At 41.3% G+C, this 288,358-nt stretch overlaps 2 protein-coding genes across 5 annotated transcripts; one reads left to right on the top strand and one right to left on the bottom strand.

Moving 5' to 3' along the window:
* Window positions 1–23,771: 23,771 nt before the first annotated feature.
* dhcr7 (7-dehydrocholesterol reductase) lies at window positions 23,772–51,072 on the bottom strand. Of its 2 annotated transcripts, none has more exons than XM_038269914.1 (8): window positions 50,956–51,072; window positions 49,032–49,199; window positions 42,496–42,718; window positions 42,328–42,418; window positions 42,036–42,249; window positions 41,751–41,955; window positions 34,555–34,686; window positions 23,772–24,841 (listed from the first exon to the last, which is right to left on the bottom strand). In XM_038269914.1, exons 2-8 carry the CDS (start codon window positions 49,112–49,114, stop codon window positions 24,377–24,379), a joined length of 1,413 nt encoding a protein of 470 aa, XP_038125842.1. In that variant the 5' UTR covers window positions 49,115–49,199; window positions 50,956–51,072; the 3' UTR covers window positions 23,772–24,376. The 2 variants fall into 2 exon arrangements, with proteins under 2 accessions (XP_038125842.1, XP_038125844.1); XM_038269916.1 differs by lacking the exon at window positions 50,956–51,072 and adding an exon at window positions 46,106–46,178 and having other exon boundaries at window positions 49,032–49,169.
* Window positions 51,073–98,348: 47,276 nt separating this feature from the next.
* Window positions 98,349–238,680, top strand: mtss1lb (MTSS I-BAR domain containing 2b). 3 transcript variants are annotated; one of them, XM_038269911.1, is made up of 16 exons: window positions 98,349–98,879; window positions 135,127–135,188; window positions 139,059–139,132; window positions 205,165–205,249; window positions 208,885–208,976; window positions 209,276–209,350; window positions 210,735–210,743; window positions 214,887–215,044; window positions 217,597–217,704; window positions 218,204–218,301; window positions 221,239–221,512; window positions 222,872–222,946; window positions 227,227–227,382; window positions 227,786–227,968; window positions 233,028–233,193; window positions 236,526–238,680. In XM_038269911.1, exons 1-16 carry the CDS (start codon window positions 98,793–98,795, stop codon window positions 237,407–237,409), a joined length of 2,586 nt encoding a protein of 861 aa, XP_038125839.1. In that variant the 5' UTR covers window positions 98,349–98,792; the 3' UTR covers window positions 237,410–238,680. The 3 variants fall into 3 exon arrangements, with proteins under 3 accessions (XP_038125839.1, XP_038125841.1, XP_038125840.1); XM_038269913.1 differs by lacking the exon at window positions 227,227–227,382; XM_038269912.1 differs by lacking the exon at window positions 210,735–210,743.
* Window positions 238,681–288,358: the final 49,678 nt, after the last annotated feature.

Raw genomic sequence — 288,358 nt, forward strand, 5'->3', positions numbered from 1 at the left:
TAGCATCAATTAGCGTTGTCTTTACTCAGCAGTAAACACACAATATGATTAGCATCATCAAAAGACACATTGCTTGTTCTCTCCCTAATCATGCCAGACCTGCAAACCCTTTTCCATGTCCATTTGGAAAGCTTGAGGCCCCGTCCACACGAAGCCGAAGCCTGGCCTAAACGCACACATTTTTAACCAAACCAGCCTCTCATCCACACGAAGCCTGCGTTTCGGGGGTCTGTAAACGATCTTTTATTTATTCAGCCTTCAGAGTGGGAAGATTTTGAAACGCCGTTTTCGCGTTTCCATCTTTAAGCTCTAACCGCATTTTTTTTTTTTTACACACATGCGTCATAGCGTCGCCTCTAAACACGCATGCGCGACACAGTATCACAACAACAATGGCGCCGTACTGTGTTGAATGGTTGCTGCTCATGCTACTCACCCTGCTGTCAGGCTTACAACAGAATCTTCTTCTTCTGGAATATCTCCAGGAAGAACAGAGCAATATCGACGACATCGACGGCACCTGACTTTGACTGAACCGTGAAAATGGACCCGCAGGGCAACCATGTATAAATATTAGTGCGCATGCCCAACATTTCGTCGCCTATTTTTGCTTTGGCATGACAGCACCACTAACAGGCCTTGCATACATTTTGCAGCGTTTTCATGCATTCGTGTGGACGATCACATTTATTTTACGTCTCCGTCTTTACGACAAACGTTCTGGAAAATATTAGCGTTTCGTGTTCGTTTTGACTTCGTGTGGACGGGGCCTGAGTTTCATCCAGTTTTGCAGCTCTGCAGTCAGGGGTTCCTTTGTCTCAGTCTCACAGCAGGGGTCCTCTAAGTCTCACCCCCAAGGATATGGTTCTCATCCAGTTTGGCTCTGTAAGTTCTGAAACTCAAGAGAAATGTGTTGCAAAAGTTCTGTTTGCAGCAGTTAGGTTCTGAAGAGTTCTGACTCATCCTTGATGGTTCTGGGGATCTGGTTTCTCCTGGGGCCCGCATCTCCACTGTGGGCCACAGTGGGCCCCAGCTTTGAGCGCAGGAGCAGAAGGGACCAGGAGAGAGGTGCTGCAGCAGAAGAGCAAAAGAGCGAGGCAAAACCTCTTTTGCTCTTTTGAATCCTGTGTGCTCTGTGGTTTTCTCTGCCCTCACAGGGAGGGGGGTAGGTTTTCACACCTCTGGTGGCTCCCATGTGACTTGCTTTGGCTGAAAAAGGGGGGCTGCAGAAGTCCCCCAGCTGTTATTCACCAAAGCTGCGTTTTCTTCTCTGGTCATCCTATCAGGATGAAATATGGACACTGCTTCCCAATGTCCAAAAAGTAATATCATGGCATATGGCATAACAGGAAGGAGGCAAACACTTTTTCACACAACTGTATACTGGTATTATATCCTTGTATATTTCCTGATAAATGTCAGTCATTGAAACATGTGATTTGGTAGATTAAGGCACTTGATTTTAATTCTGAGCCAGAATGTAAGAAGCTAAGGTACGTTTGCTATTTTTAATGAACTGAATTTGTTCTTTGTTTTTTGTTTATATAGTTCAGAAACACTGCTCTGTATTAAGCATATTTCTCCTTAGAGCCAGTAACTAACTATTAGCTATTTTTAAAAATATTAAGCACCTGGAAATTGTTATGTGGTTGTTGTCACTATTACATTGTGTCATGGCAGAAAAGAAGACAGTTAGATGGGTTTTGAAATTTTGTATGAAAATATATTAATATATATGGTACATAGATAATGCATAGAGTTGATGGGTGAAAGAGGGAATGAGAGCAAGTTGAGGAAAAAGTTGAGGAGGGGATAGAGGAATAGTGAGGAAGAGAGAAGAGTGGGGGAATCGAGAGAGTTCTGAACTGACCTCTTCATCTGCAGTCCAGGGGGCTGCAGGTAGCACAGTACCTCTCTTCCTCCACCCCCCACTCAACTATGTTTTTTCTGTACCATATGAAAATATATAATTTTTTATAATTTAACGGCTTACAAAATTCCCAAACCTGCCTGGCTGATTAATTGTCCTGTTATTTGCCATGACAATTACATTGAGGGATACCTATGCTTACAAATTTATCCCATATGTTAGAGTTCAGACATACTAAATGTCCAATAGTTTTTTAGCATTTTTAATAGCTGATTGATGTTTTATTTGACACACTTTTTCAGAGTCTTAAGTAAAAACATGAATGCCAAAAATATGAATAAAACATTTTATTCACAGAAAAGAAAATGTTATGATTGAAAAGATAATTTTGGGTAAATCATTAAATGCATAATTCAACCCTTACTGCCTTTGTCTTTTGATTCAACATTTACTGGTAAATGTGAATGATTTCAACAATGTTAGGTTAAACTTAATTTACATCAAACAAATTCAACTTCATTTACATCAAACAAATTCATTCGTTAAAGGCAATACTTTTGTAAAGTTAAACTGTATTTGAACTGTACGGCCGAGCCAGCAAACCGCTGTAATCCAAACTCTCGCTGAAGAAGTAGCTCCTGTATCTCCTTTCTCAGCTCTTCAACTTCTGTGGACACATCTTCAGCAGCTGATGCGGACATGTCCATTGCAGCTGGTTCAGGGACTGAACAATAGTCATGGTCATCTGTGACATCGAGGTGCTCTTCATCCTTCTCGGGAGGAGCTGCCTCAGGCAGCTCCACTCTCTCCCACACACTGCGCCGTGCTGGTTCAACACAATAGCCATTCCACTCAAAAAGTGCCGGTACAGCACCTTTAACGAGCCGTCTTCACCCGTCAAGTGTTGCTGGTCCGATGAGCTGATCGTTGGTAAAGTGTCTGCTACAGACCTTTGAGTGAGAGGTGATGTTGAAATTATCCCGGCGAATGCTAACTAGCCACTGTTTTCTCTGTTGGGGCTGTGTCGGAAAGCCATGAAAACTTAACACGCCGTTAAATTTAGACGATGCTGTGCAGAGAGGAACACAGCAGTGCTCTGAATACTTTTTTTCTTGTTTTTGAAAATGACAAGTTTTTAACACTTTCCTTTTCATAATGACACCAAACAATATTGCCAAATCTGCAAGCTAGCGCAATGTAAATACGCGGACCGGAAACGACCGAGCAGTAATGCCTTGAATCGGAAGTACGTCACTAAGCCTAGTGCATGTAGCGCATTGTACACTTTTCCTGTTTTAAATACAGCCCATCAATGAACTGTTTGGCCACATGTGATATTTTTATATAAGATTTTAGAACAATTAATAATTATGCTTTTATATGTCTACAAATAAACGTACAAATATTTTGCCACTATTTAAGTCTTTACACTTTATTTTACACTTGGTCACAATTGGCATTGCTGGTAGGACCAGAGACTTTGGTGGCCTATAGTTGTTTGATAAAAGGGAAAAAACAGTGGTTGGTATCTACAATCAAGATCTACGGAGGCTAATCTTCAGGACACTTAGTGCTGATCGGAGTCTAAAGTAATGGAGGACATTCAAGCCATTTTGGATCAGGTACGACAGCTTCAGGCTGAAAATTAACAGTTAAGGTCACAGGTGGCTAATCAAAGTACTGTGCCACAAACAGCAGAGTCCAATGACTCAAATGCTTCGACATCAGCAAATGCCAATGTACCTCCTGCATCTTTGTCTGTACCAGCTCAGTTCTTGTACATACCAAGAGAACGTAAATGCCCCAGATTTTCTGGTAAATTGTCTGTTGATTTAATAACTGTTGAAAAATGGATTGAAGAGGCCCGCAGGTGCTTAATGGTCAGGTGCATGTCACAAGCAGAACAGCTTCTCTTCCTATATGATCACTTAGAGGGGAGTGCTGAGGCAGAGATTGATTTTCATAGTACATCTCAAAAGGATACACCAGAAAAAAATATTTAGCATCCTTAGTGAGAACTATAGCTGCTCCCAGTCCTATGTTTCAGCACAGCTTCAATTTTTTCAGCGTAATCAGAAAGAGGGGGAATCTCTTAGAGATTATTCTCATTCGTTAAAGGCACTCATGGATGTGGTTATTCTTAAAACACCAGGGGGTATTCCTAATTCTGACCAAATCTTACGTGACCAATTTATAGAACAAGTACATGATGATATGTTAAGAAGGGAACTCAAACGTAACATTAGCCAAGATCCAGCTATGTCCTTTTCTGTACTGCGTACTGTTGCTATTAAATGGGCAGAGGAGAGCAGAAATGTGAATAAACATAGGGCACGAGCATTTTTCTGTGATATGTACTCTGACCTGGGGAATATAGTGGCAGAGACTAATGTGATGTCAGTACAACCTTCCACTGGATTCAAAGAACTTAAGGACTGTCTTTTGAAACAACAAGAACAGCTGGATGTTATAATGAAGCATATAGGCCTCTCTACTCCATCCACAATTCCCCAAGCCCCACACAGAGGGCAAAAAGAGACTAAACCATATCACTTTGAACCCAGTGGTAAACCAATCTGTTTGCGCTGTAATAAGGCTGGACACATGGCACGGTTTTGTAGGTCTCAAACACAATCTACCAACTCTAACAGAAATTCAGGACCTCAAGCTACAGTGCAAAGTAATGATGCAGGAGAAACCCAGTCTTGGCGACAGGAAAACTAGCGCCCTCTGGTGTGGAGTGCCAAACACCAGGAGGGGAGAGCTCAGGCTCAAGTAACCAAGAGGTTAAAGCACCTGAACTGATGAGTGATTGTCCTGTAGTGGAGGTTAATCTGGGTGGTTTAAATGTACCATGTCTACTTGACACAGGGTCAATGGTCTCCACTATTACAGAAGACTTCTTTATTGAACATTTTTAGTCAAAGGGTGAGGACAAGTTGCGTCAGTGCAATTGGTTACAGTTAAAAGCTGCAAATGGGTTAGGTATCCCCTACATTGGTTACCTTGAGGTAGATGTAAATGTCCTGAGTAAGCATCTCCCCAGAATGGGAGTCTTGGTTGTGAAAAGCCCCCAAGACCCCCACCTTAAACAGAAAAAAAGGTCTATCCCTGGTTTGCTTGGCATGAACATGATTCGTTCTTGTTACCATGAGCTGTTTATTCAGCTTGGTCCAAAACTTTTTGACTTTCCCCCACTAAAATCAGCTGGTTCTGGTTGGAAACAGGCTATGAAAGTGTGTCACTCCATTGAGTCACTTAATGACCAGGGGTACTTGGGCATAGCTAGGGTTAAAGGCCGCCCAGTGTGGATTCCAGCTGGGTCACTAAAATTCATCTCTGTTGTCTGTCCAAGATTTGCTACAACAACACCACCCTCAGTTCTATTGGAGCCCCTTGATGATAGCCGCCTTCCTGCTGGTGTGCTAATTTTTAAGGCCCTACTAACAGCAAAAAGGGGAATAGTAGAGATACCCATTGTAAATGTGGGCTCACAAAATGCCTGGCTTAAACCTCACACCCCACTAGGTTTGCTGCATGTTGTCCAGACTAAGTCTTATTCATGTTCAGTGACTTTGGAAGAAGTGGAGAAGGGCCAGGTAGCTGTATTACAATCCACTTGGGCAACAGACAGCTCCAGCTCTGATGTTGATAGTGCGTCGTGGCCTCTGCTATCATCTGACGAGGAAAGACAAGGGAAAGCACTGTTGGCTAAATATGCCGCTGTTTTTAGCCAGGGGGAAGGGGATTTGGGTTGTACCAAATTAGTGCAGCATGAAGTACCTCTGCTAGATGACGTTCCTGTTCGCCAGCGCTATAGGAGGCTTCCCCCTTCTCAATATGAACAGGTTAAAGCGCACATACCTTTGAACAGTGGCATTATTCAACCAAGCTGTAGCCCTTATGCACCCCCCATAGTAATTGTGCAGAAAAAGGATGGGAGCATTAGGCTGTGTGTGGACTATAGGCTCCTAAATGTCAAAACTAGGAAGGATGCGTATCCACTCCCAAGAATTGAAGAGTCATTAGATGCCTTGGGAGGGGCAAGATGGTTTTCCACACTTGACTTGGCAAGTGGTTATAACCAAGTGCCCATTGCTGAAAAGGACAAAGCAAAAACGGCTTTTTGCACTTCATTTGGACTTTTTGAGTTCATTCGAATGCCCTTTGTTTTGTGCAATGCACCTAGCACATTCCAGCGTTTAATGGAGCGCATTTTTGGTGACCACTCCTTTCAATCACTCCTTCTGTATTTAGATGATATCATTGTTTTTTCATCCAACTTTGAAGATCACATGCAGAGGTTAGAGGTGGTTTTGGCTTGTTTGCAAGACCATAATTTGAAGTTAAAATTAAAAAAATGCCAGTTTTTTCAACATGAAGTTAAATATCTAGGACATATTGTATCATCTGATGGGGTGGCCACAGACCCAGAAAAAATCAGTGTGGTCGCACAATGGAAACGACTACCAACTGTAACTGAACTTCAATCGTTCCTTGGGTTTGCTTCTTATTATCGTCGCTTTGTTGAAGGTTTTTCAAAGTTTGCAGCCCTTTTACAGTGTCTTGTGGCAGAAGTGCTTGGAGGCAAACATAAATCCAAGGGCCATGGGAAATCCTCTATTATTGAAAAATGGAGTGAGAATTGTTCCAGTCCTTAAATGAACGCTTAGTCTGTGCCCCAGTCCTAGGCTATGCTGACTTTGCTAAACCTTTTGTCCTAGAAATTGATGCTAGCCATGCAGGACTAGGTGCTGTTCTATCACAAGATCAAAATGGCCGGCGAATACCCATTGCATTTGCCAGCAGGGGCCTAAGACAAACAGAACGAAACATGTCAAATTATAGCTCTAGAAAACTTGAACTTTTAGCCCTTAAATGGGCAGAGACTGACAAATTCAGGGAATATTTGTTGGGAAATAAGTTTGTAGTTTTTAATGGCAATATTCCCCTGAGCTATCTAAACACTGCTAAATTGGGGGCTGTAGAACAGCGCTGGGTTTCTGAATTGGCTGCTTTTGATTTTGATATAAAATATCACCCTGGTACAGCAAATAGGAATGCAGATGCGTTATCCCGCCAGCATCCATGCAACATTACTACTTTTACAATGCCTGGCTTACCAGTCCCTGACATGATTCGTAATCAGAAATATGAGCCACGTGTTTCTTCCCCTGCCATGTCATCAGCAAGCCAAGCATTTCCAATTCGCGAGAAGGCAGACTTGAAAGCATTGCAAGAAGCGGACAAAGTAATTGGGGCCCTCAGATTTTACTGGCAACGAGCAAAGCCTCCAACTAAACACGAGTTAATGAGAGAGCCTAAACCAGTCAGAAAACTCGCACAGCAGTGGCACAGGTTTCATATGACAGAGGGGGTGTTATACCGTCGTTGTAGACCACCAAAAACAGGCAGTGACTCCTTTCAGTTGCTTCTCCCTGAATGTCTTAAAGCTGAGGTGCTCAAACAGCTCCATGATGATCATGGACATCAGGGTGTTGAACGGTGTTTCTGGCCCAATATGTGGAAGGATGTGGAGGAGTATTGCCATAACTGCCTGTTAGCTAAGGCAAACCACCCTAAAGTAAGAACATTCCCTGCCAATATAGTTGCATCTAAACCACTGGAAATGATAGCTGTTGATTTTACAATCTTGAAAAAAGCTACTGATGGGAGGGAGAATGTCCTAGCTATCACTGATGTTTTCTCCAAATTTGTTCAGGCCTTTCCAACTCCAGATCAGAAAGCAAGTACCACTGCAAAAAGTCTAACAGAAAATTGGTTTTATACATATGGAGTTCCAAAACGCCTACATAGTGATCAAGGCAGAAATTTTGAGGGGGAGCTTCTAAAACAACCTAGTAAAATATATGGGGTCGAAAAGAGCCGTACAACGCCATACCACCCAGAAGGAAATGGCCAGTGCGAGAGATTCAACCGTACTTTGCATGACCTACTTCGCACCCTTCCACCTGAAAAAAAGAGAAAGTGGCCACAGCACCTACCTCAACTTCTCTTTGCATACAATACCACCGAACACTCATCTACCTGCTATTCCCCACACGAATTGATGTTTGGACAAAAGCCATATTTACCTGTTGATTTTTTGCTGGGTACCACAGTGCATGAAACGTCAGGCTGCATGAATGATTGGATTGCTAAACATCATACACGCTTAACAGCAGCATATGCACATGCGAAAGACCAATTAAAATTGGCAGCAGATCGTAGAAACGAACAAATGGCACCAAATGTGAAAGAGATTTTGTCCCCAGGAACACTTGTCTTGAAAAGAAGCCATCCACCTGGACGAAATAAAATTCAGGATTTCTGGGATAAAACTATTTTTTAGGTTGTGCACTGTCTGAACGACAAAGGAAAAGTGTATAAGATTAGACCATTGAATCAGCCTGGTTCGGAGAAGAATGTTAATCGAGCTGAACTCAAACCCTGCCCTCACTCTTGTCTAGCGCTGCCTGAGTCTCAATCACCCAAGCAACTCGCTCCAGCATGTGACTCAGAGGGCACCTCTATGTTCCATCACCATCTGGTACGCTGGTGCCACCGCCAAGGACAAGAGCAGACTGCAGCGTGTCATCCGGTCTGCAGAGAAGGTGATTGGCTGCAACCTCCCATCTCTCCAGGAGCTGCACGCCTCCAGGACTCTGAGGCGTGCAGGGAAGATTGTGGCTGATCCCTCGCACCCCAGTCACAGACTATTTCAGTCACTACCCTCTGGCAGGAGGCTGCGGTCCATCAGGACCAGAACCTCCCGTCGCAAAAACAGTTTTTTCCCATCTGCTATCGGCCTTATCAACAAGGCCAAGACCCGCCCGTGACACTGAACAATGTTTCTCTCCCCCATTCAGGATTTCTGCATTACATTAACGCACAGTCTACTGTTTGTATATAGCATCTGTGTATATATATATATATATATATATATATATATATATATATATATATATATATATATATATATATATATATATATATATATATATATATATATATATATATATATATATATATATATATATTTTTTATATATATTCTATCTTATTTTGCTATTTTGTTTTGTTTTTTTGTCTGCACCAACAACACCAAGTCAAATTCCTTGTAAGTGCAAACCTACTTGGCAATAAACTTGATTCTGATTCTGATTCTGATGTTGGAAGAGGAAAGTGAGATGGGGAGTTTAATTCTAGTGAATATGCCATTGGTGACACCGCAGTTACCATCTGAACCGAACACACCACCCCAAGTTCCTGAGCTCCAGGTAACTGTTCCTGTACACTCTTCCCCATCCTCTAGCCCCCCCAGCCAAGTGAGGCGTTCCAATAGAGCTACCGCTGGACATCACTCCAACCCTTTCAACTTGCCACGCTCAACACATAGACTTAATGCTAATGACACTGTTATTTCCCAGGTCTCTAGTCAAACTGCTTTTGCGTCCTTTAGACCATGGCTTTAGTAATAAGAGTCTAATGTGTCACCGGGACGGTGACCTTTTAAAGTGGGGGCAAATGTGATAGGGTGAACCAGGAAGTAGGAAGTTGGGGGGTGGAGCTTAGTCTTTAAAAGCCAGAGGGAGGCCTTTCACTCAGTTACTCCACATGGGTGTAGAGGGCAACTGGCAGCCATTACACTTGAGCTTTTAAGTCAAATCCGGGTTTGGTGCACAGACAAGAAGGTAAATAGATTATATGTTTGTCACAAAAGCAATGCAGCCAATAATGATTACATCCTCTTAGGTCCAAGAAATAGTACCAGTCAGCAGTCCTGGGAAAGATCTTGCTGAAAGAACCTATCACCTGCTGGCCTCCAGAACTAGGAGAGTTCGTTTGTTGGATTTTAATAAAGGTAACTTTTAAATAGTTACTAATTTTTATAATAAAATGATTGTCATGCTGATGTAAAATATTGGTATCTTTTAGTGATGATTTGGATGCTGCTGAGCCACCATCCACTGTTTTTTCCCTTGGTTAAAGTTTAGGCTGTACATTAGTTGTTTGGGCTTGCATAGACGTTTGGACTGTCTCAAATTGGTTTGACTTAGGGGCACCTTTGCATGTTTTGTTTGGTTTTTCGTTTTGGGCTTTATTGGCCATGCCATATTGATTTTATTGGTGTTTTCCAACTGTGTATTTATTATTGATATTTGTACGACCCCAATTCAGCCAATTGTACACTTTTCCTGTTTTAAATACAGCCCATCAATGAACTGTTTGGCCACATATGATATTTTTATATAAGATTTTAGAACAATTAATAATGATGCTTTTATATGTCTACAAATAAACGTACAAATATTTTGCCACTATTTAAGTCTTTACACTTTATTTTACACTTGGTCACACGTAAATTCACTGTTGTATGTGGTATTTTATACACTCACCGGTCCCTTTATTAGGTACACCTTTCCAACTGCTCGTTAACACTTAATTTCTACGCAGCCAATCACATGGTGGCAACTCAGTGCATTTAGGCATGTAGACATGGTCAAGACAATCTCCTGCAGTTCAAACCGAGCATCAGTATGGGGAAGAAAGGTGATTTGAGTGAATTTGAACGTGGCATGATTGTTGTTGCCGGAAGGGCTGGTCTGAGTATTTCAGAAACTGCTGATCTACTGGGATTTTCACGCACAACCATCTCTAGGGTTTACAGAGAATGGTCTGAAAAAACATCCAGTGAGCGGCAGTTCTGTGGGCGGAAATGCCTTGTTGATGCCAGAGGTCAGAGGAGAATGGCCAGACTGGTTCGAGCTGATAGAAGGGCAACAGCGACTCAAATAACCACCCGTTACAACCAAGGTAGGCAGAAGAGCATCTCTGAACGCACAGTACGTCGAACTTTGAGGCAGATGGGCTACAGCAGCAGAAGACCACACCGGGTGCCACTCCTTTCAGCTAAGAACAGGAAACTGAGGCTACAATTTGCACAAGCTCATCGAAATTGGACAACAGAAGATTGGAAAAATGTTGCTTGGTCTGATGAGTCTCGATTTCTCCTGCGACATTCGGATGGTAGGGTCAGAATTTGGCGTCTACAACCAGTGTTGGGCACGTTACTTTGAAAAAGTAATTAGTTATAGTTACTAGTTACTTCTCCCAAAAAGTAACTGAGTTACTAACTGAGTTACTCCACAATAAAAGTAACTAGTTACTAGTAAAAGTAACTATTGCTCACCACCCAGCCCCCACCTTCTCGCCGTGTGTTTCCAAAGCCAGCTGAATAGAGTGGATGACAAAGACAAGAACCTGCAGAGAGTTTAGCATTTATTGCAACTCAACGTAAATGACATCAGGGGGGAACGCCATGTGAAGTTTTTTAACAGGGCATTCAGATCTGGTGAAATTAATAACTGGGGATGTCTAATTCTGAAATCCTGTGTGTTTGGGTTGTTATAGATACTATATCTATCTATCTATCTATGTATCTATCTATCTATCTATCTATCTATCTATCTATCTATCTATCTATCTATCTATCTATCTATCTATCTATCTATCTATCTATCTATCTATCTATCTATATGTATACTCTGCGTGTGACATAAAATATGGATCTCCATCCCTGCCACAAAGGCCATCAAATAATGTTTAAAATAAAACATACAGTAGATTGAAAAGGCAGAGCATCCATCCATCCATCCATCCATATTTCTCCCTTTCATTTGATCGTTCACGCTCTCCATAGTTCTCCTGTGGCGCGAGCACAGGGCGACTGTTGCGCGCCTTTAGCGAGTATGCGCGTTTCCTGTCGCTTGCGCGGTGACTCGTGCCGCCTGCGCTGTGCGGAGATGCAGAGGAAACCGTTATGTGATGGGGAAACGCAGCTCGACGTAACACCGGTATTTCCATCAGGAAAATGCTGTTTTGCTGCTGGATCCTCCTCACTCTCCATCTCTCTGTGGTGCTGTACGTTAACACCCACCAGCAGAAACACCCTCCTACCCAACTGACAGACGGAATCTCACTTCAGCCATTCTCATCCTCCCCTCTCTCATGACAAGGCGCGCACCTCTGGATGACCTAAAAAATAATCTTTAATATCTCTTAAATAAAAGTAGCACAAACAATATTTTTTTTCTGCACAAATCTGCTCTAACGTTGCACTAACCATTCAGTCTATTTGCAGTTTTTTGACGTGGGTGGGGTGTCAGCTTCACGCAGCTGCGCACGAGTCCTATCATGAAAAAAGGTTCATTGTGCGACCTGAGTAACGCGCAGTAACGGGGTGTCTGCAATGGTAACTGCGTTATAGTTACAGTCAAAGTATTTAGTTAGATTACTCGTTACTAAAACAAGGTAACGGCGTTAGTAACGCCGTTACTTTTAACGCCGTTAGTCCCATCACTGTCTACAACATGAAAGCATGGATCCACCCTGCCTTCTATCAATGGTTCAGGCTGGTGGTGGTGGTGTCATGGTGTGGGGAATATTTTCTTGGCACTCTGTGGGCCCCTTGGTATCAATTGAGCATCGTTGCAATGCCACAGTCTACCTGAGTATTGTTGCTGACCATGTCCATCCCTTTATGACCACAATGTACCCAACTTCTGATGGCTACTTTCAGCAGGATAATGCGCCATGTCATAAAGCTGGAATCATCTCAGACTGGTTTCTTGAACATGACAATGAGTGCACTGTACTCAAATGGCCTCCACAGTCACCAGATCTCAATCCAATAGAGCATCTTTGGGATGTGGTGGAACGGGAGATTCGCATCATGGATGTGCAGCCAACAAATCTGCGGCAACTGTGTGATGCCATCATGTCAATATGGACCAAACTCCCTGAGGAATGCTTCCAGCACCTTGTTGAATCTATGCCACGAAGAATTGAGGCAGTTCTGAAGGCAAAAGGGGGTCCAACCCGTTACTAGCCTAGGGTACCTAATAAAGTGGCTGGTGAGTGTATATGTGTTCTATATTTACAGTAACTGTCTGCTTTTTTTAATTAATTATTTCAAGTCATCCTCTTTCATTTTTAACATGCAGAATGAAAAAGCTATGTCATATTCTGAAAACGACTTGACAGATACTTCTAGTACTCAAGGTGAAAACCATTCTGACGATGAAGACATGATGGAGGTGAATAATGCTGGAAGAAAAGACATTAAAGCAGTATGTAGAAAGTAGTTCTAAAACACAGTGTTAGTAGTAGTAAGTCATTACAAAAAAATTAAACCCTTTGGAAAGAATACATAATAATGATAAAGATAACCACTGTCACCGAAAGTTTACAAACTATCTTATCTTAAATCAATCGGTTTATCGCTGTGCAGATTAGGTGCTAAAAGACCCATTGCGTCTTAACTCTGCCTCTTCTCTCTATCAGTCTAACACTAATCTAAAACAGGGACATAATGCAATCAAAATCCCTTCCAAACACATAATCTCATCATATTCATCATATTATGATAATTATTATTGTTGTTACCTCACCTGATTTAAAACTAAAAAGGACAATCACCACAATCTAATACATTAACATTAGCCAGGTGTTTTTCTCTTCTTCCATCATTCTCAGGTCATGCAAATCTTGTCTCATTCAGTTTTCCTTTAACTGCCTCCTATTTCTTATAATGAGGAACTTTCATTTATCCCAACTGAGTGGTAGAAAAGTAGATCTAAGCCTGGAAGTTAATGCTCATAAATCACAACCATAAAACAGCAAAACAACTTAGAACTCTACTGACAATAACTAACTAACCAAAAAAAACAAACTAAAGGTCACCAATAAGTTCTGAAAACATCTTTAGTTGATCCATGGAGAACCACCGAACCAGATTAGCGCCTTGCAAGGAGTTTTTCAATCATTCTGTGTAATTTTATCTGTGCCCATTTACTCAATCCAGCTACACCAAATGGTCTGTCTTACTTTTTCATGATTAACTTGGTTAATGTTACATTTCCGGTCCTCATCTATAGTAAAACAAGTAAAACACATCAAAAGCCCTTTTTTTTTATTAACCTGGGCACGAACCAAACATTTATCACAATGATCAGCCAATTCAAATCAAATGATCAGCCAATTCAAATCAAATTAAATGATTAACAGCTGAGACCAGTTCTAATAACTAACTTTCTCATCTTTTTTAGAGTGGCTGTGCTCCGCTCCTCAACTATACATTAACAGCTGCCAATCAGCCAGCTAATCTGATTAACCAGTACTTATGTGTATATATATATATATATATATATATATATATATATATATATATATATATATATATATATATATATATATATATATATATATATATATATATATATATTTATATACACACATAGAATTATACATATTTTTTTTTTTTTGCTTTAATCCCTGATAATGCAATATATTATATTAATTGAAGCATGATGCTGCGACCCGCTTACTTACAAGTGTCCCTTTTTTTCCCCTCCAGATGTAATGGTGGGCACTGTGGCCCAATATCTGCTATTTATTTTTCTTTTAGTACATAACATTTCTCCAAAAGTAAAGGTCTATGTCCTGCATTAACTTAACTGTGTCAGATAATTCGTCAGAAGACATGGCGCGATAATTTGGGCTTTTCCATGTAGTTTAAAGAGATTGTAATAAATCTTTATGTAAACCTTTGATTTCAAACTCATTAATAAATAGATGAATATATAAAAAAAATCTAGCACTTCAAACCTAAGGGCAATTGTAAAAACCCTTGTTTTTATCTCAATGCCTACCTTATACAGCAGATCGCTTTCCAGCTGTTCTTGTGAGCTTGCTGATTTGCCACTTTATCATGATCAAACTATATTTTTGGTTAATTAGCAGACTTGCTTTCTAAGCTATGCATCAATTGTTTCTAATTTTGTCATGGGTAAACACTTTATGCTACTTGGAGGTTACTGCTGAAGTTTCCTGCTGTTCATTTTTATTCCTACATACATATTTTCTCTTTTCCTTCTATTTTAGGGCTCTGAAGACCAAGCAGATGGTGAAAACCCCCTATATCCTGGTGCATCTATTTCTAAGGTAGAAAGTCTACTATTGCTCATGTCTTCTGTGCTCCGACACAACTTAACAGGCAAGCTGTTACTCACTAACTGGAAATATTTAACCTAATGTTTCAAGGTCTGATTCCATCCTCACACTACCTTTTCCATATAGAATTTAGAGGTTCATCACAATCTGAAGTTCACTTTTACTGTGAAAAATGCCGTGCATACCTTGACAATAGTGCACACTGTTACTCTCATTGTGTCCTTTGCAACACAGCTTTTGATGCCAACAGAAGTTTAAAAGGTGACTTCTACTTTCTGCTAATTCCTCTTCATGCACACATTATGCAGCCTCTGCAAGAACATGATTTCAGCCTTACAGGAAAAACTAGATCCTTTAGTGTTTTAACTGATATAGAGTCTGGTGAACATTATCAGAAATTGTTGGCCAATGGAGGTCTTGGAATAGAATGATTTGATTCTAATTTGGAATTGAAATCGTGTACCAGTGTTCAGAAGCTCAAAATGCAGCATTTGGCCAATTCAGTCCCAGATAATTGAACTGGGACCTGACGTAAGAAAAAGGCACATTTTGATGTCAGCATTATGGTTCGGGCCAGTTAAACCATCAATGATGACCTTGCTGACGCCATTTTTTGAAGAAGCTGCAAAATTAGAGACTGCTGGTATTGCCTGGCATGACAGAAAGGGACACAGTCATGTTTCCAAAGTGTTTGTGCTGATTCGTTCCTCTGATTCTGTGGCTCATCCATTTTTTTCTCAACACTAAACAGTCAACAGCTTTTACGGATGTGATTTTTGCTTTCACAGAGGAGGTAAAACGTATCCATACAAACATCCTGAACCCCCACTTAGAAATGAGAGGGATCATTTCAGTCATGCAATGTCCGGTACAACTGATGAGCACGTGTATGGTGTCAAGGGCAGTGACGTGCGGTCAGGGGAGGCAGGTGAGGCAGTGCCTCACCAGCCATCATGGAAAGAAAGAAAATATATAATCATAAAGTAATTTAAATTGTTATATTCATCCGGTGGTTTGTACTAAAAAATATTCATTTTTCATGTAGCTTCACCAATTTCGATTTTTATTTGTTCAAAATCGCTGAATTTTCTTATTTTCCCATTCAAATGCTTGGAAGCGATGCCGGTGAGGCAGCAGCGAGCTCTGCCTCACCTTGGATTGCGCAACCCCTGGCTCTGCGCTGGCTGCAAAGCGGAGAGAGCATGTTGCTGTACGGCGTCAATAAAATGGTTTAAACAAATGTAATATGTGAACTTATTTCTAATAATTTGGCTTATGTATATAATGTACAGAGCTTTTTGTCACCAACTGTGTTTGTGTAACGTGTTTCGTGTAATGAGCGATTATAAACGGCAGAGAACAAGTTCGAGGTGAGGCAGGCAGTTCTCTTGCCTCATGGCAGGGGGTGCTCAAGAGACTGAAAACATAAGGCAGGAACAGGACGGATCAAGGAAGGCTTTCTTCCCTGGCAGTGATCTCCATTGAGACAGAGAGACTTTTAAAACTGAAGGAAGATAAGGAGGACTTCTATTCATTTATAAGTAAAGGTAAGACAGTAATAACATTTATTTTGTTTTGTTTTTTAAGGAAATGTGTGTTTTGTGAGCTACAGTTTGTATGTGTAAGGATGCAGAAGTGAAACATAACCTGTAAACTGCTGTCAATCTATGCATCTATTTGCAAATCTGATTCTGATGACGTCAGTGCCTCACCAGCTATGAACCTCACCGCACGTCACTGGTCAAGGGGCTATCTCCTTTAATGAAACTTCAAAATTTCCAAATGATAAATGGCTTGATTCCTGACTACCAGCACAGTGTGTGCCTTGGAATCACTCGGCAGCTTTCGACACTTTGGTTTGATTCATCAAACAAAGATTCACCCTGGTTCATAGGTAAGGAGATTGATGAAGTTGACAGGCGACTTGCAAAAATAAAACCACCTGTTGAAATTATGAGGACACCAAGGTCACTATCTGAACGGAAGCTCTGGAAAGCTTCAGAGTGGCATGCACTCCTCCTTTTCTATTCTCTACCGATATTGAAAGGCATAATCCCTGGAAGATTTTGGAACCACCTGTTCCTACTTGTGTTTGGCATATATACTGTACATTATTGCAGGATACCGTGAAGACTGTGTGGTTGTGTTCCAAAGACTGTATGGGGAAAAAAACATGACTTTAATATCCACTTGCTAACACACACTGCTCAAAGTGTCAAACAATGGGGGCCATTGTAGGCTACATCAACGTTTTAATTTGAATCAAATATGGGCACTCTGCTGAAGTATTTTAATGGAACACAGTATGTCCCCTCACAAATAGTCAGAACATTTCTGTTGTGGAGAGAATTACCAGAAAGGGCCAAGAACACTATCCTTCCGGAAAATTAAAAGGTTCAATCTTTTTTTTGAGGAACTTTACCTTCATAAAAGAAAAACTGAAAGCTGTAAAGTTATAACTGAAAGTGTCAGGGGTTTTGGTAATCCAACATTGCAAAAATGTATTAAAACATCATATAGGCTAGCAATTGCAAAGCTGTGTGGATATCTTAGCAACTGCTTCTGGTCTTACAGCCGTTTTTTTGGTTAATGGAGTTCCATATCATAGTCAAAAGTACGGCAGATTGAAAAAGAGATACAACATTGTGCTGATGAAGGTTCTCAGTCATCCAGGTCATAGTCATTTGGTTTTTCTCTCTTAACATAGATGGCTTCCTTCACGCCCCTCTCAAACCACCTATTTTCTTTATCCAGAATATGGACATTCTGGTCCTCAAAGGAATGTCCTTTGTCCATAAGGTGTAGGTGTACTGCGGAGTCTCGTCCCGAGGCGGCCCCTCTTCTGTGTTGGGCCATGCGTCTGTGGAGAGGTTGTTTTGTTTCGCCAATATAAAGATCAGAGCATTCCTCGCTGCACTGAACAGCATATACCACTCCGCTCATATTCGGTCTGGGGGTTTTATCTTTAGGATGCACTAGCCTCTGTTTAAGGGTTTGGTTTGGCTTGAAATGTACTGGGATCTTGTGTTTGGAGAAAATCCTCTTGAGCTTTTCAGACACTCCAGCAACATAAGGGATTGTGATGTTTTTGCGTTTAATTTTCCCATCGCTGTCTTCTGTTGCGTGTCTTTTGGATTTCCTTGCTGATTTGATAAAAGCCCAGTTTGGATATCCACAGTTTCGGAGAGCATCTTTGATGTGTTTCTGTTCCTTTTGCTTCCCATCTGTTTTAGTAGGGACATGTTCTGCCCGGTGTTGTAAGGTTCTGATGACTGAGAGTTTGTGTTCCAGTGGGTGGTTTGAGTCAAAAAGAAGATGAGAGGGGCGTGAAGGAAGCCATCTATGTTAAGAGAGAAAAAACAACTTTAAACAGAGGTGGTGGACTCAGATTCCAGCTTCCAAAAACATACAATTCAATCATAGACATGATCCCTTCCAGATATCACCAAAACCCCCACCCCATCACAGAGGAACGAGGGACCTACCCGCCCCAGCCGGTGATCAATACCTCCTTAACGACCAACCCTTAACAATCATAGACAGGTTTCAGGTATTACAGGAGACAATCCCCCCCTTAATGGCAATCCCCCCTTTAACGACCGACCCCTAGAATCATAGACAGGTTCAGATATTACAGGCTAACGATGGAACTAACGACCCATTCATCGGTTACCATTGCATGTTTCCAAGCGATACAAGGCGTTGTCTATATAAGACTCAAACTCACTGCGGATCCAGACATTTGAATTGAGAAAGCTTCCTGGAGAGGTGGCGAAACGTCTTCAAATCTTGAAAACCAAGTCCAGTGGATATTTTTTTGAATTTTTACGGGAGATACAACATTGCTGTATGCTTAAAAGATGGAACACTTTGTCTAATTAATGACTTGGTTATTTTTAAACAAACATGTTCATATCAAATTTCTACTTTTTGTTCTTGTGCCAAACTATGTTGTGTTTTAGTTGAAGTACTTGCTAAATTAGAGAGACCTGTATGTAAAGATTCACAGATCAATATACAAAGTACTTTCTTATTTGAGGTTAAAAAAATGAAACTGGTAATGCTGTTTGGCCTGACATGATTCTAACCAAATGTGTTCTTGTTGAAAGAGATAATGCTGTGTACATAACACCATTGCCAAATGTTTGTGAAAGAAATAAAACCTGACACATAAAGTCAATCAAATGTTTCCCTGTTTCTGTGTATGTTTTAAGTTAAATCGATTAAATACAAATCAATTTACCATAAACTTTAATTACTGTTGGGATCCTCAGGCTTGCCCACCAGAGGGCGCCGAGGATCCTCTTCTGCTCTCTTTGTTTTTCCCTTAGGTTTGGAGTTACTGTGGGGATCTGGAGATTACCCTCTGTCTCCAGCAGGATGCGCTGTGGGTCTTCTGGAGCTGGAACCTTCCTGCACACCTGTTCCTAATCCTCTCATTAGAAGACCTCTCCTTTATAAGCTCCTGCCTGACCTTGATCCCACGCCGCAGTGTTGATCTTAGTTGGTTAGCTTCCTGAACCTTCTGCTATAGAGTCTTGGTTGTTCCTAGGTCGAGACCAGATTCTAATATCTTCTTTATCTCTGCCTCACTGGAATCCTGTCCCTCGTGGAAGCTCTGGATGAGCTTAACCTCCTGTATCTTCGTGAAAGCTCTGGATGAGCTTACCCTCCTGTCTCCTTGTGAAGCTCCCTCATTGGAACCCTGTCTCTGGTCTGCAGCTCTGGGAGAGCTGCGTCATAGGAAACCAGTCTCAAGCCAGAAGCTCTTGGAAAGCCCAACCTGCAATCTGCCCTGGTGAGAAAACCCGCAGATCCCTAAGTGGAAGAAACCTGAGGACTTCTTTGAGGAGTTCCCCAGAGGTTACCATGTGGATTATCCCCTGTTGTTCTCTGCGTTGAGCTGGAAGCTCAGATCCAAGCCGTCCTAGCTAGCTTACAGCTAGAGGCTAAGCACCTCATTATCTCAGTAATCCAGCCATCCCCCGTTCCCTGCACAGACCCCAGTGAACCAACCTCCTGCCTGAACTGTTCCGGTTTCATATTCATGTGCTCCTTTAATAAACTCTTTGGACTTTTACCTGTCTCTCCGTGTGTGTTCTGCATCTTGGGCTTTACTCAGAGAAAACCCATCATGACAATTACTTTGCTTTTAAACACCAGCACTATATGATCCTGAATATGAAAGTTTAAAACAGGGTTGATACCTGAGCGCAAAGTGTAGTAAAAAATGCAAATGTACGCATAAGTCAATTACTTCATCTTTCATTCTATAATGGATCAGGACATGTAGTATCAGTGGTTTGTGGAGAACAAAAAACACATACCATAGTACAAGTACAAAACTCAGTATTAAAGTATAGGCATAGTATTGATTTATTTACTCTTAGACTTCTTTTAATACTTCTCAGTGTAAGTCAAGTACACTTGACTATACTTTTTTTAAATATATGAAATATAATTTAGAATAAGTAAACTTTAAGTGCACTGCCTGATATTAAGTATGAAATTAATGCACTTTTAGTATACGATGCTTGAATAAACTACTTTTTGCTAAGGGCAGGTAGAGAAGCCAAATTGAACTCCTCTCAGTCTGAAAAGCGCAGTTTGGCTATACATAGTTCCTAAACTTCTGATTTGAAGCTTGGAACCAAAAATATCTGCACAAATCTACTTTATATTCTTAGTTTTCAGGTTAAAATGATTGCCAGAAAAGATCATGGCTGTGTCATTAACGGTTTGTCTGTTTCAGGTAGAGAAGCCAAATTGAACATCTCTCAATCTGAAAAGCGCAGTTTGGCTATAGTTTCTCATTTTCTCATTTGAAGCTTGTAACCAAAAATATCTGTCTGGAAATGCTTTTTCATTTTCAAATTTTACATTTCAAATTGAATTTTGGTATGTATTTGCTGGGGTACATTTTGAAAAATAAATCTCAGATGTCTCCCATCCATCCATCCATCCATTATCTGACGCTTGTCCCAAGTGGGGTCGCGAGGGGTACTGGTGCCTATCTCCAGCAGTCAATGGGCGAGAGGTTGGGTACACCCTGGACAGGTCGCCAGTCCGTCGCAGGGCAACAGAGAGACAAACAGGACAAACAGCCATTCACACACACATTCACACCTAAGGAGAATTTAGACAAGTCACCTCAGATGTCTTTTTCATTTTAATTAAGTAAAAGGATGAACAGTTTTGAAGAAGAAAATTAAAATGCAAATAGGATGATTGATTACAAATTTTATTTATGAGTCAAGTAATGCAGCCACATTCTTAAAATGAATAAGTTTTTCTGGAAATGGTTTTTCATTTTTAAATTATACATTTCAAATTGGATTTTGGTATGTATTTGCTGGGGTACATTTTGAAAAATAAATCTCAAATGTCTTTTTTATTTCAATTAAGTAAAAGGATAAGCAGTCTTGAAGAAGAAAATTAAAATGCAAATAGGTTGATTGATTACTAATTTCATTTATGAGTCAAATAATGTAGCCACATTATTTAAAATGAAAAAGGATTTCTGGAAATGCTTTTTCATTTTCAAATTTTACATTTCAAATTGAATTTTGGTATGTATTTGCTGGGGTAAATTTTGGAAAATAAATCTCAGATGTCTTTTTCATTTTAATTAGGTAAAAGGATGAGCCGTCTTGAAGAAGAAAATTAAAATGCAAATAGGATGATTGATTACTAATTTTATTTATGAGTCAAGTAATGCAGCCACATTCTTAAAATGAAAAAGCATTTCTGGAAATGGTTTTTCATTTTCAAATTTTACATTTCAAATTGAATTTTGCTATTTGCTGGGGTACATTTTGAAAAATAAATCTCAAATGTCTTTTTCATTTTAATTAAGTAATATGATGAGCAGTGTTAAAGAAGAAAATGAAAATGCAAACAGGATTATTGATTACTGATTTTAGTCATGAGTCAAACAATGCAGCCACATTCTTAAAATGAAAAGGCATTTCTGAAAATGCTTTTTCATTTGAAATGTGGTAACAATTTACTTCCATACGCATATTAGCAAACACCAGGAAATTTTGATATTAATACAAGATTTTCTTTTAGATATGTTTTTGAAACTTTTGGGGCAATATGGTCTCATAAAGAGTAAATTTACATTTATTCCCAAACACGTTTTTTTTTTTTTGTATTTCTATATGCGACCTGTATCTGATCTTTTCATGACAGCCTTAACAAAACCGATTTTTTTTCACCATGCGACCCAGGCCACTTGGCTTAGTGGTCCTGATTCTAATAAGAATCAGATTTTTTTTAAATGTAACCTATGTCTGAGCGGCCGGATCGCATTCATCCGACCTGAACTTAATACTCAACATTAATATTGACTGTGACTAACTAGATGTGCTCTTTTCGTCCTCTAACGTTGGGGCTGGCTCGGAGCTCGTCTGCCTGGCTGAGTGTTGGAGCTGGTTGACAAATTGTTTGTATCTGCTTCTTTCTGTATCTCTGCTTCTGTCTCCACCTGGTTCTGCTGAAGGTTTCTGCTCTTCAAAGGGAGTTTTTCCTCTCCACTGTCGCTACAAGCATGCTTGGTGTGAGGGATTGCCTTCGAGTCAATGAGTCGTAGCAAACAACTGGTTTTCCTTGGATAGAAAACTTTGAATCAATTTCACTATATATCTGGTTTAATTGTAAAGTGCCTTGAAATAACGTGTTGTGAATATAGGGTGACCAAACGTCCGTATTTCCCAGGACATGTCCGTATTTCACGTCCTGTCCTGGGCTTCCCGGTTTTTTTTAGAAAGCGAGGAAATGTCCTGATTTTTTAAATTACCTTAATTGGACCATTAAATTTACAGGCACTAGGACACTGCGCACAACGCTGCGTGTGACGTAATCCCTGAGCCGCGTAAGTGCAGGCAGCCCTATTCTTAATCAGAATATAGATTGCGTGGCTGTCAGTATCCCAACAACATGCAAAAGCGCAAATGTATGTTTACCAACGATTTACAAAAGAGTTTCCCCGCTTTCAGACCGGGTCGAGACAAATGGGAGGCCTTGTGCACATATGTCTCGGTGTCCAATGGAGGTGCAAGGGATCTGAAAAGCCACCTGGACTCCGAAAGTAAAGATATCTATTGATATGTTTGTTCGTTTTTGGTACATCTTGAATAATTTTTGCTACACAAGAGGTATTTTTTGTTAGTTAGCTCATTTGTTAATTAATTTTTTCCAATAGCCTACAGAACAGACATTTCGTTCATTGCTGAGGCTGAGTATCATCTGTTATTGGGAGTTGAGAGTTATTGTTAACTTTTATTGTTAAGTGAGGGATGTTTAGATGAGACATTATTTCTTTCATTGTGCTATTCATTCATTACAGGAATTGTTAAGCATTTTTAATAAATACATTTTGAATTAAATTATATTTTGTTATTGGAGTTATTGCTGTTGACTGAAAAGCATTTTTTAATAAATCAACTGTGAATCTCATGTTATTATAGGATTACGTAGGTCTATGTTAAGTGAGTGCATGCCACAGACATCTCTATGCATGGGAACAGAGATCCCCCCCCACTCCAAGGTGTCCTGGTTTTCCCAAATGAAAATATGGTCACCCTAGTGAATTGGCACTATAAAAATAAAATGAATTGAATTTTTTAAATCCCCTGATATGAGTTTAAAAACTATTTGAATTTTGCAGCCTAAACCATCTTTAAACTGTTAAACTTAGCGTGTATCTGTTGTACCAATGTGGGAAAAAAAGGAAAACTCAAGCTTGTAGTAAAGCTCTCTGGTGCCTCTGGTGTTACTTCACAGAATGAAACTTCACTGTTCTCAAATAGAGTTTATCTAAGAGGAAAAGCCTGAATTGTTTATCATATTCCTTTGAGAACATGATATATTCACAGACAGAAAAATGTTTTGTAAACAAAGAAATATTTTTTTAGTTTATTGAATGAGTTATAATGTTGATATATAATACATCAATCTCTTTCCTTAGATTCACACCAAATGGTCTGTATGAACTGATGCGATCTCAGTCAAAGTTTGGAGGTCACTTAATTTTCATCTATTTGGTCCAAAAAACAGCAAGAAAGCAAGAGTTCAATGTTCTTCTAAACCTGCATCTGAACACGTTCTTTAAAACTGAAGTAAAACTTTAAAGCAGGATATGAAAAAACAGTTTTGTTATCAGAGGAGTTTGAACCTGATAGGCAGTTAATGAGAAACAAGTCCATACATTTCATGTTTATCAGCTTAAAACTCTGTTTCTGGGAGACAGAGGACAGTCAGAGATCTAATGCTGTCGGTCTGTCTGATGGTAGATCAGTACGACGCTCCAGCTTCACAGAAACAGAAAACTGCCCAACTGCATTTCTGAGAAACAACCTTTCTTTGCACAGAAGTAGAAACAATAGAAACTTATAAAAGTTGAGAGTCTGGCGGTGAGAGGGAGGAGCCAAGCTTATCTATCATTTCATCTTCATGTCCTGTTCTTTTCCCATTCCTCCTCTCCATTTCATTAAAAGAGTCCAGGAATCAGCCGGTAAGGCACAGAGTCGGTGTAACGTTTCCAGTCTTTGCCGTACTTGCTGCTGCAGCGATGTTCGTCACGCACGCAGCGGTGGACCAGCAGGATGGTCATGTAGACAATGTAGAAATATGGAAGAATGTGGGTGAAACCACAGGCGGCGCAGTAGGCCAAGGAGCCCATCAGGTCGCCGGTGTAGTTGAAGTGGCGCGCCACTCCCCAGAAACCCGAGGTCAGGAGCTTACTGCGGTGGTTGCGGCCGTCAGCGGACACATAGGAGCACTCAATGTAGGTGGGCTTGCGGCCCCAGATGGAGCAGGACCCCTCTGTACGGCGGAACAGATCCTTCTGATGGTTGGTGGAGCGGAATATGTAGTAACCAATGAGGCCGAACAGCAGGATGGCAAAGGCATGAGCGTCTGAGAGCTGGATGGGATGGTACACCAGGTACAGGCCCTAAAAGACACAAATACATCAGCAATATGTTAGAGGGACTCGGTAACTGCCAAGACAATATTGTCGTGGAAACAATCGGAGTTCATGTGTTTGACATTTTGTCTCCGTAGAATTGCAGGATTCAAGTTGGCAGCTCCAACTTCCTGCTTGTCTTTCAGGCACTAAGGCTCTGTTCGAATTCATGGGCTGCGTCCCGGAGCACAAACAAATAAAAGCAAATGTAATGATATAAACCTTAGTCAGTTAAATAACATGCTGCTGTCATTTTGGACATCTCTGATGTTGCTGCTTTTTTCAAATATCCATTACTGTAAAAATGTTTATAGCTGTATATTGCTTATTTATTCTCCAGGTGCACAGTTTTAAATTGTTAAAAAAAACTTTACAGTGTTTATATTTTAACTCTTCCCTATTATGTTATTTTTAGACATTTTTCTAAGGTCCTCATTTGTGGACATTTTCAATAATCTTTCTGCTGCTGTAAATTTCCCCATTGTGGGACAATAAAGAGATTTTCTATTCTATAAAAGGGGTAGAAATGTATTAGTAAATCTAAACAATGTATGTATAAAAAATATATCTGCAAATTCTCTAATATTTAACAACAAAAAATACTTAAGTTAAGCAAATTGTGCAAAACAGCAATAAAAAAAATTAAAATCCTATCAGATTTAAGAACCTGTCCTTAAATTACAGCCAAACCCATTTACACAGTAAGATTTATCTCACTGTGTAAATGGGACCCTTAGATAAACCAAACATTACAGCCACATATTTGACTTTAACCATTAAAACAACTATTTTCATTCATTTGAGACGGAACTATTCCCATACTTGTATCATATTAAACTGCACTTCCAATTTTCACCACAGTTCGGCGCCAAGTAACCTTTCCTCTGATCACGGATACTATATGACTACTGGCTATGACCAGTCTTTCAAAATAAGTCTCCAGGGACCCTACAAAATAAAAGCCTTTACATTATACTTATATATTTTTGCAGCATATGGCTCAATATTATGACCCAAACTCAACCACTTTTAAAAAATTAGACTCTAGGGGGCTTTTCAAAACGCACCCAATGGCAAATTTCAAAATAAAAGCCTCCCATTGCCGCTTTATCTATAGACCTAATAACAGGTAAAAAGAGGAATTCAATGATTGGAAATTCATCAAGTATCAATGTTGGGTCTGGCATTTTCCTCAACATACAACCCTGCTAGACTTTCAAAATAAGACTCCAGGGACCATACAAAATAAAAACCTCTTCCTTATGACTTCCTTATGAACTAAACCAATTTCTTCAAATTACAATACCAAGGCCTGTTGACACCTCAGCAGTAGTAAGGGGAGACTTGAAACTGCAGCAGCTGGTGCAGCTTCAGGAGGCCCTAAAGCGACTCTACAAAATGAAAGCTTCTTCCTCATGCACACTCATTCATTGTGCCGTATGGTTCGTAGCTATGACCCACACTCAACCATTTTCTTCAAATTACACTACCAATGCCTGTTAACAACACACCTCAGTGCACATTTCTTAATAAGGCTCTAACATTTCCACTGTAATAAAGCATCTGCTAACCTCGTAACATGCAGCCTAAGCCTGCCAATGGTGCTTTCATCACTACAACGGCTCTTAACATGTAGGTTAGATTTTGAACAGGTACTTGCTCACTTTCTATAAGCTTCTCTCTCTGTCCTTCCTCCTCTTCTCATGGTCAGTCTTGCACATTGTCAAGCCTCTAAGGATGACAGTTTTCTCAATTTTGATTAACTGACACATTTTAATTAATTTCAAATGGTTTTGCCAAGTCTTGACATTCCCACATATGATTTCAAAATGTTAATACTTATTCAATTCCATCTTTCTCAACATTTTACTTCCTATCCTTAAGCTACTCCTTCTTTCTTCAACCAGATAAGATTCCAGTGTTTCTTTCTAATTTCTTTTCTGAGTCTGCTAATTTAATACTTTCAGCCTATGTTGTGAACTTTTGCTTCATTCTGCTCTTTTTCTGGACAGGGATTAAGTTTTTCTGTTTGTGCTGCTAATTCATAATATGCCTGACATGTGTATGGGCAGTATGTATTTTGAAATTTTTCTAGAAACTTGAGAGATATTATATTCAGTCCCTTCTAGTGCTCTGATGTAATTTTTTTTTTTGATATCATGTATGGTTTGGCTGTGCAGCATTTAAGATGAGTCTGTTTCTGCCATTTTACTGCCAAATGATCCTACCCTACAACATGTTCTGATGATTCAATTGTTTTCTGCAATTTGTCTGATGACTTCCTATCACATTTTCATATGTTCTTCAGCTAATTTCAGCTTATTTTTTATTCAGCAGAAAACGCATTCTCACTTGCTGTTTCTACGAAACAGCTTTTTCTAGTTATTCAATGGATTGCTGATAGCACTGCATGAAAAGTGGGATTTTCGTCAATATGCGGCACTGTAGATTGTCGTGGAACTTCAGGTTAGCGGCAGTTTACGACAATTTGCAGGCTTCGCCGAAAACTCCCGTAAATTGTCAGAAATTGACGTGGACTCTCTTAGGCAGTGTTCCCCCCATGCCTCCCCCCCATGGAATTCTAGGGGAGGCTTTAACATGTAAATGAACATGCTGTGAGCTATACAAATGCAAACCAGGGTTGCAGGGGGGGTTTTACCCCAAGTGACATCTTTCTGGGTAAGAAATTCTCTGATACAAAGAGATCAGGCTTAGTATAGCCTCTTACATTTTAGCTTGAATTGATTTATTTAATTAAAGTATAGAGACCAAAACAGATCTTTAGCTGACAGAGCAATACATTTAGAGCAGTAATTATAAAAAAAAAAATTGCATTTAAGATAAAAAATAAAATGTTGTCTCTCAATATGCTCAATTCACAATTACTTAAGTGGAAAAGTTTCAAGAAATGAGTCTGAGATGATTCACTTTATAACATGGCGCATTATCCTGTTGGAAGTAGCCATGAGAAGATTGGTACACTGTGGTCATAAGGTCCGGCCAGGTCAAGATCCGCAATTGCAATCACACCAAACAGGAAAAAGAACATCGACAAATTCCGGTTCGTCAAATTAAAATATAGCAGCAACAGATCGGTGACTAGAAATTATAGCACAATTCTTATATATATATATATATATATATATATATATAAAAAAAAACTAACACCGTTTATTTAAATGATTGGATCCAAACTATTGGTTATTCACCAACGAGGAAGCAGATTTCTCATCTCCATCAAAATATTTATTTTATACCGAGGGACTTAAACTTTAATCAAATCCATTCAAAAGAAACTTCTTATTACAGGAATGGAAAGAGATGCTGAGTTTGGAAGTAGAGAACAAGTTCATTAAAAAAAAAGCAGTTTTGAATTATCCTTATCCCCGTTACAAAAATCTACAAAAATATAAATATATATTTGGGCAGAAAATGAACATATGCTGGATGATGGTGGGATTTTTTTAATATGTCATATTAAATTAATCGCTCACAGGGTTCATACAGGAATGAGTGACTCTAATTTAATGCTATTTAAATGCTATTAGAAATGATTTTAATGCCATCATCAAGAACCATGTACACAAGTTATTAGTGTACATGAAATATGAAGGAGCTGTAAGCAGAGTTCCATGACTCCTGTATGTATGTAAACACACACACATACACACACACACACACATATATACGTATATATATATATCCTCTAGCTTTTTCTCCGCCTGGAGCGATATAATATATCCGACGAAATTGTTTTTATAAGCATTTTTTATTAAAGAATTATAAATACTTCGATAAACATATTTAAATAATTTTAGTGCCAATTAAGGCCTTGATTAAAAAAAAAAAAAAAAAGAATGATTTTTTAATTATTTTTATTGATCCGCGGACACCCTGGTTCATCTCGCGCATGCTCTGTACCATCTCCAAGAAACTCAGAGCGGAGCTCTGCAGCCACAGCGGAGGATGGATTCTTTGCTTTGTGCAGCGGTCTAGAGCGTCTGGATTTCGGGGTAAAACTCCTCTTGGACGCGATGGCGACTCTGCATCGAACAAGACGAACTCAAAGAAGAGATGCTAGCGGTAAATATATGTTCGATTACTGCCTGCTAAGCTAAAAGCGGCCTAGCCTGAGCTACGGCTAATAGCGGCTAATAGTAGCCTTGCTAGAACAAGCTTTACTAAAGTGTATTTTTTGTGATTTACAGAAAGCAGTACGCCGTCTTAACAACTCGGAGACTAATTGCAGGCGCTATGAACCAGAGCAAGGGTAAGATTTAAAGAATATGCTTTCATTCTGCGGTAAAGGCAATGGATACGGATAGATACCGATCATAGCTCTACATTTTGTTTTCACAGACCTCCCATCTCGGCAAGTCCAGATTTGCACGATGTTGATAAAGACGACATTGTGTGTAAGTGACTTGTTTTAATGTTTTCTCCTTCCTTGTTACTGTGACTTGCGTTTGATTTTTTATTTATACCACTCTCATTTAATTGTTTTCCAGCTGCCTGTAAGACGTATTTTGAGACGGTACGCAGGAGCTTCAGATATACGCAGCTAGCCACACGCTGCGTGCGGAGGCAATCTGCTCGGAGTCGGGCCAGAAGAAAGAGGGTAAGACTTTATTTGGTGACTATTTTTCAGGTGCATTGATAGATGTGTTGTGTCCATACGCAGTGCGCTGATTCATTGTTTTTTTTTTTTCAGCTGCTGAAAGCGAGGCAGAGTGTGCTAGCAGATGAGGAAGTGGAACTCTGGAAGTCCGCCTTCCTCGGCGGTGTCTCTGGATGGATTGTACGGTCGCCGCCATTTCGTAGGCCGGATCTCACTGAACTCTGTGTTAAGCTGCAGTCCCGGTTAGAAGCGATGCCGAAGTACAGGGCCACGCACAGTAGGCGTCTGCACATCGGACCTGCCTCGGAGGGAATGCTGCCAGTTACCTCCAACCCCGAGGAAGCAAACGGACCATTCACAGACTTTTAATTTTTAGAAACGCATGTGTTTGGATACGCGTTGTATATAGTTGTGTGTGTTTTAATAAAGCTCTTTCTTTGCATAAACAGCTTCCTGCAAATCTTCATTTCCTGTATAAATTCATTCATGTCCTTGATGGTAGCATAATTGTGTAGTAGTGTAGGATAACATAAATACACACCATATGAATGAATAAATATATGAATGAATAAATATATATATATATATATATATATAAATATATATATGTAAATTTATATGTAAATATATATATATGCCAACCAATCACGAGCGACTTTACTTGTTTAAAAAGAAGTGGTTCCGTCCAATACTCAGTAAGAAAATTAAAGCCTGGCGTGGCCACGTGTGGTTTTGCTGCCAATCATGAGCGATTTTACTTGTTTGAGAATAGTGGTTTCAGCCAATACTGAGTAGGTTATTCAAGCCAGACTTGGCCAGCCGCGCGGGTTTGCTGTATTCATATGCTAATTAGGGCCATCAGCACAGCTGATCGCTCTCCACATACGTCACGGTACGTTTTCGACAATTTGTGGCACGACAAACGCGGACAAGCACGGGTTGCAAATTGTCGGAAACTGACGAAAATCAGGCAGATCTGCGGGAGTTTACGGGGGTTTACGGGGACGAAAATCTCACTTTTCATGCAGTGTAGTCAGTTGGTAGTACAGGGATGAAATGAAGCAACCAGCCGCCATATTGGTACTCCGTAGTAAGACCGGTCACCCATGCACTACAGCATCGAATAAAGATGACATTCTCATTTTCAGGAGGGCGTAAGACTTTTAAAATAACAACACTTGCTGTTTCATAGCATAATTAGATTACTGTAACTAATAATAAAACAAATACAGGCACATCAAATTGCATAGTCATTATGAAGTATATCCATTATGTAATAAGACATATTATACAAATCCATCACAATACAGTTAAGGTGTTAATGGAGCATAATAATACAGATGTGCCAAAAGTGCTAAATTGATGATGTACATGTAATATACATGTATTGATGACGTGGTAATTGCATCTTATATATCATTTAAAAGTTTTACATCAAGACTGTATTACAAGTACATGTCTCTTAATGCTATAGTATTTTCCTATATGCAAATTGTGCATGCATGAAGCCATATACCTTTGTGCTGTGTCCGTGCATTAGCCTTTAAAAATGTTAATGTTAACATGCAATATACAACACTACAAAAACAACAGCATTATGTACTTACTAAAGAATTACTACATTGACATTTTACAGTGAATTAATTTCTATTTACTCTATTTTGTAACGTTAGACACAATGTCAATGGTTAACTCAGTCAATATCTTCCAGTCAGTCCGAGATAACCAGACTAATGTTACACTCCATATTATACTACAGGATCCATCGGCCTATATGTGGATTTTCTTGGTTAGTCCATCCACTGACTGTGACATTATCTCCTCCCCCAAAAGAAGGTTCAATTTTAGTAGATCTTTATCAGATAGTGCAGTTATAAATTTTAAAGAATCTGCTTCACTTTCTCTCTGCTCTGTGTCACTGAGCAGTGCTGCAGAGTGCAAAAGCTTAGCTTATTCCCCTTCACAGGTTGATGATTTTGTTGAGGGGGTTGCTAGTTCTCTCCGTATTGCCTTAGACAACGCAGCTCCTTTGAAAATGAAAACCGTTAAAAATAGAAAGCTTGCTCCTTGGTTTAATGCAGAGCTGCGTACTTTGAAGCAAAATGCTAGGAAACTGGAGAGAAAATATCGCTCCACAGGCCTGCGAGAGTCCTTCCTAGTCTGGAAAAATGGTTTACTGCTGTATAAGAGGACCCTTTGTAAAGCAAGAGCAGCATACTTCTCCTCATTAATAGAGGAGAATAAGAATAATCCTAGATTTCTTTTTAATACAGTTGCCAAACTCACCCAGAGCCATAGCTCTGTTGAACCGTCCATTCCACCTGCTCTTAGCAGCAATGATTTTATGGGATTCTTTATAAATAAGATTGATCTTATTAAAAATAAGATCATAAGCACTCCTCTATCCGCGATTGTACCTGAGGTAGTCATGGAATCTGAACCGGGTTTAGACTGCTTTGATCCAGTTGAACTCTCTGAATTAGCAAAATTATTGTCTTCATCTAAGCCTTCAACTTGTATGTTAGATCCAGTTCCAACCAGGTTATTTAAGGAGGTATTCCCTTTGATCTCCTCCTCCATTTTAGATGTGATTAATCTATTTCTGTTACAGGGATATGTACCTAAAGCTTTTAAGATTGCTGTAATTAAACCTCTGCTTAAGAAACCGTCTCTTGACCCAGATGACTTGGTCAATTATAGACCTATATCCAATCTTCCTTTCTTATCCAAAATTCTTGAGAAAGTAGTTGCCAAACAAGTTTGCGATCACTTCCACCATAATGAACTTTTTGAAGAGTTTCAGTCTGGCTTTAGAGCTCATCATAGCACTGAAACAGCTCTGGTGAAAGTCACTAATGATATTCTCATGGCCTCAGATAATGGACTTGTATCTGTGCTCGTCCTGTTGGATCTTAGTGCTGCATTTGATACAGTTGACCATAATATTCTTTTAGAAAGACTTGAATATTTTGTTGGAATTAAAGGAACAGCACTAGACTGGTTTAAATCTTATCTATCTGATCGAATTCAGTTTGTTCATGTTAATGATAGATCTTCAACACGCTCAAAGGTTACGTGTGGAGTACCACGGGGATCAGTGCTAGGACCAAATCTCTTTACTTTATACATGCTCCCAATTGGTAGAATTATTAGACAGCATGGGATTAATTTCCACTGTTATGCTGATGATACCCAGCTATATCTGTCTATAAATCCAGATGAAGCTAACCCATTACATAGATTACAGGCATGTCTTGAAGACATAAAAACCTGGATGACTCTTAATTTTCTGCTTCTGAATGCAGACAAAACAGAAGTTATAGTCTTTGGACCAGAGTCTCTGAAAAAGAAACTGATTAGCCAGTCACTTCATTTGGATGGGATTAAACTGATTTCAGATAATAAAGTAAAAAATCTTGGTGTTATTTTTGATCAGGACCTGTCATTTAAATCCCATATCAAAGAGGTTTCTAGAATTTCCTTCTTTCATCTGAGGAACATTGCAAAAATTAGAAATATCCTGTCCAGGGGTGATGCTGAGAAACTAGTCCATGCATTTGTTACTTCAAGGCTGGACTATTGTAATTCTTTACTATCAGGAAGTCCACAAACTGTAGTTAAAAGCCTTCAGCTGATCCAAAATGCTGCAGCCAGAGTTCTGATGAAAATGAAAAAGAGAGATCATATCTCTCCTATCCTGGCTTCTCTTCATTGGCTTCCTGTTAAATCAAGAATAGAATTTAAAATCCTCCTTCTCACATATAAAGCCTTAAATGGCCAAGCTCCATCTTATATCAGAGATCTGATTGTTCCTTATGTTCCTAACAGAGCACTTCGCTCTCAATCTGCAGGTTTACTAGTGGTTCCTAGAATTTCTAAAAGTAGAATGGGAGGCAGATCTTTTAGTTATCAGGCTCCTCTCCTGTGGAACCAACTACCAGTTTTAGTCCGTGAGGCAGACACCCTGTCTACTTTTAAGGCTAGGCTTAAAACTTTCATTTTTGATAAAGCTTATAGTTAGGGTGGCTCAGGTTATCCTGAGCTATCTCTATAGTTATGCTGCTATAGGCTTAGACTTTTGGAGGACATAGGGACCCCCATTTCATCATTCTGCTTCATTCTCTCTCTGTTCTCCTATTCTGCAGAATCTGTTAGTTCAATCTCTAACCTTCTGCTCTCTCTGCTTTTCCTCAGAGTAGCTTTGCCTCGTCTGTTCCTGTTTGGCTGTGACGTCATCCTGGAAAAAAACATCAGCTGTGCTGCTTCTATCAACACCCTTGTTAATAGATGTTGGAGATCGGCCTGTTTTCCAGTGTGGTCCTGTTTCTCTGACCGTGACTGAGTGGATGTGCTCTCTTCGTCCTCTGGCATGGGAGCTGCCTTGGAGCTCGTCTGCCTGGCTGTGTGTTTCCTGGACGGGGCCGCCTTTTACAGCTGCTTTTTGTATCTCTGCTTCTGTCTCCTTGAACCCCAGTCGGCCTCGGCAGATGGCCGCTCACACTGAGCCTGGTTCTGCTGGAGGTTTCTTCCTGTTAAAAGGGAGTTTTTCCTCTCCACTGTCGCTACAAGCATGCTTAGTGTGGGGGATTGTATTTGAGTCAATGAGTCAATGCAATCAACTGGTTTTCCTTAGATAGAAAACTTTGTATCAATTTGACTGTATGATCTGGTTGAACTGTAAAGTGCCTTGAGATGACATGTGTTGTGAATTTGGCGCTATATAAATAAACTGAATTGAATTGAATCTGTGGAACGTCTTCCCACAGCCGGCAAACTTCTTGTTTTTGCAGCCAAATGCTACACAGGCAGGCATTTTTACTGCGAATCACCGTGGGAGTGGGAAGTACCAGCATGCCGCAATCAACAATCCGTTGAATAAATAGAGATCAGTGGGTTAAGGGTCCTGCTCAGAGACCCAGAGTGGCAGTCTGTAGGAGCGGGGCTCAAACTCCCACAACCTCACTGTATTCCAAGCTCTATGGTCTAACCACTAGACTGCCACTTCCCCACCCCGCACCCTGCAGGGTGTGGGGTGTAAAGAGTTACTACAGAGGGTTATCTGCAGGCTGTAGTGGAGGGTTACCTGCAGGGTGTAGAGGTAGGGCAGCCACACACAGTCCCCCCAGCCCAGATACCAGCCAAAGTGGTCATGGCAGATATCAATGGTCTTCAGGTACCAGGCCTCATTCCAGAAGAAATCCAACACATAAATACCCTATGAGAAAAAAATACAGTCACTGACATTAGTAAGGTGATTACTGCATCTTTTATCAATTTCATTTACATGAATGTTGCAAGCATGAAAATAAATAAATCCAGCAGTAAAAGTGAGAATTCTGCTTTTAGTAGATTGAATCTGTTCTTCCAGGTTACAGTTAAGCATTCAGCTGTGTGTGTAAAAGCTGGAGAGGAACTGAACTAGATCCAGCATCAGAGGTTGACTAAAGGACGATGAGAACGCCATCCTTTCAATCAATCAGCACATTTTATTGATGTGGGCTAATACCAGCTAGACGTTTTATGAATGTTTAGCACCAACAGGATGTAATGTGTGAGTTCGAATTCATGGGATGAGTCTTCAGATTCAAAGGCCGATTACATCATAGCGCAGCACCGAGGTCTGGTCGGATTCCAAGACTCCTGGTTATGTGGCCGACAAATGCGTCCTTCTTTTTGCCTGATTTGAAGGACAGGTCCGATGCATCCTATCTAGCTTTGGATATCCCAGGGTTCATTGCGAGACCAAGCAAGACTGGCTGCAGAGGAAAAAGGTACTTGGCGCCGAACAGTGGTAAATATTGGAAGGTCAGTGTATTATGATAAAAGCATGTGAATAGTTCCTTCTAAAATTAATGAAAATAGTTGTTTTAGTGGCGGGTAATGTTTAATTTATACAAATATTTTTATTTGTTAGTGTGTAAATGGGTTTTGCTGTATTTTAGGAACAGATTCTAATATATCTACAATAAGGGGACTATAAATCAGACAAGATTTTTATTCTTTTATTGCTATTTCGCACAATTTGCTTAACTAAGCATTTTATGTTGCTTAATATTCAATTTAATTTCAATTCAGTTTATTTATATGACGCCAATTCACAGTACGTCATCTCAAGGCACTTTACAGTTCAACCAGATCATCCAGTCAAATTTATTCAAAGTTTTCTATCTAAGGAAAACCAGTTGATTGCATCAACTTATTGACTCGAATGCAATCCCTCACACTAAGCATGCCTGTAGCGACAGTGGAGAGGAAAAACTCCAGTTTAACAGGAAGAAACATCCAGCAGAACCAGGCTCAGTGTGAGCGGTCATCTGCTGAAGCTGACTGGGGTTCAAGGAGACAGAAGCAGAGATACAAAAGGCAACTGTAAAAGGCAGCCCGTTCCAGGAAACACATAGCCAGGCAGACAAGCTCTGAGCCAATTCCCAGGTCAGAGGATAAAGAGAGCACATCCAGCCAGTCACAGTCAGAGAAACAGGACTGTACTGGAAACAGGCCGATCTCCAACATCTATAAACAACGGTGCTGATGGCAGCAGCACAGCTGATATTTCTCTCAAACAGGAACAGACGAGGCCAAGCTACTATTAAAAAAAGCAGAGAGAGCAAATTTGAGATTGAACAGATTCTGCAGTGGGAGAAGAGATAGAATGAAGCAGAATGATGAAATGGGAGGCCCTATGTCCTCCAGAAGTCTAAGCCTATAGCAGCATAACTATAGAGATAGCTCAGGATAACCTGAGCCACTCTAACTATAAGCTTTATCAAAAAGGAAAGTTTTAAGCCTACCCTTAAAAGCAGATAGGGTTATGTCTCAGGGACTAAAACTGGTAGTTGGTTCCACAGGAGAGGAGCCTGATAACTAAAAGATCTGGCTCTCATTCTATTTTTAGAAATTCTAGGAACCATTAGTAAACCTGCAGATTGAGAGCGAAGTGCTCTGTTCGGAACATAAGGAACAATCAGATCTCTGACATAAGATGGAGCTAGGCCATTTAAGGCTTTACATGTGAGAAGGAGGATTTTAAATTCCATTCTGGATTTAACAGGGAGCCAATAAAGAGAAATATCAAAGATTTTGCGGATATATTTTTATACACACATTGTTTAGATTTATATATATCATCTTTCTACCCCTTTTATACAGTACAGTAGAGTAGAATTGAATAGAAAATCCCTTTACTGTCCCATAATGGGGAAATTCAGGTCTCTACAGCAGCAAAAAGGTTACTAAAAAATGTCTAAGAATAACATGATAGTGAAGAGTTAAAAGATTAACAATAAAATACTGCCCTGTAATGTGTTTTAACAACATAAATCTGTGCACCTGGAGAATAAATAACCAATATTCAGCTATGGACATGTTTACAGTAATGGATATTCTAAAATAGCAACAAAATGATGTGCAAAATGACATTGTGTTATTTAACTAACTAAGGTTTCTATCATTACATTTCCTTTTATTTGTTCATGCTCCTGGTAGTTGGCACCTTTATTCCATTCTGGATTCTCATGAGTCTTTGTTCACTTAAAAAAAAAAAAAAAAATTAAAAGGAAAGAGTTTAGAAAAGTTTAGTATTTATTGTTTTCCTGTTTTGTGCAACAGAGCTTGCGTCGGTGAAAGCCGTGGAAGGCTGGACCTGTTTGAATTCACAGCCAAAACTCTTCGAGTCTCCTTATTTTCACAGACTTTAAAGGATCCAGTCCAGGTAGTCCTTGTCCTTGGAAGACGCAGCCCATGAATTCGAACACACCCAATGTTAAGATTAACTCAGTATATCTTTTTATTATGCTGTGTTGCAGCTCCTATCATCTATCATTCCCATGTGCCAAGGGAAAAGTGGCGTCTTACTGATTAATCTACTCTCTACTACAGACCCATTGACCCAACCTGTCAGGGTGGCGCCTCTGTGTGGCCGGTAGGGTGGTGGCTAATCAACGGCTAGTTAATGTGAATATTAACAGCTTGTTGTTTTGATCCGAGTCAAATCAGAGATAAAAAATGAAAGTCTTTATCAGGATTTATTGCTGTGATAAAACACAGATAAGATGTTTTAATAGCAGACTGAATGAGGTCAAGGTTTTTACAGCAGAGGCATAAATCACTGAAAAATGTCTGATGGAGCTCAACCAGCGAGAACCACTCCCCTGGCAGAAGCTGCACATCCTTTGCAAAACTTCTCAGGCCTGAAAGGTGGGATTATTCTTTCCACAGAGGACAGGTCCTGGTTCCTAACCATGACGATCCCAGCATTAGTCTAACCCATTCTTTGTAGCAGGGGCTGATTCATTTGGCCACTTCTCTTTTTAATATGTCAAAAAATCCAGAAACCTAATAAATGAAAAAAAGCAAAATTATGTCACCTGGTGTTCAGTATCGACGCCAATGCTGAAGTATTTCTGTATTATGACTGGGTTTTAAAAAATATGGTTGGTTTTTGAAAACCCAGCTCTACTAATTTATTTCCTTCAGTTTGACCCAATCTTAGTATTTCTATAAACTAAACTACGATCTATTCGACTTATATAAGGAACATTTTTCAAGGACATCTCAGGTCTAACTGTGGATCAGCGTGGGAGAATGTACATCAGCATGCCGATGTAGGTACCAGATCTGCTTCTTATGACGTCAACATATGGCAAATCCACTAGGAAAAAAAGATTGCACCCGTTTTTTTAAGGATCAAATCTCTTTTGGAGTCTCAACATATTATTACCTATATTTGCTATTATTCTACATTTCATTGGCGATCTAAAGTAGAAAACAATCATTGTCAGTCTGGAAGGAAAATACTGCGTTTTAAGACAGACTGAGCTCTGCCATTTACCAAGGTGACAAAAAAAGTCTCAGCTTATTTTTATTCTTTTTATTAAGATCTGAGGGCAGAGAAGGAAAAATGGAACATCTTAATAAATGACTTTGGTAAAGATTTTAGACAAATAATACAGTTACCGTATTTTCACGACCATAAGGCGCACCGTACTAAAAGGCGCAGTCTCAGTTATGTGTGCCATTTCTGTATTTAACACACACATAAGGCGCACCGGACTATAGGGCGCGTTTTTTATATACAGGTACATGTCCTCTACTACCTTTAAATACCTCTACTGCGTATTTAAAAATACAGCGGGAGCAAAACTGAGTATGACTTTGCTTTATTCATGTATTTATTACAAAGTATTAATCAAACCTGGTAGCTGGCCGTGAGACAGACACATCGCAGATGACAGAGCGCTGTGATCACTCCTAAATTAACTTAAAATCCTGAAACCTGCCGACGGAATATGTTCGCTTTTATTGCCGGTATCCTGGTGCCTGCAGTTTAAATTATTTAGATGAAAACCACCTGCCAGCCGCCGTGGTGAACCCGGAGGCTACCGGGCCTACTGTAGAGGCTGCTGTTGAAGGGATTTCTACTGTCGGTGTACCGCTGGTATGTGGGGGTCTGAGCGCCTCCGACAGAAATAGTATAGGCAGGATGATAATCTAGATGAACTGACTGCAATGATTAAGTTTTCAGGTGGACTTTCTCACTTAAAAACATATTAAAACTACTTTATTCCCACTGATCACAGCAAATATAGCTGCAAGATTTAGATTATTTACATGAAAAAACACCTGCCAGCCGCCGCGGTGAAGAGGAGGCGACCCGGCCCAGAGGCTGCTGTTGAATTAAGTTTTCAGGTAGAAAAATAGAGCGGGAGCAAAACTGAGTACGATTGTGCTTTATTCAAGTATTTATTACAAAGTATTAATCAAACCCATCAAAGTCATCATCCTCTGTTTCTGAATTAAACAGCTGCGCTAAATCAGACATGCAAATTTTCCCTTCTTCGCTGTCAGAGTCAATTTCCGTGCCGGGCGGCTTCTCAGAAATAATGCCGGCTTTTGCGAAAGCTCGAACAACAGTGCCAGCAGACACATTATTCCAAGCATCTACAATCCATCCGCTAACTGTGGCGTAACTTGCCCGGCGCTGCCTTCCACTTTTCGTGAAACTGTGGTCTCCGTCTGTCATCCATCGCTCCCACGCCGCTCGCAGCCTTACTTTGAACGTCCGGTTCACACCGATGTCGAGCGGTTGAAGTTCCTTTGTCAGACCCCCGGGATAACGGCGAGCACAGCGTTCATTTGATTCACCTTTATTTTCACATCGGCAGTGAGATGGGCATGCATGGAGTCACAGATTAACAGCGATGGTGATGCGTGGAAAAAACCACCTGGTCTCCTCACATACACCTGCCTCAGCCACTCTTTCATCATCTCCTCATCCATCCAGCCCTTTTCATTTGCCTTAATATCATATGTCATCAGAGCGATGTGTCTGTCTCGCTGTCAGCTCCCAGATCAGCTTCTCTGATTGGTTGATGCGGCGCGTCCAGCAGCAAAACTTCAATTTTTCCATCTCGAGCAGCAGCAGAGCAGCAGATGCTTAAACGCTCCCAACGCGCTACGGGAGCTTTTGCTGTGCCTATACGCGCGTCAACCATTGACTTTGCATGTAAACTTGCTGCTTCTGCTGCACCTGCTGCGTCCGGTTCACACCGATGTCGAGCGGTTGAATAACAGCAAGCACAGCGTTAATTTGTTTCACCATGTTTTTCACATCAGCTGTGAGATGGGCACGCATGGAGTCACAGATTAACAGCGATGGTGATGAGTGGAAAAAAAACCACCTGGTCTCCTTACATTCAGCCACTCTCATCATCTCCTCAATGAGGTGGTCTCAAAAGTCGCAGTTACAACACACATAAGGCGCACCGCACCAAAGGGCGCACCGCACATTTTGAGGGAAAAAAAAGACGTTTATGTGCGCCTTATAGTCGTGAAAATACGGTACTCTACTTGTAGAAAATGAATGGTTGTTGTTGACACAAATTTAAAAGTAGTGTATCGTAAAATGGCTAGCTGCCCGAGCTAAAAGAGGCTAACCTGTTAGCTACTGAGCACAGCTAGCTACAGTGCTACCCAGCTCTCCCCCTTCATATCATCGTCTTGCAGTGAATTTGTTCACCAGAAACTGATTTTTTTGTTTTGTTATCATTCAGATGAAACTTCATTGATCATTAGAAACGCTAACACTACAGATGCTCCTGACTTGGCACACTGACGCTGCGTGATGTAATTATCGCTTTCTGGGCAACTGCAATTTTTTTACATCATGTGGCAATGATCAGCTAATCATGAAGCGAAACATCAGTAGCATGCGCAGTGCCCAAGGAGATCTGGTACCTACACCTACAGCAGCATTGCAAAGCAACAGTGAGCAGATCACCTCTTTACGGACCTTACACCTCGAAAACTGGGTCTAATTTAATTACAATTATGCTGATTATTAACTGGCAGCAAACAGTGATGAAGAGGCGAAGATGAGGCTGAGGGTTTGTCACCAAACAGCTCACTGGTCTTTCTGGCCTACTTCCCGGTTTAAAGGCCAAAACTGCCACTGGAGGTGTCTTGGATAGACATTCTTTATCTTTCTACATTTCTGGCTTCATTCTTGCTCTGAGTCTGTTGTTCTTTAAGAAGATAAAATGTTTCAGAGCCCTCATTAGGGCGAGGAGTGTCAAGGTGTTGCGATACGATATGTCACGGTACCTAAAGGCAGCGCTATAGGGAACCGACTCAGTGTGGGGCCCTTGGCAGCCATAAGAATGCACCAAAGGCAGCATTCTGCAGCACACACGGCCCCAGTAAATTGTTCGAATGGTTTGTACTGAAACTCAAATCTCAAATACAATGTAAATTGTAGTTGACAATAAAGAAATTGATTTATTGATTGATTGACTTGGGTTACAATACAATATTATCACAATATTGCAATATCACTTTATATTGCAATATTTATACTATCTATCAAATTGGAAAAAAGCAAGTGCTGAAAATACTCATCAGAAGATAGCGATTGTTCCGTAATTTTGGCATCCATGTTGTTTGAGGTTTGAGTCATGACTGCCTCAACTACAGATATGGCTCTGCACTGCACAGCAAAAGGACTCCACAGTGCCATCTATCAGTGGTGGTGGAGAGGTAGCCCAATTTTCCCTCATTGTTTTAGGTTAAAATGTTTTGATTTTTTAAACTGATATCAGGAACTCAAAGATCGATATTATATTGGGTAAAAATCAGGACATATTGCGTAATCAATTTTTTCCCACACCCCTAGTCCTCATTGTTTCAGACCAACAAAGGGAGAAACAAACCCTGGTCCATTAAAAAAGCCACGGATTGCTTCCCTAGTGATTCAGGTACCAGGAGCTCATCTTCCTTCCTTACCTGCAGCACGTTGACCAGAACCATGGAGTTGGTGATGTGACCGTACAGCTGCTGCTGCTTGGCCATGTAGGACAGGTTGATGAGGGTCCAGGCAACGATGCCGGGTCTGCCATTAAAGAAAAGCTTGAAGTCGAACCATTTGCCAATTCGTGGGTTGAATTCAATTCCCATCATGTAGTTATAGAAGACGTTCCCTGTAAACTTGCTTTGAGGTCACAAACATGGAGGTGACGTTTTGTTACCATCAGTATATACAGTAATGTGGATCAGAGCAGCAGAGCTCACCAGTCTTCAGCATTGGTGGGGAACAGGTAGGCTTTCAGAAAGGCAAAGGTGGATACGGCGTAGCCCAGAATGTTGGCACACCACATCAGGGGGATCCATTGGTCAAAGAGGATGGTGGGAGTAAACCAGTGGAAATAGTTGGCGTTTGCAAACCACAGCGCGTGGGTGATGATCCAACACTGCAGCCCGTTGATCTCATACCTGTTAATGAGACCTTGAGAGAAGGAGAACACAGAGTGTCAGAAAAGAAAGCATGCGTGTTTGTGGTTTTATATCAGAAGAGCATGCAGACCAGCAGGGGTACGAGCGCCGTCCTGCACCCCGCCCACGTAGCCTGGAACCACCTTATGGGTGACGTCAGGAACACACACATAGAGGAAGACCTGGAAGACAAGACGCCAGGCATGAGGAACAGGACAGGTTTCTGAGCCATGCACCGACGGATCGCTGCAAACCTCACCTGGAAGCTCACCCACACAGCATAGATCTTAGCAGCAGTCCACGTGAAGGAGGGGGCCCGGGCCCAGATGGAGAGCACGGTTGCCTTTCCTTGGTAAAGCTCTAAGAGAGGCTGGCTGACGGAGCAGTCGTACTGATCGCACGCCATCACAAAGTAAAAGACGATGAAGGGAGCAAAGCAAAGCAGGCTGATGACCCCGACCAGGGAAAACCAGTCCACCTCCCTGGGAACGGATAAGATTGGTTCAGAAAATTTTCTATAGAAAATACTTTTACTGACATGCAGGCACTTGCAAATAAACCCTGTAAAAAATATCAAACAAAAACTGAACAATGTGGTCTATTTTGGATGAATGTGGCTGATGGCCGTTTCATTGATATCATACATTTCTGACCCTCATTTCAAAAATATATCAAAATGTGAAGCAGACTAACATTACTGGTATGAATCGGAGCCAAGCTGCCCATTGTTGCAGTTTAAGCTCCAGCCTTCTTATCTCGGATTAAAGCAGGCGGCTGAATGGCCGTTTATTACCTCCTCTTATCTCTTTTAGACCAGATTAGACTGGAAATGCAAACAGCATAAACTAGCAGTAATATTCCAGATAAATTGCTATAAAGCGCCCATTTACAACACGTCACTGAGATGTTTGACAGGAACCCAAACTCTGAGGCATCTGAACGTTGAGTTTCCCTTCAGTCTGTCTTCTCATATAGATCAGTAGTTTCTTCAAAGCCACAAAGTACCAGAAGAGCGGACAAGTGCCCCTAGTTAAATCCATCATTAAACTTTTCAAACATTGTTTACAACTCGGCTAAATCAAGACGAATTGATAAAACTAATGCTACGTTCACACCTGAAGCAGCAAAGGCAACAGGAGCAGCTAGTTTACAAGCAAAGTGATCTTCTGAGCATCTGACGCGCGAACGTGGTGTTGGAAAAATTTACTTTGTGCTGCCACATCAATCAATCAGAGAAGCTGATCTGGGAGCTGGCAGGAAGACGGACACATCGCTGATGATGCAGATCACTATGATCACTTCTCTGAAGCAGTTTATTAACGCTAAATATAATTTAAAATGCCTAAATCTGCCGGAAAAACTTGTACACTTTTATTATCCTGGTGCCTACAGTTTGGATTGCATACATGAAAAACGCTTTCCAGCCCCCGCGGCAAACCATGCATGAATATCCTTACATAGTTTTTTATTCTATTTTATTTATTTGTACAATCTGCTGTATGTGGGGGTCTGAGCGGCTCCGACAGCAATGGTAATCTGGATGAACAGACTGCACAGATTAAGTTTCCAAGTGGATTTTCCCATTTAAAATCATATTCAAACTACTTTTTACCCACTGATCACAGCATATATAGCTGCCATTGCTACAGGCAAAAAAAAAGGATAGGGTAGCTCCGCCCAATACGCATCAGACCCACTTTTCGACTGCCCAGCTAGAGCAGCGAAGATGCTTCAGGCGTGCGTCACAAATAAACTTGTACAATCATCAAAAATGAAGCAGCATACACGTTTTTGCTGCTCTCGCTGCTTTAGGCCTGAACGTAGCATTAAAGGAGAAGTTCGGTTTTTAACACTTTAAGCCCATTTTCTGTAGTGTCCAGGATGAAATCGAATGATCGACACCAAAAGTTTGACAATTGGTCCTGTCTCTGCTTTTTGGCTCATTTAGAATCACCCCCTGGCTGCTTTAGAATGGCTTGCATAGAGCATGTCCGATAATGTCCTTAAAACAACCTTAAACGTTCTTTTTTTTTAAATATGCTACTCACCGGGTCGTCAGCGCTGTTCAAGGACGTTCCAAAAAAAGTTTCGAGAAGAAAAAACGTTCCTGTAGTGTTTTATTTAGCATTTTGTAAATCCCATTGAGTTCTGTAGGAATAGTCAATATTCCGCTGCCACCGGAAACGGAAATGGGGCCTGTTTACACAGTTGTAGTCTTTTCACTTCACTCTGTGTACTCCGACGTCGAGGTGCTAACGTCTCTGTTAAACACTTTAAAAAACTCTGAAAATGGAATACGAAAGGTGGATTCTTGATTCTCGACGTCGGAGTACACAGAGTGAAGCGAAAAGACTACAACTGTGTAAACAGGCTCCATTTCCGTTTCCGGTGGCAGCGGAATATTGACTATTCCTACAGAACTCAATGGGATTTACAAAATGCTAAATAAAACACTACAGGAACGTTTTTTCTTCACGAAACTTTTTTTGGAACGTCATTGAACAGCGCTGACGACACGGTGAGTAGCATATTTTAAAAAAAGAACGTTTAAGGTTGTTTTAAGGACATTATCGGACATGCTCTATGAAAGCCATTCTAAAGCAGCCAGGGGTTGATTCTAAATGAGCCAAAAAGCAGAGACAGGACCAATTGTCAAACTTTTGGTGTCGATCATTCGATTTCATCCTGGACACTACAGAAAATGGGCTTAAAGTGTAAAAAACCGAACTTCTCCTTTAAAAGCTTTATTTTCCTTTTTTTTTTTTTTAAGATGAAATTGTCCAGTGAGCTGTTACAAATCGAAATTTCTTTTTATTTTACACTTGTGTAAACAAAATGACAAATAAAATCTGTCTAAAGTCTAAAAAAAAGTCTAAAAGCTGAAAAATCAGGTGAAAGCAAGGTCCAACTCTGCTGAGAGCAAGCATCTCAAATCCTGAACCCCAGGTGCCAGGGGTCCTGAACCAGGGTTTGTCATGATTTGTGGACATTAAGATCTAAAGAGAAGCATCATGTCCTGGTAATTCCTGTAATTCAGTGAAAGGGTGGAGTCAAAGTGTAAAAAAGAGTAAAAAAATATTCAAGAGGGCGTCAGTCCAGTGGCTGGAAGGGGATTTCTCTGGGAGTTGCAGGGAAGTGGGCAGTCATTCAGCTAGTGTTTGACCGGGAAGGGCTATTTTGAATGGCTGCTACTGTAATATCCCTATGGACAAGTTCAATAAAGGGAACAAGCACGTTGCACTGCTTGCAAACTTACCTGTTTGCTTGAAAAGTTTACGGAAACTCTTCCAATGCCTGGTAACTATAGGATTCTTTTGGAGGGTTTTTTGTTCTTGGAAACAGTACTGTCTAGTGATGTGGTGCCATTAAAGCGTTTCGACATAGTAGCAAACTGTATTGATATTGTGTCTATACTGTGTCAATGAATCCTGACACCTGCTGGACAATCCCTACATGCAACCTCTTTGACAGACTAAACCAGGGCCTTCAAAGTTTTCCAGGCCAAGGACCCACAAACTGATGGCGAGATGGAGCGGGGACCCCCTAATGATATATATTGTATGAAATTGTGTTATATCAAACTGGTTCTATAGTCACTCTATTACATAAGTATTTCTGATTCTGATTCCTGGTTGATGGGACAGGTGTTGTGAATGAAACCATTCCCATCTTGAAAGAGCTCCTGTGTGTCGCTGAACATGTGCATTGATGACTGAAAGACATCTTCTGCCTCCATTTATCTGTTTACTACAGTGTGTTGAATTCATACTAATGTGCATTTAAATACATTTCAATTAGTGGAAAAAATTGCAGGGGGGATTATTAAAAAAAAGTATTCAATCAAAACTTTTGCGACCTCCATGCAGTACCTCCACAGACCCCCTAGGGGTCACGGATCCCCCGTTGAAGACCTCCGGACTAAACTGACACCGATTTGATGACCTGTAAAATGATTTAAGCCATTATGTGGTATAACGTATTATTTCAAATCTATAGTTTGAATTGAAAATATGTCTGATATTTTTAGATGGAATATATAATTGTAAACAAAAAATGGGTAAATTTAAGTGAACAAGTGAATAAGGATGTCTGTGGACTAAAATTTATTTATTTAATATTTTTCAACATAACTGATGAGTAGCTTGTGAATTTGGAGAAAGAATTGAATTCCAACTCTGGCTGTTAACAATTCCAAGACCAGCAAAGATTATAACCCAAATTAGCCCCCCCACCCCTACCCCCATACCTACTGTTCAATTCCAGAAATGTCAATAGAGGGTTTTCAGTGACGTCACTGGCCAGCTTCCGGTCCGCCATCTTGGGTGGCATATTATCGTATATATCATATATATCATGTCGCGATCCGAAAAGGATCTGAAATTTACCGGGACCGGTATGTTGACAAAATCAGCATTATTAATAATTTGGATCCATATGAAGTTCCAAACAATGACTTGTTGCCACCGTTTTGCATATCAGACGTCTTCGGCTACCTTGTTTGTGTTGTGAGCGCCTATACTTCAGAACAGTTCCAAAGCTACAAGTCCTTGGAGTCTCATGTGCAGTTTACGAATGGATGGGTTCAGGAGCTGCAGCTCATAAAGCCAGCAAACAGTGCTACCCGTTAGTGCTAACAACCACTCAGGCATGTAATGTACTTTTAACTAGCTGCTATGTGTTTCAAAGGTTTGGTTAGTAACGTTAACTGCCAAACCTCCCTAAACCCTCCGAGTTTCTCACATATTTGAGCCTTTTCCCGCTGGTTGAAATCAAGTTAAGGTGAAATTAATCTAATTAAAACACGGCTGAGAGAGGGAGTCCAGTACGCGGTAGTCATAGGCAGTAGTCTGAGTAGCGAAGGCGGAGGCAGTCAACATTGCGGCCGCGGAAAGTAATACGTCATGACGCCCAAGCCCTATTATTAATATATTCTTACATGTTTTAAATGCTTGACAGTTAATTACCTGTGACAAAGTGAGCACTGCAGACTCTGGCGTATTCCAGCTTAACACCGTCCAAATCGGACCTGGATATCCGTGTCAGCCATAGGTGACGGCGTTGTTCAGATAGCTGTTTTGTTTTTTCACATTGATTCACGAGTACGGCTGGTATGCGATACAAAGAGCGTTGATCTCCACCTCCACGGGCCGTGCAACCAACAATTAAACACGTTTTCACCATTTTTCACTGTCAAAACTGCCTAAGGCATCATACAATGCAGGGTCAACGGTGCGAAACGACTGCCACCCAATATGGCGGACGCCCTGAGTAGTCACGTGAGCGTGACGTCACCTGAAAACCCCCTATTGTCATTTAACCCCAAGAAGCTTGCACCGCCGTGCGGCATAGCCTCGACCTCCTGAAGTTTTGGTGCACTAAGGTGTACACCCTATGAAATTCTGTCAGATGAGCATACCCGGTCAGACCAGCATACCCACAGTCAATACTTGTTTATCCCTTTAATTGTGTATGAAACATGAACTTTAAACTACCTCAATGGGTGTGTATCCCTATATTCGTGTACAAAATCTATTAAATTACTTACTTTTTGGTGTTTTTTGAAGCGTATGGAGATCTGACCTTCAATTGTTTTTTTTGTACATGTCTAGAGGGATAAATGCCCATTGAGGTAGTTCAAAGTCTATTTTTTTTGTACAAAACTGAAGGGATAACCGCAGATCTCATATCTTGCGCATGCGTATTGACTACGGATATGCTCATCTGACAGGACACCAGATCCAAATGCAGATTTGGAAGGCAGCTTCCATCAGAGCTGGACAGTAAATCTCTTTCCTGGAATCTGCTATTAATAAAGATTCGATTTTAAGAAAACCTGGATGATTGTGTTTGCCACCAAGGACCTCCTCGGCTCAGAGGGATGCAGCCTGTTTGTGCTCTTCTCAGCAGCTCTTGAGTATATCCACCAACATGCTGGCTTCAGGTATACTTCCAGGATTATGGAAATAAAAACTACCTTCTGTCATTAGGATGTTTTTAATAAAACAAAGGGGAGAAATTATGAAAAGAAGGAAGGTTTCTCTAACTGAGGCCTACCATCCCCTCCTGTTCTTGTTCTACACCAGGCATCTGCAACCTTTCAAAGAGCCCCTTTACCCGAGTCTGATCAAGTAAAGTTGTTTTGTGCCACATGGTATGACTTTTTCAAAAAAATATATATATATGTTTTTTTTTTATTTTTAATCCTAATTAGGAAATTAGTTACCATCTTAAACAACCCAAAATATATGTATTTTTAGCTTTTTAAAAAAATTCAAAACATAAATTCCACACTAATTAAAAGAAAAATGGCTCTAAAAACATGTCTGGTTCTTTTATTTTCCTTCTTATAAAAATCACTTAAGCTTTTAAGAATCATGTTTATTTTATAGTACATTATTTAGGTCTTTATATACATTTTGGCCACTATAAAGAGCTGCTGTAGAGGGTCCAAAGAGCCACACGAGGCTCTGGAGCTGCAGGTTGCAGATTTCTGTTCTACAGCCTGGCTAAGATGAACTTCAGCTTCCAGGAACAGAATCATAAAGAGCAGCAGATAAAAGGTGATCCCTAAAGCAGAGTCAGGGGTTTTATGCCAGATGTTATCAGAGAGAACTGGCTGTCAACTGGATAGATACAATCCCGCTTAAACATTCAGGCTCAAAATAACGGAAGCTTTACAGTAATGAAAGAGAATACATCTGAGCTCCAAAGTTTGGAGTTTAATCAGCTGCTTCAGTTTAAACTGCTCCCCAGTGTTCAATGTATAATCTGATCACAGAGAAAGTTTGAACCCACCAAGCTCTGCCCCACTGCGCTGATCTCTCCGTTGCTCCACCTTCATTTGCTTTGTGCTGAGGCCGCCTCCTAGTGGACTCCATGCTTTCGGCAGCGCAATCAGAAGATTGGGTGAGGATCTATAGGGTTCTGCACTTTGAACAGTCAATCAGAGATTGAAGTGAAAACCTGTGGAGAAACATTCAGTCACAAAAACAGCTTTAGACGACCACAGGAACCTGACTGGAATTACTACTGATTACTAGTGATTACTAGGGATGGGTTAATGAGGCATCTTAAAGCCTTTCCACATATTGCCAAATTGTATTGATCCTGCCACTTGGGCTTAAGCGTGCCAGAGAATGGATGGATGGAGGGATTTGATGACCTAGTACAACGATATAATTTAAGTTATTGTAGGTTATATTGTATATTTCATATCTATGCGTAAATTGAAAATATGTTTGCTATTTTTAGATGAAGCCATATATATCATTTATATATCATAATGTGAAAAGTTAGGGGTAAATGTAAATGAGGATGCTTGTGGCCTAGGATTTTAAAACATATTTTTAAAACAGTAAGTACAGTAAAAACAGTAAATAATTTGAAATGAACTTTAATTCAGATAAGTTGATTTATAATTGAGAGGAAAAGGATGACACAACAAGAAAATTAAAATAAAAACGCAACGGCTGAAATGTTTCTATTCTTTTTAGGCTGCTCCAAAATTCCGGATAATTTTAATTCAATTCAATTCGATGAATTTCTATAGTGCCAATTCCCAATGACATGTTGTGAATTGGCACTATAGAAATAAAATGAATATAATTTTGTACAGAACAAAGTATTATATCAGAATATTTCATTCATTCAGATCTAGGATGTGTCATTTAAGTGTTCCCTTTATTTTTTGAGCAATTCAATTCAGTTTATTTCTATAGCGCCAATTCACAACATGTCACATCAAGGCACTTTATAGTTCAACCAGATCATTCAGTCAAATTGATTCAAAGTTTTCTAACTAAAGAAAACCAGTTGATTCCATCGACTCATTGACTCAAAGGCATTCCCTCACACTAAGCATGCTTGTAGGGACAGTGGAGAGGAAAAACTCCCTTTTAACAGGAGAAAACCTCCAGCAGAACCAGGCTCAGTGTGAGCGGCCATCTGCTGAGGCCGACTGGGGTTCAAGGAGACAGAAGAAGAGATACAAAAAGCAACTGTAGAAGACAGAAAACACAGCCAGCTCCCATGTCAGAGGTTGAAAGAGAGTACATCCAGCCAGTCACAGTCAGAGAACCAGGACTACACTGAAAAACAGGCAGACCTTGAACATCTATAAACAAAGGTGTTAATGGAACCTTATAAACCGCAAAAGATGAGAAATTATTTGTAGAACATTTATGATTCTGACAGATACCCTTTTAAACCGTTAGAAACAACACCTGTATCGGTCCCATGACTTCCTTGAAACGGCACGCGCACTGGTACTGTGTTTTTCTCTATGGGCTCCATGCATGCACCGACGCATCTTTGATGCTGGTCAAATTACTAGTAATTACCTCTTAATAGTAGCAATTAGTAATTACTACTCATTAGAAGTAATTACTAGTAATTGCTACTAATAGAAATGCTGCTTGGATGTTGCAACCCCCCAGTGAGGTGATGCTTAATCAAACGGAGGATAAATGTGAAAACAGCAGCGGTTAAACTGACCTCATTCAACCAGCTGCGGTTTCGTAACGCTCGCAGCTTCTATGTGTTTTAGGTCCCAGACAGTGGAAGCACCGCTGTCAAGAGGTTAATGGCGGTTCTGTGTTCTCTGAACAGTGGTGGTGGTCGTTTCTGACCATGTCAGCTCTGTAGCCGCTGGGCCGTTGGCATTAAAAACTAGCTGTTGGTCAAGCATAGTAAAACACATGTTTAACCGCTGTGGACTCACCTATGCGCTGCAGCTCTGGAGGAAGAAGGAAACCCACTGAGCTTCTCTTCCCGGACTAGTCGGCAAGCCTCCCTGCTAACCGCTACACGGAGCAGGACCCGCCCATAAGGCCACAACGTCTGGGCAGGGGGCCAATCAGATTGCTATAAAGGCGGTTCTGGGTTTCGTTTTCGTTTTCTGATTGGTTAACAGCGTGTGACGCGATGAGCGCACGAGAATTTCACAAATATTTTAAAGGTGGTGTGAGATTGTTTTAAAAAGGTCAACTGGCAAAACATTATATAATAATCAAATATTACAGCTATTAATATATATATATATATATACATATACATATATACACAGATGGATATAGGATGAAAAAGATACAGTACTCATAGAAATATACGTTTTAATAATAAAGGTCAGCATCGGGAGGAAATGACCTGATCAGATGTCAGTGAACACAGCAGAAATTATGGAGATGGCTCTGTTCGAAAACCTAGGACGCATCCTTAGAAGACCGGATTCGAAGGCCGATTACGTCATAGCGCGGCGCCGAGGTCTGGTCGGATTCCAAGAGTCCTCATTATGCGGCCTTAAAATGCGTCCTTCTTTTTGCCCGATTTGAAGGACGGGTCCGATGTATCCTCGGTATTCTTGGATATCCCAGGATTCATTGCGAGACCAAGCAAGCTGTGATCAGAGGAAAGGTTACTTGGCGCCGAACAGTGGTGAAAATTGGAAGTTCAGTTTAATATAATACAACTCTGAATAGTTCCGTCTGAAATGAATGAAAATAGTTGTTTTGATGGTTACTGAGTCATATATGTGGCGGTAATGTTTGGTTTATCTAAAGGTTTTAATCTGTTACTGTGTAAATTGGTTTGGCTGTAATTTAAGGACAGATACTAATATATTTGCAGGGGACTATAAATCTGATAGGATTTTTATCTTTTTATTGCTATTTTGCTTAACTTTGTATTTTTTGTTGTTGAATATTAGAGATTTTGCAGATATATTTTTTGTAAATATATTGTTTAGATTTACTTATATCTTTCTACCCCTTTTATAGAATAGAATATCCCTTTATTGTCCCACAATGGGAAAATTTACAGCAGCAGAAAGATTATTGAAAATGGTCACACAAATGTGGACCTTAGAAAAATGTATAAGAATAACATAATAGGTAGGAGTTAAAATATAAACAATAAAATACTGTAAAGTGTTTTAACAATATAAAACTGGGGAATAAATAACCAATATGCAGCTATGGACATTTTTACAGTAATGGATATTTGAAAATAGCAGCAGCATCAGAGATGTGCAGAATGACAGCAGCAGGTTATTTAACTGACTAAGGTTTCTATCATTACATTTGATTTTATTTGTTCCTGCTGCCGGCTGTTGGAACATTTATTCAATTCTGGATTCTTGTGAGTGTAGTCTTTGTTCACTTCACAATAAAAAAGAAATAAATAAACAGTTTTGAAAACTTCTGTATTCATTCTTTTCCTGCTTTGTGTGTCAACGTTCACGGTTGCTAAGCAACAGAGCATACGGCGGTAAAACCCGCCAAAGGGTAGACCTGGTCGAATTTACAGCCAAAACTCTTCCGGTCTCCTTATTTTCAAGGACTTCGGAGGATCCAGTCTAGGTAGACCGCGTCCTTGGAGGACCCGTCCTAGGTTTTCGAACAGACCCGATAATTACAGGACTACAAGGATTAGAGGAAGTAACACCGGAAAGAGTAGTTTTTTGTGTTGATTCTTTGACAATCATTCGCAGTATCCAAAATGTGAAATCACAAAGAGAAGATCTATTATGAGAAATTCATCAAAGTTTTTTTTAGAATACAAAAACCTAATATTAATATAAAATTTTGTTGGATTTTGTTTGTAGGAATACATGGAAATGAAAAAGCAGACCAAATAGCTAAAAGGGCAGTTAGAACATATATTATAAACAAACCTTATGGGAAAGGAGAAGCGAAGGCAATAATAAAAAAAGAAATAAAGAAAATGGCAGGATAGTTTGAACATGGATAAAATGAATTAATTAAAGAAATCATTATGGTGTGCAAAAATCTATACATTAAAAAAAGAATATATTGATAAAATAATAGCAAATCTAAATCCAAGGGTGTGTGTCATGATTTTATCAAGAGCTCTGTCATGATTTTATCTAAAGCTCGGACCCACATGCAGAGAAACCAATTCAGAGAGATACGGGAAAAGGTTTAACAGGTTTTATGGAAGAGATTAAAGGAGAAGTTCGGTTTTTTACACTTTAAGCCCATTTTCTGTAGTGTCCAGGATGAAATCGAATGAAGGACACCAAAATTTTGACAATTGGTCCTGTCTCTGCTTTTTGGCTCATTTAGAATCAACCCCTGGCTGCTTTAGAATGGCTAGCATAGAGCATGTCCGATAATGTCCTTAAAACAACCTTAAACGTTCTTTTTTTAAAATATGCTACTCACCGTGTCGTCAGCGCTGTTCAATGACGTTCCAAAAAAAGTTTCGTGAAGAAAAAACGTTCCTGTAGTGTTTTATTTAGCATTTTGTAAATCCCATTGAGTTCTGTAGGAATAGTCAATATTCCGCTGCCACCGGAAACGGAAATGGGGCCTGTTTACACAGTTGTAGTCTTTTCGCTTCACTCTGTGTACTCCGACGTCGAGAATCAAGAATCCACCTTTCGTATTCCATTTTCAGAGTTTTTTAAAGTGTTTAACAGAGACGTTAGCACCTCGACGTCGGAGTACGCAGAGTGAAGCGAAAAGACTACAACTGTGTAAACAGGCCCCATTTCCGTTTCCGGTGGCAGCGGAATATTGACTATTCCTACAGAACTCAATGGGATTTACAAAATGCTAAATAAAACACTACAGGAACGTTTTTTCTTCACGAAACTTTTTTTGGAACGTCATTGAACAGCGCTGACGACCCGGTGAGTAGCATATTTGAAAAAAAGAACGTTTAAGGTTGTTTTAAGGACATTATCGGACATGCTCTATGCTAGCCATTCTAAAGCAGCCAGGGGGTGATTCTAAATGAGCCAAAAAGCAGAGACAGGACCAATTGTCAAAATTTTGGTGTCCTTCATTCGATTTCATCCTGGACACTACAGAAAATGGGCTTAAAGTGTAAAAAACCGAACTTCTCCTTTAAGCACGGTGCAGTGTTGCTCTGAATTCTGCTCAGCCGGAACTGGAAGGTGAGGGGAAGACAAACTTAGTTCAGGCTCAGTGGGAAATTTCATTCGTGGATTTGAAGAAGAGGATGTGGTTGTTGACTCACGTTTCCAGAGAAGTTGAAGAATCTTTGACTCCAATCTGTGCGTTGGTTTACCAGAGTATGTCTGACTCGGTGGAGGGCGGAACAGGGTTTACCCAGAACTCGGACGGTGTAGGTGAACGGAGATACTGACTGCCACTCAGATTTCATGCTGTACTTGAACAGGTCTTAGTGAAGACGATTCCCTTGCTCAGAGAGTAAACTCAGCGTCCTCTTAAGGAGACTGGATCCAAACCTCAAGTTTGAATCACCAGCTCAGTTTAAGGCTCAGTTGATCCCTCCTGGGAGTGGAGGTTCGAAAAAAGGTCCAGTTTGCAGGAAGACTTCCTGCCGAGAGGCAAAGACAAAAACAAAGTTAAAACTCAGGTAGACAAGAACTCAATCTTACTCAGCAAAAACTCAGCTTGGCTAGAGTACCCAAAACTGGCAAACACAATCAGCAGCTTAAGAGCACTCCGTTAACGAGGTAACCATCAGCAGGTGTGTGAGGAGGCAGACCAGAACCAGGCGCCTCCTGCTGGTGGAAGGGAAACAAACACACAAAACAAACAAACACACTAGAGTCCTGACAAGCTCTAACCCACATGCAGATAAACCAGTCCAGAGAGACAAGGGAAAAAGTTAAACAGGTTTATTGAGAAGTTTGGTGGAGATTCCAGTGTTGCTCTGAACACTGCTCAACCAGAACTGAAAGGTGAGGGGAAGACACTGCGGTTAGTTCAGGTTCAGTGGGAGAATTGATTCTTGAACTTGAAGAGGAGAAAAGGTTGTCAGACTCACGTTTCAAGAGATTAGGTTGACTCTTAGACTCCAGTAGGTGAGGAATGCGTTAGCCTCTTACAGTGGGGGGCGGACAGGGTTAGCCAGAATGCGGCTGCTTGTAGATGAACAAGAAGACTGACTGCCACTCAGATATCCTGCGGTACTTGAACGGACTGCTGTGCAAATGAATCCCTTGCTCAGTGTGGAGCTCAAACGTTTCCTCAGGGAGAAGTGAATCCAAACCTCCGGTTTGTTTCCTCAGCTCAGTTTGAAGCTCAGTTGTTGCTTCCAGGGAGGAGAAGGTCAGAAAAATCCAGTTTGCAGGATGACTTCCTGCCGAGAGGCAAAAACAAAACAAAAAATGTTAAGACTCAGGTTGACAAAAACTCAGTTTGACTCATCAAAATTCTTGGCAAGAGTACCCAAAACTGGCAAACACTCTGGCGTTGAGGTAGTGGCAGTCAGCAGCTTAAGAACACTCCGTTAACGAGGTAACCCCTTGCAGGTGTGTGAGGAGGAGAATCAGAACCAGCCGCTGCCTGGTGGAGGAAGGAAGACAAACACATAAAAACACAGACCACACAGACTGGAGTCCTAACAGTGTGATTGGAAAGAATCGATGAGAGGAGATTAGTTTGACACAACTAAGATTTGGTTATGCTGGGTTAAATAAAACATTATTTGTATTAAGGAAAATGAAACAGATGCGTGTATAGGATATAAAGCAATAAAAATATGTTGAATACATATTACTAAATTCTTGGAAATATGATGAAGAAAGGATAAGATAAAAACAAAAGACAAGACAAATAGGAAGGGAGTGAATCTGGAAGGATTAATAGGAACAACAGGAGAGGGGATAAAGTAAATACAGAAAGCTTTTATAAAGTAACTTAAGAATTTAGGATTCTCCTCCACACCCATTGCCTGGTCATGTTGTGTGTGTATATATATATATATATATATATATATATATATATATATATATATATATATATATATATATATATATATATATATATATATATATGTATATATATATATATATATATATATATATATATATATATATATATATATATATTAAGCAAAGGAGGGTCGCTTCGTTTTGATTAGCATTGCAGAAAGTAGGTTCGTAAGGGATGATCTGCAAATTGTCAAAGTTATAGTGAAAATAAAGGCTGACATCTATATACTTATGTAGGAGTAGAGCGGAACTCAGGGGGATAAATTCCTTCTACCGCATCTCTTTAAAAAATGAAGGCTATAACCTATATATGATATGTTTATATACATGATATAGGACCATATTCTTAGTTCTACATTTCGTTTCAGCCACTTGCTATAAATTATTCAGAATCAAACAAAAAATGTTTTCATGTTAGGAATCCAGTTTGGTGAATTATAGCCAATTGCTCCTTCCAATCAAAAACATATTTAATGTGCACAAATCAGGAATAGTTGTATTAACCATACACGTAAATGGAGTTTTATGGGGCCCCCAGGAACTTGGAGCCCTAGGCAACTGCCTAGGATTGCCTAATGAGGAATCCCGCCCTGTTCTAAAAGGTGCAGGACCCTGAGGAGCAAAACCGAAGGAGCCGGCTGTCCTGTTGTTTGTTTTGTTTTTTTAGCTTTTTGTCTTTGTTTATATAAATCATAAGAATAAGCATAAGAATGAAGTGAATTTTTTCCACTTTTAATAACTCGGTTTGCCTAAACTGTCCACTAGAGGGCAGAACTAAACTACAGCAAACGTTTGACTGATATGCTGCTCTTTGTTCTCTCATGCTGTATAAACTGCACTGCAACAGCTACCCAAAAACATGAACATATATTTCACCAAGTCTTCATCTCCACCTATAGAGTCCACTTTACTGTTGGCCTGGACACCATAGGTGTATTTTAAATTCAAAAAAGCTAATATTTCGTTTCACTTTAACAGTATTTTTTCTAGTTATCCTGTTTATGAGCCATATCAAAATCAACAAAAACAATTTTGAAATGCCTAAAAAGTATAAATGAATTTAGCTGCTGTTCCTAAAGCCTTGCAACCTCTGTAATGGTGGATAGCAGCATTACTGTGACAGTAGGAGGCAACAGGTTTGGGGGCAACACATTCGTCCTGCAGAGGGGACATGGCAGTTAATGGGTTAGACTTAGACTTAGATTAGACAGTTCAGCTCTCAAGACATTTTCATTTTTTAAAGTGCAGTCGAAATGTAAACATATGACTGTATATTAGTTACAGTTCCAACATTCAATACATTTTTTTTGTTTTGTTTTGTGTTTGGGTTAATGATTGATAAAAACCTCTCTTGATATCTATGAATATTATTAAAGACGTTTTTTTCTTTTCAGTCTAAATTAAGGTGGGGCATATTGAATAAATACATCCGCTGAAATACAAAGAACAGGGATAGGTGGGCACGCCTTGCCGAGCTAAAATTGGAATGTAATTTGTGAACTGACCAGTCGTAACACTGTGAAATTACCTTTTGATGCCTTTGCCATTTTATTTGTAAGCTGACATCCCTTGTTTATTACTGTCATTCGCACCAAACTAATTAGCACAACTCTGCAATAGGGAGTGTTGGCCTAACGGTTAGAGTAGTGCGCTTGTTTTCTGAGAAGGTTGCAAATACCCTGTTCGATGCCCACAGCCTGAGCAAAACCCTTAACCCCATACTGCTCCCTTGGTTTGTCACACAATGACAGTCCACTGCTCCCCAAGGGGAGGGGGGGGATCTAGGATTCTAGGAGATTAGAGGCTTAGTCCTGAGGGTGAAGATGAGAGAGTAGACTTTGGTGTAAATCTGGTTCTAATGTAAAATATGACAGATTACTGGATTAAAGAAATTTCTACTATACTACATGCTATCACACATAACAATTCCCCCTCCATAACATGGGAAGAAATTAATTCACCTACAAGTCTTTAACTGTGTTTATTCCTCTCTTCATTAACAACAAACTCTGTGGGTTTGGTGACATTTGATCATTATTTGCCAAAGTTATGAGGGGGGAATCAAATATTTTAGCCATCTCATATAATCAGTTCCCCTATACCATGGGAAAAATATAAACAAATCTTGTGAATTTTGAAACTATTATTTTTCTATATTATATTTGAAACATTTATCATTTTATATTTTGGAATCCAAAATAGTTAAAATAAATATGACTGTTGGTTTGATGATCTTTATGGAATATATTTTCAATTTTCAATTCAAAATGTCTGCAGTAGCATTACTCAAGATATTTGGTTTGAACTTTTTTTTTTTGGAATATTTGTAAATTGTTAGATAAACATTTAAATAGAAAATACATTTCATAAAGATCATCAAAGGGGGAACAGATTATATCAGGTGGCTAAAATATATGTTTCCCCTCTCACAACTCTGGCAAATAATGATTAAAATTCACCAAATCCACAGATTTTGTTGCTGATGAAGAGAGGAATAAACACAGTTAAAGACTTGCAAATGAATTAATTTTTCCCATGTTATGGAGGGGGAACTTACCACTGTGTATTAGGGCCAGGCTATAATATATACACTCACCGGTCACTTTATTAGGTACCCCATGCTAGTAACGGGTTGGACCCCCTTTTGCCTTCAGAACTGCCTCAATTCTTCTTGGCATAGATTCAACAAGGTGCTGGAAGCATTCCTCAGGGAGTTTGGTCCATATTGACATGATGGCATCACACAGTTGCCGCAGATTTGTCTGCTGCACATCCATGATGCGAATCTCCCGTTTCACCACATCCCAAAGATGCTCTATTGGATTGAGATCAGGTGACTATAGAGGCCATTTGAGTACATTGAACTCATTGTCATGTTCAAGAAACCAGTCTGAGATGATTCCAGCTTTATGACATGGCACATTATCCTGCTGAAAGTAGCCATCAGAAGTTGGGTACATTGTGGTCATAAAGGGATGGACATGGTCAGCAACAATACTCAGGTAGGCTGTGGCGTTGCAACGATGCTCAATTGGTACCAAGGGGCCCAAAGAGTGCCAAGAAAATATTCCCCACACCATGACACCACCAGCCTGAACCGTTGATACAAGGCAGGATGGATCCATGCTTTCATGTTGTAGACGCCAAATTCTGACCATACCATCCGAATGTCGCAGCAGAAATCGAGACTCATCAGACCAGGCAACGTTTTTCCAATCTTCTATTGTCCAATTTCGATGAGCTTGTGCAAATTGTAGCCTCAGTTTCCTGTTCTTAGCTGAAAGGAGTGGCACCCGGTGTGGTCTTCTGCTGCTGTAGCCCATTTGCCTCAAAGTTCGACGTACTGTGTGTTCAGAGATGCTCTTCTGCCCACCTTGGATGTAACGGGTGGTTATTTGAGTAACTGTTGCCCTTCTATCAGCTCGAACCAGTCTGGCCATTCTCCTCTGACCTTTGGCATCAACAAGGCATTTCCGCCCACAGAACTGGATGTTTTTTTCTTTTTCGGACCATTCTCTGTAAACCCTAGAGATGGTGGTGCGTGGAAATCCCAGTAGATCAGCAGTTTCTGAAATACTCAGACCAGCCCTTCTGGCACCAACAATCATGCCACGTTCAAAGTCACTCAAATCACCTTTCTTCCCCATACTGATGCTCGGTTTGAACTGCAGGAGATTGTCTTGACCATGTCTACATGCCTAAATTACTGAGTTGCCGCCATGTGATTGGCTGCTTAGAAATTAAGTGTTAACGATCAGTTGGACATGTGTACCTAATAAAGTGGCCGGTGAGTGTATATTTATTTGTATTATGAGAATAAAGTCATAATATTACGAGAATAAAGTTGTAATATTACAAGAATAAAGTCATAATATATGGAGAAGAAAGTCGTAAAATTGCGAGAATAAATTTGTTAAATTAGGAGAATAAATTCGTAAAATTAAGAGAATAAAGTCCACAACCCGTTTCAGAAAGAAAGCTTCGAGCATCCTTCCACTAGAACATCACCATTACCAGCACCATAATAAACAACAACTGGAGGCCACTTTGTCTGAGACATACTGCCCAATTAACAGGTAAGCTAAAGTATTAGTACATTTGTTGTTAATATTTTGCAATTTTAGGTGGGTTTAGCTACTAGGCTTACAGGTTAGTTGCGGTATTTGATGCAACATGCTTCCAGCTTTATTAACTCTTGCAACGTCATACAACATATAGCGTTTAGCCTATGTGAGGGATTATATAGTCTACATTTGTTGTTGTTGTTTGTCGAAATTATCCACTCCATCACTCACATATGCCTACTTAAGATTACTTTTGCTTGCCACTCTTGTTGCATTACATTAACGCAACTTTGTTCAAATTAGCATTAACGTTACCGTCTTTCAAAACCCATTAGTATTAGACCACTTCCAGTCACCACCTCTCTTCCCTAGGCAGGGTGTCATGATTTAACTAAGGTCTGACCCAAAATGCAGAAGTTCAAATAGAAAGACACAGAGTCTCTCTGAACTCTGCTCAGCCGGAACTGGAAGGCGAGGGGAAGACAGACTGTTAGTTGAGGCTCAGCGGGAAATTTGATTTGTTGATCTTATAGGAGAGGATCTGTTTATTGACTTACGTTTCCAGAGAAGTGAAGGATCCTTGACTCCAATCTGTGTGTTGGTTTACCAGAGTATGTCTGATTCGGTGGAGGGCGGAACAGGGTTTACCCAGAACTCGGACGGTGTAGATGGACGGAGGCGCTGATTGCCACTCAGATTTCCGACTGTACTTGAACGGGTCGTGGTGAAGATGATTCCCTTGCTCAGAGAGTAATTTCAACGTCCTCAAAAGGAGACTGGATCCAAACCTTCTGTTTGAATTCCTCGCTCAGTTTAAGACTCAGTTGATCCCTCCTGGGAGATGATGTCTGAAAAGGTCCAGTTTGCAGGATGACTTCCTGCCGAGAGGCAAAGACAAAAACAAAGTTAAATCTCAGGGAGACAAGAACTCAGTCTTACTCAATGAAAACTCAGCTTGGCTAGAATACCAAAAACTGGCAAACACTCTGGCATCGAGGTAGTGGCAAATGGCAGCTTAAGAGCACTCCGATAATGAGGTAACCGTCAGCAGGTGTGTGAGGAGGCGGATCGGAACCAGGCGCCTCCTGTTGGTGGAAGGGAGAACAACACAAAAGACAAACACACAAACTGGAATCCTGACACGGGGTCATTCAGATGAAAAAGGAAATACCGGAAAGCTAAACATAGACTGAAATAAACCTGTCTTTAGTTGATAGCTAAGCTTGTTGCATGTTCACAGTACAATAGTTAATAAAATCTATTGTGCCATACCTCAAGTTATATGATCAATGACAGCATGCACCTAAAGTGACATGGCAACGGCTAAGTGTCTAAAGATTTTCGCAACATTGGGGAAACAAAAAAGGAATAGGTATAAATCTAATTAAATATATTAATTTTACCTCTATTAGCCATACATTATAAGGGTATTATATCATAAATATTGTATAAAACTTGTTTGTAATCAGTCTGTAGTCTATGTTTGGAGTAGATTAATATGTATAGTATAAGCATACTGAAAGTGCCGCATTGTTTACATACTGCATATATGCAGTTTGGTGGAAGGGTCTATATTGATAATGTCCCAGCTTAAGTCACCATTGTTACTAGTGCATTTTGGGAAGATATACATTATATTGTTCTACACAGCAGCTCCATATTGTTTTAATCAGTTAAACTAGCAGTTCCAAAACCTAAACATCCAGTAAAAAGATCTTACCACTTTAGCAGAATCTTCAGAAAAAAAGAAATACATCTGAAAGTATGGCTATTTATTTTTCTCTCCTGATCCATAGTGGCTGAAAATCTGTTAGAAATTGTGACTTTCCTGAGAGGTCGAGGTGCATCAGAAGAAACAATCAGCTGGATTGAAGATCAAAAGGCACGGCTACAAGTGCAAGATTAACAGCTTAATTAAGTTATTTACCTCCCCAATTTTCTCATGCAACACAAACAGGAATTTTCAGAATAAATGATTTAATATTCACTCGAACAATTTCAGCATGTTTTGTCATCTTGCTATTTTCACTTTCAATATATACCTTCTTCACCAGCTCTTCTCGTGTCAGTGTTGTCATGAAGTATATTAGTATAGTATAGTTTAATATACAGAAACAGCTATTTTTCAGTGCAGTTTCACAATACTTTTTCTCCAATTAATAGCTATGTTTTATTACTGGCTAGGCATCACTGCTTCAGTATCTATCGAATTGCTTGTTACTTAAGACATAACCATTTACCAGAGTACAAAAGGAAAAAAAAAAAACAGAATAAGAATCAAAAAAGTTTTAATAGGCTGCACAGTAAAGGACCAAAATGAATCTCGTAATAAATGCTGCGTGTCTATCAAAATGCCATGCTTAAATCAAGTGTGCAACATATTTGGGGGATTAAACCCCCACAAAGAGAGATTTATAATAAAACATTTGTAAAAAAGGTATTTACCAGATAAAAACTTTTCAAATACCAGCATGAATGTGAACGCTTATTGGTTTTGTGAAAGTGATGGTTATTTAAGGGACACATCCATGTTATTTGCCTTTTCTTTTTTTAGTTTATACACTCTCGTGGCAGCTGCAGGGTGTTACCTTACAGCAAGAAGATGTTGGGTTCGATAACCGGTCTGGGGGTCTTCTGCATGGAGTTGGCATGTTCTCCCTGTTCATGCATGGATTCTCTCTGAGTACTCCAGCTTCCATCCACAGTCCAAAAACCATGACTGTTAGGAAACTAGTGAATGCTGCCCAACTTCAGAATTCAGCAGGTCAAAATTTAGTTTCTACTAAACAGCAAACACACAAGTAAATGGTGAATCTGATTTAACCTTCAGGCAAATTTGACATGCTGTAAGCTAATAATAGATTGAATACTTATTTAACCTGGTAGGATGGGTTCAGCACCAACAAAATCACTCTTAAAACATGAACAACACCAAAGTTAAACACTATTGAAAATAGATGTGTAAAAACACACATATACGAACACTGCGCATCACTTCTTTTAAAACCCAAACTCTGCACTTTCCAATGATTCTCGGTAAATGCAGAATAACTGGAATGTAATTTATCCTTAACTGTAATTTGTTAAGCTGTGAAGATAATGTTATTTTTTTTTATAACATCTACAGGGGTGTTGTCAGGACTCTGCATGTCAGTGGATGTCTGGCAGCAGACTGAAACGATGTCATGCTGTATTTGCGGATTCCTCCATGTTGTGACGTACGTATGTTTTGTCTGTGAGATGCTTCAGTAACTGGGGCAGAACTGATTGCTGCTGATAGCTGTAGGCAAGCACAGACCTACATTCTGCTGCTGCCTTACAAAGGAGGAGGGGTACAAGAGGAGATTGACATTAGGGGTTTGTATTGCACCATTTATGATAGCCATCTGCTGAGTCTCACTTCAGCTCTGTATAATTGTGTTTCCTAGTCCTCCTGCATCCTTTCTCTTGGTCTGATGAGAAGGTTAAGAGTATTTGAATCTTACTTTGCACATAAAGAAGAGCTGATCTTGGAAGTGACAGGAAACACCTATATTTGTTTGAAGACTTTTATGAAGGAAGTAGAAAATAATAGACATAGTATTTACATAGGGGGCCACGTAAGCACGATCCAAAAGGCATGTTGTGTTGCAGTTGTAAGTTAAAGTTAAACATAAATGACTTCTGGAATGACATTGTTTTAAGGGAATTTTATGACTTTAATTAGAAATATCCTGTCCAAGAGGGATGCTGAGAACTACTCCATGCATTTGTTACTTCAAGGCTGGACTATTATAATTCTTTACTTTCAGGAAGTCCACAAACTGTAGTTAAAAGCCTCCAGCTGATATACAGTCATATGAAAAAACTTGGGCAAAAACTATTAATCTTAATAATTTTTTTTTTCAAAATATTTGTGTTATTTTAGTTTGATATATCTAATAACTGATGGACACAGTAATATTTCAGTATTGAATTGAGGTTTATTGTACTAGCAGAAAAAAAAACAAAATTTAACAGGTGCAAAATATGGGCAAAAAGGAGACATAAATATTTAATAGATCTTCTTTTTGCAAAAACAACAGCCTCTTGTCGCTTTCTGTAGATTTTAATGAGTTCCTCTATCCTGGATGAAGGGAGTTTTGCAAAACAATTCCAGTTCAGTTAAGTTTGATTGTCGCTGAGCACGGACAGCCTGCTTCAAATCATCCCATAGATGTTCAATGATATCCAGGTCTGGCCATTCCAGCACATGAATGCCTGAGTAGATATGGAGTGGTGTTTTGGATCATTGTCTTGCTGAAATATCCATCCCCTGCGTAACTTCAACTTCATAACTGATTGATGAACGTATTCTTCAGAATCTGGTAATATTGTGTGGAATCCATAAGAGCCTCAACTTTAACAAGATTGCCAGTGCCAGCATTGGCAATGCAGCCCCAATGCATGATGGAACCTCCACCAAATTTTTACAGTGGGTAGCAAAAGTTTTTCTTGGAATGCAATGTTTTTTTTTTGCCGCCATGCATGATGCCTTTTTATGACCAAACAACTCAATATTTGTTTTATCAGTACACATGACCTTATTGGAAAGTGAAGCTGGCGTGTCCAAATGTGCTTTTGCATACCTCAGGCGATTCTGTTTGTGGCATGCTTGCAGAAAAGGCTTCTATCACTTTTCTCCGTGGCCATTCATACCATTCTTCTTATCTGCCTCTGTGATATCTTTCTTGGGCTGCCACTTCTGGGCTTAACAGCAACTGTCCCTGTGGTCTTCCGTTTCTTTACTATGTTCCTCAAAGTGGAAACTGACAGACTGTTTTGGACAACTTTTTGTATCCTTTCCCCTGAATAACTACGTATATGAAAAATCTTTATTTTCATTATCACTTGAGAGTTGCTTTGTGGTGCCCATGATGAATAAAACAGAACAACGTGCAACTGGCCAACTTAAATACCTTTTCCAATGATTGGATACACCTGGCTATAAAATTACCAAGCCAATGTTGTGTTTCAGTAAGTCAGTGAAAAATAGTTAAGGGTATTCAAATTAAAAAAAAATTATTAGGGTACCCACAATTTTGCACAAAATATGTAAGATTAATAGGAGTGCCCAAATTTTTTCATATGACTGTATGTAAAGCCTTAAATAACCAAGCTCCATCTGATATCAGAGCTCTGATTTCTAATTATGTTCCTAATAGAACACTTCGCTCTTAATCTGCAGGTTTATTAGTTGTACCTAGAATTTCTATAAGTGCAACGGGAGGCAGATCTTTTTGTTATCAGGCTCCTCTCCTGTGGAACTAATCACCAGTTTAGTCCTTTAGCCAGACAGCCTGTCTATTTTTAAGGGTAGGCTGAAAACATTCCTTTTGGAATGTCATCTATCAATATATATAGCTAGAATGGCTCAGCTTGTCCTGCACTATCTCTATAGTTATGCTGCTATAGGCTTAGACTGGGGGAGGACATAGGGACCCCTTGTCATCATTCTGCTTCATGCTATCTCTATTCTAATAATCTGCAGTATTTATTAGTTCAATCTTTAACATGATATGTTCTCTCTGCTTTTCTCATAGTAGCTTCATCTGGTCTTTTCCTGCTTGGCTGTGACTCCATCCTTGATAGAAACATCAGCTGGTCCTTTTCTCTCCTAGACATAGACTAAATCAAATTTCCTGTAGAATTTACAGTAAATAAGAGCAACATTGTTAATATTTAAGTGCTGTTAAATTGCCAATTGCTGTAGAATAATTACTGTTTTTTTTGCTGTATATAAATTACAGGAATGTAATTTATATCTAATTTATATTTATATATTTACATTGTTAGTTTACATAATTACTGTCACAGTCTTGGTTTTCCATTTGTTGTCCTCTGCTGCCCTCTTGTGTCCTCTTTCCCTAGCTCTGTTTTCTGCTCTGTCCTCACCTGTTTTCAATCCTCTCGTTAGCCCTCTCTTTGTCTCTGTCCCCTTTAAAAGCCTCCCTCTTCAGTTCCTGTTTGCTGGATCCTCATCTAATGTCTGTCTGCTTACCTCATCTCTCCGAGGCTCCTAGAGTTTGGTTTTCCCTGATGTCTCCTCGGTTCTGGTTTGTTGTTATTTTTGTTGGATTTTTGATTCCTGCCTCTGAACCTGTGAACCTCATTAAACCCACCTAAATTCACCTCTGCCTACTTGCCTCTGCTTTTGGTGTCCTCAACCCAACAGCAAATCCTGACTCAGCAGAACAAATTCAGGCAAGTGAATCCCTCAAACTCCTCAGAGCTCCCCATATACCAGAGTCAGACCTCTGGAGCTTCTTTTATGGGGAGAGGGAAGATCATCCCTTTCTTGCCACCTCCATCAGCTCCCCGCCAGCCAGATCCCGGTTCAGAGCCCGTTAGCGTTCCTGTTTCCCTAGCTCCAAGAGCCCCTCAGCGGGCGCTCCAAGCCTCCAAGAGCCCTCTGCAGGTGCTCCAAGCCTCCAAGAGCCCTCTGCGGGCGCTCCAAGCCACCAAGAGCCCTCTGCGGGCGCTCCAAGCCCCCTCTGAAGCTAAACATTCCGAGCCTGTTCCTGAGCCGCAGTGGGCGGCCCCTTCCGAGCCTGTTCCTGAGCCGCAGTGGGCGGCCCCTTCCGAGCCTGTTCCTGAGCCGCAGTCGGCGGCCCCCTCTGAGCCTGTTGCTGAGCCGCAGAAACAGAGGCGGCGTCCTCATCGGAGCTTCCTGCTGAAATGGAGGCGACGTCCTCCTCGGAGCTTCCTGCTGAAACGGAGGCGGCGTCCTCCTCGGAGCTACCTGCTGAAACGGAGACGTCGTCCTACTCCGAGGTTCCTGCAGCAACGGAGACGTCGTCCTCCTCCTAGGTTCCTGCAGCAACAGAGACGTCGTCCTCCAGTGGCCCTCCTTCGTCGCCGGCCTCCTCTAGAGGCCCTCCTTCGTCGCCTGACCCACGGCCGGCCTCCAGAGACTCTGCCTTGCCTCCGGCCCCGCGGCCGGCCTCCAGAGCGTCTGCCTCGCCTCTGGCCCAGCGGCCGGCCTCCAGAGCCTCTGCCTCGCCTCCGGCCCTGCGGCCAACCTCCAGAGTGTCTGCCTCGCCTCCAGCCCCGCGGCCGACCTCCAGAGCCTCTGCCTCGCCTCCGGCCCCGCAGCTGGCCTCCAGAGCCTCTTCCTCACCTCTGGCCCAATGGCCGGCCTCCAGAGACTCTTCCTCGTCTGCCTCCAGAGACTTTTTGTTGCCCTCGCCCACCCTGGGTGGGTTGTTTTTTGGACTCCGTTTTGTTTTCGTGCCCTCCTTCCTAGTTCCCCCTCCGCCCACCCAGGTTGGGTTGTTTTTGTTTCTGGACATTTTAGGGCATCTGGGATCCGCCCTTAAGTGGGGGGTACTGTCACAGTCTTGGTTTTCCATTTGTTGTCCTCTGCTGCCCTCTTGTGTCCTCTTTCCCTAGCTCTGTTTTCTGCTCTGTCCTCACCTGTTTTCAATCCTCTCGTTAGCCCTCTCTTTGTCTCTGTCCCCTTTAAAAGCCTCCCTCTTCAGTTCCCGTTTTGCTGGATCCTCGTCTAACATCTGTCTGCTTACCTCGTCTCTCCCTGGCTCCTAGAGTTTGGTTTCCCCTGATGTCTCCTTGGTTCTGGTTTGTTGTTATTTTTGTTGGATTTTTGATTCCTGCCTCTGAACCTGTGAACCTCATTAAACCCACCTAAATTCACCTCTGCCTACTTGCCTCTGCTTTTGGGTCCTCAACCCAACACCAAATCCTGACAATTACCTTGTATTCCATTCAAATGGCATTTCATTTTGACATTAAATAGCTGTGTTTTTATAATACAATATTTTATTGTAGTATGTTTTTTATAGTTAATCTTTGTTTATCAAATTAAGGCTGTGATTGCTGATAATCCAAAGTGTATCAACAGTACATTAGATTGTCTTCTGCAAGAGTCAGTGGCAATTAGTGTAGAGTAACTTATACTACTGTAAATAGTAGAAACACAGTTAAATATGACATTAAATATAACATTCAAAGCAATTCAAAGTCCATTAATCTTCTGTAAAATGCAAAAACATGAAGGCTGGCCATGCTGTTCGTCTTTTCATTTACCTTCCTTCTACTTTAATCAATCCACTTGATCATTCTGGTTGATCCCAACGACGCATCTGAATTCACATAACCAGGGAAAAGGACAATTGATGGAATAAATTGTAGGAGCCATCAAATTGTGGCTCCTACAATGTTCAACCAATATTTGCTTTGATTGCAGATGTGCAAGCCAAGACGATTTTAGTATAGCCAAATTTTAAAAACGGTTTTCTCAAAGAGCTTTATAGCATTATAACAACATCCTTTGTTCTTAGACCCTCACATTCTCCGATGATGAACTCCCAGAAACCTTTTTATAGAGGGATAAAAGGTGGCATCCCTCACCCATGACAGCCAATTAAATGCAATAAATAATGCATAAAGACATAAAATATATGTGTTGGTATGCGCTGATGAAACTGAAGCAAAATGTGGCTTTGCAACATAAAACAATGAAAAATAGGGAGACAGATAAAAATAACACCACCTTCTGCTGCACTTTTCTACTGAAAATAAACACGGTTTTATTTCTGATAGCAAGGAGTAGCTAGCCTAGGCTAGCGCTAGCTTAACATTGCTATGGCTTCTCTCTCTCCCTCCCTTGACTCTTTTCCAACTCTTCCTTCTTCCTCTACTCTCTCTCCTGCTCTCTGTGTCCGATGTTCAGTTATTCCTCTGCCTCCTTTAGTGATAACGGGATGTGTAATAAGTGTAGTATTTTTGTAGCTTTGGAGGCAAGGGTGTCAGAGTTAGAATCCAGGCTTCAGGCTGTTGAACATCCAGGAGTTAAAGTAGGCCCCCCACGTAGCTGTCCTCCAAAAGTGCCTGAGCAGCCAGGCAATTGGGTAACTGTATGCAGAAAGCATAGTCGTGGATCTCTGCCCACTGGTCACCAACAACCCGTTCACGTTTCTAACCGGTTTTCCCCACTCAGTGACACACCCACTTAGAAGCCCACTCTGGTGATTGGCAGCTCCATAGTCAGAAACGTGGCATTAGAGACACCAGGGACCATAGTCAAATGTTTGTCGGGGGCCAGAACGGGCGACATCAAATCCTACCTGAAACTGCTGGCTAAGGATGAGGTTAAATACAGTAAGATTGTTATTCACGCTGGTGGTAATGACACCCGGTAACGCAGATCGGAGGTCACTAAAATTAGTGTTGCTTCGGTGTCTAAGTTTGCCAAAAAAATGTCGGACTCCGTAATTTTCTCTGGTCCCCTCCCTGATCTGACCAGTTATGACATGTTTAGCCGCATGTCGTCATTCAACCGCTGGTTGTCTAGGTGGTGTCCTGAAAACAACGTGGGCTACATTAATAATTGGCAATCCTTTTGGGGAAGGCCTGGTCTGATTCGGAGAGACGGCATCCATCCCACTTTGGATGGTGCAGCTCTTCTTTCTAGGAATCTGGCCACATTTATTAGTCCTCCAAAACCCTGACCACCCAGGGTGTAGACCAGGAAGCAGAGTTGTAGTTTAACACACATCTCTGCAGCTTCTCTACTGTTACCCACTCTTTACTCCATCCAGACAGTGTCTTGCCCACAACCAAAATCTAATAAATTAGCAAAGATTCCCAAAGGAGTAAATCATGATAATCTAATTAAAATCCAAATAACTCCAACTCGGGAAAAAGTTAAAACAATTAAATGTGGTCTGTTTAACATAAGATCTCTTTTCTCTAAAAGTCTGCTAGTTAATGACTTGATTTGTGATAATCACATTGACTTGTGTTGCCTTACAGAAACCTGGCTGCAGCAGGAGGATTATGTGGGCATAAATGAGGCAACTCCTTCAAGCTATTTAAATTTTCACATACCCAGAAGTTCTGGGCGAGGAGGAGGAGTAGCAACAATCTTCCAGTCTGGCTTACTGATTACTCCCACAACAGTTAATACCTACAACTCTTTTGAACATTTAACCCTTAATTTCCCTGATCCAAATTTCAAGGCAAGAAAACCTCTTCTTTTTGTAACTTTGTATCGTCCACCAGGTCCTTACTCTGAATTTTTAGATGAGTTTTCAGAGTTCCTTTCTGATTTGGTATTAAAAACTGAGGGTCAACATACTGGGAGATCTTAACATCCATGCTGACATTGAAGGTGATAGCTTAAGAGCAGTCTTTAATGCTATCTTAGACACTATTGGCTTTGTTCAAAATGTGAATAGTCCCACACATTTTCATCTTCATACTTTGGATCTTGTGCTGACATACGGCATAGAATGTGAAGAAATAACAGTATTTCCTCACAACCCTGTCCTCTCTGACCACTTTCTAATAACCTTCAAAATTATTTTAACAGAGCTCTCTTCCCCCAAAAGAAGGTTCAATTTTAGTAGATCTTTATCAGATAGTGCAGTTATACATTTTAAAGAATCTGCTTCACTTCCTCTCTCCTTTGTGTCGCTGAGCAGTGCTGCAGAGTGCAAAAGCATAGCTTATTCCCCTTCACAGGTTGATGATTTTGTTGATGGGGTTGCTAGTTCTCTGCGTACTGCCGTAGACAACGCAGCTCCTCTGAAAAGGAAAACCGTTATAAATAGAAAGCTTGCTCCTTGGTTTAATGCAGAGCTGCGCACTTTGAAGCAAAATGCTAGGAAACTGGAGAGAAGATATCGCTCCACAGGCCTGCGGTGTTGGGAGCTGGAGAAGTACCACCTTCCTCCAGCAGAGTCCGCCATGGATCCTCCTGAGCCGAGCCTCCTGCACAGCTGAAGCTCATCCCATCATCAGAGGATCCACAGTATTTAAGCTGTCTTCAGACCTTGCCTCAACGCCGCAGTGTTTAATCCAGTTGGTTAGCACCTAAGCCTAGTATCTCTGAGAACCTTCGTTGACTTTTGAATCCAGACTGGATTCTAACCTTTGTCTCTGCTTTCAGGAAACCTGTTTTTCTCCTGTGAAGCTCTGGAAGAGCTTAACCTGCCGAGCCTGCCCTCTGAGCCAAACCTGAAGACTCCTCTCTGGATTTCCATGCAGCTCTGGACCAAGAGCTGGAGACTCAAAGCCAAGGTCTGCTCTCTCTCTAGAAGTAAGACGCTGAAGCAGTTAACGGACTCTGCTGGACAAACTATCTCTGGACCCAACAGTTTCCCTCTCAAGGCTTTAACCAAGAACCCTCAAGGTACAAACCAGAAACTCTCTGAATCAAACTCTTCTGATCAAACGCTAACTGAACTGTCTCACACGCAGACTCCAGTGAACCAGTTTTCCAGACGTGAACCAGAACCAATGAAATATCTTGTGCTTGTGACAATAAACTTTGTTAAACCTTTTACTTCAGTTTCCGTCTCCGTGGTGTTCTGCATAATTGGGTCTCACTAGAGAACCCATCATGACAGAACACTGCGGCCAAACACAAGGCCCAGCAGATCACCTCACTCGTCGATTGGAGGAGCAGGAGGCCCAACTCCATGGACACGCCCTGGCTCTTCATGAGTTAAATACCCACATTGAAATGCAAAACCAAGTACTTCAAGGCTATGCTAACTACATGAACAGCGCTAATGCCACGCCGGCAGCACAACCATTTCCGGGTCCAGTTCCACCTCCGAGGTCACCGGCAGTGACGTCATCCGAGTTCCACCCAAGTCTACCTGAAAGATTCTCTGGTAATATGAAAGATTGCAAGGGATTTTTGTTTCAATGCCTTTTAATCTTTCAGAACTCTCCTGGCAGTTTTCCCACGGACTATAAAAAGATAACTTTAATTCTTTCCCAATTGACAGGAAGAGCCCTGGAATGGGCTCAGGCAAGGTTTGCCTCCGACGAAAGCCTCAGTTGTCAATACACTGAGTTTATTTCAGAATTTTCTCAGGTATTCAATCAAGAAACTGATCAAACCATTGACTCTCGTGCTCTTTTCAACATTAAACAGGGAAATTCCTCAGTGGCGGAGTTCTCCATTAACTTCCGGGTTAAAGCGGCAGCTTCCGGATGGAACTAAAGCGCTTTAAAGGGGGCTTATTTTATGGCTTTGAATGAAAGCATCAAGGATGAACTAGCAACCCTCGACGAACCTGCAACACTTGAAGAATTAATCCGTCTGACGATAAAATTGGACAACAGAATTCGAGCTAGAAACAGCTCCAAGTCTAGAAATCTGGGTTCTTTTTCCTCTGCCCCTGCTTCTAATAATGTGACTGTTTTTTCTGCTCCCACAGAACAGTTGTCCAAACCAAGATCTAAAGTCCAGTCTCTCCCTTTGCCTGTTCAGGCCTCTCATTCCGGAGAGATGGATGCCGAACCCATGCAGGTTGAACATACCAGGCTCACTCCAGAGGAAAGACAAAGACGTTTTTTGAGCAAACTATGCATCTACTGTGGTGAGAGTGGTCACTTCATCGCTTCATGTCCAGTTAAATCAAAAGCCTGGGCCCTCCAGAGGTTCTGAGGAGTCTGGCGGGCCATGATAACTCTAAAAAATCTCCTCGACTGATGCTCCCTGCCACTTTGTTTTGCTCTAATCAAAGCCTCTCTTTTTCTGCCTTCATCGATTCAGGCTGTGAACGAAATTTAATTGATTCAAACCTTGTCCAGCAGCTTCAAATTGAAACCATTCCCCTGACCCAGCCTCTTAGTGTCTCAGCTATTGATGGGAAAAAACTCCACCAGGTTACCCATCAAACTCAACCTCTCGAGCTACTACTCTCTGGTAATCATCGTGAAACCATAACATTTTTTGTTTTTCCCTCCGCATGCTCTCCTCTGGTGCTTGGATTCGAATGGTTGGAGAAACATAATCCACATATTAACTGGACTGATCGTCATGTGGACGTTATGTCACGAAACATGCCTCCGTTCGGCAGCCCCCGTGGTGGGGTCTCCTAGAGGTGGGGGGGAGATGGACTCTCCTGACCTTTCTTCTGTCCCTTCTGAGTACCATGATTTGGCTCCTGTCTTCAGTAAGGTCAGTGCTACGTCCCTTCCACCACACAGACCATATGACTGTGCGATCGAGCTATTACCTGGAGCACCTCTACCCAGCAGCAGACTATACAATATTTCCAAACCAGAACGAGAAACCATGGAAAAGTACATTAACGAGTCTTTAGCTGCTGGGATAATTCGCCCATCTTCTTCTCCGTTGGGTGCAGGGTTCTTTTTCGTCGGCAAGAAGGACGGTTCTTTAAGACCATGTATTGATTACAGATGCCTGAACCAAATAACTATTAAAAACAAGTACCCTCTTCCACTACTTGCCTCAGCTTTTGAACCTGTACAAGGGGCAACTGTTTTCACCAAACTAGATTTGAGGAACGCTTATCATCTTCTTAGGATCCGTGATGGAGATGAGTGGAAAACAGCCTTTAAGACCCCCTTGGGCCAGTTCGAATATTTGGTCATGCCTTTTGGTCTAACAAATGCTCCTGCCTGTTTTCAAGCCTTAGTGAATGACGTTCTCAGAGACTTTTTAAATGTGTTCGTGTTCGTCTACATAGATGACATACTTATTTACTCTAAAGACCTCTCAGAGCATAAGAAACATGTCCGCCTTGTGTTGCAAAGATTACTGGAGAACAAACTTTTTGTCAAAGCCGAGAAATGTGAGTTTCATCAGCCTTCAGCCACCTTTCTGGGGTTTGTGATCGAGGGCGGGCAGGTTAAGCCTTCTGAGGATAAAATAAGGGCAGTTTTGGAGTGGCCGGTTCCTAAAAACCGCAAGCAGCTGCAGAGATTCCTGGGTTTCACCAATTTTTATCGCAGATTCATCAGGAACTCTAGTCAGACAGCTCTTCCACTAACCTCCTTAACCTCAGTCAAACGAACCTTTCAATGGACCCCTGAGGCACAAACCGCATTTGAGAAACTGAAATCTTTGTTTTCCAGAGCACCCACGTTAATCCAGCCTGATCCATCCAAACAATTCATCCTCGAAGTAGACGCTTCCGACTCTGGTGTTGGAGATGTCTTATCTCAAAGACTCGACACTGATCAAAAGATTCATCCTTGTGCCTTTTTCTCTCGAAGACTTTCCTCCGCAGAGCAAAACTACGATGTTGGAGACCGAGAACTACTGGCCATCAAGTTGGCACTGGAGGAATGGAGACACTGGCTGGAGGGAGCTGAGCACCCGGTTCTCGTTTGGACAGATCACAAGAACCTTGCTTACATCCAGTCAGCTAAACAAGCCAATCCCCGTCAATCAAGGTGGTCCATATTCTTCTCTCGTTTCAACCTCATTATCTCCTACAGACCCGGATCCAAGAATGTCAAACCCGATTCTCTCTCTCGTCTATACTCCGTTGATCAATCCGAAACACCTGAACCTGTCCTTCCCGCATCATGCACTGTTGGAGTGGTTACCTGGGAGATCACCGATCTAATTAATTCCGCCCTGGCTTCAGAACCTGACCCAGGTAACGGTCCAACTAACCGAACTTATGTACCTTCTTCTGTCAGATCTCGCCTAATACAGTGGATGCATGCTGCTAAGTTCTCCGCCCATCCGGGGGTGAGTAGAACCGTCGCTTTAATTTCAAGACGTTTCTGGTGGCCAACTCTTCACAGAGATGTCAAGGAATATGTGTTGGCCTGTTCCACCTGTGCAAGAAATAAGGCCTCACACCAACCTCCCTCAGGCCTGTTACAACCTCTTCCAGTTCCCTCGCGTCCATGGTCCCACATAGCTATCGACTGGTCTTCCCATCTCCCGAGGTATGTCCACAATCTTCATCATCGTTGATCGATTCTCGAAATCCTGTCATCTCATCCCTCTCAGGAAACTTCCCACGGCTTTTCAAACCGCTCAGCTCCTGGTGAAACACGTCTTCCGTCTACATGGCATTCCCCAAGAGATCCTCTCAGACCGTGGTCCCCAGTTCATTTCCCAAGTTTGGAAGGCATTCTTTTCCGCTCTCGACTGTAAGTCCTCTCTAACTTCCGGTTATCACCCACAGTCCAACGGCCAAACTGAGAGGATGAACCAACAGCTAGAGTCAACCCTAGGTTGTCTGACATCAAACAATCCCACCGACTGGAGCCAGTACCTAACTTGGATAGAATACGCACACAATTCTCTCAAATCTGCTTCCACCGGCCAGTCACCGTTTCAGGTCAGTCTTGGTTATCAACCTCCACTTTTTCCCGCAGACGAGAGAGAGATTTTGGTCCAGTCAGTCAACCAGCACATCAGACGCTGCCAATGCATATGGAGAGAGACCATCACAACCCTCAATCGTTCCTCCGAGACTACCAAGCGTTTCGCCGACTCCAGAAGACGTCCCGCTCCTGAGTACTCCGTGGGCCAAGAGGTATGGCTATCCACTCGAGATATTCCCCTCAAGGGAATGTCTCGTAAACTCTCTCCAAAATTCATTGGACCGTATAAGATTTCCCAGGTCATCAACCCATCAGCCATACGCCTTCAACTTACCCGGTCTCTTCGTATTCATCCCACATTCCACGTCTCTCAAGTGAAACCAGTAGTCTCAAGTCCTCTGTGCCCACCATCCGACTCCCCTCCACCCGCCCTGGAAGTCGATGGTCATCCTGCCTTCACCGTCCGCCGGATCGTGTACTCCCGTCGGCGAGGCCGCGGCTGGCAGTACCTCGTCGACTGGGAGGGCTACGGCCCGGAGGATCGTCAGTGGGTTTCTGGCTCTTAGATCCTCGATCCATCACTGATCGAGGAGTACGAGCGTTCCTGTCCATGGACATCTTCTGGACCGCCAAGGGGCGGTCGTTGAGGGGGGGGTACTGTTGGGAGCTGGAGAAGTACCACCTTCCTCCAGCAGAGTCCGCCATGGATCCTCCTGAGCCGAGCCTCCTGCACAGCTGAAGCTCATCCCATCATCAGAGGATCCACAGTATTTAAGCTGTCTTCAGACCTTGCCTCAATGCCGCAGTGTTTAATCCAGTTGGTTAGCACCTAAGCCTAGTATCTCTGAGAACCTTCGTTGACTTTTGAATCCAGACTGGATTCTAACCTTTGTCTCTGCTTTCAGGAAACCTGTTTTTCTCCTGTGAAGCTCTGGAAGAGCTTAACCTGCCGAGCCTGCCCTCTGAGCCAAACCTGAAGACTCCTCTCTGGATTTCCATGCAGCTCTGGACCAAGAGCTGGAGACTCAAAGCCAAGGTCTGCTCTCTCTCTAGAAGTAAGACGCTGAAGCAGTTAACGGACTCTGCTGAACAAACTATCTCTGGACCCAACAGTTTCCCTCTCAAGGCTTTAACCAAGAACCCCAAGGTACAAACCAGAAACTCTCTGAATCAAACTCTTCTGATCAAATGCTAACTGAACTGTCTCCCACGCAGACTCCAGTGAACCAGTTTCCCAGACGTGAACCAGAACCAGTGAAATATCTTGTGCTTGTGACAATAAACTTTGTTAAACCTTTTACTTCAGTTTCCGTCTCCGTGGTGTTCTGCATAATTGGGTCTCACTAGAGAACCCATCATGATATGCAGGAGTCGTTCCTAGTCTGGAAAAAGAGTTTACTGCTGTATAAGAGGACCCTTTGTAAAGCAAGAGCAGCATACTTCTCCTCATTATTAGAGGGGAATAAGAATAATCCTAGATTTCTTTTTAATACAGTTGCCAAACTCACCCAGAGCCATAGCTCTGTTGAACCGTCCATTCCACCGGCTCTTAGCAGCAATGATTTTATGGGATTCTTTATAAATAAGATTTATCTTATTGAAAATAAGATCATAAGTACTCCTCTATACGCATTTGTACTTGAGGTAGTCATGGAATCTGAACTGGGTTTAGACTGCTTTGATCCAGTTGAACTTTCTGAGCTAGCAAAATTATTGTCTTCATCTAAGCCTTCAACTTGTATGTTAGATCCAGTTCCAACCAGGTTATTTAAGGAGGTATTTCCTTTGATCTCCTCCTCCATTTTAGATGTTATTAATCTATCTCTATTACAGGGATATGTACCTAAAGCTTTTAAGGTTGCTGTAATTAAACCTCTGCTTAAGAAACCGTCTCTTGACCTAGATGACTTGGTCAATTATAGACCTATATCCAATCTTCCTTTCTTATCTAAAATTCTTGAGAAAGTAGTTGCCAAACAAGTTTGGGATCACTTACACCATAATAAACTCTTTGAAGAGTTTCAGTCTGGCTTTAGAGCTCATCATAGCACTGAAACAGCTCTGGTGAAAGTCACTAATGATATTCTCATGGCCTCAGATAATGGACTTGTTTCTGTGCTCGTCCTGTTGGATCTCAGTGCTGCATTTGACCATAATATTCTTTTAGAAAGACTTGAATATTTTGTTGGAATTAAAGGAACAGCACTAGACTGGTTTAAATCTTATCTATCTGATCGAATTCAGTTTGTTCATGTTAATGATAGATCTTCAACATGCTCAAAGGTTACCTGTGGAGTACCACAGGGATCAGTGCTAGGACCAATTCTCTTTACTTTATAGATGCTCCCAATTGGTAGAGTTATTAGACAGCATGGGATTAATTTTCACTGTTATGCTGATGATACCCAGCTATATCTGTCTATAAATCCAGATGAAGCTAATCCTTCACATAAATTACAGGCATGTTATAGGAGCCAAAGTGGACTGAATGATATTTTTATTTGTAAGAGGCTCATATTTACTTTTATTGTGTTTATATGTTCAGTTTTATTCAGCCGAGAGCCTGATTTCAGTAAAAGGTACAATTATTTTTTGCTGTGTTATTTGATATATTATAATATAAGTATAAGGAAAGGTTTTATTTAGACTTGTATTAGTATATTATTGCTTTTTCTGCCTTTTAAGAGGCCTGCGTTCTGTCCTCACAGGTTTTTTCGGCAGCGTTTGTATTTCCGGGTCAGTGCGCCGGAAGTAAAGAATAGCCACGTAGGCTAACAGTTTTTGTACCGTAGCCGTAGCCGTTTTATAAGATTATTAGGGCATTATCAGCCAACTAAGGATTGTTTTCTACCGTGAATTAAACTTGGATCACTCCTGTAACGGAACAGCCCTGTGGAACTAAATAAATGTTCGTCTGACGTTCTTTACAACGGAGTAGTGTGGAGTTATTCACGGCTAACAACTAGCCGCTACGGCGCGAGTAGCATCAACAACGTCTCCTTTACCTTCGGCCCTCACATTAGTACAAAAACTGAGCTTCAAAAGGATTCTACACGGACCACACGGACTACTGGAAGGAAAGAAAACCAGTTTGTGAGTAACGAAAATAAACTAGGCGGAGCCTAGAGCCGCCTAGCAACATCACCTACCGTACTCCTGCTAACGTCATTCAAAGAGAACAGGAGACTCCGCAACGAGAACCGACACAAGCCATCGTGGACTTTCTAGTGAAACAACAGAACCTCACTACACTACCTCCTCAAAAAATTCCTATTTTCCGAGGGGACCCTCTGGAGTACAGGCTATTTATCAGAGCCTTCGAACATGGAGTGGAGGATAAGACAGATAATGACAAAGATCGGCTGTACTTCATGGAGCAGTATACAGATGGACAGCCCAGAGAGCTAATAAGAAGTTGTCTCCACATGGAACCAACACGTGGTTACCGCAAAGCGAAGAAGCTCTTAAAGGAGCATTATGGAAATGGATATAAGGTTTCTATGGCTTACATTGACAAGGCACTGAACTGGCCGGCCATAAAGCCGGATGATGGAGAGGGGCTTCACTCTTTTGGCCTCTTCCTCACTGGATGCCTCAATGCTATGGATGACTTGGAGTATATGGAAGAGCTCGACAGCGTGTCCAACATGCGAGCTATTGCTGCCAAGCTTCCATATAAGCACAGAGAAAGATGGAGGAGCAAAGCCTACGCTCTTCTAGAAAATGAACAGTGCAGAGCCAAGTTCAGCGACCTTGTAGACTTTGTTAACCTGCTAGCCAAAGAAGCCTTGCACCCTATTTTTGGCCACATCACTGATGGAAATAGGGGCCAAGATAAGGCTCACAAGGACGAGAGGTCTATTAGAAGGATTGGTGTTCGAAGAAGCTTTACTACTGCGACTACAGGAGTTACAAACCTAGCAGAGACTAAGACCCAGGCTAAGGGGAGCTCTTTCAGCGCTTTCACCAACCCCTGCCTCTTCTGCCAAGGAGAACAGCACACCATGGAGAACTGTAAGAGAATGAGAAGGTCCCTTCACATTGAGAAAATAGACTTTCTGAAGAAGCATGGACTATGTTTTAGTTGCCTGAAACAGGGACATATGGCTAAGGCCTGCAATGAAAGGATGAGCTGTCAAATATCCAAGCTCTTTCACCCAACAGTTCTGCATATGAAGAGCAAAGATCACAAAACATCTGGTGAAGTAAAGCCTAAGAAAGACTCATCTCATGATGCAACTAAAGAAACACATCTCAAGGTCGAGGCTACAGAAGAGGTCAGTTCAGTAGTCAGCGGATGTATCAGTGCAGAGACTAGTACCTGCAGAGCTACTGGGGCCGGCAATACGAATGGCATTCTACCTATCGTCCCAGTCCACGTTAAGGCCAAGAAAGGTAACAAGGTTATTGCTACTTATGCTTTCCTTGACCCAGGTAGCAACGTTACCTTCTGCACTGAAAGACTGATGGCCTCGCTGAACATCACCGGCAGAAAGGCCAGTATCCTGCTGAAAACTATGGGAGGTGAGCAGATCGTGACCAGCCAGGTGGTGTCTGGCTTGGAAATCAGCTGCATGGATAATGATGAATATCTGGAGCTGCCCAACGTCTACTCCCAGAAGGAGATTCCCGCTCATAAGCAGAACATCCCACTCCAAGAGGAGGTGAATAAGTGGCCTCATCTCAGGCAAGTAAAGATTCCAAAGATCCACGCAGAAGTTGGCCTCCTCATCGGAACGGATGTGCCCAAGGCTATGGAGCCATGGCATGTGATACCCAGCGTGGAAGATGTGCCGTATGCGGTGAAAACACGACTGGGCTGGATCGTTAACGGGCCCCTCCGAGGAAGCAGTGGCGGTGAAACTACAACCGGACTCATACAGGTCACATCCAACCGCACAACAGTGGTCACCCTGGATGAGCTGTGGAGTCAGCAGTTTAGGAACGACTTCCCAGAGTGCCAAGATGAGAGACTGGCGATGTCTAGGGAGGACATCCAGTTTCTGGAGATGGTTTCTCAGTCAGCTAGACTTACAGAGGGTCACTACAGCATCGGTTTGCCACTGAGGAACGCAGCTCTCAGAATGCCGAACAACAGAAAGGTTGCTGAACAGCGTGCTCTCAACTTAAAGAAGAAGTTCATAAGGAACCCTCAGTTCCAGGCAGATTACTCTGCATTCGTGGAAGATTGGATTGAAAAGGACTGTGCTGTCAGGGTTCCTAAAGAGGACCTCTGTCGCAGTGATGGTAAGATTTGGTACCTGCCCCATCATGGCGTATATCACGCCAGGAAGAATAAGATCCGTGTGGTGTTCGACTGTGGGGCATCGTACCAAGGAACCACTTTGAACGACCAGCTGCTGCAGGGACCTTATCTCACAAGTTCTCTACTTGGTGTCATCACAAGATTCAGGCAGGAGGAGGTAGCTGTCACCGCGGACGTGGAGGCCATGTTCCACCAAGTCAGGGTTCCGGACGAGGATGCTGACCTCCTTCGGTTTCTCTGGTGGCCCTCAGGTGACATTGACCAGGACCTCGCAGAGTATAGAATGAGGGTGCACATATTCGGCGCTACCTCCTCGCCGAGTTGTGCCACTTTCGCTCTGCAGAAGTGTGCACAAGACCACAGAGAACAGTACAGCTCCGCGGGAGTCAACACCGTGCTGCGCAACTTCTACGTCGACGACTGCCTAAAATCAGTTCGCTCTGAAGAAGAAGCAGTTTCCCTGTGTAACGAGCTGAGAGAAATCCTGGCCTTAGGAGGATTTCGGCTCACAAAGTGGATTAGCAATAGCCGCTCTGTGCTGTCTGCTATCCCTGTGAAGGAAAGAGCCGAGGAGCTAAGGGACCTGAATCTCGACCTTGATAAGCTCCCAGTCGAGCGAGCCTTGGGAGTCCGTTGGTGCATGGAGAGCGACAGCTTCAAGTTCAAGATTGTCTTGCAAGCAAGACCACCCACCAGAAGAGGCATCCTCTCCATTGTTGGCTCGATCTACGATCCACTGGGCATCCTAGCTCCAGTGGTCTTGAATGCAAAAAGGATCCTCCAAGAGCTCTGTCGCCTCAAGCTGGGATGGGATGACAGCATCCCTGAACACCTTGCTCAACAGTGGACTAGTTGGATGGAGGACCTTCACCTGCTGGAGGATTTCGGAGTGGCTCGATGTTTCAAGCCTGAGGGTTTTGGCGATGCTACATTCAGTCAGCTGCATCATTTCGCAGATGCTGGCCAGGAGGGCTTCGGAACAGTGAGCTATCTGCTACTGAAGAAAAACGACAGGCTGCATGTTGCCTTCGTTATGGCTAAAGCCAGAGTGGCGCCGCTCAAGCCCCTCACCATCCCGCGCATGGAGCTTGCAGCGGCCACCCTAGCTGCACGTATGGACTGTACCTTGAGATCAGAGATAGAGCTTCATCTACAGGATTCTGTGTTTTGGTCTGACAGCACCACAGTGCTCAAATACATTAGAAACAGAACTAGCAGGTTTCGTACCTTCGTCGCCAATAGAGTTGAGACCATCCTGGAGCTGTCGGAAGAAAGGCAATGGCGATATGTTAATACGGCGCAGAATCCTGCTGACTTTGCATCTAGAGGACTAAGCATGGAGTCTTTCCTGCGTTGCAGGACATGGATACAGGGGCCGGACTTCCTTACCAAACCTGAAGGAGAATGGCCACAAAACCCTGAAAACTCTGGGGATCTAAGCATTGAGGACCCAGAAGTGAAAAAAGCTGTGGTCTACACTACATCAGCCAAAGAACAACTGGACACAGTTCAGCAGCTCCTAGAGTACTACTCAACTTGGGATCGCCTGAGAAGAGCGGTCAGTTGGATGCTAAAGCTGAAATACATGCTGCTGATTCTGTGCCGCAAGAGAAAGGAGTTGAGTGCCTCACTCGCGCACTCTGAGGTTCAGAGGGAGATGAGAACCTTCAAGGCAAATCTACCAAAGACCAATCTTTCGGTGGAAAATGTGAAAGAAGCTGAGATGGAGATCGTTCGCTTCTGTCAGCAGCTAAAGTACTGTGACGAAATATACGCTCTTCAGAAGGGAGATGGCATTAAGTTGAGCAGTCACATCTGCAGACTCAAACCTGTGCTGCAGGATGGGGTCCTCAGGGTAGGAGGAAGGCTCAGCAGATCGGCGATGCCGGAAGAGGCCATGCATCCTGCCATCCTACCTAAGGACTCTTCTGTAACAGAACTTATTCTCAGGGATATTCATGAGAGGGTGGGTCATAGCGGGCGCAACCATGTGCTATCCGAACTGCGAACTAAGTACTGGATCCCTGGCGCTTATGCAGCCATAAGAAGAGTCCTCTCTAGATGTGTCACGTGTCGACGCTCGCATGGTACCGCAGGGCAACAGCAGATGGCGGACTTGCCCCGGGACAGAGTGCTCCCGGATGAACCCCCTTTCACCAACACCGGGGTTGACTACTTCGGTCCATTCGAGGTTAAGCGGGGCCGAAGTGTTGTGAAGAGGTGGGGTGTTATTTTCACCTGTTTAGCCATCCGTGCTGTCCACATCGAGGTGGCATCATCTTTGGACACAGACTCTTTCATCCATGCTCTTCGGCGCTTCCTAGCAAGGAGAGGCCAGGTGAAGATCCTACGCTCGGACAACGGTACCAATTTTGTTGGTGCGGAGAAGGAGTTAAGGAGAGCTATTGATCAGTGGAATAGCTCCAAGATTGAAAGCAGTCTACGTCAGCGGGGAGTCCAATGGATTTTCAATCCCCCTACCGGTTCTCATCACGGTGGGATTTGGGAACGGATGATCCGGTCCATCAGGAATATCCTCAGCTCCACATTAAAGCTCCAGTCCCTGGATGAAGAAGGCCTGCACACCCTCCTGTGTGAGGCAGAAGCCATTATAAACAGTCGACCTATAACCAGAGTTTCGAACTACCCGTCGGACCTGGAAGCGTTAACCCCCAACCATCTCTTGCTCCTCAAGACAAGGCCTTCACTTCCTCCAGGCCTCTTCGTGAAGGACGAGCTCTACTCCCGTAAGAGGTGGAAACAGGTCCAGTATATGGCAGACATATTCTGGAAACGATGGGCAAGAGAATATCTACCTCAGCTACAAGAGCGACAGAAGTGGACTGGTGTGTCTCGCAACTTCGCAGAAGGGGATGTTGTCCTTATCGTTGATGATTCTGCCCCCCGGAATTCCTGGGTCCTGGGCAGGATTATCGAGGTGGTTCCTGACAAGGCTGGGCTGGTTCGTCGAGTTCGCGTCAGGACGAAGACATCTATCCTAGATAGACCTATCACTAAGGTCTGTCTTCTCCAAGAAGCTCCATGAGGCGGTGGTAAAGACCGTCCTCCTACGGTGCGCCATGTGCTGGTAACCTCTGGCGCCAGGGCTGATTTGCCCAGAATAAGAGACATTTTCTAGTTGACTTGAATGTTTGGTTTAGTTGGCTCCTTGTATGTGAATTTGTGTAATTGTCTCTATTTAGAAGAGAAATTAGGGGCCGGTATATAGGAGCCAAAGTGGACTGAATGATATTTTTATTTGTAAGAGGCTCATATTTACTTTTATTGTGTTTATATGTTCAGTTTTATTCAGCCGAGAGCCTGATTTCAGTAAAAGGTACAATTATTTTTTGCTGTGTTATTTGATATATTATAATATAAGTATAAGGAAAGGTTTTATTTAGACTTGTATTAGTATATTATTGCTTTTTCTGCCTTTTAAGAGGCCTGCGTTCTGTCCTCACAGGTTTTTTCGGCAGCGTTTGTATTTCCGGGTCAGTGCGCCGGAAGTAAAGAATAGCCACGGAGGCTAACAGTTTTTGTACCGTAGCCGTAGCCGTTTTATAAGATTATTAGGGCATTATCAGCCAACTAAGGATTGTTTTCTACCGTGAATTAAACTTGGATCACTCCTGTAACGGAACAGCCCTGTGGAACTAAATAAATGTTCGTCTGACGTTCTTTACAACGGAGTACTGTGGAGTTATTCACGGCTAACAACTAGCCGCTACGGCGCGAGTAGCATCAACAACGTCTCCTTTACCTTCGGCCCTCACACATGTCTTGAAGACATAAAAACCTGGATGACTCTTAACTTTCTCCTTTTGAATGCAGACAAAACAGAAGTTATAGTCTTTGGACCAGAGTCTTTGAAAAAGAAGCTGATTAGCCAGTCACTTCATTTGGATGGGATTAAACTGATTTCAGATAATAAAGTAAAAACTCTTGGTGTTATTTTCGATCAGGACCTGTCATTTAAATCCCATATCAAAGAGGTTTCTAGAATTTCCTTCTTTCATCTGAGGAACATTGCAAAAATTAGAAATATCCTGTCCAGGGGTGATGCTGAGAAACTAGTCCTTGCATTTGTTACTTCAAGGCTGGACTATTGTAATTCTTTACTATCAGGAAGTCCACAAACTGTAGTCAAAAGCCTTCAGCTGATCTAAAATGCTGCAGCCAGAGTTCTGATGACAATTAAAAAGAGAGATCACTCTCCTATCCTGGTTTCTCTTCATTGGCTTCCTGTTAAATCCAGAATAGAATTTAAAATCCTCCTTCTCACATATAAAGTCTTAAATGGCCAAGCTCCATCTTATATCAGAGATCTGATTGTTCCTTATGTTCCCAACAGAGCACTTCGCTCTCAATCTGCAGGTTTACTAGTGGTTCCTAGAATTTCTAAAAATAGAATGGGAGGCAGATCTTTTAGTTATCAGGCTCATCTCCTGTGGAACCAACTACCAGTTTTAGTCTGTGAGGCAGACACCCTGTCTACTTTTAAGGCTAGGCTTAAAACTTTCCTTTTTGATAAAGCTTATAGTTAGGGTGGCTCAGGTTATCCTGAGCTATCTCTATAGTTATGCTGCTATAGGCTTAGACTTCTGGAGGACATAGGGACCCCCATTTCATCATTCTGCTTCATTCTCTCTCTATTCTCCTATTCTGCAGAATCTGTTAGTTCAATCTCTAACGTTCTACTCTCTCTGCTTTTCTTCAGAGTAGCTTTGCCTCGTCTGTTCCTGTTTGGCTGTGATGCCATCCTGGAAAGAAACATCAGCTGTGCTGCTTCCATCAACACCCTTGTTTATAGATGCTGGAGATCGGCCTGTTTTCCAGTGTGGTCCTGTTTCTCTGACCGTGACTGAGTGGATGTGCTCTCTTCGTCCTCTGGCATGGGAGCTGCCTCGGAGCTCGTCTGCCTGGCTGTGTGTTTCCTGGACGGGGCCGCCTTTTACAGCTGCTTTTTGTGTCTCTGCTTCTGTCTCCTTGAACCCCAGTCGGCCTCGGCAGATGGCCGCTCACACTGAGCCTGGTTCTGCTGGAGGTTTCTTCCTGTTAAAAGGGAGTTTTTCCTCTCCACTGTCGCTACAAGCATGCTTAGTGTGAGGGATTGTATTTGAGTCAATGAGTCAATGCAATCAACTGGTTTTCCTTAGATAGAAAACTTTGTATCAAATGGACTGTATGATCTGGTTGAACTGTAAAGTGCCTTGAGATGACATGTGTTGTGAATTTGGCGCTATATAAATAAACTGAATTGAATTGAATGTTAAGAGAGAAAAAACAACTTCAAACAGAGGTGGTGGACTCAGATTCCAGCTTCCAAAAGTTGTAATGATCTCAGACCCAATATTCAAGGTGTGACAGGCAGTGGGAAAGATCGAAGCATTAATTCAAAACACAAACAGGAACGCAGGGCTGCTGGTCAGCTGCGGCGGGCTCACTGGATTCTCTGCTGAAGATAGAAACTCAGGTTAGTGACTTTAAATCTAAGACGGGCCATAACTAAGAGCAACAGTCACTAACCTGGTTCTAAGTTCAGTCCGATCCCGGAGGAAGGAGTAAGTAGAATCCAAACAGGAGGACTTTCCACAGCTTGCGGCGGGAGCCGCGCTCCAGGGTTCCTTGTGAAAGAGCAGGCAGACTAAAGAGCAGGCGCCAGAAGTGTGTGTCAGTGATGGGAAATCCAAAGCCGGAAGACAGGTCCAAGTTTGGTAAGCCAGAAGAATTCAGTTTATTTATTTCAATTAAATTCAGTATATTTCTATAGCACCAATTCACAACACATTTCATATCAAGGCACTTTACAGTTTACCTGATCATACAGTCAGATTGATTTAAAGTTTTTTTTATCTAAGAGAAACCAGTTGATTGCATTGACTCATTGACTCAAAGGCAATCCCTCACACTAAGCATGCTTGTAGCAACAGTAACCTCCAGCAGAACCAGACTCAGTGTGAGTGGCCATATTCCAAGGCCCTCTGGGGTTCAAGGGGACAGAAGCAGAAATAGAAAAAGAAGCAGATACAAAAGGCATCTGTAAACTAGCTCTACAGGAAACACACAGCCAGGTAGTGTTATGGTTCTAGTTTGTGGGGGAGTTTTTGTTTTCTCTTTCAGTTTCACCGTTCATCCACCAGATGGTGACATTGGTCCTCTGCTGTCCTGGAGGGCTTCTTTGTCTTCTCAACTACTCCCACCTGCAGCTAATTGGTCATCACCTTCTAAGGAGTATTTGAGCAGCAGACTGTCACCACCTCTTCGTAAGAGTGTTTGCCACTATTGGGTACTCTAGCACCTCAGAGTATTTGCTGAGTTTATCTTTGAGTTTTTTTCTGAGACTACTAGTTCTTACCTTGTCTCTCTTTGTAAATCTTTGCCAGGATTTCAACAGATCCTCTGGGAAAATAACCGTCCTTCTAGCCCAGGAAGGAATCCTCTCGTTACGCTGAGATTAACACAGTTCACCTTATCAGAATGCCACCCTCTTCAGGAATACATGTGACAGTCTGCTCTGCTGCTCCTCAAGACCTCCTTAGTCTGCCTTTCCGCCCTCAAGCAGTTCTTCACCATCAACAGTCCAAGCCTCCACAAACAGGAACTCCGGAGCTTCCTCTTACCTCAACAGTGAGTCCTAGTCAATCTGAGTTTCATTCATCAGCCATTTTTCCCACCTACCTTGAACTCACCATATTGATCTCTCCCTGGAGCATTTGCTTCCAGTTTCCTAGTTGCCGGAACCCCCCAAGCTGGGAAACCAGTTTTCTGTCTCCGTCTTTTTGCTGTTTCCAAAATAAACTGTTTAACTTTTATTCCCTCTTGGTGAGTGTTTATGCATGTGGGCAAAAAATATTAGACCCATCAAGACAGGTAGATGATCTCCGAGCCAGCTCCCATGTCAGAGGATGAAGAGAACACGTCCTGCCAGTAAATCTCATAATTAGGAGATCAGTATCTAGTAATTATGAGATCTTTTCTTGTAATTACGAAATAAAATCTAATAATTAGGAGATAGGATTTCCTAATTATGAGATCTTATCTCGTTATTGGTGTTCACCTGAACAACAAACTAGACTGGAGACACAACTCTGAAGCTGTCTACAAGAAGGCCAGCGCAAACTGGTCTTCTAGAGGAAGCTTAGGACCTTCAGATGCTGCAGATTCTCTTATCAGTCTGTTGTGGAGACTCTGATCTCTTCTTCCATCATCTGCTGGAGTAACAGCATCAGAGCAAATGACTGAAAGAAGCTCAACCAGCTGATAAAGAAGGACAGCTCTGTTCTAGGAACTCCTCTAGAACATCTGGGGATGATTTTACAGAGAAGGATTCTTGATAAAGTGAAGACAATGATGGACAACAGTAAGCATACTCTTTATGAGACTGACCTCTGTCTTCAGAGTGTCTAGTGCAACACAGACCACTACAGAAAATCCTTCATGCCTACAGCATCATGCCTACACCATCAACATCCACATCAACTAGATACAAAATAACCTATGAGTTACTGCAACATTTAATTCCCATTTTGCATTGATAACATATTTTTGAATTATATTACACTGAGCTGAACAGCACAAAACTGAATTGACCTGAATTTAATTAAATTTCAATTCCACTGCTGGCATCCAGTCATTGACTGTGGGATTCATTCTTGTTTGCTCCAAACAAAGGATGTTTAATATTGAGTTGCTGAGAGGGAGAGATGATCAGTTGTTTCAAATCCCTAAAGAGTTGAAACAATGCCAGACCAGAAAAACAGAGTCAAGATTATAGGGCAAGATACTGTAGAGAATCTTTCATCTTATATAAAATGCCATGTTATGAAACAACGTATTGATCTCCAAGATTGGAAAAGAAGACTCCCCTCTATCCCAAATCAAGTCTGTTGTTTATGCCAGCTTAACCTAACCTATAATTATAAAAAAAAAAAAAAAAAAAAAAAAAAAAAAAAAAAAAACCTCTTAAGTCAGTGACAACATCTAGAAATATGGGAACTTAAACCTTTACAATGTGACTTTCCCCTCTAAAAATCCCTCAACAGTTTGAGAAGAATTTGTTTCCTGGAAAATGCTGAATTTGAACCAGAACATACAGAAACATCAATAATAGTTCCAGAGCATCTAGTCTGGAATTGGTTTGTATGGTTGTACCATAAGGAAGTTGCACCTCAGGAGAGCTCTCAAATGCTGAGGGACATGGAGGCATCTCCCTCAGCATCACAAGCCTCTAACATACTCTGTCTTCTGTGTCTATTTATGCTGTTTCATTTTGTCTCTTTTCATGCACTTCCTTTTTATCTCTCTCACCTCAGTTCTCCTGCCCTCTCTGTCTCTGTTCTATAGGATTTTGCTACCTAAATAATATAAATAAAGTTTCTTATACGTGGATCAAATAGAACCTTAAGGCAACAGTCATAATGGTCTGCTTGGGAAAACAAAGTTGTTAGGCTTTCAGCTAGCTTTGGGACATCAATTCTCAGAGAAAGATTAGCAAAAAACAGGACAGGAAAAACAGACATTTTTCCAGCTTACTCCTGAGACCTTTCTCAGGATAAGTTTTATACCCTGTATTACGAAATTATTGAGATCATCATGTGACGGTGTAACGCTTCCTGAAAACAGTGCTTGAAAATTACATCCCACACATTCTCTTGGTTTCTATATTGACTTTTTTTTTATTTAGATTTCCTTCACTTTATTCAATTATGTCACCATCTACATCCCCGTCAATAAATTTGGAACAAAAGTCCTAAAAACTGCAATTCTGAAATATTTTTTTCAGGACAGGGATACCTGGGACCATGTCATCTTTTTGCGACTGACAAACAACTCTTCATTCTTTTGCACACATTTTCATAAAATGCATAACAAATTCCCAAAAGTTGGATTTAAAAAACAATCCACTCGACTTTGTTTTAACAAGTTTGAAGACGTTTCCCTTCTCATCCAGGAAGCTCTTCTCAATTCAAAATGTCTGGATTAGCATTAGGTTCCAGCCTTTTGTAGAGTAGCCCAACAAAAGTTTAGGCTTAGAAAAACATGCACATTGAAGCTGGAAAACTAGCTCCACCCCTTCATAATAGGAGTTGTCCTCGTTTTTCTTTGCCATGTGCTTTTACATATTTTTCAAAGGAATACTCTGAGGCTGACAGACGAGCTACTTCTTAATCAAATTACACATCAGCAGACTCCACCCACTAATTGTGACCAGTGGCAATTTCCCCATTGAGCTGTAAGGACAGACGCAGCAGCGGATTTACCATTAGGCAATACTAGACAGTTGCCCATTAAACTCTGTTAACCTGTATAGTTAATATAACTATTCCTTATTTGTGCTCATAATTATGTTTTTGATAAAAATCATTTTGCTAAATTGCCATCAGAAGGCTCATAATATTAAGTATAATAAAAAATACATAGCACCAAATCTAGCTACTTTTTTCTGCAACTGGAGACTTTGGCGACAACATCTAAAAGCAGCAAACTCTGCTCTCCAGATCAAGTAAATTAGTAACCCTGCCTCCTGCTCTCCTCTATCGTGTCTGCTGTCATGATTCATGCAGCTATTATTTCATCCAAATGGAAAATGGAGAACAGAGAAGCAGATCATGGCTTGTCTACACTGAAAAGAAGTATTGTGTTATTTACTTTTGCCATTGCCTTTTTGGAAGCACAGGAAGGAGAAATCAGCTTAGTGAGCTTAATGCTGGGAGAATATCTTTCCTTCCTTTTAAGACAGCATGAAAACTCAGCTGAGTACAAAACATAGAGAGGACAACAACAAAAAAGGGACGAGAAGAGAGGGACAAAACATAAAACAAATAATGTATGTCTATTGTATTAAAATTCCTGTATCTATATAATAGGTCTGTTTTCTGTGTTGCCTTCTTAAATCAGAGGGCCCCCTGCCTGTCTTTGCCTAGAGGCCCAAATTTCCTAAATTTGCTCCTGGAAAGATGCCAAGGTGTAAGAAGGCAGGAAATGAAAGCCTTCCCTTTGTTTAGCTCTTCCCTAAATAACTTTTGTTTTGCTTTCATGGGTTTAACTTTTATTTCAACACTGACATATTCACAATAAGAAATCTATTATAGTCAAACTCAGGGATGTATAAAATAATGATTACTTCTGTTTTTTTCATATAATAGTCATTGAATGTTTGGACCGTTAGTATATAGACCATAGTTTTGCATGTAAATATTGATTAAAAAATTACTTTTTCTTGGAAAACATGTTTCTCTTTTGTTATCATGATATTTTATAAAAACTGTAACAGATCATTTGCTTATGAATATTATACATGGGCTTTTAAATCTGAAAAAGTTTATAATGCATACAAATTCTATGAAAATTTACTTCAGACACTGATGCTTCACCAGACTTCAACAGAAAGATTTAAGAGGATAAACTAATGAAACTGCCCTAGACCAAAATGATGGTTCTCCCAAAAAGAATGAAAATAATGTCCACTAATAAGTCAGTGGGCCTATATATAGGGCTGCAGGCAGACATTGCTTGGTGACTGTCATGATGGGTTCTCTAAAGAGACCCAAATATGCAGAACACCTCTAGACGGAAACAGGTGTAAAAGTTTAACAGAGTTTATTGTAACAAGCACAATGATATCTGGATCTGGTTCTGGTCCAGGGACACGGGTTCACCGGAGTCTGCGTGGGAAGACAGTTCAGTTAGCGGGGCACTTAGAGATTTGTCTTTAGATTGTTTCTGAGTTGTACCTTGAGGGTCCTTGATTAAAGCTTTGAGAGGAAGGTAGTTGGAACTGGAGAGAGTTTGGTCCGCAGAGTCCGAAAGCTGCTTCAGCGTCTTACTTCTTAGGGTTTGAACAGAGCTAAGCTCAGGGTTTCCAGCTCTTGATCCAGGGCTGCATGGAAGTTCAAAGGCAGGCTTCAGGTTTGGCTCAGAGGGCAGGCTGGGCATGTTAAGCTCTTCCAGAGCTTCACAGGAGAGAGACTGGTTTCCTGGAAAACAGAGACAGAGGTTAGAATCCAGCTTGGATTCAAAAAGTCAACAAAAGTTCTCAGAAGGTTCTAGGCTTAGTGCTAACCAACTGGATCAACACTGCGGCGTTGAGGCAAGTTCTGAAGACAGCTTAAGTAGTGGATCCTCTGATGATGGAATGAGCTGCAGCTGTGAAGGAGGCTCAGCTCAGGAGGATCCACGGCGCACTCTGCTGGAGAAAGGTGGTACTTCTCCAGCTTCCAACAGTACCCCCCCCTCAACGACCGCCCCTTGGCAGTCCGGAAGAGGTTGATGGACGGGAACGCTCATACTCCTCGATCAAGGAAGGATCGAGGATGTAAGAGCCGGGAACCCACTGGCGATCCTCCGGTCCGTAGCCCTCCCAGTCGACGAGGTACTGCCAGCCGCGACCTCGCCGACGGGAGTCCACGATGCGACGGACGGTGAATGCGGGATGACCATCAACTTCCAGGGCGAGTGGTGGTGAGTTGGACCGCGGGCACAGAGGGCTTGAGATAACGGGCTTGATCTGAGAGACGTGGAAAGTGGGGTGTATGCGTAGAGACGGAGGTAGCTGGAGACGGACTGCAGATGGGTTGATGACCTGGGAAACCTTAAATGGACCAATGAACCTCGGGGAGAGTTTTCGAGACATCCCCTTGAGGGGGATGTCTTGAGTGGACAGCCATACCTCCTGGCCTACGGAGTACTCGGGAGCGGGACGTCTCTTGGAGTCGGCAAAACGTTTGGAGTTCTCAGAAGATTTATTGAGAGTGGAGATGGTTTCCTTCCAAATTCTCTGGCAGCGTCGGATGTGTTGATTGATGGTCTTGACTGAAATCTCTTTTTCATCTGCGGGGAAAAGTGGAGGTTGGTAACCGTGACTGACCTGAAAGGGTGATTGGCCGGTGGAAGCAGATTTTTGTGAATTATGGGCATATTCGATCCAAGGTAAATATTGGTTCCAGTCGGTGGGGTTGTTTGAAGTCAGGCAACGGAGGGTTGATTCTAGTTGCTGGTTCATCCTCTCAGTTTGGCCATTGGATTGAGGATGATAACCAGATGTCAACGATGATTTACAGCCCAGAGCAGAACAGAATGCCTTCCAAACTTGAGATATGAACTGGGGGCCACGGTCTGAGAGGATCTCCTGGGGAATTCCGTGTAAACGGAAGACGTGTTTCACTAGGAGCTGTGCAGTTTGGAAGGCCGAGGGAAGCTTCCTAAGAGGAATGAGATGACACGATTTGGAAAAACGATCTATGATGGTGAAGATTGTGGACATACCTCGAGAAACAGGGAGACCGGTGACGAAGTCGATGGCAATATGGGACCATGGACGTGAAGGAATCGGAAGAGGCTGTAGCAGACCCGAGGGGGGCTGGTGTGAGGCCTTATTTCTGGCACAAGTGGGACAGGCCAACACATACTCCTTTACGTCTGTGTGGAGCATAGGCCACCAGAAGCGTCTTGAGATCAAAGCGATGGTTCTACTGACTCCCGGATGGGCAGAAAATTTGGCAGCATGCATCCATTGTATTAGTCGAGACCTGACGGAAGATGGAACATAGGTTCTGTTAGCAGGACCGTTACCTGGGTCGGGTTCTGTGGCCAAGGCGGAGTTAATAAGATCGGTGATCTCCCAAGTTACAACTCCAACTGTGCATGATGCCGGAAGGACAGGCTCTGGTGTCTCGGGTTGATCGACGGAGTATAGACGAGAAAGGGAATCTGGTTTGACATTCTTGGATCCGGGTCTGTAGGAGATAATGAGATTGAATCTAGAGAAAAAGATGGACCACCTGGATTGACGAGGGTTTGCTTGTTTGGCTGACTGGATGTAAGCAAGGTTCTTGTGATCTGTCCAAACTAGAACCGGGTGCTCAGCTCCCTCCAGCCAGTGTTTCCACTCCTCCAGCGGCAACTTGATGGCCAACAGCTCACGATCTCCAACGTCGTAGTTCTGCTCTGCTGAAGAAAGTCTACGAGAGAAAAAGGCGCATGATAGGATCTTTTGGTCAGTGTCGACTCTTTGAGATAGGACTGCTCCAACACCAGAATCTGAAGCGTCCACTTCGAGGATGAACTGTTTGGAAGGGTCAGGCTGAATTAACACGGGTGCTCTGGAAAACAAAGATTTCAGTTTCTCAAATGCAGTCTGAGCCTCAGGAGACCAATGAAAAGTTCGTTTTACTGATGTCAGTGAGGTTAAAGGGAGAGCTGTTTGGCTATAGTTCCTTATGAAGCGGCGGTAAAAATTGGCGAACCCCAAAAATCTCTGTAGCTGCTTGCGATTCTCAGGAACTGGCCATTCCAAAACAGCTTTTATTTTGTCTTCAGAAGGCTTAACCTGCCCGCCCTCGAGCACAAACCCTAAAAAGGTAACTGAAGGTTGATGAAACTCACACTTTTCAGCTTTGACGAACAACTTGTTCTCCAGTAACCTTTGTAATACCAGGCGGACATGCTTCTTATGATCAGACAGGTTCCTTGAATAAATGAGTATGTCGTCAATATAGACAAACACAAACACATTTAAAAAGTCTCTGAGAACGTCATTCACGAGGGCTTGGAAGCAGGCAGGGGCGTTGGTGAAACCGAAAGGCATCACCAAATTATCAAACTGACCTAAGGGGGTTTTGAAGGCAGTTTTCCACTCATCTCCTTCTCTGATTCTAAGAAGATGATATGGATTTCTTCAATCCAGTTTGGTGAAGACAGTTGCCCCTTGGACAGGTTCAAACGCAGAGGCGAGAAGAGGTAGAGGGTACTTGTTCTTAATTGTAATTTGGTTCAAACCTCTGTAATCAATACATGGTCTTAATGAACCGTCCTTCTTGCCAACAAAAAAGAACCCTGCACCCAGAGGAGAGGAGGAAGGGCGAATAATCCCAGCAGCTAAAGACTCGTTAATGTACTTCTCCATGGTTTCTCGTTCGGGTTTGGAGATATTGTATAAACGGCTGCTGGGTAATGGTGCTCCAGGTAGCAATTCAATAGCACAGTCATATGGTCTGTGTGGTGGAAGGGACGTAGCACTGACCTTACTGAAGACAGGAGCCAAGTCATGGTACTCAGAAGGAACTGAAGAAAGGTCAGGAGAGTCCATCTCCCCCCCACCTCTAGGAGACCCCACCAAGGGGGCAGCCGAACGAAGGCATGTCTCATGGCATAACGTAGACCATGACTCCATGTGACGATCAGTCCAGTTAATACGTGGATTGTGTTTCTCCAACCATTCGAATCCAAGCACGAGGGGGGAGCATGCGGAGGGAAAAACAAAAAATGTAATGGTTTCACGGTGGTTACCTGAAAGTAGTAGCTCGAGGGGTTGAGTTTGATGGGTAACTTGGTGGAGTTTTTTCCCATCTATGGCTGAGACACGAAGAGGTTGAGTCAGAGGAATGGTTTCAATTTTCAGTTGTTGGACGAGATTAGAATCAATGAGGTTCCGTTCACAGCCTGAATCGATGAATGCAGAGAGAGAGAGGTTTTGGTTAGCAAAAAACAGAGTGGCTGGAAGCATCAGTCGAGGAGATTTCTTAGAATTAGTTTGGCCCGCCAGACTCCTCAGATCCTCTGGCGGGCCCAGGCTTTTGACTTAGCCGGGCAGGAAGCGATGAAGTGTCCACCCTCACCACAATAAATGCAAAGTTTACTCAAAAAACGTCTTTGTCTTTCTTCTGGAGTTAGCCTAGTGTGTCCAACCTGCATGGGTTCGACTTCCATTTCACCAGAATGAGAAGCCTGAACAGGCAGAGGAAGAGACTGGGCCTTAGGTCTCAACTTGGGCAACTGTTCTGTGGGAGGAGAAAAAACAGTCACATTATTTGAAGCAGGGGCAGCGGAAAGAGATCCTAGGTTTCTTGGCTTGGAGCTGTTTCTAGCTCGGATTCGGTTGTCCAATCTTATTGTCAACCTTATTAATTCTTCGAGGGTGGCAGGTTCGTCGAGGGTTGCAAGTTCGTCCTTAATGTTTTCATTTAAAGCCATAAAATAAGCCCCTTTCAGAGCGCTTTGGTTCCATCCGGAAGCTGCTGCTTTAACCCGGAAGTTGATGGAGAAATCAGCCACAGAAGAATTTCCCTGTTTGATACTGAAAAGAGCACGAGAGTCAATGGTTTGATCAGTCTCTTGGTTAAAAACCTGGGAGAATTCAGAAATAAAGTCTGAATAACTACAATTGAGGCTTACATCGGAGGAAAATCTGGCCTGAGCCCACTCCAAAGCTCTTCCTGTTAACTGATAAAGAATAAAGGTTCTTCTTTTATAATCCGTGGAAAAACTGTTGGGAGAATTCTGAAAAAGTAACCGGCACTGAAATAAAAATCCTTTGTAATCCTTCATATTACCGGAGAATCTTTCAGGAAGGTTTGGGCGGAACTCAGATGACGTCACAGCCGGTGACCTCGGAGGGGGAATAGGACCCGGAAGTGGTTGTGCTGCTGGCGTGGCAGTAGCATTGCTAACGTAATTTGCGTAGCTCTGAAGCAGATGATTGTGAGTGTCAACCAGGCGATATAACTCACGAAGTGTCTGGGTTTGTCCTTGGATTTGGGCATCCTGCTCCTCCAAGCGACAGCGGAGGTGATCTTCTGGGCCTTGTGTTTGGCCGCAGTGTTCTGTCATGATGGGTTCTCTAAAGAGACCCAAATATGCAGAACACCACTAGACGGAAACAGGTGTAAAAGTTAAACAGAGTTTATTGTAACAAGCACAATGATATCTGGATCTGGTTCTGGTCCAGGGACACGGGTTCACCGTAGTCTGCATGGGAAGACAGTTCAGTTAGCGGGGCACTTAGAGATTTGTCTTTAGATTGTTTCTGAGTTGTACCTTGAGGGTCCTTGATTAAAGCTTTGAGAGGAAGGTAGTTGGAACTGGAGAGAGTTTGGTTCGCAGAGTCCGAAAGCTGCTTCAGCGTCTTACTTCTTAGGGTTTGAACAGAGCTAAGCTCAGGGTTTCCAGCTCTTGATCCAGGGCTGCATGGAAGTTCAAAGGCAGGCTTCAGGTTTGGCTCAGAGGGCAGGCTGGGCAGGTTAAGCTCTTCCAGAGCTTCACAGGAGAGAGACTGGTTTCCTGGAAAACAGAGACAGAGGTTAGAATCCAGCTTGGATTCAAAAAGTCAACAAAAGTTCTTAGAAGGTTCTAGGCTTAGTGCTAACCAACTGGATCAACACTGCGGCCTTGAGGCAAGTTCTGAAGACAGCTTAAGTAGTGGATCCTCTGATGATGGAATGAGCTGCAGCTGTGAAGGAGGCTCAGCTCAGGAGGATCCACGGCGGACTCTGCTGGAGAAAGGTGGTACTTCTCCAGCTTCCAACAGTGACATGGTGTGTACCACACTCAAAATGGTTAAGAAGGAAAGAGATGTCTCATGAGATTAGAAATAAAATGATAGAGCAGCATGTTAAATCTAAATGCAATCAGACCATCTCCAAGCAGCTGATGTTCCTCAGACTGCAGCTGCAGATCATTCGCAAAAAGTTCAAAAACACTACTGGACTTTGTTTTTCAAAATGTCAGAAATAGCATTGAGTTCGAGGCTTTAAACACCCAACATCCCTTTCAGAGACATAGACAGGTATTGGGAATTGCAGGCTAACAAAAGAAGCCAAACGACCCCCATTCCAAAGGTGTGGACCCCTTTGTCCGTTTTAATTTGCATGTTTTCACAGCAAAAACAAGGCTATTTCTGACAATTTGAATTAAAAAAGCTTCCAGGATGGGAAGAGCAACATCTTCAAACTTGGAAACAAAGTCCAGTGGAATGGTTAGTAAATTTTTTGGAATGACTATGACCTAGATGAATGTGAATTTTCCCCAATTCAATTCAGTTTCAATTCACTATATTGATATAGCACCCTGCGATGGACTGACGACCTGTCCATGGTGTACACCGCCTCTAGCCCATTGACTGCTGGAGATAGGCACCAGCACCCCTCGCGACCCCACTTGGGACAATTGTGTCAAATAATGGATGGATTGATGGGTATTTATATAGTGCCAATTCACAACACGTCATCTCAAGGCACTTTACAATTCACCAGATCATCCAGTCAAATTGATTCAAAGAATTCTATCAGAGGAAAACCAGTTGATTGCATCGACTCATTGACTCAAAGGCAATCCCTCACACTTGCTTGTAGCAACAGTAACCTCCAGCAGAACCAGGCTCAGTGTGAGCGGCCATCTGCCGAGGCCGACTGGGGTTCAAGGAGACAGAAGCAGACATAGAAAAAGAAGCAGAGACACAAAAGGTAACTGCAAAAGGTGGCCCTGTCCTCCAGGAAACAGAAAGAAGAGCTCCGAGCCAGCTCCCATGTTAGAGGATGAAAGAGAGCACATCCGGTAAGTCACAGTCACAGAGAAACAGGATTACACTGAAAAACAGGCAGATCTCCAACATCTATAAACAAAGGTGTTGATGGCAGCGGGACAGTTGATAATTCTCTCCAGGACTGAGTCACAGCCAAACAGGAACTGACAGGCAAAGCAGAGACACAGCTGCAGATTATTCAGGATCCATGGACTATATCTTATGGACAGATGAGACAAACATGACGCTTTTAACATCAGCTCTATGTTCAAAGATTCTTAAATGAAGTAGATCAAGAAAACAACACTGTCCCTATACTGTGGACATGGAGGAGGCTCTATAATCATCTGGGCTGCTTTGCCTCTTCTCAAAATGGGTGTCTGAATCTCTACAGACTATAGAGGGAAATGTGCAGCAGTTTATGATAGAAACAGAGGCTTGAGATCAGGTGTATGATGGTGAAGGGAGGGGTGGGGTATAGTGGGGGCTACACCATGTGACCTGTCATCTAGGATCGTCCCCCCCCCCCCCCCCCCCCCCCCCCCCCCCTTTATTTAAAACCTTGCTTACTGTTTCATGGATCATATTACTGGCTGCTCTCCCTGCTCCGCTGGGCCACCTCCTCTGCACCAATCACAGCCACGCACACAGACACACACACACCCACCCACACACACACACACCGTGGCGGTGACACATCGCTCCAGTTCCCACTGTGCTGCCTTCACATGCGTCCCCACAGACTCATCTGCGCAGCGCCACGTTGCGCCAAGATGAGCCTGATCTTCTCGGTACCATCCGAACGGTGCCGCCCCGCCGCCTGACTGAGCCGCAGAGGCAGAGGGAGGGCACCATCTTTCCGCTGTGAACAGACACCTCTCTGTCGCCTAAAGGACACCGCAGAGCTACGCGCTTGTTGTTTCGGCATCCTTCCTCAACCCCCTCCTCTTCCTCCTCCTCTTCATCCCCACAGTCTCCTTATTAGCAGATAGTCGGTGTGGAGGACGAACTGGGGGTGCAATCTGGTGGAATAAAATCTTTTGATATTTTTGTCCTTTTTTTCCCTTTTACGAGCGCGCATCTGCTGTGCGCTCGTGCATATTCCCTGTGAATGGTGGATTTGGCAAATATGGAGACTGTGGAGAAGGAATGCGGGGCCCTCGGGGGTCTATTCCAGGCGATAGTAAACGACATGAAGGTAAATATAAGCTGCTGTATGACAGACCTTTAGTCAGTCGATACATCAATGCATGGCTGATGGAAAGCAGCATATATATATATATATATATATATATATATATATATATATATATATATATATATATATATATATATATATATATATATATATATAGGCATGTGTGTAAAAATGTCTAGATGCGCGTCTTCACATGGGTTTTTTTCTTGTTGACATCATGACGGCGTCGGCTAAAAAAAAAAAAAGAAAATTGGCTGCGCATGTAAACGTTTCTGGGCGTCATCAATAGATCACCTCCAATGTCCCTCCATCGTTAGACTCAGACAACTTTTATTGCAATTTTTTATAGACAATGTATCCTTAGATCTATGCTGAATCCCCCTCTCTGACATCCTGCTTCTTCCACCGCTGTCTAACATCTTGTGATGATGCTGAGGATGGTCATTATTTAAAAAAGGGATCTCTGTGGAGCAGATTCCTCTGTATCACCCACACGGGTCATACAGCATCTCATCATCTTGGAGCAGCAGACTGCAGCGTCACTCATCTAATTGGCAGGACAGCAGTGAAGGCCAGCAGTGAAGTTCTGCTGAACCCAGCCGCTCTGCTGCAGCTTCCATATCATCTGTCAGTATGGCTGATTGGCTTGAGTGGTTAGGTACCCACCCCACCCATCATGCTTAGCATGATGTCAGGAATTATTCTGGGTTTCCTGTTGCTAGAGGCCTAGCAGAGGAAACTCTTACATGAAATGTGATCATATAACGACAAGAAGATTTTATTAAGGTTACTGCCAATGTATCACCAGGGGTGAATTTAGGAAATTTGGGGCCCTAGCCAAAGACAGGCAGGGGGCCCTCTAAATCGAGAAGACAACACATAAAAAAGACCCATTATATAGATACATAAATGTTAATAGAATAGACATTATTTGTTCTAGGTTTTGTCCCTCTTTTCTTGTCCATTTTCTTGTTGTTTTCCTCTCTATGTTTTGTACTCAGCTGACTTTTCCTTCTGTCTCAAAAGGAATGAAAGATTTTCTTCAAGCACTAAGCTCGCTAAGCTAATTGCTCCTTCCTGTGTTTCCAAAAAGGCAACGGCAAAAGTAAATAACCCAGTCCTTCTTTTTACTGTAGACAAGCCATGATCTGCTTTTCTGTCCTCAGCTGCATGAATCATGACAGCAGACAAGATAGAGGAGAGCAACGTTGGCAACACTGTTTTCAAATGGTTTGCTGTGGTCTGTTTGGACCTTTTCCTTTGAACAGAAAACAAACTGAAGGTTTGCTATTTATGTTATGGGTGATGAGATGGAGAAGTGATGAATCAATCAATTTCGCTTCTTTTTTCTTCCTTTTTACAGAAGCTCCACTAATTCCTATACTTTCAGTGTTTACAGTTGAGTATTTTGTTTATATTATTAGTTTCTTTTGTGATTAGATTTATAAATTGATTTATGATGTGATGTTTAGACTTTTACTGATGTGATTGTTGGGATTTTCTTTGTTAGTATTGTTTATCAATCAGTTTTTGTTGGTGTAACCTGTCTGTCTGAAGTTAAGTCATTCATTCATTCGTTGAACCTCTTCCCTCTCTGTTTGGTCGTTTGATCAATCTAGTTTTCACTAAATGTAATCAGGTACCAGTTGGACCTCATTTAAGAATGTTTGGTGAAACTTTCTTATGTTTCTTTTTCTGGCACAAACTCAGTCCACATTCTTCAGGAAAAAAAGTTAATAATTGATTTTAAGTGCTTGGATTTACGTCCTGCTGGAGTCTAGACATCACATAGGATACTAGTCCTTGGCACAGATGTTTGTTTACCTACTTTTTTGCATTTTCCTTCCCTGGTCTTCCTGAATCAGGTGGAGGATCACTTTGGGGCTTGTAATATTTGATTATTATTATTATTTTTTGTACTACGTAAGGTGCTTATTGAAAAAAAAAGGAACCTTTAGATGCACAGCTGAAGGATATGCCTAAACTCCTCATACCAAACAGGACATTTCAGGAACCCCACACTTAGGCGTCCCAATGAATTTCAAAATAAAATCAATGCAATGTTCTAAGTTAACTTGACCAGTGAAACCAAAACCGCAAAACAGAAATGAGCAAACAAATGGTCTATGAGGATGAAATGAATATTTTTGCACATAGATGAAGATTTTGCCCTTAGATGTTGGAGATTGGCTGCGATTGGCCTGTTCTTCAGTGTAGTCCTGTTTCTATGACTGTGACTGGCTGGATGTGCTCTATTCATCCTCTGAAATGGGAGCTGGCTTGGAGCTTGTCTACATGGCTGTGTGTTTCCTGGACAGGGCCGCCTTTTACAGTTACCTTTTGTATCTCTGCTTCTGTCTCCTTGAACCCCAGTTGGCCTGGATTTCTTACTGTTAAAAGGGAGTTTTTCCTCTCCACTGTCGCTACAAGAGACAGTGGAGAGGTGAGGGATTGCCTTCGAGTCAATGAGTCAATGCAATCAACTGGTTTTCCTGAGATAGAAAACTTTGAATCAGTTTGACTGGATGATCTGGTGAAGTGCCTTGATATGACATGTGTTGTGAATTGGCACAATAGAAATAAACTGAATTGAATTGAAATGCTCAAAAAATAAATTCAACACTAAAATAACACATCCTGGATATGAATGAAATATTCTGATATAATACTTTGTTCTGTACAAAACATCTGCTGACAACAAAATCACACAAAATTCAAGTGACAACATTACAGGCTCATTCAACTTTGGTATAACGTCCTGAGGTCAGAATTGGTGATATATAAATAAACTGAATTGATTTGACATGTCTAGAGAGAGAGAGTGAACCAAAGTGAACCTTCTCGTTAATATTTCTGTAGCTTGGCCAGCCTGGTCGCAGTGTTTGGTGTGAGGGACTTTATGTACTGTAGTCAGATTGAGCCCAGCAGAAAACACCAGAAGTAGCTTCTGCCTATTGGAAGCTTTCAGTTAATTATTGATTATGCATTTAAAAGTACCTGAAATAGAAATTAGGACTTTCTCTAATTCCCCTGTAATCTCAGACAGTAGGCCACCTGTTTTCTAGTGCTGTGTATACTTTGAACTGTTGTGTAATGCAGCGTGCCTTGGTATTGTAACATGGTGTGGTCTTTTACTTTAACAGTTTCTCTCTTTATCCCCATGTTTCACTCCTGGTCCCATCTATTATTCATGTGTGCTCTAATAGACTTCCTGTTTATGTCCTTCTGCTCAGTCTCCAGTATATGGGTCAGTTTTCTTTGGGCTTCATAAAAAAGCTTCTGTCCTAATTTGGTATGGATGAATTCCTCGGGTCTCAGCAAGGGTCTGCCGTCGGTGAGCAGCTGAGAATGGTTGAGTCATCAGCCCCCTAAGTCTCCTTGCCTCAGCTGGAAACAATGTGGTTTTAATCAGTGATTACAGCTCAACTAAAGAAGAAAGTTTTTAGTAGATGAAATCAGGGCATTTACCCATTTTCTGAAACCAAAAGGTTTTTGACCGCTTGGGTCAAAAAAACTTTTGCTCTCTTGTTTGTCTGGGTACAGTCCATAGTCCATAGATTTTTGTTGTGCCTGGCTTAACATACGTCACGCACTCCGTTGCTCTTATTGGTTGTAGGTCTATCCAATTGAGTGCAGAGGCATTTTTTTTCCTGGTTCGTTCGAAACACGCCCAATAATCACAGCTCTATGGAGCAGTATCAGACTCATATTCTGACTAGAATTGAGTAGGACTATGTCAGGCTAGAAAATATTGCCTGTAGTAAAGCTCAGAAACACCTGTAAAGGTAGTTGGTTTGCTGCTGTTAATGTAAAATGAGGCGCACCACTTTTAAAACAGAAGAATATGTTGGAGATCATTGTCAACACCCCGATCAAAGCTGATGGGAAGCTCACCTGTGTTATGGTAGAATAGAATAGAACTTTATTGATATCAAAACGGAGGAATTCACTTGTAGCATCAGTTCTTATTAACAAATAGAAGGTGCACACAGGAGGAAACGGTGCATAAAGTATATACAGTACATCCAGATATATACAGTGGATGGAAAAAAATAGGGTAGAGATTTAAGGTGACTTAAAGATACAGTATCTTAAGAACAGTAAAGTGGTGGCAGATAAAGTGTGGTTTCTGGTTTCTTATGTAGATAAAAGGAATGCGTTATTTAGTTTTATTACACCAGTAGGGGTGTGGAAAAAATCAATTAGGTGATATATTGTGATTTTTGTTGGCTGCCCGGTATAATATCTTTCAGTTCTTGCTATCGATAAAAAAAAACAAACAAAATATTTCCTTAAAAAATGGGCTACCTGTGCCCAGCCGCTCTAGCAGATAGTGCTGTGGAGCCCTTCTCCCGTGCGGTGCAGCTCCATATCTGTAGTTAAGGCAATCACAGTGGAAGACGTGGAGTGCCTCAAACCCCAAACAACATGGATACCAAAATAACTGAATGATCAATACCTTCTGATGAACATGTACAGCATTTGCTTTTTTATCTATTCAAATAATGTTGATTGTTGGGAAAATATTGCAATATATTATGATATTACATATTGTGATAATATCGTATCGTGATCCAAGTGTCGCGATATGTATTATATTGCAACACCCATGCCAATTCTCACCCCTATACTCCAGGTTATAATGCAGAGGCATTGTAAAGTCTGATGGCAGCAGGGATGAATGACCTGCATTAGCCCTCCTTTTTAAATACAGGGTGTATCAATCTGTCACTAAAGGAGCTGCTCAGCTCCTCTACAGTCTGGTTCAGAGGGTGAAATTTATTGTCCATGTTGGATGTAAGCTTGGACAGCACCCTCCTCTTGGCCACTTCATGCAGCCTAGGGTGGCCCTCATGCAGCCTAGGGTGGCCCTCCTTACTAGCTTTTCTAGTCTCTTTCTGTCCCGCCAGGCAGACCCATAGTCTACAGAGTAATAGAAAATCTATAGCTGCTGCCGTCTCACACCAAAGGAACTCTGGCCCTTGTTGTACAGGACGTCGATGTTATGAGTCCAGTCCAGTTTATTGTAGATGTGAACACCCAGCTATTTGAAACTCCCTACAGTTTCTATTTTCAGCCCCTGGATGTGAGGTGGGGGTGTTCTCCTGAAGTCGATGACCATCTCCTTGGTCTTACTTTAGTTCAAACACACGTGGTTGTTCTCACACCAGGCCGCAAAGTCCATGATGAGCGACTGGTATTCCATCTTGTTCCTCTGAGACACAGCCCACAATGGCTGAATCATCGTAGATTTTCTGGAGGTGGCAGCTGTCCACATTGTAGGTGATGTCTGAGGTGTAGAGGGTGAAGAGAAATGGAGACAGAATTGGGCCCCGGTGCTGCAGAGTGCCACCTCTGACTGACTGCCATGCAGCCACACGTACTGAGGGCGGTCAGTTAGGTAGTTGATGGTCCAGGCAGCCAGATGCTTGTCCACTCCAGCGTCCTCCAGCTTCCCCTTCAGCAGTGTGGCTCTGATGGTTTTGAAAGCGCTGGAGAAATCAAACAATCTGACTCTAACAGCGGTCTTCAGTTGTGTGAGTGCCCGCTGCAGCAGGTAGATGGCATCTCCTATGCCGATGTTCAGCCAGTAGGCAAACTGCAGTGGGTGCAGGTTGGAGCTCATCATGGTGTGAAGATGTTCCAGGATGATGAGTGAGTTAATGGATTCATTTAATGTGGATCGGGCTGATTCCTGTGATAAATGTTTGGTTAAAGAAAAAAATCGGGCTTCGGTGTATTTTGTTATAGTAAAGATGAGGAGTGGACATGTTACATAAATCAAGTCAATTAACATGAGACAAGACCCCAGGTTGCAGCTTGCATGAGTTAAAGAGACTCGGATAAAAGGCAACAGAATGATTGAAAATGTCTTTGTAAGATGCCTTTAGTTCATTTTTTTTAGCTAGTTATAATATAGTTGTTTTGCTAATTTATGGTTGTGATTTATACTTCCAGGCATAGCTGTGCTTTTGGATAAATGAAAGTTCCTCATGAAAAATAAGAGTCAATAACAGGAAAACTGCTGCATGATCTGAAAATGATGGTGTCAGAGATAACTGCTCAATTAATTTTCATTTATTAGGTGTTTTTGGATTTTTAGCTATAATAATAATAATAATAATAATAATAATTGTAATGTATGATGAGATTATTCCAGTATAACCCCAGTATCTCATCTAAAAATAGACAACTTTCAATAGGTGTGTGAAAGGAAAATCTTATTTCAACTTTTAGTTTCCACTGTAAGTTTTCATCACTTAAATTCTAATGTTTTTTGATGGGATTGTTATTATATTATGTCTCTTTTTTAGAATAGTGCAAGATTGATAGAAGAGAAGAGAGGAATAAGATGGGAAGGCTGATGAAGAGAAGAGAGTAAAATCAACATAGAAACATAAAAGCAGAGAGCAGGCTGAAGTCAGAAGAGAGCTAGAAAGAAAATGACCTCATTAAGCAGCCAGACACACCTGGAGTAATAAGATTTTCCAGTAATGAAAAAAAGGAATCAAAGAGCTGCTGAAGTTCAAGGAGTAGTGAAGCTGTGCATAGATTCCATTAGTGGGGAGAAATCCATCTGGTTCTTTTAGATGCATCGGCCCCTAGTGCAGTCAGTCGTTAGTTGACAGTAATAAACATGTATCATCCTTTATCTGCAGGCTTTGGCTGCTCCTTGTTTTGATCCATGTTAATTCAGGAAAACCTGATTCTCATAGGTATGTAGCTGTGAACAGAAGTTGTTGCAATTTTTTGAAGGGGCGCGGGAACTGTCTCCACAGAGAACCACTGGCATAGGTTAAATGTTGGATCAATGTTTGGATTTGCTTTTCTACTTTTTCTCAATTTTATGTCAATGTCCCTTACAGGATGGCACAATTCTTTAGGCCCAACAAAATTGGGAAGCTGTGGTAACCTCCATCGACCCATCCACTCCCACCCCTCCCTAGAGACACATTTCTAGTTTCCTATTAATAACACAATTAATGTATTATTCTTATTAAATTTAGGAAGTAATGACAGTCTGGGGAGGCATTCCTGACTTTAAAGTGTTTTGTTCTTCAATGTTAATAAATATGTACGAATAAATGAAACCATGTCCCGGGTTCCTAAATGTAATCTTGTTAGCCGGAAATCTCCCCAGATTGTTCACCATGCAGAGGACCAAAGCATCTCCCCTGGTAAGCGAGGCCAACAAAGACCTTAACGACTCTCCATCACTAAAGGGGGGGTCCAGCTTTTTTTAGTTCAGTTTGGATGTTTTCAAAGCCATAACAAGGCTACTCTTTGTACCTAGGCTCGGACTGGTAATCTGTAGGTAAAGGTGGGTATTGGTGGCAGGGTTCCATAAATGGGACGGCTTAGATGAAAAAATGCCAGGGCCTAAAATCGTTCCCAGTCTGAGCCTGTTTGTGCCTGTAACTCAAACGCTACTCCAGACATTTTGAATTGTGGGAGCTTCCTTGATGGGAAGCAAAATGTCTTCAAACTTGGAAAACAAAGTCCAGGGGATTGTTTTTGAACTTTTTAAACTTTGTTTGAATGACTATGACCTGAATGACTGAGAATCTTCACCAGCATATCTATGGATAAGGAAGTAAACACTTGTAGATATGCTTTTGTAGGAGTTAAAGTATTTTTCCATGAGTTCATGTTCAGAGTCAAACAGCTGAATGCTGATGTCAGCAGGTAGATTTACAGTATGATGACTAGAGTGCACTTTTTTCCCTCTTTCTCCCCAAACTCCTCCCTTCCTCTTCGCTGCCTCAGCAGGATCTCCACCAACTGGGTACAGTAATTCAACTGCATGCAACCTTTGAAACATGCATCTGTGTTGAAAACAAATTTCAACACGGATTTTTAAAGAAAGCACGTTATGTAAATATCTACCTGTGACCTACACTGTGACCATGAATGAAAAAGCTTCTCTGTCCTACATGTCACTGTGATAACTCCATTATAGTGGGTATTTTTACACACCTTTGCTTGCTTGCTAGTGGGGGGGTACGGTTTGGGTGTCCATAAAAAGTCAGTGACTCTATGTGAGGTCAAGGTACTATTGAAATAACATCTGGAACCAAAAATGGAGGAAAATTCAGCAATGCTCTTCTAATAGTCAGACTTTCATTCATTTCCCTCCATGGCAGCTGCTTGGCTTTGTTATTGCACTAAATGTGGATGTTTAGGTCTGAATTCATCAGATCAGAGTTTCACCGTTAACATTTTGATGTTTCTGTATGAGAGATATGAACAGTGGATCAAGAGATGCCAGGTGTGGTCTGGATTTAAAGGAGATTTCAGAACGTTGTCCTGTTGAACTCAGAATAAAATTTCCATCAGATGTTGCTCTTCTTGCCGCCATCAGTAGTTTTTTTACTGACTGTTTTTGGATCAGTTTGTAACAGTCCATCCTAATCATTTCCAGCTCTTGTGATTTATTCCACGTCTTGGTTGTCCTCCATGCTCCTTCATTTCTTCTGCTCAGCTCTCAGTCAGCAGAACCTCCCTCTCCATCCTACCAAAGTCTCTCTTCTCCCTCCTATAAGCTGTTTCTAAATGAACAAGCCTGGGAAGTCGTAGTCTTATGTGGAGTCATTGGGGCGGTAATTATGCTGATTTACATTTCTCAGGAACGCGCCTCACAGTTGGACTGCAGCAGGTTTACCAGGATCTTTTACTGAAGTTAAGGTTTGTTGAATCTGAGGTGGAGCGTTGGTAGGAGAAAAAGGTATGAAATCAATGAGAAGATCATGAAAATGTTGCATGAGGCCCATTGACTCAGCCATCCCTCCTACCAAGCATGCTAGTAATGACAGTGGAGAGGAAAACTCCCTTTTAACAGGAAGAAACCTCCAGCAGAACCAGGCTCAGTGTGAGCGGCCATCTGCCGAGGCCAACTGGGGTTTAGGGAGACAGAAGCAGAGATAGAAATGGAACATAGAAGCACTAATTTATAAATACATTCTATGTTAGAAAAGCTAGCTTCACAGTGCAGTTTCTTTGTGGGAATAGATTCAACCCAAAACCTCTATTCTATAGTGAAAGTGTGAGGAGAATTATGGCTCTTCTGTTTTGTGTTTGGTTTGTTTTTAAATAAGAATCAAAATAGCTGCCCTCATTTTTTGGGGCATGTTTATGCTCAAGTTCTTTCCAGGTGGCGTAGATTTTGTAGCAGGTTGTTCTCCTTGTTAATAGGTGGTTTCTGAAAGCTACAGGTTCTTTAAAACTGCTCTCAAAATTATACAGAAATGTAATGATATTGGAAAATTTTATTTGTATTTTTGATCGCTTTAGTACTTTTAAATGCATGTACTTTCAAATACTTAAGTATTTTCAATAATAAGTACTTTAAAACTTTAACTTGAGTAGATTGACCAAATAACTTTAACTTATAGGTGAGTAAGATTTGACTAGGAGTATCAATACTTTTACTTTTACTTTTTTGTACTTCTATGAAGTACTTTGTCCACCACTAATCCAGGGGACTTTCCACCAAGAACTGTTAGACTTTTCCTGAAAGTCGAAAGAAGCTGAAAAGATAAATATCTCTCCTACAGGATTGTGGTAAAAACTACAATCTGTAAAATAATGCAAAGCTAAAAGAAAACAGTTTGGAATATTTTGGTGATGCAATTAAATCCATATTTTAACCACCATCAGTAAACTAAACCATTGCTGTCCTCACCACATGTCCAACAGCAAAGAAACCAGAATATTTTTAGAATTTAATTGGGTTGCATTATCCATACCCTTACCAGGACACGTAAACTTTATCCAGTCTCAAAAACCACTTCATAATAATGGACCTCTGCTGCCCTGATCTAGAGTGATCCTCTGTCTACACCCAAACGTCTCCTGCTCCATTCTGCTTCAACCTAAGATACTTGAACTCCTCCGTATGAGGCATGAACTCCCTTGACCTGAAGAGGATAAGCTACCCTTTCCTGGGTGTAAACCATGAACGTGGAGGAGCTGATCTTGTGTCTCTATACCTGTTAATTAGGCAGCAGCAGCATGTCCTCCAATTTGCTGCTGCATGGTTAACAGGTATGACAGCTTTCTGAGCATGCTGTTCTCCAGCCATGACCTGGTAAGAGGAACTGGGCATGGTGGTTCAATGCCTTCTGTCTAACAGACTCATAGGACAGAGTGGGACAACAGACTCATAGGAAAGAGTGGAACAACAGACTCAAAGGACACAGTGGGACAACAGACTCATAGGAAATATGAGGGAGCATCTCCCTTGTTAGACTTGTTAAAATCTAGGGTTTAATTAGGGCCCCTCAGCTTGTTACAGCCTGCAGAGATGAATGGGGAGGACAGGCAGCCTCAGTCAGTGAGCCTTTTGTGGGGACTGTAAAGCATTCTCATCATGCTCACTGTAAAACAGTGTTTTGAACAAGCTGGAGACTCAAACAGAGAATAACAATCAATGTACTAATGTTCATCTCAAAAAAGGGCGTCTTCAAGCTCTAAATACCAGATGTTTTAAAATGTGTTTATGGTCTCATGTCATTTACCAAGTGGTTCTTTAAAGGAAAAGTCCGGTCATATTCAGAATTCAAACTTCTGACATTATTTTGATTATGAAATTATTAAATATTGCTCAATAAATGATAGGTTGTTTTTTTGTTTTTATTGAGAGTGATTTTCACTGGTGAAGTCCTCTGAAAATCTTCATTACTTGTTGACTGTAGATGTGTCTAGTAGTTCCCACTGATTATGCTTTTAAAGCGGGGAGAGTGGCAGTAGGCTTACCGCACCGTGAGGTCACTGCCGGAAGATGTCAGGAATTAGGTGTCACTATATTTGGGCAAAACTGACCAGTCCCAGACTCAGTGATTGTCATGATGGGTTTCAGAAAAGCCCAGTATGCAGAACACCACGGAACCAGATGAAAAGTTTAACAAGTTTATTGAGCACAAGCACATGGATTAAACACAGGAACTGGTTCAGTCCTGGGGGCAGGTTCACTGGAGTCTGTGAGGATGACAGTTCAGTTAGCTTGGGAGCAGATGAGTTTGAGTTTTAGAGTTTCTGATTTATACCTTGAGGAGTCCGGGTTTGGCTTTGAGAGAGGAACTGTTGGGTCCAGAGACTGTTTAGTTCAGCAGAGTTCAGTAACCGCTTCAGCGTCTTGCTTCTAGCGTGAGGGCAGACCTTGACTTGGGTTTCCAGCTCTTAGTCCAGAGCAGCATGAGAATCCAGAGAAGAGTCTTCAGGTTTGGCTCAGATGGCAGGCTCGGCAGGTTAAGCTCATCTAGAGTTTACAAGGGAAAACTGGATTCCAAACTGGATAAACACTGCGCCGTTGAGGCAAGGTCTGAAGGCCGGTTATATACTGCAGGATCCTCTGATGATGACATGCGTCTCAGGTGTGTCGAAGGCTCAGCTCAGGAGGATCCACGGCGAACTCTGCTGGAGAAAGGTGGAACTTCTCCAGATCCCAACAGTGATGAGTCGCCATGAAAATTATAATTATTTTATTTTTTTACTGATTAACACTAAATTCTTGTACTAGTTTGAGCTATAGATAATGATCCACTGATCATTTCTTGCTGACCAGACTTTTCCTTTAAAACAGATTCTTCCTCTCCTGTATATGATAAAGAGCCTCTACAGCTGTGATTCCCAACCGTACCCTCAGTGTTCCGTGAGTGCATTAAAGGGGTACATGAAAATATTTTAATTCTCAGGTAATAAAATAAAATAGGGCTGGAATCTGTTCTGCTTTATGAGGACCCAACTAAAATCTCAACCAAAATGTAAAATTTCCTTATGTTTGTGTTCACCTTTAGCTTTGACACACATCAAAACCAAGCAGAGGAACAGATAGAGAACAGCCTGGGATCAGCTGTTTTCTCTCACACACCAAAGCAAGCTCAGGTGTCATGAATTATGAAAACAAAGTTAAACACTTGGACTCAATTTGACTATAATTTTTGCTTGGTATGTCGTTCCCAATTCTTCAAGTTTAAATGTGATTACAGAAGAGTTACACAGAAGAGCTCCAGTTTTATAACGGCAGATTTATAGTATTATTTTATTTTGTATTTGTTTTGATTCTGTACTAGGGCTGGGCGATAATTCAATAACGATATATATCGATCGATAGACGTGTGGCGCAATAGAAAAAAATAGGCTCGATAAAAGTTCGGTAAAAAAACGCAGATTTCCTTCCTTCTCATTGTAGCCTAGCATGTAGGTTTATGCTAGTCACTACTTCCTCCCAACCAATCACAATCGCGGACCCAGGCACGCCGTCACCAAGCGCCGCCCTCTCAAACCACAACACAGAGCACATGAAGATGTCGCAGCAAGGAGAGGCGGAGGAAATTGTTCCAAAGAAGGGTTTTTGTAGTTCGCCAGTATGGAAGTATTTCGGTCATGGCAAGTCGGACAAAAAACAAACCACAGTCATCTGTAAAATGTGTCGGGAACCAGTGAAAACGAAGTCTGATAACGCAACCAACTTTTTTTTTTTTTTTTTATCATCTCAGCCGCTCACAGCCGCAGGAGTACGAGCTGTGTAGGCCCCGACGCGGCTCTCCTCTGAGGAATCTTCGGGAATTTCGGGAAAATATATATATGAAGTTCTAGGCATTTATTTGTTATTTGTTATATTTATTTTGGTCACTTTAGTTTATTCTTTGTCAGTATTTAATAACATAACTCATGTCTCTTAAGTTATTTTTCTTTAAAACAATTCTGTTATGGTTAAAAAAGTTGGTTAAAGGAGAAGTTCGGTTTTTTACACTTTAAGCCCATTTTCTGTAGTGTCCAGGATGAAATCGAATGATCGACACCAAAAGTTTGACAATTGCTCCTGTCTCTGCTTTTTGGCTCATTTAGAATCAACCCCTGGCTGCTTTAGAATGGCTAGCATAGAGCATGTCCGATAATGTCCTTAAAACAACCTTTAACGTTCTTTTTTTAAAATATGCTACTCACCGTGTCGTCAGCGCTGTTCAATGACGTTCCAAAAAAAGTTTCGTGAAGAAAAAACGTTCCTGTAGTGTTTTATTTAGCATTTTGTAAATCCCATTGAGTTCTGTAGGAATAGTCAATATTCCGCTGCCACCGGAAACGGAAATGGGGCCTGTTTACACAGTTGTAGTCTTTTCGCTTCACTCTGTGTACTCCGACGTCGAGAATCAAGAATCCACCTTTCGTATTCCATTTTCAGAGTTTTTTAAAGTGTTTAACAGAGACGTTAGCACCTCGACGTCGGAGTACACAGAGTGAAGCGAAAAGACTGCAACTGTGTAAACAGGCCCCATTTCCGTTTCCGGTGGCAGCGGAATATTGACTATTCCTACAGAACTCAATGGGATTTACAAAATTCTAAATAAAACACTACAGGAACGTTTTTTCTTTACGAAACTTTTTTTGGAACGTCATTGAACAGCGCTGACGACACGGTGAGTAGCATATTTTAAAAAAAGAACGTTTAAGGTTGTTTTAAGGACATTATCAGACATGCTCTATGCAAGCCATTCTAAAGCAGCCAGGGGGTGATTCTAAATGAGCCAAAAAGCAGAGACAGGAGCAATTGTCAAACTTTTGGTGTCGATCATTCGATTTCATCCTGGACACTACAGAAAATGGGCTTAAAGTGTAAAAAACCGAACTTCTCCTTTAAATAAATATTTAATTGGAAATCTGTGTTTGTGTTCTTTATTAAAATTAAATCATTTAGTAATATCATAAAATGTCCAGGCAGAGCTGCACATAAAATATGGTTTCAAATCTTTTCAATAATTATCAATATCGATCAATATGCATTTTTTTTTATCGATAAGCTTTTTTTCTATATCGCCCAGCCCTATTCTGTACTAGTTTTATTGGATTGGAAAGAATAACATGTCTAAGAATTTAATGCTCAAGTTAAAAAGATTAAATAAAATACTTTTTTTTGTTATTAAGTTATTGTATGTTCCACTTTTGGGCAGTAATCATTACTTTTGACGTACTCATAGTAAGACAAAATGCCCAAAGGGGTACAAGTCAAAAAAGGTTAGGAACCACTGCTCTAAAGCATCAGATATCAGCCAGTTAGGAGATGGTGTTTGGTTCATGAGTGGTAGGCTCCACTCAGTTTTCTAGTAGGAGCAAAATGTAATCTGTAGTTTGCAGAGGATCCCCATGTAAAGCTGCAAATTTACACAAGTGGTAACATGTCTCTTACATGTAGGACATGTTTAGAATGATACATATGGAGCATTTTGGCCAAATAGAGCGAAACAGAACAGCAGTGGGTGTGTTGGATGTATGGATAGACCAACGCCTGTCAGGATCCCACATGTGTGTGTGTGAGTGCGAGTTGTGCTTCTCTCCCAGAGCAACCGTGGAGAACCTGGGTAGTCTACATAGTCCGAGCTCATTCTCATCAGAGTGCTGGGCTTTAAAGAGTAGCAGAGCCATTACTCAGTGCTGGTTTCTTGTTGTTGTTTCGTCACTTGTTTTTCTCTTACTTTCCTCGAGTGTTTCCCCTGAAGTTTAGGATTTTGTTTGGTTTTTAGTAGTGATGGGTTAATGATGCATCTTGAAGCTTTTCGACATATTGCCAAACTGTATTAATACTGTGTTGATGCTGTCTCACATAATACTAACACCTGTTGGACCTTTAAAGACAGACTTTAAGCTATATTATGTTATTTTCATATCTATGTTTAAATTGAAAATATCTTTTATATTTTTAGATGCCTCTAATAGATAATGTATCAATATCAATTTGAAATTAACTTTCAGATAAGTTGATTGATAACTGTGGATAGCAAAAGGTTGTCATGATTGTCTGTAGAGATCTGACCCACATGCAGTAAACCACTCAGAAAACCAGGGTAGAAGTTTGAACAGGTTTATTGATGAAACCAGCAGGCTCGGATTCAGGAAACAAAGTGAACCGGAACTGGAAGAGGGAAGGGAAGTATCAGTGGTTAGTTCAGGATCCATGGGAACTTTGAATGATGACTTGGAGAGACAGAGAAAACGGGACTCACGTTAGTGGAGAAAACTTTTCTCCCAGAATCCAGTCGGTGTGGGTTTTTCCAGAGGTTAAGACTCGTTGGAGGGCGGACAGGTATAGACTTCGTTAGACCCAGAGGAGCTATTGAGCGGACTGTCACTTGGGACTCCAGGAGGACTTGAACGGAACTTGTGGAGGTTTATCCCATGCTCAGTGTGAGACTCAAACAATTCTTCCAGGGGGAGAAGGCCAGCTTGCAGGAAGGCTTCCCAAAACTGGCAAACACTCTGGTGCCGAGGTAGTGAGAGTCCATGGCTCATATAGTCCTCATTTATGAGGCAACCAAAGAAGGACCAATGAGGACAGGTCACCACCTGGTGTTGGAGGGAGAGAAAGACACAAAAACACAACCCACTCAAACTGGATTCCTAACAAAAAAGAAAGTATTGCACCGGCTGAAACGTTCCTGTTTCAAAACTGCTTCAGTTTAGTGAGCCAGTCAGTTAGAAACAACTCCTGTATCGGTCACATCTTTCTTGCAACGACACGCGCACAATACCATGATTTGCTCTATGGGTTTGACGCATGTACCGATGTCGTTGATGGACCCATCACTGGCCTTTATAAAATCAGCAAAACTCACCTCTGCCTCCTCTTCTCTGTGCTTGGGTCCTCAAAACCTCCACCCTACCTGACAACGCCAATTGAACCATGCAGAGAAGTCACTACATTTGTGTTTGGTGTTAACACAGATTAAGAGATATGTTAGTGCTGCTTGTTATAACTTTATACTTATTACCACTGGCAACCATTTAATTTGTTCACCTTCAGAAACTGATGATTTTGTTGATGGGTTGGCTGGTTCTCTGGATACTACCTTAGACAATGTAACCACTTTGAACAAGAAAAACGTGGAAAATAGAAAGTTGGCTCCATGGTTTAAATGCAGAGCTGCGCACTTTAAAGCATAGTGCTAGAAAACTGGAGAGAAATTAGCGCTCTACATGCCAACTCCTACCTAGTCTGGAGTAGAGCAGCATATTTCTCTTCTTTAACAGAGGGGAATCAGAATAATCCTTGATTTCTTTTTAATATAGTTTCTAAACTCAAGCAGAGCCATAGCTCTGTGGAACCATCCATCCCACCTGCTCTTAGCAGTAATTATTTAATGGGATTCCTTATAAATAAGATTGATTGTATTATAATTAGATCATAAGCACACCTGTAAATATGATTGGTTATCTGTTAACGTTGAGGCAGCATCTGAGGTATAATGAGCCTACTAAAAAAAAAAGAGCTGTCATATGTGGACACACTATAGATACTACTGTATACATCCTATGCACCTTTTTCTTTCTTTGGTACATTGTTATTCTTTAAATATTGGAGCTTATGTAATGAGTAAATTTCTCCACTGAGATCAATAAAGTCAAATCAATCTGTCAATCAAGGTAGCCATAGAACTTGAACCAGATTTAAACTGCTTTGACCCCGTTGGACTTTCAAAGTTAGCATAGCAATTATCTTCATCTAAGCCTTCAACTTTTATGTTAGATCCAGTTTCAATCAAGTTATTTAAAGCCCCTGTCACACCTTGATGATTTAGACCAGCATATTCCTGACATACGAAAAATCTGGCAATCCACTGGCATACTGTACGTTGGATAAGTTATGGGTACGTTTTGTATAAGTTATGAGCACGCTGAAGTACGCTGGCGTACGGCAAGTATGTCGGGAAATTGGACCATTGTAATTCTTTATTATCAAGAAGTCCACAAACTATAGTTAAAAGCCTTCAGCTGATCCGAAATGCTGCAGCCAGAATTCTGGTGAAAATTAAAAAGAGAGATCATATCTCTTCTATCCTGGATTCTCTTCATTGGCTTCCTGTTAAATCCAGAATCTAATTTAAAATCCTCCATCTCACATATAAAGCCCTAAAAAAAACAAGCTTCATTTGATATCAGAGATCTAATAGTTCCTTATGTTCCTAACAGAGCACTTCGCTCTTAACCTGCAGGTTTATCAGTGGTTCATATAATTTCTAAAAGTAGAATGGGAGGCAGATCTTTTAGTTATCAGGCTCCTCTCCAGTAGAACCAACTGCCAGTTTTAGTCTGTGAGGCAGACACCCTGTCTACTTTTAAGGCTAGGCTTAAAACTTTGCGTTTTTATAAAGCTTATAGTAAGAGTGGCCCAGGTTACATTGACTTAATTTAAATCGATGGTGAATAGATGGGTTTAAACTACCTTTTTGAAGAAGAGTCAGCATGGCAGGACATTTGGACATTTGACCACAGAATAGAAAAAAAACAAAAACATATTACATCTGAGAAATCTCAGAATAAATAATAAATATGGCGTCTATCTTTAGTGAGGAACAACCTTCATAATAAACACTTTGATCCTCTTTGTAGATATTGCTCAGTCGTCAGGCTATACATTGCATAATGCATGGCATATGCATTGTAATTAGCCTCTTTGGTTGGTTTCTTGTGAATCTTGTATAATGTATGAACTGGCTCAGATATATGATAAAAAGGGCTAATCCCTCCATCCCACACTGCCTGCCTCCACCTTTTTCCCCTCTCCCTCTGTCTCTCCTGCTGGATTTCCTCTGTTTTTCTGTCTTGCTGTGGGGCAAACAAAGGGAACAAAAGAATGAGAGGAGACAGTAAGCTCTTAGTCCACTGTAGTGAGTGGTGGAGTGGAGCTCTCAATAGAAAGCTGGCCAGACAAGGCGGACTGATGCTATGAGAACTAGGGCAGAGGACTTTTGACAGCATACTAGTCAGAGAGAGACGAAGTAAAGGGTTTCAGTGGAGAAGGGAAAAGAAAAAAAAAAAAACACCACATTTCTACATCTCAGGAATTTACATTTGGCTGGACAAAAAAAAAAACACCAGGGGTTTAAACCCATCAGAGTAGTGCAACCTAATTTACTAATTTTACACAGTTTTACTCATTAAATCGGAACTACATGCAGTTTAATGGATCAAACCTTCTGGCAGAACTTCCTTTTCATAGTATGGGATTAAGTATTCACTAGAAACTAAAATCTTCAGATTTAGCTGAATAAAAATGTTGTCCATGTTCTCGGAGCAAATACAGAACTGGCCACATCTAAAGAGACTGAGTTGTCCAAAGAAAACTGGAGGAAAGGCTTTAATTCAGCAAACATAGAAAGCTGAATTTTATTGTACCTCAACAACACAGGTATGTCCCTTTGTGATGTAGAGAAGCGCTGCTGAAGTTCAGTAAGGAGGAAAGGTTCTCAAACACTTTGGTAATAACTGGTAATCTATTTTAGACTTAAAAATACATTTAATTCAACTTGTGAGCACTCACCAGACCTCTAGTTGCTAATTTCTCATCCATTAGACATTATCTGATGATCATTCACATTTTAGTTTGGCTGGGTATCCTGTATTTTCTAGTTCTGTCAATGTTCAGTTTATATTTGCTCACAATATCTGGTTGGTTGGTCACAACCATTTAGTCTGTTTGTATCTGGAGTCCCAAAGGATCTTAGTTCTTTTGTTCTCCGCTACCTTGGGAAGGGGCTTCAGGGGTGGATTTAGGAAATTTGGGGCCCTAGGCAAAGACAGGCAGGGGACCCTCTGAATTGAGAAGACAACACATAAAACAGACCTATTATACAGAAACAGAAATTTTAATAGAATAGACATCCATTGTTTGTTATAGGTTTTGTCCCTCTCTTCTTGTCGCTTTTCTTGTTGTCCATCCATCCATCCATCTATCCATTTTCTTACACGCTTGTCCCAAGTGGGGTTGCGAGGGGTGCTGGTGCCTATCTCCAGCAGTCAATGGGCGAGAGGCGGGGTACACCCTGGAGAGGTTGCCAGTCCATCGCAGGGCAACACAGACGCAAACAGGACAAACAACCATTCATGCACACTCACACCACTTTTCTTGTTGTTTTCTTCTCTATGTTTTGTACTCAGCTGACTTTTATGCTGTCACAAAAGGAATGAAAGATTTTTTCCAAGCTCTAAGCTCACTTAGCTGATTGCTCCTTCCTGTGTTTCCTAAAAGGCAACGACAAAAGTAAATAACCCAGTCCTTCTTTTCACTGCAGACAAGCCATGATCTGCTTATCTGTTCTCCATTTTTTATTTGGATGAAATAATAGCTCCATGAATCATGACAGAAGACAAGATAGAGGAAAGCAGGAGGCGGGGTTACCAATCTACTTGCTCTGGAGAGCAGAGCACCCTGCTTTTATATGTTGTCGCCAAAATAGCAGAAAATGGTAGCTAGATCTGGCTCTAGGCGCCTTTTAAAATAAAAGTACTAGAGGGGTCTGAAAAGTCGGTAAATATAGTGACAAAAGCGCTGTCATCTGCTGCTGTCTGTTTGGACTTTCTGAATATATGCAGCAAATGGACTCATCCAATGTGGTGGACATTGACAACATAATTAATGTACACAAAGAAGGAATAGTTGTGTTAACTATACATGTAAACAGTCTGTACATGCAACTAACTAGACTAAAACTTAAAACTAGACTAAAACTTAAAAAGGTTTTAGTCTAGTTTAAGTCAGTTTGATGTTGCAAAAAAAGTAAGCCTTTACAATTTTGAATAACAACCAGATTCTTTACCAGATTGACAGCTCTAGCCTAGATACTACAATTGCTGGGTATAGAATGCTACTAGGGGTGTAAATCACATCCATCATGGCGATTCGATTCAGTATCGATTTCCTGACCCAACGATTCGATTATTTTCGATACTTAAGAATACACCACGATTCGATTCGATTAATCGATTAATTTTTTTTTTATTATTATTCTTTTTTTTTTTTTACACCTTACAGACTAAACAAAGTTTCAAGTTTGAAATAAATCAATGAAAGCTGTAATATCATTATGCATTTTCTTTAGAAACAACAGCAAATAACTGAAGTAGAAAAGTTGCATCAAAAAATACTGCAAAAATACTGCACAATATCAGTGTAATGAGTTCAATGCAATACCTCGGCTCCAGAGAAACTGTCCAACATATTTTTTTAGAATGTAATAAATATATTCAGGAAAGAGAGATGTTGTGTAGAGAGTTAGACAGGAATAAAAATAAACTAGACATAAGGGAATTGTTTCAAAGGTCATCTGGGGATGTAGTTTTTGGTAGTATTTTTAATTTTCTAAGAAGAGCGGGTATTTTAGGGAGAATATAATAGTTTGTCTGGTCCATACTCCATTCTGGAAGGTGGCGGTAATGCACCTATAAGTTGTTTGCCAACCGCCATTAAAAAAAAGAAGATGAAGAAGGCTCCAGAGTGTTGACGTCACCGCCCCTTGAGAGACGCTCCGCTTCTCCTCTCCCAGATTGTAGCTGACCGCAAACAGTGCACCAGACAGGAGGCCGGCTTGTTTTGTTTTTATGAGCGAAATTGCGGAAAACAACTCGTGAAGTTTGACCCGCTAGAAGAGCGAGGTGCGCGAGAACGCTGGGAGCCTTTTTCCAGCTGAATCTCCGCTCTTTTTGCCCTATTGTCCCTCCGTCGTCGGACTAAACTCGCCCCCACTTCCTCATCGCCTCGGCCGTATCTAGACCCACAGCGTGTAGCCCAGACCACGCTTCAATACTGAGCATAATTTAAAAATGTCTTTGTGAAGCTTGCTGCAACAAACTGCTGTAAGAGTATAACCAGGAAGCGCGGTAGGAGGGCAAAATAGGTTTAGCGGCACCGCAGCACGGGAGGGAGAATTACGCCCAGGAGCAAATGGATAAAAATAGACCGGAGGGAAAAAAAAAACATTAATCGATTATCTTGCGGACGTGTCGATGCATCGGATCGTCGGCTTTTGGATCGATGCATCGATACAAAACGATTATTATTTACACCCCTAAATGCTACCATGCAGTTCATCATTGCTGTTGGCAGAAAATTTTGATTTATAGAATTCAAATAAACCTTTTTAAGAATAAATGCCCTACTTTATAAAAAAGCTTCTCACAAAAGCTGTGAAAATAGAAGATCTAGTTCAACACATCATATTGGTTAAAATAGCAGACAGACAAGCTAACAAAATGTACAATACAAAATGATTTTAGACAAACAAGGTTTTCATCATAAAGGAAACCCTTACTGATCTACTATGAATTGTGCATAACACAGAGATGAATAAAATCTTCATTGCTCCAAATTAAATAAATATTAAAGAATGTTTAGTATCACCTCTTGTAAGCTGGATAAAATAATATCTTGATTGTTAGACAAAGGTTTATTTTAAAGCTTGGCAGAGGATGATCAGCCACATAGTTTTTTAAGTAGCTATGGAAGAGCCATACTGCTTAGAGCGAACCATTAGAGTGAAGTTATGAAGTGCAGACTTGGAGCTCTGTGCGCAAAGATGCATGTGCTCCTGCAGCACGTGCAACGCTGCACAGCAGGTGGACGGCAGGATCAAACAGGATGCAGCTGCACGGCTAATCCTGCTTAGCAGATTGCAGCAGGATGATGCAGTTTGAGCGTCTGACCATCCACCTGTAATATTTTATTTAGTCATGTCTCGTTTCCTTGACGAAAACTCAAACTTATGGCTCGTCATGTTTTAGTCATCAAAGATCTATGTATGTAGCTCGTCAGTTTTCGTTAAAGGAGCGTCAATGAAATGATTTTGTCATCGTTGACAAAAACAACACTGCACATCAGGCAGCTACAGTGAGACTTAACAGCTGTGGAGGCTAAGTAAACTGATACAGACCCAGATTACCAAAGGGTGATGCAGCTAATTGGTGTTATGTTATATATTGTTTGCACTTAATGTCTTAACTCCAGTTTGTTGCTACACCATTTCACTCATGTCTTTATAAGCGACTTCCTCATTATTGATACTTTGGTATATACTTAACTTCAAGTCGTAGGGAAGCGTCTGTTCCAACCGTTGCAGTTGTAAATTCTCCCGAGTGGTGCACGACTTTACACGAGTGAATAAAGTGAATGTGATCGGTTGTTAATCAAGGGGGTGGGATTGTTGTGGCGAAAGGTTCGCAAGCAAGTTTGATTGGGGCCGGTGTCTCGGAAGCATCTTGCTAACCAGTTAGCAACTTGGTGCTAGTACGTTCCCAATGGAAAATTCCATTGGGACCAAATGGCACTAAGTGACTTAGAAACGACTCTGTCAAGGAACGCTATGGACAGCGGAAACATGCAAGAGGAGTGTTTTGTGTCGGAGGTGGTGGATGAGTGTCCTCCGTCAGACATTTTTTATTCAGAGGAGAAAGGTGGGGACGAAGATGTTGTGGAAGACAACGCCAGGGCGGCAGAAGCTTGGTTTGGTGTAGAAGGCTTACAGCCGTACATGTTTGAGCCCTTGCCTCGCAACGCTGCCAGTTCTGTTAGCTCTACGCCTGCTGAAGACACAGACGTCCATCCCCGTGAACACTGGGACGGAACTCAATGGGAAAGGAAATTATTCTTATTTCAATCATTGTTCCGTCTGACGTATAACCAACTGGCCTGCATAAGATAATGAAAAACAAAAAACAAAGATTTTAAGAGGATTTTTAAAAAAATAGAAATTTTCTAGCTTTTGGGACAATATGGTCTGATAAAGAGTACATTTATATACATATTTAAAGCTACAGTGTGTAATAATTACAGGGATATACAGTCAGAAATGTAATATATTATACATAACTATGTTATTTATCATCATCTACGAGCTCAGCCTCTTAACCTTAATATTTGCGTTGCCTTAGAATTCGTTATTTATAATTACATAGGAGCGGGTCTCGCAGCCATGGAGGCAGACATCTTTGCGCTACGGCAGCGCAGAGCCAACAAACTAGCGATTGCGAGATCGCCCATTACGCTCGAAAGTAACTATGGCAAGTTGAGAGAGATGAACTGAGAACACAGACTAATGAAATACTATCTGTAAAATTATCTATGTAAACAAACCTCATCACTTGAGAAGGTAGGTGATGCTGACGTCTTGGAATACATTTTGTCCCGTAACGCTCGCCATACTGTTGGGGGGGAGAAGCGGTGGGGGGGAGATGTTCATGTTCTTGCGGTCTGCAGTCTGGACGTTAGATGTCGCTGAAAATTACACACTGTAGCTTTAAGCCAGAATGATTTGTAATTTAAATATGATTTCCCTACGACTTTAATATAAGATTTATTAGTTTTCTCCTCCCTTGCTCCTCTGAAGAAACCAACCTTTTCCACCCTGTTTAATAAGAATCATGTCAGTTTGAGTGGCTGTTTGAAGAGGATCCAAATCAGGTGGTGGAGTTTTCTCCAGGGGGAAGCTGTAACTTCAAAATAGTCATACGCCTAAAACCAATCAAATGTATACTAAGGTATCACACCAGCATATTAATATGAATGCCAACAACAACAAAAAACAACCTAACATTTTCTGAACAGTGCTTTCAATCACTCAAACCTGTTTTAACCTATGCTGGGCCAGACAATGTTGCTTGAAAAAGGCAGCAGGGAAAGCAGAATATGTAACAGTATTGGTTAAGTTTTACTATGTTATTAATAGATAGTAGCATTAGAAGATTGGTTCTTAATGGAGCCTGGGAGGTGAATAAGGACCAACACCAAACATAAAGTCTTACACTGAAAATATATTAATATTCAAAACAAACAAAAACAATATTAACAGTCAGAGAAGGACAACATAAAATTAACAATGAGGAAAAAAAAGTAGTTTAGTTAAAGTTAACTTATCCTACCACACAGGTAGCAGAAGGTAGCTCGCTATCTTTGAAAAAATTGACACATGTTTATAGATGCTGGAGATCGGCCTGTTTTCCAGTGTGGTCCTGTTTCTCACCTTCAGCTCAAAATGTAGTTAACGATCTGGGAATGTTCTCGTCCAGCCCCTTTGATGCTGCTCCATGCCAGAGGCTGTGGGTGTGTATGAGAACACACATGTTGTGTTGTATACGGATTAGATGGCTGAACCCGGAGGAGCAGAGTGGTTTGGGGAGATAAAAAGAAGGATGAATGAAGTGGGATAGGAGGGGGTGGGGGTACAGAGTATTCATGGAGGGGTCATGAATGGGTGGGGGGCATTTCACCACTAATCAGGCTCCTTCTGGGGTTCATTTTAGGTGTGTTATGGTCACAGGTCATAGAGATTAACGGAAATCAATGCAAAGTACTCATATAGGTGGTAAGGAACGGATATGTCCGTATGTGTTTATGCTTTTGTGGATCTAACATGGAGAAAGGTTGTAAATAAGGTTGAAAACAAGGCCGAAGTCATCAAAACCTTCAGTGACTGAAAGACAGAGATCTTTGATCCCTCATTGAGATGAGTCAAGGAGAAACAGAACAAAGCTTATGGTTTACTTATTCCAGCATTCTGGATTTTCTATTAATGCAATGCTGCTTTGATAAATTCCTTGCATTGTTTGTGTGATTTTCGGTTCTGAAGCGAAATACGATTTTTCAAAGTTTAGTGTTCTGCATGTTTTAAGGATTCCCGGCTTCAGAACACAGGTTTTAATACCTGTCCCAATAGCAGGTTCTCTTGAACAGCATTCATCTCAGTCAGGTGTGTTGTAGGAGAAAAGCATCTAAAACATGCGGGGCCTCAAAGACCGTGACGGAGAAGCACAGATTTAGGCCAACATATGGATTTGCACCTTTTCCTAATGGGTTCAAATCAATGCTCAGTGTTTGAAAGAAGATGGAGAAATCAGAAAGCACCAACATCCTTGAGTCTGTCTGTTTACACCCTAAATGTTTATATGTCTGATAGACACAAACTTTCCACTATCTGTTTTGACCAACTGTGATTCTAGTTGGTCAAAACTACTGGGTGTTAGAGAGACATCTTACTCCTGACTGTTTGAACAGAAAGCAGATGTTTTCAGACCCTGCCAAGTGGTCAATCTGACCTTTTTTATTTTAAAAAAGGTCAATCTGACATTTTTTATTTTTATCATTCAAAATACAATTTAAGTCAACTTTTCCAAAGAGAAAATAAAACCTGGACAACACTTACAAATAACTTTTTTTTTAAATCACTGTGGAGCTTTCTTTTTCCTTTAGCTCTTAGTTTGTGAATACAAAGAAGTATTTATCCAACACAGACATAAAATAATATACAGAAAAATTAATCCCTCTAACGTAATCCGATTTAGTCCACCCAGGTCACTGCCCAGTGGGTCTACATTCCTATCCCTGACAGAAATTGAACTTATTAACTTATTTAATCTGGAGCATTATTGTAAGTTTTGAAATGAGTCAAGAAAAGGCCCCCATGTTTTATTTAAATAAAAACAGTTGAGTGTTGAAGAGAACATCTAATTCTTTCCAGTTTCAAACATCACATGAGGTCATATAACCACTGCTTGTGAACAGGAGGAGCTGCACCCTTCCACCTGGTTGGAACTGTGCGCATCACTGATAATGAGCAAAATGCCAGTGCCTGTCGTTTAGAGGTTGGTAAAGGCGATCCCTCACTACTTAAACTAAAAAGAGCCAGAAATCCTATGGAAAACATCTGTCCAGAACTGACCAAGAGCAAGGCAGGACCAGTACATATAAACCAGTGTGGCTATGGCAGTTTTGCATTTATCACAGTATTGGGTGAACTCTGGATAGAAATGGGATTGCTTCATTTTGGAGAGATGAGCTCTATGTACTATTTTAAACGGGATGAGACAGTAGCACACACACAGAGATGTTGTATTCACCAGTTTAAGTATAGAATCCCATGTCTCATCCAGTATAGTCATAGTCAAGTCTTCTTCCCAGGAATTTTTAAGTTTAAGTGAGGAGGTGTCTTTCATAGTCTACATTTTATTATAAAGCCACGAAACCAGCCCTTTGAGAGTCGGGTTCAATAATAGGATGGTTTCCAACAATGTATACTCTGGCAGAGAAACTGAGCCTGACCAGTGAGACTGAATAAAGTATCTGGTTTGTAAATATACCAAAAAATGGGATTTAGGTAAACCATATTTGCTGCTGAGTTCCTCAAAGAATGCCAAATTCTTATCTATGAATATGTCCGTTAAGTAAGTAAGTCCCCTCACGTGCCACTGTAGAGACATCCCATCCTGAATGCTGGTGAAGATTCTCAGTCATCCAAGACATAGTAAGCCCAAAAAAGTTAAAAAACAATCCACTGGCCTTGGTTTCCCAATTTTGAAGACGTTTCACTTCCCATCCAGGAAACTTTTTAATTCAAATGTCAGAAATGGCATTGAGTTTGTGGCTTTATTGAGTGGACCAAAAACAAAGCCTAGTTTTGGCTTAGAAAACATGCATATTGAACCGGATGAACAGGTCATTTTGGGTTCTTTATTAGCCTGCAATACCTGTCTATAGATTGTCAGGATCCGGGACTTTGCCCACCAGAGGGCGCCGTGGATCCAAGCCTGGGGAGCTTTGACTCAGCTTGATCAGCTGTTTTCTATCTGCTGATTAAGGAAGCTCCCTATATAAGCTGAGTGTGAACTTCCCTCTGTGCTGGATCGTGTGTCTTACCTGTGCCACCATGCCTGTCTGAGCCTTGAACCTGCAGCTTCTTCTGAGTTCCAATAAATATTGGACTTTTAATCCTCCCTCTGTGTCTGTGAGTCTGCATTTGGGCTAGTAAAACCATCGCATCATGACAGAACGATCCAGCCAACAGACTAGCCCAGCAGACTCTTTCTACGCGCTCCTGGAGAGCCCGCTCTGTGCCGTCTGGAGACCCCTGAGCCTGCTCTGCGCCTACCAGAGACTCCGGATGTGGAGCCACAATCGGTCGTTCCCTCTGTTCCTGAGGTGGTGCCACAATCGGTGGTTCCCTCTGTTCCTGAGGTGAAGCCACAGTCGGTGGCTTCCTCTGTTCCGGATGCGGAGCCGCAGTCGGCGGCTTCCTCTGCTCTGGATGTGGAGCCTTAGTGGGCGGACCTGTTGCAGAGCAGCGGGAGCAGAGATGGCGTCCTTCCCGGGGCTTCTTGCTGAAGCGGAGACAGAGTTTCTCCCGGTGCTTCCTGCTGAAGCGGAGGTGACGCCCTCCTCCAAGGCCCCATCAGCTTCTGAGACTCTGCTCTGCTGCCGGTTTCATGGCCGACCACCTGAGACTCTTCCTGGCATCCCTGGTTCGCCCTTCGCCCTCCATGGGCGAGTTGTTTTTTTTTCTTTCTTTGGGGCGTCTGGAATCCGCCCTTGGGGGGGGGGGGATACTGTCAGGATCCGGGACTTTGCCCACCAGAGGGCGCCGTGGATCCAAGCCTGGGGAGCTTGGACTCAGCTTGATCAGCTGTTTTCTACTGTATCTGCTGATTAAGGAAGCTCCCTATATAAGCTGAGTGTGAACTTCTCTCTGTGCTGGATCGTGTGTACCTGTGCCACCATGCCTGTCTGAGCCTTGAACCTGCAGCTTCTTCTGAGTTCCAATAAATTTTGGACTTTTAATCCTCCCTCTGTGTCTGTGAGTCTGCATTTGGGCTAGTAAAACCATCTATGACATAGATAGCCTCAAGATACTATTGAAACAGAACATACAGGTATTAATAGAGCATTATAGAGGTATGGGGAAGCACATGTAAAAGTTCACTAGAGCCACTGTTCAGATTGCAAAAAAGAGCCATGAGAATAATTCATAAAGTTGGATATCGAGAACACACCAACACACTATTTATAATGTCTAAAATCCTGAAGCTTTATGATATGATAGAATTCCAGACAGCACAATTTCTATTTAAAGCTAGAAATAAGCTATTACCAAATCACTTGACAAATTTTTTTTATGAGAGAGAGGAGGGGTATAATTTAAGGGAGATAACAAATTTTAAGATTCAAAGATACAGAACTGCAAGGAAAAGATTTTGTATAACAAATAGTGGAGTGAGGCTATGGAACAGACTGAGCATGGATTTGAAGCAATGTCCAAACATCAACCAGTTTAAAAACAAATATAAACAAATGATTTTTACAAGATACTGGGAGGAGGGGGCTTGAGGGGGAATAGAACTTGCTCTGCCACTATGAATTAAAATCGATAAGAAGTCAAGAGAGATGAAAAAAAAAAAAAAAAAATATATATATATATATATATATATATATATATATATATATATATATATATATATTAGGGGTGGAACAATTCACAAAATCCACGGTTCGGTTCGATTCACGGTTTCTGGTCACGGTTTTTGGTTCGATTCAATACATGTTGATTGTTACACCGAAATCCCATAAAAAGTTATGAAATTAATGAAAAAATCCCCCAAAAAATAATGGATTGTAATTATTTTAAATGATCCGCAGAAACTCTGGATCATTTCCGTATGTTTTGCTGCTTTGAATTTAATAATCTGGCGCATGCTCTCTAACATCTCCAAGGGACTCAGAGGGGAGCAGACGAAGCCACAATGGGGGCTGTAGGCTTTGCTTTGAGCAGCCGGTCTGGAGCGCAGCGGGGCGGAGCGGGGGTTACTGGAGTGGTATGTGGGTATGTGGGATTTCGGGGTTAGCATGACATGTTGCTGTTAGCATAAACAAAACGTGTTGCACAATGCTTGCACACTGTTGCACTTTTATCCACAACTTTCTTTCTGCCGTCATCGTAGGTCACTCTAAATGCAAAGTGGTCCCATACAGCAGACCTATAAAGTGCTGCTGGCGCGTCTTCCAACTCCTGTTCTTTCCTACTCTCAAGTCCGACACAATTCTCCACAACAATAGATTTTTTCCCCTGCTACACCCGGCTAAGCTGCTTTGCTTCTTCTTCTTCTTGTTTACTACTGGCGGTTGGCTTTGGTCGCAGTACCGCCACCTTCTGCTCTGGAGTGTAATCGCTTCCTCTATGAGAAAAAGGAGCAGCGCATGAAACACAGTCCGAGACAGTTGAACCGAACGGTTCGGACGGTTTTCATAAATCGTCCCATCCCTAATATACTATATATATATATATATATATATATATATAAATAAAAAAATAAAAAAAGTGTGAGAGATAAGGGTTTTTGGTATATGGATATGTATGGATATCTGTGTACGTATATGTAAATAGAGATATGTGTATAGTGTCTATAGTTATGTGGGTGTGTATGTATATGCATGTATGTGTGCATGTGTTTGAGATACGGGTGTATGTGTAAGTATGTATGTGTGTATATATATGTATAGGTATCTATGAGTATGTGTATGTATATATATATATGTGTGTGTGTGTATATATATATATATATGTATATATATATAGATATGTATGTATGCTTAAACATAGGTAGATGTTAATATAGAACAGGGGTAGGATTTAATAAGTTTTATTACTTCTTCCTACTCCTTTTGAACATGATGGTATGTACATATGTTTTTTTCTTTTGTTTTGTTATGACTTTATTAATTTACTTATATTTGCTTTTTATTAAGTGTTCGAAATAAATGATCAACAAACAACAAAGCTGCTCTTCCAGTCATAAAGTCCAATACTAAACAAAAGGATGGCCGGAATGAGTCAATTGCTCAGAAAATAATATGTTAACAGGCTGTATTTACAGTACAGCACCTACTGCGCTTTGAGGAAATGCATTCTGCTTGTGTTTCAGGAGTAAGCCCTCAGTAAAGCATTGCTCCTTTATTGGTCTTTTTGTGGTTTTGGAAGCCTCTGGATGAACTGAGCCTCCTCCACTGAACTTAGGAATTTCTTGCCAATGCTGGATTGTGTAATGTGAAGACAGGCTGGGAAGAGAAGTGTCGGCTTCAAGCCCCTTAAAGCTCTGCCATGACACGCTTATATTCTGCCCATCAGGCCAGGACCTCTGGGCTGTATACTGCATGAAAAGTGGGATTTTCGTCAATATACGGCACTGTAGATTGTCGTGGAACTTCAGGTTAGCGGCAGTTTACGGCAATTTGCAGGCTTCGTCAAAAACTCCCGTAAATTGTCAGAAATTGACGTGGAATTTCTTAGGCAGTGTTCCCCCCATGCCTCCCCCCCATGGAATTCTAGGGGAGGCTTTAACATGTAAATGAACATGCTGTGAGCTATACAAATGCAAACCAGGGTTGCAGGGGGGGTTTTACCCCAAGTGACATCTTTCTGAGGAAGAAAATCTCTGATACAAAGAGATCAGGCTTAGTATAGCCTCTCAAATTTTAGCTTGAATTGATTTATTTAATTAAAGTATAGAGACCAAAACAGATCTTTAGCCGACAGAGCAATACATTTAGAGCAGTAATTATTTTTTTAAAAATTTGCATTTAAGATAAAAAATAAAATGTTGTCTGTCAATATGCTCAATTCACAATTACTTAAGTGGAAAAGTTTCAAGAAATGAGTCTGAGATGATTCACTTTATAACATGGCGCATTATCCTGTTGGAAGTAGCCATGAGAAGATTGGTACACTGTGGTCATAAGGTCCGGCCAGGTCAAGATCCGCAATTGCAATTGCACCAAACAGGAAAAAGAACATCGACAAATTCCGGTTCGTCAAATTAAAATATAGCAGCAACAGATCGGTGACTAGAAATTATAGCACAATTCTTATATATATATAAAAAAAAAAAAAACTAACACCGTTTATTTAAATGATTGGATCCAAACTATTGGTTATTCACCAACGAGGAAGCAGATTTCTCATCTCCATCAAAATATTTATTTTATACCGAGGGACTTAAACTTTAATGAAATCCATTCAAAAGAAACTTCTTATTACAGGAATGAAAAGAGATGCTGAGTTTGGAAGTAGTGAACAAGTTCATTAAAAAAAAGCAGTTTTGAATTATCCTTATCCCCGTTACAAAAATCTACAAAAATATATATATATATTTGGGCAGAAACTGAACATATGCTGGATGATGGTGGGATTTTTTTAATATGTCATATTAAATTAAGCGCTCACAGGGTTCATACAGGAATGAGTGACTCTAATTTAATGCTATTTAAATGCTATTAGAAATGATTTTAATACCATCAACAAGAATCATGTACACAAGTTATTAGTGTACATGAAATATGAAGGAGCTGTAAGCAGAGCTCCATGACTCCTGTATGTATGTAAACACACACACACACATATATACGTATATATATATCCTCTAGCTTTTTCTCCGCCTGGAGCGATATAATATATCTGACGAAATTGTTTTTATAAGCATTTTTTATTAAAGAATTATAAATACTTCGATAAACATATTTAAATAATTTTAGTGCCAATTAAGGCCTTGATTTAAAAAAAAAAAAAAAAAAAGAATGATTTTTTAATTATTTTTATTGATCCGCGGAAACTCTGGTTCATCTCGCGCATGCTCTGTACGATCTCCAAGAAACTTAGAGCAGCGGGGTCTGGATCCACAGTGGAGGATGCTGCTTTGCTTTGTGCAGGCGGTCTGGAGCGTCTGGATTTCGGGGTAAAACTCCTCTTGGACGCGATGGCGACTCTGCATCGAACAAGACGAACTCAAAGAAGAGATGCTAGCGGTAAATATATGTTCGATTACTGCCTGCTAAGCTATAGCAGCCTAGCCTAAGCTACCGGCTAATAGCAGCCTAGCTATTAGCCTATCTAGCCTAGCCTTGCAAGAACAAGCTTTATTAAAGTGTATTTTTTGTGATTACAGGAAGCAGTATGCCGTCTTAACAACTCGGAGACTAATTGCAGGCGCTATGAACCGGAGCAAGGGTAAGATTTAAAGAATATGCTTTCATTCTGCGGTAAAAGGCAATGGATACGGATAGATACCGATCATAGCTTTTACATTTTGTTTTCACAGACTACTGTCGCCTCACAATGAGGCGGTGACCTCCTATTTGCTCGGAGCCATAATCAGCAAGTCCAGATTTGCACGATGTTGATAAAGACGACATTGTGTGTAAGTGACTTGTTGTAATGTTTTCTCCTTCCTTGTTACTGTGACTTGAGTTTGATTTTTTATTCATACCACTCTCATTTAATTGTTTTCCAGCTGCCTGTAAGACGTATTTTCAGACGGTACGCAGGAGCTTCAGATATAGGCTGCCAGCCAACATGCTGCGTGCGGAGGCTATCTGCTCGGAGTCGGGCCAGAAGAAAGAGGGTAAGACTTAATTTGGTGACTATTTTTCAGGTGCATTAATAGATGTGTTGTGTCCATACGCAGTGCGCTGATTCATTGTTTTTTTTTTCAGCTGCTGAAAGCGAGGCAGTGTGTGCTGGCAGATGAGGAAGTGGAACTCTGGAAGTCCGCCTTCCTCGGCGGTGTCTCTGGATGGATTGTACGGTCGCCGCCATTTCGTAGGCCGGATCTCACTGAACTCTGTGTTAAGCTGCAGTCCCGGTTAGAAGCGATGCCGAAGAACAGGGCCACGCACAGTATGCGTCTGCACATCGGACCTGCCTCGGAGGGAATGCTGCCAGTTACCTCCAACCCCGAGGAAGCAAACGGACCGTTCACAGACTTTTAATTTTTAGAAACGCATGTGTTTGGATACGCGTTGTATATAGTTGTGTGTGTTTCAATAAAGCTCTTTCTTTGCATAAACAGCTTCCTGCAAATGTTCATTTCCTGTATAAATTCATTCATGTCCTTGATGGTAGCCTAATAATTGTGTAGTAGTGTAGGATAACATAAATACACACCATATGAATGAATAAATATATGAATGAATAAATATATATATATATATATATATATGAATAAATATATATATGTAAATATATATATATGCCAACCAATCACGAGCGACTTTACTTGTTTAAAAAGAAGTGGTTCCGTCCAATACTCAGTAAGAAAATTAAAGCCTGGCGTGGCCACGTGTGGTTTTGCTGCCAATCACGAGCGATTTCATTTGTTTGAGAATAGTGGTTTCAGCCAATACTGAGTAGGTTATTCAAGCCAGACCTGGCCAGCCGCGCGGGTTTGCTGCATTCATATGCTAATTAGGGCCATTAGTACAGCTGATCGCTCTCCACATACGTCACGGTACGTTTTCGACAATTTGTGGCACGACAAACGCGGACAAGCACGGGTTGCAAATTGTCGGAAACTGACGAAAATCAGGCAGATCTGCGGGAGTTTACGGGGGTTTACGGGGACGAAAATCTCACTTTTCATGCAGTGGTAGTCCTCCACAATACAAAGTTGAGCTCCCCTCTCCTCCTGGCTTCCTGAATGATTAATTCTTTGGTCAGGCATTGTAGTAGGCGAAGGATGGACGTCCTAATGGCTGTTTAGATGCTTGAGAATAGTGAGCTCCATCGAGCTCTGGTGGGGTGGGGAGCACCTCTTTCCCAAATAGTTTGCAAGTAAAAGGCTGGATTATTCCAGAGCAGTACGCTTGTACGTCTACCCTGTCCACATACAGTGGGGCAAAAAAGTATTTAGTCAGCCACCAATAGAGCAACTTCTCCCACTTAAAAAGATGAGAGAGGCTGGTAATTTTCATCATAGATATACCTCAACTATGAGAGACAAAATGAGAAAAAAAAAATCCAGAAAATCACATTGTCTGATTTTTAAAGAATTTATTTGCAAAATATGGTGGAAAATAAGTATTTGGTCAGTTACAAACAAGCAAGATTTCTGGCTCTCACAGACCTGTAACTTATTCTGTAAGAGGCTCCTCTGTCCTCCACTCATTACCTTCATTAATGGCACCCGTTTGAACCCGTTATCAGTACAAAAGACACCTGTCCACAACCTCAAACAGTCACACTCTAAACTCCACCATGGCCAAAACTAGAGAGCTGTCAAAGGACACCCAAAACAAAATTATAGACCTGCACCAGGCTGGGAAGTCTGAATCTGCAATAGGTAAACAGCTTGGTGTGAAGAAATCAACTGTGGGATCAATTATTAGAAAATGGAAAACATACAAGACCACTAATAATCTTCCTCGATCTGGGGCTCCACACAAGATCTCACACCGTGGGGTCAAAATGATCACAAGAACGGTGAGTAAAAATCCCAGAACCACACGGGGGGACCTAGTGAATGACCTGCAGAGAGCTGGGACCAAAGTCACAAAGGCTACCATCAGTAACACACTACGCCGCCAGGGACTCAGATCCTGCAGTGCCAGACGTGTCCCCCTGCTTAAGCCAGTACATGTCAAGGCCCGTCTCAAGTTTGCTAGAGAGAAAACTTGAGATGACTGGGAGAATATCATATGGTCAGATGAAACCAAAATAGAACTTTTTGGTAAAAACTCTACTCGTCGTGTTTGGAGGAGAGAGAATGCTGAGTTGCATCCAAAGAACACCATACCTACAGTGAAGCATGGGGGTGGAAACATCATGCTTTGGGGCTGTTTTTCTGCTAAGGGACCCGGACGACTGATCCGTGTGAAGGAAAGAATGAATGGGGCCATGTATCGTCAAATTTTGTGTGAAAACCTCCTTCCATCAGCAAGGGCATTGAAGATGAAACATGGCTGGGTCTTTCAGCATGACAATGATTCCAAACACACCGCCCGGGTAACGAAGGAGTGGCTTCGTAAGAAGCATTTCAAGGTCCTGGAGTGGCCTAGCCAGTCTCCAGATCTCAACCCCATAGAAAATCTTTGGAGGGAGTTGAAAGTCTGTGTTGCCCAGCGACAGCCCCTGAACATCACTGCTCTAGAGGAGATCTGCATGGAGGAATGGGCCAAAATACCAGCAACAGTGTGTGAAAACCTTGTGAAGACTTACAGAAAACGTTTGATCTCTGTCATTGCCAACAAAGGGTATATAACAAAGTATTGAGATGAACTTTTGTTATTGACCAAATACTTATTTTCCACCATATTTTGCAAATAAATTCTTTAAAAATCAGACAATGTGATTTTCTGGATTTTTTTTTCTCATTTTGTCTCATAGTTGAGGTATATCTATGATGAAAATTACCGGCCTCTCTCATCTTTTTAAGTGGGAGAACTTGCACTATTGGTGGCTGACTAAATACTTTTTTGCCCCACTGTAGCAAACCGGAGGTCCAACTACAGATTACTTTGGTTTTATGATTTTTTTCTTGGTAATTTTATCAAAGGATTTTATAAATCCTTTGATAAATGACTGTTTTTTTTCTTTATTTTAGATAATTTTTCGAAGTAGCAAGAAGGTTATGTGTTGGATTCCCAGCCTTTCTCTCTACATGGAGTTTGCGTGTTCTCCCTGTGTACGCTTAGGTTCTCTCAGGATACTCCGACTTCCTACACTTTGTGATCTGACTGCTGATACAACCAGCCATTTGCCTCTTTTTTTTTTTACATTATTTTAGAAAACAAACCACAAACACCCTAAGGCTGCATTTTCTAGCTTCTGTGGCATGTTTTCCTGAGATGCATTGTACGTCTGACAGCATCTACTGTACACAGAAGGACCAAAATGGCTGTTCTTGAGAGCCCTCTCGTCTGGGCTTTTCTGACTTGAGCAAGACAAACCAAGTTTATTTATTAGAAAACAAGGAGAATAAAAGCAAATGAAGACAAAAACGTGATAAAAGCAGGTACGAAAACAAATCAGTTTAAACTTCGACTTCAAAGACCTCAGGCCTTCAGCACATTTCCAGTCTTCTGGGAGTTTGTACCAGTTCATTGGAGCATAGGAACTAAATGCTGCTTCTTAATGTTTGTCTCAAGCTCTGGGTGGACAGAGTAGGCTGGAACTAGAAACCCGAGTGACTGGGAGGTTAGTTCACTGACAAAAAATCAGTTATGTATCTAGGAGCTGATCTATTCAGTGATTTATAGAATGACAGAGGGATTTTAAGTCTATTCTTTGAGCCACAGGGAGCCAGTGGAAAGACTTCAGAACCAGGCTGATGTGCTCTACTCTTTTAGTTCTAGTAACAACACGGGCAGCTGCGCTTTGGATCAGCTGCAGCTGTCTGATGGACTTTTTAGGCATCCCGTGATCGCACTTTTGCATTAATTGCACTTTAAAACTTTTGCTTCTACTGCAGATTCTAACTGAATTAAAACACCAACACACAGTTTTAACATGAAATAAATACAATTGCTCACCATGCTGCTCCAGAGCATCATTCTGCTCCTGGTTCCCAAACCGCAGCTTATGGACCAACCATAACTGATCTATAGATCTATAGTTTTTTATCCGTTTGAAGGTGTTCTGCTACCGTCGGTACATAATAGGTAAATGTGAATCCAGTACGTGGAAAACCTGTACCTAATATTCTACATTAAAAATAAAAACAATAAAAGATCTTTATAGCTGAGATACAAAGATAGAAAAACTTTTATCCATTTGACTGGACGTTCTAATTGGATCGTCTCCGGAAAGTTAACTGAGATGACATTTGATGTTAACTGGAGCTACATGAAAAAACTGAATTCAATTAAAAGATCTGAATGTGTTTGTGTTGCCAGTGCTCCTATCCTGTGTGGGAGGACTTCAGCGCCAAGGCCACCAAGCTGCATTCACAGCTCCGGTAAGCTTTGCACAAATGGAAAAGGGACTTGATTTTTCATTAAAAATGTCATGCTTTGTTACATTACAGCCTCATGTTTAAACTCCATGTGACATAAAGACTACAGATAAACAATGTTAAAAAAAAATCCATAATTGTAAACGTTTCTTTTCAAGTGAAAATAGAAAAGGTAAGATGATCACCTGGAGGAGCTTTAGAAAGCTGGAGGCTGCTAGTAGAACAGCTGATGTCCAATCTGAAGGTAATCTGGCTGTTACCAAACAGGAAGTAGAAACATTGAATACAAGCCAGAAGAAGTACAGCTGGTCTTTTAACCCTGGAGTACGGAAGCTGAGAGCAGTCATGTCCCTCAGATAGCCTACTTTTTCAAGGTGGTTTCTCGAGAAAAAAAGTTCATTTCTCATTATCTAAAGCCAAAAAAAGCCATTTTCTTTTGATAACGAGATGATTGATGTGTGTTAGAAATGATTGTATCCTACAATACCACAACAGTGGGAGAGGATTTGTCAGTATAAGTCTTGGCAGCCTATGTTTGTTTGTGTAAATAATCCCGTTTTTAACTTTTAGGTAACTAGACAATGTTGTTGGTTTGATGATTTGCTTCCACTTCTGATTCGTAAACAATAAGACCTATCCCTCTGGCATCTTAGGGCCGGGTGTTTTCTGAACAGCTCCTGTGTTTCGCCTGTAACAGGTATAAGATGCATTAGCACCCAAAATGAGTCCAGATTAAAGATTTTCATTAAAAGACAGTCAGATATAATCTACTGTATTCCATGCAAACCAACCATCCACCATGACCTGACAATGAGGGAAAAGAAATAGGAAACTAAAAAACTAATTATTTGTGCACACACGGTAACGCGACTGCACAACTTCGGGCCCCGCTGGCATGGATGGACTGGGGATCCAGGGCTGTTGGCCAGCCTCATTCATTACTCATACAGGTTAATCATCTCGTTTTTTCAAGAAATCTATAACTATTTTCCTGTGATAACAAGATAGTTATGTCATTATCTCGTGAAGGCAAGAGAAAAAAAAAAAACGTAAAGTACGAGCGCTCTTTGTTTCCATACTGAAAAACCAAAGAACCCTTTTTTTTTCTTTGGAAAATTATGAAATGGGCATTAAATGACTGCTTAACCTCTTAAAACCACCGGGTGACCCGATGGACCTTAAGTGGGGGTAATAATTCAGAATGCATACATTTCTACCGGAAAATTTTTTACCAGCAGGTGGAGCCATTGTGCGCAGCTCCAAGCTACTACCAAAAGTTCCAAAGCCCACAGCTCTGGAACTGTTAAAGCTAGAGGTCTGAAATGTTCTGCATTTATGGTTCACGTGATGTAGAACACATGTAATACAATAAAACCTGTTTTTTTCTCAAGAATGTCTTTATTACTGCTGTTCACAAAAGCACTATCATTTCGAGAATATAAAACAACAACTTTGAGCCATGTTTGAACTGATGCAGGTAGGTCTGTGTTTTACTCATCCAACTAGAGGGTGTTAGCTTTCAAATACTGTATTGCACATGTAATTTGGGCTTTACAGTTCCTAAGTTATTTGCTTTTTCAGTTGGGTATGCAAAATAGGTGAGGATTACTTAAACTGAGGTGGATGTTAACAGGTTAAATTAATGAAGTTCACTCAACACCAAAATATCCACTTTTTTATTTTTAACACTTCATTCCCTAATTTAGGACTGGTGCCTGTTTTGACCCTTTGGGCTTTAGACGCATTATTTCAAAGTATCAGAAATAATAACAATTCCGTCAGTCTTAACAATTTCTTATTTAGAAAAAAAGATCAGTCAACCTCAAGCAACATTTAACAATGTTCTTATATCTTTGCTCCATTTAAGAACTGGATATCAAACATGCAAACACACCTTGGTCAAAGGAAACCAGAACACAAGGGCCAAATCACGACACCAGTACCATGGGCCTTTGCTTATCCAGAAATCTGTACTACTAGAGAAAGGAACTCACACTACACTTGGTAGTCTTTAAAATTATTTATTTTTGTTGTTTATGCTGAGAGGATCTGCACTTTTTTCACGGTGCATTTCAGGTCCTTGCATACAGCACATCGATGTTCCTCCATGACAGGCATATGGGCGATTTGTTTAACTCAAATATCTCCACTCTGATAAACTCAAACAAAGCTTTGTGGTAGAGAGGATGGACCTGGAGTTGGTGGCCTACCCTGCCTTCTTAGTGTTCCAACTTCAACCAAGCCTTAAAAAACCGAATCCTGAAAGTTGTGAAGTTTGAGTACTTTTGATAAGTGGTTCCATTTGCCTCACAATCTCTCTGTTAAAGGAGCCATGCGTTGATCTTGAAAGTTGACATCAGGCAACTCAAAGTTTCTCTTTCCCTACCTGTACGTTTTTGCCGCATGTTTTAGCTCCATCTGTTGGCTCAAAAATCCTGGCAAACTCCACATCTTCTTTACCAGACAAATCATTAGACGTGCCATTGTCTTGATTAGAGGATTCACGACCATCATTTTCATGCGGTTGAAAGAATTCACCAAAATAGACTGCTGTACAATTCTGGACAGCCAAACTCACAATCATCAGCTAGAACTTGATCAGGAGTTTATGCATTTGACAGACGCTTTTATCCAAAGCAACTTACAAAGAACATGAAGGGTCTTGCATAAGGACCTGAACTGGTAGCACATTCCCCCCAGCGAGGATTCAAACCCAAGGCCTCCTTAGTGCATGTTTGGTGACGTATAACTTGAGGTAGCCAGCCTCAGAACTAAATAACTGTTTCTGATTCTTTTGCTGCCCTAAAAAAAAGAGTTGCGATACTTCCTGAAATGATATAGTTACTTAGTTTCTGGCATTACACAACCAAAGAAATAGTAAAATATGTTATACAAATAAGTTTATTTCAAGGCTCTTGCCAAATACAAGACTGTCACCATTCTTCATCTACAAAGTCACAAAAAATTTGACCCAATATTTTTCAACTCATGCACCCAGAGAGACTTTTCTTTTGGCTAGCTCAGATTTGCATGCTTCTAGCTAAAAACTAAACAGACTAACATGAAATCAAAAACGAATTACCAACCTATGATTTGCTGAAATGACTATTTTGGGTAGGTTTCACACTCTACAAAACAGCATGTGGTTAGCCTTCTTGTCACTACCATATTGGCTAATGTCATTTTAACATTTATACACTATGAGTCTCTGCGGAGGGGTCAGAAGTGGCACTCTGGGCTTTTGGAGTCAATTTTATTTTTCTTTGTTTGTTCATTTAGGAGTTTAGCAATTAACAGTGGCCAAATTTGACCTTGTGGGTTTTCAGTGTTAAAAAGTGGTTGAACCTTTAACCCCCAGCCCCCACCCCAAATACCAAATTGTTACAGCAGTACCCACAGCATCATGTGTGGGGATAATTTAATTCTGTAGGTAAAGGGTGATGAACAAAAGTTCTTGTAAAGAGCTGGAGGATTTCTGTTAGAATGCTTTGGTTAAAGTCCAGATATCACGTTTTCTTTCTAGCAGCCCATTTAGTGAACCTGGGCAACATCACACCAGACCCACACCCAGAGTTTTTGGACATTTTATATTCATGGATGTTCCATATTTGACCAATTCACAATATTCTGCCAAACAGCTTTCATTTTCAGAAAGTACCAAAGTGGAATTTAATGGTCACGATAAATCCCCCTAGAATATGAGAATATGAAGTATTTGTCTGGAAAATCACAAAAATTAGGAGAAAAAAAATTGTGTCATTATGTCACTAAATATACAGATTTCATCAGATACCGAAAATAAAGGTTTTTTTATTTATGACCATCAGAGTTTTCAGTGTTTCAGTATTGTATAATGTCTTTTTTTTCCTGTAGAACCACTGTTCTGGCTGCTGTGTCCTTCCTGGATGCCTTTCAGAAAGTGGCAGACATGGCCACCAACACCAGAGGTAGGACAGCAAACAGCAGCTGTTTGATTTCCAAATTACAGCTGCTGTTTTTTTCATGCTTCCATGTAATCAGGCTCCTTATTACTGTTGAATAAACATGTTATCAGATGAAGGTGACATCATCATCCAGCTGCAAAACCAATCAAAGTGTTTCCAGCTGCCTAGAGGCACACAGAGTATATATATGTATGTAGCGCTGGTAACAGCGAAATCTTGGAAATCAATGCCCTTAAACCAGATCTTTAGCTGACAGTTCTGAAAGAACAGTGTTTCCTTAACCCTTTGAAGCCTGGATTTATAAACATGCAAATAAAAATGTGCATGTGTTTCGGAAGGGATCTGCAGGCCTTTTATATGATCAAGGTCAGTAGTACACTACCATTCAAAAGTTTGGGGTCACCCAAACAATTTTGTGTTTTCCTGAAAAGTCCCACTTATTCACCACTATTTGTTGTGAAATGAATAGAAAATAGAGTTAAGACATTGACAAGGTTAGAAATAATGATTTGTATTTGAAATAAGATTTGTTTTACATCAAACTTTACTTTCGTCAAAGAATCCTCCGTTTGCAGCAATTACAGCATTGCAGACCTTTGGCATTCTAGCTATTAATTTGTTGAGGTAATCTGAAGAAATTGCACCCCACGCTTCCAGATGCAGCTCCCACAAGTTGGATTGGTTGGATTGGCACATCTTGCTTACCAAACGGTCAAGCTGCTCCCACAACAGCTCAATGGGGTTCAGAGCTTGTGACTGTGCTGGCCACTCCATTACCAGCTGCCTGTTTCTGCTCTAAATAGTTCTTCCACAATTTGGAGGTGTGTTTAGGGTCATTGTCCTGTTGTAGGATGAAATTGTCTCCACTGGGTATGGCATGGCGTTGCAAAATGGAGTGATAACTCTCCTACCTTACCAGCACCAAAGCAACCCCAGACCATCACATTACCTCCACCATGCTTAACAGATGGCGTCAGGCATTCTTCCAGCATCTTTTCTTTTGTTCTGCGTCTCATGAACGTTCTTCTTTGTGATCCAAACACCTCAAACTTGGATTCATCCGTCAACAACACTTTTTTCCAGTCTTCCTGTCATGATGGGATTCAGATTTCTAACCCACATGCAGAACACAACGGGGGCAGATGAAAAGTTTGACTGTTTATTGAAATAAACACAAGGTTATATGGAAGTTGCAGATAAACAGATCCGGGACTGGTCACACAGAGTTCTCTGTAGAGAGGGACAGTTAGGTTAGCCAGGATGCGGTAGATCTTTACCAGAGGAATTGTGCAGGTTTGTACCTGTGACGTGGTTCTGGGTTAGCAGCTGAGGGAGGGAACCAGGTGGGCCAGAGGCTAGAAGTTGGCAGAGGGCTAAGCAACGGCAGGGCTCGACTTCAGACTTATCAGTGTTCAGATCCAGAGTTTTCTTCCGATCCTCTTCTTGAGGGCGGGCAGGCAGGTTCAGACAGTTAGTTTCTTCAGATGAGCTCCTGAGAGCAGGCAGGCAGATTTCAGCAGAGGAAACTCTTCCAGAGTTCCAGGGTTCAGTCAGGTTTCTTCCATAACTGGCTTAACACTCTGGCGCTGGAGTGTAGTCCTGCCGCTGCTTATATGCTGGTCTCCTGATGACTGATGGATCGCAGGTGTGGTCGTCAGCTCAGCTCCAGGAGACCTAGAGGCGCCCTCTGCTGGAGGAAGGTGGACAGACCTCCAGATCCAAACACTTCCTGTGTCTAATGTCTGTGTTCTTTTGCCCATCTTAATCTTTTTCTTTTATTGGCCAGTCTCAGATATGGCTTTTTCTTTGCCACTCTGCCCTGAAGCCCAGAATCCTGCAGCCCCCTCTTCACTGTAGAAGTTGACACTGGTGTTTTGCGGGTACTATTTATTGAAGATGCCAGTTGGGGACCTGTGAGGCATCTGTTTCTCAAACTAGTGACTCTAATGTACTTATCTTCCTGCTCAGTTGTGCAATGCGGCGTCCCATTTCTTTTTCTACTCTGGTTAGAGCCTGTTTGTGCTGTCCTCTGACAAGAGTAGTGTTAGCTGGACTGAACTCAGGAGACAGTTAGGAGTAGAGCTTCTGAAAGGAGTCACATGTAGTTCGTTCCTGCAGGATTAAAGCTAAACAAATGGTATGCACTGAGAAACTCTGGACTAATGATTGTAGCTTTCGTTGATGTCAATATTCAGGCTACGGATCCCAGAGTCATTGTTATGGACGACCATATAGGCTGCTTCACAGAAGCAATGTTCCTGTTGTTGCTCATTGGATGCAGATGTAAAACAGTGCTTTGGACGATCATAAGGATGATGGGGTCTCAGTGTGAGTGTGTGTGTGCAGCACCAGGTGGGTTTGAGGATGCAGGATGTGGCTCCTGCTGGTTTTACAGCCCAGACAGGAAGAGGCGCAACTTGTCGGCTGCTGCTGCTGCATTTGCAGAAAATTATTAAGCAAATTTTGGCAACGCAGGCTTCTCAGCAGAACTTCCTGTTGCTGTGAGTTAGAGAGCATCAGGATCAGCTGTACCACCAAGCTGATTATCAACTTGCTAACTCAATCCAGATTTCTCTGATCATGAATCTGTGAACAAGCACGTCTTTTCCTGTTTGGCTGTGACTTCATCCTGGAGAGACATATCAGCTCTGCTGCTCCCATCAACACCTTTGTTTATAGATGTTGGAGCTTAGCCTGTTTTTTAGCGTAGTCCTGTTTCTCTGAGTGTGTCTAACTGGATGTGCTCTCTTCATCCTCTGACATGGGAGCTAGCCCGGAGCTCGTCTGCCTGGCTGTGTGTTTCATGATTGGCGCCGCCTGTGGAGGTAGTTGACAGATGCCTTTTGTATCTCTTCTTGTCTGCTTCTGCCTCCTTTGACCCCAGTCGGCCTCAGCAGAAGGCCGCTCACACTGAGCCTGATTTTTCCTTTCCACTGTCTGATGGATAGGAAACTGAACCAATCTGACTTTTTGATCAGGATGAATTGTCTCTGAAAAATTACCTGAGACGACATAATGTGAATTGGCGCTATAGAAATAAACTGAATTGAATTGAAGTTGAATAAAGGGGCATATATAAATCATGAAGACCAACTATGAGTGCAGAAAGCAGAGCGCCATCCTTCTCCTGTGGTAGAATAAAAGAGAAGTGAGCTATTGTAGCAAAGGGTCGTTGACTTCAAAATGATCCAGTTACACATCAGAGTCACTTAAAACTGCATCCTAAATACTGGGCTTCAGAAGAATCTGGATTGAAGAGAAGTTAAGAATAAAACACAGAAACATAATTTATCTGGTTGGCTGGACTTTTTAATTCAATTAAGATTTCTCTACAATTAATCCACAATAGCTGTAGCTTCAGTGTATGTAACAGCCTGGTTTTCATGATGCAATGAATGTGAAATTTCACAGAAATCCATGTATTGACTCACTTGCGATCCTTACTGTAATACGATGGTCAGCCAAGTGACCAGGAAAGATTATCGATTCATTCATCAAATGTATCACTGGACACCAATGGACACTGATGGACACGGAAGAACATTGATGGACACTGAAGAACACTGATGGGCACTGAAAGACACTTAAGGACACCGATCGACGGTGAAGAACGCTGGTGGACTATGATAGACACCATTAGACACTGATGAACACTGATGAAAACTGAAGGACACTGATGAACACTGAAGGACACTGATGAACACTGGGAACACAAGGGAAACTGGATTCCTGGAAGCAGAGACAAGGAGGAATTAGAATCCAATCAGGATCAGAAACAACAAAGATTCTCAGGAGATGCTAGGCTCAAGTGCTAACCAAACTGGATAAACACTGCGGCGTTGAGGCAAAGTCTGAAGGCTGGTTATAAAGGAGAGGATCCTCTGATGACGAGATGCGCCTCAGGTGTGTTGGAGGCTCAGCTGAGGAGGATCCACTGCGCACTCTGCTGGAGAAGGGTGGAACAGCTCCAGATCCCAACAGTACCCCCCTCTCAACGACCGCCTCTTGGCGGTCCAGAAGACGTCGACAGGAGGGAGCGCTCATACTCCTCGATTAGAGACGGATCGAGGATGTAGGAGCCAGGAACCCATTGGCGATCCTCCAGACCATAGCCCTCCCAATCGACGAGGTACTGCCAGCCGCGACCTCGCCGACGGGAGCCCACGATCCGGCGGACGGTGAAGGCAGGATGTCCATCGACTTCCAGGGCGGGTGGAGGGGAGTCAGATGGAGGGCACAAAGGGCTAGAGACCACTGGTTTGACCTGGGAGACGTGGAACGTGGGATGGATGCGAAGACTCGAAGGAAGGTGCAGGCGTATGGCTGAAGGGTTAATCACCTGGGCAATCTTGTACGGACCAATGAATCGAGGAGATAACTTGCAAGACATCCCCTTGAGGGGAATGTCCCGAGTGGAGAGCCATACCTCCTGACCAACGGTGTACTCTGGGGCAGGACGTCTTCTAGAGTCAGCGAAGCGCTTGTTAGTTTCAGAGGAGCGGTTGAGTGTAGCGATGGTGTCTCTCCAGATTCGTTGACATCGACGGATGTGATGGTTAACTGACTGTACCGAAATCTCTCTCTCGTCTGCGGGAAAAAGAGGAGGTTGATATCCGAGACTAACCTGAAATGGTGACTGGCCGGTGGAAGCAGACTTGAGAGAGTTGTGGGCGTATTCAATCCATGTGATACCTCACAGTCGGTGGGGTTATTGGAGGTTAGACAACGGAGAGTAGACTCGAGCTGCTGGTTCATTCTTTCGGTTTGACCGTTTGACTGTGGATGATAACCTGAGGTGAGTGAAGACTTACAGTTGAGTGCTGCACAGAAGGCCTTCCAGACTTGAGAAATGAACTGGGGTCCGCGGTCAGAAAGAATTTCCTGGGGGATTCCATGAAGTCGAAAAACGTGTTTAACCAGGAGCTGGGCGGTTTGGAAGGCTGTGGGAAGTTTCCTGAGGGGGATCAAATGGCAAGACTTTGAAAATCGGTCGACGATGGTAAATATTGTAGACATACCTTGGGAGATGGGGAGACCAGTGACAAAGTCGATAGCGATGTGAGACCAGGGACGAGTGGGAACTGGAAGAGGATGCAACAGGCCTGAGGGTGGTTGATGTGAGGTTTTGTTTCTGGCGCAGGTAGAGCAAGCCAAAACATATTCCTTGATATCCTTGTGCAGGGTGGGCCACCAGAAACGTCTAGAGATTAAGGCGATGGTTCTGCTCACCCCCGGATGAGCGGAAAACTTGGCTGTATGCATCCATTGTATCAGGCGAGATCTGACTGAAGAAGGGACATAAGTTCTGTTTGGAAGACCGTTACCTGGGTCAGGTTCAGAAGCCAGGGCAGAGTTTATTAGGTCGGTGATCTCCCAGGTAACCACTCCAACAGTGCAGGAAGCGGGAAGAACAGGTTCAGGCGTCTCGGATTGATCAGTGGAATAAAGACGAGAGAGAGAATCGGGTTTGATGTTCTTGGATCCGGGTCTGTAAGAGATTATGAGATTGAAGCGAGAGAAGAAGAGAAACCACCTTGACTGACGAGGATTGGCTTGTTTGGCAGACTGGATGTAGGCTAGGTTCTTGTGATCAGTCCATACAAGAACCGGGTGCTCAGCTCTCTCCAGCCAGTGTCTCCACTCCTCCAATGCCAGTTTGATGGCCAAGAGTTCACGGTCACCAACGTCGTAGTTTTGCTCTGCAGGGGAAAGTCTACGAGAAAAAAAAGCACATGGGTGAACTCTTTGATCTGTATCGAGTCTTTGGGATAATACAGCTCCTACACCAGAGTCGGAAGCGTCCACTGCGAGGATGAATTGCTTTGAAGGATCGGGCTGGATTAACAGTGGGGCTCTGGAAAACAAAGTCTTAAGTTTATCAAACGCATCTTGTGCCTCGGGGGTCCACTGGAAGGTCTTTTTGACTGAAGTTAGAGAAGTTAGAGGAAGAGCTGTCTGACTGTAATTCCTGATAAATCTTCGGTAGAAATTGGCGAAACCCAGGAATCTCTGCAGCTGTTTACGGTTTTCAGGTACCGGCCACTCCAAAACCGCCTTTATCTTTTCTTCAGATGGCTTAACCTGCCCGCCCTCGAGCACAAACCCCAAAAAGGTGACTGATGGTTGATGAAACTCGCATTTTTCGGCTTTAACAAAAAGTTTGTTTTCCAATAATCTTTGTAGGACCAGGCGGACATGTTTCTTATGCTCAGAAAGATCTTTAGAATAAATCAGGATGTCATCGATGTAGACGAATACGAACACATTCAAAAAGTCTCTGAGAACATCGTTTACCAAGGCTTGAAAACATGCAGGGGCGTTAGTGAGACCAAAAGGCATGACTAGATACTCGAACTGGCCCAAGGGAGTCTTAAAGGCTGTCTTCCATTCATCTCCATTTCTTATCCTGAGAAGGTGATAGGCGTTCCTTAAATCGAGCTTAGTAAAGACAGTAGCCCCTTGTACTGGTTCGAAGGCTGATGCTAGTAATGGAAGTGGGTACTTATTTTTAACAGTTATTTGGTTCAGGCCTCTGTAGTCGATACAAGGTCTTAGTGAACCATCCTTCTTGCCAACAAAAAAGAAACCAGCACCCAACGGAGAAGAAGAGGGACGGATTATTCCAGCAGCTAAGGACTCGTTAATATATTTCTCCATCGTTTCATGTTCAGGTTTGGAAATATTATAAAGTCTACTGCTGGGTAGGGGAGCTCCTGGTAATAGCTCGATCGCACAGTCATATGGTCTGTGTGGTGGAAGGGACGTAGCACTGACCTTACTGAAGACAGGAGCCAGATCATGGTACTCAGAAGGGACAGAAGTAAGGTCAGGAGAGTCCATCTCCCCCCCGCCTCTAGGAGACCTCACTGCGGGAGCTGCTGAACGGAGGCACGTTTCGTGACATGAGGTCGACCAAGATTCAATATGGCGATCAGTCCAGTTTATATGGGGGTTATGTCGTTCCAGCCACTCAAACCCAAGCACCAGAGGGGAACATGTAGAGGGAAGAACAAAAAATGTTAAGGTTTCACGATGGTTACCTGAGATTAACAGCTCGAGGGGTTGCGTTTGGTGGGTAACCTGGTGGAGTCTCTTCCCATCAATTGCGGAGACACAAAGAGGCTGGGTTAGAGGAATAGTTTCTATCTGTAGCTGCTGGACCAGGTTGGAGTCTATTAAATTCCGTTCACAGCCTGAATCGATGAAGGCAGACAATGTAGAGATTCTGATCTGAGAAAAATAAGGTGGCTGGGAGCATCAGATGAGGAGATTTCTCAGAGTTTACATGGCCCGTCAGACTCCTCAGAACCTCTGACGGGCCTCGGCTTTTGATTTAGCTGGGCATGAAGCAATGAAATGGCCACTCTCACCACAGTAGATACATAGCTTGCTCCTGACACGTCTTAGCCTTTCCTCAGGAGTTAGCCTCGTATGTCCAACCTGCATGGGTTCGGCTTCCGTTTCTACTGCATGAGAAGCCTGAACTGGCAAAGGGAGAGACTGGGTCTAAGACCTCGGCTTGGAAAAAAGTTCTGTGGGAGCAGAAAAAACAGTCACATTATTAGAAGCAGGGGCAGAATCGAAAGAAACATGATTCCTTGGTTTAGAGCTGTATCTGGCTCGGATCCTGTTATCCAGCCTAATTGTCAGGCGGATTAATTCCTCAAGTGTTGCTGGTTCGTCGAGGGTTGCAAGCTCATCTTTAATGTTTTAGTTTAAAGACTCAAAATAGGCACCTTTTAAGGCACATTGATTCCATCCGGAAGCTGCGGCTTTGACCCGGAAGTTTATTGAGAAATCAGCTACTGAAGAATTCCCCTGTCTAAGATTTAAAAGAGCACGAGAGTCTACTGTTTGGTCCGTTTCTTGGTTAAATACTTGAGAAAACTCTGAAACAAAATCAGAGTGTTGACAACTATGGCTTTCTTCAGAGGCAAACCTTGCCTCCGCCCACTCTAGGGCTCTTCCGGTCAATTGGGACAAAATAAAAGTTATTTTCTTATGATCCGTTGGGAAACTGCCAGGAGAGTTTTGAAAAATTAAATGGCATTGAAACAAAAATCCCTTACAGTCTTTCATATTACATGAAAACTTTTCAGGAAGACTAGGTCGGAACTCAGGTGATGACGTCACCTCCGGTGACCTCGGAGGCGGAACTGGACCCGGAACTGGTTGTGCTACCGGCGTGGCGTTTGCACTGCTCATGTTGTTAGCATAATTCTGAAGCATTTGGTTATGGTAATTGACCATTCTATGCAACTCACGGAGGGTTTGGGTTTGTCCCTGGATTTGAGCATCTTGCTCCTCCAACCGACGATGGAGGTGATCTGCTGGGCCTTGTGTTTGGCCGCAGTGTTCTGTCATGATGGGTTTCAGAAAAGCCCAGTATGCAGAACACCACGGAGACAGATGAAAAGTTTAACAAGTTTTATTAAGCACAAGCACATGGATTAAACACAGGAACTGGTTCAGGCCTTGGGGCAGGTTCACTGGAGTCTGTGAGGATGACAGTTCAGTTAGATTGGGAGCAGATGAGTTTGAGTTTGAGAGTTTCTGATTTATACCTTGAGGAGTCCGGGTTTGGCTTTGAGAGAGGAACTGTTGGGTCCAGAGATTGTTTAGTTCAGCAGAGTTCTGTAACCGCTTCAGCGTCTTGCTTCTAGCGTGAGGGCAGACCTTGACTTTGGGTTTCCAGCTCTTAGTCCAGCATGAGAATCCAGAGAAGAGTCTTCAGGTTTGGCTCAGAGGGCTGGCTCGGCAGGTTAAGCTCATCCAGAGCTTACAAGGGAAACTGGATTCCTGTAAGCAGAAGCAAAGAGGGATAAGAATCCAACCAGGGAACAGAAGCAACGAAGGTACTCAGGTGCTAACCAAACTGGATAAACACTGCGTCGTTGAGGCAAGGTCTGAAGGCCGGTTATATACTGGAGGATCCTCTTGATGATGAGATGCGCCTCAGGTGTGTCGAAGGCTCAGCTCAGGAGGATCCACGGCGAACTCTGCTGGAGAAAGGTGGAACTTCTCCAGAACCCAACACACTGATGGACACAGATGGACCCTCACTGACACCGAAGGACACTGAGTGACAATGATAGAGAGAAATAGACAGTGTTAGACACAGATGGACACTATTGAAACTTAAAGACACTGATGGACACTGAAAGAGACCAAAGGACTCTAATGGATGCTTAAGGACACCGATAGATAATGATAATTCAATTTCAATTTCAATTCAGTTTATATATACAGCGCCAAATTCACAACACATGTCATCTCAAGGCACTTTACAGTTCAACCAGATCATACAGTCAAATTGATACAAAGTTTTCTATCTAAGGAAAACCAATTGATTGCATTGACTCATTGACTCAAATACAATCCCTCACACTAAGCATGCTTGTAGCGACAGTGGAGAGGAAAAACTCCCTTTTAACAGGAAGAAACCTCCAGCAGAACCAGGCTCAGTGTGAGCGGCCATCTGCCGAGGCCGACTGGGGTTCAAGGAGACAGAAGCAGAGATAAAAAAAGCAGCTGTAAAAGGCGGCCCCGTCCAGGAAACACACAGCCAGGCAGACAAGCTCCAAGGCAGCTCCCATGCCAGAGGACGAAGAGAGCACATCCACTCAGTCACAGTCAGAGAGACAGGACCACACTGGAAAACAGGCCAATCTCCAACATCTATAAACAAGGGTGTTGATGGAAGCAGCACAGCCGATGTTTCTTTCCAGGATGACGTCACAGCCAAAAACGAACAGAGGAGGCAAAGCTACTCTGAGGAAAAGCAGAGAGAGCAGAAGGTTAGAGATTGAACTAACAGATTCTGCAGAATAGGAGAACAGAGAGAGAATGAAGCAGAATGATGAAATGGGGGTCCCTATGTCCTCCAAAAGTCTAAGCCTATAGCAACATAACTATAGAGATAGCTCAGGATAACCTGAGCCACTCTAACTATAAGCGTTATCAAAAAGGAAAGTTTTAAGTCTAGCCTTAAAAGTAGACAGGGTGTCTGCCTCACGGACTAAAACTGGTAGTTGGTTCCACAGGAGAGGAGCCTAATAACTAAAAGATCTGCCTCCCATTCTACTTTTAGAAATTCTAGGAACCACTAGTAAACCTGCAGATTGAGAGCGAAGTGCTCTGTTAGGAACATAAGGAACAATCAGATCTCTGATATAAGATGGAGCTTGGCCATTTAAGGCTTTATATGTGAGAAGGAGGATTTTAAATTCTATTCTTGATTTAAATGCATGGACTGGTTTCTCAGCATCACCCCTGGACAGGATATTTCTAATTTTTGCAATGTTCCTCAGATGAAAGAAGGAAATTCTAGAAACCTCTTTGATATGGGATTTAAATGACAGGTCCTGATCAAAAATAACACCAAGATTTTTTACTTTATTATTATCTGAAATCAGTTTAATCCCATCCAAATGAAGTGACTGGCTAATCAATTTCTTTTTCAGAGACTCTGGTCCAAAGACTATAACTTCTGTTTTATCTGCATTCAGAAGCAGAAAGTTAAGAGTCATCCAGGTTTTTATGTCTTCAAGACATGCCTGTAATCTATGTAATGGGTTAGCTTCATCTGGATTTATAGACAGATATAGCTGGGTATCATCAGCATAACAGTGGAAATTAATCCCATGCTGTCTAATAACTCTACCAATTGGGAGCATGTATAAAGTAAAGAGAATTGGTCCTAGCACTGATCCCTGTGGTACTCCACAGGTAACCTTTGAGCGTGTTGAAGATCTATCATTAACATGAACAAACTGAATTCGATCAGATAGATAAGATTTAAACCAGTCTAGTGCTGTTCCTTTAATTCCAACAAAATATTCAAGTCTTTCTAAAAGAATATTATGGTCAACTGTATCAAATGCAGCACTAAGATCCAACAGGACGAGCACAGATACAAGTCCATTATCTGAGGCCATGAGAATATCATTAGTGACTTTCACTAGAGCTGTTTCAGTGCTATGATGAGCTCTAAAGCCAGACTGAAACTCTTCAAAAAGTTCATTATGGTGTAAGTGATTGCAAACTTGTTTGGCAACTACTTTCTCAAGAATTTTGGATAAGAAAGGAAGATTGGATATAGGTCTATAATTGACCAAGTCATCTGGGTCAAGAGAAGGTTTTTTAAGCAGAGGTTTAATTACAGCAACCTTAAAAGCTTTAGGTACATATCCCTGTAACAGAGATAGATTAATCACATCTAAAATGGAGGAGGAGATCAAAGGGAATACCTCCTTAAATAACCTGGTTGGAACTGGATCTAACATACAAGTTGAAGGCTTAGATGAAGACAATAATTTTGCTAATTCAGAAAGTTCAACTGGATCAAAGCAGTCTAAACCCGGTTCAGATTCCATGACTACCTCAGGTACAATCGCGGATAGAGGAGTGCTTATGATCTTATTTTTAATAAGATCAATCTTATTTATAAAGAATCCCATAAAATCATTGCTGCTAAGAGCAGGTGGAATGGACGGTTCAACAGAGCTATGGCTCTGGGTGAGTTTGGCAACTGTATTAAAAAGAAATCTAGGATTATTCTTATTCTCCTCTATTAATGAGGAGAAGTATGCTGCTCTTGCTTTACAAAGGGTCCTCTTATGTCTGATAGACACCGTTAGACACCTATGGACCCTGATGGAAACTTAAACATAAATTCACTGGCTGTTTCGCAATATGTGTACTTATGTGTATTCTTATGTGCTCGTTAAACATCATCAGCCTGAGCCCCACACTATTAATCTTCACAAGAATACAGGACAAAGAATGGACAAAGTCCCTGAAAGTTGCTCTCACCCTTCCCTCCCTCTTAACCAACTATCCATTAGAGCAGACTTGTCAGTTCTCAAGGTTGACAGCTGTCCCAGCATGCACCACAGCAGCAGTTTCCAGGTTAGCGCTCACAGAGATCAGAGTATTAAAGTTAAAAGTTCACTTTTCTCTTGCCGTTGTTTTACTAAAGTTTATTTTAAGATCACTTGAGGCGAGAATATTTTAGTTTTGCTCTACAATATATGGCCTATTTACTGATTTATTGCCTAAATAAAAAAATAATAATAATTACGATGTTGAGAGGATCGTAGCAACCATTGGAGCTTCGAGGCTAACCCAGCCAGATCTAACGTTAGCCCATCTGCAGCAGCCCTTTCTTGGGATAGCCATGTGTGCCTGAAAGATGCAGGAAAACCAGAATGTCCTGCATGCCAGACTCGACTTGAAAAATACAGTGAAGTCAGAAAAATCAGACACAGATCATTACCACCTCCAAAAGGTTCAGGGGGAGGTGGACACAGATTTAAACAGAATGTGACAAAAAAGAAGCCCGCCCATCACTGGAAACTCTGGTTTGAGAGAAACACAGGTAAGTAACCATGATAAGCTGATGGAGGGTGATTATCCGTATGAATCTTAGTTGGTTTTACAGTTCAGTCCACCTCCAAAGGGTATGTTCCAGCTGGAGTGCTGCCAATTATATGCAGCGGGCACCGCCCAGGGTGAACCAGATGCTGCAGCCCGGTTAGGGAAAGTGATCAGAAAAGGGAGGCTCTGTGATCCAGGAGTAGTAGCCTGGTCAGTAATTCAGATCAGAAAAGGAACAGGATGGTTCAAGGTTCCAAGAGTGCAACAGAGAGTTCATGCAGAAAGTTCAGATGGGAACAGGCAAGCTCAGTAGTTGAGAGGCAGAACAGGTCAGGATATCAAGAACACTACAGTACGCTAAAGATTCGCTCTCTCCACTGAGCCAAAGCAGTGGATGCGCAGAGGATAAGAGGCATAACATGATCAGGAAAGCCGAAACAATACGAAACACTAAAAACTTCTCTCACCACTGGCCCCCAAGAACAAGAACATGGACTATGGCATCATGATTTGTAATTGGAAAGGTTAAGCATTTGAAGGAAATAAGCATTAGGCCAGCTCTCAGAGCCATGATTATTACACAACATCCACTCCCTTTACTGTCAACATTTTTATCTTTGGCTTTTCCCACAGGTTCACACCTGTCTTATTGTTATTATTATTTGTTTTATCATTTATTTTCCCAGTTTATTCATTGCTTTATGGTTTAGTTTCATGTTTTATGATTTTGTTTCTTGTTTCCTTTCGCAGTTCTGCTCGTTTTAATTTGTTTTATGAATAAAACACTTGTCCTTGTAGTGAATGAAGAGACATGGACTGAAATGGTCTGAAAACTTTCCCAGGAAAGTTCTGTTGGATTGTCAGTAACACGATGAGCACAAGGAGAAGAAAAAACAAACACATGCTTGAGGAACAGAGTAGTTTTAATTGGTGGGAAATATCCCAAAATGCTGCATGTAGGCTGAGAGATTTCTGGTCCAGGTCCTCAGGGTTCACTTCTCTGTAGATCTCATTTGATACGAGAAGAGGAGGACAGGAGCTTCCATTTCCTTTGCATGTACAGCTTAGAGGCAGATTGAAGCAGTTGGTGAAATCCAGCGGGAGGAAGTGTGCAAGTGTTTCTGAATTCCCGCTGTGGGGTGAAGCGGAGGCAGCGTTTTTCCTCATGGTTTGATGAAGCAGAAAAAAACAACCGAACCAAACTTGAACTGCAAAAATATTTGACTCAAGCATTGAACTTCAGGTCCACAAGGAACCTAGAGGAAGTCAGAGATGATATTTTGATGTTTACGGAAGCTGTTTGGTGCATTCTTTCACTGATTCTATCAGTAAGCTTTTGTCACCACCCTCTTCCTCTTCAGCAGCTCCCTGCACAGCCTAGTTAGACCACCAGGCTCATGTCTTCATCAAAAACAAGACCACTTGAAAATAATCAAAAATTTTTTTTTTTGATTTTGATATACTCTAATAATCCCAGAGGGAAATTACTTCTCTGCATTTAACCCATCCCCTTGGGGAGCAGTGAGCTGCCATTGTGAGGCGCCCGGGGAGCAGTGTGAGGTTAAGGGTCTTGCTCAGGGACCCAGGGTGGCAGTCTGTGGGGAGTGGGGGATCGAACTCACAATCTCAGGATTGAAAGCCCTATGCCCTAACCACTAGGCTGCCACTCCCCCTAAAAATGATCTGGTGTTCAGACCAAGAATTACACCAACCCGTAAAGATCCTCAGCATCGTTTGCACTAGGGCTGCAACAACGAATCGATAAAATCGATAAAAATCGACTTTTAAAAGCATTGGCAACGAATTTCATCATCGATTAGTTGTGTCGATTAATGCATCATCCGCCGCCGCAGTCATCACTGCCACTTGACTGAAACGGGGGAAGAAAAAAACATTACGGCAGAGTGAGCCAGTGCTGCAGGTGCGCAGTGTTGCCAACTCAGCGACTTTGTCGCTATATTTAGCGACTTTTCAGACCCCTCCAGCGACTATTTAAAAAAAAAAACCAACTAGCGACAAATCTGGCGACTTTTTACGGTGTCACTGGCGGCTTTTGGAGACTCTTACGTGAAAGCATGTATCGTTCCTACTCTGCCGTGGGGCGCCTCCCCCATCCCAACCCGGTTCTCCCGCAGGAATCCCTCTCAGCGCTGCAGTCAGAGCCGCAGGATGTTTCAGCATCCAGACTGCAAATGAAGCGCGCATGCACCGGGTTTGACGGCGCAAATTGATCACAATAATTAAAATAGCCTTTATAAATAAATTAACTGCCAAATTATGAGGGCAAGTTTAAATCTTCTGGCAACGATCCTGCAATTTATGGAAGTAAAACATAAAATCCAGCAAGATCAGTAATATGTCAATTAATTATATGTCACATTCCCATGTAAATATCTGTCTTTGGAGGATGTGTTTTTTAGATCCCCTAGTTCTCTCATTTTTATTCCAAATACAATTTATAATTTGAACCACAGGGCTATTTTTATCTCTACGGTTAAGTATTTTCTCAAGTAGCAACTTTAACTGCTATACTTTCCCGTCTTAAAAGGCAGAACTCTTCTAGTCTAAAAAAAACTCATTTGTTGAAATGGAGGGGCCTATTGTTTGAACCCCTTAGGGGCTTTAAAAACAAAAATGCCTTTTTTTGCGCTTTATGAAACAAAGTAGCCTATATTTTGTGGATGTACAGCTACATTTCTCATGTAAGTTTGCGTAGTTTTAACACAAACATTTATTTTTCATATTGCACCAGTACAGTTAATGAGCAACCTGTACTTGTGTGCTTGTTTGTTCTGTCTAAAATGTTTATTTTGGAATAAAGAGGTTAGTATAAAAAATATTTTTTGTCCGATTCATCGATTAATCGAAAAAATAATCGGCCGATTCATCGATTTTTAAAATAATTGTTAGTTGCAGCCCTAGTTTGCACAGTCATCAGGAAGCCTCCTTTACACCACAAGCCGGTTCTGACCTATACCTAAGGGCTTTTATTCTCTTAGCTGTTGGATTTTTAATACATCCATCCATTATCTGACACACTTGTCCCTCGGGGTTCGCAAGGGGTGCTGTTGCCTATCTCCAGCTGTCAATAGGCGAGAGGCGGGGTCCACCCTGGACAGGTCGCTAGTCCATTACAGGGCAACACAGAGACACACAGGACAAACAACCACTCACACCTAAGGACAATTTATAGAAGCCAATTAACCTAACAGTCATGTTTTTGGACTGTGGAAGGAAAGTCGGAGTACCCGGAGAGAACCCACGCATGCTCAGGGAGAATTTGCAAACTCCATGCAGAATCGAACCCAGAACCTTCTTGCTGCAAGGCAGCAGTGCTACCCACTGCGTCACTGAGCATAGTTTCTGTTCTGATATTACCTTGTTAATATAGTGATTTGCTATTGAGTGTTGATTTTAGTTCTATTGGAAATGAATTGCTCATCTGGAACAATAAAATTTTTCAATTTTAAAATTTTGGTTCCAAAACTATTGTCTAACCATCCTGCTGTTTGACTCTATGAACTAAAAGCACCACACAGCAGTTTTAGCCTCTCTGTTAGCTCATCTCTCTATCACCCTCTTCAGGTGACCCGCCCAAAGATTAACTCTGATTTATGCCTGGTTCCAAAACTTGGAATTTTGATTTTCGTTGTTTATCCTTGTATATTAGGAAGTGTGCTTGGTGTCACTGTACTCACCATGGGGGTGGGGGTGTCTTTCATTTCCCATAAGATACCCGTATGATAGAATTGACTGATACTGATGTTAGCTTGCATTATAGACTTCTGGAGCAGAGTGCTTCTCTCAGGGAAGAATGATGATCTGACAGCAGAGAAGCCTGATGGTTCTGCAGCCTGCATCCAGATACAAGCTTTCACTCTGAACATCTCAAATGGAATTAATGCACTGAGGCTCCCAGCTGGATGGGCTGCTGCACAGAGAATAACCGCTGTCATTCTTCATGCATCATCACTGACAGGTTTTTACCAAACCAGACAAGAGCAGAAACAATCTGAGCAGGGTTGGATTTAGGGAATGTGGGGCCCTAGGCATAGACAGGCAGGGGGCCCTCTAAATTTGGGAGGACAGCACATAAAACAGACCCATTATAGAGATACAGGATTTTTTAATAGAATAGACATCCATTATTTGTTCCAGGTTTTGGCCCTCTCTTCTTGTCCCTTTTCTTGTTTTCCTCTCTGTGTTTTGTACTCAGCTGACTTTTCATGCTGTCTCAAAAGGAATGAAAGATTTTTGTCAAGCACTAAGCTCACTTAGCTTATTGCTCCTTCCTGTGTTTCCAAAAGGGCAATGGCAAAAGTAAATAACAGTCTTTCTTGAGGATCATGACAGCATGCAAGATAGAGGAGAGCAGGAGTCGGGGTTACCAATTTACTTGCAATGTTCGGTTCTTTTATATGTTGTTGCCAAAGTCTCCACCAGCAGAAAAAATTTGCTATATTTGGCACTAGGCGTTTTTTGGGAAATAAAAGTATGGGACTAAGATACACTTAATATTATAAGTATTCTAATGGCATTTTAGCGAATGGATTTTTATCAAAAACATAAGTAATGTGCACAAATAAGGAATAGTTGTATTAACCATACATGTAAACAGAGTTTCATGGGCCCCCCCCCCAGGAACTTGAGGGCCTAGACAACTGCCTAATGTTGCCTAATGTTAAATCCCCCCTGGGTGTAAATACTTTATCGAGGCAGTGAATAAAGCTGATGTTTGGTTCAGGCTGTTTCTCTATGTTAAAATTCACTCTCTACATGTAACCCATCCCTATAGGGAGCAGTGGGCTGCCATTGTGCGGTGCCCGGGAAGCAATGTGGGGTAAAGGCTCTTCCTCAGGGACCCTTAATGGCAGTCCATGGGAGTGAGGCTTGAACTCCTGAATGGTTTATATCAGGCCATTATTACTGTATTATTATTATACATGGTTTGTTTTTTCATTTGATGATGAACATAGTTTATAGTGGGCATTTTACCAGCAGGTAGAGTCAGAAACATGCTGCCCCCCCTCCTCCCCTTCAGCCAATCCCGGAAGACCTGAAGCACATTTACCAGGCCAGTTGCATGGCAACAGTGGGAGGAGAAAGTGAGTGTGCAAGGAAAAGGGACGGAAGTGGTAGCAGCCATTTGAAGGCTTGTTGTTGCCAAGAGGACAGAAAATATATTTTTTTTTTTTAGTCAGCTGCTGATTTTGAGCAGGTCACTTTGTTACAGCGAGGATTAAACATCTCCCTTATCATTTTAACCTCTGTCATCTTCTGTTGATGCTGCTTTCTAGTTCTGTGGCTTCCTTGAAGCTGTCCACACCAGAGGGTCTCAGATCAAAATCAACTAGAACTGCTCAGAACTTAACCTGACCTTAAAAGGCTCAGAGTTCTCTCATTAGAAAGAGAACATTGACCATCAGACCCATAGGATGTATAGATCAGTTAGTTTAATATCGGGCCTTTCTGAGTGAAATAACATGACTTTTATGTCACGTTTCTTTATCATTTTCAAGAATCAGAGTCAGCATAATAAAAGATGCTAAATTCCTCCTGATTTCAAAGCTTCTCTCATGTGTTTTCTCTCAGTTCTTCTCCTCAGTAAGTAGGCAACGACTGGGGGGGTTACTAAACAGCATCATTGTCTCTAATTAAGCCTCAGCAACAGTGTTCAACTGTTTCCCTCCTCTCCCATTTCTCTCACTCAGCTCTGCTCCTCTTCCTCCTTTCAAGTCTTCCTCTTTTTCATGATGTGTTTTTTTTTTCCCATCGCCTCATGTTTGCTCCGCAGCCGCTTCAGTCCCTCCATCTCAGTTCTGTCTCTGGCAGCTCTGTGGACATTTCCTCATGTTACAAAGCTGCATTGTCCCAAGGTCAACAGCACATGCTCTGTTGGGTTCAGACACAAACACATGCAGCGCTCTCTTTCACTGAGCCTGGGAAGCTGAGCGGATTGAATGTAGCAGCTCTGTATGTACGTAGGAGAGTGTTAGCAAGTGTGAATTTGAAAGAAATCAACTATCTTCAGTTAGATCATGTTCTTTTTGCTTTTTTTTTTATTAACCTCAATGAAAAGTTCAAATGCTGTAGTCGGAGTTAATATGCAGCAACAGCCATCAGACAGGGTGAGAATCAATATGGCTGCTGCTGGCTCAGACCAGAACATGTCCATCCTTCTCCAGCTTTCAACGCCCGTACCTCTGTCCTCTAGAAACCATAACAGTTAACGCACAAAGCAGCCAAAGAATGAATACTGAACTTCTCGCTATTGTTCTGGTGCTAATTACATTTACGAGGAGCTTGGTAGCAGTAACATCGTTGCAGAGCTCTATTGCAATCTGAACTTAAACGTCAGCCGGGGCAAAGAAAACCTTTCAATAAACCAAGCATTACCCTCCACATATTTAACTCAGTCACCATTTAAAATAACCATTTTCAGTAATTTCAGATGGAGCTATTCACATACTTGTATTATATTGAACTGCACTTTCAATATTCACCACATTTCAGTGCCATTTCCTTTTTTCCTCTGAGCATGGAGCAGCTGGCTTTTTGGACCTGCAATCAATCATGGGATACCCAAATGTACATAGGCTATAGCAGACCTGTCTTTCAAAACGGGGAAAAAAAAGGCTGTGTTTGCCGACTACATTAAGAGGAGTCTTCAAATCCGAACAGGCCTCTGTGCCATCGTAGGAGCCAACATCTAAATTCGAACTCAGTTTTTGTTATGGGTTCCAGTCTAGGTTGTGCGTGCTAACACTTAGAGCATGAATCCCCAAAGTTGGTTTTAGAGGTTTCCCTGCCCAAGCACAGTTTATTTATATTGATAGTTGATGAACAAGCTTTTGCAGACTCTGCATTTCCACACAAACAAAGGGAGAGCAGAGTTTGACAGAGTCCAGCGTGCAGCACCGGACGATTCCGGCTTATTTTCACCCCTGCAGCTGCTGCTATGATCCAACAGTGCATGGTCATGTAGAAGGTGCACCACTGCATGCCAGGTGAGCGGCATGACAAAACAGGACGCAGCTGCATGGCTGATACTGCTTAGATTGTCTAACAGGTTACAGCACAAGGATGCATTTTGAAGGTTGACCGCCCATTGGCAAACATTTTTATTTAGTCTTGTCAACAAAGTCACACCCACGAGTCGCCATATTTTCATCATCAAAGATCCATGTTTAGCTTGTCAGTTTTTTTTTATTTTATCATTGTTAATGAAAACAACAGTGGTCTCTCCTTTCTAGCAGAGCTGCAGTTCCTCCGGAACTCAGTCCTCAGGACTGAGGTTTTTCTTAGCCTCCACACTCTGCCCTACCTAGATGGGTAATAATCAGGTCTCTGCCTGTGGTGGCTGCTCAGGAGGAGGAGTTTGAAAACCTATTCTTCATTTTCTCATGACAAATGGCTTCTTTCCCACTCTGCCATGGTGTCACCGAACAGTTTTACCTTCCAGTTTTACCTTCCTCTGCAAAAAGCAAAAAAAAAAAAAAGTTTAGATGGGGGCCTGCACCCTTTCTTCCCTCAATGCTAACCGTTCAGTGAGAAAGGAGAACGGCAGAACCGGACGATTCTAACGGGTGTCTGCTCTACGTTGCTGCTTGCTGTTGATACTCTTTTAGCTTGTTGTCACTTCTAAAGCAGTTCTGTAGGAATGTTTGTTCGCAGTGAGAAGTCCTTTCCCACCGAGCGGCGCAGAGCCACAGTGTATGTTGTAAAGGTTTCAAGGATACCAGACTAAGAGGGACTGAGAAGTTCTTCAGAGTTCCAACCAGACCACACTTTAGCCTCAGAGTCTTCTACCAGAGGCCAGGCATTCACATTTCAGGAACATTGATTAACAGCACAACCGCTAAATACATTTTTTGTCGTTTCTGAAATGCTAAGCAGACAAAGCTAGACTTTTAGCCCGCATTTGCTGCAGCTGATATGCTGTAGAGGAGCATAAGGGAAGGTCCTGCTGCAGTAAAGGGTAGAAGTATATGAGACTCGTATCTGACCCGGTTTCCCCCGATGAGTCCCTATGGATCAGCCTTATTTTAGTGAAGAGGATAAATGATAAGATCACTTTTCTTTGATTCTGTGGCATCTATTTTCAATTCAATTCAGTTTATTTATATAGCGCCAAATTCACAACACATGTCATCTCAAGGTACTTTACAGTTCAACCAGAACATACAGTCAAATTGATACAAAGTTTTCTATCTAAGGAAAACCAGTTGATTGCATTGACTCATTGACTCAAATACAATCCCCCACACTAAGCATGCTTGTAGCGACAGTGGAGAGGAAAAACTCCCTTTTAACAGGAAGAAACCTCCAGCAGAACCAGGCTCAGTGTGAGCGGCCATCTGCCGAGGCCGACTGGGGTTCAAGGAGACAGAAGCAGAGATACAAAAAGCAGCTGTAAAAGGCGGCCCCGTCCAGGAAACACACAGCCAGGCAGACGAGCTCCAAGGCAGCTCCCATGCCAGAGGACGAAGAGAGCACATCCACTCAGTCACGGCCAGAGAAACAGGACCACACTGGAAAACAGGCCGATCTCCAACATCTATAAACAAGGGTGTTGATGGAAGCAGCACAGCTGATGTTTCTTTCCAGGATGACGTCACAGCCAAACAGGAACAGACGAGGCAAAGCTACTCTGAGGAAAAGCAGAGAGAGCAGAAGGTTAGAGATTGAACTAACAGATTCTGCAGAATAGGAGAACAGAGAGAGAATGAAGCAGAATGATGAAATGGGGGTCCCTATGTCCTCCAAAAGTCTAAGCCTATAGCAGCATAACTATAGAGATAGCTCAGGATAACCTGAGCCACCCTAACTATAAGCTTTATCAAAAAGGAAAGTTTTAAGCCTAGCCTTAAAAGTAGACAGGGTGTCTGCCTCACGGACTAAAACTGGTAGTTGGTTCCACAGGAGAGGAGTCTGATAACTAAAAGATCTGCCTCCCATTCTACTTTTAGAAATTCTAGGAACCACTAGTAAACCTGCAGATTGAGAGCGAAGTGCTCTTTTAGGAACATAAGGAACAATCAGATCTCTGATATAAGATGGTGCTTGGCCATTTAAGGCTTTATATGTGAGAAGGAGGATTTTAAATTCTATTCTTGATTTAACAGGAAGCCAATGAAGAGAAGCCAGGATAGGCGAGATATGATCTCTCTTTTTAATTTTCATTAGAACTCTGGCTGCAGCATTTTGGATCAGCTGAAGGCTTTTAACTACAGTTTGTGGACTTCCTGATAGTAAAGAATTACAATAGTCCAGCCTTGAAGTAACAAATGCATGGACTCGTTTCTCAGCATCACCCCTGGACAGGATATTTCTAATTTTTGCAATGTTCCTCAGATGAAAGAAGGAAATTCTAGAAACCTCTTTGATATGGGATTTAAATGACAGGTCCTGATCAAAAATAACACCAAGATTTTTTACTTTATTATCTGAAATCAGTTTAATCCCATCCAAATGAAGTGACTGGCTAATCAGTTTCTTTTTCAGAGACTCTGGTCCAAAGACTATAACTTCTGTTTTATCTGCATTCAGAAGCAGAAAGTTAAGAGTCATCCAGATTTTTATGTCTTCAAGACATGCCTGTAATCTATGTAATGGATTAGCTTCATCTGGATTTATAGACAGATATAGCTGGGTATCATCAGCATAACAGTGGAAATTAATCCCATGCTGTCTAATAATTCTACCAATTGGGAGCATGTATAAAGTAAAGAGAATTGGTCCTAGCACTGATCCCTGTGGTACTCCACAGGTAACCTTTGAGCGTGTTGAAGATCTATCATTAACATGAACAAACTGAATTCGATCAGATAGATAAGATTTAAACCAGTCTAGTGCTGTTCCTTTAATTCCAACAAAATATTCAAGTCTTTCTAAAAGAATATTATGGTCAACTGTATCAAATGCAGCACTAAGATCCAACGGGACGAGCACAGATACAAGTCCATTATCTGAGGCCATGAGAATATCATTAGTGACTTTCACCAGAGCTGTTTCAGTGCTATGATGAGCTCTAAAGCCAGACTGAAACTCTTCAAAAAGTTCATTATGGTGGAAGTGATCGCAAACTTGTTTGGCAACTACTTTCTCAAGAATTTTGGATAAGAAAGGAAGATTGGATATAGGTCTATAATTGACCAAGTCATCTGGGTCAAGAGACGGTTTCTTAAGCAGAGGTTTAATTACAGCAACCTTAAAAGCTTTAGGTACATATCCCTGTAACAGAGATAGATTAATTACATCTAAAATGGAGGAGGAGATCAAAGGGAATACCTCCTTAAATAACCTGGTTGGAACTGGATCTAACATACAAGTTGAAGGCTTAGATGAAGACAATAATTTTGCTAATTCAGAGAGTTCAACTGGATCAAAGCAGTCTAAACCCGGTTCAGATTCCATGACTACCTCAGGTACAATCGCGGATAGAGGAGTGCTTATGATCTTATTTTTAATAAGATCAATCTTATTTATAAAGAATCCCATAAAATCATTGCTGCTAAGAGCAGGTGGAATGGACGGTTCAACAGAGCTATGGCTCTGGGTGAGTTTGGCAACTGTATTAAAAAGAAATCTAGGATTATTTTTATTCTCCTCTATTAATGAGGAGAAGTATGCTGCTCTTGCTTTACAAAGGGTCCTCTTATACAGCAGTAAACCATTTTTCCAGACTAGGAAGGACTCTTGCAGGCCTGTGGAGCGATATTTTCTCTCCAGTTTCCTAGCATTTTGCTTCAAAGTACGCAGCTCTGCATTAAACGAAGGAGCAAGCTTTCTATTTTTAACGGTTTTCATTTTCAAAGGAGCTGCGTTGTCTAAGGCAATACGCAGAGAACTAGCAACCCCATCAACAAAATCATCAACCTGTGAAGGGGAATAAGCTAAGCTTTTGCACTCTGCAGCACTGCTCAGTGACACAGAGGAGAGAGAAAGTGAAGCAGATTCTTTAAAATTTTTAACTGCACTATCTGATAAAGATCTACTAAAATTGAACCTTCTTTTGGGGGAGGAGAACTCTGTTAAAGTAAACCTGAAGGTTATTAGGAAGTGGTCAGAGAGGACAGGGTTGTGAGGAAATACTGTTATTTCTTCACATTCTATGCCGTATGTCAGCACAAGATCCAAAGTATGAAGATGAGAATGCGTGGGACTATTCACATTTTGAACAAAGCCAATAGTGTCTAAGATAGCATTAAAGGCTGCTCTTAAGCTATCGCCTTCAATGTCAGCATGGATGTTAAAATCTCCCACTATGATGACCCTGTCAGTATTTAAATACCAAATCAGAAAGGAACTCTGAAAACTCATCTAAAAATTCAGAGTAAGGACCTGGTGGACGATACAAAGTTACAAAAAGAAGAGGTTTTCTTGCCTTGAAATTTGGATCAGGGAAATTAAGGGTTAAATGTTCAAAAGAGTTGTAGGTATTAATTGTTTTGGGAGTAATCAGTAAGTCAGACTGGAAGATTGTTGCTACTCCTCCTCCTCGCCCAGAACTTCTGGGGATGTGAAAATTTAAATAGCTTGAAGGAGTTGCCTCATTTATGCTCACATAATCCTCTTGCTGCAGCCAGGTTTCTGTAAGGCAAAACAAGTCAATGTGATTATCACAAATCAAGTCATTAACTAGTAGACTTTTAGAGGAAAGCGATCTTATGTTAAACAGACCGCATTTAATTGTTTTAACTTTTTCCCCAATTGGAGTTATTTTGATTTTAATTAGATTATCATGATTTACTCCTTTGGGAATCTTTGCTAATTTATTAGATTTTGATCGTGGGCAAGACACTGTCTGGATGGAGTAAAGAGTGGGTAACAGTAGAGAAGCTGCAGAGATGTGTGTTAAACTACAACTCTGCTTCCTGGTCTGCACCCTGGGTGGTCAGGGTTTTGGAGGACTAATAAATGTGGCCAGATTCCTAGAAAGAAGAGCTGCACCATCTAAAGTGGGATGGATGCCGTCTCTCCGAATCAGACCAGGCTTTCCCCAAAAGGATTGCCAATTATTAATGTAGCCCACGTTGTTTTCAGGACACCACCTAGACAACCAGCGGTTGAATGACGACATGCGGCTAAACATGTCATCACTGGTCAGATCAGGGAGGGGACCAGAGAAAATTACGGAGTCCGACATTTTTTTGGCAAACTTACACACCGAAGCAACACTAATTTTAGTGACCTCCGATCGGCGTAACCGGGTGTCATTACCACCAGCGTTCTACTGTTTGTTCTCTGGCTAACCAGCTAATTTTTGTTTATTCTGAAAAATGAACCCAGTTATACTGTATATATACTGTAGTTACAGATATGAGCAAAAATGTTATCTAATTGTGGTTAGCTATGTAGATACCCTGTCTGCAATGGAGAATATTCACCCAAATTCAGCTGCTGAATGCTTAGAGCGACTCACACTGTTGAAAATAATTTTTATTTCCTTTTTTAATCTTCATTAGCTCATCAACTATTACAAACATATCTGGCCTGATAAAAATAACAGCCTTGATTATAAACTTCTCCATTTCTGCATATGGTCGTTTATTTTATTTTGTAAAACCGGAGTTGATAGTGTGACCTTCCTTGTTCATTAGTTTTTGTTTTTGCCTCATAATGATGGTATATATATATATTAGGGATGGAACCGTTTATGAAATCCGTCCGAACCATTCAGTTCGGCTGTCTCGGTTCGGTGTGCGTGTGTTGCGTTTGGTTCATGCGCTGCTCCATTTTCTCTTAGGCGAAATATTTACACTCCAGAGCAGAAGGTGGCGGTACTGCGACCAAAGCCAACCACCAGTAGTAAACAAGAAGAAGAAGAAGCGAAGCAGCATAGCAGAAACAAATCAGTTGATGGTTCTCCTTCATCTTTCTTGTCCTCACTTTGGGTTTTCTCCTGCCTGAGGTATTTGCCAAGCCATGTGTCTTTGGGGGCCATCTTTCGGATGTACTCCTGGATCTCGGTTGTTTCATCCTGAACAGTGGTCTTGATACTCACTAGGCCTCGGCCTCCCTCGCTACGCTTGGTATACAGTCTCAGGGTGCTGGATTTGGGGTGAAACCTTCAATGCATTGTGAGGAGCTTTCTCGTCTTGATGTCAGTAGCCTCTAGGGGTGGAACGATTCACAAAATCCAAGGTTCGGTTCGATTCACGGTTTCTGGTCACGGTTTTCGGTTTGGTTCGATACATATTGATTGTTACACCGAAATCCCATAAAAATTTATGGAATTAATGAAAAAATCCCCCCAAAAATAATGGATTGTAATTATTTTAAATGATCCGTGGAAACCCTGGATCATTTCCGTATGTTTTGCTGCTTTGAATTTAATCATCTTGTGCATGCTCTCTACCATCTCCAAGGAACTCAGAGGGGAGCGGACGAAGCCACAGTGGGGGCTGTATGCTTTGCTTTGAGCAGCCAGTCTGGAGCGCAGCGGGGCAGAGCGGGGGTTGCTGACGGAGTATGTGGTATTTCGGGGTTAGCATGACATGTTGGTCATGTTGCTGTTAGCGTAAACAAAACGTGTTGCACAATGCTTGCACACTGTTGCACTTTTATCCACAACTTTCTTTCCGCCATCATCCTAGGTCACTCTAAATGCAAAATGGTCTCATACAGCATACCTATAAAGTGTTGCTGGCGTGTCTTCCAACTCCTGTTCCTTCCCACTCGCCATTTCGACACAATTCTCCATAACCCCCAGATTCCACATACTCCGTCTCCGCTCCGCCCCTCTGACGTACGTTGTGCGGAGCACTTGTCTTTCATGGAAATCAATGAGAGCTGTTCCACATCCACCGCTACTCCTCCGCACGTCTCCGTCCACGTACGTCTTCTCCGTCCGTCACCAACAAATTACGGAGCCGAGCTATTTTTTGCTCCGATATGAGCAAAAATGTTATCTAATTGTGGTTAGCTATGTAGATACCCTGTCTGCAATGGAGAATATTCACCCAAATTCAGCTGCTGAATGCTTAGAGCGACTCACACTGTTGAAAATAATTTTTATTTCCTTTTTTTAATCTTCATTAGCTCATCAACTATTACAAACATATCTGGCCTGATAAAAATAACAGCCTTGATTATAAACTTCTCCATTTCTGCATATGGTCGTTTATTTTATTTTGTAAAACCGGAGTTGATAGTGTGACCTTCCTTGTTCATTAGTTTTTGTTTTTGCCTCATAATGATGGTATATATATATATTAGGGATGGAACCGTTTATGAAATCCGTCCGAACCATTCAGTTCGGCTGTCTCGGTTCGGTGTGCGTGTGTTGCGTTTGGTTCATGCGCTGCTCCATTTTCTCTTAGGCGAAATATTTACACTCCAGAGCAGAAGGTGGCGGTACTGCGACCAAAGCCAACCACCAGTAGTAAACAAGAAGAAGAAGAAGCGAAGCAGCATAGCAGAAACAAATCAGTTGATGGTTCTCCTTCATCTTTCTTGTCCTCACTTTGGGTTTTCTCCTGCCTGAGGCATTTGCCAAGCCATGTGTCTTTGGGGGCCATCTTTCGGATGTACTCCTGGATCTCGGTTGTTTCATCCTGAACAGTGGTCTTGATACTCACTAGGCCTCGGCCTCCCTCGCTACGCTTGGTATACAGTCTCAGGGTGCTGGATTTGGGGTGAAACCTTCAATGCATTGTGAGGAGCTTTCTCGTCTTGATGTCAGTAGCCTCTAGGGGTGGAACGATTCACAAAATCCAAGGTTCGGTTCGATTCACGGTTTCTGGTCACGGTTTTCGGTTTGGTTCGATACATATTGATTGTTACACCGAAATCCCATAAAAATTTATGGAATTAATGAAAAAATCCCCCCAAAAATAACGGATTGTAATTATTTTAAATGATCCGTGGAAACCCTGGATCATTTCCGTATGTTTTGCTGCTTTGAATTTAATCATCTTGTGCATGCTCTCTACCATCTCCAAGGAACTCAGAGGGGAGCGGACGAAGCCACAGTGGGGGCTGTATGCTTTGCTTTGAGCAGCCAGTCTGGAGCGCAGCGGGGCAGAGCGGGGGTTGCTGACGGAGTATGTGGTATTTCGGGGTTAGCATGACATGTTGGTCATGTTGCTGTTAGCGTAAACAAAACGCGTTGCACAATGCTTGCACACTGTTGCACTTTTATCCACAACTTTCTTTCCGCCATCATCCTAGGTCACTCTAAATGCAAAATGGTCTCATACAGCATACCTATAAAGTGTTGCTGGCGTGTCTTCCAACTCCTGTTCCTTCCCACTCGCCATTTCGACACAATTCTCCATAACCCCCAGATTCCACATACTCCGTCTCCGCTCCGCCCCTCTGACGTACGTTGTGCGGAGCACTTGTCTTTCATGGAAATCAATGAGAGCTGTTCCACATCCACCGCTACTCCTCCGCACGTCTCCGTCCACGTACGTCTTCTCCGTCCGTCACCAACAAATTACGGAGCCGAGCTATTTTTTGCTCCGCTCCGGTCCGGCCAAGTCAAGATCCGCAATTGCAGACCAGAACATGTCCATCCTTCTCCAGCTTTCAACGCCCGTACCTCTGTCCTCTAGAAACCATAACAGTTAACGCACAAAGCAGCCAAAGAATGATTACTGAACTTCTCGCTATTGTTCTGGTGCTAATTACATTTACGAGGAGCTTGGTAGCAGTAAAGAAAAAGAACATCGACAAATTCCGGTTCGTCAAATTAAAATATAGTAGCAACAGATCGGTGACTAGAAATTATAGCACAATTATAGCACAATATATAAATATATATATATATATATATATATATATATATTAGTGCTGTCAATCGATTAAATTTTTTAATCGCGATTAATCGCATCAATGCCTGAGTTAACTCGCGATTAATCGCATTTTAATCGCACATTTTTTTCCTGATTGAAAATCATTTAAATACTCTCGATGACATACAAAAAAATACATACAGGCTAGGTTTGTGCCAATGTTCTTTTTTTAAAATGAAAACAGGTCACAGATACTGATTTATGCCATAGAAACATATGGCAAGAAGATGGGGAGGCATGTAGCAAAAAATAACAAATATGTAGGCAAAAAAAAGGCCCTGAAAACAGGCTGATGTAAAAGACAGTCTTTACAGTTAATACAGTCTTTTGAACAAAGACAAGCATTTTACCCTACTGCTATAAAATTTAGTAGAGTTAACATTAGATGTTAATTAACCAAGGTAATAATGAACAATTTTCAATCAATACATCAAAATCAATAGACCGACATCACTAGATGAAGGTAGTCTATGCTCTCTAGAAAGTTACTTTTCAGCCTCTTAACAAAAATGAGAACACACACACACACCCACTCACCCACACACAGACACACCCACCAACACACACACACACGCGATACCGACCTGTTGCGTACACAGACGGCAAGAGTGCTGCTACGAGATTCCATTTCACCTCAGTAATCAGTTTTCTCAGCGTATTTCAGGTTGCTACTACACTCAACTTGTTTGTTGGTGGTGGGGCTTAAAGAAAAGGCACTAGCGTCACCCAGTGTATGAGCGTCTTTTTCCCTTGAGGAGCTCCGCTCTAGAAGCCTATGAGAAATGCATAGACTGGGGGAAAATAGCCCCGCCTTCCCGCAGGCTGCAGCGGGATGTACTTGGAAAAATTGTACCATAAAACCACATAGCGTTAATCTCACGTTAAAAAAATTATCGCCGTTAAAATGGCCTCGCGTTAACGCGTTAATAACGCGATAATTTTGACAGCACTAATATATATATATATATATATATATATATATATATATATATATATAAATAAATAAATAACACCGTTTATTAAAATGATTGGATCCAAACTATTGGTTATTCACGAACGAGGAAGCAGATTTCTCATCTCCATCAAAATATTTATTTTATACCGAGGGACTTAAAGTTTAATCAAATCCATTCAAAAGAAACTTCTTATTACAGGAATGAAAAGAGATGCTGAGTTTGTGAGTAGAGAACAAACAAAGTTCATAAAAAAAAAGCAGTTTTGAATTATCCTTATCCCCGTTACAAAAATCTACACAAATATATATATATATATACACTATATTGCCAAAAGTATTTGCTCACCCATCCAAATTATTGGAATCAGGTGTTCCAATCACTTCCATGGCCACAGGTGTATAAATTCAAGCACCTAGGCATGCAGACTGTTTTTACAAACATTTGTGAAAGAATGGGTCGCTCTCAGGAGCTCAGTGAATTCCAGCGTGGAACTGTGATAGGATGCCACCTGTGCAACAAATCCAGTCGTGAAATTTCCTCGCTCCTAAATATTCCACAGTCAACTGTCAGCTGTATTATAAGAAAATGGAAGTGTTTGGGAACGACAGCAACTCAGCCACGAAGTGGTAGGCCACGTAAACTGACGGAGCGGGGTCAGCGGATGCTGACGCGCATAGTGCGAAGAGGTCGCCAACTTTCTGCAGAGTCAATCACTACAGACCTCCAAACTTCATGTGGCCTTCAGATTAGCTATAGAACAGTGCGCAGAGAGCTTCATGGAATGGGTTTCCATGGTCGAGCAGCTGCATCCAAGCCATACATCACCAAGTGCAATGCAACGCGTCGGATGCGGTGGTGTAAAGCACGCCGCCACTGGACTCTAGAGCAGTGGAGACGCGTTCTCTGGAGTGACGAATCGCGCTTCTCCATCTGGCAATCTGATGGACGGGTCTGGGTTTGGCGGTTGCCAGGAGAACGGTACTTGTCTGACTGCATTGTGCCAAGTGTAAAGTTTGGTGGAGGGGGGATTATGGTGTGGGGTTGTTTTTCAGGAGCTGGGCTTGGCCCCTTAGTTCCAGTGAAAGGAACTCTGAATGCTTCAGCATACCAAGACATTTTGGACAATTCCATGCTCCCAACTTTGTGGGAACAGTTTGGAGCTGGCCCCTTCCTCTTCCAACATGACTGTGCACCAGTGCACAAAGCAAGGTCCATAAAGACATGGATGACAGAGTCTGGTGTGGATGAACTTGACTGGCCTGCACAGAGTCCTGACCTCAACCCGATAGAACACCTTTGGGATGAATTAGAGCGGAGACTGAGAGCCAGGCCTTCTCGTCCAACATCAGTGTGCGACCTCACAAATGCGCTTCTGGAAGAATGGTCAAAAATTCCCATAAACACACTCCTAAACCTTGTGGACAGCCTTCCCAGAAGAGTTGAAGCTGTTCTAGCTGCAAAGGGTGGACCGACGTCATATTGAACCCTATGGATTAGGAACGGGATGTCACTTAAGCTCATATGTGAGTCAAGGCAGGTGAGCAAATACTTTTGGCAATATAGTGTATATATATATATATATATATATATATATTCTGTAGCTTTTTCTCCACCTCGAGCTTCCTTTCCGAACATACGGCTTCATGATCAGTTTCACACAAATTAATAGCAATATAATATATCTGACGAAATAGTTTTTATAAGCATTTTTTATTAAATAATTATAAATACTTCGATAAACATATTTAAATAATTTTAGTGCCAATTAAAGCTACAGTGTGTAACTTTTAGCGACAACTAGCGGTCAGACTGCAGACTGCAGCAACATGAACATCTCCCCCCCACCGCTTCTCCCCCCCAACAGTACGGCAAGCGTTACGGGACAAAATGTCTTCCACGACGTCAGCATCACCTACCTTCTCAAGTGATGAGGTTTGTTTACATAGATAATTTTACAGATAGTATTTCATTAGTCTGTGTAGGGTATAGATTTCATGTAGACTTAAGATAATAAATATACCCGTTATTTTTTCTACATCGTTGTGACATTTTGGCGATCTCGCAATCGCTAGTTTGTTGGCTCTGCGCTGCCGTAGCGCAAAGATGTCTGCCTCCATGGCTGCGAGACCCGCTCCTATGTAATTATAAATAACGAATTCTAAGGCAACGCAAATATTAAGGTTAAGAGGCTGAGCTCGTAGATGATGATAAAATAACATAGTTATGTATAATATATTACATTTCTGACTGTATATCCCTGTAATTATTACACACTGTAGCTTTAAGACCTTGATAAAAAAAAAAAAAGAATGAATTGTAATTATTTTTAATGATCCGCGGAAACCCTGGTTCATCTCGCGCATGCCCTCTATGATCTCCAAGGAACTCAGAGCGGAGCGGACTGGAGCCACAGCTGAGGATGTATGCTTTGCAGGCGGTCTGGAGCGCAGCGGGTCGGAGCGGAGCGGAGCGCTGACGGAGTATGTGGGGTTTCGGGGTAACAAGTGATTTTTTTCCCTGCTACACCCTGCTAAGCTGCTTCGCTTCTTCTTCTTCTTGTTTACTACTGGTAGTTGGCTTTGGTCGCAGTACCACCACCTTCTGCTCTGGAGTGTACACGCTTCGCCTATGTGAAAAAGGAGCAGCGAATGAACCGAACGAAACACACACGAACCGAACCGAGACAGTCGAACCGAACGGTTATGACGGTTTTCATAAATCGTCCCATCCCTAGTAGCCTCTATTTCCTCCGTTGGCCAGTTTATTATACAAGCTGGGTATCTGATGACTGGAAGGGCATATGTGTTGATGGCTTCGATCTTGTTTTTTCCCATTCAGCTGACTTACTCTTTTTAGATATTTGGCTGTTGTGGTCTTTCTTGCTGTCTCCCCATGGTTTCCGTTAGCCTGTGGCACCCCAATGTGTTTGTAGCTGTCCTGGACATCTGTAATGTGGCCTTCTGGTAGTTCAATCCCCTCGGTTCTGATCATCTTCCCTCTCTTTGAGACCATACAACCTCCCTTGTCCAGTCCGAATGACATTCCAATGTCGTTGCTGTAGATCCTGGTAGTGTGGATCAGTGAGTCGACATCTCGCTTACTCCTGGTATATAGCTTCATGTCATCTATGTAGAGGAGGTAACTGATGATTGTTCCGCTTTGGAATTGGAATCCATAGCCAGTCTTTGTGATGATCTGGCTGAGGGGGTTCAGGCCTATGCAGAACAGCAGTGGGGATAGTGCATCGCCTTGGTATATGCTGCACTTGATGGTGACTTGTGCAATTGTCTTTGCATTGGCTTCCAGACTTGTTTTCCACAGCTTCATTGAGTTCTTGATGAAGGCTATTAGTGTCTTGTTGATCTTGTACATTTCCAAGCATTCCAGTATCCATGTATGTGGCTTTGAGTCGTAGGCTTTCTTATAGTCAATCCAGGCAGTGCACAGATTTGTCTGCCTGGTCTTACAGTCTCGAGTGATTGCTCTATCCACCAGTAGCTGGTGCTTGGCTCCTCTGGTGTTACTGCCTATTCTCTTCTGGGAAGTGTGCATGTATTGAGCCATGTGCCTACTGATCTTAGCCGCTATGATGCATGACAGAAGCTTCCATGTGGTACAGAGGAAAGTTGTTGGATGGGATTGTTTCCTTCTGGGGATCCTTCATGATCAGAATTGTCCGTCCTTGGGTTAACCATTCTGGGTGGGTCCCATCCATCAGCAGTTGGCTCATTTTTGCTGCCAGGTGTGCATGAAGTGCAGTTAGTTTTTTCAGCCAGTAAGTGTGGATCATGTCAGGGCCTGGTGCTGTCTAGCTCTTTATACCTGCCGCTCTTTCTGGGAGAGTGCTATATATATATATATATATATATATATATATATATATATATATATATATATATATATATATATATATATATATATATATATAGCTAGTGAGTGTCAGGACCAGTGTCCAGGATGAAACAACTAAGATCCAGGAGTACATCAGAAAGATGGCCCCCAAAGACAAATGGCTCGGTGAGTACCTCAGGCAGGAGAAAACTGAAAGTGAGGACAAGAAAGAGGAAGGAGAACCATCTTGGAGGGACAAGCCGCTGCACGGCGTATACCACAGACAAATAGAAGAAGTGGCTGATATCAAAAAATCCTACCAGTGGCTGGAAAAGGCTGGACTGAAGGACAGCACAGAGGCACTAATCATGGCAGCACAAGAACAGGCACGCAGTACAAGATCAATAGAGGCCAGGGTCTACCACACCAGGCAGGACCCCCGATGCAGACTGTGCAAAGATGCCTCTGAAACAATACAGCACATAACAGCAGGGTGTAAAATGCAGGCAGGAAGTGCATACATGGAACGCCACAACCAGGTAGCTGTCATAGTGTACAGGAACATCTGCCATGAGTATGGGCTGGAAGTCCCAAGGTCAAAATGGAAGACACCTCCTAAGGTAGTTGAGAATGACCAAGCTAAGATCCTATGGGACTTCAAGATTCAGACTGACAAACAGGTGATGGCTAACCAACCAGACATTGTGTTGATCGACAAACAGCAGAAGAAGGCAGTAGTGATAGATGTGGCAATCCTAAGCGACAGCAACATCAAGAAGAAAGAACACAAGAAGCTTGAGAAATACCAAGGACTGCAGGAGGAGCTAGAAAAGATGTGGAAAGTGAGAGCAGCAGTGGTGCCAGTGGTAATTGGAGCACTGGGGGCTGTGACCCCCAAACTGGGAGAGTGGCTACAGCAGATTCCAGGTAAAACATCAGAGGTCTCTGTCCAGAAGAGCGCAGTCCTAGGAACAGCTAAGATACTGCACAGAACCCTCAAACTCCCAGGCCTCTGGTAGAGGACCCGAGCTTGAGGATGACACATACCAACCCACGAGGGGTGAGAAAACAGTTTTATATATATATATATATATATATATGTGTGTGTGTGTGTATGTTGCTTTGCTGTCCTGCGTTTTAAAGTTAGATTCAGTTCTCTGTATCATTACTGTCACTCTTATTTCCTGAAGCATGATGTGCCTCTGTAATGCCACATCTACAATAATTATATTACTAATTTTGGCCCACTGCAAAGTGTGAGACACCACAGCAAGGCCACTAGTTTTATGAACCAGCTCCAAATGATAGTTCCACATGATCTTAAGCAGTGTGATATGCACCATCAGTCAGGACACATGACTTTATAGTTTTCAAATCATCACACAATCACTGCTGGAATGCAAATACATGCATAATAGCAGTGACACTGCTGATTGCATCGATGTATCCCTTACTCTGATGTTGTTTGTGTTAAGATTCAGACTGAGGACCCAGAAACAACCAGAACACAACAGGAAATAACTTTAAAAGATTTATTGAGGGAATAATGCAGGTTTTTCAGGATCAGGGGAGCCAAAGCCTCTGGAGGGGAGAGAACAGGTTAGTGGCTGAAATTGATGATTTTAGGTTCAGACTGATAAGCCACTAACCTTTCTTAATATCCAGGTGGGGTGTCTTGGTTCCAGAAAACTTTGGTTGCTTGACAGAATTCTCACTGAGGCTTGGCAGAGTATCTTGGTCAAAGGAGGTCCAGGGTCAGAGCCAGGTGATCAGATTTTCAGAGAAACCAAAACAGAATCCAGGGACAAGGTCAGGGCACAGAAACAGGTCAGGGATCCAGGCGGCACAAAAAAACAGATCCAACAAGGGCTAGGCAGGCTCAAAAAATCAGGAGGCAGAAAAAGGTCAGGATCAGGTAGACAGACAGAAAAATGCTGGATGCTTACTAGCCAAGGCTTTCAGGCAATCTGGCACTGTCAACTAGAGAGAGGCCTGCTTAAGAAGGCTGGCAAACAGGTGAGAGGAATCAGTGGCAATTAGGCTGAGCAGAGGCAGCACAGAGCAGAAGGGGGAGGGGAATGAAAATACTAGTTGACAGGCCAGAAACATAACAGTACCCCCCCCTCAAGGTCCGGCTCCCGACGGACCTCGAGGTTGATCCGGGTGCAGACGATGGAACTCCCGGATGAGGGACTTGTCAATGATGAACCTTGCTGGAATCCATGATCGTTCTTCTGGTCCGTATCCCTCCCAATCCACCAGGTAATGGACCCCACGACCCCTCCTCCTGGAACGGAGGATACGTCGTACGGTGTAGATGGGATCCCCATCAAGGAACCGGGTGGGTGGAGGGGGCCTGGAGGAGGGCTCAAAACGAGACCCAACATAAGGCTTGACCTGGGACACATGGAGGGTGGGATGGATCTTCATGGAGTGAGGCAACTGTAACCGGAGGGCCACTGGGTTCACCACCTTAGAAATGGGAAAGGGGCCGACAAAGCGGGGTGCCAACTTACGACATTCCATTCGGAGTGGGAGGTCCTTGGTGGACAGCCAGACCCTTTGACCAACTTGATAGACAGGGGCTGGGACATGACGACGGTTGGCTGTTCTGGACTGGATCTCTGACATCCTGATTAAGGTCCGTCTAGCTCTCCTCCAGATCCGTTGGCACCTCAAGGCAGCAGTGTGGGCAGAAGGGACCATCGCCTCCCTCTCCTGGATCGAGAAAACTGGTGGCTGGAAACCTTAGACAACATAGAATGGTGAGAGGCCAGTGGTACTTGAGGGAAGAGAATTCATAGAGTGTTCAACCCATGACAGACTCTGGGACCACTTTGACGGATCCAACCCACACAGGACACGGAGCTTGGTTTCCATCTCTTGGTTTGCCCTCTCAGTTTGACCATCTGTTTGTGGGTGGAAGCCGGAGGACAGGCTGATGGAGATGCCCAACAGAGAGCAGAACTCTCTCCAGAAACGAGAGACAAATTGGGGACCTCGATCCGACACAATATTGGAGGGGAGCCCATGTAAGCGGAACACCTCCCTGGCCAAGATCTCTCCCATCTCCTTGGCTGAGGGGAGTTTCTTCAGGGGGATGAGATGGACCATCTTAGAAAACCTGTCAAAAACAGTAAGAATGACAGTAAACCCATTAGAGGGAGGCAACCCAGTAACAAAGTCCATTGAGAGATGGAACCAAGGACGTGGTGGGATAGGGAGTGGGCGCAACAGTCCAGAAGGGGGACGCCGAGACGGCTTGACCTGGCAACACAGAGAGCAGGATGAGACAAAGTCCTTGACATCTTTGATCAGAGATGGCCACCAGAACTGCGTTTGAACCAATTTCAGAGTCTTGACGATACCAGGATGACAATATAGGCGGGAGTTGTGACAGAACTTGATCACCTTGTCCACCAGGTTCTCGGGAACAAAGAGTCGATCCCTGGGACATGACTCAGGGGTAGGAAGACTTCGGTTGGCTTCTCTAACTTCTCTCTCCAACTCCAATCTGGTGGCTGCTAGTCGAACTGACTCAGGAAGAATAAAATCTGTGGGACCACTGACCTCAGATTTTGAACTCTCCTCAATCCTGGAAAGGGCATCTGGTTTTACGTTCTTTGTCCCAGGCCTGTAAGATAAGGAAAAATTGAAATGGCCAAAAAACAGAGCCCACCTAGCTTGTCTAGGATTTAGCCGTTTAGCAGATTTCAGGTACTCCAGGTTTTTATGATCAGTCCAGACAATGAACGGGTCCTTGGCCCCCTCCAACCAGTGTCGCCACTCCTCAAGGGCCAGTTTTATGGCTAGCAGTTCTCGATCCACAACATCATAGTTTCGTTCAGCGCAGGACAAAGATCTGGAGAAATAAGCACAGGGGTGAAGCCGATTGTCGGAAGCACGTTGGCTGAGAATTGCACCTACCCCAGTGCTTGAAGCATCAACTTCAACAATGAACTGCCTTTGAGGATCAGGGCACCGGAGCCTCTGGAGGGGAGAGAACAGGTTAGTGGCTGAAATTGATGATTTAGGTTCAGACTGATAAGCCACTAACCTTTCTTAATATCCAGGTGGGGTGTCTTGGTTCCAGAAAACTTTGGTTGCTTGACAGAATTCTCACTGAGGCTTGGCAGAGTATCTTGGTCAAAGGAGGTCCAGGGTCAGAGCCAGGTGATCAGATTTTCAGAGAAACCAAAACAGAATCCAGGGACAAGATCAGGGCACAGAAACAGGTCAGGGATCCAGGCAGCACAAAAAAACAGATCCAACAAGGGCTAGGCAGGCTCAAAAAATCAGGAGGCAGAAAAAGGTCAGGATCAGGTAGACAGACAGAAAAATGCTGGATGCTTACAGTGGGCGCTGATTGGAAATGGACACTTCACTCACGCTCCGCGTGTTTCACGTATTGTGTGAAAAACATGTGACTACTATAGCCACTAGGTGGCGTCCCAGACCTGGATATACGGTATAGATATTGCTTATATATTGCCACAGTGTTTAGATATTTTTATAATTCTATTTACCCTTATATGTGTCATCTTGCACGATTGTACCATAAAAAAATCCCTAGTTTGTGAACTCCTTCTCTGACAATGTCAATAAACCTGATTCTGTTCCTGAAAAAACTGCTGTGAAACATTTTGTTTCTATAATTTCTATTTCTATATTTCAGATTAGATTTTAAAATAACACAAAGTGGGAAAAGAGCATGAGAGAAAATGTGTTTATTGTGATGAATACTGAACAGGTTTACATTGAGAGTCGTTGGGATGATTTGCGTGTTGTACGGAGAAATTCGTTGATCTTATCAATGCAGTCCTTCAAGTCACTCTTCCCCATATCAGGAAACTTTCGCTGCAGTGTTGAAACCACAAAGTTGAGCTGTGAGGGGGAGGGGGTCTCTGTAAATGGTGGTGGTTGAATTCTATTGTCAGAGAACAAGAGAGTAAGTTGTCTGCAAAGTACCGCGTCAACTCTGAATAACCTGCTAAAGCCATTTGTCGTTATTTTTTGCACTGATTAGGCGGGGGTCCTGAGGGGTAGGGGGTCTCACAAACATAAGTTGTTCATGAATGCAGGCAGACCATATTTCTGGTTTTCGTCAAACCCCATTTCCATTTCTTTCGTTTTTAAAATTAAATAAAAAAATTAAATGGCAAAAATCCAAACGTGTCTGCTAGTTTAAAGTCCATCTTATTTATTTGAATATTTAACGAAAACATTGCAGATGCTTCACACGCACACAAAATGACAGAAAGATCCGAGCGTTTTAGTTTCTATATATATATAATACCTTTCAAAACCTATGAGTGTTTTTAAAATCTAGTGATTTTTTGAAAGAAAATAAAAGAATAAAAATAGTTAAGCATTTTAAAAGGAATTAAAAAAAAAAGGAACATAACAGCATTTTTTAAATAAATGATTTATTATGAGAACATATCATTTCACCATTTATTGGGGGTAATTAATTGAATGCTTATTTATTTATTGAACATGTGTATATTTATTTATTTATTTAGATTGGAGTAGATGTGATTAGATGAGCTTTATTGATCTCACAGCGGAGAAATTCACTCATCACATATTGGCATAGAAGTTACTGGAGGTGCAAACAGGGAGGAAAAAGGTGCATTAAGATGCTTTATAAAAAAAAAACAAAAAAAAACATTTAAGGCAATTCGGCTACAGTTGGGATTGAACCCACAAGCTGTTAGTCTACTCACCACTCAGCTTAACCACTGCGCTATAAGTTCGCAACACGCGACATCCCTCCCAGTCTGCTACTTGACCAGACTGGGAGGGGTGTCACGTATTCTACGGCAAGAAAGTAACACACAAAAACAAAGCTTTCAACGGCACTTATATTTTACAAAACTAAAGAAAATATATTTTCTTACATACCCTTTTGAATAACTTTGGCTTATCTTAATGAGGAATCAACTTTGGATATGATTTTAATTTCAACATCACCAGCCGCAGCACTGTCTCTGTCGCCTTTCTCTGGTTGCGCTACAGTCCGTATCCCCGGCTCCAACTTAATTAATTTTATTTTTCATTAAATAATAGCGATGCAGATAAATAGAAATAACAGTTCTCAGATAAGATCGGAGGTGTATCTATAACTACGCAACCATTTTCATAAAATAAGATTATGCGGTCACTTGACTGCATAATCTTATGTTAAATTAATTCATTAACTTTATTTTAATCAAAAACAAAATAAAATAGCACAGTATCACACCAAGATCCCCAATAAACCTGCTTTTCAGTTGACTGCAGGCCCACAAACGTCACCCTCAGCACGGCAGAGGTCCCAAGCGCCACCTGGTGGTTGTCCGGGTACATTGCAGTTCTTTTTGAAATAAAAAAACTGGCCTCAGGAAATACAACGTGATTCACGTGGGAATCACACAGGAATCACGCAGGAAACCGTCCATTTCCAACCAGTCCCCACTGTACTAGCCAAGGCTTTCAGGCAATCTGGCACTGTCAACTAGAGAGAGGCCTGCTTAAGAAGGCTGGCAAACAGGTGAGAGGAATCAGTGGCAATTAGGCTGAGCAGAGGCAGCACAGAGCAGAAGGGGGAGGGGAATGAAAATACTAGTTGACAGGCCAGAAACATAACAGTTTGAAGTGTTGTTTTGCCTAACAGACATTGTTATTCCTGATATACTGTAATTTACATAATAGTTTATAGTCTAAACTGAATCACCAAAATGGTATCCACACCACAATACAGCTCCTTTATTGGATGAATCCACGCATGTGCCATCCTGCATACTGTAGTAAAATCCATCTGCAGAATACACAGTTTAATTATGCACCTTCACTTGTAAATATGATGCATATACTAATGTGTATGTGAAGGTGAATTTCAGACATGCAGCAGAATGAGGGATGCTCTTTTACAGAGTCATGCATATTAGCATACTTTAATGCCGCTGCTGGATTTAAGCAGCAGCTATGTGTGTGTTTCTGTTTGTGTATGTACAAATTTATTGAACAGGTTTGGCATAAATCATTTCTATAAAAAACAAATTGTTCCCTGAATGACGGACTTGCAAGGTCACCTGACCTCCAGGGTTGTGTATGGCTGAAATGTATTGCTATAAACTTTTCAAAGCTTGACCTCCCAACAAACTCGTTATCGTAGGTCAACACGTTCAACTTTGAGCTTTGCCTGAAACATTTGGCAGCAGTTTAGTTACATTGTGTAATTGTCGAATTGCCTGCATATAAAGCGGTTAGTAGGCAGATTTTATGACCAGCACCTGTACAGGTGCTGGTCATAAAATTAGAATATCATGAAAAAGTAGATTGATTTCAGTAATTCCATTTAAAAAGTGAAACTTGTATATTATATTCATACATTACATACAAACTCATATATTTCAGATGTTTATTTTGTTTAATTTTGATGATTACAAATGACAACAAATGAAAATCTCAAATTCATCATATCAGAAAATTAGAATATTACTGAAGACCAATAAAAACAAAGGATTTATAGAAATGTTGGCCAACTGAAAAGTATGAACATGAAAAGTATGAGCATGTACAGCACTCAGTATTTAGTTGGGCCTCCTTTGGCCTGTATTACTGCAGCAATGCGGCGTGGCATGGAGTCGATCAGTCTGTGGCACTGCTCAGGTGTTATGATAGCCCAGGTTGCTCTAATAGTGGCTTTTAGCTCTTCTGAATTGTTGGGTCTGGTGTATTGCATCTTCTTCTTCACAATACCCCATAGATTTTCTATGGGGTTAAGGTCAGGAGAGTTTGCTGGCCAATTAAGAACAGGGATACCATGGTCCTTCAACCAGGTACTGGTAGCTTTGGCACTGTGTGCAGGTGCCAAGTCCTGTTGGAAAATGAAATCTGCATCTCCAAAAAGTTGGTCAGCTGCAGGAAGCATGAAGTGCTCTAAAACTTCCTGGTATGTGGCTGCGTTGACCCTGGACCTCAGAAAACACAATGGACCAACACCAGCAGATGACATGGCACCCCAAACCATCACTGACTGTGGAAACTTTACACTGGACTTCAAGCAACGTGGATGAAGTGCCTCTCTTCTTTTCCTCCAGACTCTGGGACCTTGATTTCCAAAGGAAATGCAAAATTTACTTTCATCAGAGAACATGACTTTGGACCACTCACCAGCAGTCCAGTCCTGTTTCTCTTTAGACGCTTCTGACGCTGTCTGTGGTTCAAGAGTGGCTTGACACAAGGAATGCGACAGCAGAAACCCATGTCTTTCATACGTCTGTGTGTGGTGGTTCTTGAAGCACTCACTCCAGCTGCAGTCCACTCTTTGTGAATCTCCCCCACATTTTTGAAGGGGTTTTGTTTCACAATCCTCTCCAGGGTGCGGTTATCTCTCTTGCTTGTACACTTTTTTCGACCACATCTTTTCCTTCCCTTCGCCTCTCTATTAATGTGCTTGGACACTGAGCTCTGTGAACAGCCAGCCTCTTTAGCGATGACCTTTTGTGTCTTGCCCTCCTTGTGCAAGGTGTCGATGGTCGTCTTTTGGACAACTGTCAAGTCAGCAGTCTTCCCCATGATTGTGTAGCCTATAGAACTAGACTGAAAGACCATTTAAAGGCTTTTGCAGGTGGTTTGAGTTAATTAGCTGATTAGAGTGTGGCACCAGGGGCCATCAATTTTGAACCTTTTCACAATATTCTAATTTTCTGATATGATGAATTTGAGATTTTCATTTGTTGTCATTTGTAATCATCAAAATTAAACAAAATAAACATCTGAAATATATGAGTTTGTATGTAATGTATGAATATAATATACAAGTTTCACTTTTTAAATGGAATTACTGAAATCAATCTACTTTTTCATGATATTCTAATTTTATGACCAGCACCTGTAGTCATTATAACCATGGAAATTAATCCCATGCTGTCTAATAATTCTACCATTTGGGAGCATACATGTATAGTATAATTGGCCCTAGCAGTGATCCCTGTGGCACTCCACAGGTAACCCTGGAGCATGAAGGGGATTTGTCATTAACATGAACAAACTGAAATCTGTCAAATAAGATTTAAGCCAGTCTAGTGTTGTTTCCTTAATTCCTACAAAATATTCAAGTCTTTCTGGAAAAATATTATGATCAACTATATCAAATGGAGGGGTGTGGGAAAAAATCGATTTGGTCATATATTGTTATATAATATATAATATCATTCAGTTCCTAATATTGAGAAAAAAAAAAAAAAAAAAAAAAAAAAAAAAAAAACCTAAAACAACTGTCAAGGCTCAGAAAGTACACTGCGGCTCTTCAGCTGGGACCGGCTTACTGGAATCTCTGTAGAGATAGATACTCAGGTTAGTGACGGGGAATGATTGCAAATATGTGATTCACCAACCTGGTTCTTTGGTTCTGTCGATGCCCAGAGAAAGGAGTGGAAACCAGTCAGATGATTTCTACAGCATGCGGCCGAGAGTTACAGGATTGAGGCAGAGCTGACTGATGACAGGAAGCCAGCAGACACAGAAGAGCAAGAGAATCCAGAGGAAGAACCCAGAGCAGGTGACGATGCAGAAGCAGATTTCCAGGCCAGATACCAAAGGGGAATCCAAACCTGGGTTGGGGAACACATTAAAAGTTGTTAACAGGCAGAATCCCAACAGCTGTCCGAAGACAGGAGGCAGAAACAGACCAGAACAGGGGCAAGAAAAACTGAGGAGTACAGAAGCAGAAACAAGTCAGGATCAGGTAAATCAAAAGAAAAACAACTAGGTACGATAGAGAACTCTAACACTCGGCTTGAATACAAAATAAATAGGAACTGGAACAGGTGGATAAGATGACCGCAAATTAAAACTGGGCAGAGCTAAGCCGGTGGAATGACTGAACTAATAATCCAGTCATCAGAGCCAAGATCATTGCAACAATGAGGAAAAATGGGCTACCTCTGCACCACCGCTCTGGTAGATAGTGCCATGGAGACCTTTTGCTGTGCAGCATCTGTTGTTTTCTCTTATCTTGCATCTTTGCACTGTTTGTTTTCATATGTTTTTATGCCGCCTTCCTGAAAGCTTCCTGAACATGTGCGGAACGACTGTAGTGGAGACAGAAGAAACGCTCTCTTATGCCATGTTAGCAAGAGGATTTTGATCAATAATCTTTAATAAGTATACATATATGAGGAGTTTTATGGTGCTCTCCGTAACTTTGGGCCCTAGGCAACGACCTAGTTTTGTCCAATGGTAACTGCCCCGCTACCACCATGAAATTAAATTTTTCTTTTTCCACTACAGTTTTTTTTTTATTTATACTGAAAGATTAGTTGTTTTCTGTTCTAGGCTGGAAGAGGGTCACTTGTCCTCCCTATGACCACTTCTCTCCCCATGTGGCTGATTTTTTTGTTTTGTTTTTTTTCTTCCTCTGTGTCCTATCTGGCAATGTGGCAATAGGAATTGTTGTCTTAATGCCAGAAAGAGTCCAACAGTTTTCGCTTTTACAAGTGGAGCATTGTTGCTTTCGCCATAGTTCTCTGCTTGATTTATATATGTAAATTGTTTTAATATGGTTTATGGAAGGAAAAATTCATATTATGTGGCCAATAAAAAAAGGGAGAGAAAAGGTGAAAGAAAGAAGACAAAAGAGAGATGTTGACAAAAAATAATCAGTCTGTTGCATCACCTGCAAAGAAAGATGTAAAAAGAACAGCAGAACAATAAATGTAAACTGCAATAAGGGTGAGCTAAAATACACTTGATTTGATGAGCCCTGATGAGGTTTGAGCCTTGATGTATTGAAGCACCCAAAGAAAAAGTAAGGCTCTGATTGGTTAACACAAAAATCCATAATTTCTTGTGAGGCTTAGCCTTTTATGGGATCTATGGAGCAGGTGCGAGCCGGGGGTAGGCCGGGAAGCTGGCTGCTGATTAGCCAAACACACTTACAGATTTGACTTACACTAGCCAGACAGAGGGAAAGTTGTCCTGATGAGACTCAGAGGAAAAAAGGATTATTCAGTGGTTTGGTTTCTGGAGTTTCTTATTTCACAGCAGCTATTTTCACCTGTTGTAGTGATGAGTTTGATGTGTTTCAACATTTGTTAGTGCAATGTTTGACATTAGGATTGAATTAACAACACTGAGCCTCCAATGTTACAGAGGGAACCAGCCACTGCTGTACTTGTATAGAGCTTCATCAAGCCGTTAAACAATGTTGATATTACATGATTTAAGGGTTGGTTTAATGATAATGCATGAGTCGGATCTTAGGCGTTACCTCTGATAGGATTAGTTCATCTCTGTAGCCAGCTCCATCCTCTCTGTGTCAGGGGCTCAGAATGTAGGAACCAGTATTCAGGTGAGACAGACAGTGGGAAAGTTCAAAGCGTTTATTCAAAACAAACAACTGATACACAGAGCTATGGATCTGTGGATCTGCAGCGGCTACGGAGAGAAGCGGGGCACCACTCATCTCTGACACTCTGTTTGAGGGAGAAACACAGGTAAGTGACCACGATAACCTGACAGAAAATGATTATCCTTGTGAGTCACTTATCTGGTTTATCAGTTCAGTCCATCCCCTTGGTTGAGCAGTGACGCCTACATGTTTCATAGGGGTGGCCAGATGGGGCCTCTAAAGATCTCGGGGTGGCACACTGAAACTTAAAGCTATAATTTCACAGTTTAAATCAACTATTTTGGTAAAAGTGCCTATATACATTATAAAGACTTAAGTAAAAACCTGCTCATATCTTGGTTTATTGGGTGATTTTATGTCGCTTACTGTGCATAATGGGATGAAATGCTGAACTAATGCTACTACAGTTTACCCTGGCCAGTGGGGTGGCCAGGGCATTGCACTGGGTGGCCGTGGCCACTGTGGGTGAGGCAGGATCCAGCCGATACACTGCCAACGAGATGTGGTGTGGAGCCGCCCAGAGTGTCCCAATGCAGCAGCCCCTGCATTGGCAGGGAGGAGTCTGAGACAGGTAGACACCCTCAGACGGAAACAGGCAGGTTCAGCAGTTAAGAGGGAGAAACATGACACGATACCAGAAAACTGCAGAACTTTAAACTAGCTCCCTTTGCCGAGCCAAAAACAAGAACAGGGCTCAGCGGACAGAAGCAATAATCTGTTAACACCAAGACATGACTAACAACCTTTCTAACCACTGGCCTCAGTGAACGAAAATATGAACTACGGAAAGACTTGCCAATAGCTGGGATGAACTGTATATGAATAAGATAAATGATGGTAAGTAACCGGGGAGGGTTCAGCAAGTGAGTGAAATAGACAATTAGGGCGGCTATTAGGGCCGCAAAAATAACACTCTGACTGTCTGAAAGTTAAAGTGCTGACTCTTTCTGTTTTACTTTTTCTATGGTTGTACTGAAATCATGAGTTAATGATGACAGTTATGTTGAAGGTGTCCGTACCATATCATATCAGAGATGGAGCCAGGTCACTCTTCTGGAACAGGACACTGGAACATTAAATATACATTTAATGTTCCAGTTTCCTGTCAGAAACAGTTTGCTGATATTTTTAGCATCATAATGTCCTTTGGCAGCAACCCACCACTTGGCTGTAAATATGTTCCATCTTGGTACCTGTAGTTCATCATGGCTGTGGTCCCCAGGGAATAATACTGAGTCTGTATTACAGGTGGAGTTTTTTCTTTTTTATTATCTGCCTTTACGTGTGTTTTTGGATGGTGGCCTGAGATTTAATGCCTCTGTAATGGAAGCCAGAGAATGTGCATGCTTTCCCAGGCTCAGCTGAATGCACGCTAATCCTACTGCTCCACACCATCTGAGGACCTGAGGTCCCTAAGTCTTGGTGTATGGGACACACGTATGTTTGATGGGGCAGGAATTTGTCCCCCAGTGGTATTTGCCTTCAGTGTTGAGGTTGGTGTTGAGGTCAGCTGGTCTCTGCTGTCATGCATCAGAAACACAAGAACCTCCTGTTCTCATCCAATTAAAAGTTTGGATTCTGTTACCTGTGATCAGCTCATCCTATATAATTTTATTGTCATTTCATATGCACAGTGTATGCAAAACATTTTTTTTCAGTACAGCTTTTCAGACAGTAAATGAACATTTCCATTCCATAAAGTGCAGCAGTGATCAGATGTAAACAGTGTGGAAGAAAAAAAGAAAGAAAGAAAGAAAGAAAGAAAGAAAGAAAGAAAGAAAGAAAGAAAGAAAGAAAGAGTTTGAGTTTAAAATTGCCTTTATTACACAATCCAGCAATCAATAAAACAAAACAAAGTTAATAAAATAAAAACATCAAAATGCAAAAACTAAAGATTCTTCATCTACTGAACATAGAGCACCATTAATGCCCCACTTATTTACAAAAACATTTATACTCTTTGTCAACTTAAAAAACTCAAATTCTACCCGAACACGAGCAATGACCAGTCTCTTAAATAACACACAGGCATCTTCCGTTTGACGACCATTAATTTTGTTCTTTCTTGATATCCATATTGCTAGTTTTGCCATTCCAGAAATGAAATTTAAAAGCACATGACAAGATCTCTTGTTTGCACAATACCGAGGACCATAAATAAAAATACAGCTGGAGGACTGAACACCAAAACCACTAAACAAACGATCCAAAAGAACAAAAAGAGGATTCAATCTTAAGCATTCAACAAAAAGATGATACAATGTATCCTCCTGTAAACAAAAAGGACAGTTAACACTAGCGCCAGGGTTAAGGTGTGCCAGATACCTGTTTGTAGCTATTGCCCCATGTACAATCCTCCACTGGAGGTCACCCACCCGTTTTTCAATCGGGGGTTTGTACAGGGACCGCCAACAGCCTCTTGGGGTAGAGCTGGTGCCAAAAAACTCAGTCCACCTCGACACCCTCACATCTGCCAGAGAACGTATGTTCAGAACCTTCACACAGCTAGTGTACAAGGCCTTCTTCCCCAAGCCTTTAAAATGTCCTAGTGGTGAAACTTGGAAGGACGACAGTTTTTCTGGGTTGTTACGCCATTGATCCACTGCAGGAGAGACACTAATTGAGGGAAATACATATTAATACTCATCATCCCATTGGTTAAAATGAGTATTATCAGCAGCAAATGCTCTGACATGGTCTGGTAGAGAAGCACAGGCTTCCACTTTCATCCTCAACATAAGCCTGTTGGAACGCATATCAAGACGCTCAGTTAGGTTGGACACAGATAGCTTCATCAGATGACCCAGCTTCACAGACCCGGCTTCTCTCAACTTAGACCTTAAAGTACCAGATGACAATAGCTGTGATGAGATGAAATCGTTTCCAAACAGAGGTTCTTCAAAGATCCACATCCCTGGTGATGTATCAGCCGTCCTCTCAAAACTGAAAATCTGACAGGCATTTAACACCGAATGGTAAAATGGAGTAAGACCAGATAAGTCCAAGGATCCTTGTCGTAACAGAAAGAGATGTTTATCATATCCAAAAGATCCTGCCTTCCTTAAAAGAAGACGTGCAGTGTCCAACCATGGTAATCCACTACCATATAACAGTTTCTGCGCTGTTTGAAGTCTGAAAGTTGCAATCCGTGAGGTGATGTCTATGAGTCCTTGTCCTCCCTCCTCCACTGGTAAGTACAGGACAGCAGCTCTCACCCAGTGACGTCCAGACCAGAAGAAATCCACTAGAGTCCTTTGAAGACGTTGAATGAGAGATGCCGGTGGTGTTAACACAGTCAGTTTATGCCAGAGAGCCGAAGCAACCAAGTTATTAACAACCAGAACTCTTCCCCTGTAAGACAGCTGAGGCAGCAGCCATTTCTATTTGGATAGTCTGACACACACTCTCTCCATGACACCCTCCCAATTTTTTTCCATAAAAGTATCTGTCCCTAAAAAAACACCCAAAAATTTTAAACCTTGGTTTTCCCAATGAATATTACCTGGTAAAGCAGGCAGGTTATTAGTCCATGGGCCAACTTTTAATGCAGAGCTTTTATCCCAGTTAACTTTAGCTGAAGAGGCCTTTTCATAAAGCTCCAAACAGTGCTGAAGACCCCTTACATCATTCTGATTTCTAATAAAAATATTTATATCATCAGCATAAGCAGAGACGACTAAACCTGAATGATTTGGGATACCTGGAAGAATAACACCTGTTAAAGCAGAGCGCAGTTTGTGTAAAAGGGGTTCAATTACAATAGAGTACAGTTGTCCGGAAATAGGACACCCTTGTCTAATACCTCTCTGAACTTGAACAGGACAACTTAATCCTCCCCCAATTTTAACAACACAAAACACTTCATTATACAATAAACCCAATAAAGAAATAAATCCATCACCAAAACCAAAAGCCCTCAGAGTAGAAAACAGAAAACAGTGATCAACCCTGTCAAAAGCTTTTTCCTGGTCCAAGGAGATAATGCCAACATCAATTTCATATCGTTTACAGATATCAATCAGGTCTCTTAAAAGAAAAAGATTATCCATGATAGATCTTTCGGGTACACAGTATGATTGATCTTTGTGTATAATGGATTCAAGGATGCTCTTGAGCCTATTTGAAAGTACTTTAGAAAATAATTTGTAATCCACACAGAGGAGGGCAACTGGTCTCCAGTTTTTTAACAAAGTCAGGTCTCCTTTTTTTGGAAGCAAGGAGAGAACAGCTTGACGGCAGGATGATGGCAAGATGCCTGACGAGGAGCATTCCTGAAGAACCTCCCACAAGTCCTCTCCCAAAAGTCTCCAAAAATGTTTATAAAAATCTGCAGGTAAACCATCTAGACCTGGAGTCTTTCCAGAAGCCATTTGTCCAACAGCAGCAGTCAGCTCTTCCAATGATACTGCAATATCCAAAAACGCCTGATCTGAAGCAGAAAGTTGAGGGAGACCATCCACCAGAGCCTCCATGCATCTTCTGTTACAGTCCTGCCGCTTGAAAAGATCACTATAAAAGGCCACAGCCTGCTCCTTCATGGTGTTGGGATCAGTGGTCAGAGTTCCATCTGGAAGCCGAAGGCCAATCAGCTGTTTCGTTTGGCTGATATTCCTCTCCAAGTTGAAAAAGAAGGATGTAGGAGCATCCATGTCTTTAATATTAATGAACCTAGACCTGACTAAAGCCCCTTTAGCCCGTTCATATAAAAAACGACTTAACTGATCTTTCTTTTGTTTAAGCTGATCATTATTTATAACATCTGTGGGTACGTCATTTTCCAACAATGTAATTTCATTTTCTAAATTCTGAATCACATTTTTAGTTGTAGAATGACTTGTGTATTGTTGACAGAAGACTCTAATCTGAGCCTTACCGACTTCCCACCACTCAGTTAAAGATTTAAAGTCTGACTTCCTTTCTTTCCATAACTGCCAAAAATTACTAAAACTTTGACAGAAAGACATGTCTTGAAGCAGTTTGATATTGAAATGCCAATAATATTTATTTCTAATAGTGGGTGAAAGAGACAAATCCATATAGACTAGATGATGATCAGAAAAACCAACTGGACAAATTAGGCAGTTGGACAGTCTATTTCTATGAAAATCAGAGATATAAAATCTATCCAATCTAGCCCCACTAACAGTTCCATCCTTCATTTTTACCCATGTGTACTGTTTATCTTGAGGGTGTTTATTCCTCCAAGCATCAACTAAATTCAGCTCTGAAATCAGCTGAACCAACTTAAAGGAAGATGGAAGATGAGGTTCTTCACCTGTTCTATCTGCAGTGAAGTTAGTCGTGCAGTTCCAATCCCCACCCAACACAACACACTCATTTTGATTAGACTGCTGCAAATAACTGTGTATTTTCTCAAAGGCCTCAATCCTGTCCCCTCCTTGGTTTGGTGCATAAACATTAATAAAGCAAAAATAAAAGCCTTCTATTTCTGCTCTAATCACCAGGACCCTGCCCGGCACTAACTCAGTTTGTGATTTGATGTTAGCAATCAATCCTGGAGAAAATAAAATAGCTACACCAGCAGATGACCTGGTCCCATGAGACAAAAAATAATTCCCTTTCCAACTGATACCCCATTCATTCTCGTTTTCATGATCGGTATGTGTCTCCTGTAAAAACAAAACATCTAGCTTCTTTTGAATGATCATCTCCAAACTAACTGTTCTTTTAAATGGATCCCTCCCACCATTGATGTTTAAAGATCCCACCCTGATATTATGCATAGAGGTGAAAAAGAAAGGAGGGACACACAAAGACAGTAAAGAAAAGACCACCCAGTGTGCTATAATCATAGCTTTACTTCTGGATTTTTAAACGTTTTAACCCTTGTCCTTTATTTACTAATAACTGTCTCCGGAGGTTTGTCATATGCTTTTTTAATCGGAATCTTTTCTTTTCATCAAGCATTTCAAAACCATTTTTCAACGTCAGGAAAATAATCTGTAACTTTTACGTGTTTTCCAAAAGTTTCATCAAGGAAAACATTGATTTCTTCTAAAGTATACAGGTCACCACTGTATGTTTGGGAATCTGCGATTGAAACGGTGTCTGATTCACTGTCATACTCCATATCATCCACCTGTGGGGCGTCAGGTGCAGGCAGGGACGCCCCCTCACCTGGAGGCAGCAACACTGAATCAGCAGCAAAACAGACAGAATTAGCTGTCTGATCTGTTTCTTTCTCAAGATGACCACAGTTAGAAGACTCTTTCAGAACATTATTTCCAGGTTTTTCCATTTCATCCCTCATAGGCTGTCTATCCATAGCGCTGCTTCCCTCTTCAGCATCAGAGACAGTTACCGGGGGAGACGCCCCCTCCTCCGCAGCGGGAGGAGAACCAGCATTCAGCGACGCTCCACCGGTTGGATCTGTTTTAGCCTGCTCTGTCGGGTTTTTATGCGGACAAGCGGCCCTTTTATGCCCAACATCCCCGCATTCAAAACATTTCATGTTTCCAGGGCTTGCATAAACCATGTAAGATCCTTCTTGATATTTGACTCTGAAAGACACCTCCAGCGTCTGTGTCGCAGAGTTTAAAAACATAAACACCTGTCTCCTAAAGGACTGAACATGTTTAAGTTTATCGCTTTTACATCCCAGCCCCACTGTTTTGAAACCGCTGGCGAATTTCCCAAAACGCTGGAATTCTTTCTCCAACAAGTCATTCGGAATGAACGGCGGCACACCTGAAACAATAACCCGGGTGGAGGGCACTGCAAGCGGGGACACCTGCAGATACTCTCCACCTAGTGTCACTCCACTGACTATCAACTGGGTAACAAAACGCTCCTCCTTCAAAAACACCACAACACCTTTATTCATTCTCGAAGTGTAACCTAAATTGATGTGACCCACAATGTCACCAATAGCCAGGAGAACCGTTTCAACTGGGATTGACGGATCAGGCTGAATCCGAATCCCATTCCTCAGGGACAGGGGTGGCGCCTCTGAAGACGCCATCCCCGCAAACAAAGAGCGCTGCAAGCGCTAATGGGACAAAAACCACTCCAAAGTGTAGAATCAGTGCAAAGAAAGAATATTGGAAAAAAAGCACATAAAAAGAAAAAGATCAGAAAAACTGTAATAGACAATACTTTCACTCTCAATCAGACTCACCACATGCAGCCTCACCGTCACCAACACACTCCCAGCATGCAATGCGGAAAGAAAGAAACAAAGAAACAAAGAAAGAAACAAAGAAAAACACATATGGAAGTTCAGAGTATTAATATATATGTAGCAAATTTTCAGTATTTTTGGTTTGGTGTTATAAGCGTGATGCAGAGTCTGTGACATAATTTAGAGTTTTCTCAAAAGTTCAACAGTCTGATGGAAGTAGGGAAGAAGCTGTTGCAGAATCTGCTGGTCCTGCATTGAATTCTGTGAAGCCTCTTCCCAGAAGGCAGCAACGAGAACGGCCCATGGTGGGGGGTCGGGAGGTCATTGATGATGTTACTGGCTCGAGACACGCAGTGCTGGGATGAAATGTCTTTAATGGGGGGAGAGGAGCCCCGATGATCCTCTCTGCTGTTCTCACCACTCTCCTCACCGTCTTCCAGTCTGAGGCGCTGCAGCCTCCACACCACACAGTGAGACAGCTGGTCAGAACGCTCCTATGGTGCTTCTGTAGAAGGTTGGTGAAGATGGGTGGGGACAGGTGGGCTCTCCTCGTCCTCTGCAGGAATTACATGTGCTTTTGTGCCCTTTTGGCCAGTGAGGTGGTGTTTACCATCCAGTTCAGGTTGTGATTTGCAACCCCAGGAATTTGGTGCGGGGGGAGTGGGGGGGGGGGGGGTGCTGAGAGGCTGATTCTCTGACAGTGTTAACACTGCCAGGAAGTTTATTTATGTGCATCAAGGGAGCTCTCTGTTTCTGTTGGTCGGACTATTAACGTGTCAGCTTGTTGAGATGGATGTTCCCACACGGAGCATCTCTGTCTATAAAAGGAAACAGTTTCAAACTTGTATAGTGAGGACAGGAAGATTCCAAACTCAGACCCCCATAACAATAACACACCCATACAAACTGATCTCACTATCTTTGCTGTGACTTTCCATTCACTTCCATTTATTTCTAACTCATTTCTACAGACTTACACAAACCGTTACTGTTTATTATTAACCCTAACCTAAACCAGATTCATTTGGAGGAAAAACTGTGAAAGGATCACAGCTTTGGTAACATAAGTGTCTAAAATACAGGTAAGATGTAATTAATACATCCCATAATGACCACTGACTGGTAAATTATGACTGGATCACTGAAATGGGAAGATTTAGTATGCAGGAGAACATCTGATCCTAAAAGTGGTTTTGTTCGATCGATAAAATTAATGTAAACACTGTTGGGAATGCTACTTTAAAAGTAACTAGGTATAGCGATTCTTTAAGCCAGTATTGCTTCTTCAAGCCAGTAAGTTGCGTGCACATGCGTGAAAGCAGCATACTGGAGTTACACCTCTTCAGTTTACTTTTTAACTTTCTTACTTTTATCTATTTATCTATTTTTGATTGTTCTTGTCTTTTCACAGAAACTCTGTGAAGTATTGTCCGCTATAACGAGGTTGTTTTTCAGAGAGTTTTTGTGCTTTTTTCATGTTGTTTTTATCATGAAGCTCCCAGAGGGACACTGCCTTTGTTTACTCCAGAGAACAGCTGATCGCTTTAATGGCGGCCGGCGTGTTAGCCAGACCAGCTCTAATACCACCCGAACTTTGGAGGAAAACACGCCGAGATCACAGAGGAGGAAAGCAACATCGGGGGATAAAAGAAGGGTCGAGACGGGACAGGCTTATTGAAAGGAGAAGATTTCAGTGGTGTCTCCCCTCTGTCGTTATGGGAAACGGGCGGTCTCTTAGCAACAAGATCGACGAGCTAAGGGCCTAAAGCGGACCCAACCGGAGTACCAGGAGTGCAGTCTGATGCTTTTGACAGAGACATGACTGCACAAGGACATTACGGGACCAGATTGTCACAGTGGATGGCTTTCAAACCATCCGGGCCGACCAGGACACTAAGGGACGGATCTATCTAAGGTTTGCGTGTATAAAAACGTGAGCTATTTCACTGCGCACGCTAAAAAATTTGCAAACTGATCTATCAACAGCGTGCTAAAAGGATTTGGTCTTTAAAACGTGCTAAATAGCGTCTCTTATCCATTTAGTACTTTTTCTGCAATGAATATGCAATATGGGGTGTTTACACGCAAAAGTGCGTCTTGTGGGAGGAGAACATGTAAATATATTAATTTAGCATGTGATTTATCAAACCTGAAAGCAATTTTCCTAACGGTATCTGACTCTATATCTAACATGTTTCAAAAGAAGGTGCAAATGGTCTGTAAGCATAATTGCGCACACATGGCAGCGGTTATTGTCGCAAGAAGGAGACATCAAATGAAGCAAGGAGACGCAAGAACGCATTTTTTCACTCCGTGTGAATATTTTTGGAATGAATGAGTAAACGATCATCAAAACATATCGTTTATCCAGCATTGCCATTTTGGAGCTGTTGGGGGAACTCCGAATGGATTTGGAGCCAGCCACAAGGAGGACCCACGCAATACCAGATATCACAAAACTCCTTGCAACATTGCACTTTTTTGCATCTGGGTCATTCCAGCGTACAGTTGAAGCGAGAGCTGGGATCTCCCAATCTCGTTTTTCAGAAGTGCTGTCCGACGTTCTAAATGCCATGTCGTCCTGACGCCCTACCGGAGAACCCCGACCTCCCCCCTGCGCCTGTGGAGCAACATGCCAATGCTGCGGGGATGCGTACGCGCAGTAATCTCATCCACAGTCACTTCTTGTGAGCCATTTGGTATGTGCATTTTTTTACAGGCCAATACAAAACACCTGTTTTTTTTTTTCTTTTTTTACTGCAGTGAAGTAGAAATTCAGCCACATACCACCTTAGGGAATAAAGGTTGCCAAACTTTGTTTCTTTTATATATATATTTATATATATATATATATATATATATATATATATATATATATATATATATATATATATATATATATATATATATATATATATATATATATATACATTTTGGAGGGGGTGGGGGTGTCACTGTAAGATTTAAATTTCTCAATGCACTAGCTTGTACAAACTACAAACTACTTTGCTGCAAACCACAAAACGTGCAAAACCATCATTCAAATAGGGTGTCTCCAACAGTTTTGCACCTGCCACCAGTTATGCAATCACTCTGCAATCTGTTAAATCACCCGCAAACCATGGTTCAGCCCCTCGCGCAAAATTCCAGTTTGCGAGCGCAAATTACTGCACGCAAAATTGGATCTTGATAAATCCGGCCCTAAGAGTGGTAAGCGACAAGGAGGGGGGCTTGCCATTCTAGTAAACAGCAAAAGGTGTTACCCTGATCACATAACCATTCAAAAACAGCTCTGTAGTCTGGATGTTGAACTGCTGGCCGTTGGACTCCCATCCATATCAGCTGCCCAGAGAGATCCCACACGTTATCGCTGTTGTCCAACATCTGCGTAAGGCATCATACACTCTACCACTTCCGAACTACAGATTCAACAGCCTAATGCCCCCATTATCGGTCGGGAGACTTTAACCATGTCACCATGAACAAAGTTCTGCCGACATTCAAACGATATGTGAGCTCCCCTACCAGAGAGGAGAGGACCCTGGACCTGATGTATGCTAACATTAAAGATGCATACATCTCCTCTTCTTTCCCCCTTCTGGGCAGGTCAGATCATAACCTGGTTCACCTCAAACCCTGTTATGTCCCTGGTGAAGAGGAAGCCTAAGACCACAAGAACTGTGAGGAGGTGGTCAGAGGAGGCTTATGAGGCATTGCAGGCCTGCTTTGAGGTGACTGACTGACCTGCACTCTGTGAGCCCCACAGGGAGGACATTGATGGACTCACATAGTGCATCACGGACTATATCAACTTCTGTGTGGACTGCAATGTTCCAAGCTCGGACTGATCACCAAGGACATAAAGGCCATCCTTAATGAGAAGAAGAGGGCGTTCAGGGATGGCAACCGTGAGGAGGTGAGGAGAGTGCAGGGGGTTATCAAATGTAAAATCAGGGAGGCTAAGGACAAATACAGGAGAAAGCTGGAGAAAAAACTCAAGACCAACAACATGAGGGATGTGTGGAGTGGGATGAGAGACATCACAGGTTTCCAGAAATCCACTGGTGTGGGGTTGGAGGGTTGCGTGGACCCGGCCAATGAACCAAACCTATTTTTCAATAGGTTTAATACTGTGGCTCATCCCCCACAACCCTCTACTGCTGGCATCCCTACAACAACCTCTCCACCTTCCCCCAATCCACCTTACAGAGCCCCTGTCTGCTCCTCACCACCTCAATCCACATCCACCGACTCCACCCCTCCCCCTTGCTTCACATCATGTCCTCCACAACATGAGGACCTCACCCCTCCCACTACTGTTACCCCACAGTGTCCTTCACTCCTGACCTGGTGAGAAGACAGCTAACCAGACTCTACTCCGGCAAAGCTGCGGACCCCGATGGTGTACTCCCCAGGGTGCTCAAAGCTTGTTCCTATCAGCTGTGTGGAGTACTTAGCCTAGTCTTCAGGGTGAGCATGCTCCTCCAGAGAGTCCCCGTGCTGTGGAAGACATTCTGCCTCATTCCTGTGGCAGAGACGCCGTGCCCTAGCGACCCTCAGGACTACAGACCAGTGGCACTGATGTCCCATATCATGAAGACCTTTGAGATGCTAGTCCTGGAAAAGCTAAGGCTGATTGTCAGACCCTTCACTGATCCACTACAGTTTGCCTACCAGCCCCGCCTGGGAGTTGAGGAGAGCATCATCTTCCTGCTGAACAGAGTCTACAATTATCTGGACAAGCCGGCGAGCACTATAAGAATCATGTTCTTTGATTTCTCCATTGCCTTTAACACCATCCACCCAGCTCTGCTGGGTGAGAAGATGACTGCGATGCAGGTGGAGGCCCCCATCGTGTCCTGGATTGTTGATTACCTGACGGGCGGACCACAGTATGTATGCCTACACAACTGTTTGTCTGACAGGGTGGTTAGAAACACTGGGGCCCCTCAGGGGACTGTCCTCTCCCCCTTCCTCTTCACCCTTTTCCCCTCGGACTTCAACTATTGCACTAAGTCCTGCTACCTCCAGAAGTTTTCTGATGACTCAGCGATTGTTGGCTGCATTGTAAAGGGTGAGGAGAGTGAATACAGGACTGTGGAGGGCAGCTTTGTCACTTGGAGTGAGCTGAACCACCTGCAGCTCAATGTGACAAAGACTAATGAGCTAATAGTGGATCTGAGGAGGACAAAAACACCTGTGACCCCTGTTTCCATCCAGGGGGTTCCTGTTGACACTGTGGAGGAGTATAAGTACTCGGAAAATACTAGGAGTGTACTTTAACAATAAGTTGGACTGGACTAGAAACACAGAGGCAGTCTACAAAAAGGGCCAAAGCCGACTTTTTCCTGAGGAGGCTTAGGTCCTTTAACATCTGGGGGGTGATGGCTGAGGATGTTTTATTAGTCTGTTGTTGCTAGCACACTCTTCTTTGCTGTCACATGCTGGGGCAGTGGGCTGAGGTTCGCTGACAACAGACTGAACAAACTGATCAGGAGGGCCGGTAATGTTGTAGGGGAGGAGCTGGACACTCTGACGACCATGGCAGAGAGGAGGATGCTGTCCAGGTTTCAGTCCATCTTAGACAATACTGGTCCAGCAGATGAGCTACTTCAACAGAAGAGTCCTTTTACCCAGATGCTCCACAGAGCACCAAAGGAAACCATTCCTGCCTGTGGTCATCAATCTGTACAATGCCTCAATCAAGTGATTCAGACACCCCCAACCCATCTATAATGGACATTTATCCATTCCTTGCACTGTTTCTGCACAACGTCACTATCACGTTATTGGATTTATATATATATATATATATATATATATATATATATATATATATATATATATTAGAGATGGGACGATTTATGAAAACCGTCAGAACCGTTCGATTCGACTGTCTCGGTTCGATTCACGCGTGTTTCGTTCGGTTCATGCGCTGCTCCTTTTTCACATAGGCGAAGTGTTTACACTTACATATATATATAGAAGAAACAAAGTTCGGCAACCTTTATTCCCTAAGGTGGTATGTGGCTGAATTTCTACTTCACTGCAGTAAAAAAAGAAAAAAAAACAGGTGTTTTGTATTGGCCTGTAAAATCTGTTGTTGTGGAGAATTGTGTGGGTATGGCGAGTGGGAAAGAACAGGAGTTGGAAGACGCGCCAGCAGCACTTTATAGGTCTGCTGTATGGGACTGCTTTGCATTTAGAGTGCTCCACTGTGGCTCCCGTCCGCTCCGCTCTGAGTCCCTTGGAGATGGTAAATTCAAAGCAGCAAAACATACGGAAATGATCCAGGGTTTCCGCGGATCATTGAAAATAATTAAAATTCCATTATTTTTTGGGGGATTTTTTCATTCATTTCATAAATCTTTATGGGATTTCGGTGTAACAATCAACATATACCGAATCAAACCGAACCGAAAACCGTGACCACTAAACCGTGAATCGAACCGAACCGTGGATTTTGTGAACCGTTCCACCCCTAATATATATATATATATATATATATATATATATATATATATATATATATATATATATATATATATATATAAATGTTTGTCTTGACTGGACAATGTAACAAAAGTAATTTCCATCTGGGATTACTAAAGCATGTCTGATTCAGATTTTTCTTCATTTACATAAAGAAAATGACAGTGATAAAATGTTACAAATGTCTCGGTTGTCAAAAAAAGGAGGTGGGCAGTGGTTAACGCGCACGACCCATATATGGAGGCCTTAGTCCTCAACGCAGGCGACCCGGGTTTGAATCCGGCCTGTGATCTTTTCCAGCATGTCTATCCCTCTCTCTCATACCACCTTTCCTGTAAGCCTATTGTCGAAAAAAACTAGCAACTAGTGCTGTAAAAACTAAAAAAAAGGAAGTGATGGTGCATGGATGGTCTGGTAAAGCAATTACCTTTTGTGAACTCAAGGCAAGGCTGATGAATGCACTAATGGATCTGTGAACACGCTTATATCATACAGCCAATGCAAGATAAGAATAAAATGCTAATATTGGCTCGACATATCATCCATCCAGCTGAAGTATTGGTCTCTCTTCAGAACAGATATTCCAAAAAAGTAAAAAACAAAACGAAAAACACTGGACTTTGTTTCCAAGTTTGAAGACATTTCACTTCTCATCCAGGAATCTTTTTCAATTCAAATGTCAAAAATAATTTTTGAGTTTGAGGCTTTATAGAGTGGACAAAAAACACAGCCAGAGCTGTTACATGAGGTTACTGACTTCACTAGGAGGGGTCCCACATTGAAGCCAACAGTTCTTGTTTCAGTTCTTCCATGCTCTTCTGTCCTCTGCCAACAGATTATGATGTCCCTGATGGTTTGACCCAAAGAGAAGGCTTGAGCTCAGTTATTTTAAGCCCAGTAACACGTTACAGCTGCTATTAGTCTGGAAACCTCAACTTTATGCAAATCACAGCTGTGTTGCATCAAACTGGTGAGATCAGTGTGGCTCCCAGCCTCCTCTCTAAAAATAGTGGCTTTCAGTTCACTTTGAGGGGTTCTGAATGGTTGCATTCAAATAGCACCACAAGGATTATGGAGTTCCAATTGATTTATCTGATTAGAAGGCCTGTCAAGGTTTGGCTAGACAAAGGAAACAAATACCCTGAAACCCAGGCACATGCGGTCAGGGGAGGCATGACAATGAAAAAAATGATTACATAAAATTAATTTAATATTTGTCCACTGATTTTATTTGTAACGAAATGTGAAAAAGTTTATATTCAAAATCAATTAAATTGCGTATTTAATGTTCAAATACAAGGGTGAAATGCGAGGTGTGGCAGTAACGAGCCAGGCCTCACCTCGGATTGCGCAATGCATCACAAACTGGGTTGATACATGCAATTGGTGTGTGCCTTTTGCTTAATCACTGCATGTCGCCAATGTATTGATTCCATATACGTTTATATTCACTGATGTTCCACAGTCTGGCCAGGGTCTTTAACAATTTATGTTTAATATTTGTTAGTGACATATTTAGTTTTGCTGATGGGACATAAAAACCCAGTGAAAAGGCACAAGCACTTTTCAAAAGAATTTGTGAAAATCCTCCACTATACCTTTAAGTAAAGTTTTAATTACAGCTACCTTAAAAGCCTGAGGTAAATATCCTTGTAACAGGAATAGATTAATCACATCTCAAATGGAGGACATCAGAGTGAATACATTCTTAAATAGGGGGATTGGCGGTGGTTAGGGCATAGAGCTTGTAATCCTGAGGTTCTGAGTTCCAGTCCCATAAAATCCTTACTCCTAGGTGCAGGTGGTAGGGGCGGTTCAACAGAGCTAGGGGTTTGGGTGAGTTTGGCAACTTTATTGAAAAAGGAGAGTAGAAAATGTACAAGGATTAATTTTATTCTAATTGATGAGGAGAAATATTCTACACTTACTTTACAAAGGGTCATTCTATATACAAGGCAACAATTTTTCCAGACTAAGTAGGATTTCAGTAGGCATGTAGAGCGCCATTTTCTCTCCAGTTCCGTTGCATTTTGCTTCAAAGTGTGAAGCTCTGCATTAAACCAAGGAGCCAGCTTTTTATTTTTAAAGTTTTTCTTTTTCAAAGGGTCTGTTTTCTAAGGCACTGAAGTGACCGCAACAATGTTGAACAAAATTTCTATGATGCTAATACGCATTTTTATGCTGATGATACCATTATTTATTGCTTTGGGACATCTCAGAAAGCCTTTTTTTGCTGTACAGTGTTCATTTATTAACTCTTCATTAACTCTTTATTTATTTCTTATTGCTGACAAAACAAATTTAATGTTGTTTTCACATCATAAGAAGGTGTCTCAAACCCTGCCAGTAGTGTCCACTCTGGAGGGGTTGTCATTTAGGTGGTACATGAATATAAGTATCTTTGTAATTGTAATTGTAATTGATGACTCCCTCACCTTCAGACCTTTTATTAATAAACTTGTGAAGAAATTAAAAGTTAAACTGGGCCTCTTCTTTCATAATAAGACATGTTTTTCTTTTGGAGTAAAAAACGTCTTATCTCTGCCACGTCTTATCCGTCTTAGATTATGGTGAACTTTTTTATAAGAAAGCCACTTCCTTATGTCTTCAAATTTTGGATTCTGTTTACAATGCTTTATTAAGGTTCACCATGAACTGTAGAGCCATGACACATCACTGTGACCTGTGGGATGGTCTTCACTCTCTAAAGCAGTGTCATTGGTACACTTTTATTTACAAGGCCGTTCTTTGATTACTGCCCTCTTACATTACCTTACTTACACAGAAAAGCATGGCTTTTTATATCCTGAGATCCAACGATCAGCTGTTACTCACTGTTCCTTTTGCACGCACTGAAATAGGGAAGAAGGCCCTTTAGCTACGCAGCTCCTTGTGCGTGGAATTTTTTTTACAAAGAAACTAGAAGTTGTCTTAGTTTTTATCTTTAAATGCTTTTAAGTTGAAAGTGAAGGAATTTGAAACAGCCTCAATGATCCGTAGTTGTTTTACTTGCTATGCTTTTTTATGTACCTGTCCTTCAATTTAATGTATCTCTGTTAATTATGTAACTTTGCTGCCTCTTGGCCAGGACTCCCTTGAAAAAGAGTTTTTTATTTATTTATTTATTTTTTTTTTTTTTACTGTGTCCTGTCTGGCAATGTGGCAATAAGAATAATTGTCTAGATGCCAAAAATAGCCCAACAGATTTTACTATAACAAGTGCGGTAGTATGGCAATTGCCCTATTGCTCCACTTGTTTCATGCATATACATTGCTTTATTATAATTATGCAGGGAGTTTTACAGTTTATATGGACACTGCAATGTAAATAGAACAGAACAGGAAAAAACAGAAGAAGAAAAAGAAAAAAAAGAGCAAAGATGAAAGAAAGAGGAGATCGAAAGGAGACAATGACAAAACATTTTCAGTCTGCTTCATAATCACCTGCAACGAGATGCAAAAAGAACAGCACAACCGAAAGGCATGCTACGAGACATACGCCTTGATACTATTCCTGAAGTAGTATTATTTAGTCTGACATGTACTCTACCTCAAGATATCAATGTGGAAAAAGAGGTTTTAATCTAAATAGGATTTTTTTCCTGGTTGAATAAAATAATTAAAAACAACCCAATAAGCTAAATTGTCAATTTGTGAAAGGGAATAAATTGAATGGTTACCCACTGCAGCATTGTCCAGTGATACAGAGGAGATGAAAAGTGGAACAGATTCTTTAAAATCTGCTCCAATGATAATGCTGATCGTTATCAGCATTATCTGATAATGATCTGCTAAAGTGAAACCTTCTTTTATGGGAGGGTTGTTATGAAATACTGTTTTTTCTTCACATTCAGTGCCATATGTCATCACAGGATCCAAAGTATGGAGATGAGAATGTGTGTAAAATTTCCCAGTACGTTTCCCTGTCAGTATTCAAAACACCGAAACAGATAGGAACTCTGAAAATTCATTCAGAGTAAGGACCTGGTGTATGATACAAAGTTACAAAAAGAAGAGATTTGGTTGCTTTAAAATTTGGATGAGGGAAACTAATGGTTAAATGTTAACATGTTTTATTTTAACTTTTCTCTCTCTGTCTCTCACTGCTGCTGTAGCACAGACAGTTTTCTATGAGGCCCAGCAATTCAGTCTTAGCAACAAACATCCTGACTCCCACCTTATTAAGATGAGTTTGGCTGATTTAATTAAAAAAGTAGTGATGTTAAGAGATGAGCCGACGCTTGTTGAGTACTAGGTGGGGGGGATTTCAGTGACGTGTGTATCGAGGCTTGCTTTATTTGACGGAGGAGCAAAAATAGATGATGTCGGAAGCCTCACTACCCGCGTTACCACGTGACCGCTTCAGAAAGGGGTTTACCTCGCTCCGCACTTCCACAGGCATTTAAACACTTCAGTCAAGATGTGGGAGTTTGTACGAGAGGTGCGGTCAGTTGGATAGAGTTTGGATATATTCTAAGAATATATTGGTTAAAAAAAAGCTCTAGTTGGTTAAAACTGTTTTGGTTAGATTAAAAAATGTAATGATTAAAACTGAGCAAGACCCACCCTAGATTTTTGGAAGTTGTGATAATACCTAACAAGTATTTTGGCTAATGTGACTAATTTGTATTGGTTTGCTCTAGTATAAATATAGATTTGGTAAAAACACTGCCAAATTAGATTGGTTGATTTAGCCAAGAGATTGGTTTAACACATAACTTCCAACCAGATTAAAACCAAAACTGTGGAAAAACTATTATGTTTGAATAAAATGACTAACTCATTTTGCTCATCATTGCCCACTTTCCCTGTCTGCTTGAGCTTATTTCACTAAAATGGCAGAAAACCGTGTACCTTAAATGATTTTTTTCAAGACATTTTACAAACACATAAAAACCCTAGAAGATATTGTATTATACACACCAGTCATGAACAATTCAAAGGAACATAAATGGTAAAATAAACAATTGCAAAAAAAAAAATCAAAATTATATGGTGACATGTTCACCTGAAGCTTCATGAACTGTGGAGGTCATTGAAGCAAATACCCTAAACGGTTCAATGCCTCATGTGGCTTCATCTCACCATCACTAGAAAACAGGAAACAAACAAAATCCAAGAGCAAAATACCAAAAACCAGGAGACATCAAGGGAGAACACACATTGGACATAAAGTAAGCACAAGACACCAGCAAAGAGTAACTGGTTTACATACAGGTATGGGAGACAGAAAAAATGGGAGAACTAATTATCTGATAAGAGCTAAGAGAAATGAGACCGGCTCATGGGGGCAACAGAGAGCAACTAAAAAATTGCAAGACTTAGGTGCACCCTGATCTGTCCTATATGTTTGTATTGCAGCGGAGCTACTGCGCATGTACAACTTTTAACGAGAGTCAATGGGTAAAAATGTTTTCCCTCAGGACAGAAATACGTCACCCATCCGATGAAAAATTAAAGATTAAATACTGGTTAATCTATTTATATTATTTGTAAAATTTCACATTCATAGAAGTATCTTCAATAAAACTAAACCCCCTTTATTTGCGTTAGATACTAAAATAAAGAAATGCATACAATCTGCGAATCATATCAACAATAAACGAACTGACTCATTAGTTAAGATATACCAGAAACGTATCCTTCGTTTACCCTAAATACCAAATTAATCTCAAATCTTAAAGCCCTCACAACTTTATTCGCCCTCAAATGCTCTCCGAATGAGGGACTTGTTTGGATAAACCACAAGCTACAACCCGCATACTATGTGTAGCTTTGATATCCAATATCCAACTTCTAACCAATTTCACTGTGGTCATTGTCCTACTTTACGTAAAAAAAAAAAAAAAAAAAAAACATTACAAAAAATATTGATTTTTGCAATAGTCATGTTTTAACACAACAGTGTTAAAACATGACATCACTCCCTCTCTGGGGGGGGAGTAGGAAATAGAGTTAAGAGAACAGAAGTGAAGGAGTTGTAGTTACTCGCTGTGGTTTTTATAATCTGGACACACTTTTTTCTCAACCATTCAAGTGCAATACACTACATAACTGTTAATTTAAGTCATTGTTTTTGCTATAGCCCTCTGTATTTATTTGTCTATCCTCATCCCCCAATACATCTTCCTACACCTTATTTAATTGATTCTATTTTCTATTGTATATACTGTGTCTAAACATCCTCAATTTTCTTGTATGTGCAATTTTTCCTGCTACTGGAAATACAATTTCCCGAAGGGAGTAATCCCAAGGGATTAATAAAGTCAAGTCTAAGTCTAAGTCAGTAAGGAATTCAATTGTATTTACATCTAACTAAGTTACCGTATCCCAAAATATTTATCTTGCACATCTAAAAAATATATATTTCAAAATATTTAAAATATATATTATATATATATATAAATTATATATATATATATATATATATATATATATATATATATATATATATATATATATATATATATATATATATATATATATATATATATATATAAATAAAGCTTTTTAATGTCTAATCATGGTTTTTTTGGTGGGTGGGGCGGCGGCCAAGCGCCCTCTATAGGCCAGCCAGAAACCACTGTTGGACCCTTTAAACTTTATTTTCCCTAGGAGCATTAGGAGAGCATGAGGGAGCTGCTGTGCTGCAATAACCTTCATACTAATTCTAACTTATCATGAAAGCAAGTGAATCAAATAGGTATGGGTTAGCTTTGGTCCTACAGCACTGCCTTGCACACACACACACACACACACACACACACACACACAGCTGTAGCAGATGAAATTGTGTGCCTCATCTGGTTGTTTATCTTCCGCACAGTCTGGTAATAACAGGCAAACAGGAAGAGAAGCATCATCAATGCAGAGATCAAACACACACAGTTGGCTGGAACTGGGCTCCCATGGCTCTCACCCTAGCAGTGAGCTCATTAAAATGTGCAAGACGTTTCCTCTGTCCTCATACTCTTTAAAGCTTCTCAGACTCTTCCTGTTCCTTTTCTTTTCACCTCATCCTTCTTCTTGGCCATCCTGGTGTCAGGGTGTTGACCCCCACTGACCAGGCTTCCTGGCAGACGTTGGCATGTAGAAGATGCTGGTTTAGTTGAAGGACTGGTTGCTGGGTAGAAAAGGAACAAAGAAGGAAGAATGTGTTAATTCTGAAAGTAGAAGGGAGAAATACAGGGCTTTGGGTGTGTGTTGCGCTGAGGTTCGTTTTTTCTGAGGTTACTGATTTTAGATCAGCTGGTCTGAACTATAAATGAAAAATCCAGTAGTGTTACAGGAAGAGAGGCGACCCGTCTGGATGTAGCACTGCTATCCAGGAGGATCCTTACTGCTGCTGTCATGGTACCGATTGACCCACAGGAGCTCAGACCAGGATGATACGACCCTCTGGGTATCATGACCTGTTCAGTGTTGGATCGGAGCCTCTCAAGACAGCCTGCAGGCCTGAGCCGAGATGAAAGTAGGCCTCCTGTTAGACTGTTTAATTCATAGATGCTTATTCATATTAGTTTTGTAATAAAAACGACTTCTAGTTTTATCAAAGGCAGTCCTGAGGAGTCCATCAGCTGCTGCATCAGAACTTTACAGCTTGATTCTGTTGCCTTGAAAAGAACAGAACTGGACCCATCCTCCTGAGCAGCTCCAGCTGCTGCTCTCAGCTCCTTGTTTGGAAATCAGCCGTTAACTGAAGCAGCTTCTTTCGTATAGACCTAGTTTCCTATAATAGACCAATGTTTACAGTAACTGGTTAGCTTCACATCAAACTGGGTTTGTAGGTGCCGCCGGGCCCTCAAGGAACGCTGCTGTGTTTGGTGTTTAACGTCTCCAAGGAGAAGCTTGGTCTGACTAAATGCTGAGTGGAAAGAATATTTTCAGCCTGTTTAATGAGTCTTTTCTTCACACAGTGTGCTAACAGTTTAAATCCAAGCTTTGACCTCTGACTTTTGGAATTAAAACAGGTGTTTTGTACAATAGATTTGTCGATTTTCCTCTCTGTCCCACGCTGATCCTCTCTGTCTTCCATTTAGGAGCCACCAGAGACATCGGGTCAGCTCTAACCAGGATGTGCATGAGGCATCGCAGCATCGAGGCCAAACTTCGCCAGTTCACCAAGTAAGAACACATTTCTGGTTTGTTGTTGCCCACAGGGGGGGGAATTTACCATTAGGCAAAACTAGGCAGTTTCCTAGGGCCCCAAGTTCCTAGAGGCCCCATAAAACTTTGTCTACAGGTATTGTTAATACAATATATTATTTATTTGTGCACAATAATTTTTTTGATTAAAATCCTTATGGTATTAAGGGTGTCTCAGACCCCCCTTCAGTGTCCACCATATTGGATCAGTCCATTTGCTGCAAATGTTCAAAAAGGTCCAAACAGACAGCAGGAAACTATTTGAAAACAAAGGATGTGAAGAGCAATGTTGCCAACTTAGCCATTTTCTCACTATATATAGCGACTTTTCAGAACCCTTTAGTACTTTTATTTCAAAAGATTGCCTAGCGCCAAATCCAGCGACTTTTTTCTGCTACTGGAGACTTTGGCGACAACATATAAAAGCAGTGACCTCTGCTCTCCAGAGCAAGTAGATTGGTAACCCCGCCTCCCGCTCTCCTCTATCTTAATTTCATTTTCATTTATTGTTTATTTGAAAGGGGACAGTGTACATTAATCGACATTAAATTCAATTCAATTCAGTTTATTTATATAGCGCCAAATTCACAACACATGTCATCTCAAGGCACTTTACAGTTCAACCAGATCATACAGTCAAATTGATACAAAGCTTTCTATCTAAGGAAAACCAGTTGATTGCATTGACTCAAATACAATCCCTCACACTAAGCATGCTTGTAGCGACAGTGGAGAGGAAAAACTCCCTTTTAACAGGAAGAAACCTCCAGCAGAACCAGGCTCAGTGTGAGCGGCCATCTGCCGAGGCCGACTGGGGTTCAAGGAGACAGAAGCAGGGATACAAAAAGCAGCTATAAAAGGCGGCCCCATCCAGGAAACACACAGCCAAGCAGACAAGCTCCAAGGCAGCTCCCATGCCAGAGGACGAAGAGAGCACATCCAAACATTCAATTAAAACAATGTAAATATACCCGAGTTAGCTAAGGAGTGCTAATTTTCATCGGTAGTCCCCCAGCCAGATATAAAAAAGGCAACCTTAAAGTATAAAATCACAAGATAAAATTACAATACCAATTACATAAAAAACATTATGGTTAAGAAATACAATTCATGTAAAATAATGAAAAAATAATTGTAAAATTATTTAAGTATACACAGAAAACCTTAGTGCCCACAAATTTGGCTCTCTACAAGCCATTTTTGTTGCATTCTTTTTGAATGAAGGGAATGACAAAGAGTCTCTGATAGTTTCTGGCACTGTGTTTCATTGCTGAGATGCTCTTACGGAGAAGACAGCCTGACCAAAGGCTGTTTTTCTCCGGTGGATGATGCAGTCTTCCCTCACTGCCCCTCTGGTTGCCCTGACCTCACTGGATCTGAACTGTACAAAGTCACATAGTGGAGGTGGTGCTAAACCATGTCTGATTTTATAAATTAAACAGATGTTTTTGAACTTGATAAGATTGTTCCAGGTAAGTAACTGATATTTCCTTAGAATACTACAGTGGTGGTAATGGTATGGTTTTTTATCCAGTATTTTAAATGCTTGTTTATATAATGTTTCTAATGGTTTTATTGTAGTAGAGTGAGTATTGGACCAACTTATTAGACAATATGTTATATGGGATAAAATCATGGAAAAAAATATGATTTAGCAGCTTCAGTTGAAAGAAAAACTCTAATGAATCTGAAGTTTGCTAAACTAAACTTAATCCTATTACGACCTTTTTGGATATGAGTTTTGAAATTGAGATGCGAATCTATATGTAAACCTAAATATTTATATTCAGTGATGACCTGTAATCTTTCTCCAGATATTAAAATTTCCGGTTCTATATTTATGAGGTTGTTTTTTGAAAAAAACATGGTAACTGTTTTATGTTCAGTTGCAGACAGGATTGCTCAAGCCAGGTTGAGATCAGTGACATGGCCTCAGTTAGTTTTGCGGCAACTTCCTATGGATTTTCCATAAGCCAAGATAGCTGTGTCGTCTGCATACACCAAAGTGTCACAGTTCTTACACACAGATGCTAAATCATTAATATATTGACTGAAAATAATTGGACCTACAATTGATCCCTGTGGAACACCAGTTGATAATAGTAAAGGGGTAGAATTGTATTGGTCAATTCTTACACTTTGTGAACGAGATGAAAGGTATGAACTAATGAGGCTAATGAATTTGGAGGAAAAATTAGGTGTACTGAGTTTGTACAGTAAAACTGAATGATTAACTGTATCAAAAGCTTTACGAAGGTCTAAAAAGATTGCTCCCACTATCCTTCCTTTGTCCATAATGGATTTTAACTTTTCCCAGAAAATAACTTGTTGCCGTCTCTGTAGAATGATTAACCCTAATTCCAAACTGCATTGAGTGTAAAGGAAAAGAACTGCAATTTAAATGATTAATGATTTGTTTAGCAACCAGTTTTCCAAAAATTGTCTGCTGTCATGATTCATGCAGCTATTATTTCATCCAAATGGAAAATGGATAACAGATTAGCAGATCATGGCTTGTCTAAAGTGAAAAGAAGGACTGGGTTATCTACTTTTGCCTTTTTGGAAACACAGGAAGGAGCAATCAGCTAAGTGAGCTTAGTGCTTGGAAAAAATCTTTCATTCCTTTTGAGACACCATGAAAAGTCAGCTGAGTACAAAACATAGAGAGGAAAACAACAAGAAAAGGGACAAGAAGAGAGGGACAAAACCAAACCTAGAACAACTATGTCTGTTCTATTAAAAGTTTTTTTTTCTGTATAATGGGTCTGTTTATGTATTGTCTTCTCAATTTAGAGGGCCCCATGCCTGTTTTTAACTAGGGCCCCGAATTTCCTAAATCTACCCCTGACTGCTCAAACACACTTCATCTGAGCTGCTGGGATATCTGCTTTCCTCTGGGCCTCATTGCACCCTGGCCCTGCTCTGCTGGATGAAATCTCTCAATCACACCTAATCTAAAGGATGGTTTCACCAAGACTCTGATCCTAACCAGGATTTTCCTTCCTAATTATTCTGCATTTTTCTTATGGTTTTTAACACAAATGATTCAATTCAGTTCAGTTTATTTCTATAGCGCCAATTCACAACACAAGTCATCTCAAGGCACTTTACAGTTCACCAGATCATCCAGTCAAATTGATTCAAAGTTTTCTATCTAAGAAAAACCAGTTGATTGCCTCGACTCATTGACTCGAAGGCAATCCCTCAGACTAAGCATCCTTGAAGAAATAGTGGAGAGGAAAAACTTGCTATTAACAGGAAGGAACCTCCAGCAGAACCAGACCAGGCCATCTGCTGAGGCCGACTGGGGTTCAAGGAGACAGAAGCAGACATAAAAAAATGCAACCTTGATGATGAGGATAATCCATCGTTCAGCAAAAGCTATCCAAGTAAAATAATTTGTGACTTTTATTCATAGATATCCATTAGAAACTAGAATTAGAAACTATTCAGTCCACCAAGTCAAATACATGAACTTCCCTGATAAATTCAGCGTTGGTCCAATAGAACCTGGTATCAGCAAGCGACGTAACAGGCATGAAGATGTGGAGACGTTTCCCTCTCACCAAACACATGGAAGGTGGAGTTTTGAAATTTGTTCTTGTCTGCTCCAGTGCTCTGATGGAGAGTCTGATCACTCCTCTGCAAGATAAGATTGAAGACTGGAAGAAGACGGCCAACCAGCTGGATAAGGATCATGCCAAAGGTAAGTGATAGTTCCCAGGTGAAGCAGATCATTCTTAAGTCTGCAGCATCACTGAGCTCTGGCTCAAGGGTAATGCCATTCATTTTAAAATATCCTGGCTATTAAACAATGAGGGTACATTTAGTTTTTCTATGGGAGGATCCCAGCAGATTGCATGAAGTGTTTCTGCAGTTATTTCGATTTTTTTGTTCCAGTGAAAAGTCAAAAACAGCTGTCACTTGTTCACATGTGAAATAAAAGAAGACTTTAAGCCGCAGGCTTCACGTTCCTCTGAAGCATTTCTGTTCCTCCTCTTTCAGAGTACAAGAGGTCGCGACATGAGATTAAGAAGAAGTCATCAGACACCATAAAGCTGCAGAAGAAGGCCCGTAAAGGTGACGCCTCCACACCGACCCTGCAGCTCATGTTTCTGTGCAGCGCTCATTCTGCATAGCAGAAACCTGTCTACATTTATTCACCACTATCACTTGTCCTACCACTGATAGCAGAGCTTCTCTCAAATAAAACTCAATCATCATCATCATTGAATGGAGCTTGGGTTTTGGAACCACATCAGTTTAATGGAAGTAATATGTTAGTATTTAGAGCCATCTACTGGCCAAACTCAACATTTAGTTCATAATGTTTCCTCAGCCGTAACATGGTAACAGACCTTTTCTCTGTTACCATGGTTACTGAAAAGCGGTCTGTGAATACAACATATAGCAAATGACTTTTGCTCTTTATGTATAAACTGGTTAATATAAAAATACAGCAAACCTCTAGAAAGTGATGGTTTTTCTCACTCAGTATTACATCAGAGATGGATTTAATTACGAGAACCGGAACCACTTAGATAAACTAAAAAAGTAGAACCAAAGAACAAAAATGAATATGAAATAAAAACAAAGTAAAAAAAAAGGAGGCAGAAATCGCCTGCTGGACCTCCTCCCGGTGGGACGTGCCTGGAACACCTCACCAGGGAGTCATCCAGGAGGCATCCTAACCAAATGCCCAAGCCACCTCAACTTGCTCCTCTCGAGGTGGAGGAGCAGCGGCTCTACTCTGAGTCTTCCCGAGATGACGGAGCTCCTCACCCTATCTCTAAGGGAGAGCCCAGACACACTGCTGTAAAAAATTCATTTCAGCCACTTGTATCCCGGATCTCGTTGTTTCGATCATTACCCAAAGCTCATGACCATAGATGAGAGTAGGAACGTAGATCGACCAATAAATCAAGAGCTTTGCTTTTTGGCTCAGCTTTCTCTTCGCCACAACAGATGCCCGCTTCACAGCAGACGCCACACCAATCCGCCTATCGATCTCCTACTCCATCTACTCCTCATTTGCGAACAACACCCCAAGATATTTACCTGTGCCTCAAATTGGGAAAAAAGAAGGATGCATTTGTAGGCCACATAACGAGGAATCTTGGAATCCGACCAGACCTCAGCGATGCTCTATGACGTAATCGGGTCTACGACTCTAGCCTTTGAAGGACGCATCCCAAGATTCAGTGTTCCTGATCCTGAATCAGTTCTTTGCATTTAACCGTATCCAGAAGCATGGTGGTGTGTTCGGCTCTGGACCAGCTTTGATTGTGGCTCTATTATTTTTGCTCTACCCTGCCTTGTTATGGCTTCTTTGTACTAACCTGACCAATAAGTTCTACTGTTTATGCTGACTCCATTTTCTTCCTTTTTTTTGCTTCTATTTTTGCTGCCCCCCTCCTGCTCCCACCACCTCTCTGTCCCTGCGGCATTTGTCTCCCTGTAACAGAGATGCAGGGTAAGTATCAGCCTGTCTCTCTGCACTGCTCTGTGTTATCGACTTGTCTGTATGTCTACCTATCTAAAGACAACCAGCTAATTGCATCGACTCATTGACTCTCGCATTGAACTTCTCGAGTTTTCTCTTTCCAGCTAGCAGCAAGCATTCAGATGTTCTGTTCAATCCCAAGCGCTGTGCATCACAGTGTTTTGGCTCTAGCCTCTCAAAACCCACCAGGGTTTTAAAGCGTTTACAACTAATAACTCAGAATGCATGAAAATTACAATGGTAAAATGTTTACCAATATAGACATGTTAGACATCGTTGGAAAGCTTAGATTCTCCACAATTCAACCACCAATTCATTTTATGGACACAGTGAGCACCAAAGCACAATGAACACAGATATAGCAGCATGTCAAAATGTAAACATGACAAAGCAGCCACAACAAGCAAGCATGTTTTTATTTCTGCTGTTAAAAAAAAGACCTATTATTTTTGAGAATAACAAAAAATAAATTGAATCATGTCTGAACTGATGCAGCTTCAGTGTTTTACCCACCCAATTTCCATGTATATATTCAGAAACAAGAAGGTGTAGGCTTTCAAATAATGTATCACGCATGTAATTTGGGCTTATAGTTCTCAAGTTATTTGCTTTTCCATTTAGGTATTCAAAATAGATGAGGGCTGTTGGGGTAAGAGTCTGGAGTCTGGCTTTCTGCATATATTCTATTTCTGGGGTGAGACGTACAGTAGCAGCCACTCAAAACAACCCTTTCCAGTCAAACGCCAGCTGAATGGCAGCTCACTTCCTTCCAACATCCCACAGAAATCCTCACCAACTTCCAGCCACTGGAGTGACCCTCTCTTGCATTTGTTTTTTACTCTGACTCCACCCTTTCCCTGAATTACAGGGTCTGACCAGCAGGGGCGTGCACACATAGACACTAGGTGGTGCTAAAGCACTAGGAAGTTTGCCCTCTATTAAAGAAAATGCCCTTTTGAAACTCGTTTTTTTTTTTATTATTATTAATATTATTAAGATTTTACTGAGGTCGGTTTTGAAATGATCTTTTGAAAACCTGAGCCATTAAAAACGACTGAAACAATGCCCCGAAATGACAGACCTACTTGCGCACAAACGACCAGCCTCTCTCTCTTCCTTTGTCACGTGAACTCGCTCGGTCGCCCGCAGGGCATGCCAGATGCGCAGCATCATAGCAGTTTTCAGATAGCAGGAACGGTCGCTGACAGGCTGCTTCTTCCGTGCCCCATTAGCCAGGTAATATACAGATCAAGCAGAATCATTTTGTTGTTTATTAAAATGTCTCATTCAGCAGCACCAAACATGCATTTTGCCGACTGGTCACCAGATAAACTAGTTGTCTCCTTGTAAGATGCTATTTTACTTTTTATATTTTGTATCCATATTTTTTATCTTAAGTGTATACATTAGTCTATTTTATTGCATGATGTATACCCACAGTTTTTAGATATTTTTATCATTTTATTTACCTATTCCATATTATATGTTTCATGTTGCACGATTGTACCATAAAAAATTCCTAGTTTGTGAACTCCTTCACTAACAATGGCAATAAACCTGATTCTGATTCTGAAAGTTTTACACTGTGGCCCAAATCAATGACAGATAACGTGAGGACGACCACATAGGCTACAAATAATTTTGGTAGAGTTTGCAATTGCAAATACGGAAGAGGATTAGGGCCACTGAAAAAAAAAATAAGTTAACAGATTTTTTAATTTTATTTCAGTTTAGTATGGGAAAAAAGTCAGAATGCTGACTTTAATCTCATAATTCTAACTTTTTTTCTCATAATTCTGACTTTTTGCTGAGAATTCTGACTTTTTGCTCAGTATTCTGACTATAATCTCAGAATTCTGACAATAAAAAAGTCAGAATTCTGACTTTTTTCCCATGTTAAACTGAAATAAAATTTAAAAATCAGTTAACTTTTTTTTTTTCAGTGGCCCTAATCCTCTTCTGTACAAATCTATGTGTTAAGACAAACGTTTTCTGTTGTATAGGTTTTGTTAGGCAACATAAATTAACACATTTTGGTCTCTTTATTGTCTTAATTGTATATTGATTTAGTAATTGCAGCACAATACCAAGAAAGGAGGGTTAATCATATTGAAAAATCTTAAAAGCTGTTCACATTTTATTTTTAAGTGGTTTGTGCAGCAGGTATTAAAATAGCTATTATTTTGTAGGCTACCATAAGTCATATCCACGTGACAAGACTTCCAGTCATGTTGCCCTAATAGCCCATTATTTAAACTAATGTGGCATATTTGTTAAAGCTATTATTATTATTATTATTATTATTATTATTATTATTATTATTATTATTATTATTATTATTATTATTATTATTATTATTATTATTATTATTATTATCATTATTATTGTCATGATGGTTATTATTAATATATTGTAGCCAGTCACAGCAGGGAAGCTCTATACCATCAACATCTACCAGGACAGGAGATGAGGAAGAGTTCAGGGAAGACACAGAGACAGAAAAAGACCAGGATGAGGGAGAACAGATGGGTGAGGGAAAACAGGGAGATGAGCCAGATGAAAGAAGTATGCTTTAGTCTGTTCTGTTGGTGATGTGACTTTTTTCCATTGAAAACTCACGTTTAGAGAATGTTACAAATAAAAGTCAAATTTCATTCAACATGCGTTTATTTATTTTTTATAATTAAGTGTTACACGTGCGCTAAAAAGTGCCCTCCCCCCCCCTCCTGAGCACCTGCCCCCCAAAATGTCTGTGCACGCCTCTGCTGACCAGGAGATGATGGTTCCACAAATCATGACAGAAATAATATTTAATATTTATTTTTAAAAAGGAATTGTAGGTGACCAGCCAAGGGCCCATCAATGAAAGTGGGGAAATTTGAATGGCTGCTACTGTAAAGGAAGTAGACACAGTGCCTTGCAAGGTAAATTTCAGCATGGTTGGGCTATAAAACAGTATCCCAAGCTTCCGACCTTTCACATAACTTTCTTTTAGCCGTTCCTTTTATCAGTTTCTGGATATGAAGCTGCTTAAATCAAAGTGACAGATAGGAAAATGAATGTTGACAGAGGATGTTTGAATGAAAAGCCACAAATTTTTGTAGATCATTCATCAGCTCCAGAAGCTCCTCGCGTGGGATGCAGTGCAGAAAGCACACTGTTGGCTACACTAATTGCCGTTTCAAAAAGTTGCCCTGCAAAAAAAGTATAAGTAAAAAGAAATAAAGAAAGAAGGTATGCATTCACAGCATATTCAGCATCATGTCTGCTAGGAAGTTTGTTGGTTGTGGGAATGAACGAAGGGAGGCTCCATCACACTTACCTTCTCTCTCACCCTATGATTGGGATGAAGTCGGGCGGAGAACTGATGGTTTCCTCCTGTGAACCCCCTTTTTATACCAAAACGCTGCCAATACGCCATTATAGTGTAGCTGTAAGTTAGGAACACGTTCAGCGCTCGTCTGGAACACGTCAGATATGTTGATATGTGTTGGAGATAAGTTCTTGATAAGTTACGCACAAGTTACTCAGAGGTTTTGGATAAGCTGGACGCCACGACTTATGAGTAACTTACACTTAAAATATGTCAACGATCAGATAACTGACCTATAGTTATGGCCCACGTTTGGCATACGCTGGCATATGTGGGGAAATTTTCAGCAAGCTAAAAACTTCTCGACGTACTTGCCGTATGTCGACGTGTGCCAGCTTGTTTCAGCGTACTTCAGCATGCTCATACCTTATTCAAAACATACCGATAACTTATCCAATGTATGCCAGCATTTTTGCTAGATTTTTCATACATCAGGCATACGCTGCTCTAAATCCTCAAGGTGTTACAGGGGCTTCACAGGAGGGAGAGGAAGCTAGATACAGGAAATTATCTTCACAATTACAATAGCTCCAATCATACAGCCAGAGACATAATGGAAATGTTTGAAATGGCCTAGTCAAAGTAAAAACCTGCATCTGACTGAACTTTTGGTTAACTCTTTAAAGTTGCTGTTGAGAGATGCTTTCCATTCACAATAAAGCGTACTGTGAAGAAGAGTCAGAGCTACAGAGTTAGGATTATCATAAACCTAACTGACCCCTCTTCTGTTTCTTATGCAGGGCGAGGAGATCTGCAGCCCCAGCTGGACAGCGCCATGCAGGATGTGACTGACATGTGTCTGCTGATGGAGGAGACGGAGAAGCAGGCCGTGCGCCGTGCTCTGGTGGAGGAGAGGGGACGCTTCTGCACCTTCATTGGCTTCCTTCAGCCTGTTGTGGTGAGGAGATAATTATCCATTCCTTCATTTCAGGCCTGATTTTCTTCTTAGACCACGATTAGAGTAAAGACAAAATAAAAGCAGCATACATACTAATTCCAAAAAAGTTAACAATCCACTGGACTTTGTTTCCAAGTTTGAAGAAAACAATCCAGTAGATTGTTTATTTAATTTTTTACCTTTTTGGAATTGCTTTACCTGGATGACTGCATATGTAATAATGTGAGAAGGAAAATGGAGAAGAAACTCTCCAGCCTATTAACAAAAATCATAGCAAATGCAGTGAGGAAATGTGAGCTGAAGTTGCATGCTTATGTTGTCAGATGTCTGACCAGCGAACCTGTAATAAGATGTAGAAACTGCATCTTCCTGCATACCTCTAGGACGCCTAGCACATGTCCAGCCCTCTCTATCTAGTGTATACTGCCCTCTTTCTGTTCAAAGGGTTTAAGACAAGAACCAGTTTTCCCTCAATGTCTCTGCTGCTGCCTTTAACAACAGACACATTTATTTCTCTGCAAAGATGCCAATAAGATCAGCATGAACCATCTGGTTAGTATGATTTGGCTTCATTTTAAGGATTATGTTTTTCTTTATTAAAACATAAATTATTATAAATGAATTAAAAAACAAACAGAAAAAAATATTTGTACAAAGAATCAGAAAATCTTGTAGACACAAAATGGATTGCTGCGGTTAGAGAAACTTTCCTCTTTTTGTACATTTGACTTCATTTGGTGAAAATAAGATGGATTTTTACACTGATGTTCAAAATTTTAAAAGCCATCTACACATTGCCATCTATTAACCAGGGCTGGGGATCAATCTCATAAAGCTAAGATTGAACTGAATATGATATCTGGTGAACTAACCAGCTAACAGTCCCTAGGTCATCAGGGTGTATTAGTAGTGGGTAGACAGCTTGGCTCAGACTGATTTTAGCTGATTTAGTTGTGTTTAATACATTTAAAATGTTTCCCCCACCCTCTCTCTAAGGGAGAGCCCAGCCACCCTGCAGAGGAAGCTCATTTCAGCTGCTTGGATCAAGGATCCGGTTATTTGGGTCATGATCCAGATTAATGATCATAGGGTAGGAACGAACCCGACCGTTAAATCAGAGCTTTGCTTTTTCGCCCAGCTCTCTCTGAACCACGGCAGACGCTGCAAAATCTGCATTATAGCAGCAGCCGCACCGTTCCGGCTGTGGATCCACCTCTATTTTCCCTTCAATGATGAACAGAAGTCCAGGATACTGGAACTTCTTCACTGGAGGCAGAAACTCTACTCCAACCTGAAGGGAAAAATGCCTCCTTTTTCCGCTCAAGAACCAGAACCATGGCCTATGAGTAGTTGCTTCACCCTCAGCTGTGATTCGTCCCAGTCCATCCTGCAGGTCTCTGAAAGAGGGAACCAGCAAGACCACATAATCTGTGAAAAGCAGAGAGGAAATCCACTGTTCCCTAAATTCTGTGATGTTGTAATTTTATCCTGACTTTGTCTGTTTCGGGTTATAATCTCACCAAATAAAAAAAATGAAGCTCTTGGAAAGTCCAGCTAAACAGATTAATTTATCTCTGTGTGGAATACCTGAAGCCTTTAGTTTGGTGTTTAAAGGAAAAGTCCAGTCAGCAAGGAAAGATCAATGGATCCTTATTTATACCTTAAACTAATATGTTTGCAGTGATTTCATGAATTAAGAATTTAATAAATTTAGCATTAATCAGTAAAATTTTCATTACGAACACTGAGTCTGGGAGCTGTCATTTTTGGCCATATATAGTAACACCTCACTCCTGACATCTTCCGGCAGTGACGTCACGGTGCGGTAAGCCTAGCGCCATTCTCCCCGCTTTACAAGCAAAATCAATGGTAACTACTAGACACATCTGCAATCAACAAAAATTATTGAAGATTTCCAGAGGACTTCACCACTGAAATTCACCAAAGCTATAGTTAAACTGAGAATGCCCACTTGCGTACGTTGGGTAGAAGTGAAAAAAAAAAGTTATTCCACCTTTCCGATTCATGATCTTCCACAGACAGGTTGATCGTTGGATTGCCAACTTGAAGAGGGAGGACTGGCCATCGAACTTCTGGCCAGAGAAAAAACATGTAATATGTAGCCAACATTTGGAAGAAGAATGTTTTCAAGGTGACTTGGATTTTAGCCCGTTGGGACACAGACCAGATACAGCACTGGGACGTCACAGTAGTGGCAGTAGTGTTCTTTGACAAACATGGATGTCTCCAGCAAAGCACATTCAAATGAAAATTACTCTTATTTAAAACACTTATCATTTATTGAACAGTATGTGATAATTTCATATTTAAAGTACTTTCAGAAGTTTGAATTCTGAATATGACCAGACTTCTCCTTTAATGGCTTATGATGTTGATCTCACAGTGACTCATTTGGGGCGATCCTGTAAAGCTCCCACTGACAGACGCTAAGAGAAGCGCTTAGAAGGAGAGATGGATCGATGTATCGATTTGGTTTGTTAGGGTGAAAAACAGACTGCTCATCTTTGTTTGTTTTTATTTTACTTGATCAGAACGGAGAAATTGCCATGCTGGGGGAGATCACCCACCTCCAGGCCATCATTGATGACCTCACTGTGTTGACGACGGATCCCCACAAACTGCCCCCTGCCAGTGAACAGGTGAACACATTGAAAATGTAGAATATCTGTTATGCCGGGCATACTCTGTACGATTTTTCCCCCTTTTCGGGCTGACACTCCAGTCGTGAGAGAATTTATTCGTTCGGGCCAAGTTTCAGCCTCATTGTGCATCCTGCGTCATGTAGCATACAGGGGGTAACAAGGGACGAGAGCCTCTCACGACCACCTACCAATCAGGAATCATAGGGTCAGGAGAAAATCAAACATGTTTGAAATTCAGTCAGCTGTTGTGATGTGGTCATGGACAAATCCTGCTGCTGAAGCAGAGCTACGAGCCGATTTAACAGAACCTCAAGCACTGCGCATGCACAACAACAGAGTTCTTCTTCTCCTTCTTCTTCGTCTTCTCCTTCTTCCAGGAGAACATGCAGCTGTGAACTTTTAAACCTAGCGGTTTCATTGTACAGTTTGAGTTGTAGCTGCGTTCAACGAGTGAAAATATCGGTTCTAACCTTCCCTGGTCCGGGTTTTCCTGCAGGTGATTGTGGATCTGAAGGGGTCGGATTACACCTGGTCCTATCAGACCCCTCCATCGTCTCCAAGCAGCTCTGGTTCACGCAAGAGCAGCATGTGCAGGTACAGACACACACAAACATACTCCAGCATTTTGTTGTCTATAAACCAAGGTTGTGTAGTTCTTGTAAAGCGGAGAGTACAGATGTGGATGTCTGTCCTTCTCCAATGTTCCTCAAATCATCCCCAGTTTGTTAGCATTGCTTCATATCTGGATTGCTCCAGCAAGGACCCTGAACTTAACTGAAGTGTAAAAATATGCAGTGTCTTGAAAAAGTCAGTGTGTCACCCCTCAACCGATTTCTGTGGACTTTGTTTGGTTTGTTTTTGACAGCTAACTGGGAGCTGGAGGCAGTTAGCCTAAAGTTTGTAACATAAGCCCTATTTATACTACCCTTTTGAAACTGTGCCGAGTGTAAATGGCACACATAACTGAACCGGACCATGCCAGACACAACCGAACCGTGCTAAACTGGTACTAGTTCATAAGTAGGGCTTGGCATGGTTCAGTTCTGGCTCGGTTCTCAGATAACAAAGAGCGCATGAGCAGACTCCTTACAGTCGTCCTCTGTAACCATGAAATTTCAGGCTACCCTACCAGTGTTAATTTCATCAGCTGTTTTTAATTTAGTCTTAGTCACAATAACAAAAATCCAATTTAGTCTTAGTCATATTTAGTCATTGCCTTCCCAATTTAGTCTTAGTCTAAGTCTAAATGACGAAAATCAGTTTTAGTCTTAGTCACGTTAGTCATTTTTGTTATTTTAGTCAATGCTGTAAATAATAGGGCTTCACACACAGCTTCTCTTTTAAACATAGACATATATATATATATATATGCTGTACAGAATAAAACTTCTCCACACACTGCTTCTCTTTTTCACTATTTTATTTATATAACACTGTGCAGAATAGAGCTTCACACACTGATTCTGTTTTTAACATATATCACAGATATATTAAACCTTTTGTGGCTTTTTTCATCATATCCACAAAGTCTTCATCCTCAGACTTCACATCCTTCCCCAACCTCTGATCTGGCTGTGGTGTCACTGTGTCACGTATCTAGTTGGGAGGAAGAAATTTAAAAGAATAATATCCAGTGTATCTTTAGAACACCTTTCTCCTATGACAGAGAGACAGACAGATACAGGCAGAGGAAGGTGCACACACACACACACAAGTTCCTGCTACTACAGGCCCACCAGTTCCTTACCTTCTTCCACTTGGCTGCATGTTGGCACCTCAGATGTCCCTTGAGATTTGCTGTGTTCTCCCCTGCCATTTTGAAGCCGCAGACTCTTTGGTGGCGTCCTTCCTCCGGTGTTGTCCTTCGCATTGCAAACGAAATGGCTCCATACATCCAGGCATTGTTTTCGCCCAGCTACTCCAACGGTGTACGGTTTGTACACTGGTGTCCAAGCCCCACGCAATGACTGCCAGGTTAAGCTAGGAGTATACAGTAAGCCCTCTGCTACTACTGACTGAGCGGTGCAAGTCACTGTGGGACAGGCGTCATGTAGGGACAAACAGGACAACGCTTAATCTTTCTGAAGCTATAACACTTATATTAACAATTACAAATTACAAATTAATTATAAAATATTACATTTCTATATAGTTCAAATGGGGCTTTAGTTAGAAATGTGAACATAATGTAGTTTAGGTTCAGGTTGGAGTTAAAGTTGTAGGGAGGTCATATTTAAATTTCAAACCACTCTGGCTTAAACCTGTACGTATAAAAATGTATTCTTTATCAGACCATATTGTCCCACAAGTTAGAACATTTCTATTTAAAAAAAATCCTGTCTTTTTTTTTTCTTTTTCATTATCTTATGAAGGCCAGTTAGTTATACATGAGTTTGTACACCTAAATTCGGGCAATCATATATCAACGGTCGTCTGTCAATCTAATTTATTTTGTCATATCATCTTTATTTGTTTGTCGCAGCTAATATAAGCAACGGTTAAAATAAGAAATAAGAATAATTTCCTTTCCCATTGAGTTCTGTCCCAGTGCTCACGGGGATGGACATCTGTGTCTTCAGCATGCGTAGAGCTAACAGAACTGGCAGCGTTGCGAGGCAAGGGCTCAAACATATACAGCTGTAAGCCTTCCACACCAAACCAAGCTTCTGCCGTTCTGGAGTCGTCTTTCTTAACAACTTTGTCCCGGCTTTCCTCCTCTAAATAAAAAATGCATTACGGAGGAGACTCATCCATGACCTTGGACACAAAACTCTCCTCCTTGCATGTTTCCGCTGTCCATAGCGTTCCTTGACAGTGTCGTTGCTAATTGCTACTTGGTCCCAATGTAAATTCCCTAATAGTACTAAGTTGCTAACTAGATAGCAATATGCTTCAGAGACACTGGCCACAACCAAACTTGCTTGCGAACCTTCTGCCACAACAATCCCGCCCCCTTGATAAACGACCGATCATATTCACTTTATTCACCATGTAAAGCCGGGCAACACTCGGGAGAATTCAGAATGCAACGGTTGGAACAGCGGCTTCCCTACGACTTTAAGTTAGATTAATTATCAGGGTAAAGGGTTGTTGTCAGGGTTATTATCATGTATGTGTTCAGCCACACCCACCCTCACACTCGCAGTGTCTCTTAATTTGTTAAACCTCCTGAGTTCACACACTCTCTGTTCACCTCCTCCTCCTCCTCATCCTCCTCTTCTTCCGTTATTTGCCATCTTTCACTCCTGCTGGATGATCCTTATCTGCTTCCCCTTCCCTTCTGGGGGAACTTCTGCTTCTAATTGTCTGTGTAACTAATCCAACCCACTCTTACTCTTGAATGTCCTATCCTTCACCTGATCACCGTCTCTCTCCACACCTCCTCTTATTCTTTATCCTCTCAAACTTTGACCAACTCTTTTGTTTAAAAATTTCCTACAACCTCCTTCTATCCTGCAACATGTTCCTCTAATTATAATGACTTTAATCACTTCTTCACCTGACCTTCTAAAATTGTTCTTCACCATGCAGCAGCGTCAACAGCGCCCACAGCAGTGCTTCCCGTTCATCAGGTGGAGGCGTAGGAGTGGGTAGCGGTGGAGGAGGCTCGCAGCCACACTCACCGTCCTCTTCTTCCTCATCCTATCGCTATCGCAGCAGTGTGCCACAGCAGCCTCCACCACCAGGTGGCATTGCGGCGCACCGTCTCAGCAGCGTCTCCTCCCACGATTCAGGTTTTGTGTCCCAGGATGCAAACATCTATTCCAAGCCTCCGTCGCCGATGCCCTCAGACATCACCAGTCAGGTAGGCGAGTCGGTTTCACCAATGAAACTGATTGTCAGTCTGAAACCGTTTTAAGTTTGGCCTCATTTCTCATCTCATCTGGTGCACCTGCAGACCGGTGTTCTCTCAGATGAGCATACCTCATCAGACCAGCATACCCATAGTCAATACGCATGCGAAAGATGTCAGATTTGCGTTTATCCCTTTAGTTTTAAATAAAAAATAGACTATAAAATACCTCAACTGGCATGTAGCCCTTTAGTCACGTACAAAAAAAAAATATTTAAGGGGAGATACGCTTAAAAAAACCATCAGAAAGTAAGTGATTCAATTCGTTCTTATACATGCACTAAAGGGATACAAATCCATATTTTTCGTACGAAACTAAGGGATAAACTTTCTCTCCAGGATGGAGTCACAGCCAAACAGGAACAGACCAGATCAAGCTACAATGAAAAAAGCAGAGAGAGCAGAACATTAGTGATTGAACAAAAAAATTCTGCCGAGTTGGAGAATAGAGATAGAATAAAGCAGAATGATGAAAAAGGGGTCCTTCAGCAGTCTAAAGGGGGACAATCAGGAACTAGCTGTGGGTCTAGATACAGTAGAGGCGAAGAGAAAGTAGGGGCAAATTTGTGTGACAACGGAGGCACATGAGGGCGAAAAAGAGCGGGTTATCCAGATGGAAAAAGGGTCCCAGAGTTCTCGTGCACCTCGCTCTTCTTATTGTCAAACTTCACGAGTCGTTTTCAACAATAGCGGTCACACAAACAAAACAAACCGGTAAGGAACCAAACAGGAGATACGCATGGGTTGAGCGGATGTAGATTTGACCAATCAGAGACCTCCTGCACTGTTTGCGGCCACCTGCAATTATGGAGAGGTGCAGCAGAGTGTCTGCGGCAAGGGTGGGGGCACATTTACCTTCACTGCGACACACACGCAGATTACCTGGGTTCTGAGTATAAGTCAGCCTTAACAAAGGAAGCCAAACAACCCCCATTCTAAAGGGGCGGACCCTTTAGCCCGTTTCAATTTGCAAGTTTTTTTAAGCAAAAAAAAGGGCTTTGTTGGGCTACTGTATAAAGCCTCGGACTCTACGCTAATTTTTAACATTTTGAATTGAAAAAGCTTCCTGGATGGGAAGCAAAATGTCTTCAAACTTGGAAATATGTCCAGTGGATTATTTTTAAACTTATTTGGAATTTAACTATTCATGTTTTTTATTTTATTTTAGTTTGTAATAAAAATAACAAATGAAATGTTTAAATATGATGGGAACATCAGTGGGACCTCCATGACAAGCGTATAAAAATCTCCTCTATAGGAGGAGACAATCAATGGCTTTTTTATTATAAGTGGTTTTTCTTGCTTCTTTAGATGTCCTCCAGCTCTGCATCATCAGAGGCGTCAGAAACATGCCAGTCAGTCAGTGAATGCAGCTCCCCAACCACTGTAAGTATTCCAGTCCTACTTGGGCCTTCTCCTTTACCCGACACATTAGAGGAGAGTGAAGCAAAGACTATAATCAAACTCATTCTTTAAAGGAAAAGTCCGGTCAGCAAGGAATAATGAATGGGTTATATTTACACCTAAAACTAATATGTTTGTGGTGATAACATACATTTAGAGTTAATCAATAAAAAAATTAAAACAATAATCTTCGTCGCGATCACTGAGTCTGGGAGCGGCCATTGTTGCCCAAATATACACCTCCCTCCTGACATCTTCCCGCGGTGACGTCACGGGGCGGTAAGCCTAGCGCAATTCTCCCTGCTCTACAAGCAAAATCAATTGGAACTACTAGACACATCTGCAATCAACAACAATTGAAGATTTCCAGAGGACTTCACCATTGAAATTCACCAGAGCTATAGTTAAACTGACAACGCCCTATCTCCAGCTGTCTACAGGCGAGAGGCGGGAAATACCCTGGACAGGTTGCCAGTCCATCGCAGGGCTGTTTTTTAAGAGGACTTGAATAATAGTCCTCTTATAATAGTCCTCTGTGACAAACACCAGATACAGCACTGGGACTTGATCAACAGCCGATACCATACCGTGTAGGTGGCAGTAGTGTTCTTTGACAAATATGGATGCCTCCAGTAAAGCACATTCAAATGAAACTTACTCTTAATTAAAAACGCTGAACATTTATTGAACAGTATATGATAATTTCATATTTAAAGTACTTTTAGAAGTTTGAATTCTGAATATGACCTGACTTCTCCTTTTATTCTTCCAGAAACCATTAAATCTGAAGTCAAATATGTAAAAGGGATTAAAAGTTCCCTTTTGGGCAGATTCTCCCACCTGAGGTTTCTGCAGCTCCTCCAAAGTTTGCATCAGTGGCCTTTATGAATAAGAGTGGTTTTAAAGAAGCTAAGGGTTTTGGTAAATTGAGAAAATTAGCATTCTATTACAAAAGGGCACTCCTTTTGTAATAAAATTTCTTCTCTATGAAAATATTTTGTTCAGAAAGCATTTTCAAACTTTTGAACTGGTTACTTTCCTTTTCTCCAGCTGAAATCTCCTCCATTCATCCACATCTCTGTTCCCTGAAGAACAATAGCAGGCTGCCAGCTCTAAAACAACTGGGATAATTGTGGCTGTTATTAAAGCTGCTGTTGGAGCTAAGCAGCACATGCTGTTAAAATGGCACATTTCATTCACAGTGGTGCCAGGATTGTATTGTTATAGGAAATCGGCTGGAGGCTGAGCTCTGAAAGGTATTACCAACCTGACACTCAGACTTCCCCACAACTTAATGGCGTCCCCTGCAGAGATTTGTGTAGAGTAGCAGCTCAGATGTGAGTTCAAGTTGAAATTAATGTAAAATTTCTTTTCTTTTATTTAAAAAAGAAAGCTCTTCTTGTTTTGCAGTCACGTGGAACTAAGCCTCCTTCTGTGCTAACAGCTACAAATGAATTGGTTGAATTCTGTTGCTTCAGCTGGTGGTAAAATCTGCATAGAAATCTCTCTAAAATCAGTATTCTTTCCTGGTTTGGAGCTCAGCTGCTTTCCTTTTAGAAGCCATTCTTCTCAGCTGCTTATATGTGCAGAAAAACACAATTACAGGGATGATTCACTGGTTCAAAGAAGGAAACTGCCAAGAGTTGAAGCGGCAGCCGTCTTCACAACAGCAGTTTGTTTCCATGACAGCTTTCATCTAACGTCGATCTCAAAGTTGGCTGACAAACAGGATTGTTTGCTCTGCCTTCTGGTTATAGTGACATAAACCTGCACAAACAGGCAGAACAATCATTGAAACTCAGGATCTCTTTTTACATCATAGGGCTGGGTTCTCCTAAATGATGACACCTTCAGAGAGGATGGTCTTCTTCTGGATGCATGTGGTGCCTGATAGAATAATAAAACAGATATTCGTCTCCCTATTCCTGGAATAGATCTCAGATGTGATCTCAGATGTGTTTCAACTCATCAGGGTCTGAAATGTACAGATCTAAAGGTTTAAACATGGATTGTCTCACATTCTGGACCCATAGATTAAGTTTTCATACAGTGACTTGTTAGACCAACAAAGTTTTCCAGAATGTGAAGTGAACAGAAAATGGGAACTAGAATCCAAAAACTGGAAAGTCTGTCTTTGATTAAAGAAACTCTTTAGTGCTTAAATGTGCATTTCTATTCAGCCTTTACTCAAAGATGAAGAACAGTAAGCCGATCAACTAACTAGATACACAGCTTTTTGTGTGTGAACTGACGACAGGTGAATGAATGGTGACACATATTCTGAGGTTCGGCTGTCTTCACAGGGGCCATCTCTATGGTGACAGCCAGTAGCATGTGGATAAAGGCTGATCAGCACCATTTTTCCAGATCCCCTGCAAAATGCTTAGTAAATGCAATTCTTTGTTTGCAGAATAAGTTTATCTCTGTTCGTAGCTCAGGCCCTGTCTGGCAAAAAACTCATATTGCATGGGATATAATATCATGGTGGAGGCAGATATTCATCCCTTTTATAAAATAGGAGCACGGTCTCAGGTAAATAGCACAGAACATTCGCACAGCCTGTGACGAATGTTCAACTTTTAGCAGGACAACCAACTAAAAGCCCTATGGCCTAGTCAAAGTCCATACCTAAATCAGTTTATGCAGAACTTTACATTTTAAAATCCTTCAATGTAAAGTCTCAGACTCACCTTGCCAATTTATGCCCAACGTTCCAGAATCTCCTAAAACACTGGCATACGCTGAAGTCTTTGTATTGTTTTTTTCAACTTTGGGGGGATGCATAGTGTATTGATAACTAGTCCAGAGCCAACTTATGCATTACGCACGGCAGCGTAATGCTGCATCAGTTAAAGCTGCTCCACTTTGGTGCATTGCTGCTCCTGAGGAGAGCAGCGGAGCAGCGATGCACCCACCCTGAAAGAACAGAATAAATAAAAATAAAATGAAAGGAAGAAGGTTTGCAGTCACAGCAAATTCAGCATCATGTCTGCTGGTTTGTTGGTCGTGGGTGTGAACGCAGGGGGGATCAATAGCACTCACCTTCTAACTATGAAGGGGATGAAGTCTGGAGGATAAGTTACTCATGGGTTTTGGATAAGCTAGACACCATGACTTATGAGTAACTTAAACTTAACATATGTCAAGGATCAGATAACTTACCTGTAACTTATGCCCCACATATGGCATACGCTGGTATACGTTGGTAATGTTTGAGCATGCTCAGAATTTCTCAATATACAGTACTTGTTGTAAGTCGACGTGTGCCAGCGTGTTTCAACGTACTTCAGCATGCTCATAACTTTTACAAAACGTACCCATAACTTATCCAACGTATGCCAACGTTTTTGCCAGATTTTTCTTACGTCAGGCATACGCTGGTCTAAATAGTCAAGGTGCAACAGGGGCTTTACTAACTGTTAGCAAGAAAACTACAGCATACTGACTCAGAGGTCTAAATACAAATAAATATATTTTCCAAATCTGCTGGAACAGAAAGCAAGCTGGAAACAGAAACTGAAATTAAATCCTTTGAGCCAGAGCATGTTGGGCTGCTTCCTCTAATACAGTGGTTCCCAAAGAATTTCTTCTGGGCCCCCCTTTGGATTACAATAAAATTTCCACGCCCCCCCCCTCCCAAAAAATAAAAAATCAACTGGGCACACACAGCGTTCAACCTGATATAATAAACCTATACACATATTTTGTTTTCAAACTCCACTGAAGTTTATTTCACACTTCAGGTTGCAACAAAACAAACTATACACCATCTTTTATAGTGGAACACTTTTATGTAACTGTATTTTTTTCATAGTTCTATACTGTAGATTAGAAGAGGATTCTTTGTTGTCTGTGTTATTTTAAACATATTTCTTTGCTATCATCAATACATTTTTTTCTTTGTACTTTAATCCTCCCATCTTTTCAGTGGCTGTAGTGAGCCTGCTTGTTGCTGTAGATCTTCTCAAATATGGGTTGCAGTGTCACAACTGTCCATTATGCTCAGTCAAAGCAAGCCCTTTTTTTTTTTTTTTTTTTTTTTTTTCTTCATTCATCCATGCCGCTTACCGCGCCCCCCCTGCAATGGCATTGCGCCCACACTTTGGGAACCACTGCTCTAATAGCTGTGTAGAGCAGCAGCTACCTTCAGCCTTTCCCGTCCATTTGACCTCCCTTTTTTGCTGTGTATAGGATCAGATCTTCTCTTATGCCTGCTGCTTTTCCATTGCTCTGATGACATGACCGTATCTCTCACCCTGCAGTTTGGCTCGTCCTTCGCTACCTTTCGCCCCGCTCACTCTCACTCTGGCTCCACCAGGCCTCTCTCTGTCATTCTTCCTCTTCCTGCGTCCCCTCCCTATATTCGCCCCCCTGGATCCAGCTCCTCCTCTCCCACATCAAAGGTCCCCCTGTGGAAGGTTTGTTGCCCATGCGCTTCCCTTTTTTTTCAGCCCAACCTTTTGTTTCTGGTCTTGTTGGATATGTTCTCCACAGTTTACATTCTCTCCATCTGATTTTCATTCAAAAGCACGTTGCTTTGCTTGTCTAAAGCTTCCATCATGGGCTGCTGTGTGTGCATGCATCACCTGCCTCCCTGTTATTTAGCCAACCTACTGATGACTCCAAAAAACAAGAACATGCAGGGTTTAATCATCATATATTGTCTGTAAGACCTGAACATTTCCAACACCTTTCCAAAGTCTCCCTAAGACTCAGTCTTGTTCTCTGAACTGAGGCAAAGGGGTTTAAACTGCTGGATGGAAGACATCTCTTTTTCTAATGCTACAATAAGGCTGTTGATGAATCCCCTCAATTCTTCAGGACTGGTCTAAAGCAGTTCAGTATGAGCAGCCCGTGGCTGCTGCACCGGTTCAGAGGAGGAAGGAGCCTGTCGACAGGCCGCGGGAGAGCGAGGGTTCGCCAGGCCCCCAGGGACCCGCTGCAGCGTCGCACCCAGAGGACGGGCAGAGGCCCCGGATGACTCCAGCTACGATCGCTGCAAAGGTAATTCTGAAGGATATGCAGATAGCCACTAAATACAAAGATTTTCTTTTAATAGGTTGAAAAATCGCAACCAAGCTTTTAGCCTTAAAGGAGATGTCTGTTCAGCAAGAAATTATCAATGGATCATTATTTACACCTAAAACTAGTATGTTTTATAGTGATTTCACGAATTTTGCGTTAATCAGTAAAAATATATAAACAATAATTTTCGTTGCGACCCCTGAGCGGCAATTCTTGCCCAAATAAAGTAACACGTCACTCCTGACATCTTCCGGCAGTGACGTCAACGGTGCAGTAAGCTTAACGCTTGAAGAGGGATGATTTGCCATTGAACCTCTGGCAAGAGAAAAAACATGTAACATGTAGCCAACATTTGGAAGAAGAATGTTTTCAAGATGACTTGGATAATAGCGTGTTGTGACAAACACCAGATACAGCACTGGGACTTGATCAAAAGCCGATACCGCACTGTGACGTCACAAACCGGTGGTTGGCTGTAGTGTTCTTTAATAAACAAGGTTGTCTCTTGTAAAGCACACTCAAATGAAATTACTCTAATGAAAGTGCTTTCAGAAGTTTGAGTTCTGAATATAACTGGAATTTTCCTATAAGCCTTATTGAAAAAAACTTTTCCCTCAAACAGTCACACAGACAAGCAGCTAAGGTTTGTCCGTTAATTCAGATTCAAAACATACAACATGTTCCATCACAGGCAGTTGCTGCTTGCCTAATATCTCTAATCATATTTATATCTGTTCACTATGCTGTTTTCAAACATCTTCTTCCGTTAGAATTTTATTGTGAATATAGAAAAACTTTTTTGGACACCAGAGATCTTTTTTGAGACCGAACAACATTTTGGCTGAGACCTAAAAATGTTGCCATCCGTTAATAAAATTACTTTGATGCATAAAGTAAGTAATTCAATCAATGTTTAAATACAAAGAACATTTTTGAACTTCCAGGACAGTTTATTAAAATCAAAAATATTGCAAATCCCTGTTCTGTTCGGCACATGAACTCAGCTTAATCCTGCTGAGGATTAGAGTCATTGTCAATGTTTGTGCAGAATGGGAAAATAAAATGCACTCAGTGTTTAGTGTTTTTAATCGAAATAAGGAAAATGAGAGCATATTATGTGTTCCAGGTGATGCTATCTAGAGTTAAAAGTGTGACTGAATTTTTAAAACTACATCTTTTTACTTTAATTTTATACATTTGCAGAAACTTTAGTCTAAGTTGATTTGCTGTGTCAAGAGCCTTTAAGTAATGGACACTTGGTAAAATGCTTCAGGCATAAAGTAATGTTTTTATTTTATGCTGTCCTGCCACAGTCCGTGGGCTATAATGCTGACCATCCAAAAAAATCTGACAGCTGCTAACCACTTAAACAGAATAAGCAGATCCTTGTGAAGGAGGCTTCTGTCCAGCACAAGTTGAATGTGTTCCAATAGCTGCTAGGTTTGGTGAGGCAGATGGCTGCACTGCCTAAATCACCTATGCATGACATGTTCTTGCATGCAGACATTTTTCAAAGCCCTCTTGACACGTTTGATTGAGTCCAGAACAGAGTTTTTGGTCATTTCACATTAACACAATTCTGTCTGAATTATTGTAAAATAATTTCATCCCTTTTTTCCCCCATGCAGTCTAGAAATGTCCCAAGACAAAATGACATGAACTATAACCTAAACATGAAATGTTATCTGGATTAAATTATATTAGCCTTGGTGTGAATAGATACTCAAACCTCGACCAGAATTCAGGAATCCGGCCTTCCTGAATTCAATTCAATTTTCAGCTAATTTCTGATTTTTGGAAGATAAAGTCTAGGAAAATAAAAATTCTGTTCAGTTTATTTTCATGCTTCAATACCCAACACCTTTGATCTCAGGGCACTTTATAGATTACGATTAACCAGATAACCTCAAGTCACTTTATAGATCCAGATCAATCAGATAATATCTGGTCACTTTATAAAGCCAGATCAACCAGATTATCTCAGGTCACTTTATAGATTCAGATCAACAAGATTGTCTGAGGTCACTATAGATTTAGATCAATCAGATCACCTCAGTTCACTTTATAGATCCAGATCAATCAGTTAATCTCAGGTCACTATAGATTAAGATCAACCAGATCGTCTGTTGTCACTTTATAGATCCAGATCAATCAGTTAATAATCAGGTCACTGTAGATTAAGATCAACCATATCATCTCAGGTCCCTTTATAGATCCTGATCAACCAGAGCATCTCAGGTCACAATAGATTAATGTAGCGCTCCCCTCAGTAACCATAGAGATGAGGGCAGGGCTTTTGGGTTCTTCTAAAATATAAATCTCCAACTATGCTTAAACCTGATTAACTCACGTCTAATATTAGTTTCAAATTTCTCTTTTTAAAGTATAATTCAATTCAATTCATCAACCAGTAATCTCAGGTCATTTTATAGATTCAGATCAGCCAGATTATCTCTTGCAGCTTGTGCCCTACAATGTAGCTACCCACCCTAGTGCCCTGTTTATGGCTTGGGACTCACTATGCCCCCCACTGCCTTATATACAGGGCCCCAGTACCCATTCAATTCAATTCAGTCTATTTATATAGAGTATATATCCAGTCAAATTGATTCAAAGTTTTCTATCTAAGGAATACCAGTTGATTGCATCAACTCATTGACTTGAAGAACCAGGCTCAGTGTGAGCGGCCACTTGCCGAGGTCCACTGGGGTTCAAGGAGACAGAAGCATACAGAGATACAAAAAGCAGCTGTAAAAGGTGGCCCCGTCCAGGAAACACACAGCCAGGTACACGAGCTCCCCGAATAATGAAATGGGGGTACCTATGTTCTCCAGAAGTCTAAGCATATAGCAGCATAACTACAGAGATAGCTCAGGATAACCTGAGCCACTCTAACTATAAGCTTTATCAAAAAGGAAAGTTTTAAGCCTAGTCTTAAAAGTAGACAGGGTGTCTGTCTCACAGACTAAAACTGGTAGTTGGTTCCACAGGAGAGGAGCCTGATAACTAAAAGATCTGCCTCCCATTCTATTTTTAGAACTTCTAACAACCACTAGTAAACCTGCAGATTGAGAGCGAAGTGCTCTGTTAGGAACATAAGGAACAATCAGATCTCTGATATCAGATGGAGCTTGGCCATTTAAGGCTTTATATGTGAGAAGGAGGATTAAAAAATTCTATTCTGGATTTAACAGGAAGCCAAAGGAGAGAAGCCAGGATAGGGGAGATATGATCTCTCTTTTTAATTTTCATCAGAACTCTGGCTGCAGCATTTTGGATCAGCTGAAAGCTTTTAACTACAGTTTATGGACCTCCTGATAGTAAATAATTACAATAGTCCAGCCTTGAAGTAACAAATGCATGGACTAGATTCTCAGCATAACCCCTGGACAGGATATTTCTAATTTTTGCAATATTCCACAGATAAAAGAAATTCTAGAAACCTCTTTGATATAGGATGTAAATTACAGGTCCTGGCTGTGTGTTTCCTGGACTTTTATAGCTGCTTTTTGTATCACTGCTTCTATCTACTTCAACTCGATTCTGCCTCTGCAGATGGCTGCTCACACTGAGCCTGGTTCTGCTGGAGGTTTCTTCCTGTTAAAAGGGAGTATTTCCTCTCCACTGTCGCTACAAGCATGCTTAGCGTGAGGGATTGCATTCGAGTCAAGGAGTCGATGCAATCAACTGGTTTTCCTTAGATAGAAAACTTTGAATCAATTTGACTGTATGATCTGGTTGAATTGTAAATTGCCTTGAGATGACATGTTTTATGAATATGCGCTTTATAAATAAACTAAATTGAATTGAATTAAATCTACTATAGAGGTTGTGTGCTCCAGCGCAGCACTAACACATTCAAACAGTGCTGACTGGGCCATCTAGGTCTCTCTCCATGGTGCTGATACCGGAAAATTGGCTTCAAATTATGTCTTTTCTTTCAGGTTCTGTTGCAGAGTAGCTTCAGTCAGTCTTCCTTCTGTTGAATAACGGGATCAGATGTGCCGTGTCAAACCAAACATAGTATATGAATAAAAAAAGCTAACAGAGGGTTAGTTTACCTCACAGGTTCAGACCATCGGTCCTATTGATAAGAATGTCTTGTCATTCGTCTCCAAGTTATGTTTAGGTCAGTCTGGAAGAATTCACATTAGGGCTGCAAATAACAACTATTTTGAAAAAAGATAATATGTTGATTATTTTTTCAATTAATAATCAAATAGGAAAAGGTTCAAGAAGGTTTTTATTAAATAAAACTAGGAAAAACTAAAAGGTTTTTTTCACCGGAGGAGATCTTGATAGAGCATATTGACACACAAAAATGTTTTTGCAAAATGTTTGTATATATTTTTGAAAATAATTTTTATATAATTACTGCTTTTAGTGGGTTGTTCTGTCCACTACAAGCAGGCTATACTCCACTTAACAATTCACCGATTACTGAATTAATCGGTAAATCACGATTAATCCTATTAATTTCCATCCCTAATTCATATATTTTAAAACCAGAAGTTGCATGCTAAGGAATTATGTAATTTAAATCCCTTTATTGTCCCACAATGGGGAAATTCACTCAGCATTTAACCCATCCCCTTGGGGAGCAGGCATCTACCATGGTCCGGCGTCTGGGGAGCAGTGTGGTGATTAAAGGTCTTTCTCAGGAACCCAGAGTGGATGCTGTGAGGATCAAACCGGGTACTAGCAACCTGCTTAGAGCACAAGCACACTGCTCTAACCATTAGGCCAACACTCCCCATACACCAATGAACCAAATAGTGGAAATATTCAATTAAACATGTTAGAAAGATGATACTAAAACAAAGCATAGGTATAATTTAAATTGTGTCTTTGAACCTCATTGATAAAGATTAATGCCATAGCTTACTGAAGATGTTTTGGGATTTTAATTCCAATTTTTCTGACATTTTTGCATTGACCAAGCTGTTAAAAGGCAACAAATGGACCAAAATATCTTTGAAAAGAGGCTAGAAAACCAAAAACAAACACACACTGCATTCGAGATTTCCTGTGTCCTCAGCATGGTGAGGAGGTTTCTCCAGCAGCAAGTGACCTTGCCATGGTACTGACCAGGGGACTAAGTGTGGAGCAGCAGAAAAGCAGCCGAGACTCCCTGCAGTACTCCAGTGGATACAGCACAGAGACGACAACCCCATCCTGCTCTGAGGACACAATCCCTTCACAAGGTGAGCCTCTAATCTTTCAGTCTCTACTGCAGCATTTAATCTCCTTCTGCCTGGGGAAACTTCATTAATTACCTTTCACCTGACTACATTTATCTTTTTTCTGGTCGCATCTTTGGAAAAGCAACAGGTGAAGAGGCTAAACTGTTTTCTGAATTTTCTAAAGAAATGCTGTGGCTTTGAAAAATAATAGATTTATTGCTGTATGTTTTACTTGCCTCTGTTACAAACACCAGATAGGTTGAATTAGTCATTAAATAATCCAGACGGCAGCCATGGTTTTAAAGGATGGTTAAACAGCAACTAACAACAGTAATACTGGGGAATAGACAGGGAAAATATAAGACATTTGTTCTTCTTTGTTTTAATGACCTTCTTTGTGAATCAAGTATTTTTGCCAATTCACTCTCTGCATTTAACCCAGTGGTTCCCAAAGATTTTCTCCTGGGCCCCCCTTTGGATTACAATAACCCCCCCCCCCCCCCCCCCCCCCCCCCAAAAAAAAAAAAGAAAAAGAATCAACTGGGCACACACATCGTTCAACCAGATATAATAAATCTATACACATATTTTGTTTTCAAACTCCACTGAAGTTTATCTCACACTTCTGGTTGCAACAAAACAAACTACACCATCTTTACAGTGGAACACTTTTGTGTAACTGTATTTTTTCATTGTTCTATAATGTAGATTAGAAGAGGATTCTTTGTTGTCTGTGTTATTTTAAACATATTTCTTTTTTTTTATTTGTAACAATATTTAACTTTGCTATCATCAATACATTAAAAAAGCCTCTGTGCAAAATGGAGTGAAAACATTTAACAGCTCCCTGAGAGTTTTTTCTTTGTACTTTAATCCTCCCATCTTTTCAGTGACTGTAGTGAGGCTGCTTTTTGCTGTAGATCTTCTCAAATCTGGGTTGCAGTGTCACAACTGTCCATTATGCTCAGTCAAGCAAGCGCTGTTTTTTTTTTTTTTCTTTCTTCATTCATCCATACCGCTTCCCGCGCCCCCCCCTGCAATGGCATTGCGCCCCCTATAGGGGGCGCGCCCCACACTTTGGGAACCACTGATTTAACCCATCCCCGTGTGGAGCAGTGGGCTGCCATTGTGTGGCGCTGGTGAGGTGTGTGGGGATTAAGGGTTTTGCTCAGGAACTCATAGTGCAGGCTGTGGGGATCGAATGGAGTACTTGGAACCTTCTCAGAGCACAAGTACACCACTCTAACCACTAGACCAACCCTCCCCTAACATATTTTAGTTTAGTTATGAAGTTTGAATACCATACATCTTAAAGGCATTAATTCCCTGGAGAGTATTTTACATTTTCTTATGTTTCAAAAGAAAACTTCTTAGCTTACCTGAATAAAACTTTGAAAATTGTGACTTGCATGTATAGTAATATGCTGATTTTACACTGATACCCCTCAATACAATATTGTAAAATTAACTGCCACCTGAAGGGAGGATTCCACCTGTGTTTAAGTCAATCCCAGTATAAATACATCAAGCTTAAAGCTATGCCTTGTGGTGGGGGAGGTGTAATGCTCTATGAATGCTTCTCTATGTTGGATACAAACCAACACTGGAAGAAAACCTGTTCAAGGCCAGTAAGAACTAGAGATTAGGGTTTTAGTCCACCTTCCTGTGTAAATGACACAATATTAACATTTTGTAGTATTTTTTTGTAAAATGTAAAAGATAATAAAAGATGATAAAATTAATAATTTTAAAGGCACCCGCATAAAATTGTTTTAATTAAAAAAACCTCTGCCATTCAGAGGACTCTGGTGCCACTTAATGACAGAGGGAGAAACTGGGAGTGACGAATGCAGGAGAATGACTGAGAGCTGGAACAATGGATAGGTTATGGAGAGTTACTGAGGTTTTCATGGACTGAGATACAGATATGCCTCTGCGTTGTGTCGCAGTATTTTACTTCAACCCCCATAAGGATGGCGTTGGATTATTTAAGTTTCCTGAGCGGCTTTCAAAGCAGCTAAAACAGGTCAGATGAGATCGGGAGAAGTTGGAGCACTTCATGGTCTCTCTGCTATGCTTGGAATCTTTAGAAGAAGGTTGTGTTTTTTTTTATTTTGTTCCCTCATTGAAAGAGTCGCTTGGTTGTTTGGTGAAATACTAAAGTGAAAAGCTGTCAGCATCTGTACCCACAGTGTCCCTAACAAGGGGAGACAGAGAACACACTAAATTTGATTTTGCGTCCAATTTGACAAAAAATCGTGTCGGATGAGGTTGTGGCATTTAGCACTCATTGAAAGTCAATTGGCATGATCACACCTGACATAATATTATGCAAGGGGCTTGCGAGGGTCCGACTGAGAAAGACCCTAGGCCTTTTTTACTCTGACTATTTAGCAGCAATTTTATGGGTCTGACAGGAAGACGGACCTGGTTATAAAATAAAACACATCGCATCATATTCGCAGACCAAGTGTGATCACACCAGTCCAGGACTTTCACATCCAGCATGTTCACCTTCAAGATCATCTTAGAACAGCCACTTGGACAGCTGCTGAAACAATTGGTTTACATTATCAAAGAATTTCTGCCAAAAATTGTCAGAAACTGTCTCAGGGAAACTCATCTGCATGCTTGTCGCCCTCACCGGGGTCTTGATCTCACTTCAGTTTATCCTCGTAGCCATAACCGACTTGAGTTGGTAAATGCTGTTATTTGCTGGCATGCATAGGAGAGGTGTTCTCTTTAAGGATGAATCCCGGTTTACACTATTCAGGGCAGATGACATTGTGTGGTGTATTATGGGTTAGCAGTTTTCTTATGTCAATGTTGTGGATCAAGTTGCCTGTGGTGTTGGTGGGGTTATGGTATGGGCTGGCATATACAATGGATGAAGAAAATGGGTGCATTTTATTGATGGAAATTTGAAAGCACAGAGATACAGTGGCGAGATTCTGAGGTCCATTACATCGAAGAACATTGGATGTATGGCACCACTATGTTTGCAAAAGGGAGCAGAAATGTTAAATGACCAATGCCAGGTGACCCATCTAGAAATTTGTGCTCTGTGTGAGCGACACAAAGACTTATCGCTGTAAATACAGTATGAGCTGATTCTAGTACTGACCCGAAGGGGCTTAGGACACATGGACAAATTTCTCCAATTGGTATTTGTAAAAGCATAAAAACTCGGTATCATTCTACTTCCTATTAAAAATAATGCATTAGTTTGTGTTCTATCACATAAAAAAGTGATAACATAGAAGTCAAGATTTAGAGGGAATTATGTTCTAAGACATTGTGGCTAATAAATTCACTAATTTTCGCTGTTTTTGTTTCACCTGTACATACAACAGGTTCAGATTACGACTCCTACTCTGTCAACGGTGACAACGAAGGCCCAGATGGACATGCAGAGTTTGACAAGTCCTCCACTATACCTCGGCATTCAAACATCGCTCAGAACTACAGGCGCATGATCCAGACCAAAAGGCCAGCCAGTACAGCTGGCTTACCCATTGGGGTCCTTGGTCCAGGAGCTCATGGGATAGCAGGACAACAGGGTGGAGCTGGTGGTGGAGGAGGATCAGGGACTCCGGGCACTGCAACTATCCGTCGAACCCCATCAACCAAACCAGGAGTGAGGCGCACATTGTCTAGTGCAGGGCCCATTCCTATCCGACCACCAATAGTGCCTGTTAAAACACCCACCGTGCCCACAGACTCACATTCACCTGGCACAGTCAGCTATGCGGTAGGAGGGCCACAAGGAGCTGTGCCTGTTCGAGTTGGAAGTGAAGAGTGCGTGTTCTTCACTGGAGCTGAAGATGGGCAAGGAGGGCTTGATTATGTGAAGGCATCACCAAAGCGCCTTAGCCTTCCCAACACTGCCTGGGGATCAGGGGCGGCGCTTGAGGTCTATGCGCGGCAACACGGAAGCCTTGGCATGGCGTCAGGCTCAGGAGTTGGATCAGAAGAGGATCAGATGATCGCAGCAAACCGGCACAGTCTAGTTGAGAAGATTGGCGAATTGGTAGCAAGTGCAAATGCCCTTGGTGAGGGTCAGTTTCCTTTCCCAGCTCTCCCAGATGACCCAACTACTACACAAGGTGGCCTGAGTGAAAGTAAGACTGGGACAGCTGGGGCCGAGGGGTCTGGCGACATGTTGACCACAATCAGGAGAGGAGTACGCCTTCGCAAAACGGTCTCTAATGACCGTTCGGCTCCCCGTATATTGTGATCAGTGGAAAAACCTGAATGCATGAGGATAATTGTCAGCTAAAAGAAGGTCAAATGTTGTGTAGTAGTGCCCAACAACCTAGTGTATACATAAAAACATAACCATGTTGGACAAGCTATAAAGTAACAGGATGAATAAAGCAAACAAAAAACCCTGCAGAAAATGTTCAAAGCCTTTAGACTAAACATTCTAATATAATGATAACATACATAATCTAAGCTGATGCTGACAATTGCAAGTGAAGTACTTCATGTTGACTGCCAACTAGCTGGCCGCTATAACTAGTGTGTGTTGGACGCATGTTTGTCTTCTATACTTCCTACACCGGGGATAGAGATATCCATAAGAAAACAGATTTTTAAATAAACCGAGGCAAAGAAGAAAGACCACTGGGATCCGTTCTGTTTGCAGACATTTTCCCTCTCCCAGTCCTGGCTCTCAACTAATTTAGGTGACTGATCCCAGATGAAAGATGCCTGAAGGACATGGCTGAAGACGACCAGAGGAAGAGAGTTGGGGGACTTGGACTAAAAAGTTAAAGAAAGGTTGTCTCTGTTTCGGTACACTGTGCCGACAAGGATATTAAACTGCTTGGCACCAGTACGGGGAGCTAACCAACCAGAGGGTCGCTCTTGTTAACCCTGATGGAAAGATGTAGTTGGCATTGAACCATACTTGTTGCCCCTCCCCCACTCTCTTTGGGCTTTGTGCCCACATGCAATTATTTATGCATGTGGGCAAATGTAAAGTGGAGCGCATGGCAGATGTGATTGAACTTATGTGGGCGGGTGTGTGTGTCTGTGTGCGAGCGGGGGTGGGTAGAGCTCTGCTGCGGGACAGCCAGTTACCCAACGAAGGCAGGGCTTTTTTTCTCTTGTGTGTCGTGTGCGTATTTTCCTGTTTATAGTGTGATGTTTTCCTTGTTAGCACTGTAAGAGAAGTTCAGAGATGTAATCCAGGAGTATAGATATATTCGTATATATTTTCTAGAAGCAGAGAAAAAACAAGAACAAAAACCTGAGCAATAAACATGTTTTATTTACTTGTTTGGAAGAAGTGGTTCGATTTGGAGGACAGCAGGTTCTCCGATGTTTCATTCAGGCAATCATCAGGAATGCTAAATTAAACATCGACTGTGAATTCATGGTTTTCCTTCGCCTCCCTCTTGCTGTTTTCACCCCAGTCTAGTAACTGAAGTGGATAACAAAAAAAAAAGAAAAAAAAATACTTTAAGCACTTTGATGAGAGTTGCGTCTGTACAATAGCAAGAAGATGTTGCTGTAGCCCTGCTCTGAGTGTGTGTGTGGGTGTGTGTGTGTGGGGGGGAGGGACAAAAAAAGATGAGTATTTGACAGAGAGCATCAGTTGGGATGTGAAGACTAGAAAAACTTGTGCGATTGTGGAAAAGGTTTAGAAAGTGTCGGATCTTTTCTTGAATCTGAAGAAGGATCCAGTGTGAGGCTGTTTAACCCTTTGTTGCTTGTTGAGTTTGGGGTAATTAAAGGACTGGAGACATGCCGGAAAAAATGCAACGTTCTGCTGTGAGAGATGATTTTTAGGAACATATTTTTAGGCCTCAGGCAACCAAATGAGAATTTTTAATAGGTTTAGATATTTTTTTCTCATTTATTGATCCTCCTAAAATTCCTGTAGCCTTTAATAGTAGAATAAGAGGAAATTTGACCATGTAAAAAATTCCTCCCAATACTATGAAGCACACTAAGTCGATCAGAGTATTTAAAGCACCAGCTCAGGAAAGGCACATCATATCTTCGATTTTGCTAAGAGAGTAAATTTAAAAAAATTACAATTAGGTGAAAATAAATCACAAAATCCAAACCAATGAATGCGTCGCATATGAAAGTGATATGACGCAAAATTCAGTAAAACAATACAAGCTAATTTGTTGTTTTGTTTTTTTTCTATTACAGCTGATTAGGGCTATCTCATAGCAGGACAGAACTATTTTTTTTTCCCCCACAAAGCTTTACTTTGCATATTAATAATCTGTTACACTGCCCATTTTTTCCCCCTAACGCTAATTATATTCAGATCTGGCAGATTTAGATTCAAAATAATATATTATTCATCCATGAAGAATTTTTTTCCTTATAAGATATAACAGACAGCATAAAACCCCCAAAATTAATTGAGTGAGATTCAGTTTTTAGTAACATTTTATTCAAAACAGCATAAAAAAGCCCTTTCTTAATCACTGGAAAACAATGAGGTTTCCACAGTTTTAAAGGTGTAGTGGAGGATTTTTGCGAATTCTTGAAAATACCCACCCTATTTACTATGCAAAACCTTGTACCCACTCCTGAGAGTGAACGCCTGTTAAACATATGTGAGAGGATGAACAAGCCCATTTCTCCTCATGCATGCTCTGTTTAAATGTTGCTGCTTGCATTGCTCATACAAGCCTACTTTTCCAAAAGAAGATTTTGAATTTTTCCACTATGTCAGTCGGTAAGTGAAAATGGGGACGAGCACGTAGAAAGGCCTCACGTAAACATATCACCAGAATGATTGACAATTAGGAGGACCACTTATTTAGATGGTCCACCCGATCTCAATCCTTGAGTCTAGGAACAGCCACTTTTGCCCAAATATATACATCTTTCGGCAGTGACGTCACAGTGTGGTAAGCCTACCGCCATTCTTCACGCTTTACAAGCAAAATCATTGGGAACTACTGGACACATCTGCAATCAACAACAATTTTTGAATATTTCCAGAGGTCTTCACCATCGGAATTCACCAGAGCTATAGTTAAACTGACAATGCCCACTTGCATGGCAGTTGGATGTTGGAATACATCAGATGAAAGTGAAAAAAATGAGTTATTTCACTTTTCTGATTCATGTTCCTCCACGGACGGGTTCGTCGTTGGATTGCCAACTTAAAGAGGGAGGATTTGCCATCGAACTTCTGACCTGAGAAAAAATACGTAATATGTAGCCAACATTTAGAAAAAAGAACGTTTTCAAGATGACTTGGATAATAGCGTGCTGTGACAAACACCAGATACAGCACTGGGACTTGATCAACAGCCGATACCGCACCGTGACGTCACAAACCTGTAGGTGGCAGTAGAGTTCTTTGACAAACATGGATGCCTCCAGTAAAGCACATTCAAATGAAAATTACTCCTAATTGAAACACATAATTTATTGAACAGTGTGTATTAATTTCATAGTTAAAGTACTTTTAGATATTTGAAATCTGAATATGACTGGACTTTTCCCTTAATAAATGTGTTTTTTTAGTTTTTCATCCAGAGGGTGAAAGTTTCCTCGTCTAATACCAAAACCACAACACAGAGTGGTTCATTACAGACAGAGCAGTGCTGTGTGTTGCCTGCAGGGGCCATATATATAGCGCCTATTCACAAAACATCATCTCAAGGCACTTTACAGAGACAATTCAACCAAATCATCCAGTCAAATTGATTCAAAATGTTCTATCTAACACCAGCAAATTGTATCAACTCATTGACTTGAAGGTAATCCCTCACACCAAGCATGCTTGTAGCGACAGTGGAGAGGAAAAACTCCCTTTAAACAGGAAGTAACCTCCCGCAGAACCAGGCTCAGTGTGAGCGGCCATCTGCCGTGGCTGACTCGGCTTCAAGGAGACAGAAGCAGAAATATAAAAAATGAGCAGAAGGGTATGAAAATCTTTTGACATGCTGTTTTTATAAATGTTACTAAAACAGGTATTAGTTTTATCTATTTTAGACCTCATATATAGATTATTTAGTTTTGTAAAATACCTTTCCTGTCCAACAAAACCTATTCATTAACTTAAAAACAAACAAATCAATCTAAATGCAGCATTTATGGATGTAGGCTGCAGATCAGCACTTTTATGAGAGAGGTGCTGTAATCATTTTCCATGGCATGAAAGCATTAAAAAGAGGAGTCAATAGTCATTGGGAAAAAACCCAATGGAACCCCAGCACTGTTGAGCTTAGTGATATATATTTATTTTATTTTCAGAGGTTAAGTTAAGCTCAGGACAAACAATTATGAAAGTATGATCTGTAGATGTGAGAAAAGTTGAAGCCTCTTTAACATGTTTGCTAAGAGAGGAAGCTGATTTTTAAGGCTGACCAGAGCAGGAAGGAAGTTTGTATTTAGCATTTCACTGCCTACTCATACTATATGTAATGTATCGACTGTGAGAGAGAATCAAAAGCACAGAAAAGTGTAAAGGTTTGAAATAATTTATGGTACAACATTCTGTTCATACATTTGCCTTCAACTGTACTGTTCAGATACTACTTCTTGCTTTTATTTAATAAAAAAAATGTAACGCAAACTACCAAGCTGTCTCATAACTTGGTAATGGAATAAAAGGAAGAGCAGAACGGTTTGATTAATTACATTGAACCTATTTTATATTTTTTTTATGCCTTTAAACATCCCACTGTACATCTACATGCATTCAAGGAATGTACTACTGAGGTGAAGGCCCCCTTAATTCCACAGCTTCAGACTTGAACCACTTAAATAGAAATCCAATAAAAATCAGAGGTCCGGAAATTAGGAGGAGGATAACTGCATTTAAATTCACACTCTGGATTTATGATCTAAAAAAAAAATACTGCTTAAACTTAAATAAGTTGCTTCACTTGGTAACAAGTTGATCCAACTTAATTTTAAACAAAGTCTATAGGTTGAAGAAAACTTAAATAAATCATGTTTGGCGAACTTAATCCAAAGACTTGTTTCCAGTTGAAGCAGTTCATTGAGTTTGAGATGCATTCTCTTTTTTAAGTTTATTAAAAGAAAATATCTAAGAAAAGAAAATATTTTCCTCAGAAACTTGCAGAAAACAATGGTTAAGCAATAAAGTCCAATTTTCTTTTTGTGACAGAAGAAAAAACATGACATTCCCAAAGGCTCTGTTTTTGGCAGAAGAGAAAACAACCCTAGTTATCCTTTTTATTAATGAGAAAAGCAGCTTTTAATTCAAACTATTTCTGCAGTTATTGCTGTTTTTGTCCAAACAAATGTACCTTTAGTTAAACCAGACATTAAAATGAACAGGAAAAAAAACAAAAACAAAAAAAAACAAGTCTGGTCTAATAATTTTTTCCTTGACTTTATGTCCTTACCTGAGTGAATGGTTTTAAACTCTAAATTTCTATAGGCTAATGCAGAACCTGCTAATTTTTTGCACAAAGTGTTGATTAGTGTTGATAGGGTTACATTCGTGAGGAGTAACCCCCACATTCCACATACTCCATCAGCTCTCCGCTCAAGTACGGCGTGCGTCAGTCACCATCCACATACGTCTTCTTTGTCTGTTACGTCAAAATATGGAGCCGAGCTATTTTTTGCTCTAGTCTGACCAGGTCAGGATCCACAATTGCAATCACGAATATAACGGCGAGAAGATCCAGTTTGTCAAATTAAAATACAGTAGCAACAGATTGGCAACTACAAATTATAGCATAATTCTCATATATTCCCAAAAACTAAGACTGTTTAATTAAATGATTGGATGCAAACTATTGGTACTTCAACATACCAGGGAGCAGATTTCTCATCTCAATCAAAATATATATTTTATACTGAGCGGCTTCAAAGTTTAATCAAATCCTGTCACAACAACTTCCGAAAACACGTCTGACAACTTCAAAACAAACTTCTTATCACAGGCATCGATGAAGAGATGCTGATTTTAAATCCTGAAGTAGAAAACAAACAACATCATACAAACTAATTTTATTTAATCCTAGTTATCGCTATTACAAAAATCCACAACAAAAAGAAAATATTTGGGCAGAAACTGCACATATACTGGATGATAATGGGAAGTTTTTTATTAAATTAAATGCGGAACTGGTCTGAGTGGGGCGGTGGTGATGAAGGATGTGGGGTTTCAGGTGTAGTGTCGCTTTACTCAGCACCTTTCTATTCACCTCATTTTCTCTTTTTCATGAAAACTGGGTGGAGATCTGTTTAAAAGGAGGAACAGTTTCACCATCTGAATCCCCATGAATATATAAGATAAACTATATATTTTTAAGAATCATCCAAGATTTTAAGAATTACATGCTTAAAGGAATCTCCCCATAACCAATAGTTAGCATTTTTAATCAACATAAATACTTGATTCTTCGTTTTTGTGTACTGAATGGTAAATGCTAAAAGCCCTGTACTTATATAGGGCCTTTCCAAGTCAAAAGACTTGAAGGACAAAACAACATTTGAGCTTGAACCAACAATGCTTTGGTTGCAAGGCAAACTCCTGCATCCAACGCCAAGGTCACCCCCAATCTAAGCTGAATGCGTTTCAACATGGACCAGACAAAGCTTAAAAAAGTTTAGGCTACAGCTGATAGCATCAAGTCCAGACATACAAAAAACATGGTAGCTTAGCTTAGCTAGCTGCTAATGGTTGCCCACTCAGCGGATTCCCACAGAGCTAATAGCACATTTGTATCTTGTCTTAAAGAAGTAAGTGACAATGTACAGTAGCAGCCATTCAAAATTGCACTTCCCAGTCACATGCCAGCTAAATGGCAGCCAGCTTCCAGCCATTGGAGTGACCCCCTCTTGCACATTTTTTTTCTCTGACTCCACCCTTTCACTGAATTACAGGGTCTCACCAAGAGATGATGCTTCTTTTCAGATTTTAATGTTCATAAATCATGACAGAAACAATATATTAGTAAAAATATTGATGTTTAAAAAAGGAATCTTAGGGGACCAACCGAGGACCAGCCGAGGGCCCATCAAGGACAGTGGGGAAATTTTGAATGGCTATTACTGTAACTGGTAAAATAAATTAGCATTTTATGACCCTTCATTGATAACTTAAATGTTTTTTCCAAAAACCCCACAATATAGCAACAAATATGATCTGTGAACTGCTGTAGAAAACGAGGAAGAGGAAAATGTCAGAGAACAAATGCTACAGAGAACAAAGTTCACACGTTTCACACACACTGACATCCTCTTATTGCTTCTAAGCACTCTTTCACAGACTGAAACAGGTTTTGAAATCCTCTGCAGAAAAATAGGTCTTTTACACCAGATGAGGCCTTTCATCCATTATTTCTGTTTAGCAGCTCATTATGCTGTGAGCCCTCATCTTCTTTCATGCATCAGTATCTTCAGAGAAGCTGTTGTAAGTACCAGAGATCTGCTCGGGTGGTCAGTTCTCTTCGAGCCCTGCATGCCAGTGGCGTTAGGCTACATGATTGGCTGTAATATGGGGAATAATATGTTGAAACTCCAAAAGAGATTTGATGCTGAAGAAACAGGTGCAATACAGTTTGTCCAAGTGGATTTGCCATATGTTGACGTCCTAAGAAGGGGCATGGCCCTTATCAGATCTGGTACCTTCACCGTAAAGGAGACAAAGGAAAAACAGATGTTGTCATGATGAATGATGGGAGCCGCAGATGTCTATACTGTAGTCTGTCTCTCTCTGCCTCTCAGTCAATCAATGCTATATGAAAATAGTTCAGATAAATTCCTAATTTCACTTGAGTCCACAATGAACACACTGTCAGTTCAGTTTATTCTTTTATGACTGACACCCCTCCCTCCCCTACCACCCACCATCCCTCTATATCTGTTCTCATGGTGTTGCATATACAGGTAAAAGTGGAGGCTAACACGCTCTGGGTGGAGGGGGGTTAGTCAAAACAAGCAGATGGATTTTTAACTGTAAATCTCAAAGCTAGATTATATTTTTTTTAATTCTAATCAGGACCTTTAAGACGTGTCTTGGCAGCATCTCAAAAGCAGCTTAATGTGAATCTTATTGTTTTCCAGTGAGTTTCTGTTTTGAAAAAAATATTTTCTAAATATTGGCTAAGCCTCCTCATCACTAGAATAATGTAATTCATTGTGTTGATCAAACTACCAGATCATCAGATATATATAGCACCACTAAAACACAGCTTTCAGTTTGCTTCATTTTTGTATGGAAATTTTACAAGTGTTTATCATTTCATAGCACAATAGAATTGAAAACAAACGTATTTAATAGTAGGCCACGGAAAATTCATAATATTATAGTTTTATGAGTTAGGTTTATGGGTTGTTCAGAAGAAGCCCACCAACCAAAATTTGGTGCTTTGGTAAATCTGATATGTTTGGGCTAGATTTTCACAAAGTTCATTGTGTCTAAATTTGAATATTCTTTTTTTTATTTAGATTTTATTGCTTTTGTTTACTTATCTAAGATAAACCTGACATGTTTTGATGTTAACTTTGGTTTTAGTCAGGCATGTCGTCAGCTGTGCTATTAACATCTTATTGGGCTTAGGTATGCACAAAAATTGGCTCCTGGTTAACTAAGATAGGATTAGATTGCCGTTCATTTTCAGCCAGGAATCAACTCTGTGACATCCCCTGGACTATCTTAGTATTAACTCACAGCAGAGTTTGAGGGAAGAAATTCTGTAAAGTTCTGTTTCAAATGCTGACAAGGCCCTCAAGTTCTGCTAGTTTTGGGATAGCTGTAACTGTTTTGTCTTTAATAACAAATCTGATATATCTGCAGCAGTGACAATTTTCTAACAATGTTGTTTTGTTTACTTTAATACTCAAAAGCATTCAGATATCATTCAATACTTTTGATTCAAAGTTGATCTCCCAACAGAAACTCCAGAGTTAAAGCATGTTTTTAGTAGAAAATTTCTCGATGGAGAGACTACAGTATCTGAGACTCGTCAATAGATTGTGACCTGTGCAATGCCCTGGCCAATCAACTTGCCACTTCACTCGCCAAGGGTGAATTGTAGAAGCATCAGTTACGCATTTCATCGCATTATGCAGAGCCTGTGACGTAACATCTAAAATCACACAATAAGTCTTTATGATTTCTAAAGGCAGGTTTACCACAACATTAGATTCAAACCCTGAAATTATGGCTTTTAATTTCAGTGTGCCACCCCAAGATTTTTAGTGGCCTCATCTGGCCACCCCTATGAAACATTTCTGTTGGCGCCACTGCTCCCTGACCGGCTCTATGTCAGTTTCTTTGGAACTACTGGACTTGTTTCCATGTTGTTTCCATGTTTCCTCACAGCATAAACATGCAAATTATGTGCCAAAACAACCTCTGTCTTTATTTGTTTTTATTATACAGGTGCTGGTCATAAAATTAGAATATCATGAAAAAGTAGATTGATTTCAGTAATTCCATTTAAAAAGTGAAACTTGTATATTATATTCATACATTACATACAAACTCATATATTTCAGATGTTTATTTTGTTTAATTTTGATGATTACAAATGACAACAAATGAAAATCTCAAATTCATCATATCAGAAAATTAGAATATTACTGAAGACCAATAAAAACAAAGGATTTATAGAAATGTTGGCCAACTGAAAAGTATGAACATGAAAAGTATGAGCATGTACAGCACTCAGTATTTAGTTGGGCCTCCTTTGGCCTGTATTACTGCAGCAATGCGGCGTGGCATGGAGTCGATCAGTCTGTGGCACTGCTCAGGTGTTATGATAGCCCAGGTTGCTCTAATAGTGGCTTTTAGCTCTTCTGAATTGTTGGGTCTGGTGTATTGCATCTTCTTCTTCACAATACCCCATAGATTTTCTATGGGGTTAAGGTCAGGAGAGTTTGCTGGCCAATTAAGAACAGGGATACCATGGTCCTTCAACCAGGTACTGGTAGCTTTGGCACTGTGTGCAGGTGCCAAGTCCTGTTGGAAAATGAAATCTGCATCTCCAAAAAGTTGGTCAGCTGCAGGAAGCATGAAGTGCTCTAAAACTTCCTGGTATGTGGCTGCGTTGACCCTGGACCTCAGAAAACACAATGGACCAACACCAGCAGATGACATGGCACCCCAAACCATCACTGACTGTGGAAACTTTACACTGGACTTCAAGCAACGTGGATGAAGTGCCTCTCTTCTTTTCCTCCAGACTCTGGGACCTTGATTTCCAAAGGAAATGCAAAATTTACTTTCATCAGAGAACATGACTTTGGACCACTCACCAGCAGTCCAGTCCTGTTTCTCTTTAGCCCAGGCAAGACGCTTCTGACGCTGTCTGTGGTTCAAGAGTGGCTTGACACAAGGAATGCGACAGCAGAAACCCATGTCTTTCATACGTCTGTGTGTGGTGGTTCTTGAAGCACTCACTCCAGCTGCAGTTCACTCTTTGTGAATCTCCCCCACATTTTTGAATGGGTTTTGTTTCACAATCCTCTCCAGGGTGCGGTTATCTCTCTTGCTTGTACACTTTTTTCGACCACATCTTTTCCTTCCCTTCGCCTCTCTATTAATGTGCTTGGACACTGAGCTCTGTGAACAGCCAGCCTCTTTAGCGATGACCTTTTGTGTCTTGCCCTCCTTGTGCAAGGTGTCGATGGTCGTCTTTTGGACAACTGTCAAGTCAGCAGTCTTCCCCATGATTGTGTAGCCTATAGAACTAGACTGAAAGACCATTTAAAGGCTTTTGCAGGTGGTTTGAGTTAATTAGCTGATTAGAGTGTGGTACCAGGGGCCATCAATTTTGAACCTTTTCACAATATTCTAATTTTCTGATATGATGAATTTGAGATTTTCATTTGTTGTCATTTGTAATCATCAAAATTAAACAAAATAAACATCTGAAATATATGAGTTTGTATGTAATGTATGAATATAATATACAAGTTTCACTTTTTAAATGGAATTACTGAAATCAATCTACTTTTTCATGATATTCTAATTTTATGACCAGCACCTGTACTTCTGTAAAGAGACAAAAGTCATCTTCAAACTTGTAATGATACTGCTCATTATGTCATTAATCCAATTTAAAACATCAAAGCTGTTGTCCATAATCTTGCAGGTTGATTTGTGTAGACTAAAAGTTATATGGTGGAACTGTTGGAGGCCTCCTATTCCTTAAGCCATCGACCCCAAGTTACAGTATAATAATTATTGTATGTGTGTGAGAGAGAATGAGTTTTCGTGTTCCACTAGGACACGTGTTAAAAACCCCTACTGTTCTTCCCCCACACAATCTGTCAGTCCTTGAAGTCTTAAACTAAAGAAATTCAACTTACATTCACAGACAGGCTCTACAAATTTGAAGTGAACATGACAGCAGCAGATCTTCAGGGGCCACATAAGGGTTCATGATGTCCTCTATAGGGAGATCATGATGTAATAGACTGCAAGTTCCCATCAAATAGCCATTCAGAACCAAGTAGTCAAATCGGCCTCAAGGTGCCACCATCGCTGTAAATAAAGTGAATGTCTTACTGTCTTTACTCAACACCTCAGTAGTGCAATCTTTCTTCTTAATAGATAAGATATCCACTCTTAAGAGAAGTCTCTGCTGAAATTTCCATTGTGACACTTTCTACAGGACTATTTTGTTCATACAGAACCATGTGACAGAGTGCGGGCCTTCTCATTCTATATAATCTGGTGTTGTAACCCTCCCTTACCCCTATAGCCCTGCAGTCACCGTGGGTTTCTTCTGTTTTGTTTTTTCTTCCTTGAACCTCTGTTGTCCCTTTGCTTTTATTTATTATTTATTTGTTTCTAATGTTATTTTTTTCTCTTTCTGTAGCTGATAAAAATACATTTTCTGTCTTCCTTTTTTGTAAAATTGAGTTCAGTCACTGCTAATGTAACAAAACACACTGTGATGATTCCAGTATTAATAAAAGTTGTACTTAAACTGTGTGCTCCTGTCTACAACTGGTCTTAAATTTCAATGATCCACAGCTAAGCTCCGTCAAGCAGTTGTGTAAAAATTAAACCGTATTAGTTTCAACATTAGCAAAGACAGTGTATGCATGCTAGGAATACAACAAAAACAAATTTTGTTGTTGTTTCAAACTAAATTTCTTAAAATCCCTTAAATAAAAGGTGAAGCATATGCTAAATTGATTGTAAATCCTCAAAGGTTAAGCTCTGCGCCAAATTGCTAATAAATCTTCAGTGACAGATTAAGCATGTGCTAAAAAATGGCGGCGCCCCTGGCGGCAGCGGCTGGCATACAGCTCCGACCAACTTGCGGAGATTTTCATAAAAATATACCGCCAAACCCGCTGCAAACTGCTTATCTACCTAGCAGATCATCACTGGACCGCCAGCGCCTGCTGGAGTTACGATCATGCAGTGTATTTGGACTTGTAACCACCACTACGCTCGACTGTTTACGTGACTCCGGAGTGCTCCGGGATCAAGCCCCGGAGGCCTGCGATGCAGCGGACCCGTCGAGCGGCTCACGCTGGAGGAGAGCCAAGCGAAAGCGGTGCAGCCGGCCGAGGAAACGCGGCTGTCGCGGAGGTTTAGCAGCCAAGCTAAAGGCTAACCCCCACAGACCATCGCTTCCATCCATCCTGCTCTCCAACGTACGTTCACTGGATAACAAAACTGACCATCTTCAACTCGAGCTCTCAGCAAAGAGGGAGTTTAGGGACTGTTGCGCTCTCATTCTGACAGAGACGTGGCTCACATCATCAACCCCGGACAACGCCATTAGCCTGGAGGGGCTAGCTACTTTCCGCGCCGACAGAAACAAAGAACTCAGCGGTAAGAGCCGAGGAGGCGGACTCTGTGTTTACATCAATAACAACTGGTGTAAAAATGCTAGAATAGTCTCAAGTTTTTGCTCTCCGGACATAGAGCTTCTGACTGTTAGCTGCAGACCCTTTTACCTGCCCAGAGAGTTCACTGTTGTTACCATCACAGCGGTGTATGTCCCCCCCAGCGCTGATACAAAGGAGGCCATGAGTGTTCTCTATCGGACTGTCTCTGAGCTGCAATCTACACACACAGAGGGCGTTTTCATCATTGCTGGAGATTTTAATCAGGCGAATATGAAAACTGTTCTCCCTCATTTTTATCAACACGTGGATTTTGCTACTCGTGGAGAGAACACTCTGGACTTAGTTTATACAAACATAAAAGACGCATTCAGAGCAGCCCCCCGCCCCCACATCGGCTCCTCAGACCACCTTTCTGTGATGCTAATTCCTGCATACAGACCCCTGCTGATCAGAGCAAAACCTACAGTGAAGCAGGTGAGGGTCTGGACGGAGGGGGCCATGGATGCACTCCAGGACTGCTTTGAATGCTCTGAATGGGACATGTTCAAATCAGCAGCAACATATGACAACAAGATCAATGTTGATGAGTACGCCATGACTGTTTCAGCCTACATCAACCACTGCATCGAGGACGTCAGCACAACAAAGACCATCACCACCCGAGCCAACCAACGGCCCTGGATGACTGAGGAGGTCCGCCACGCGCTAAAAGCACGGAACTCAGCCTTCAAGTCTGGTGACAAGGAGGCACTGAGGACAGCTAGAGCCACCCTGAACCGTGCCATCAGGTTAGCAAAGCGGAACCATAACCAGAAAATCCAGCATCTGTTCCACGACGCCAACAACACCAGGAGCATGTGGCAAGGCATACGGGCGATCACAGACTACAACACGCCCCCTGCCCCGGTGGATGAAGTTGATGCTGACTTCCTAAACGGACTAAATAACTTCTTTGGGAGGTTTGAGGCACTAAATCGCACTCCAGCAGTGAAGGCTGTCCCACATCAGGAAGAGGAGGTTCTCTGCCTTGACACAGCCGACGTGTGGAAGACTCTGAGGAGGGTCAACCCGCGGAAGGCCCCAGGTCCCGACAACATACCTGGGCGGGTGCTCAAGGAGTGTGCAGGTCAGCTAGCTGGTGTCCTCACGGACATTTTTAACACCTCGCTGGAGCAAGCCACAGTGCCAGCATGCTTCAAGTCTGCCTCCATCATCCCAGTGCCAAAGAAACCTCAAGTCACCTGCTACAACGACTACCGGCCCGTCGCACTGACTCCCATCATGATGAAGTGCTTTGAAAGGCTGGTAAAGGAACACATCGTCTCCAGTCTCCCCCCAACACTCGACCCGTTCCAGTTTGCCTACCGGCGAAACCGCTCCACTGAGGACGCCATCTCCTCTGCTCTTCACCTGAGCCTGGCCCACCTGGAGGAGAAGAACACCCACGTGCGGATGCTGTTCCTGGACTTCAGTTCAGCGTTTAACACCATCATCCCACAGCACCTGGTGGGAAAGCTGGAACATCTGGGCTTCAACACACCCCTTCGAAACTGGCTGCTGGACTTCCTCACCAACAGACCTCAGTCAGTCCGGGTCGGTCAGAACACCTCTGATGTCATCACCCTCAGCACGGGCTCCCCTCAGGGCTGCGTCCTGAGCCCCCTGCTGTTCACCCTGATGACATATGACTGCGTCCCCAGGTTCACCACCAATCACATCGTGAAGTTTGCGGACGACACCACGGTGGTGGGCCTCATCAGGGACGACAACGACCGGGACTACAGAGATGAGGTGGAGCAGCTGGTGGACTGGTGCAGTGAAAACAGTCTGATCCTGAACGTGGAGAAGACGAAGGAGATCATCGTCGACTTCAGGAAAAACCGCCCCCACCATGCTCCACTGCTCATCAACAGCTCAGCTGTGGAGGTGGTCAGCAGCACAAAGTTCCTGGGGGTGCACATCACGGACAACCTCACCTGGACTGTAAACACTTCATCTCTAGTGAAGAGGGCACAGAAGCGCTTGTACTTTCTGCGGAGGATGAGGAGAGCCCGCCTGCCCCCGCCCATCCTCACAACCTTCTACAGAAGCACCATAGAGAGCGTTCTGACCAGCTGTCTCTCTCTGTGGTGTGGAGGCTGCAGAGCTTCTGACTGGAAGAATGTGAGGAGGGTGGTGAGGACAGCGGAAGGAATCATTGGGGCTCCTCTTCCCTCCATTAAGGACATTTCATCACAGCGCTGTGTGTCCCGAGCCCGTAATATCATCAAAGACCCCTCACACCCCCACCATGGACTGTTCTCCCTGCTGCCCTCTGGAAAGAGGTTCCGCAGCATCCGCTGCAGATCCACCAGGTTGTGCAACAGCTTCTTCCCCACTGCCATCAGACTGTTGAACCTTTGATCCACAATCCGAACTCTGCACCTATTGCACATTATCGGGCATCAAATGCTGCTGAACTTTTAACTTTTAGCCCTTTAAATTGTTCATCTCATTGTATTTTTCAATAACGCATTTTTTGCACAAATGCCATTTTGCACTGAACCACTGCAACTTGCACACTGTCTCTTATCCTCTGCACTGTTCACACTTTGACCACTGCTGCACTTTTTGTATTTTTCTATAACTCGTGCCATTGTGAAATATCAATGCAACGTTCATAAGCTGTATGTAACGCAATTTCGTTCTGTATGCACCCTGTGCATACAAAATGACAAATAAAGAAGTCTAAGTCTAAGTCTAAATCCTAAAACAAGGTGTAGCATCTATAACACTGAAAGAATAGTGTTTCTTTGATATCACAGGTTTAACGATAACCTGTGACCTGCTTCTACACACATCAAAATAAGCCTTTAGAATACGTATATTGAAATATACAAATATAGTGGATACTGACTGGATCGTGTTCTTTTGAAACTTCTTCATTAGTTATGTTTTTGTATCATCATCTGAAAATGGATTCAAATATCCTCAATGCTGCAGGCGTCATTGACTCCACAGAAATAGAGAAACCAAAGGCCATAGTTGCAAATCTTATCCATATATCTCTAGATGAGTTGGATAACCTAAACAGCTTTGACCTCACTCTACGTATGTGAAGAAAATATTAAAGAATTTAACTTAATTCAAAATCCAAATGAAACTATTCTGTCTGCAGATGTTCTCTGTCAGCTCACGATGCTGCATCGGCTTAGTTCCCAAAAAAAGCTAAGAAGTACTCTGAGTTGGAAGCCAAATATCAACTTTGGAAAGAGTCAGTTCAGCAAAACTTTTTTTGTAAGAAGCTGAGATAGTGGCAGCAAAGATGAAAAGTTTAAAGGTCACCACGGCCAGAGTGTCAATGCTTTCCAAAAAAAGGTGTTGACCCCCTCTCTGAGGATCTATGCCACAAACAAAGCCAACAGACTTTGAATTAGCAGGAGGTCAAACCAGTTGAAAAGAATACAGTTCCTAAAACAGACCCAAAGCCTCCAAATTCTGAGTTGACACAAAATACCTCTGAAAACAAAGGTGTTAAAAGTCAAACTAATGCCACAGACAGAAACAGAGAGATCCTAATTGAATTTCACTTGGTAGAGCCAGAGGGTTTAAAATGTTGTTCATGTACAACCATTCAATAAAATGTACAACCATCCAAACCCTACTCTTTCTCTCAGTCATAAATAAGAGTCACTCAAGTGGCTCAAACCAATTTGACCGAACACCAAATGCCAGAGTTCACAAATTGAAAAACTAAGAAGAATCAGTCTCCCTTGTGTCATCAAAGGCTAGCACAAATTTCCCCACCATTTTATGAGCAAAACCAGCTACCTGATGGGCCAGGTTCACCAAGCAAGGATAATATTAACAAATTGAATCCTTGGCCAAAAACATTGAGATTTTTGAACCAGAAAGTCAACACTTAAACATATTATCTGTTTACAGAGATCTGGCTTGAGCCATGCTTGAGGCATCTTTAGTTCTCCAAGAAGAACATGAATCACCAAGAGAATATTACTTTCACTTGAGACAGGTTTATTTTGAAGGCTGCAGTTCTCCAGATCTTGACAAAGAAGATTTCCCATTTAAGTCAATGTTATTCTACATCTACATGAAAGTGTACTATATGATGTGCCAATGCATTGCAGGACAGAGAACCTGTCTGCAGGAGATTTGCAAGTATGCTCAGCTTGTTTAGGAAATATGTCTCAGATCAAACAAATTTAAAAGAACAATTAGAGTCTCAGACCTTCTAACAAAGAACAGGAACAGAAAGAGACATAGATTCATTCATAGATTCATAGATTCAGTGGTTACCCAAGATGAAGGATTTAATGACTTGACAGAATGAAAACAGAACCCCCAGATTAACGTCACAAACCTTAACACAATGCAAAATCAAAAGTTGACACTGGTAAACATGCCAGCGGAATAAACTCCAAAGGAAACTTAGAAAAGATTTGCAAAACAGTTCTCACTGAGTTAATGGCTTCTCTGAACAATCAAAAAGTAGTACAATTCCAAGCTGATGATAAAATTCATCATATCCAAGAGTATGATAGTTGCCGATAATTTCTAACATACTTTAATCTGCTTTATCCTTTCTTGCTTTTGTTTTACAACTTAAGAATTGATGAAGGTTGAACAACTGTATTATGAAGGTGTTAGGAAATTTGAAATGCGTATATTTGTGTTTCAGGGTCAGACTTCCGGGCCCGACCTGCCTCAACCATATATCTTATTTAATCAGATATTATTCAGAGTGTTATATATTGTTTATAAACACACGCCCTACTGGCTATGTTTTAGAATCATGGTTTGACTAAGATTTGCACATATATTGAATAAGTTCACCACAACTTATGTTCAAGATATAAAAGGGGGGGGGGGGGGGGGGGGCACACCTCTGTGGGAGTCGTCCTGTGAAGCAAGTTGGGGGAAAGTTTGCAGAAGCTTTGAGAGGGCAGCAGCAGTGTGGAACTGAACTACATCCTCTACTCAAGTGAAAATGTTAAGATGAAACATGGACATTGGTCCTCAATGTCCAAAACTGTATCATGGTTTATGTCCCAACATCTGCTTGAAACTGATGGTTAAGGATGAGGTTAAATACAGTTAGCCTGCTTTTTATGCTGTCAGTAATGACACCCAGTTACGCTGATCGGAGGTAACCATTGACCAGTGAGGACATGTTTAGCCACATGTCGTCATTCAACTACTGATTGCCCGAGGTGGTGTTCTGAAAACGACATTGGCGACATTAATAATTGGCAATCTTTTTGGGGAAGACCTGGTCTGATTTGGAGAGACATCATCCCTCCCATTTTGGATAGTTCAGCTCTTCTATCTGGGAATCTGGACAAATTTAATAGTCTTCCAAATCCTGGACAACCCAGGGTGCAGACCAGGAAGCATAGTCATAGTTTAACAAACCTTCTCCACTGTTATCCACTCAGTACTCTATCCAGACAGTCTTGACAGCATAAGATCTCTTTCTTCTAAAAGTCTGTTTGTGAATTGGTAATTTGTGATACTCAAATTGATTTATGCTGCCTTGGCTGCAGCAAGAGAATTATGTGAGCATAAATGAGGCAACTCCCTCTTTAATTTAAATTTTCATATACCCAGGAATTCTTGGTGATGAGAAGGAGCAACAGCCTTTCGGTCTGACTTACTGATTCCTCCAAAATCAATTAATAATTACAACAGTTTTGAACATTTAATGTAAAGCTTCCTAAATCACAATTGCAAAGAAAGAAAACCTACATCCACCCATCAACCATCCATCCATTACTGTTTATCTGAGCCTACTGTTTCCAGCTCCTATTTATGCTGCTTGTTTTCCATCCACCAGTGCCAGATTATTCTAGCTGTTTAGGTGTGAGAAGCTCTTTGATCAAGTAAGTGTTTTGACTTTTTGGATTCTGACCTGTTTTCTGCCTCTGGATTTTTGTGTTTTTGCCTTTTCCTTGTCTGCTCTTTTCATTTAGACTTTTGGACAGACTTCCTAGATTCTGCTAGTTGTTGGAAAAGACATCCCACCCCCCACCCCCAGGGTTTCTCCTCGCTCTGTGTTTGTTTAAGAGGAATAAACATGTTTCTAACAGTCTTGTTTGTCTGCTGAATATTGGGTCAAAGGTGTTTTTAATTATCTTTACTGAAGAAAACCAAAATCAAAAACTGTGACTTTAAACTCAAAGTGCTGCACAGTTCAGAACAAATCTTTTTTTGATATACTGTACCATGCATTTTTAGTGCATATATGATAAAATACACATAGACATCCCCCCCCCCCCCCCCCCCCCACACACACACACACACACACCATAGACACCTCTGAATTATTAATACAGCCACTTTAAATCACAGGGAGGCATTTTCTTTAGATTAAGGTTAATTTAGAAATGAAATGCAAGGCAAGGGGGCGTGATTATGAAGAGCAGAGCTTAGCTTTCAATTCATCTCAGTGTATCTCTGATAATTCAATATTTTCATAATGACATTTGTGCAAATGTAGATGCCCCCAATGAGGCTACTGGTGATGATAAATTAGATTTTATGCTTTTTCTGAATCATTTTGTTTACAAGCCAAGCCGAAATGGTCAGAAAGCTCAATTGAAATGCACTTCTTAGCAATAGTGCCAAAATACCACTAATTAGCTGGCAAAAGAAAAAACATTGATTCAGTTCGATGGATAATGATAAGTATGATCTAAGGAACCAACCATCTCCTAAAAAAGGCTACTTATTTATGTTGTAGCCTGAGCTGAAAAGCAAATTCTACTGAAAGCTAAATTATTGTTTGTGTTACAGATTTAAGAAAGAATTACATGGTGGGTTAAGACATGTTTAAACCTTCAGTGTAAATCATGCCTCTTTGTTCAGTTGCTACACGTTTTTGATTTAAGATAACTTTTAAAAGTTAGGATTTATTACACTGTTTACATCCCTTTACATAGCAATAAAATTAAAGAGCATACCATTGATTCAGAAAGATAGAAAGAAACAGTAAATGAGCTGTACATTACACAGTGAATGAGCTGTATACACATGGCAGCAGAGATTAAAGGGGAGAACTACATGGTCTGCCAAAAGGGGGCGCCCAAGTCTTTTCCTAAAACACACCCAAGTCAAAGCAAGTCTCACAAGCTCACAAGTTATTCAGACAATCAGGCCTCACATCGTCGAAAACACAGGGATTCCTTCAGTTTCATTTTTGTAAGAAAATGACGTGATTGTTTATATGAATAATAGGTAATTAAAATAAATCCTTCATTCAGAACAAGTGATTGGAGCGTTATTCACACAAAGGGCTGTTCATTATCCTTTATTAGAGTTTCTGCAGGTTACTGTTCAGCTTCCACCACAAAAGATACTACCAGCCATCATCTGTTGAGAAACACTGAATAGTCTCTGGGTTTGCTCAACCAAATCTTGTCAGCTCTTTTTGATTACATCAAAGGCGGAACGAGGACACACTTCTTGTGCCTAACACCTACTCCCACATCCTACCACACAAAGACACTTAATTAAAAGAATGTGAGCCACAGTCCGTCAAACAGAAGGACGACTTCATTCGGACTCACAGCCGTTTCAGTATAAAGTGTCCGACATCCTGCCTGCCTTTAGAGGGAGTGCATGTTTTGCATGCAGGCTGACGTGTATAACATTCTTCTTTTGTTCTCTTGAATGCTAAATATATGTGCTAAGCTGCATGACTCAGCACTGTGAAGTAAATGGGTTTTACATGATGAAATTAACAGATAAATATACATTTAAAATTGATATCTCCTTACAGGGCAAATCATCAAAGCAAAGCTAACGTTAATAAATATTTTTCTTTACTGTAGGTAAAACTGTGAATCTTTCTGTGTTTTACAATCAGCTGCAGACAAGAGCAGAATTTGCAGGGGGGGTTGTACCCCCCCAAAAATGAGATGCAATCAATACCACACTCCAATGATGTGACATTACAGTGGACCCCGCTTATAGTGTTCAAAAGGCTTGGGACAGAATCATTTCTATACAAATGCTGTTTAAATAAATTTAAATAAAATAATTTGTTTATAGTAATACATATTGTGTTCATTTTGGGCCATTTAATGAATGTAAACTTGTACAAAAATTATTAATAAGTGGAAGTGATGACCGCACTCTGGTGTCAAAGCAGCGCTTTGGTGAGGGTACCAGTGCTGTGGGGGGGTGGATGAAGATGTGAAGACTGTTGTCCCTTCCAGAACTGAGATGAGGAATGCAGTTTGAATTTTAAATTACAGTAGTTTTTACAGCAGTTTGCATTTTAATTACAGTATCCTGTGTACAGGGCAGTATACTGTTATTTTCAATTCAATTTCAATTCAGTTTATTTATATAGCGCCAAATTCACAACACATGTCATCTCAAGGCACTTTACAGTTCAACCAGATCATACAGTCAAATTGATACAAAGTTTTCTATCTAAGGAAAACCAGTTGATTGCATTGACTCATTGACTCAAATACAATCCCGCACACTAAGCATGCTTGTAGCGACAGTGGAGAGGAAAAACTCCCTTTTAACAGGAAGAAACCTCCAGCAGAACCAGGCTCAGTGTGAGCGGCCATCTGCCGAGGCCGACTGGGGTTCAAGGAGACAGAAGCAGAGATACAAAAAGCAGCTGTAAAAGGCGGCCCCGTCCAGGAAACACACAGCCAGGCAGACGAGCTCCAAGGCAGCTCCCATGGCAGAGGATGAAGAGAGCACATCCACTCAGTCACGGTCAGAGAAACAGGACCACACTGGAAAACAGGCCGATCTCCAACATCTATAAACAAGGGTGTTGATAGAAGCAGCACATCTGATGTTTCTTTCCAGGATGACGTCACAGCCAAACAGGAACAGACGAGGCAAAGCTACTCTGAGGAAAAGCAGAGAGAGCAGAAGGTTAGAGATTGAACTAACAGATTCTGCAGAATAGGAGAACAGAAAGAGAATGAAGCAGAATGATGAAATGGGGGTCCCTATGTCCTCCAAAAGTCTAAGCCTATAGCAGCATAACTATAGAGATAGCTCAGGATAACCTGAGCCACCCTAACTATAAGCTTTATCAAAAAGGAAAGTTTTAAGCCTAGCCTTAAAAGTAGACAGGGTGTCTGCCTCACGGACTAAAACTGGTAGTTGGTTCCACAGGAGAGGAGCCTGATAACTAAAAGATCTGCCTCCCATTCTACTTTTAGAAAATCTAGGAACCACTAGTAAACCTGCAGATTGAGAGCGAAGTGCTCTGTTAGGAACATAAGGAACAATCAGATCTCTGATATAAGATGGAGCTTGGCCATTTAAGGCTTTATATGTGAGAAGGAGGATTTTAAATTCTATTCTCGATTTAACAGGAAGCCAATGAAGAGAAGCCAGGATAGGCGAGATATGATCTCTCTTTTTAATTTTCATTAGAACTCTGGCTGCAGCATTTTGGATCAGCTGAAGGCTTTTAACTACAGTTTGTGGACTTCCTGATAGTAAAGAATTACAATAGTCCAGCCTTGAAGTAACAAATGCATGGACTAGTTTTCTCAGCATCACTCACATTTTAAGTTACTGTATTAGGATTCAGAAAATGCAGAAGCTATCCATTTAACTTTTCTCATTGAAAAAACATACAAATGGCATTTAGATGATATTCTGCATGAAAATAAGTGAAACAATGGTAAATTTGGATATACTAATCACGGCTTATAGTGTTCACATTGGTTCTGGACCAATGTGATCGCTATAGGCGGATTCCACTGTATTCTGGTTTTACAAAAATATCTTGCATGAATAACTTGCTGGATTGCTTTCATTTATTGGCCACCAAAACATTATTATGGTCATGTTCTCCTTCCTGCAAAAACCTAGGATCCCTCCCCGAAGCTGGTGTCTGGCCCTTTACACGGCAAGTTACTGTTTTTGAACACTTGCATACCCCTTGCTCAGAGTGTTTTTTCATGAATTTCTTATAGAAGCACCTTGGTGTCACCATATTTTTGAATGTTACAAAGGTAATAAGGTCTTGTCCTAGATTACAATAACACTGTTGGCTTGAAATTTTGATTTTCAAAGTATTTTACCGAGTGCTCTATAAAGGGCTAAGCTAGCTCTAGGTTAGTTCTAAATACAGTGGTACTCAGTTGAACCTGTCACTATGGGCCTCTGGGGCTGAAATGATTTCTGAATAGGTCTAGAATTCATCAAAGAAGACATTCAGAAGATGTCTATTAAAGAATGTATTAAGCCCCAAAGTTAAATTAGCTTTTACATTCTTATCTAAACAAGAGGTTTTCCAAATAATCACTACTGGTTCCACATAACCTGGTCATGAGATAAACAAGAAATAACTTCTCTCCCAAGCAGTGATTTTGCTCTTCAGGAAGAGTTCTAAATGGCTGTTCAGTCGAGGGTTACAGACCAGACAGTCCAGGGTTACAGGGTTATTTCTTTCTTTCATCCGTGGAATATTGCAAAAATTAGAAATATCATGTCCAGGGGTGATGCTAAGAAACTAGTCCATATATTTATTGCTTCAGGGCTGGAATATTGTAATTCTTTACTATCAGGAAGTCCACAAACTGTAGTTAAAAGCCTTCAGCTGATCCAAAATGCTGCAGCCAGAGTTCTGATAAAATTAAAAAGAGAGATCATATCTCTCCTATCCTGGCTTCTCTTCATTTGCTTCCTGTTAAATCCACAATATAATTTAAAATCCTCTTCTCACATATAGAGCCTTAAATGGCCAAGCTCCGCCTTACAGAGATCTGATTGGTCTTTCTCTGTCAGGCTGGGGTACGGCACGTCATCGTCTGCCCCCCTTTATTGTGGAGTCCCTCTGGGTTCTATCCTTGGACCTTTATTGTTTGCACTTTACCTCCTTCCTCTCAAAGAGATTTTTGTCAAACATGGTATAGCATTTCAATGCCGATGACTGTCAACTATACTTGCCAATTGCTAAAAACAGCCATTGCCCCCTGACACCCCTTCTTGACTGTGTGGGTGATGTCAAGGCTTGGCTGACAAAAAACTTTCTGAAGCTTCATGAGAGCAAGACGGAGGTGATGGTGTATGGAAGTGCCATCTCTGACTTAGGACAGGGGTTTTCAAAGTGGGTGCCGCGGCACCTAGGGGTACCGCGAGGTCACTACAGGGGTGCCGCAGGATTTTTTCATAGATTGATGAGAGTTTTTTAATTAATGTACATTTTTACATTTTAACAATTTTGTAAATTTATTTTGATGTAAGCAAATATATTATAAGACGAGGGGCTTCATTTTATGTTTTCTTTACTACGGTACTTTGAAAAACTGACAGAAAAATAATTATTATCAAATAATGTCAAATAATCATTATCAGTTTAGGGGTACCACCGCTGGGTGGAAAAATGTGTAGGGGTACCTTGAGCCAAAAAAGTTTGGGAACCACTGACTTAGGACTTTTCAAGCATTTTGTGCGTTCCAAAGTAACCAGCCTTGGTGTCACCACAGACAGTGATTTTAAACTTAACGAACAAATAAATAGCATTTTAAAATCGTGTTTTTATCATCTCCATCTTTTATCTAAGGGAAAACCATTTTTATCTTTTAACCTCTTCACTGCATGAAAAGTGAGATTTTCATCCCCGTAAACTCCCGCAGATCTGCCCGATTTTCGTCAGTTTCCGACAATTTGCAACCCATGCTTGTCCGCGTTTGTCGTGCCACAAATTGTCGGAAACGGACCATGACGTATGTGGAGAGCGATCAGCTGTACTAATGGCCCTAATTAGCATATGAATGCAGCAAACCCGCACGGCTGGCCAGGTCTGGCTTGAATAACCTTCTCAGTATTGGCTGAAACCACTATTCTCAAACAAATGAAATCGCTCGTGATTGGCAGCAAAACCACACGTGGCCACGCCAGGCTTTAATTTTCTTACTGAGTATTGGACGGAACCACTTCTTTTTAAACAAGTAAAGTCGCTTGTGATTGGTTGGCATATATATATATTTACATATAAATTTACATATATATATTTATTCATATATATATATATATATATATATATATATATTTATTCATTCATATATTTATTCATTCATATGGTGTGTATTTATATTATCCTACACTACTACACAATTATTATGCTACCATCAAGGACATGAATGAATTTATACAGGAAATGAACATTTGCCAGGAAGCTGTTTATGCAAAGAAAGAGCTTTATTAAAACACACACAACTATATACAACACGTATCCAAACACATGCTTTTCTAAAAATTACAAGTCCGTGAACGGTCCGTTTGCTTCCTCGGGGTTGGAGGTAACTGGCAGCATTCCCTCCGAGGCAGGTCCGATGTGCAGACGCCTACTGTGCGCGGCCCTGTACTTCGGCATCGCTTCTAACTGGGACTGCAGCTTAACACAGAGTTCAGTGAGATCCGGCCTACGAAATGGCGGCGACCGTACAATCCATCCAGAGACACCGCCGACGAAGGCGGACTTCCAGAGTTCCACTTCCTCATCTGCTAGCACACTCTGCCTCGCTTTCAGCAGCTGAAAAAAAAAACAATGAATCAGCGCACTGCGTATGGACACAACACATCTATTAATGCACCTGAAAAATAGTCACCGACTCCGAGCAGATAGCCTCCGCACGCAACGTGTTGGCTGGCAGCGTATATCTGAAGCTCCTGCGTACCGTCTCAAAATACGTCTTACAGGCAGCTGGAAAACAATTAAATGAGAGTGGTATGAATAAAAAATCAAACGCAAATCACAGTAACAAGGAAGGAGAAAACATTAAAACAAGTCACTTACACACAATGTCGTCTTTATCAACATCGTGCAAATCTGGACTTGCTGATTATGGCTCCGAGCAAATAGGAGGTCTGTGAAAACAAAATGTAAAAGCTATGATCGGTATCCATTTCCTTTTACCGCAGAATGAAAGCATATTCTTTAAATCTTACCCTTGCTCCGGTTCATAGCGCCTGCAATTAGTCTCCGAGTTGTGAAGACGGCGTACTGCTTCCTATGAATCACAAAAAATGCACTTTAATAAAGCTTGTTCTTGCAAGGCTACTATTAGCCGTAGCTTAGGCTAGGCTGCTTTTAGCCTAGCAGGCAGTAATCGAACATATATTTACCGCTAGCATCTCTTCTTTGAGTTCGTCTTGTTCGATGCAGAGTCGCCATCGCGTCCAGGAGGAGTTTGACCCCGAAATCCCCCATTCTCCGCTCCTGACCGCCTGCACAAAGCAAAGCATCCATCCTCCACTGTGGATCCAGCCGCGCTGCTCTAAGTTTCTTGGAGATCGTACAGAGCATGCGCGAGATGAACCAGGGTGTCCGCGGATCAATAAAAATAATTAAAAAAATCATTCTTTTTTTTTTTTTAAATCAAGGCCTTAATTGGCACTAAAATTATTTAAATATGTTTATCGAAGTATTTATAATTCTTTAATAAAAAATGCTTATAAAAACAATTTCGTCAGATATATTATATCGCTCCAGGCGGAGAAAAAGCTAGAGGATATATATATACGTATATATGTGTGTGTGTGTGTTTACATACATACAGGAGTCATGGAACTCTGCTTACAGCTCCTTCATATTTCATGTACACTAATAACTTGTGTACATGGTTCTTGTTGATGGCATTCAAATAATTTCAAATAGCATTTAAATAGCATTAAATTAGAGTCACTCATTCCTGTATGAACCCTGTGAGCGCTTAATTTAATATGACATATTAAAAAAATCCCACCATCATCCAGCATATGTTCAGTTTCTGCCCAAATATATATTTATATTTTTGTAGATTTTTGTAACGGGGATAAGGATAATTCAAAACTGCTTTTTTTTTTTATGAACTTGTTCACTACTTCCAAACTCAGCATCTCTTTCCATTCCTGTAATAAGAAGTTTCTTTTGAATGGATTTGATTAAAGTTTAAGTCCCTGGGTATAAAATAAATATTTTGATGGAGATGAGAAATCTGCTTCCTCGTTGGTGAATAACCAATAGTTTGGATCCAATCATTTAAATAAACGGTGTTAGTTTTTTTTATTTATATATATATATAAGAATTGTGCTATAATTTCTAGTCACCGATCTGTTGCTGCTATATTTTAATTTGACGAACCAGAATTTGTCGATGTTCTTTTTCCTGTTTGGTGCGATTGCAATTGCGGATCTTGACCTGGCCGGACCTTATGACCACAGTGTACCAGTCTTCTCATGGCTACTTCCAACAGGATAATGCGCCATGTTATAAAGTGAATCATCTCAGACTCATTTCTTGAAACTTTTCCACTTAAGTAATTGTGAATTGAGCATATTGACAGACAACATTTTATTTTTTATCTTAAATGCAATTTTTTTTTTTTTATAATTACTGCTCTAAATGTATTGCTCTGTCAACTAAAGATCTGTTTTGGTCTCTATACTTTAATTAAATAAATCAATTCAAGCTAAAATGTAAGAGGCTATACTGAGCCTGATCTCTTTGTATTCTTACCTAGTAAAACCCCCCCTGCAACCCTGATTTGCATTTGTATAGCTCACAGCATGTTCATTTACATGTTAAAGCCTCCCCTAGAATTCCATGGGGGGGAGGCATGGGGGGAACACTGCCTAAGAGAGTCCACGTCAATTTCTGACAATTTACGGGAGTTTTCGGCGAAGCCTGCAAATAGTCGTAAACTTCCGCTAACCTGAAGTTCCACGACAATCTACAGTGCTGCATATTGACGAAAATCCCACTTTTCATGCAGTGTGAGGCAGACACCTAGTATAGTTTTAAGAGTAGGCTAAAACTTTCCTTTTCTCCTTGAACCCCAGTCGGCCTTAGCAGATAGCCGCTCACACTGAGTCTGGTTCTGCTGGAAGTTTCTTCCTGTTAAAAGGGAGTTTTTCCTCTCTGCTGTCGCTACAAGCATGCCTAGTGTGATTTATTGTGTTGTGCAAAATGATATCCTGCAGATAACGAATAAATGATTTACTACAATTGGAGTTATAGTTAATTATTTAACCTATTCAAAATCGGAGGTGAAATCAATTTAGTGTTCTTAGTTGAATAATTGTAGCTTTAATTTGCTCACTTACCAAGGTTTGTGGTTTTCACCACTGGAGGGTTCCTGGACCGGCTCTTAAAATCCAGGTATCCACACCAATCTAGTGACCCAGGCTAGGTTATTAGTGTTGAAGCAGGCTATTTGCCTTATATAGACTTGTTGCATGGCTGTACACTGTCTCAACAACGGAACTTAAAGGTCAGTTTTGGGTCTCAGTAACACCATGGTCTCCTAGGCTGCATGAGGGGGTTTGGCAAAAAGAGAGAACATCATGTATAAACATTCCTTGAGGGTCGCAGTGACTTTGACGCAAATCTGCGCACATGCATTCCAGTAAGATGTGGGCAATATTCCGTTGTGCATGTGCATACACATAGTGCAAAGATGAGACTATAAATGCTCTGAGGATTGGTATGTGAGTCGAGAACTTGCAATAGAGAAAAGACAGATATCTTCTGTTCGAATGTTCAGCGCTGTGTTACGTGTACTGAGGACAGCATGTCAATTTGATCTATAAAATAAATGCTTCTTCTCCCGTCCTGAATCAGATGATCGACTGAAGGTGTCCTGACGCTATTAGAAAATAAACACAAGGTAGATTAAATGACTAGTTGAAAGAAAACAAAAAAAGAATAAAACCCTGAGAGTCCATTTAACTGGCTTCTGAGATTGTCCAAGACATGTCAGATGTTAATACATTCACTAATGTCCGTTGGAATAGCAGCAGGTATAACAGTTAAATTAAAACAACATAAACATAATACATCTAGCTTAAATTGGTAAGACTTAGACTTATGCTGCGTTCACACCGGGGGCAGCTGGCGCGACAGAAGCAGCGAGTTTACATGCAAAGTCAATGGTTGACGCGCGTCTAGGCGCAGCAAAAGGTCCTGCGGCGCGTTTCGAGCAGCAAGCGCAGCGCGTCTGAGCAGCTGAAGCAGCGCGTCGGGCGCGTTTTGGCATCCGACGCGCGTGACGCGCCGCAAACGCGCTGCTGCTCGAGATGGAAAAATTGAATTTTTGCTGCTCGACGCGCCGCATCAACCAATCAGAGAAGCTGATCTGGGAGCTGGCTGGGAGAGAGACACAGCGCTGATGACACAGACTGCTCTCATCACTTCTCATAAACAGTTTATTAAAGCATAATTAACTTAAAATATATACATCTGCCGGCAGAATATGTTCGCTTTTATTATTCTGGTGCCTGCAGATCGGATTATTTAGATGAAAAACACCTACCAGCCACCGCGGTAAACCGCGAGGAGGCAACCCGGCCAGAGGCTGCTGATGAATGGATTCCTTCTGTCGGCGCACCGCCGGTATGTGGGGGTCTGAGCGGCTCCGACAGAAATAACATTGGGAGGCAGGATTGTAATCTGGATGAACTGACTCCACTGATGAAGTTTTCAGGTGTATTTTCTCACTTAAAAACATATTAAAACTACTTTATTCCCACTGATCACAGCAAATATAGCTGCAAGGCAGAGAAAGGATAGTGAAGCTCTGCCCAACGCGCGTCAGACACACTTTTGGACCGCGCAGCGAGAGCAGCAAAGCTGCTTCAGACGCGCGTCAGAATTCACTGGTACAAGCAGCAAAAATTAAGCAGCAGACGCGATTTTGCTGCTTTTGCTGCCCCCGGTGTGAACGCAGCATTAGGCTTCCTTTATTGTCATTGTACAAAAAACACAAGGTGAATCTTGACAACGAAATGTCAATTACTTGGCTACCAAGTAATCGACTTGGATAGGCAGTGCCTGTCGGCGATGTTCTTGATGCAGGGGAGTGGCGCCCCTGGATTTGCTGAAGTCATGATAATCTCTTTGGTCTTTTTGATTTCAGGATCAGGTTGTTCCCTCTGCAGTCCACCAGATGCTGCACCTCCTCCCTGTAGGCCACCTCATTATTGGTCCGGATGAGGCCCACTACTGTGGTGTCATCCGAGTACTTCAGGATGTGGTTGGACCTGAGGCACGGACGGCAGTCGTGGGTCATCAGGGTGAACAGCAGGGGGCTCAGGACACAGCCCTGGGGGGTGCTGGTGTTCAGAGGGATGACGTCGGAGGTGCTGTTCCCCACTCTGACAGCCTGGGTTCTGTCAGTGAGAAAGTCCAGCAGCCAGTTGCAGAGGGGGGTGTTTATTCCAAGGGGGCCCAGTTTGCCTACCAGCTAAAGTCCAGGAACAGCATCCGCACGTGCTCCAGGCTCAGGTGGATAGCAGTAGAGACTGGCATGTGATGGTGATGGTGGCACGTGATGGTGGTTGTCTTTAGGACCGGAACGACAGTGGCAGAGTTGAAGCAACGTGGGGGGGTTAAGAGGGGGCACGCAGTCCGGCTCCAGCAACGCGGGTCTTCTCCACCACGGGATCCGCTCTCGGAAAAGTTTCTATCAGTCTGATGCCTAAAAAGGGGGGGGACTCCACTCAGCAGTAAGCACTGGAGGTTTCTGTCTCCCCAGTTAGTGCGGCCGCTATGCACGATAGGACACTGCGATCCGTGACTTTTGACGCAGGAAAAACGAAAGCTACTTCCAGTTTAGCTTTCTTCTGGCATTTCACGTGAAACATGGCCTCTCCTCGCAGTCGGTGAACCCAGGGAAAGAAAAAGATTTAACTCGCGCTCTCAGGTTTAAACAATGAGTGATGTAGAGGCAATTCCTGTTGAAGTATCAGCCTCCTCAATCAGCTGATTGGTCCATGCGTGAGCTGACCGTCCCTATGGTGGGCAGTTCCAGAACTTTCCAGAGAATCTTTTGTTCTCTTTGTGAAAAAGGAAAGGGGGGTGGTTTAGATGGTTCATCCAATTGATTTGGGCTCCATTGTGGCAATAAATCCCAACAACTGTGTCAGGGTTTGGTTGTGGTTAGATAACCCAAATCCAGAGTCAGGGAGGCAGGGGTGAGTTTTTGTAGATTTAATGGAATATTCATAAGCAACTGAAGCAGGAACCCAAAAATCCAACATGAAAAATGTAAAACAAACCAGAACCCGTGGAGACATCAGGGGAAAACAATCACAAGGAGCCAGGGTAAGACGAGGAAAGATGAGGTAAGACGGAGTAAGACGAAGTAAGAGGCAGGAACCAGCACTGAGGAAGTGCACAAGGAGTGTATTTATGGTAGACTGAAAAAAGAGAGGACTAACGAGCATATTGGGAGAAGGTGTGAAGAGAGGAGTCTAGAAAGGAGCTAGGGAAAAAAAGGAGATCAACACAAGAGGGCAACAGAGGGCAACAAATAAAAACATAAGAAATTAAATATATCCAGAAAACACAACAAAATATGAATTAAGCCAATAACATTGGGAAACCTGGAGCAAAGTAAAACTTCACACTTCTTTGGTGTTATGAGAGGATGGAAACTGACTGATAGCAGGACAAAAAAACTAAGACTTACTGAAAAGATGAGTGTAGACTTTCAAATAAATCCTGCTCTAATGTAAAATATTACAGATTACTTGTTAGAACTCTAAATTTACAGTCATATGTTTATACTACTGTTTTATATATGTTTTACTATTCACTTTAAACACTTTTTAAAAAATGAAATTGTCCAGACAGCTGTTCTAAAGGAAAGTTCTTTTTGTTTTACACTGTAAACAAAATGAGAAATAAATGTGTCAACGTCTAAAATTAGTGGATTAAGGACATTCCTGTATACATCAAAAATATCACACATAATGATTTTTGAGAATTTGCAAACAGTTTTTTTAGATTTCAAAATATAAAATAATAAATGTTTCAAACATAATATAGAAAAATAATGACAGTTTTAAAATTCACGTAATTTGTTTATATTTTCCCATGTTATGGGGTAACAGATTACATCAGATGGCTAAAATATTTGATTCCCCCTCATCCATCCATCCATCCATCCATCCATCCATCCATCCATCCATCCATCCATCCATCCATCCATCCATCCATCCATCCATCCATCCATCCATCCATCCTTACATAGAAATCTGGTGAACTGTAAAGTGCCTTGAGATGACGTGTTATAAATTGGCGCTACAGAAATACACAGAATTTAATTGAATTAGACGATTGATTTCTCCTCTTGCACAATAGTAGGATATTCAATAAGTAAAGATAAGAATCTAATGCCAGGTATATCAGTTTCTTTATATTTTTTTTACTCTCCTAACTCTCCACCTCTCTCTGAATCTTATTTTAATTAATTTTTTTGGGCTTTTATGTGATTCAGAAAGGTACAAAACAGAAGCTGAAGCTAGATGTCTCATACATACAGCTTCACACTCGTGAAACGGCCTAGAAAAAGAAAAAAGAAGCTTGAATTAATTAATCACTCTATTTCAGACAATATCAAATACGAAATAGCTCATGGAACTAATCTGTACAACTATTGACACATCTGACTATGTGCATTTGTAGTTTAGGGTGTGTGTTAAGGGATATGAAGAAGCATTTAATCAAACCCCTTCACCTTCTATAGTCCTTAACATCCACAGTATCAATGGTTCCTCTTTAACTAAATACTCCTACTGCTCCAAAAGTCCATTAAATGAGAAAATAATTTATTTCATGTCCTTATAAACACACATGACAACATGCATCTTTATTCATCCTATTATTTTCTCAGAGCCCAAACAACCATCGAAGCAACATGGATCCACCCATACACAGTGACTACGAGCGCCAGTGATGCTGACCGCCCTTCTTCCATCTCACATATTTTTAAGAAATTAATTTTGTTTACTTCAGTTTGGACTTTAAATCAACTTTGAGTTTGTTGGGACAGGTGAGCAAAAGCAAATGAGAGTCAACCATTAGCTCCAAGACCCTGAGAATTAGATTAGGACTTTGTTGGATATGATCCAGAAAGCAGCTAAGTCGTATTTCAGACCAAAACAAATGCTCATCCAATTTCACAACTACATCAATCAAATTTAATCTGACATCCCTTGATTGGTCTCATAATAGATACAGATAAAACATGCATCAGTCAAACTACAGAAAACTATGTTTTAAGTGTAGATTTTAGTCACCTAGCATGTCTAAGCAGAGGCTAACTGGCATCAGGCAGAGGTTGTTTTACTGTACTGAAGCCTGACACACTCTCTGATGCTATTTTCACTTATCAAGACAATGATAGGAAATTATTGTGTACATTTCTGTGAATAAGTTTTCAGTGTGGGCCAAGAATCTGGAATCTGGTTGCTTATCTAGGATTATGGCGGCCTGTTCCATATGCGACGCCAAACACCCTTGGCGTGTGGACAGATATAGGTATATGGGTTCAGATAGCATTCCATTCCTTTTATCTTATTACTGGCTGATGGTATATTGCTTTAAGCCTTTGACAAAATTTTGGCCAAAACCATATTTAGACAGAAGAAAAAACAAATATTCCCATTCTATTCTGTCAGATGCTTTCTCAGTATCCAGCCACACTGCGATCGCAGGATGCAGATATTCCTCTGCTCTCTTCATTACATGCAGTAGCTTCCTCATGTTGTTTGAGGCTAAACAGCCTTTAGAAAACCCAGCTTGGTCTACAGCATGTGTGTTAATTTTGGGATAATCTATTTCATTTATTTAGCAATTATTTTTGTAAGCAACTTGTTATCACTGTTGAGAATGCTCAGTGGTCTATAATTACTTATTATCTGATGGTCCTTGCCAGGTTTAGGGTTAAGACATAATGAGGCCTGCCGCATAATTAGAGGCATAGATGGCTTTTCTATGATATCATTAAAAGACATGGTCAGAAACGGAGCAAGATCGTCTTGAAAACATTTAAAGAATTCTATTATTTATCAAGCATTTCCTGGTGTTTTTCCATTTGAGAGGGATTTTTATAGCATTTCAATTTCATTCAGAAGTACTCGCCTTCTAACGAGTCACTATCTATATACTTTTTTTTCCCAAAAACAGTAATGTAACATTTTCAAAGGACTTTTCCATATCATTCTTCTTAAAAAGAGCTATCATATTTATAAAGGTTGCTATAGTAATATATAAAACTCTCATTAATTTCATTAGGATCATTTATTAACACCCCCCCTTTCATCATAAATTGATGACATTGATTGACGGTTTTGCGTTTAATGATAAACAATTTTCCTGCCTTGTCTCCTGATTCATAAAATTTTTTCCATAACAAAAAGAGGGCAAATTAATTTTCCTTATTGAGAATTGTTTGTACTTCTGTTTTACATGCTAGCTGTCCTTTTGTACACTTTCATTTTTAGGATCAGCCATGTGTTCAATTTCTAGTAATGTGAATGCTTCTGTTAGATCAGTCTTTTGTTTTACTTTTTTTCATAGCAGTTCAACAGCTTATAATCCATTCTCTACAAGAAGCTTTGTATGCTTCCTGTATTGTCTGGACAGAGTCTACAGAACTGAGATTGATTACAAAATATTCTTGTGTGTTATTTTGTATCGTTGATACAAAAGAATGGTCTTTCAAAAGTAAATTATTGAATCTCCAATATATTGCAACCTAGTTTAAGATATTAGAACAGATAAGAAAACATCATAAGAAATAATAAGATTATGGATTTTGCATTCAAGTACATTACAAATTATCCCATGTGGCAAAGGGAAATAATCTGCAATAAGAGTTATGGACATATGAATAATATGTATATTGGCAGCTGTTGGAATTAACCATAGCCATATATGAGATAAACCTAGAGAGTCTTGTAGCTGTCTTAGTGCATTTGACAGTGCTCTATCAGATGAGAGGGGATCATTTGACCTGTCTAATGTTGCATTGCTGAAAACGTTTAGGTCACCAGCCACCAGAATAGGATCATCTGCAAACTCTGCAAGTAATACATTTAATTTAGACAGAAAAGTATTCTGTCCCATATTTGGTGCATAAACATAGACAATTTTACACCTATCATTTTGTAAAACTTCTGATAGTATTAAATATTTACGTTCTTTGTCGATTATCTGCTATGTTACGGGGAAGTTTGTTGTGGTTTTAAGTTCAATGCCCATCCATTTAGGATGTCACATTAATGTTGGGATTTTATATTCTATTCTATTCCCAGTCACCTGGGAATTTATATTTCTGATACTTTAAGATGGTTATTGACCTCCCCGGTAGGGATAGGGTGACCACCTGCTAATAAGACCAAGGGGGGACAAGGGGTATGTTTCTGAGGGACAAAGTGGGACACTGCTTGGTGCAGCGGTGCCCCCACCTCACGGGCAGACTCACTGATAGAGGTTTACACATTTCTAGCATATACCACCTTACATGGTATATTAATAATGCCCTATTCCCATAAACATGTGTAATTGCTGATGTATGCTCATGAATAGGCCAACCAATGTTTATTTCTTTCTAAGTAAGATTCATAATATTTTGAACATTCAATGAACAGATGCACTTCCAATTCCGATTTACTTTAACTATTCAATTTTATTTATTTTTTATTACAATTTATTCACTTTAAATAAATCATAATTTGAAATTAAAGGATTAACAGGAATTGTAGTTGCTCTACACCACAGGAACTGTAAAAAAAAAAAAAAAAGAAGGCTAACTCACGACTCCAGAGGTTCACAGAACGAGAAGGGGGAGGAAGGATGGTGAACTTGGATGTTGGTAAAAGCAGGAACAGAAAAAAAAAAAATTTTCAGTGTTCTGGGGACACCTTTAGGACTTTGGGGTCACCTTTAGGACTCAAACCTTTTCACCAGCATCTGAATAAAATAAGAAAGAAAGATAAGAGACAGAATTAATTTATGATAAGCTTCCAAATGGTTTTCCAGTATAGACAGAGGAGTGCAAACCCATCACCATCACAATACAAAACAATACAAAAAGGTGCCAAAATACAATCCTATGCAAAACAATGACATATTTTGACCTAAAAGGCTACTGTTTCCTAAAAGTGACACATTTGCACCCCTGTAGACAGCCCACCAATGTTCAAAATCAATCAAACTTCATCTTAGACAAATGGGGTCTTGCATATCTAGGTTTCTTACCTTCAGGTTTCTTCTTGAAGTTGTATTTCTTGTTGGAGCGTGCAGCATTGAGGAGAACCTTCTCTTTCACTACATAAGTGTAAAAGTACAATAATGCGCAGTTCCAACTGGTATTTTACGCGAGCACGCTTTTTTACGTCACCGCGCGCTCTGGCTGCATTCTTGGAAAATGTTTAGACCGGCCACTGATGATTCAAATCACAAAAAAGTGGTAGAAAGACGTTTAAAAATTGACTTCAAACATTTAGTCTCATGAATTTGGGCTTTCACTGCCATCTGCTGTCATATGAGAGTAAGCACAACTTGACGACCTTAAACTTTTTCATATTTCTTGCATTGATTATGCGTGACACGGTCTCAATTTGCAGAACAAATGAATTGGGCTTCAAACGCTGTGCGTGCACGCGCTATGCGGGACGGGTGGTCACCCTAAGTAGGGATGGTAAAATATCTTATTTAATCAAATATTGTTTCGGCTGTCATATATTGTTTATGAACACACAACCTAATAGCTGTGTGTTAGAACAATAGATGAAAGAGTGATTCGAGCACTAATCATGGTCAAACAGTTAATTCTGCACATACATGGAATGAATTCACCACAACTTCTGTTCAAGATACAAGAGTTTATTAACAAAAATCATTCAGCTCAAAGTCAAACATATTTCAGTTCACCACTCTTAACTAAGACTAGTAAAACTCAACTAAACTAAACTATGTACAAAGAGGAAAGGGAACATGGTTGAAAACCATATTACAGTTTAAGATGGATTTTGTGTTTGTAAAACCAAAGTTTATCTAGAAGAATTTGGGATATGATCAAATTAGCTTTTCACTAATTTAGAGAAATTGGAATATTTTCATATCAATTCAGAATGCAAATCCATGAGGTGAATAAAACATTATTTAGCCAAATAATGTTTTATTAAATGATTTGCTTAATTAAAAACCAATAACCTTTAGTCAAATGATCCTTTACCCTCTTTGAAATAGCTAGCAGCGAATAGACATCCGGATTCCATTAGATGACTCTTGGTCATACTTAATTGAAATGCAATGAGCATATGAGGAATATATTAACACTAATTTTATATCAGTGTTTAGACCCTTTTTGAAATAAAGCTTGTCCAAGCTTTAGCAACAGCTCAACACATGTTCCTGTGGCATAGTATGCAGTCTATTCTGTTAGCGTTGTCTTTACTCATCAGTAAACCCATCTTGTTTGTTCTGTCCCTAATCATGCCAGACCTGCAAACCTTTTTGTCTATGTCCATTTGGAAAGGTTGAGTTTCCATCCAGCTGTAGTTTAGGAGGCAGGCCACAGCAAGGTAGTCTCTCTCTCTGTCTCAGTGGCTCACAGCAGGGGTCCTCTTTGTCTCAGGATCCAAGCATGGTAGGCTTCTCATCCGTTCTGGCTCTATAAGTTCTGAAACTCAAGAGAAATGTGTTGCAAAAGGTCTGTTTTGCAGCAGTTTGGTTCTGAAAGGTTCAGACTTTTCCTCGAGAATTCTGGACATCTGGGTGTTTCTGCTCCGGCAGGATCACCATCTCGCCGGAGATGGACCCCAGCTTCATTGGCAAGGGAGAGGACGCAAAGAGAGAGAATCTGGTTTTCTCTGTGGTTTTAGTTTTTGTTCTGTCCTCACCGAGACGGGGGCTGGCAAGTCACACCTTTATGGGAGGTCCTGTCGAGGCTTGGATGAAAAGGGAGGGGGCCGCAAGGTTCCCTCAGCTGTTATTCACCACAGCTGCGTGTTCTCCTCTCGTCATATCAAGATCAAATATGGTTCACAATGTCAACACTATGATCCCGATCACCATGATCATGGCATATGGCACCACAACTTCAAACTTGTATTGATTGATATACTAACCCCTCTTGACGCCCCATTTCCAGGGGTAGAGAAAACTTGACCCACTAATCTTTGTTTTAGTTTTACTAACTCTTTCTCATCTAAATGGGCTTCATGGAGTAAAGCTATATCACATGTAAGCATTTTCTAATGTTTAATAATTTTATATCTTTTAGTTTTCTTGATACACCTGTAATATTACAGGAAACTTGACTTGTTCCATAAGCGGTCGAAAAGTCTTTGCAGATGATGCATTTTCATCTTCTAATTTCCCAATCCAGTCGCAACTCAAGCAAATTTTTCAGTTCAGACACTTCTGTTAAAAGTTGTTGAGCCCACAGAGGTGTGGTTTCGTTAGCCATTACTTGTATGTAGCTTCATCCGTCTTTCCTAGATTCTAGGAAATCAAAGGTTGATTATATAGCAACAGCTGCTAATGGCTAGACTCTGAGCGCTTTCTCACTGAATGCTATGCAAAATAGCAACCAAATGCCTCCTAAGCGGTCAGTGCTCGCTGGACCAGGTCAGACTACCTTTTTCCAATGATTCAGAAAGGAGCTGAACGTAGTGGCTGTCCTTTTTCCAGCGATTCAAACCAAGTCGTACTCAGTGTTTCCTGAAACCATCTACAGCTTGGCAGAGAAGAGCTAATCCAGTTCTGGTAACTTAAATCTAACTGCCGAAAAGAACAACAGAGGTGTCAAAAAAATTCTGTTCCCCAAGCCACTATAAGAAGCCACTAGAAGCTGCCAGTCCTCCCTGAGACGGAGACTGAGAGCAGCCCTGCGGAGCAGCTACATGAGGGCCGCTGCTACTAGCTATTCGCTGTAGCTAAAGGGAGACGTTCCAGGCTACCGTGAGTTATAAAAGTAACCCCCCCTCTCAAATTTCTTGATGAGCTGAAATTGGAAGAACGGACTGGACCTCGACCGGACCAGGTGAAGAACAGATCAGAGGTGAAGGCCTTAACTCCACCTAGCCAAAACAGTAACATCGATCCTTTCCACCATTATGCTTAAAAAGAGCTCTTCTTGGGTGAACTAGGTAGAATGTATAGTCTATATATTGTTTACATTGTAGAATATGTAGAGGTTTTTTTTTTAAAATGAGGTTTCTGATTTAACTCCTGATGGTTTTAAGAGTGTTAACTGAATGTTAATGCTCACTGAACAACTGAACGAGCCATGTTGGTCCGATGAAAATGCTGCAGTGGACTGGCTAACATCATACCTCATACCAAACATGTAGTAGAGGGGGCGTCGTGAGCTAATCTGTTCTTTGTTTTAGTTGGACCCATCTGCAGGGATGGGCAATATTTTTAATACAAGTATTTGAAATACGTATTTTAAATATTAAAAAACAATTTTGTAATTTTGAGATGATGAAAATTGAGATGATGAAAATGACTTTGTATTTTGTAGCAAAATACTTCAGTGTTGAATATTTTTGTATTTCTTAAATACTGTAAAACATGCTATGTAAGACACAGTCTGGGATGACATGAAATATGTAAAAAGCATGAAATAGTGTCAGTGGCACCTTCGCCGTCAAGTCCGTGATACCACTCTCGGCCACAAGGGAATTTTGGCACTGTTTCACACTTGTTATGGGCACATTGCAGGATCAACACAAACCACAATGTAGTGCATATTAGATTGAGTCAGGTGTCTTCTACTTGGTGCTTTTTCCGGACCAGTCAAGGGAGTTGTTTCAAAGCAAGGCGAGCAACTAAATTTAGCTAGTTTATGTCAGTAACTAATTTATTCTCAACTATGAATCATGAATAACTCTTTTTATCGCATGTCCCTGTTCAGTTTAACGTTCAGTGTTCATAAGGCTAGGCTATTTAACTTTTAAGTGTTAGCTGCTAACTAACTGTCTGTGTTAGTTTCACTGTCCTTGATTTCACCAGTAAACATTCAAATAATCATGTTTTTGAATTTATTGTTATATTACACGGTTTCCTTTAGTTTCATGTAATTAGCCTATAGCCTAAATAGAACTTATGTATCTCATTGTCATTATGTGGTTGCCACAGATGACCTTCTCTGCCACTTATAGTAGGATAGTTTTGGCTCATACTAGTGTGGGCCATTTCAATTTACTTTTTCTTAGAAAGTTCCTGATTAATGTTCTAGTGTTGACTTTACGTAGCCTAAACAATATCAGTGTTGGGAGTAATGCATTAAGAAAATAATTTAATTAGACCACAGTAATCCATTGCTTTTTGCAGTAATGCAGTAATGTAATATAATTGTATAATTTCATTAATATTGTACAATTCTCAGTAACTGAAGTGGCTTTGCTTCTTAATCCAAAATTGAGAAATGCTTAATTGGCAACAAAGAAGATTGTCCAAGAATTAAAAAAGTCATCTATGCTGGTCCTGGAATTTGATTGCCCTGTTTAGATGACTGAAGAAAGGGAATTCGAGTTATCTCTGCCATTATGTTCTCAGATCTAACATGGTTAGGCTATACTTCTCATTTCAAGCACTCAGAATAACTAAAATGTTGCTTTTACAGACAGATCTTAGCCCATATTCTACACAACTGTAAGTGAAAGAATAGGCAACCAGCAATGATGAGAGCCCTCTTTATCGAGCATACATCAGAGCAGACTTGTGCGTTCTTCAGACTGACCGCTTCCCCAGAATGCCCCGCGGCCACAGCTTGATGCGAGACAGCGCTCACAGTGTTAAGTAAAACATTCCCTTTTCTGCTGCTGTTGTTCTTCAAAAGTACGTTTTGAAATCGTTTCAGGCGATAACATTATACATTTAAGCCTCCCTGTGTGGTCTGTTTACAGAGTTAGTGCGAAATAAAAAAAAAAGTCAGACGTTGAGCGGACCAGAGTGACCAGCAGACCTCCGAGGGTAACCGCAGCCAGGGCTAAATTTACCCCGTCTGTAGTGCACTTCTCTCGGTCTAGTTATGTGTGAACTACCGCTCGTTCTGATGGTGGTTTTTTGCAGTTCAGTAATTTTTTAAAATGTTTTTTAAGCTTTAGAAATTAAAAATATTGTTTTCAAAATGTTTTGTGTAGGGAATAAATAGTTTTGACTGTTAAAGAAATACTAAACAACGTTGCCTGTGATGACGTCACGAGTACGCTTCTGCTCCAATACACATACGTGCTTGCGTGCTCGCGTTCTCGTCAAGTCCGATCTTCCTGCGTTCTCTCTAAGAACGGACTTGACGAGAACGCGAGTACGTACTCGCGTTCTCGTGAATTGAGAAACGCCCTATGGTTCTATTTCACTAGATTAAGTTGTGAGTGACCTTTGGCCTTTAGGGCCTACATTGTCCCATGAGCCATAACTGCAACCATTATAATGGTTGTGTTATATCAAGGTTGTGCACTGTGGTAGTAATGGTGTTAAATCACTTAAAATGTTAAAATGCCTCCCATTTCAAATGTCTAAATAAATCATCCATTTGTATTGTTTGAGTTATTGTCACTGGTTCATAGTGGGCAATCTATTCCACCAATAGGGTAAATATGCATAGTTAAAGGAAAATTCTGGTTTTTAACACTTTTAGCCCCTTTTCTGTAGTGTCCAGGATGAAATCGAATGATCGACACCAAAATTTTGACGATTGGTCCTGTCTCGGCTATTTGGCTCATGCAGAATCCCCCCCTGGCTGCTTCAGAATGGCTTGCATAGTGCATGTCAGATAATGTCCTTAAAACAACCTTAAACGTTCTTTTTTTAAAATATGCTACTCACCGAGTCGTCAACGCTGTTCAATGACGTTCCAAAAAAAGTTTCGTAAAGAAAAAACGTTCCTGTAGTGTTTTATTTAGCATTTTGTAAATCCCATTGAGTTCTGTTGGAATAGTCAATATTCCTCCGCCATCGGAAACGGAAAGGGGGCCTGTTTACCCTTAGTTGTAGTTTTTTCGCAAGGCCCAAGTGTTTCTGCTTCACTCTGTGTACTCCGACGTCTAGGTGCTAACGTCTCTGTTAAACACTTTAAAAAACTCTGAAAATGGAATACGAAAGGTGGATTCTTGAGGAGGACATATTGGACTTTGAGTTTGACGGTGGTCTGGAGTGTGCAACGCTTCAGATTCGAACGGGAAGCGGAAGTTTATAAGCGGTTGTGATGTATCGGAAAAAATAGTTCTGGGATTTACAAAATGCTAAATAAAACAAGACAGGAACGGTTTTTCTTCACGAAACTTTTTTTGGAACGTCATTGAACAGCACTGACGACCCGGTGAGTAGCATATTTAAAAAAAAGAACGTTTAAGGTTGTTTTAAGGACATTATCTGACATGCACTATGCAAGCCATTCTGAAGCAGCCAGGGGGGATTCTACATGAGCCAAATAGCCGAGACAGGACCAATCGTCAAAATTTTGGTGTCGATCATTCGATTTCATCCTGGACACTACAGAAAAGGGGCTAAAAGTGTTAAAAACCAGAATTTTCCTTTAAGGAAGGGCTCCTTGAGTTATTGAACATTTCTCAGGGCAGAGGTTTATATTGTGGTGTCTAACATGAGGGGTCTTATATCTGTTGGCTGATTATGGAAGGAGTCTCTTGCTTTCAGATGTTTTTCCAGATAGTGTACGAGTGAAGGGATAGAAGAAAAAGGCTCTAAGAATGAAGTATTTTTAAGTAGTACTTTTAAGAAGTATTTTTTATTTTTAAGGTGTGACACTCTACAGCAGGGGTCACAAACATGGGGCCCTCAAGGGGAGCCCACGGCATCTTCTAAAAACGCAAAACTCACCAGTGGGCTTAGATTGAAATTTTATTTGATTCTGTTGCCCTTTTTTTTTATTATTTATAGATCATTAATAATACATAGTACACCATCTTTATATCGGAGAAACCAAACAACCTCTCCACAGACACATAACTCAACACAGGAGAGCTACCACCGCCGGACAAGATTCAGCGGTACATCTATACCTTATGGACAGTGGACATTGTTTTTTTGACATGGTTTGAAAGGGGTGAGAAGGAAGCCATTTAAGTTAAGAAAGAAAAAACAACCTTAAACAGTGGGGGGGGGGACTCAGATTTCAGCTCTAAAAAATCTACAACACAGCAATAGAGTTGATTCCTTCCTGCTATCATAATCCTGATCGCCATGCAGGGGACCAAGACATCTCGCCTGGTCAGCAGGGCCAACAATGCTCCAGTGACTCCCCTTTCAGATGCATAGACCAGCACTGGGTATTGTAGGCTAACAAAGACCTCAACGACTCTCCGCTACTAAGGGGTGGACCTGTTCTTGTGGTTCACTTGCATGTTTTCCAAGCAAAAAAAAAAAGAAAAAAAAAAAGGCTTTGTTTGGCCACTCTATAAAAATTTTAATTCCTTGCTATTTCTGACATTTTGAATTGGAAGCAAAATGTCTTCAAACTTTGAAAACAAAGTCAGGTGGTTTGTTTTTCTAACTTTTTTGGAATCATACAGATTGTTTGAGCATTTTGGGAGATTTCAATACAACAATATCATAAAGAAACCCAGGAGTCAAAAGAAACGATAAATATATGTTTATTTTGCATGAAGTTAATATTAACCCTGATCTTTCCTTCATCCAGAACCTTCCTTCCTCATTACATGCAGTGTTAGAAAAAAGTCATTTCTTTCTATTTATCTCTGTGTTTTAAGGATGATAACAGTGAGGCAGTTTTGCTTCCAGTACATCAAAGAAATAATCCAACCATGCAAAGAGACTGCAGCTGAATCCAAGGATAAAGAATTGTCCGTTTTAATGAACTGTACTGTGAAGGTTTGTGGCTTTTGGAAATTACACGCACCGGGGTAGGATCAGTTGCTACTCATCCTACCCGTGGGGACTGTTGTTGCTACATAGTAATATCCACATGATGACTGTCTAACTTAGTCATGATCTGATCCTATAAGCTTGGTTCTGATGACACAGAATCCTATCTGCAGAGTTCTGCATCTTTGTATTTATTGTGTTTTAGTTTAATTTGGCCAACTATATTTAACAGAGAGTGTCACTGTTTTGAAGATCTAAGGAGAATCTAAGATCTAAAGAAAGCAGAAGGAATGATTTGCAGTGCATTTCTCAAATTCCATCAACTGTGTGTTGTATTTATCGGAACTAGGACTTGACCATCAATTGCATTTGCAACAAAATATGAACAAAATATGTGAAATTGCTTTTTTACCCCACTCCTTTAGGTGGCAATATTACTGTTAATTCTGTAATATTCTGTGAGGTTGCAAAACCTCACAGAATGGGTTAGGGAGTCGAAGCTTCCATATCACTGCATCTAGAAGAAAACAATTCCTTATGCAGCAGTAAGGCATTAAGCACAATGGACTCTGGTCAAGAGAGCAGTCAATGCCATGTCTGTGGGCTGGTTTGACTTTTGGTTTTAAGTGAATTTTGAGAAATTTTACCATTTAATTAAGTACCAGAAAACTTAAATAAATGAATGTTGTTTGCTGCACTTGACTCTTCATGTTCAACAAGCATCGATGTTCAACTTATCAAGCTCTTACTTAATATAAAAATATTCTGATCAGTAAAAAAAGCTGTTCAATATCTTGTTGGGGTACTGAATGTACATTAATGAAAAATAAAAAAATAATCCTTTATTGATTTTAGCAAATTGCTATAAGAGTAACAAATGAAAAAGGGTCTGAATACTTTTTGTACTCAAATGTGCAGCTAGTAGTTATTGTAGAGGAGATATAAAAAATGGTTACTTTGCAAACAAAAAAGAAATGCAGCTGTTATTTCTTGCTAAACAGCAATCTCTTTGTATGACATAGAGCCCCCTACAACTTACTTCATTTGGCTGATCTAGATGAGCAGTAGTTTACATGTCTTCATCATACCATCATAGTTATAAAGACTAGACTAAGCTTCTCTTTTTTGAGCATTTCTCCTTTGATTAGGATATCCCTAAAACATATATATATATTGATAGCAATCTTAAATTCTTTTACATGGTGAAAAAACATTTCAAGTAAAAGAAAATTTTAAAATTACAATTTTAAAGTGGTACTTTTGATATTTAAAGGAGATTGTCATTTATTTCACTGCAGTGCGATTTGCTGCAGTTAACTCTGCTTAGTTAAACATCAGGCAAAACCTCCCTCTTCATGTTGCAATCTAACGACGAACTCGTCCGTAGAGGATAATGGATCGGAAAGGTGAAAACCCTTTTTTTTTTCACTTTTACCCGATGTATTACACTTGGTATTTACGTAATCATATTTAGTTTCTTTAACACAATTGTTTCATGTAAGCAGGGTAGGACATAAAACAATTGTATTAAAGTAACTAAATATGATTAAGTAAATACCAAAAGCAGTTACATTATTAATTTCAGTGTACAACATCCAACTGCCATGTAGGTGGGCATTGTTGGTTTAGCTATAGCTCTGGTGAATTTCAATGTAAGTACGTAAGTAAGTAGGTAATGTTTATTTATACAGCACCTTTTATAGACGAAGAGGTCACAAAGTGCTTCACAAAATGACAATACAAATAAAAATACATTTACAGTCACAAAAGAAATAAAACAACTCTTCATCTACTAGAATGAAATGCTTTCTTAAACAAATAGGTTTTCAATTCGTTCTTAAAAACGTCATCAGAATCAAGGAAGTGCAAGGAAAGCAGGAGATCGTTCCAGGGCCGTGGCCCGACCGCCTAAAAGGAGCGATCTCCTCTTGTCCTGTAATGAGTACGAAGGACCATGAGCAGGTTCTGGTCCTTAGACCTCTGCATCTGAGGTAAGGTATAAGGACACAACAAGTCTCTAATCTAGAAGGGGAGCCTGACCGGTAAAGGCTCTGAAGGTAAGCACCAGGATTTTAAACTGGAACCGAAAAGATGGTTTTCCAATGGTGAAGTCCCCTGGAAATGTTAAATAATTGTTGTTATTGCAGATGTGTCTAGTAGTTCCTATTGATTTTGCTTGTAAAGCGGGGATAATGGCGCTAGGCTTACCGCACCGTGACGTCACTGATTTCAGGAGTGAGGTGTTGCTAATTTGGCCAAAAATGGGCATTCCCGGACTCAGTGATCTCGACAAACAGTGAACGTATTAGTTTTAGGTATAAATAATGATCCATTGATTATTCCTTTCTGACAACTTTTCTTTTAAAGGGGTATGGATATCTTTCCAAGGACCTGTATGTTTTCACACACCATGAGTATGATGAAAAACATGGAAAGAAATGTGAGTAAAGAGCAGTTGTTGCACCAGGCTGAGATTAATTCCTATCATGAAGCAACAAGGCTGCAGAGTGACATGTTTTGATTGCCACACCGATAGCTGGCCTGCTGTGAGGCTTCACTTTGAATCAGAAACATTTCATGTTTAAATGCATATATTATTAAACATAGAAGGATGGCTTAGGGTAACACAGAAAGATAAGAATTACAGATGAGAGAGACAACACAAGGTCCCAAGAGATGAAAGAAATGTGTGAATTTGGGGTGTCTGAGACACTGGCAAAAAAAAAAAAAAGAAGAAGAAAGAAATAAAAATAAAATGTCACCCTTCTCTCCCTTTTGTGTCTCCCATCATATTCTTACATGGCTGTCAGACATCAGGGAAAACCATGCTGCCTTGGTCTGAAAGCCAAATCAGAAATCACAGACAACTAAAGCTCAGAGCAAAAAGCATCACAAATGCCATTTTTCCACATGCAGTGGCCTTGCAGAGGAGTGGGGATGGGAGACCCGCTAAATAAGTGAAGATTAGACAGAAGACTGACAGGCTGTCTCACTAAATGACAATCTGAGTCCTCTCACAGCACCCAGTAGAGAGAAGGGAGAAGACCGAAGTCTGAAGCAAGAAACAGAAACTGTGCTGAAACAACAACAAAGCAAACATTCAACAAGTAAGAGAAAGGGATGGCTGCTGTGGTCAGGAAATGCTCCAGACTTATTCAGCATCACCTTTTGAACTATTGGTCCAAAGGATGGCAGTCCAGCTGGAGCATACAGGATCAGAGCTGTTTGAATCCCTTCTTTTTTGTCATGTTTCAATTAGTTCAATTCAATTTTAATTTAGTTTGAGAACAGTTTTAATCACATTTTTATTTTTTTATTATTGTCTCTTTACAGACTTTTTTTGATTTAAATTTTTTGCTACTTTATATTATTACACATCTTAATAACACACTGGGATAAACTCAGAGAGTGAACGAAAACGCTATAAAAATCATCCTAGCTTGATGTGGAAATATATGGTTTGTTAAAAACCTAAATTTATTTTCAATAATCACTTTTTGTGAAAAGTTTATTTCAGTTAGGATAGTGATATACATCAGCCTGTCTTTTACAAGGCCTACAGAATTTAGAAATCACAGAACTACTCTGAAGCAGGATAAAAACAAACAAAAGAAAATACAGGTTATGCTAAAATCGAAGGAAATTGAGCAAAAACGACAAACAGGCAAAAAGACTTTGAAAACAGTGTTTTCTGTTAGATAGAAAGAGTTATATAGAGAATGCCTTTTTCCAAGTCTAGACTTTCTGAATAGTATTCGGCTGTTACTGTTTTCCAAGGTCATCATTGTTGGTTTAGAGGATATTCAAGCAGAGTTTTTAATTCTGAACTTGGATGTTCTGATGCCAAATGATACACAGAAATAATGGCTGAATCTATCTAATTTCCAACAGGATGCAGGCTTTCATATCAGTCAGCCTACTAACATGCCTCTCTCATGATAAGTGGACCCAGAAAATTTGTCCTGCATGTTTGTTTGCATACAGTCAGGGTGCTGCTGAATAGGGAGATTTCTGGGACAAAGCTGGAATTGGAAACAGCTAAGTTAGTCATGTTTGGAGATTTTAAACAGATTAGTAACACAAAGTGATTCAGTTTAGTCTAAACCCCCTACTGTCCTCTTTTGAAAAATGTTTACCTTCCTTTTTCGCAGTAAAAAAAAAAAAATGACACTTATATATAGTTTGTACCCTTTCTTTGTTAATGGCTGTTTATGAATTTTGTGTTTTGTGAATTGATGAGTGGCCTGTGGTGCCGGTAAGCACAGTCAGGCTCAAGCCTTCAGCCAGCAGACTTGCTAATTAAAGACAACTAATGAATAACAACATTAGCATATCAATAAAGACTCCGGGACTGTTTTGCCAAGCTGATGGGCTGCTCAGTTGCTTCTGAATCTGCAGCAAATTACACAAAGAGGCCACAGCACCACAGGAAGACCAGCAGTTCAGAGCAAAGGGGGAAATTGATCCTGCATCGTATCAGATTCTAATATTCCCACTTGATAAATGAGTAACAGAAGATTTGTGATAGAAAACAGCTGATCATGACATTTGTCTTCAGGCTCATTGAAACTGTTTCCCACTGCAGAAACACCTTGAAGGAACCAAGGGTGTTTGTGGCCTCATTTTTTCAGCTTTCCTTCTGCTTGCAGTTTATGAGTCAAGGTCAAATGTAAGTAGACTGGTAGAACTGACCCAACACCCAGTGGAGCCATTAGGTGGCTTAAACTTAAGAAACCTTCTCCAGAGATCAGGGCAGTGAATGGGGTTATTCTCTCTCTTTAGTGAGAGATGCAAGGTTTTATGGTGGTTCCTAAAGGCTTGATCCCATGATCAGAACCCTTGGCAGGAATAACCAGCAATATCCACTCCCTACATTTCCACTGCATTGTCTACAATAAAAACAAATAAGAACATTATTAATGTAAAATAAATGACAGTACCTGGCATTGAGGAAGTACCTTTCTATCCGTTAAGATCCTTTTGGAGGATGGATGGATGGATGGATGGATGGATGGATGGATGGATGGATGGATGGATGGATGGATGAGCGGATTGATGATGGATGGATGGATGGATGCATGGATGGATGGATGAATGGATGGATGGATGGACTGATGATGGATGGGTGGATGAATGATGAATGGATGAATGGATGGATGAGGGAAATTGCTTTACATTTAAATAATGTTGAGTTTAATCATAATTTGCTATCAGTATAAAATAGTTAAAAGCTTATAGGGCTATAACGTTGTTTTATTCCGTAAAATGTAGTAAGGAACCAAGCTCCGCACGGTTAACTGATCCAAGCTCGGTCCGAACCCTGCACGGATTGGTTTCAGAGGGGTAGTCTAAATGGGGCTTCTCTTTCTCCACTGTTCAGTGAAACTTTGCGGTCTCGAGGTAGAAGAGGTGTTTGGAATGAAGTATGACAAGTATAAGTGTAAATAGTGTCACAATGATCGGTTTACTTGCTTATGTCTAGGACGTTAAATTGTAACACCACCAGGATTGGCTTAGTAAAATAAACTAAGTTATGTGTTTGGATGGTGGCAAAATCTTACTAGCTCAACATTTTCTTTGTTTTCTTTTTTACCTGAGCTTCGTGTCAACTTACTTCAACCTACTAAATACACCATTGTGTAGCGTCTTACATCCGGCACCTTCCTCTTAACAGAAAGCATCTTTTCTGAAAGGGATAGGTGGCAGGGAAAGCATCGATGTTAGGCTTAACTGTAACGGGGTAGCATCACTAAAATAGCCGAACTGTTGGCTAATGTTAAGTAACAAGGACATTTTTAATAAGGAAGGTGTTGTTTGACAAGCTCGACCCATATTACCAATTCTATGGAAATCCTTAAGGCAAATCATTTAAAGTAACCTTATAAATGTTATTCGATATGGGAGCAATATTAACCTTAGCATGAACCGCTCACTGGTTGTCAAGCCTACAGTTAACCAGTGTAACCAGTAAAGCCAGTGAGTACCAGCCAATTAAAAGCAGAGTAGACCATGTGATGGCTTTACCATCCCAGGAAAAAAATTGTATATTTGGCTCAAAGATTCTGCTTAACAGTGCGGATCATGGGGGAATTAAAAGTGGGTATATGCAATGTTGATTGAAAATGAGTGCATATATACCTGTCATGATCAGCAGGTTTACTAGCCCAGATGCAGAACTCAAAGACACACAGGCAGGTTAAAAGTCCAATATTTTATTGGGTTCGTTCAGGGTTCTGCCCTAGAGGCAGAGAGGACAGAGCAGGTTAGGTTCAAATTACAGGTTTACACATTCAGATACAGGTTACCAGGGATCAGGCAGGCAGGGTGGCTCAGGCTTGCTAACCATGGCAAGGACAACAATCCGGCTCAGAGGGAAGCTCTCCTTCAGCTTAAGTAAGGAGAGCTTAATCATGAGCTGATGGGGATCAGCTGTGAGTGCTGAGCACCAGCTCCCAGGAAAGGATCCACGGCGCCCTCTGGTGGGCAAGCCTCTGGATCCCAACAGATAAACAGAAGCCCACAGAAAGGGATCCACGTTGCCCTCTTGAGGGCAAACCTCTGGATCCCAACAATACCTGCATATACCCTGGACTACATCGCTGCACCTCACTGGTCAAAGGGGCACAAAAGTGCTTGTACTTCCTTCAGACCTTCTACAAAAGCACCATAGAGAGCATCCTGACCAGCTGTCTCACTGAATTGTGTGGAGGCTACAGAGCCTCAGACTGGAAGAAGGTGAGAACAGTGGTGAGAACAGCAGAGAGGATCATCGGGGGCTCCTTTTCCCTCCATTATGGACATTTCATCCCAGCGCTTCGAGTCCAGAGCTCATCATCAGAGACCTCTCACACCTCCACCTTCACAGCATTTGATGCAAGTCCAGCAGATTGCAAAACAGCTTCTTACCCACTGCCATCAGAATGTTGAACTGTTGAAGTTCTAATCAATACTCTGAATCACACTTGTCATATTTGCAGTACCAAAATGGCAGATTTTTTTTCATAATCCCTCTAAATCGAACACAAATCAATGTTCTACTAGACTTTACACTATATTTATTTAATTCCAGTGAATTGAACCTTTGCAAATCAATGTCTTTTGCTGATGACTTAAAAATGGTGTTTCATTTTATCCTTTGTTTACATTGTTTGCATTCTGATCACTGCTGCACTTTATAAATGGTAATGTTCATTTCACTGTTGTAAGCTGCTCATTCACTTAGACATAGACTTAGGCAACTTTTATTTTTATTTTGTAAACACTTTGTGTATACAAAATGATTTATACCGGCCATCTTGGATTCAGAAGAAATTTACTTGCAGTTACATTGACTGACCACTAAATTAACCTCAAGGGAGTTGAATGCATGCTGGGTAAAGAGGGAGGGGAGACTACAACATCCGGGGACTTAATTTGTTCTCAGTCTTGTGTCCTTGTGAATTGGAACAGTGTTAAGCCTGAGGTTGATGACGTTTCATAAGCAAAGGAGAACACACAAGTGCACATACTGGGAAACGGTTCAAGTGTTTCTGCATTTCTAGACCCCCCCCTGAACAGTGTGAGCCCACTGGCTGTCAAATCCAAGCAGTTTACCGGCAGAGCATTCTGCTGGAGAACACGTCATGTCTGCTTTTTGTGCCTGAAACATCGTAGACTGAACCAATTTCAGCCCATTCTCAGAGTATGTCATTATTATAATGCTCTAAAACATTTGTCTAATTAAAGACTATTAACTGAATAGAACACAGAACATTTAAACCATCCTCTTTAGTTTGTCATGTACA

Source organism: Cyprinodon tularosa, unplaced genomic scaffold (genome assembly GCF_016077235.1).
Source record: "Cyprinodon tularosa strain WSP-4 unplaced genomic scaffold, ASM1607723v1 ctg741, whole genome shotgun sequence".
NCBI lineage: Eukaryota > Metazoa > Chordata > Actinopteri > Cyprinodontiformes > Cyprinodontidae > Cyprinodon > Cyprinodon tularosa.

What these genes read in the sequence shown, in the direction of transcription:
- mtss1lb (XM_038269911.1), top strand. Translation starts at nt 98,793, where the DNA reads ATGGTGGATTTGGCAAATATGGAGACTGTGGAGAAGGAATGCGGGGCC. An exon ending in AAACTTCGCCAGTTCACCAA is followed by an intron (nt 205,250 to 208,884) that starts GTAAGAACACAT and finishes TGTCTGCTCCAG; the next exon opens with TGCTCTGATGGAGAGTCTGA. An exon ending in GCTTCCTTCAGCCTGTTGTG is followed by an intron (nt 215,045 to 217,596) that starts GTGAGGAGATAA and finishes TTACTTGATCAG; the next exon opens with AACGGAGAAATTGCCATGCT.
- dhcr7 (XM_038269914.1), bottom strand. Translation starts at nt 49,114, where the DNA reads ATGGAGTCCACTAGGAGGCGGCCTCAGCACAAAGCAAATGAAGGTGGA. An exon ending in CCCACCAATGCTGAAGACTG is followed by an intron (nt 41,956 to 42,035) that starts GTGAGCTCTGCT and finishes GTGACCTCAAAG; the next exon opens with CAAGTTTACAGGGAACGTCT. An exon ending in CCTACCTCTACACCCTGCAG is followed by an intron (nt 24,842 to 34,554) that starts GTAACCCTCCAC and finishes TGTGTCTTTTAG; the next exon opens with GGCCTGTACCTGGTGTACCA.